The 288358-nt window shown below is 37.5% G+C and overlaps 1 protein-coding gene across 1 annotated transcript; it reads left to right on the forward strand.

The window, feature by feature from the left end:
* Positions 63009-238250, forward strand: TLL1 (tolloid like 1). The gene is made up of 21 exons (XM_018061208.1): positions 63009-63135; positions 66125-66235; positions 70796-70876; positions 72381-72533; positions 73046-73163; positions 87760-87938; positions 94619-94724; positions 99791-99915; positions 116629-116744; positions 160887-160989; positions 164400-164516; positions 165710-165855; positions 177555-177750; positions 179477-179602; positions 183712-183872; positions 187213-187393; positions 196431-196556; positions 199344-199471; positions 220047-220260; positions 234897-235147; positions 236315-238250. Exons 1-21 carry the CDS (start codon positions 63009-63011, stop codon positions 236447-236449), a joined length of 3000 nt encoding a protein of 999 aa, XP_017916697.1. The 3' UTR covers positions 236450-238250.

Here is a 288358-nt window from a genome sequence, read left to right on the forward strand (position 1 = left end):
AATGTTGAGCTTTAAGCCAACTTTTTCCCTCTCCTCTTTCACTTTCATCAAGACGCTTTTTAGTTCCTCTTTACTTTCTGCCATAAGGGTGGTGTCACCTGCATTTCTGAGGTTATTGATATTTCTCCTGGCAATCTTGATTCCAGTTTGTGCTTCCTCCAACCCAGCATTTCTCATGATATACTCTGCATGTAAGTTAAATAAGCAGGGTGACAATATACAGCCACGATGTACTCCTTTTCCTATTTGGAACCAGTCTGTTGTTCCATGTCCAGTTCTAGTTGTTGCTTCTTGACCTGCATACAGGTTTGTGAAGAGGTAGGTCAGGTGGTCTGATATTCCCATCTCTTTCAGAATTCTCCACAGTTTATTGTGATCCACACAGTCAAAGGCTTTGGCATAGTCAATAAAGCAGAAATAGATGTTTTTCTGGAACTCTCTTGATCTTAGTTTCAAGCAATTGTTGGTTTCCTGCAAAGAAGTTTCTATATCATTTCCTCTGGATATCAATCGAAGGAGGCATTCTGTTCAGTCTGTTTGATCTTATGCTTGAAATTTTCTAATGGTGGGCAGAAAAATATCAATTTTGGAGTATCAGAAGAACCCCCTTTTGGTCATTTTAGGTTGAGATCTCCTTTAGTATATTTTTCCCAGTAAGTAGGCACTTGCAAGTATGACTTTTGTGCTTGCACATAGCCCTGGCTGGAGTGTTAATTACTGGCTGACTTTCTGATGCCCTTTGACTGTGTGTTTGAGAGGCTCTGTTTTCCATTTTTAAGCTGACTTTGACGGGGATAAAGTTCACTAGTGAAATTGTGCAGTGGACCAGTGTGCTACTTGTGAGCTTAAATCCACTAGACATCACTCCAGAGTCATTTCAGCCTGTATATGTCTGAGTTTCTCCCTTTGGTGGTCCAAGACCACCGCAGGTGCTGAAACTGCTGAATGACCAATCCTTATTTGTGACTCTGGGACAAGAGTTTTAATTAAGGAGTGGGATTTCTTAATGAGAACCCTGCACAGTTTGAAGACTGTTTACACCACTCCCATAAATTTCCCAGTTGTTTGAGAAAGCCATAATCAGCCAGGAGGACACTTGTCCCTTTCTTTGGAACAAAGTTCACATGTAATGTCTTCAATTTTTATCCCAACAAATTCTATTAAGACAGCTGAACTAAGGAACAACAGCAAATCAGCCTCTTGCCTAACCACTCATCACAGGCCAGTCTCCTACAACTGAAAAAGACCTAATATCTTTCAACCAGATCTCCCCTAGTATCTTTCAGTTGGATGGGTTTCCCCAGTATCTTGCAACTGAGTCACTCACCCAAGTATCTTTCAACGGAGTGGGTATTCCCTGGTATCTTTCAACTGAGTTCCACACAGTATCTTTCAACTAGGAGGGGACAGGTGCCTGCTTATGCATACATACTAAGCTGCTTTAGTCGTGTCCAACTCTGCAACCCCATAGACTGTAGCCCACAAGGCTCCTCTGCCCATAGGACTCTCCAGGAAAGAATCCTGGTGTGGGTTGCCATGCCTTCCTCTCAGGTACTTGTTGCTGCTGCTGCTTGGTCACTGCAGTTGTGTTTGACTCTGCAACCTTATGGACTGCAGCCTGCGAGACTCCCGTGTCTATGGGATTCTCTAGACAAGAATACTAAAGTGGGTTGCCATGCCCTCCTCCAGGAGAGCTTCCCAACTCAGGGACTGAACCTGGGTCTTCTGCATTGCAGGAAGATTCTTTACCACTGAGCCATCAGGAAAGACCCTCAAGTACCTGCTATATACTCCCCAATAAAACTCAGGATTATCAAATATGGGAGATACCAGAACCAAGAGAGACCAAATTTGTCTGCATTTTCCTGGGAGGTGGATAGGTGGAAAGGTCCTCTGCTGGTACCAAGGATCCTGTTCCTTGTAGAGCTCAGGCAAAGGAGAGAAATCTGCTCTCGGTCCCTTTTTTGTGGTCACCACAAAATTTTTGACTTAAAAATGTGCAATGTGAGAGTTTTGAGTCAAATTTTATTTGGGGCAAAATGAGGACTATAGCTGGGGGGACATTATGTCAGACAACCCTGAGAAACTGTTCCAAAGAGGCAGGGTGGAAAGTCAGATTTATGTGATTTTGGTGAAGGGGGAATGCATGCCATCAAGCACTTATTTTTGCAGTTTACTGCTAGTCATAAGGAGCAGATGTTACCATGAAGGATGATAATGCTTTTCTAGATATGAGGAGATACAAAAATTAGAGTTCATAAAATCGGCTCCTGAAAATATTTAACTATCTGAAGGCCTGTCTGCCAGTTCCCCTACTGCCCTAAGCAGAGATTGCCTCATTTCTGCTCTCTATCATAAAATCCTACCAGGGGTGTTGAAAATCAGGGGCTGCAGCAGCACATGATTTAATCTTTGCAGAGGTAGATGGCAAGTGCCAATTTGTAGTCGGCACCAGATAAAACATATGTGATCTCTAGTAACCTGTTACCTCGAGTAGAGTTATATTAGGAAATTGAATAAATAATAATAGCAAATATGTATAATGTGTTTACTCTGTGTTAGATACTGTTCTAAGTAATTTTAAATTTCTTTCTTCAGTAACCCTTTGAAATAGGATAATTATTATCCTTATTGTATAGGTGACATTGTTTAGTCATGAATACAATTGAATAATTTAACTTATAAGAAAGACAACAAATAAAATATCATTTGTAATATATTTCATGAGTTTATTGTTACAAAGAATAGTTAAATTTCTGTGAGACTGTAAAACCAAGGCACTGACAGTATTCTATGACAAAAATATTAAGAATGTTGGAGAATAGTTTTAATAACATGAGCAAATTGAATAGTAATTTGGTAGTTTGGTTCTGAGCTTAATTTCTTAAACTTCTAAATTTATTGTTTTATACAGTTAGGTTTTGGTTGGGTTTATTTTTCTATTCCTTCAAAGTTAACACATTCAAAGGAGTGCATATTGGAGTCTGCTTCATATGACTGGCTTCACACTCTGAAGGGAAGATTTTTCCACTCAGCAGTTCATTCTAAGATACTGTATTACTCAAAGAGGAAGTGACTTGAGGCAAAGACAGGTTCTTAGCTGGTGGCTGGATAAACGATGAGCAAAGGGTATGATTTCCTGTGTATCTTTTAGTAGTAAATCAGAAGCTATACTAAATTGATCATTAACCATGTCAGAGGAGTGACTGTTAAGAATTTGAACACAAGTGGAAACACCAAAAGGTATTTAACTTGCATGAAAGTCAGACAAGGATTATATACCATGGAATAGGTAGTGAGATGTTTGAACTCCAGTATTTCATCCCAGTTATCTCTATGAACCCTGGAACTTGTCTGGAGAAGCACAAAAAAATACAGTGAAAAGACAAAGACAATGAGATGAGAAAATCCCCTATTTGAGAATATGCACCATATCTCTTTTTCTTGAATCTTTTGCACAGGTGTTGCAGCTGGTTAGCATGTTGCCGTATGCTTTTAACTCTGAAAATGTTATTTAACTTGTTCCTTCTGCCACCATCTCTTCTAGATTGTTTATTTATACTGGGAGAGCCTCATTTGAAATATTTTTGAAATATTTTTATACTGGGTAGAAAATTAATATTCCTAACAAAGTTATTTTTTATCCCTTATTCCTGTCTTTATAAAGTTCTATCTTGATAGCTGTTTACCTCTAGATAAATGGCAGATTCATGTCAGAGATAATTTACAAACCTTTTGAAATAGGGACACTCTTCCATGTATGCAATATCCACATATTAACTCAGGAAATGGAGTTCAGCCACTGGGTTCAACATGAAGACCATGTAGCTGGATGTTCTGACATTCATGATTCAGATTCCCTCCTATTCTTTATAGTTTATTTATAATATGTTGTTACTGAACAGATTTAGAATTATTTGTCAGGAAAATATTAATTCTATTTTAATACATTAATAATACTTCTATAATTAAATTTATTTATATACTTTATATGTCAACTATAATTATATATTATTTTTATAATCATTAAATTATCAATATATTCACCATATATTTTAATACATTAATATCAGTAGTGTATTCCTTATTCTTTTGACTCTGTTAATGAAGCTATTTTCTTTACATTGATTTGAAAATTTAAATTTCCTCTGAAATGATGTCTGCTACACTGTGGAATGAATTATGACGTTGAGCTGTTTTGTGTATGGACAAGGTCTGTGAAACTGCAGTGTAAATGTGAGATACACTATTGCTCTTATCAGCTGTACAGCATAATACATAATCTGGGCATGGGTACCACTTCTGATTAGACTGTTAAAGCAGGCTAATTACACAACCTTCTTCAAAAAAATTCTTGTAATAAATGTCATAAGTTTTTACTGTACTATATATGCCCCTCAAATCCCTAAGATAAACCAAAAAAAAAAAAAAAGATAAAACCAGAGCATTTTTCTTTTTTCTGTCCTATTTTTCAAGCTTTATTCCATGCAAATGGAAAACAAGCACACAAACTTGCGCTTACAAATTAGAAACAAAACAGCTTCCATCCAGCTTAAGAGGAATGACCCACGGAGGTGAAGGCAGTGAGACTCACTTGAAAAAGCAACAGACACAGGAATAAATTCCCCAGCTCTGGAACCACGTGCCTCTTTAGTCTTCATAGAGCTCATTTCAGCTATTCCAGGTCACCTCTAGCCAGTCTCCTTGTGGTCTCATTCTTATTAGGGGCCTCCAGGCATCTGTTACATTTTAATGTGTTTGTCACCATGGCCACAAGATCTCATGATAAAAAGATGTAATAATAAAATAGTTTAATAAAAAGCTATGATATTTCTTATTGGTTCAAAGTATGTGGAAGCTAGAGTTATTAATATTAATTAAATTATAACCAAAATTCTGTGTTTTGTTACAAAACAGTCAGTATTTGGAACCTTGTTATTTTGTTAATGTAAATATTGGAATTATAAAAGGAATTTCTATAATCAAAAGATAGTATTTCTTTCGTATCTTTAAAAGCAACAATATCAGTAGTTATTCCCATTGTGCAAATAAGGAAACTGAAAATCAGAAAGGATAAGTCACAAAACTAAAAAGTAATGGGATTTGGATTGAAATTTGGGTCTGTCTGAAGTTGGAACCCATGTCTCGTCAAGTCATTAGGGTTCAGTAAATAGATCATGTTAGCAATACTTCTGTGACCAAAAAAAAAAAAATCTTATGACAACCAGTGTTTAGTGCTTAGTTATCAGCAGAACACTCTGAGCAAGTTATGCTGGAAGTATTACCTGTCTGACATCAGTCTCTTTTGCTGTAACTGTACATAAAGTTAATCTACATGGTACTAAATTAATGCACATGCTCTATTAATAAAGTTTAATCATTTTAGAACTTAGATTATAAATAAAACTCAGATGTAGTAAACCAGAGAAAACAAACATATAGCTTAGAGAATTGTAAGCTGAATAACATTGTAAGCACTGCTACTGCTGCTAAGTCGCTTCAGTTGTGTCCAACTCTGTGCGACCCCGTAGACGGCAGCCCACCAGGCTCCCCCGTCCCTGGGATTCTCCAGGCAAGAACACTGGAGTGGTTTGCCATTTCCTTCTCCTTGTAAGCACTATCCACGTCAAAAAAACAAGACATTTCCAGTGGCCTCAAAAGCTATCCCTGTGCCTAACACCTGTCATAGGCCTGTCTCATTCCTCATATTTAATCACCACCTTGATTTTTATAAAAATGACGTTTCCTTATTGTTATATCAGCTAAGAGTGCATTCCTTGACTTTAGTTTAGTCAGGCCCATTTAAATATGTGATGTATCTTCTAAGTCTCTTTTAGTCTACAGGTTCCCAGTCAGTTTCTTTCTTTTCCTTATCATCTACCCGAGGAAGAATTTACACCCTTTAACTGGTACAGCCCATAAGAAGACTATGATTTTGTTAGTTTGGAGATGCATGGTGCAGTTAACCTGGTCCTCTGTCTTTGATATTTCTCTATTGGCAGTTGAATCTAGATGTGTAATCAGACTGGAGTTAGATCTCTCTACTAATGGTATGTTCTTTCATCAGGGTGCACATCGTGTCCGGTTTTAACTTTTTCAAAATATTAGTAGCTGTCGATACTTAATGCTTATAATGATTATCAATTCCTTGAGAATTACAAAATGATATTCTTTTTTTTAATTCTTTTTTATTTATATAATTTTATAAGAAATCCTTCCACTATTCTCTTTTTTGTTTGCCCAGAGAGAGGAATTAGTTCATACAGGAAGGGCAAGATAAATGTTTGTTCCTTCCCTTTATTTACATAATTTTAAAGGCAACAATTTCAGTCCCTGTCATCCATCCTCTAAATGCAAACAAGTAGTGCTTTTAAAGACCATTATGAACTAATTCAAACATAGTTGATATGTTTTAGTCCACTGTGATTATATAAAATTAGAAATCTGTCTTACTTTATTTATAGTGGTTTTGACTGTGATTTTTGGTACAGATTTTTTAGTGGTTGCTCTGGTTACTGTTGTACTGTTGTTTAGTTAAGTCATGTCTAACTCTTTTGCAAACCCATGGACTGTAGTCCACCAACCACCCTGTCCATAGGATTTCTCAGGCAAGAATACTGGACTGGGTTCCCATTTTCTTCTCCAAGGGGTCTTCCTGAGCCAGGGATTGAACCAGTATCTCTTGCATTGCAGGCAGATTCTTTACTGCTGAGCCACCAGGAAAGCCCACGTGGCTTGCTCTGGGTATTACAATATACATATGTGGCATCATCAAGTGGTATCAGCATTTTACTTCTTAAAAAGAAATGTGAAGAGCTCTCCATTTAGGTCTCTTTCCCTTCCCCAAATTTAAGTATTTAAATTTAAGTATCATTGTCTTAAATAATGTATGATATCACTTATATTTGGGATCTAAAAAGCTGAGTCATACACAGCTTGGCAAATGAACAACAACAAAGCTGAACTCATAAAAATATACAGTAGATGCTGATCACCTGGCCTGATGGGTGGGGGATACAGGGGACATTGGTCCAGTAGTACAAACTTCCAGTTTTAAGATGAATAAGTTTTCAGGATTTAATGTACAACATGCTGATTAAAGTTAATCAAACACTTGAAAGTTACTGAAAGAGTAACTCTTAAATGTTCTCACCACAAAAAAGAAATGGTAATTACATGACATGATAGAGGTGTTGGCTAAAGCTATGGTGGCCATCATTTTGCAGTATATGAGGGTTCCAAATCAACATGTTGTATACCTTAAATTTACCCAATATCAAATGTTAAGTTTATCTCAATAAATCTGGGAAAATAAATATCACTCTTTTGAGTAACAGATAATATTGTAATTTTCATTTAATCATCAAATATGATTTATAAAACTCATGAGAAAGAGATTTTACTGTGTATACCCTCAAGTTCTGCTCCTTCTCTTGATCTTCCTGTCTTCCTCATGCTCCAAGACCCTTTCATCTATCCTTTATCATTTTTTCTGGGTCTATTCACTGGACAAACTAGGAAATATCATATGGTTTTAAAGAATAAATACTTGATGATTTCATTAAGATATTGCAAATTGAAATTTTGGATCTTGGGGTTTTCACTTCTCTCCTTGTTTCATTTTGTTTCTCAAGGACACAGAGGCTGTTAGAATATTCCATGATTAACTATCTCTCATATCATATACAACATTTTCAGAATAATATTACTAGGACTACTATTATCAATTCTGATTACTAAAAACAATCAGTCAAAATATCTATGCCTATGATACACCTATGAACCTCTATTTTTTTGTCAGAGCTTATAGCCATAACATGTATTTTCTTCCTGCTAAGCTTCATCAGTTTTCTTTGTTCTACAATGAAAATGCTCCATACAAGTTCTTCTACTGATAGTTCTCTAGTCATTTTGATTGTCTGAAATTTGTTCTCTGATAGATTCCCAAGAAGGGCTCACAGAAACCACCTTTTGTGAGTTTTCTTTAATATAAATTTATTTATTTTAATTGGAGATTAATTACTTTACAATATTAACAGTTTATGCTAAAAGTCAGTTTTGTTAGGAAGAATCTGTGGCTCATATTCTCATTTTCTTTGAACATCTTAATCATATTTATTTATTTCTAGAATAAAGTGTTACTCTCAAATATAATTTTTCTTTCCTTGCATGTCTTATACTCCTTTTATCTCAATGTCAACAAGATTATTTTCTTTCAAGTTCAGGATTTTACTTGGACTATCCGTTCATGTTGGAGTTATGGGTTGATGCTCTAAGGTACATTATGTGCTTTCTTAATGTATAATTAAAAACATTTTTATTTAAGGATTTTTAAAATTATAGTTTTAGTTATTTGTTTTGTTTCCTTCAGAAACAAAATATAAAATAATAGAGTGGTTATAATTTCCCTTAATTATGTTCATAGTATTGCTTCACTACTTTTTAGCATCTAATAGTATGTACAAATTCAGAAGCCATTGTGATTCTTATTTAACTGTGTGTTTCTCCTTTTTCTGACTCTTTTTTTTAACTCTTTCCTGACTCTTTTCATCCTCAGTATTCTGAAATTTCTCAAGCACTTGGCTTAGTGCTAGTTTTTATTCTTCCACTAAGCTAGGCACTAAGTTAAACATTTTTTTTTTTTTATGTTGAACGTCTAGTTCTTCAGATTTTCCACATAAAAGCATCAGTTTGGGGATTTTTTCTTCTTTTATTTCAATTTTTTTAGTTGAACTTTAGTAGTTTCAGGTGTACTACGTAGTGAATTGACTTTATTTTTCAGTTAAGCAATGAACATTTATTGATTAATAATTTAATGGTGAATAAGACAATGATGAAGCAGTCAGCGCCATTACAAAGTTTGAGACCCAAGTGCTTCTTTACTCTTCAGTTCAGTTCAGTCACTCAGTCATGTCTGACTCTTTGCAACCCTATCAACCGCAACATGCCAGGTCTCCCTGTCCATTACCAACTCCCGGAGTTTGCTCAAATTCATGTCCGTCGAGTCGGTGATGCCATCCAGCCATCTCATCCTCTGTCGTCCCCTTCTCCTCCTGCCCTCAATCTTTCCCAGCATCAGTGTCTTTTCCCACGAGTCAACTCTTTGCATGAGGTGACCAAAGTACTGGAGTTTCAGCTTCAGCATCATTCCCTCCAAAGAAATCCCAGGGCTGATCTCCTTCAGAATGGGCTGGTTGGATCTCCTTGCAGTCCAAGGGACTCTCAAGAGTCTTCTACAACACCACAGTTCAAAATCAGCAATTCTTCGGTGCTCAGCCTTCTTCACAGTCCAACTCACATCCATACATGACCACTGGAAAAACCATAGTCTTGACTAGATGGACATTTGTTGGCAAAGTAATATCTCTGCTTTGGAATATGCTATCTATGTTGGTCATAATTTTCCTTCCAAGGAGTAAGCATCTTTTAATTTCATAGGTGCAGTCACCATCTGCAGTGATTTTGGAGCCCCAAAAAACAAAGTCTGGCACCGTTTCTACTGTTTCCCCATCTATTTCCCATGAAGTGATGGGACCAGATGCCATGATCTTCATTTTCTGAATGTTGAGCTTTTTCACTCTACTCTTTCACTTTCATCAAGAGGCTTTTTAGTTCCTCTTCACTTTCTGCCATAAGGGTGGTGTCATCTGCATAGCTGAGGTTATTGATATTTCTCCTGGCAATATTGATTCCAGCTTGTGCTTCCTCCAGCCCAGTGTTTCTCATGATGTACTCTGCATAGAAGTTAAATAAGCAAGGTGACAGTATACAGCCTTGATGTACTCCTTTTCCTATTTGGAACCAGTCTGTTGTTCCATGTCCAGTTCTAACTGTTGCTTCCTGACCTGCATACAGGTTTCTCAAGAGGCTGGTCAGGTGGTCTGGCATTCCCATCTCTTTCAGAATTTTCCACAGTTGATTGTGATCCACACAGTCAAAGGGTTTGGCATAGTCAATAAAGCAGAAATAGATGTTTTTCTGGAATTCCCTTGCTTTTTCGATGATCTAGAGAATGTTGGCAATTTGATCTCTGGTTCCTCTGCCTTTTCTAAAACCAGCTTTACTCTTAGTCTACTATTTTCTCCATATCGTATTCTTATTTTTGTTCTTATTGAAAAATCTGAAGTTCTTACTGAGTTTTTTTTTAACTGTATTTAGTTGTTATGATGTTGTTATAGTTACTGTTCATTCACTCAGTCATGTCCAACTCTTTGAGATCTCACACCTGTAGCATCCCAGGCTCCCTGTCCGTCACCATCTCCCGAGTTCTCCCAATTTCATCTCCATTGAATCAGTGATGCCATCCAACCATCTCATCCTCTACTGCCCTCTTCTCTTCCCCTTCAATCTTTCCCAGCATCAGGGTCTTTTACAATGAGTAGGCTCTTCACATCAGGTGGCCAAAGTATTGGAGCTTCAACATCAGTCCTTCCAATGAATATTCAAGATTGATTTCCTTTAGGATTGCCTGGTTTGATTTCTTTGCTGTCCGAGGGAATCTGAGGAGTATTCTCCAGCACCACAATATGAAAGCTTGAATTCTTCCATGTTCAGCCTTCTTTATGGTCCAACTATCACACCCATACTAGATAGACCTTTAGTGGCAAAGTGATGTCTTTGCTTTTCAATATACTGACTAGGTTGGCCATAGACTTCCTTCCCAGAAGCAAGAGTCTACAATTTCATGGCTAGTCACCATCTCCAGTGATTTTGGAGACCAAGAAGAGAAACACCTGTCACTGTTTCTACTTTTTCCCTTCAATCTGACATGAAGTAATGAGGCCAGATGCCATGATCTTAATATTTTGAATGTTGAGTTTTAAGCCGGTTTTTCACTCTCCTCCTTTACCCTCATCAAGAGGCTCTTTAGTTCCTCTTCGCTTTCTGCCATTACAGAGATATTATCTTCTTATCTGAGGTTGTTGCTCTTTCTCCCAAAAATCTTGATTCCAGCTTGTGATTTATCAAGCCAGGTATTATGCATGATATATTCTGCATGTAAGTTAAATAAACAGAGTGACAATATACAGCATTGTTGTACTCCTTTCCCTATTTTGAACCAGTCACTTCTTCCATGGAAGGTTCTAACTGTTACTTCTTGACAGGTGTACAGGTTTCTCAGGCGACAAGTAAGAAGGTCTGGTATCCCCATCTATTTAAGAATTTTCCACAGTTTGTTGTGATCAATACAGTCAACACCTTTCAATGAAACAGAAGATGTTTTTCTGCAATTCCCTTGCTCTATGTTCCATCGAGTGTTGACAATTTGATTTCCAGTTCTTTTGCTTTTTTAAACCCAGCTTGTACACCTGGAAGTTCTCAATTCACATACTGCTCAAGCCTTGCTTGAAGGATTTTGAGTAAAGCGTTACTCGCATGGGAAGTGAGGGCAATTGTCAGGCAGTTTCAGCATTCTTTAGCACTACCCTTCTTGGAACTGAGATGAAAATTGACCTTTTCCAGTCCTGTGGCTACTACTGGACTTTGCAAATTTGCTGACATATGGAGTATAGCACTTTAACTTCATTATCTTTTAGTATTTTAAATTTTTCACCTGGAATTCCATCACTTCCACTAGCTTTTTTGGTAGTAATGCTTCCTAAGACCCACTTGACTTCACACTCCAGGATGTCTGACTCTGGGTGAGTGACCACACCATCATGGTTATCCAGGTCCTCAAGACTTTTTTTGTGCAGTTCTTTTATATACTCTTTCCACCTCTTCTTAATCTCTTTTGCCTCTGTTAAGTCTTTACCATTTTTGTCCATTTATTATGTCCATCCTTGCATGAAATGTTTCTTTGATATCTCCAATTTTCTTGAAGAGATCTTTATTCTTTCCTGCTCTATTGTTTTCTCCATTCATTTGCATTATTCATTGAAGAATGCCTTCTTTTCCCTCCTTGCTATTCTTTGGAACTCTGTATTCAGTTGGGTATATCTTTCCTTTTCTCCTTTCTTTTCACTTCTCTTCTTTCCTCAGCTATTTGTAAGGCTTCCTCAGACCACCACTTTTCCTTCTGGCATTTCTTTTTCTTTGGGATGGCTTTGGTCACTGACTCCTGTACAATATTATGAACCTCAATCCATAGTTCCTCAGGTACTCTGTCTACCTGGCAAGATTTAATTCCCTTTTATATGGCTGAGTAATATTCCATTGTAGATTTTTACCATAGCTTCTTTATCCACTCATCTATCAATGGACACTTCAGTTCAGTTCAACTGCCCAGTTCAACTGAACAGTTCAGTTCAACTGCCCAGTCGTGTCTGACTCTTTGCGACCCCATGAACTGCAGCACACCAGGCCTCCCTGTCCATCGCCAACTCCCGGAGTTCACTCAGACTCACGTCCATTGAGTCTTCTAACTACCCTTCTAATAAGAATTTTAAGTCAAGTTATATTTTAAAGTTTTCTTATCATCTTATTCTCATTTCATGGCTGCAATGTCATTTTATCTCTCTGTGGATATTAAGGTTTCTTGAAAGATTTTTCTTCATTTCCTCAGAGCTCCCTTTTCCTATTGATTTTGCTCTTCTTTTTTTTCCCCCAAGTTGGATATATTTCTCAGATGTCTGATGGTTCTTAACTATCCAATCATGTTAAGTGTGAAGTACTGAAAAGCTGATGGGATTTCCCTGGTGGTCCAGTGGTTAAGACTCTATCCTTCCAATGCAGGGGTCAGCGGTTCAATTCCTACCTGAGGAACTAAGATCCCCTATATCAGGAAGATCCCCTGGAGGAGGGCATGGCAACCCACTCCAATATCTTGCCTGGAGAATCCCCTAGACAGAGTAACCTGGCAGGTTACAGTCCATAGGGTCATGCAGAGTCAGACATGATTGAAGTAACTTATTACCTATGCACTTAAAACCTGATAGAAAGCTCTATGTGTTTGGGTGGGTCTTGCAGGGTTTGAGGGGGCTTCACTGCAGAGTGAACGTATTCACTCTTAACTCTGAAATTATTTGTAAATGTTTTATTTAGTGTGTTTTTCTATCTCCAAAGAGTGAACCTGTCATATCCTTTCTTACTATACTGGTCTTATAAATTTGGGGCAGGAAAAGATATGAAAATATCATTTAATCATTTTGCTTTGAATGCCATATCTCATCTGGGGTTTATTCTTTGCTTGGTGTTCCAAAATCTGGCATATAGTTGGCTTAGTTTTTCCAGAATCTATAAAACATTTTTTTCTGGGTAGCCTGACAGATCTGGATGGGGTAGGATTTGGGTATCCAACTGTGCTTTTACCAGATTTTCAAATGACTCACCTGTTTTCAGCTCCAGTGTCATCTCAGACTTCTTGGACCTCTCCATACTTGCACATTTCTAAGGTTCTAGAGGATGAGTTGGCTTGCTTCTTTTTCATTATTTGTGTGTGTGTTTTTCCTTCCACTTTGCTAAGTCACTTATACATCCTCTACCTACTTACTATTTAGATTTAAGATAATTCTTAATTTCATTTAAGATTGTATTTCAACTTAGCTTTCTTGTGCTACTTATTATTTATGAGATGTTTTTCAGAATAGAGGAGTATGGAGATGTCTTTAAAATCCATCTTGAAATAAGAAGTCTACAGTATACCCTTAAATACAGCTATGGGCTTCTCACAAACTGCAATGTTTTATAGCATTTGATACAACTAACATATTACTCCTTTCATATTGAAGTACGGTTGATTTACAACTGTTGTAATAGTTTCAGGTGTACAACATACTGATTCAGTATTTTTTAGATTATACTCCATTATAGGTTATGTGAATTTCATGGTTTTCATTACTTGATTCTCTTGTATCTTCCTTGCTTTGTATATTCTTATGATGCCACTCATCCATAATATTTATCATTATCGCTCTTTTGTCTTTACATCAGTGATCACTTGGGTGATCATATCCAGCTTTAAGCTGACTGCAATTCTGCTTATCCTCCTTCTTACTGAGTATTTTTATTTCTCTGTTATATCCATCTTAGTGAAAGTCAAATAATAAAATTAAAGATATCTTTCTAACCAAACGAGCTTCTCCTCTGTTTCCTACTCCAGTACACTATAGTTTTGCTATGTTATCAGGCTTGACATTTTAGAAGTACCTTTAAATATAGCCTGCATTTATAATTGGAAATTAAATCAATTCATTTGATTTTCTTTAGTTTTATGTAATTGCATCCAACATTTTCTTTCCTTTGTTGCTGCTTGAATTCAATTTGAGCTATTTTTTCTTTTATTCTAATGAGATATACATTATCCATTTGCATAACTAAAGAAATCTGCTCAGTGTAAATTCCATCAAACTGATGTAAGAAAGTTGAAATTCCTAAAAACTGCACAAAATAGCTCTTTTTATATACACACACATACACAAGGCATAAAAATATCCAAAAAAATTGTTAATTTTATTATGAACAAATTTGTTGTATGGAGAGGAGAAATTTACTTCTTGCTTTGTTTAAAAAAAGTAAGATTTCTCAATTATATGCACATGTGCAGAGTAGATATTGTTCCAAGCAAAATACTATGAGGTTTTTTTTTTTTTGCTCTCTTGAACATTCCTGTTATTTTAAGAAAGACATGAAAGAGGATATGACTTTTATTATATATCATCTGTTTTATTAAAGAGCAGAATGCACATGGAAACCTTTGTTATCTAATTTCCCAACTGAGTACAGTATTGGACTGCACCAGAGTTGCTTGCAATGTGTAAGCATTCACCATGTATTGGGTTATTTTTTCTTGGTGTTCTATACCCTGCTGCTTAGCTGGAAATGTTATACATTTGCTCAACTCTATCTCTTAGAATTGCTTACTGCATTATATATATATATATAGAATAACTCAAAATTTAGCATGATTTTGTTGTATCAGAGATTTCATGATCACTTTATATCATTTAGATCTGAAAATAAGACATTTTCTATATCTTCAGAGCTTTGTAATTGAGTCCAGGTTATATAAAAATTTAAAATGAATGCCTTCTCAGTACATAAGTTTGAAAGACGTGATCTGATTTTCTGTAACTTTTGTTCTACTGTCTTTACTTCTGAACATAAAGACTTTACTGAATTACTTTACTAGTTTATAGAAGAGAGGGCTTGAGGAGGGACGATTCCTCTTAGGGCCTGCAGAACAAATTAAGCTTGTTCTAATGATGAGGCAAGAATTAAATCTTAGGAGAAAAGTACAGATAAATTGAAGAAAAGAAATTTTTTAAAAATATAAAAAGAATATATACTGTGTGTGTATGAATGAAATGAAGTAAAAACCATTTGAGCATAGCCGATAATTTATGAGGTGGGAAATAGAGGATACAACGTTTAATGAATGATGAGGCTATTTTATAAGACATATTTTAATAATTCATTGTTGATGAAATATATCAGTTAATATAACTTAGCATTATACCTTAATGAAGATTGAGAATTTTATGGCCCAATTCAGTTCAGTTCAGTCGCTCAGTCGGGTCTGACTCTTTGCGACCCCGTGAATCACAGCACACCAGGCCTCCCTGTCCATCACCAACTCCCGGAGTCCACCCAAACTCATGTCCATTGTGTCAGTGATGCCATCTCACCCTCTGTCATCCCCTTCTCCTCCTGCCCTCAATCTTTCCCAGCATCAGGGTCTTTTCAAATGAGTCAGCTCTCCACATCAGGTGGCCAAAGTACTGGAGTTTCAACTTCAACATCAGTTCCTCCAAAGGCCCAATACCAACATGAAAATGTATTTAAGTTTGAAGTACATTCATTTGAAAAAAAGGACCTAAACTTTAGTTGAAAATAGAAAATAATTGTGCAAAGTACTCCCACATATAAGGAGTAAATGCTGTTACCAATAGCTAATTTTTATTAGATTTTCTTCTTTCTTTCCTTTCTTCCTATCATTATTTCTTCCTTCCTTTCTCTCTCTCGTTTACTTTTGTATTTTTGAAAAATTTTTCTATATCATAAAACACAGTTCTTATTCAGGCTCTCTTTCCTAATATTTTTCTCTTTCCTTGTCACCTTGACTTTCTTTAAGTAAATTCTGGGGTTTTAAATATTTGGGAGCTCCCAATTAAAAAATGAGGAAAAACAGCATGTTTAAATTGTGTTCACTTCAGTTAGGGTGAGAATCAATAGCTTTAGAGTTCTTCCATTTTGAGTTTAGGTGTTAGCTAGGGTACTTACTGGGCTTCCCAGGTGGTTCTAGTTGTAAAGAACCCACCTGCCAATGCAGGAGTAGTAAGAGACATGGGTTTGATCCCTGGGTGTGGGGAAGAGACCCTGGAGGAGGCATAGCAACCCACTCCAGTATTCTTGGCTGGAGAACCCCATGGACAGAGGAGCCTGGTGGGCTCCAGTACATAGGATCTCACAAAGTCAGACACGACTCAAGGGACTAAGCACACACACACGCAAGATACTTACTAGCTGTATGATCTAGACCCAGCTAATTTTCTTCTGTTAGCTAATAATAGCAAAAATTTGAATATGTACTGTGTTCTGGTCATTCTTTTACATTTTGGTTATTAGCCCATTTAATTCTCACAAAAATTGAAGATATCATTAACTCATTTTACAGATGAGGAGATGGGAGCATGGAGAACAACTAAGTAGCTTTTCCAAGAAAATATAATTCATAGTTTCTTTATCAGGGACGTCTGCTGATTTTTTTTACCAGTTACATTTTTGACCATTTCTCTACCCAAGCCTGTACTTCCAACACCATTGGCATTTGCAATTGCCGTTGCACATATGTTTGACTTTGTAATGCACTTATCTCCAAGATTCTTCCTGCCACTCTGCCCATTTCTCTTTCTGAATAACTCTTCATCCTCCTCCAAGACTCAGTTTCAGCGTTCACTTCACTTCTAGCAGAAAATCTTCCTTCTCTGTCTACCTATGTGTTAGTCACTCTGTTTTGTCTGACTCTTTGAGACCTCAAGCTCCTGTGTCCCTGGAATTCTCCAGGCAAGAATACTAGAGTGGGAAGCTATTTACTTCTCTAGCGCATCTTCCCAACCCAGGGGTTGAACCTGAGTGGTATTGGAGAAGACTCTTGACAGTCCCTTGGCCTGCAAGGAGATCAAACCAGTCAATCTTAAAGGAAATCAGTCCTGAATATTCATTGGAAGCTGAAACTCCAATATTTTGGCCACCTGATGCAAAGAACTGACTCATTGGAAAAGACCCTGAGGCTGGGAAAGATCAAAGGCAAGAGGAGAAGGGGAACACAGAGGATGATATGGTTGGATGGCTTCACCAACTCGATGGACATGAGTTTGAGCAAGCTCTGGGAGCTGGTGATGGACAGGAAGCCTGGCATACAGCAGTCAATTGGGTCACAAAGAGTCAGACATGACTGAGCAACTGAACTGACTGACTCCTGCATTGCAGGCAAATTTTTAACCATCTGAGCTACCAGGGAAGCCCTATGTTTACCTATGACTGTGTTTAAAAAGTGATACTGGGCTCCCAAGGAACTCTTTGTTTTATCTTTTCACTTTGCTTTACACTTACTGCTATGTTTGTTTATCACCATAATCAGGCTGAGGCAAAAATTACATCCTATTACTATTAATATTACTGAGTCTGAGTATTTTTCAGTATGAAAGAGCAATTGAGAGAAGAATATAATCTTTTAAATTATAAGTTGATATAATTGAATAAGTTACTTCTTTTGGCTTTTGCTTCTTCAGTGGTACAAATGGCTTCAATACTATTTCCACCCTCATAGGATAATTATGAGAATTGAGATAGCATATGATAAGTGCATCAGTTCAGTTCAGTTCAGTCGCTCAGTCATGTCCGACTCTTTGCAACCCCATGAATTGCAGCACGCCAGGCCTCCCTGTCCATCACCAACTCCCTGAGTTCACTCAGACTCATGTCCATCGAGTTGGTAATGCCATCCAGCCATCTCATCCTCTGTCGTCCACTTCTTCTCCTATCCCCAATCCCTCCCAGCATCAGAGTCTTTTACAATGAGTCAGCTCTTTGCATGAGGTGGCTAAAGTACTGGAGTTTCAGCTTTAGCATCATTCCTTCCAAAGAACACCCAGGACTGATCTCCTTTAGAATGGACTGGTTGGATCTCCTTGCAGTCCAAGGGACTCACAAGAGTCTTCTCCAACACCACAGTTCAAAGGCATCAATTCTTCGGTGCTCAGCTTTCTTCACAGTCCAACTCTCACATCCATACATGACCACTGGAAAAACCATAGCTTTGACCAAATGGACCTTTGTTGACAAAGTAACATCTCTGCTTTTGAATATGCTATCTCGGTTGGTCATAACTTCCCTTCCAAGGAGTAAGCATCTTTTAATTTCATGCATGCCATGAAAAGCTTATTGCCAGTAATATGTGATTTGGATAAAAGACTAAGGATATGGTTCTACAAAAGATCAAATATTCAGGTACATAGAAGAGTCTTTGAAAAAATTAAGGGTCTAATTAAGAGATCCCCTCATTCAAACCAAGGGCTTCTGTGAATCTTAAGGATGTCATTCCTCAGTCACCTCAGCAGAAACCAAAGCTAGAGGAGGCATTATCTAGAAGAGATCTATAAAGGAAAGTCTCGTCTAGTGGAGTAAAACCCTGTGAAATTCACAGAAAGCCCACATGGGTTTTGAGAATTTTATATGGTAAAAACCCTGCCAATTTGGACAAAGAAGGACAGAGAGTGTGAAAATATGTAAGGCTGCCTACTTGATCCCCCAAATTCTACTGGTAGATAAAAGTAGATAAATGGTAGATAAAATGGTATCTAATGGTAGATTAAAAAAATTCTAATGGTAAGTAAAACTACTCATTTGCAAATTGGTGTTACCTTTCAAAGAAAACAGAGGTGTACCATGTCCAAAGGTTGGGGTTGAGATCCTAGGGGGCAGAACCAAGATCCAAACAGAATTTTCCCAAGTCTTGAAATCTAATGTACTTTTTCTATCTACATATCAAAACTGCTTTGAAACTGTGGTTACCTTTTACCTCCCATCTTCCTCCTCTTGGAGCTTTCATATTTGTAACTGACAGCATGTGTCTGTCTCACTTGTGTATACTAGGGGCAAATAGCATTTGTCTTTAATTTCACAGGTTCACAGACAGAGAGAGATTATTCCCATGAGTTCTATTTAATGGATTACTCACCCACACTTGATTTAAATAAGAGATTTTTGGACTATTGAGCAGATGAGATTTATAGGAGATTTTTAAGCTTTGAGTTGATGTTATAATGGAATGAAACCCTTGGTAACTTTGGGAAAAGTGTGTGTCTTTTGCCTTTGTGAGAGATTTGAACCGTTTAGGGTCTGAAAGCAAACTGTGGTAGATATAAGATGTTGTCCCATGAGTCTACTCTCATGCTTATTCAGTCAAGTTAATCTAACTACTGCTGTGAAGGGGTATTGAAGTTGTAATTAAGCTGTAACCAGCTGATCTTAAAATTGAGAGTTGTCCTGTTTTATTATCCATTTTCCTGTTTTATTATACTGTTTTATCTAGATTGGTTCAGTATAATCACATGAGCTTTTAAAAGCAAAAGAGAAAGATTAAAAAAGTGAGAGATTCCACAAAAATGGAAGCCAGAGAGATTTAAACTGAAAAGTTCTGACTTTGAAGAGCAATGTGATGAGGCATGCAAGTAACATTAAGGAGCTGAGAGACTCCCAGTCAAAAACAATAGTCAGCCAAGAAATGGGAGCCTCGTCTCTATTGCTGCAAGGATGTGAATTCTTCCAACCCCTGAAAGAGGTTGGAAGCTCATTCTTTCCTAAAGCCTTATTCAGTTTCAACCTGGTGAAGCTCTAAGCAGAGGAACCACTTGAATCACAATGTGCCTGGACTGGTGGCCTATGGAAACTCTGGTATAATGAATGAGAGTTATTTTAAACCATTCTATTTATTCTCATTTGCTACAGCAGTAGTAGAAAACCAATACAACAAAGCGTAAGAAATGAATAGAAAAGTAGCACTACAATGGCAGACATAAATCCAACCAGATCAATTATTTTAAAACTGAACAGTGTAACCGTAGCATTAAAAGACAGAAATCATGAGATTAGATGGAAAAACAAGGCCCAACCATGTGCTGTCTGCCAGGAAACTCACTTGAAACATGATGAAATTATTGGGTTAAAAATAAAAGGATATAAAAAGGTATATCATACAAACACAAATAGAAACAAAAGCTAGAGTGGCTAGAGAATATCAGCCAATGCGGGCTTCAGAACAAGGAAAAGTGTCAGGAACAAAGAGGAATACTATGTAACGATAAAGGGTCAACTCACTAAGGCATACGAATTTATTGAGATCTTTTACAATAAAGCTTCAAAACATGTAAAGTAAAAACTAAAGGAACGGAAAGAGAGGTATCTATAATTATATTTAGAGACTTCAACATTGCTTTCTCATTAGTTGATGTAATAAAAAGAAAGTGAGCAAATATTAATATATACAGAAAACTTGAGCAACATAATAAATCAACCTGACCTGACATTTGTGGAACATTCTATTAATATGTAACAGCAGAGGAATATACCTTATTTTACAGTGTAATGGAACACTCACAAAGGTAGACCCTATTGTGGGTCACAAATAGGCCTTATTAAATTGAAAAATGGAATTCTTAAAGCTGTTTTATACTATAATGAAATTAAAGTAGAAACAGATGGCAGACTAAAGGTGGAAATTTTCTAAATATTTGGAAATACTAAACAATGTAAGTAACAGACTAATAACTAGGCTTCAGGTATAAAAGCTGCTATTGCTAAGTCACTTCAGTCGTGTCTGATTCAGTGCGACCCCATAGACGGCAGCCCACCATGCTCCACCATCCCTGGGATTCTCCAGGCAAGAACACTGGAGTGAGTTGCCATTTCCTTCTCCAATGCATGAAAGTGAAAAGTGAGAGGGAAGTCGCTCAGTCGTGTCTGACTCTTAGAGACCCAGTGGACTGCAGCCCACCAGGTTCCTCCATCCATGGGATTTTCCAGGCAAGACTACTGGAGTGGGGTGCCATTGCCTTCTCCCAGGTATCAAAGGAACAATATCAAAACAAATTAGAAATTCCTGAACTGAAATAATGTGTTTACATTGTATCAAAATATCTATGATGCTACTAAAGCAGTTTTTAGGGGGAATTTATAGCAGTAAATGCTTTCATTAGGGAAAATATCTTCTCAGAACAATAACTTGAACTTCTATTTTCAGAATTTAGAAAAGGAGGAGAAAAAACATAAAGCAAACAAAATGAAGGAAATCATAAATATCAGGGCACAGGTCTGTTAAATTGGAAAGAGACAGACATTAGAGAAACAGCAAAGAAACAAAAGCTGATTCTTTGAAAAAAAATATTGATAAACTACTATATAACCCAGGGACCTCTATACTTTGTGGTGACCTAAATGGGAAGGAGATCCAAAAAAGAGGGAATATATGTGTATGTATAGCTGATTCACTTTGCTGTACAGTGGAAACTAACACAACATTGTAAAGCATCTATACTCTAAGAAAACAATATAAAAAAATTTAAAACATAAACATATCCAGTTTGAAAAAGTAAAAAGAGAACACACAAGTTACAAACATTAGGAATGAAGTGTGTGTGTGGGGGGTGTAACTACTCATTCTAGAATTATTGAAATGGACAGCCACAAAAAATTTATGCACATAAATTTGACAGCTTAGATGAAATGGACTGATTCATTGAAAGACACAGACAATCAAATATCATCCAAGAGGAAGTGGTAACCCAAGAAGCCTGTGTCTATTATAACAATCAAATTCCAGTTATGATCCTTCCAGGAGAGACAATTTCAGCTACAGGAGGGCTAGAATTTAGGACAGATACTGGGACCAGCACAACAATGGGCAAATCAAGCTATGGTACCAAACAGATTTACTGAACCAAGGGGAAATCTCAGACCTAGCCTGCAGGAATGAGCCACTAACATAAGGACTGCCTTGGACACAACTGGCTCATAGCTTCAGTAGCTACCTACATTCAAAAGGGTCTAGGTGGGTGGTCTTTGAAGGAGAGAAATCTCAGAAGGAATGTGTCACATTAAAAAATGAAGGACTAATTATGTTCACTACCCTAGTGATACTGTGGATATGCAAAGAATTTTTACTTAATTCTGTTCTGGTGGTACTGGTAGCAAAGATACTTTTTCTTTTAGCATTGGTTACTTCTGTAAGCTCCCTATTCAGCCATTGTGTTGTGCACTGAAGTAAAGTTTCTTTAGTTGACAAATACAGGCACTTTGCAGTACTCCAGAAAGTGTTTTAATTACATTGCTAGTCGTTGGTCCATTTCCACCAAGTCGGTCTATGAATTTTCAGGTGCTCATGAATTTTCATTCTTTTTAGGCAGTGAGGTTGATCTTAAAGAGTGCAATGTTAGAACACTGCTAATCTATTTTGTAATATTTTGTGTAGCATTTTGCTTATTTCATACTTTTTTTTTTTAATAAATCTAAACATCTATTCCATTGTATTTTATGAACTGGTGGAAATAAAAGGTTGACTTTTTACAGGTACAAATAGTACCCATTCATCATAAAATATTTCTTACATTGTTCAAAATGGAGAATTTCTTGCTCATTAAATTATTCCAAAAAATCTCTACAACTTTGGCCAAGTCAAGGAAAATGTGAAATGATGCTCTTCTAAATATGAAACATAACAAAAGATTATGCTAAATTTCTATAATGTCTCCTCATTAGTTTGTTCTTACGGTTGTTATTGTTGTTGTTTAGTCACTCAGTTGTGCCCAACTCTTCGTGACCCCATGGACTGCAGCATGCCAGGCTTCCCTGTCCATCACTATCTCCCAGAGTTTGCTCAAACTCATGTCTGCTGTGTCGGTGATACCAACCAATCATTTCATCCTCTGGCTTCTGCTTCTCCTGCCCTCAGTCTTTCTCAACTGTTCACATCAGGTGGCCAAAGTATTGGAGCTTCAGCTTCAGTATCAGTCCTTCCAATGAATATTCAGGGTGGATTTCCTTTAGGACTGACCGGTTTGATCTCCTTGATATCCAAGTGACTCTCAAGAGTCTTCTCCAGCACCACAGTTAGAAAGCATCAATGTTTCAGAGCTCAGCCCTCTTTATGGTCCTACTCTCACATATGTGCATGACTACTCCAAAAACCATAGCTTTGATTAGACAGATCTTTGTCAACAGATAGTGTCCCTGCTTTTTAATATGCTGTCTAGGTTTGTCATAGCTTTTCTTCCAAGGAGCAAGCATCTTAATTTCATGGTTACAATCACCATCAACAGTGCTTTTGAGGTCCAAGAAAGTAGTCTGTCACTGTTTCCATTTTTTCCGCATCTATTTGCCATGAAGTAATGGGCCCAGATGCCATCATCTTATGAATGCTGAATTTTAAGCCAGCTTTTTCACTCTCCTCTTTCACTTTCATCTAGAGACTCCTTGGTTCCTCTTTGATTTTTGCCACACGGGTGGTATCATCTGCATATCTGAGGTTATTGATATTTCTCCCAGCAATCTTGATCCAAGCTTGTGCTTTGTCGAGCCTGGCATTTCCCATGATGTACTCTGCATATAGTGACAACATACAACCTTGATGTACTCCTTTCCCAGTTTTGAACCAGTCATCATTCTATGTCCAATTCCAACTGGTGCTTCTTCATCTGAATACAGATTTCACAGGAGGCAAGTAAGGTGATCTGGCATTCCTTTCTCTTTAAGGATTTCTCTAGTTTGTTGTGATCCACACAAAGTCTTTACCATAGTCAATGAAGGAGAAGTAGATGTTTTTCTGGAATTCCCTTGTTTATTCTATGACCAAACAGCATTTGGCAATTTGATCTCTGGTTCTTCCGCTTTTTCTAAATCCGGGTTTTATATCTGGACGTTCTCGGTTCATGTACTGTTGAAACCTAGCTTGAAGCATTTTGAGCATTACTTTTTTAGCATATGAAATGAGTACAATTGTGCAGTAGTTTGAACATTCTTTTCCACTGCCTTTCTTTGGGATTTGACTGAAAACTGACTTTTTCCAGTCCTGTACCTTAAGAGGATTCATACTGTACCTTATTAAAACTGTGAAATCTTTTGAATCAGATATAAAATAATATTTTTGTAAAATCTTGAGAAAACATTTGAGACCTTTGAATGATTCTTTATTCTGGTTTTGAAGAAAACTTGTTTCAGGGTGAATTATGAATTGTGCATTTCCTTGAATATTTTAAACAGATATTTGAATAATGATAAAAGGAAGTGGGGAGATCACTTGGGCAAGGAATTAAAAGCATGAGTTAGATTTTGCTTCTTATTTTGTGACCTGGGACCCTTTACTTATTGTTGCTTTTTCATCTTATAGATTTCTTATAAATATTGATGAAAATAAGTGGATTTACTTGTACTTGAAAATATGGTAAATAAATAAATAAAAGATTATAGAATATATACAGAATGTTGACTTCCTTCTAAGAACATACAGAATTACTGTTTCCATGGTTCTACTATATTAATAATCAGTGAAAGGCACAATAGAGTCAGCTGTGTGCCAAAATACCTATGTTAATTCCCAATTCATATGTGTGGGGGCAAAAAAGATCAATATTTTCAAAAGACAAATAGGTCCAATAGTTTAAAGGAAATGGATCTTTTTTGTCTTCCAAATTATACTGGAAAAATCCTAGGCTAAAGAGCAAGAAAGAGTTCAAAATGAGAAAGGAAACCTGAGAGGTTATGTAGATTTTATTGCTGTATGTATAAAATTGTAATCCTGGTGCATTCTCTTTTTCTGCCAATCTTCCAAACAGACTTTGACATGTCTAAAGATTTAAAGTCAAAATGAAGGTCAAAATCAGACGTTAAAACAGTTGCTGTCTTGTCAAGGCATAGTAGTACAAGTATTAGGTTTGACATCATGACTACCAGTGTCATGCTGAAACAATGAGTACTTCTACATTTTGACAATAACCATGGCTTTGAGTAATAAAGACAAATCCAAGTGAGTGTGTTTGGTACTTGCCCTTTCTTTCTTTCTTTTTTTTTTTTTATTGTCATTGCTTAAGTTCTCACTCAACCTGCAGTTTTCATGAACCGTGAGGGGCTGCCAGATGGACAGGCAGTGCTTCCCCAGTACCTGCCTCCCCCAAGCTTCCCTTCTCCATCTGGAGTCTGGCCAACCGTGCCGGCGCTGCAGCCCCAGGAGCCAGCTTCTGCCTGCCTTTCCACTGCTGCGTTCTCTCTATGCGTATCTATTTATATATCACCTCATGCTGCAGCACCCAGCTGGTTTTGTTGTTGCTGCTTTCCATTTGCAGAGACATTAACTGCAATGGTGTTTATTTGTCATTAAAAACACTTTTGAGATAGATTATCCATTCTTTCTTTGTCATATTTTTGGTACAAATGAAGAGAGTGAATTTCACTCAGTTTATTCAAGGAGACAATGCCTTTCTTTTTATTTAACCATAGAGCATATTTTCCTTTAAATCTCTTTTTAATAACTTAATTAGAGAAAAGGTGTTTTTGAATTGGAATGAGAATCTTTGTGAGGTTCTAGGTCTAAGAAAGGCTATTGTGGCAGAATCAGTTATAATAATTATAATATTTCCTTGAATTTTCCCTTTTCTTGAACTGATTTTTGTAATAAAACACATATACTCACCTAATTTATCTATTTTAAACTGATGGCTAGAATTCTTAATTCTAATTCTTAATTCTATCTTGAAGTTTTACATTTAAACTCAAAATTTATTTTTATTGTATCTCACTTTGGATCATTATTACTTTAACCCTTCAAATGATTGCTAGCTTCTTTCCAATATTAATTAATTAGATTTGTATAAGAATGTTGCAAGGGGCCACATATTACCCCAAAACAGTGGGAGGTGCCAAGTGTATGGGGAGAGAAGGATTTTAAGGATGTCTGAGTAACATTGATTATATATTGACTTGTCTAAAGTACTCAGAATACCTAAATACTTGAGATAAGTTAAAGGGGTAAATCAGTTAGAGGGAGCATGTGTATTCTTCAAAAGGAAGGTATTTTAAAAATTTGGAAAATATTAGTGGACTTATAAAAAATAAATGGAAAAATATTTGACTACAAAGTTAATAATAGTACTGAGGGGGAAAAAAATAGATACTTAGCCAAGCAGAGTATTGTAATATGATAATAAAAGAAAGACAGAATTCTGAGACCATAAGTTTTTAGGATTTAGTATTGCAAAGATGTTTAAATAAGCACATAGTTGGGTTAATTTATTTTCATGATGGTCTTATCACTATTTTGTATTTGCCATATATCATATTTTCTTTCTTTGGATAAATCTCCTTGAAGCTCAGGGAGGGAGGGTTGCATTTTGATTCTGTAGTTGTTAAGTTTTTATAGTGAGGATTGAAGAATATTAAGCAAAAGATAATTCAGAAGAAGAGAAAAATATGTAATATTACTGGAAAACTGGAAGGATTGCAATTGTCTGTAATTTTTTATGGACTGTGTGGAGCAAGGATGAAAACTCAGGAGATAAGAGGCTCTATCTGCATCTGGTAGAAGAGGATGAGTCTCCATGGTGATAACTCTGAGGTTTGTGAGTTCACAGCTGCTGTGAAATCAGCATGAAAATGGATTAAGTGAAAAAATAAGGTTGGGAGAAATGGAAGGAGATACCAGTGCAGTAGAACCTATCCTTGATTAATCAAATAAGATGTGTTATGTGATATCTTTGCTAGAATTGTGTTATCATTAACAATGAGAAACTTCTATATGCCAGGATTTCAAGGTTTTAAGCTAAATATGGCAGAGTCCCTTTAAGATTTTATAACCTGCTGGGGAGACATATCTTGGCATATATATTTAAATGAATTAGGTGCTATAAAAGAAAGATAGCAAAAACATAATTGTAGTTAAATCTTTGGGCTTTGGAATCAGGCTGTCTGAGTTTGAAACTTTTTGATGATTTGCTGGCTGGATTTCTCTAAGGCTTAGTTTTTTCATCATTTTTTTTTTAAGATCTGAGGAAAATTGGACTACTTGATAAGTTGTATGCTTAGTCACTCAGTCTTGTTTGACTCTTTGAGACCCCATGTACTGTAGCCCAACAGATTCCTCCGTCAGGGATTCTCCAGGCAAGAATACTGAAGTGAGTTGCCGTGCCCTCCTCCAAGGGATCATCCCAAACCAGGGATCAAACCCAGTCCCTCGCATTGTAGGTGAATTCTTTACTGTCTGAGATACCAGAGAAGCCCACTTGATAAGTTATAGTATATCAAAATTGCAACATGCTATCTTTAGTGCTTGTTATACAAAAAGCCAGTTAGGTAAAGAATAATTATGAGTAAAATGCTACGGAGCATCAAAAATCTCAGTATGTCTGACAGTGGCTGTAAGTTTGTGTTTTTTGGCAAGTTGCTCCTGGGAGCTCTGGCTGTAAAGTTGTTACACAGAGGTAAACTCTGGTTCTCACCTTGATGCTGCTGATCTGATGATTCATTACATCTCTCTTATCTTTAGTCTCTCATATGTTGCAATTCCTGCCTCAAAGGCTTGTGGTGTGGGTATTTAAGAGGTACTCTGAAAGTTTTCAAATGTAAATAAATCCATCCATCTCAATTACCATTGCATAATTTGTGGCATTTTTAATTTGTGAAACTGTCTTAACTGATGTTACTTACTTATTATGTTCAGATCAAAAGGTGTCTAAAATTACGTTTTTACTCTTTCCTTTACTTTATAACTGTGTTAAATTAAAATAATGAAAAACATAATACAAATGTATCATGTTGGGATACAGCCTCAGAAAAGGCTTAAAATGTTTCTTTGTAGAAATGTTTGGATAATTTTCATCAGATTATATTTGTTTTAAGGCATTTTATATATTAAAGCCAATTAAAAAAGATTTTATTGACACCCATTTATTCTAAAGTCAGATTTAGACCTTTTTTCAATCCTAGAGAGCAGACCTTTGAATCTAGTAGTAGATAGGACTCCAACATGCAAGACAACTCTGACACAAAACTCTTTGTTAGTTGAACACTTTATTTCATGAAATTTTTACCAGAGCCTTCTTAATTTAATAGGCTTACTTATCAGCTTACTGAACCACATTATATTGAATCTGAGAACTCAGAGAGTACAGAACAAAGCTTTTGGAAATAAGAATACCAATCGCTGGGGAGGACTCAATGACCTTAATGTCAGCAGGAAGGTATATTTCTACAGTTCCCAATAACCCGTAAGCACAATGCCTACCATGAGTCACTAAAAAGATTCTCAACTCTTCATAAAAGATAGGTGTATGTGTATTATATTTTATTATACGGCCATTTAAGAATTTGATGTGGAATGTCCACTTGCTGAGAATCTTAAGATGCATTACAACATTTAGAGGGGCAGAATGAAAGAAATGGATTCAAAATTAGGAAGTACAAGGATGAGAGGAGAAGGAGCAGTAGAAAACAGTGTGAATGAAGACAAAGAGGCAGAACAAAGCCTGAGGTCATGAAACAATGAGGAGGCTGAACAGCCTGGAGCAAAGGATGGAACCAGACTCTGAGGAGTGGGGGCGCTCAACCTGAGTGCTTATAACAGAATGGCTGTGATCCAAAAATCTGCAAGCAATAAATGCTGGAGAGGGTGTGGAGAAAAGGGAACCCTTTTGGTGGGAATGCAAACTAGTACAGCCACTATGGAGAATAGTGTGGAGATTCCTTAAAAAATTGCAAATAGAACTACCTTATGACTCAGCAATCCCACTGCTGGGCATACACACCGAGGAAACCAGAATTGAAAGAGACACATGTACCCCAATGTTCATCGCAGCACTGTTTATAATAGCCAGGACATGGAACAACCTAGATGTCCATCAGCAGATGAATGGATAAGAAAGCTGTGGTACATATACACAATGGAGTATTACTCAGCCATTAAAAAGAATTCATTTGAATCAGTTCTGATGAGATGGATGAAACTGGAGCCGATTATACAGAGTGAAGTAAGCCAGAAAGAAAAACACCAATACAGTATACTAACATATATGTGGAATTTAGAAAGATGGCAATGACGACCCTGTATGCAAGACAGGAAAAAAGACACAGATGTGTATAACGGACTTTTGGACTCAGAGGGAGAGGGAGAGGGTGGAATGATTTGGGAGAATGGCATTCTAACATGTATACTATCATGTAAGAATCGAATCGCCAGTCTATGTCTGACGCAGGATACAGCATGCTTGGAGCTGGTGCATGGGGATGACCCAGAGAGATGTTATGGGGAGGGAGGTGGGAGGGGGGTTCATGTTTGGGAACGCATGTAAGAATTAAGGATTTTAAATTAAAAAATAAATTAATTAATTAAAAAAATAAGACCTAAATATGCTAGTTCAATGCACATTTAGGGTCGTACGCTATGCTATGCTATGCTAAATCGCTTCAGTCTTATCGGACTCTCTTCGACCCCATAGACGGCAGCCCACCAGGCTCCCCCATCCATGGGATTCTCCAGGCAAGAACACTGGAGTGGGTTGCCATTGCCTTCTCCAATGCATGAAAGTGAAAAGTGAAAGTGAAGTCACTCAGTCGTGTCCGACGCTTTTGCGACCCCATGAATCGCAGCATGCCAGGCCTCCCTGTCCATCACCAACTCCTGGAGTTCACTCAGACTCGCGTCCATAGAGTCAGTGATGCCATCCAGCCATCTCATCCTCTGTCGTCCCCTTCTTCTCCTGCCCCCAATCCCTCCCAGCATCATATATAGCTCTAAATATGTTGGGGTATGTTCCTTCTATTCCTGCTTTCTGGGGAGTTTTTATCATAAATGGATGTTGAATTTTGTCAAAGGCTTTCTCTGCATCTGCTGAGATAATCACATGGCTTTTATTTTTCAATTTGTTAATGTGGTGAATTACATTGATTGATTTGCGGATATTGAAGAATCCTTGCATCCCTGGGATAAAGCCCACTTGGTCATGGTGTATGATCTTTTTAATGTGTTGTTGGATTCAACTATTTTAAAAGCAATTGTTGGGTTTATCCTTTATACAACTATAATTAACCCGGCTTCAATTTGTTTGTAAGTTAATATAATGTAACAATAAGACACCTGAGTTTGAATTCTACTCTGTAGTTGTTTGTTTACTTCACTTTATTGAATTTCAGTTCTCTTATCTGTAAAAGAGTACTAACTTCACAGAGTTATTATTAGAAATATTTAGGTGCCTGCATAGGGAGATGGCAACCCACTCCAGTATTTCTGGCTGAAAAACCCCACGGACAGAGGAGCCTGGTGGGTTATAGTCCATTGGGTCGCAAAGAGTCAGACAGGACAGCACATAGCACTTTCGCATCCCTTCTCTAATTTGTGAGCATCAGGGAAGAGCTATCTCTGAGTACTTTACTTGTTTTTGGCCTCACTCAAAACTCTACAGAGCGAGAATTTTATTTGTACATATCATGTTTTCTTTCACAACACAGGACTTCTAAACAAGAAATATGTATCTAAATTTCTGAGTTTTGGAGGTTGTTTTTGAAGAAATATTACATTAATAGTCATCATATAGTATGCCTAAAAGACTCATATGATTCTAATAGTAAACAAACTACTTCTAGGCCAACGGATTTCAAAACATACTTTTTTTTTCTGGTTTTTTTGAGCCCATTTTCAATTCTGAATTCTTACTGCCTGTTGCTCTGCCAGTTCTTTGCCTGGGAAGATAGAGAAGTAAGTAAATTGTGAAACATTGCCCTGTCGCTGCTCTTTAGAGAAGAGGTTATCACTCAGTAAGGCTCAGCTCTTACTCTTTTGGGATATGCGTTAGAAGACCATTATTCTCAAAATAGTTGTATTAAATATGTGATTATTAAAATAAACATGGAGATGTTGGCCTTCTCTCAGAGAAAATAGAAACCAGTTTAGACACATTGATAGCCTAAAAAAGAGAAATGAGTTCTTTGTAGATATTTTTAGCCTCCAATTTAAAGAAATAAATTTATATTAAAAAAGAAAAAGATTCAATCTGTAATATTTTCTACCAAAATATTATTTTTTTCAACCCTTGAGATCAGAATTGTTTTAGTAGTTCATCTTTTAAGTTTAAAGTCAGAACTTTTCCTTCCATATGAATGCAGCAATAGTTAAAATGAGCCACGTCAGGAGCTGTGACACCTCGGGTCAAAGAAATATCAGCTGTTGTTTTGGAAAGCTACTTTCCAGAGGAAAGAATATAAACGTATATATGTTGATCTTTGAAGAACCTGGAAGTGTTTTGAACTTGGAAAAATTAAATTTCACCTTGAGATGTTCTATGTTTAGCAAAACAAAGCATTTTTGAGAATTACTTTCTCTTTAAGAGTTTATAACTGGATATTTTAGGCACTATTTTAGTTTTTAATTTATTTCTAATATTTTATGAGAAATCTCTGTTAACCATGGGGCCTTCTTATTTGAACCTGGACATTTTATCTTATCAATGTTAAATTGTATTCTAGATTGAGTTCAATTTAAAATTTTAATCTGTGCCTGGATGCTTGGCCAGATGGCTTCAGTCATTCCCAGTATGTTTGTATTTAATTATACTGAAATGCTTAGTTAGTCTAGCCTATCACTGCATATGTAGTTTTACCTTTATTATTGTGTTCAGCAGACATTCATTTAGAAAGGGTTCAGGACCCTAAGCCATTAAGTACAAAGATTATCTATAACTTTATTTACTAGAGTTGGGGTATATAACATGCAAATAGTCTTATGTACACACATTAAAAAAAAAAAACAACTGTGTATATATGCTCTGTGTTTTCACATGGGTGGCGAATTCTAGCTCTAACCAAAATTCTGAGAAAAATATATGGAAAATATCCTCAAATGAACACAACTTATGATATCAGCTGCTAAGTCACTTCAGTCATGTCTGACTCTGTGCTACCCCATAGGCGGCAGCCCACCAGGCTCCCCCGTCCCTGGGATTCTCCAGGCAAGAACACTGGAGTGGGTTGCCATTTCCTTCTCCAATGCATGAAAGTGAAAAGTGAAAGTGAAGTCGCTCAGTCATATCCGACTCTTAGCGACCCCATGGACTGCAGCCTACCAGGCTCCTCCGTCCATGGGATTTTCCAGGCAAGAGTACTGGAGTGGGGTGCCATAAGAGAGTACTCTAAATTGATAGTTTTTTATCATTATTTTAAAGACGACCTAACAGAATTTACTCAGGGTCTGCTTTTCTCATCCTTTCATGAACATGTGGCATTCTTGCTGCTGTGAAAATAAACGATAGACACAGGTTCCGAATTATTAATCATTGTACTTAGAAGGACTTTTTCATATTAAAATGTTGAAAGCACTAACATCCTTTGAAGGATTTTGTTTGCTTGTGAGAAGTTGTTATTCCTAGAGTTTTACTCTATGTAATGTTGTGTATAATTTTGGGTTTCATAGAAGACCATTTTTCCATGGACCAGGGTGGGGGTGTGTATTTTGGGATAATTCAAACACATTTATTGTGAACTTTATTTCTATTAGTATTGCATTGTGATATTCAGTGAAATAGTTATACAGTTCACCATAATTCATAATCAGTGGGAGCCCTGAGCTTGTTTTCCTGCAGCTAGATGGTCCCATCTGGGGGTGATGAAAAACAGTGACACCTGAAGTGTGCTGCTTATGTCCAGTCCACTCCATTATTTCATTTTGGTTGATGTCACTGCAGAAAGCTCTGTTTCGCAAAGATAGGATGTCAGAAATTGCAGGAGGATTTTTCTTGCTTTTGTGACAATCTCAGGATGTTTCTGTTTGACTTTAACCAAAAGTATGGAGATTTGAAGTTGTCTCATACTTTTAAAGCCATCATCATTTGCAGTCTCAAGCATTTGATCGTCTTCTAGCATAGACAAAGTTGATTCACCTGGCTTATTCACAAATGAGTTGCGGATCCATTCCTTCCCAGTTTGGGGGTCTTTTGTGGTTGGGAAGTAATGCTCAAACTCTTTAGAAAAAATGAGAAAGGTGATCATACACCAGCTGGGAGTAAAAAGGCCCTGGCTCAGTCTCTTTCAAATTCTCTGCTAATGTTTCAAACGTCAAAAATCCCAGTGTTCATTCGTCACCCCCATAATTCCAGTTTGGCTTTGAAGGTAGCCACTTTATCTGTTGACTGGAACACAGTTGTCATTTCCCATGAAGTGATAGATTGAGTTTGTTGAGCAGGTTGAATATTTTTGTGATCCGTTCTGTGTCACTGAAATGTGCTGCCAGTGGTGACTTTTTCTAAAAGAAATCTCTGGAGCTTCTCTTGTAACTCAAAAACTCTGGCCAAGTGTCTAGCTTTAGAAAGACATCTCACTTCTCTGTAAAAGAGAAGACATGTATGCTCTGCGTCCATCTCCTCACAAAGGAGCAAGAACAAATGTGAGTTAAGGGCATGTACTTCAATGTGGTTGATAGTTTTAATCACATCCTGCAAAATAGTCGTAAGTTCAGGCGACATTTTTCAGCTAGTCAGCATTTCTCCATGGATGACACAGTACATAGATTCACATTCAGAAGTGACCTCTTTGACCCAAGTAATAAAACCAGAAAACCATTGGGTCATGACAGCCACTCTGTCCACCCATATACTGACATAAAACGATCAGTTCACTTTTCTTGATATGTAATCATTCAGAGACTTGAAAAGTTCTGCAGCTGTCGCATTGGTTGGCAACAAAACTGCACATAATACATCCTCATGCACATCCTCCCAAAAATGTATTGTACACAAACAAGCATTGTTGCCTTGTTGTCAACCTCAGTAGACTTGTCAGCCTGGATTTTCATACCATGGTGACTCATTAATCTTAACAATTGTGCCTCAATATCCTCTGCGATTTCATCAATTTATCTAGTTACAGTGCTAGCTGAAAGAGGAACATGTGCCACCTCTTGAACTGCAGACTCTCCTAAAAGTTCATGACAAAGGTCCTTAGCAGCAGGCAGGATCAACTCCTCACCAATAGCAAAGGGTTTCTTAGCTTTAGCAATGTGGTTAGCCACTAAGCATGATGCTCTCAGCGCAGACACATTTGATGAAGGGATGACCGTCAATAATTTCTTCTGTTTTTTGCATTCATGTTTTTTTCTTTTAAAAACTCCAAAGGCTTATCTGTTATTGCAGGGTGTGTGGTCTCCATGTGGTGGAGCAGTTTTGAAGGTTTCATGGCTTTGTTGGATATCTAGTCGCCACGTATTATACAAAGCAGGCTTGGAGAATGTGAATCATATGTTGTAATGAACCTGTAATTTAACTAGGACTCTTGATATTTTCTTTTAAATGCAGACTTTTTTTTTGTTGTTGTTGGTAGTCTTACAGGCTTCTGTTCTCTCATCATTGAGTCTTTTCTCTTTTTCAAAGAAGCTCTCCAGTGACATTTTCTTTTTACTCATTTTGGCTTGTGTTACCTTGTGGGCTTACCAAACTGTGACTGAAACAAGTGAGCAATGCAGGAAAGGGGCACAGATGGAAATGGTAAATAACATAATGAGTGGGCCGCATGCAGACTAAAAGCATTGGATTCTGTCTTAAAGCCTGCCACCAGATGCAGCTTGATTGTCACTTGCCACTCACTGAGAGGGTTTTGATATGAGTCTGGAAACAGTTGATTTATTATTGTTTCTGCTGTCAAACCTCTGCTAATGCTAATGTGCATTTGTAGTTGCTCCCCAGTGCTAGCATCACCATCTCAGCATCTTCTCAGATCACCAGGCATTAGATTCTCACAAGGAATTCACAACTTATATCCCTCTCATTTGCTGTTCACAGTAAGGTTCATGCTCCTGTGAGAATCTAATGCTGCCGCTGATCTGACGGGAGGTAAAACTCAGGCAGTAATGGGAGTGATGGGGAGTGGCTGTAAATACAGTGGATGTCTCACTAGCTGGCCTGCAACTCACCTCCTGCTGTGTGGCCAGTTCCTAACAGCCCACAGACCAACATCAGTTTGTGGCCCAGGGTTGGAAACCCCTGATATAGGATATAACTTTGTTGCTACACTCCATGGGGTCACAAAGAGTTGGATACAACTGAGCACGCATGCATGCATCATTCCATTGTGTGTGTGCGCGTGTGTGTGTGTGTGCGTGTGTGTGTGTGTGTATGACATCTTCTTAAGCCAGAGATCTGTTGATGGACTCTTAGGTTGCTTCCAAGTCTTAGCTATTGTAAACAATGCTGCTATGGACATTGGAGTGCAAGTATCTTTTTGAATTAGTGTTTTGATATTTTTAGATACATACCTAGGAGTAAGATTACTGGACCATATGGTGGCTCTCTGTTTTTAGTTTCTTGAAGAACCTCCATACTGTCTTCCATAATGGCTGCACTAGTTTACATTCCCATGAACAGGGTCCAGCATTTGTTATTTATAGACATTTTGATGATAGCCATTCTGATAAGTTGTTTGAGGAGGCTTTACAAATAACTGAGAAAAGAAGAGAAGTGAAAGGCAAAGGAGAAATGGAAAGATATACCCAACTAAATGCCAAGGTGCAGAGAATAGCAAGGAGAGGTAAGAAAGCCTTAAGTGAACAAAGAAAAGAAATAGAGGAAAACAATACAATGGGAAAGATTAGAGATCTATTAAAGAAAATTAGATATACCAAGCAAAAACTTTATGCAAAGATAAGCACAATAAAGAAAAGAAAAGGAAAGGACCTAAAAGAAGCAGAAGAGATTAATAACAGGTGGCAAGAACACACAGAAGAACTGTACAAAAAATGTCTTAATGACTTGGATAACCACGACGGTGTGGTCACTCACCTAGAGCCAGACCTCTTGGAGTGTGAAGTCAAGTGGACCTTAGGAAACATTACTCTGGAGCTGGTGGAGATGATATAATCCCAGCTGAGCTATTTCACATTCTAAAAATGATCCTGCTGGAGTGCTGCACTCAGTATGCCAGCAAACAGAAAGCTCAGCAATGGCCACAGAACTGGAAAAAGCCAGTTTTCATTCAAATCCCAAAGAAGAATAATACCAAAAAATGTTCAATCCACTGTACAGTTGTGCTCATTTCACATACTAGCAAAGTAATACTCAAAATCTTTCAAGCTAAGCTTCAACAGTACATAAACTGAGAATTTCCAAATGTACAAGCTGAATTTAGAAAAGGCAAAGGAACCAGAGATCAAATTGCCAACATCCCGGGTAGCTCAAATGGTAAAGAATTGGTTTGAAATGTGGGAGACCTGGTTTCAATCCCTGGGTTGGGAAGATCCCCTAGAGAAGGGAATGGCAACATGCTCCAGTATTCTTGCCTAGAAAATTCCATGAATTGTAGCCCGCCAGGCTCCTTTGTCCATGGGGCCACAAAGAATCTGACACTACTGCGCGAATAACACTTTCACTTTCTTTCATTGGACCATAGAAAAAGCAAAGGAATTCTAGAAAAACATCTGTTTCATTGACTATGCAAAAGCCTTTGACTGTGTGGATCACAACAAACTGTGGAGAATTCTGAAAGAGATGGGAATACCAGACCACCTTATCTGCCTCCTGAAAAACTTCTATGCAAGTCAAGAAGCAATGATTTGACCGGACATGGAACAACAAATGAGTTCATATAGGGAAAGGAGTATGTCAAGGCTATATATTGTCACTCTTCTTGTTTAATTTCTATGCAGCATATATCATGGGAAATGCCGGGCTGAGTGAATCATAAGCTAGAATCAAGATTGCCAGGAGAATGTTTGACAGAAATCAACACAATACTGTAAAGCAATTGTCAGTCAATCAAAAATAAAAATATTTAATTATAAAAAACAAAAGATATCCAGGGGAAATATGAACAGCCTCAGATATGCGGATGACACCACCCTAATCACAGTAAGAAAAGAGGAACTAAAGCACCTCTAGATGAAGGTGAAAAAGGAGAGAGAAAAAGCTGGCTTAAAACTCAACATTAAAAGAACTAAGAACATGGCATTGTCCCATCACTGCATGGATGATATGGAGAAATAATAGAAACAATGGTAGATTTTATTTTCTTGGTTTCCAAATCACTGTGGACAGTGACTTCAGACACAAAATTAAAAAACGCTTGCTCCTCGGAAGAAAGTTCAGTTCAGTTCAATTCAGTTGCTCAGTCATGTCTGACTCTTTGCTACCCCATGAACCACAGCAGCCCAGGCCTCCCTGTCCATCACCAATTCCCAGAGTTTACCCAAACTCATGTCCATTGAGTCAGTGATGCCATCAAACCATCTCATCCTCAGTCATCCCCTTCTCCTCCTGCCCTCAGTCTTTCCCAGAATCAGGGTCTTTTAAAATGAGTCAACTCTTCTCATCATGGAGCCAAAGTATTCGTGTTTCAGATTCAACATCAGTCCTTCCACTGATCACCTTTACGATGGGCTGGTTGGATCTCCTTGCAGTCCAAGGGACTCTCAAGAGTCTTCTCCAACACCACAGTTCAAAAACATCAATTCTTCGGTGCTCAGCTTTCTTTATAGTCCAAATCTCACATACATACATGACCACTGGAAAAACCATAGCCTTGACTAGACTTACCTTTGTTGACAGGGTAATGTCTCTGCTTTTTAATATGCTGTCTAGGTTGGTCATAAATTTACTTCTAAGGAGTAAGCGTCTTTTAATTTCATGGCTGCAATCACCATCCGGCCGTGACTTTGGAGCCCCCCCCAAAATAAAGTCAGCCACTGTTTCCACTGTTTCTCCATCTATTGGCCATGAAGTGACAGGACTGGGTGCCATGATCTTAGTTTTCTGAATGTTGAGCTTTAAGCCAACTTTTTCACTCTCCTCTTTCACTTTCATCAAGAGGCTCTTTAGTTCTTCTTTATTTTCTGCCGTACGGGTGGTGTCATCTGCATAGCTGAGGTTATTGATATTTCTCCAAGCAATCTTGATTCCAGCTTGTGCTTCTTCCAGCCCAGGATTTCTCGTGATGTACTCCGTATATAAGTTAAATAAGCAGGATGACAATATACAGCCTTGACGTATTCCTTTTCCTATTTGGAATGAGTTTGTTGTTCCATGTCCAGTTTTAACTGTTGCTTCCTGACCTGCATACAGGTTTCTCAAGAAGCAGGTCAGGTGGTCTGGTATTCCCATCTCTTTCAGGATTTTTCACAGTTTGTTGTGATCCACACAGTCAAAGGCTTTGGCATAGTCAATAAAGCAGAAATAGATGTTTTCCTGGAATTCATTTGCTTTTTTCAATGACCCAGCAGATGTTGGGAATTTCATCTCTGGTTCCTCTGCCTTTTCTAAAACTGGCTTGAACATCTGGAAATTCATGTTTCATGTATTGCTGAAGCCTGGCATGGAGAATTTTGAGCATTACTTTACTAGCTTGTGAGATGAGTGCAATTATGTGGTAGTTTGAGCATTCTTTGGCATTGCCTTTCTTTGGGATTGAAATGAAAACTGACCTTTTCCAGTCCTGTGGCCACTGCTGAGTTTTCCATATTTGCTGGCATATTGAATGCAGCACTTTTACAGCACCATCTTTTAGGATTTGAAATAGTTCAACTGGAATTCCATCATGTACGTTAACTTTGTTCATAGTGATGCTTCCTAAGGCCCACTTGACTTCACATTCCAGGATGTCTGGTTCTAGGTGAGTGATCAAATCATCATGATTATCCAGGTCATGAAGATCTTTTTTGTGCAGTTCTTCTGTGTATTCTTGCCACTTCTTCTTAATATTTTCTGCCTCTATTAGGTCCATACCATTTCTGTCCTTTATTGAGTCCATCTCTATATGAAATATTCTTTGGTATCTCTAATTTTCTTGAAGAGATCTTTAGTCTTTCCCTTTCTATTTTTTTTTTTTTTTACTTTATTTTACTTTACAATACTGTATTGGTTTTGCCATACATTGACATGAATCCACCACGGGTGTACATGCGTTCCCAAACATGAACCCCCCTCCCACCTCCCTCCCCATAACATCTCTCTGGGTCATCACCGTGCACCAGCCCCAAGCATGCTGTATTGCACCGATCACTGAGGAAGGCTTTCTTATCTCTCCTTGCTATTCTTTGGAACTCTGCTTTCAAATAGTTATATCTTTCCTTTTCCCCTTTGCTTTTCACTTCTCTTCTTTTCACAGCTATTTGTAAGGCCTCCTCAGACAGCCAATTTTCTTTTTTGGATTTCTTTTTCTTGGGAATGGTCTTGATCCCTGTCTCCTGTACAACGTCACCAACTTCAGTCCATAGTTCATCAGGCACTCTGTCTATCAGATCTATTCCTTTAATTCTATTTCTCACTTCCACTGTATAATCATAAGGGATTGGATTTAGGTCATACCTGAATGGTCTAGTGGTTTTCCCCACTTTCTTCAATTTAAGTCTGAATTTGGCAAAAAGGAGTTCATGATCTGGGCCACAATCAACTCCCGGTCTTGTTTTTGCTGACTGTATAGAGCTTCTCCATCTTTGGCTTTCAGTGTACTACCTTTTTGCCTTTTCATATTGTTCCTTGGGTTTTCAAGGCAAGAATACTGAAGTGGTTTGCCAGTCCCTTCTCCAGTGGACCACATTCTGTCAAATCTCTCCACCATGACCAGTCTGTCTTAGGTGGCCCCACATGGTCTGGTTTAGTTTCATTGAGTTAGATGAGGCTGTGGTCCTCGTGATCTGATTGGCTAGTTGTCTGTGCCTTGGAATAAAAGCTATGACAAACTTAGACAGCATAGTATAAAGCAAAGTTGCCAACAAAAGCCCATAGAGACAAAGCTATGGTTTTTCCAGTAATCATGTATAGGTACAACTTCAATCTTGCCAAGAATTATGATAATTGCTTCCATCTGGCTTATAGTAATTGCTATATTAATTTAGTTTTATCCTATGACTATTTTGGGGGATTCTATTATATCCATTATTATCAGAAAGCCCAGCCTGTCAATACCATCTTCTGCCTTCAGTCTTGGATTTCAGCGCGTTATCATTTCTTACTGATGTTGGCCCTTTCACCACTATGTTCCTTATAGCTTTGGTAAATAATGTATCTTCAAGGTCCTTCTATATAGTATAGTCATCTGATGGGTTTTATGGCTGAACATAGTATGCCCATTCGTGCATACTTACTTCTCTGAGCCTTTTAATCCCTCGACACTACAATTCTGCCATTTCTGTTTTACTTAAGGTGCTGCTAAGTCGCTTCAGTCATGTCCAACTCTGTGCAACCCCATAAAGACGGCAGCCCACCAGGCTCCGCCATCCCTGGGATTCTCCAGGCAAGAACACTGGAGTGGGTTGCCATTTGCTTCTCCAATGCATGAAAGCAAAAAGTGAAAGTGAAGTTGCTCAGTCGTGTCCAACTCTTAGCGATCCCATGGACTGCAGCCTACCAGGCTCCTCCGCCCATGGGATTTTCCAGGCAAGAGCACTGGAGTGGGGTGCCATTGCTTTCTCTACCTTTACTTAAGGTAGGTCAGTGCTAAGAACGTGTTCGTATCATCTTCTGGTATCCTTTCAAAGGTATTAAAACCTATATCCCCGGAGAGCACTTCAAAATGAATAAACTCCCTTATGTGATTCATGTTCCATCCTTAGATATGAGTCTTTCTGTACTCAGCTCCTTCAGTTACAAGTCAGCTATGTTCTGGAGATCCTTTTGGATATAGTCTCTTGCCTTTCATTTCAGACCCAACTCATCCTTGTTATTTTGTGATTTAACCACAGTTATTATTAGTTTAGTAGCCAGAAAGAGAAGTGAGGGCAGATCTTGAGGGGTGTATTTTATCTTTCAAAGGAGAGTCATTGTATCATCTTTAAATATGGGGAGAACACTAATACTTCTTAGAATCAATAGCTTTCTTCTTCAGACTCAAATGTTTCAGAGAGGCTCAAGATTTTCAGTGCATCAGCTTCTAATTCTTCATTTTGTCCCAGGGTACCATATTTTTGCCCAAGAAGAACCTGACTATGTTATAGCTGACTTGTTGAGAATAGGAGGATAGCCCTTCCTTACAGCTCTATAACTCTTTTTTTTTTTTTAATTTTTTTTATTTTTTATTTTTTTTTTTAAATTTTAAAATCTTTAATTCTTACATGCGTTCCCAAACATGAACCCCCCTCCCACCTCCCTCCCCATAACATCTCTCTGGGTCTGGTACTTGGTCCTGGACCTCATCTTTAATTTTCTGTGTCCTCTTGTCTTGAGACAAGAGCATATTTATATGCTACTAAGAAAACTTTCTGGCTATCACCATCGCTTGCAATTACTAATTAATTGTTCTCAGTCTTCTTTTAAATTTTAACAAACATCAGGGGTGTTTAGCGTTAAAAACCTAATCTGTTGTCCTTAGAGTTACTAAACCCCTATACTGCATAAAACATGATACACTGCACTAGCATTCCCTCATCACTGCAGGAGAAAGGTCTAACAATTAACTGTAATCTTATGCTAGGCTACTTGTATTCTATCTACAATCCATTTTGAAGCTCTCACTGTCAGCCAAAACTCTCCACCGCCAGATCTCATTATAGAGTCTCCTTATGTGTACCAATATTGGCACTAAGTGTCACAGGTTGAGTTGCTCAGGAAGCAGACTTGGTGATGGACATTAACATGTAGGGGTTTATCAGGGATAATTCCAGTGGGGTGTATCACCTATGGAAAGAAAGGGAAGGAAGATAGATGGGTAAAGGAAGGTATTGGGCTATAATGTAGTCCAGTGGAAGTCCCAGACAAATCTAGAGTTATGATGCTAGGAAGACTCATCAGAGATGTCTCAAGTTGGGCCAAAGTGGGGCTACACCATTATGTACTCTACTCTATCAGTTATCTGATGCTGGCTACCGACACAAAGTGAGTTTGGCTATGGATGGGGCAAGCCTTCAGTCCGCATGACTGGTAGCTGAAGTATTTCAGTCAAAAACCTTTCCAGGGTTGCGAAATGAACTCTTTAAACAGGAGGTGGGATCCCAGCAGCCCAAAAAGCATCCTCTAAGCAATGCAAAAGGCATAGCAGCATTATTTACAATAGCCAAGATATGGGGAAAAAACATAAGTGTTCATCAACAGATGAATCAATAAAGAAGATATTATACATGCATGTATGTCTGTGTGTGTGACATACACACAGTAAAATAAAAAAGAATAAAATTCTGCCATTTGTAACAATATGGATGGACCTGGAGACCATTATGCTTAATGAACGTCAGGCAGAAAAAGATAAATACTATATATTTTCAATTATGTGTGGAATCTAAAATGCAAACAAATGAACAAAATGGAAACAGGCTGACAGATACAGAACAAACTACTGGAGAGAGATAGGAGGAGGAACTAAATAGATGAAGTGATCAAGAAGTACAGTCTACTATTTACAGAATACATAAGTCACTGGGATGTAATATACAGCACAGAATACAGTTAATATTTTATAGTAATTTGGGTGTAATTTATGAAAATGTCAAATTACTATGCTGTGTACCTGAAAGTAACATGTCAATATATTATTTAAAAAACATGGAAAAGACTCTAGAAGTGGTACCCAACTCCCATCCCACTCCATATTTATAGGGGCCGTGGAGTCAGGAAACATCTAGGCTATTGTTGATATGTGTGTGTGTGTGTGTGTGTGTGTGTATGTGTGTATATATATATATATATATATATATCTTAAATGTATTATTTATGCTCAGTCACAGGTACAAATCATTTCTGCCAACTATTTAAGGAATAAATAATCCCACTCTTATACAAGTTGTCTGAGTAACTCGAAAAGAAATAGTGTCTGCCAACTCACTTTATGAGGTTACTACTACTTTGATTTTAAAGCTAAACAACTAAAAATAAGAGAAAAATATTACAGGTCAAATTCTTTTATAAATCAAAATGCTAAATTTCAAAATAGGAACATAAGAGGATGCTTTGACATAATAAAATATCTACCATAATCCTTTAGCTAAAAGTGTGTGTGTATGTGTGTTAAACAGCTTCAGTTGTGTCTGCCTCTTTGTGGCCCTATGTACCACAGCCTACCAGGCTCCTCTGTCCATGGGATTCTTCATGCATGAGTAACCGGAATGGGTTGCCATGCTCTCCTCCAGGGGATCTTCTTAACCCAAGGATCCAACCGCACCTCTTCTCTCTCCTGCATTGACAGGGAGGTTCTCTACCACTAGCACCGCTTAGGAGTGTGCAAGTGAGTGAGTGATAGTCACTCAGTTGTGTCTGACTCTTGGCAACACCATGGACTGTAGCCCGCCAGGCTCCTCTGTCCATGGAATTCTCCAGGCAAGAACACTGAAGCGGGTTGCCATTTCCAAGGCTTCTCTTTAGAAATTCTTAAGATGGTGGAGGAGTAGGAGGAAGTAGAGTTCATCTCTCCTCACAAACACATCAACAATATGTCTACAAATGGGATAATTCTCACAGAGCATCTGCTGAACACTAGCAGGGAACCTCAGACATCTAAAAGTACAAGAAAGATCCTTTTTAGGGGTTTTAATTGGGTAGGATAAAAGAAAGAAGGAAAAAGGAAGAGGATAGGAAGCGAGATGGGGCCTGTAACATTGGTGGGGAGCTGAAAGAGATGAGAGGTTCCTACTTTGGGGCTGCAAAGAGTTGGATACGACTTAGCTATTGAGCGACAACGAATAAGTGAAATTTCATAAGCATATCTGGGGAAATCCCCTCACTATTAGGGTGATCAGCTGGGACAGAAGAGGAAGTTCGGGGGCTTAGAGGAGAGTGTAGCAACCAGTGTGTAGTAGATGCAACAAAGTGGGATCTACACAGATGATCCATGCCACAGTCATGCAGGCCGCAGCCTGAGAAGGGTGTCCGCTGATTTGCACAGGGGCTGGGTGCTGGAACGTGGGGCATGGAGAGCAGACACACAGAGGGGACTGCTGTTGGCTGTGAGGGACAACATGAGGGGACAGGAGTGAGGGCCTCTGCAGTGGGAAATGCTCACGGAGAAAACCCAGACCATCATAGAAGCAAAGTGCCATTGTTGCATGTCATCTCTCCTCACACACCAGACCCTGCTTCCGCAGGCCCTAGAGAGGACTCTCACTTGGAGCAGGCTTGCATGTCCTCATAATCACCTCCTCTGCCAGCCGCCTACCATCTGGGTGACTTGATCTCTTTGATCTCAGCCTCGGCTCCTTCATGCCTGACAGGCGTGCTCATTCTAGTCACTATACAGCAGTGTGTATGTGTCAGCCCCAATCTCCCACGTTCTGCATCTCCCCTTTTCCCTCTGGTAACCATAAATTTGAGTTCTATATATGTAACTCTATTTCTGTCGAATTTATTTGTATCCTAGTCTTTAAGGTCATGGCATCTGGTCCCATCACTTTGTGGAAAATAGATGGGGGAACAATGGAAACAGTGAGAGATTTTAGTTTTGGGGCTCCAAAATGACTGCAGATGGTGGCTATAGCCATGAAATTAAAAGACACTTGCTCCTTGGAAGAAAAGCTGTTACAAGCCTAGACAGCATATTCCAACACAGAGACATCACTTTGCTGACAAGTCTGTATTGTCACTGTATATGATTTTTCCGGCAGTCATGTACAGATGTGAGAGTTGGGCCATAAAGAAGGTTGAGCATCAAAGAACTGATGCTTTCAAATTGTGGTGCTGCAGAAGACTCTTGAGAATCCCTTGGACTGCAAGGAGACCAAACCAATCAATCCTAAAGGAAATCAACCATGAACAGCTGTTGGAAAGACTGATGCTGAAGCTGAAGCTTCAATACTTTGGCCACCTGATGCAAATAACTGACTCATTAGAAAAGACCCTGATACTGGGAAAGATTGAGTGCAGGAAGAGAAGAGGGCGGCAGAGAATGAGATGGTTAGATAACATCACCAATTCAGTGGACACAAATTTGAGAGAATTCCAGGAGATAGTGAAGGACTGAGGAGCCTGGTGTGCTACAGTCCATGGAGTTACAAAGAGTTTCTGGAGAGTTTGTACCATAAATGGGTGTTAAATGATGTCAAAAGCTTTTTCTGCATCTATTGCAATGATTGTATGGTTCTATTCTTCAGTTGGTTAATGTGGTGTATCACATGAATTAATTCGTCTATATTGAAGAATATAGTATATTTTGCCTATATTAAAATCCCATTTTGATACAGTGTTGCATTTGGTTTGTTAGTATTTTATTCAGGATTTTTGTATCTACATTTATGAGTGATATTGGCCTTTAATTTTCTTTTTTTGTAATTTCTTAGTCTGGTTTTTATATCAAGATGATGATCGTATCATAGAATGAGTCTGGGGAATGTTCCTTCCTGTGAAATTTTTGGAAGAGTTTCAGAAATATAGATTTTAACTGTCCTCTAAATGTTTGATAGAAATTGCTACGAAGCCATTTGGTCCTGGCCTTTTTTTGTTGAAAGTTTTTAAATCACATTTCAATTTCAGTACTTGTGATTGGTCTGTTTGTACTTTCTATTTCTTCCTGGTTCAGTCTTGGAAGATTTTATCTAAGAATTTGTCCATATCGTCCAAGTTGTCCATTTTATTGGCAATAGTTGCTTATAGTAGACTTTAATGATCCTTAGTTTTTCTTTGGTGTCCACTGTAACTTCCACTTTTTTTATTTCTAATTTTATTGATTTGAGTCCTCTCCTTTTTTTCTTAATGAGTATGGCTAAATATTTGCTGTCAATTTTCTTTGTCTTCTCAAAGAATCAGCTTTTAATTTCATGATCTTTGCTACTGTTTTCTTCCTCTCTATTTATTTCTGCTCTGATCTTTTAAATTTCTTTCCTTTTACTAACTTTGAGTTTTTTTTTTTATTCTTCTCTAGTTGCTTTAGGTGTAAGATTAGTTTTTTTATTTGAGATTTTTCTTATTTCCTGTAAATTTATATTGCTATATAAGTTTAGATTATATAGCAATAAGATTATATTGCTATAAACTTCTCTCTTAAAACTGTTTTTGCTGCATTCTGTAAGTTTTGAACAGTTATGGTTTCTTTGTAATTTGTCTCTAGGTATTTTTTATTTCCTCTTTCATTTCTTCTGTGATCCATTAGTTATTTAGTAATATATTTAGCCTCCATGTATGTGGGTATTTTACAGTTTCTTTCCCATGATTGATTTCTAATTTCATAGTGTTGTGGTTGGAAAAGATGCTTCATACAATTTCAAAATTCTTAAATTTCCTGAGGTCCAAAATGAGATCAATTCTAGAGACTGTTCCATGTGCACTTGGGAAGAAAGTGTATTCTGCTGCTTTGGAATTGATTATCCTATAAATATAAATTAAGTCTATCTGGTCTAATCTGTCATTTAAGCCTTGTGTTTCCTTCGTACTTTTCTGTCTGGATAATCTGTCCATCGGTGTCAGTGGGGTGTTAATGTCCTCCACTATGATTATGTTAGTATCGATTCCCCATTTTATGACTGTTAGCATTTGCCTTATGTATTGAGGTCCTCTTGTGTTAAGTACATATATATTTACAATTGTTATACCTTTCTTAGATTGATTCCTTGATCATTCTGTAGTATCTCTCTTGTCACCTGTTACAGTCTTTATTTTATTTTTTTTCAAGTTAAACACTTTTTTTTTTCATTTTCATTTTTTGGCCACATGTTATGTGGGAACTAGTTCCCTGACCAGAGATCAAATCCATGCCCCCTGCATTGAAAATGCAGAGTCTTAGCCACTGGACCATCAGGGAAGTCCCTACAGTCTCTATTTTAGTCTTTCTTGTCTGACATGAATATTGCTACTTCAGCTTTCTTTTGATTTCTATCTGCATGGAATATCTTTTTCTATCCCCTCACTTTCAATGTGTATGTGTCCCTAGATCTGAAGTGTGTCTTGTATACAGCATGATTATGGGTCTTGTTTTTATGTCCATTCACGCAGCCTCTGTCTTTTGTTTGGAGTATTTATTCCATTTACATTGAAGGTAGTTATCAGTATGTATGTTCCTACTGCCATTATTTTTATTGTTTTGGGTTTGTTTTAAAAGGTTTTTTTTTTTCTTCCCTTCCCCATGTGTTCCTTGGGAACACATACATACATGTTGTGTTTGCATTGCTTTTCCTTTTGTGGGTGTATTTATCTATTGTAGGTTTGGTGTTAGTATGTATGTGTGAGTTAATCACTCAATCATGTCTGACTCTTTGCAACTCCATGGACTGTAACCTGCCAGACTCCTCTGTCCGCGGGATTCTCCATGCTAGACTACTAGAATGGGTTGCCATGCCTTTCCCCAGGGGATCTTTCAACCCAGGGATCAAACCCAAGTCTCTTATGTTTCCTGCTTTCACAGGTGGGTTCTTTAACACCAGTGCCACCTGGAAGCCCATGTATATGTATTTAGGTATGTGGATGTATATGTATATGAGGCTGTTTTAAATTGCTGGTCTCTTAATTTCAAATGCAACTTCTGTTTCCCGCATTTGTATTCTCCTCACTGTTGCTGGTGCTGATATCATTTGTGTATGGATGATTTCCTGCATTTACTGTATGTTTGCCTTTATCAATGGGCTTTTCCATTTATGATTTTCTTGTTTCTAGTTGTAGGAAGTGATCTCTTTTTTTCTCCCTACCTTGAAAATTTCCTTTAGTATTTGCTGTAAAGCTGGTTTGATAATAGTGAATTCTGTTAGCTTTTGTTTGTATACACAACTTTTGTTGTCTCCATCAAATCTGAATGAAAGCCTTGCTGGTTAGAATATTCTTGACTGTAGGTTCTTTTCTTCCATCACTTTAAGTATGTCATGTCAGAGTTTCTGCTGAAAAGTCAGCTCATAACCTCATGGGGGAGAAGGCAATGGCACCCCACTCCAGTACTCCTGCCTGGGAAATCCCATGGGCGGAGGAGCCTGGTGGGCTGCAGTCCATGGGGTCGCTAAGAGTCGGACACGACTGAGTGACTTCACTTTCACTTTTCACTTTCACGCACTGGAGAAGGAAATGGCAACCCACTCCAGTATTCTTGCCTGGAGAATCCCAGGGACGGGGAAGCCTGGTGGGCTCTTGTCTATGGGGTCTCACAGAGTCGGACACGACTGAAGTGACTTAGCAGCAGCAGCAACCTCATGGTGATTCCCTTGTATGTTATTTGTTGCTTTTTCCATGTTACTTTTCATATTGCTTCATTGTATTTAATTTTTATTCTTGATGAAGGTGAAAGAGCAGAGTGAAAAAATTGGCCTAAAACTCAATATTCAAAAAACTAAGACCATGGCATCTGGTCCCATCCCTTCATGGCAAATAGATGGGGAAACAATGGAAACAGTGAAAGATTTTACTTTCTTTGACTCCAAAATCACTGCAGATGGTGACTGCAGCCATGAAATTAATAGATGCTTGTTCCTTGGAAGAAAAACTATAACAAACCTAGCATATTAAAAAGCAGAGACATCGCTTTGCCAACAAAGGTGCGTCTAGTCAAAGTTACGGTTTTTCCAGTAGTCATGAATGGATGTGATATACATAAAGAAGGCTGAGCACTGAAGAATTGATGCTTTAAAACTGTGGTGTTGGAGAAGACTCTTTAGAGTCCTTTGGGCTGCAAGCAGATCCAACCAGTCCATCCTAAAGGAAATCAATCCCAAATATTCATTGGAAGAACTGATGCTGAAACTGAAGCTCCTATACTTTGGCCACCTGATGAAAAGAGCCGACTCACTGGAAATGACCCTGTTACTGGGAAAGACTGAGGGCAAGAGAAGAGGGAGATGACAGAGAACTAGATGGCTGGATGACACATGCCCACTGACTCAACGGACATGAGTTTGAGCAAGCTCCAGGAGGTTGTGAAGGACAGGGACGTCTGGTGTGCTAAGAGTCAGACATGACTGAGTGACTGAACAACGAGAATATTTTTTCTGCAGGTTGCAGGATTGTTGTTCCTCTTTCTTCTGTTGTTTGCCTCCAGTGAGTGAGATGGGTCCAGTGACTTTTGCCATTATCCCCTTGATAGTGGGTTTAGCTGCTGTTGTGATGACCAAAAACTGCCTTGAATATTGACCAAGGTCTCCCGCTTTGCTCTGTGCTTGTCACTTCCCCATGAGCATCAGGATCTGCTTCCTACTTGTTTGAGTATTGTTATTGTTGTTCAGTTACTAAGTCCTGCCCAACTCTTTGGGACCCTAAGAACTGCAGCATGCCAGGCTGCTCTGTCCTTCACTATTTCCTGGAGTTTGCTCAGATTCATGTTCATTGAGTTGGTGATACCATCCAACCATCTCATCCTCTGTCATCCCCTTCTCCTCTTGCCCTCAGTCTTTCTCAGCATCAGAGTCTTTTCCAATGAGTCACCTCTTCATGGATCTTCACACCAGGTGCCCAAAGTATTAGAGCTTCAGCTTCAGCTTAGGTTCTTTCAATGAATATTCAGAGTTGATTTCCTTAAGATTGACTGGTTTGATCTCCTTGTAGTCCAAGGGACTCTCCAAAGCTTTCTCCAGCACCACAGTTCCAAAGCATCAGTTCATCGAAGCTCAGTCTTCTTTATGGTGCAACTCACATCCATACATGACTACTGGAAAAACCATAGCTTTGACTATACAGACCTTTGTCAGCAAAATGGTGTCGCTGCTTTTTAACATGCTGTCTAGATTTGTCGTTGCTTTCTTCCAAGGAAAAGTGTCTTTTAATTTCATGGCTGCAGTCACCATCTGTGAGTATCGGTCCCTCCATTTTTTGCTTAGCTGTATTTCTGATGTGTAGTGTGAGCTAGGCAGGATTGGAACACTCCCACTGGGAGAGAACTCACTGAATATTCCTCAACTGGAGTTGTTCACCTGTGAACATGCTCTGTTGTGTCCCCTTTCAGCCTATGGTGTGGGCTCACAAAGTACACTGTTGTTGGCACTGGTCTTGGCCCCAGTGTAACTAACTGTGGGTGTGCTGTCTGTTGGCCCAGTGACTCTCAGGTGTTGTTTTCACCAGGCCACTAGCTCATACACATTGACTTCAGGTCTCAGGACTGTAGTATTCATGCACCTGGACCTGCTGTGGGAGCTATAGCCAGCTCAGAGTTTGGCCTGGCTCAACCTCTGTGCATATGTACCCACAGGGCCCACAGCTGCCAAAGCAGACCCACCGCAGCTGCAGCAGCATTTGCTGCCCTTTGGTGTTTTGCAGGTGATGAATTTAGGAAGCCATCTGCAGAGTCGTAACTCTGCAGTTCACACACCTTCTAGGAGAGATTTCAGCTCTTCTTCCCTAGTTACGTAGCCCCTAGGGCTTAGCTGTGGTTTGAGCCCCACCTCTGCATGTGTTCCTCCCAATGGAGTCTGCTCTAGAGTTGCCGAGCACCCTACCCCATCAGGCAGGAGGGAGACAAGGCAAAGAACAGGGCAAGCAGGCCACCCAGGTGAGAGGGTCCTGGAGTAGCAATTGGAACATTTGAACTTCTCAGGGAGCACTGAGGCAAACAAGGTACCCAAGTAGGGAGGGGAAGGAGGCAACGGCAAGGGCTCATGGCCTGGCTCCAATGGGAGCCCTCCTTAGTGCCTGCGGAGACAAGCGCCAGAGCACCAAGAGAGGCTGTGATGGCAGCCCCGCCCTTCGCATGTCACTTGGCCTCTGGGCTTTGCCTCTGCAGTGATCCATGCTTCCCTCCAAGCACCCCCTGCTACAGAGCTCCTCAGTCCTGTCACCTCATGCTGTCTTTTCACTGCCACTATCAGTCTGCTTCCTGGGCTGGCTCTCCAAATTGCAGATCCCAGCACCCAGACCCTGTGTGCACCCGCAGACGCCCATCTCAGGCTGGGGCGTGCTGGGTGGTAGCACGAACCATCTGTGCAGACCTCACTCTGTCAGCCCCAGGCCAGGTGCCCTGCTCTTTTCCAAGCCCCTGAAACACCCCTTCTGTCTCAGCTGATCCCCTTACTGGTGAAGGGACTTCTCCAGATGTAAAAATCCTCTCTCACTTTCAGCTTCCTTCCAGAAGTAAAGACCTCATCCTGCCTCCTCTCCTCTTCCTTTTCCCTTCGGCCTTTCATCCTGCCTGGTTATATGGGACTCATTCATTTCCTTTTATGTGTTTGAAGTCCTCTGCTAGTATTCAGCAAGTGCTCTGTGAGAATTTTTCCATTTTTGAGGTGTTCTTGATGTATCTGTGGGGAGAAATGAACTCCATGTTCTCCTGCCCGCTACTATCTTGGAAAGTCTTGATTTTTTTTTTACAATCAAAAACTATTGATTTTTTCTCGATTTTATTTCGTCTCTACTTTATTTATATCTCTTGTGATCTTTTATTTCCTTCTTTTTGCTCACTGTAAGTTTTGTTTGTTCTTCTTTTTCTAATGATTTTTAAGTGGTGGATTAGATTATATATTTGAGATTTTTCTTGTTTTTTTGAAGAAGGCCCGTATTGCTATGAACTTCTCTGAAATAACTGCCTTTGTTCATCGCATAGATTTTGTATGGTTGTGTGCTGTTATTTGTCTCAAGGTATTTTTAAATTTCCTCTTTGATTTTGTCATTGACCCATTATTGTTAGAATAACATGTTATTTAGTCTCCATGTAATCATGTATGTGCTTATTTTATGTTGATGAAATAAATTATGAACATTTCAAAAAAGAAAAACCTCATTGAAATAAATATATGGTGAATATAGTATATTATCTACTTTTAAAGCTAAAAGGAAGATTAAAGACAAAGTTAGTGAAATCACTTATATCCACAATAAGCAGTTTAAGGATACACTTAAACAAAATCATGTAAAATATGATGTCAAAGAAATATGTGGGGATAGTAAAAATACAGATTTATTTATAAACTTCCTTTGCATTTTTCAGACAGTCGTTTGTTTTATAAGATTGTAATGACTTTATTAAAGTTAATAAATGTTTTTCAATTGAATTCTTTTTCTCAAAATTAAATATATAAGTTTTGCTCATGATACACAATTGTAGTTTATTTAAATTCTAAGTTATTCTCTTAATAAAAAGAGAAATTGAAGGATTTAATGGCCAGTTTCCCAATTTATATTAGCTAAAACTTACGCCAGTTCCAAATATTTAAATTGAAAAAATTTAGCTATATATTTATTCTCATAGTTATTTAACATTTAAATTTAAATAATTATTTCTTTTGGCTTAGATAAAGATTTTATTTATCTAATATGCATGTATTTTGTTTTACATTTCATCATCTATTTCCTTCTCATTTTTTAATCTAAAACAAGACTTGAAGCATTACAGACAGATTATTCAGTAATAACAAAGTTACAGTTAGATATTAAGCAGAGTCTGGGGTGGTTTTTTCCTTCCAACATGCAAGCTATAATTAACTCCTTTTTTTCCCCAATAGTTTTATACTACTTCTTGTGTACATCACTTGCATTTGTGAATAAAGCACACCATCTCCTATGCCAATTCAGGCCATCCTTGTTTCTCTATATCTGAAAAGAAAAACCCTGCCCATCTCTTTGTTTGCTATATGAGACCCTGATGTAGTTCACATGGGGGTGAACCACATCAGCATCACCTCAAATTGAAATTTTTAGACAGACAATGCTTCTCACTTAGAATCTTTTATTTCTAAAATATGACCTAAAGTTAATGCCAGTAACTCCCAAATCAGGTAAAGGGAGAGAGTATAAAATGATGGACAATAAGAGATGGTAAGTTTTTTTTTAAAATGTAAATTTTATTGGCAGGCTAGTAATATGAATCTATATCCTAGAATATTCTAAGGCTCAACTAGAATAGTATCGATGAGGGTGCTTTATTAACATTATGCACCATATGTTTAATATCAATATAAACTCATGATGCATTATGGAAACTTTATAATGTTTGAAATAATATTGACTAGAGAAATAGAGGAAAACAACAGAATGCTAAAGACTAGAGATCTCTTCAAGAAAATTAGAGATAGTAAAGGAACATTTCATGCAAAGATGGGCTCGATAAAGGAAAGAAGTGGTATGGACCTAACAGAAGCAGAAGATATTAAGAAGAGTTGTCAAGAATACACAGAAGAACTGTACAAAAAAAGATCTTAATGACCAAGATAATCACGATGGTATGGTATGGTATCGGTGTCACCTATAGCCAGACATCCTGGAATGTGAAGTCAAGTGGGCCTTAGAAAACATCACTACGAACAAAGCTAAGGGAGGTGATGGAATTCCAGTTGAGCTCTTTAAAATTCTGAAACATGATGCTGTGAAAGTGCTGCACTCAATATGCCAGCAAATTTGGAAAACTCAGTAGTGGCCACAGGACTGGAAAAGGTCAGTTTTCATTCCAATTCCAAAGAAAGGCAATGCCAAAGAATGCTCAAACTACTGCACAATTGCACTCATCTCACACGCTAGTAAAGTAATTCTCAAAATTCTCCAAGCCAGGCTTCTGCAATACGTGAACTGTGTACTTCCAGATGTTCAAGCTGGTTTTAGAAAAGGCAGAGGAACCAGAGATCAAATTGCCAACATCTGCTGGATCATTGAGAAAGCAAGAGAGTTCCAGAAAAACATCGATTTCTGCTTTATTGACTATGCCAAAGCCCTTGATGGTGTGGGTCACAATAAACTGTGGAAAATTCTGAAAGAGATGGGAATACCAGACCACCTGACCTGCCTCTTGAGAAACCATATGCAGGTCAGGCAGTAACAGTTACAGCTGGACATGGAACAACAGACTGGTTTCAAATAGGAAAAGGAGTACGTCAAGGCTGTATATTGTCACCCTGCTTATTTAACTTATATGCAGAGTACATCATGAGAAACGCTGGGCTGGAAGAAGCACAAGCTGGAATCAAGATTGCCGGGAGAAATATCAATAACCTCAGATATGCAGATGGCACCACCCTTATGGCAGAAAGTGAAGAGGAACTAAAAAGCCTCTTGATGAAAGTGAAAGAGGAGTGAAAAAGTTGGCTTAAAGCTCAACATTCAGAAAACGAAGATCATGGCATCTGGTCCCATCACTTCATGGGAAATAGATGGGGAAACCGTGGAAACAGTGTCAGACATTATTTTGTTGGGCTCCAAAATCACTGCAGATGGTGACTGCAGCCATGAAATTAAAAGACGCTTCCTCCTTGGAAGAAAAGTTATGATCAACCTAGATAGCATATTGAAAAGCAGGGACATTACTTTGCCAACAAAGGGCCGTCTCTTCAAGGCTATGGTTTTTCCTGTGGTCATGTATGGTTGTGAGAGTTGGACTGCGAAGAAAGCTGAGCGCCGAAGAATTGCTGCTTTTGAACTGTGGTGTTGGAGAAGACTTTTGAGAGTCCCTTGGACTGCAAGGAGATACAACCAGTCCATTCTAAAGGGGATCATCCCTGGGTGGTCTTTGGAAGAAATGATGCTAAAGCTGAAACTCCAATACTTTAGCCACCTCATGCGAAGAGTTGACTCATTGGGAAAGACTCTGATACTGGGAGGGATTGGGGGCAGGAGGAAAACGGGATGACAGAGGATGAGATGGTTGATGGCATCACTGACTCGATGGACGTGAGTCTGAGTGAACTCTGGGAGATGGTGATGAACAGGGAGGCCTGGCGTGCTGCAATTCATGGGGTCACAAAGAGTCTGATACGACTGATCCACTGAACTGAACTGAGGGATATTTCATAGAGAGTTCAAGCTTTTGCTTGTTTCGGTGTGAATAAAGTTCTCTTTAATTATCCTTTCAATTGTTGAAGGTCTCTGAGATTATGAAGAGAAGAAAATGAAATCAGTATAACGTCAAGTATTTAGTATGTCAATGAGCTTTAAAAAAAAAAAAAAAAACTGGAGAAGGAAATAGCAACCCACTCCAGTATTCTTGCCTGGAGAATCCCATGGAGGGAGGATCCTGGTAGGCTACAGTCCACAGGGTCGCAAAGAGTCGGACACGACTGAGCGACTTCACCTCACCTCACCTCACCTCACCTCAATGAGCTTTTAAATTTTGTAAAGGTTTTTCACTGAGCCCATGTTGACTTGAGAGCTGTGCGACGGCATAAATTAAGCAAAGAAAAAAGACTCCAACCTTCAACTTGTGCTCTGGAGGATATCTTTTACAAAGATGAATAATAGCTGGAAAAGTTTTAATGCAACATGTTTCTCTTTTAACCTATTATAATGGTGAACATGAAAAGTGAAAGTGAAAAGTGAAAGTGAAAGTTGCATCTGACTCTGAGAATTCTCCAGGCCAGAATACTGGAGCGGGTAGTCATTCCCTTCTCCAGGGAATCTTCGCAACCCAGGGATTAAGCCCAGGTCTCCCGCATTGCAGGCAGGTTCTTTACCAGCTGAGGCACAAGGGAAGTCTACCACTAACAAAATTGGGAAAAATGAGAAAAAAAATTCTATTTTTTGTAAAAAAGTGACCAGCCAGTGAATAAAACATAGTTAGACCATAGAAAATAGCATTTTCATGAATGGTCTTTCTAGCAGGAAGACATCAAAACTTATTCAAAGAACTAAGGTCAACATTTGGAAAATGAACAAAATTAACTTAAAATTTTAAATGAATTTAAAAAGAAGCATCAGAGTGACTCCTAGACTACCACAAATGTAGGCAATTATAAGCCTAAGGTAAGAAAACACAGATTTTAACTCTATTGTTATAAGATGAAGGACTCGGGAAATAGAAATCAGCCAAATCTTGGTAATGGTTGATTATAAATATAATCATTATTTGTACAGTATGATAATGACTGTTTAAAAAATATGAGCTATAATAATCCATTTTTAAGGCTCATGACAGAAAACTTTAGGCCATACAATAGTTTCAACATTTTTTTTTTACATTTCTTGATCAAAGTACTCTTCTGTCAGTGTTTTTCCTTTTGAGTCAAAAACTTCAGAATGAGTATTTGTGGTGTGGGTGACATTTAACAAATTTCCTGAGAAACGCTATCCCTGGGCACTGTGGGCTATAAACACAGATTGACATAGTATTTTGGTGGATCTTTTGCTGTGGGAAAAATTTTGCTTTCTGACTTGAAAAAGAAGATATATTTATTTTCAAATTTAGCATTAATCACATCCATATTGTAACATTGCATTTAAACAATTTTAAAAATAGTTTTAAAAAGAGAAATATTTTTAAAAGGTTAATTGCTGTTTCTCTTCTGTGTTCAGATTATATTGATTAATCTAGATTCATTCTGAAAATCATTAATATCTTGAAAAGTGGCATTATTACCAAATGTCTCCATATTCTGGAGGAATATTCTTTGCATGGTGCGTGTGTGTGTGTATACTTATTTGTTTTACATTTCAGATTTTGTGCTTAGATTTTATTTGATTTTGTGCTTAGATTGTAGTTTGTTTCCTGATTCAAGAAAAAATCAAACTTTGTGTTTAACTGTAGCAGCAGTTCTGTATTCTTTAAAGTAACATCTAAATTAGGAGTATGTTTGGACAATTTTTTTTTTTTTTAAATAATGACCCAAACAGTTAGCTTTTCATATTGTACCACACCCTCTCCCTCCAAACATCTGTTTTTGGTCCATTGAGGCACCTTGTTTTAAGGTGTCAAATTAGAGTTATGTTATACAAAAGGACCTTTAAATCCAGTTTATTAGAGAAGGACGAGTAAGCCATTTTATATGACTCAGCATTTGTACCTCATTACATCACCCTTTTTGTAGATTGGATGACTTTTTTCAGCTTATGTGACAGTATATGATATAATATAAAATACAGATCTTGGGATATAACCCTTATATCTTAAATAAAGTTATGTATATGATTTTTTAAAATAAATAGTCACTAAAGTAATTGGACTATAAATACTTTCTTATTATTAGAAATTTAAGAAAGAAATGTACTATGTGAAAATTTTTCTTTTTCTTATTTTTTGAAGATCATTTGTAAGTACATAAAAATATATCTTTATATTTATATTATATCAAGAGCTTTAAAAATATTAGATAATTGCTTCCCAAATTGGAAGTTAAATTAAATTTCATGTTTGTCATTTTGGGGAACATTTTTATTCTGTGTATATGAAATGCCACCAAAAAGTTGTTTTCTTTTTTGAGTAATGTAATATTGTCTCCAAAATGTATATATTGGAACTTTTGCCAAGTCTTACTTTTCCTTGGGAATATGCTTAATGGTTGTCAATCATGTAAAAATAGTTGACTTTTAAGCCTTCACTGTTGCCCTTGTCTGAGGAAATTTTCACTAGGCCTTTATTTTAGCCTAGAGCAACCAGAGCAGTTTTGTCAAGCAGTTTTGTTTTGCCAGGTTTCACATGATATCATTCTTCCTCCCTAAATCCAATATCAATAACAACATAAAGTTTAAACTGATAAAGCATAACAAGCAATCCTCTTGGCTATTGTTGAATCTTTAAACAATCTCTCCAAATCCTATATGTCTCAAGATAACTGATCTGTTAGTTCAGTCATGTATTTCCTGAACTTGCAAGTGTGGTGTTTAGAAAAAAAAAAAAAAAAGGATACATTTCCCATAACTACATTTAATAATATATATTACTGGAATAAAAAAGAAAGACAGATGCCTTTTTTTCTTTAAAGTATAAAATAGTAATTCACTCTGGATTGAAATGATTTGAAATATTCTTTGGAATGACTGAAATCTAGTATTTTGAGTCATAAGGCAAATTTGTGAGTTATACCACATTCCTAGCCTCATTTTTGTTATATATAACTATACCCCAATTCACTTACTTATTCACATCTTTTGTGCCTCAAAACATATCCTGAGGACCTACTTTATGTCAGGCTGGCAATGAGTATTTAAAGATAAGCAACAATGCTTCCTGTGGTATTTTCAAAATTAAATTGAAGAATCTGACAATTGAAAACATGTTATGAAATCTTGTGTGTTGGCAAGACAAGCAGGACATGGAAGCAGATGAAACACCTAATGGGGTTGTGAGGAGAGGGGATTTCTAGGAGAACTTTCTGTAAGTAATGTCTGGGGCTACTGTATCATCTTGTCTACTACAGTGCATTCCCAAGTAGTAATCAGCTGTCAAGAAAATATATTAATTTTCTTAAGGCTGTTCAGTGCACTTGGGAGTATTTTCTCCCAAGTGCATGGAAAGGCTTTGCTTTCATCTAAAGTACTGGCTCTTCACCAACAGCAACAAGTGGTTCTTTACCTTGTGTGATACCTTTTGACAATCTGCTATGGAACTCTTCTCTGCAAAACATGTGGTGACTGTGTTTATAAACTCTTACTTTTTTTTTTTTTTTTTTTTTGCATACAGCTTTTAGGAAATCACAGACTTAAAGTCTCCTTAAAGCTGGTCCCTGGACCTCAGCTTCAGAATTGAAGGACTGTAGCTCGCTGCAGAATCAGAAAGTTGGTGAAAGAGACATCACTTAAAATTAGAGTATGGGGAATTACAACATTGGCTTGCTGATTCTCACTATATATTCTTTATAAAATGTATTTACTCTGTGTACTGCAGTAAAAGCTCTTTTTTTTTTTTTTCTTTTTTGGTCTCTGATTAAAAAATGTTTGTAGTACAGTGAATACAAATAGCCTTCAGGGGAAAAACAAAATCTGAGGTTTTCCATGTAATGTCAAAATTGTACTTTTTGACATTTTATTTTGGCCTATTTGTTAGCTACAACCCAATTTTTTGTTCATAAGAATCTGAGCAGAATTCCAGATAATAAATATTCTAATTGTACTATTTCCCTAATATCATCATCTAGAATAAGTTTTTTGTATTAATTTCTGTATCTGATTTTACTGAACACAAATCACTGTATTAAATGGGCTAATGATTGATAATTTATAATTCAAAAATATTTCTCTTTAATTTGTGTGTTTTTTGATGTAAAATAAATAGAAAATATCATAGAAAAACAAAAGGCTCAAAAGTATACTCGAGAATTACAAATATCTTGGTTCTACATAAAAATGTTTGATTACAATGCAAATTGTAATGTTATTGTCATTAATATAAATTTTCATCATTTATTTCACTATGCCAATGCATAAGTAAATGTTTAACATGAAATAAGACACTTAGGGGCTTCCCATGTGATGCTAGTGGTAACTGAACCCACCTGTGAGAGCAGGAAACATAAAAGAGTGTGGGTTTGATCCTTGAGTCTGGAAGATTCTCCTGGAAGAGGGCACGGCAACCCATTCTAGTATTCTTGCCTTCAGAATCCCATGGACAGAGGAGCCTGGCAGGTTACAGTCCATAAGGTTGCAAAGAGTCAGATATGACTGAACTGACTTAGCACTCACGCTTGCACAAGACATAGACTGAAGCAGAAGGTGAGTTAAGGAAACGTTCAAATGTGTGCCAAAACAGGAAGTAACTGTGTATTTTAAACTATGTGATAGGTTGGAAATTCTAAGATGTCCATTTTTTGTTGCTGTTGATAACATCAAGATTTAAAGATATATACGGTTATAAGGTCTATAGTATATCAAGTCTACACAGAAATGATATTAGTCACTCACTATTGATTGTTCGCAAAGAAATATTTGTCTTCTTCTGAATCACTTCACTGCATATTAAGAACTGCAAAGCTACTGAAGATATTAGTTCAGGGAAAAAAGCAATCAGTAAAAGATGGGCTTATGTATTCCAGAGCAGTTTCCTCTCTTTGTGAAAATCGTCTGGTCTTACGTCACTTCCTCCCGCATGGCGGGGGTTTAGTCGCTCAATCCTGTCTGACTCTTTGCGACCCCGTGGACTGTAACCCATCAGGCTCCTTTGTCCGTTGCATTCTCCTGGGAAGAATACTGGAGTGGGTAGCCGTTTCGTTCTCTAGCGGACCTTCCCAACCCAAGAATCAAACCTGGATCTCCTGCATTGTGGGCAGATTCTTTACCGACTGAGCCACCAGGGAAGTTTTTTCTTCTCTGAGGTGTTGTATCAACTCGGACTGCTGATCGTTGTTTGATATAATCCATCAAGACATGAATCCTATTGCATGTGAAAAGTCATTACAAGGAAATAAAAATCTAAAACATTTGAGTTTTACTTTATTATTACTCAAATTATATAAATGTGGTACAGACAAAATGCATTTTACTTGGTTGAATGTTTATGCTCTAAAGTCAACCAGTTGATTCAGAGGAATAAAATTTATACTTGCAGAAAAAATAAAAGTAATAAAAAGAAGGTGATAATTACTTGTGATAATGGGAGCTTGTTAAAAATATAGATATAAGAAGAAATGGAGTAGCCCTCATAGTCAACAAAAGAGTCTGAAATGCAGTGCTTGGATGCAGTCTCAAAAATGAAAGAATGATCTGTGTTCATTTCCAAAGCAAACCATTCAATATCACAGTAATCCAAGCCTATGCCCCAATCTATGCTGAAGAAGCTGAAGTTGAATGGTTCTATAAAGACTTCTAAGATCTTCTAGAACTAACACCCAAAAAAGATGTCATATCCATTATAGGGGACTGGAATGCAAAACTAGGAAATTAAGAGATACCTGGAGTAACAGGCAAATATGGCCTTGAAGTACAGAATGAAGCAGGGCAAAGGCCAACAGAGTTTTGCTGAAAGAATGCACTGGTCATAGCAAACACCCTCTTCCGACAACACGAGAGAAGACTCTACACGTGCACATCACCAGATCGTCAATACCGAAATCAGATTGATTGTATTCTTTGCAGCCAAAACGGAGAAGCTCTATACAGTCAACGAAAACGAGACCAGGAGCAGACTGTGGTTCAGATCATGAACTTCTTATTGCCAAATTCAGACTTAAATTGAAGAAAGTAGGGAAAACCACTAGACCATTCAGGTATGACCTAAATCAAATCCCTTATGATTACACAGTGGAACTGGCAAATAGATTCAAGGGATTAGATATGATAAACAGATTGCCTGAATAACTATGGACAGAGGTTCATGACATTTTACAGGAGGCAGCGATCAAGATCATCCTCAAGAAAAACAAATGCAAAAAGGCAAAAGGGTTGTTTGAGGAAGCCTTACAAATACCTGAGAAAAGAAGAGAAGTGAAAGGCAAAGGAAAAAAGGAAAGACATACCCATTTGAATGCAGAGTTCCAAAGAATAGCAAGGAGAGATAAGAAAGCCTTTTTCGGTGATCAATGCAAAGAAATAGAGGAAAACAATAGAATGGGAAAGATTAGAGATCTCTTCAAGAAAATTAGAGACACAAAGGGAACATTTCATTCAAAGATAAGCACAATAAATGACAGTAATGGTATGGACCTAACAGAAGCAGGAGATATTAAAAGAGGTAGCAAGTATCACAGAAAAACTGTACAAAAACGGTCTTCATGACCCAGATAACCACGATGGTGTGATCACTCACCTAGAGCCAGACACCGTGAAATGTGAAGTCAAGTGGGCCTTAGGAAGCATCACTATGAATAAAACTTGTGGAGGTGATGGAATTCCAGTTGAGCTATTTCAAATCCTGAAAGATGATGCTGTGAAAGTGCCACACTCAATATGCCAGCAAATTTGGAAAACTCAGCAGTGGCCACAGGACAGGAAAAGGTCAGTTTCCATTCCAATTCCAAAGAAAGCCAATGCCAAAGAATGCTCAAACCACTGCACTACTGCACTCATCTCACACGCTAGTAAAGTAATGCTCAAAATTCTCCAAGCCAGGCCTCAAAAGTATGTCAGTCTGGAACTTTCAAGTATTCAAGTTGGATTTAGAAAAGGCAAAGGAACCAGAGATCAAGTTGCCAACATCCGTTGGATCACAGAAAAAGCAAGAGAGTTCCAGAAAAACATGTACTTCTACTTTATTGATTACACCAAAGCCTTTGACTGTGTGGATCACAACAAACTGTGGAAAATTCTTCAAGAGATGGGAATATCAGACCACCTGACTTGCCTCCTGAGAAATCTGTATGCAGGTTAAGAAATAACAGTTAGAACTGGACATGGAATAACAGAGTGGTTCCAAATTTGGAAAGGAATATGTTAAGGCCATTGTCACCCTGCTTATTTAACTTCTATGCAGAGTACTTCATGCGAAATGCCAGACTGGATGAAGCACAAGCTGGAATCAAGATTGCTGGGAAAAATATCAATACCCTCAGATACACAGATGATACCTCCCTTATGACAGAAAGTGAAAAGGAACTGAAGAGCCTCTTGATGTAAATGAAAGAAGAGAGATAAAAACTTGGCTTAAAACTCAGCATTCAAAAAACTAAGATGATGGCGTCTGGTCCCATCACTTCATGGCAAACATATGGGGAAACCATGACAGACTTTATTTCCTTCTGCTGTAAAATCACTACAGATGGTGACTGCAGCCATGAAATTAAAAGACGCTTGGTTCTTAGAAGAAAAGCTATGACCAACCTAGACAGCATCTTAAAAAGCAGAGACATTACTTTGCCAACAAATGTCCATCTAGTCAAAGCTATGGTTTTCCCAGTAGTCACGTATGGATGTGAGAGTTGGACTGAAAAGAAAGCTGAGTGTCAAGGAATTGATGCTTTTGAACTGTGGTGTTGGAGAAGACTCTTGAGAGTCCCCTGGACTGCAAGGAGATCAAGCCAGACAATCCTAAAGGAAATCAGTCCTGAATGTTCTTTGGAAGGAATGAGGCTGAAGCTGAATCTCCAATAGTTTGGCCACCTGATGCAAAAAACTGACTCATTGGGAAAGACCCTGATGCTGGGAATGATTGAAGACAGGAGAAGGGGACAACAGAGGATGAGAAGGTTGGATTGCATCACCGACTTATGTACATGAGTTTGAGCAAACTCCAGGAGTTCTGATGGAGAGGGAAGCCTGGCGTGCTCCAGTCCTTGAGGTCACAGAGAGTCGGACACAACTGAGCAACTGAACTGAACTGAACTGAAGATCACTCCACAGAGGTACTAAATCAGACCCTGCATTTTAACCAGATTTTCTGTGATTCCTGGGCAAAACAAAATGTTAGAGAGGCGCTTTTTTTGTGTCTCTAGTTGTCTGCTAGCACTTGGAAAGCAATAGGCAGACTGAGAGTGCCATTCAGTGTCCCCAACTAGGTGCCTAGTAAATACACATGATAGAAGATTTAAGTAACTAGCAAGCTTTTATTTACTTAGAAGAATGAAAAATCTTGAAACAAAAAGTGCAAATTTTATTTTTTTTAAAGAACAAGTCTTTATATAACTCCAAAATATTTTATTTAGGTAAGCCATCTCTTTGTTGGGATGTCTGGCTTTAGGGATGATGATGAAGACTCAGACATTCATGCTTCATGTGTATGAATCTGAATTTTATTTCAGGCATCAAGACCAGTTTCTTAGCACTGTTAGGTCTTCTACAGACTTCTTTGTCTCTTTGATGTTAAAAGACAGTAAGCATCCCTTTGGGCTTCCCGTTTGGCACTAGTAGTAAAGAACCCACTTTCCAATGCGCGGGAAGTAAGAGATGGTGGTTTGATCCCTGGGTGGGGGAAGAGGCCCTGGATGATGGCGTGACAACCAACGCCAGTATTCTTGCCTGGAGAATCCCATGGACACAGGAACCTGGCAGGCTACAGTCCATAGGGTCATAAAGAGTCGGACACGACTGAAGCGAGTTGGCACACACACAGGCGAGCATCGCTTTGCTTTTGCCAACTGCCATTTCATTGACAGTAGGGCCATGATGAAAGAAGAGGATGAAAGAAGACAGAGTTTGATGAGAGAATTATTTTTTAAATTAATTAATTAATTTTAATTGAAGAACAATTACTTTACAATATTGTGATGGTTTCTGCCATACATTAACATGAATCACATATATATCGGGAGCTGATTCATGTTGATGAGAGAATTCTAATTCTAATAAAGGTTTTTTTCATGTATGGAACTGATTGCCCACTTTGAACTAACTTCTATTTTCTTTCTTTCTAGATTTGCAAATAAACAAACCCCTTATCTCATGTCAGTTTTGTGTAAGTGAACTAAACTAAGTACAGAATATCATAACCCTTTGATCAAAGCCAGAAGCAATATATAGCTTTCAGGACTGAAGTTTAATTTTATGAATTAACTAATTTTATTAAATAGCTTTCATAACTAAAATTCATATATATTTAGGTTTTAATTTAATAAAAGTGATTTGAAATGGATTTTATCATTTTCTGAAATATTAATTTTTAAAAATAAAATATGGTTGATTTGTGATATTGTGTTAATTTCAGGTATAAATCATGGTGAATCAGATATATATATGTTTTCAGATTCATTTCCCTTATAGGTTATTACAAAATATTGAATAGGACTCCTTCTATAATTTTTAATGTAATTTCCTTCTTTCCTTTTTGGTGTTGTAGAAGAAAAATCTGAATAAAAAAATTTAAATAGCTCAGAATTTCCAAGGCATTTGTCAGTTCTTTACTATTTCATAATTAATTTATCCTCTCATAAATTTGCTACATTTCCTAGTTATTATATTTTGATATCTGATAGTACAAAGGAATTGATTAATCTACTTTGGGGCTCAAATAAACAAGGAGGCTGCTTTTCATTATGCAAATGTATATTTCTGACCTTAAAAAATAATAATTTGCTTACTAGTTGCAAATTCATTCACAATGGTTTATAGAGCTTTCCTTTATTAAGTAACCTAAACTTCTGGGTATAAAAGAGTATTTCTGGGATTAGAGTAATGTTTTTGAAGCTCCTGAAAATACAAACAAATGTCTTCAGTTCAGTTCAGTTGCTCAGTTGTGTCCGACTCTTTGCAACCCCATGAATCGCAGCACGCCAGGCCTCCCTGTCCATCTCCGACTCCCGTAGTTCACTCAGACTCACTTCCATTGAGTCAGTGATGCCATCCAGCCATCTCATCCTCTGTCATCCCCTTTCCTCCTGCCCCCAATCCCTCCCAGCATCAGAGTCTTTTCCAATGAGTCAACTCTTCGCATGAGGTGGCCAAAGTCCTGGAGTTTCAGCTTCAGCATCATTCCTTCCAAAGAAATCCCAGGGCTGATCTCCTTCAGAATGGACTGGTTGGATCTTCTTGCAGTCCAAGGGACTCTCAAAAGCCTTCTCCAACTTCACAGTTCAAAAGCATCAATTCTTCAGCGCTCAGCTTTCTTCACAGTCCAGCTCTCACAACCATACATGACCACTGGAAAAACCATAGCCTTGAAGAGACGGACCTTTGTTGGCAAAGTAATATCTCTGCTTTTGAATATGCTATCTAGGTTGGTCATAACTTTTCTTCCAAGGAGTAAGCGTCTTTTAATTTCATGGCTGCAGTCACCATCTGCAGTGATTTTGGAGCCCAAAAAGATAAAGTCTGACACTGTTTCTACTGTTTCCCCATCTATTTCCCATGAAGTGATGGGACCGGATCCCATGATCTTCGTTTTCTGAATGTTGAGCTTTAAGCCAACTTTTTCACTCTCCTCTTTCATTTTCATCAAGAGGCTTTTTAGTTCCTCTTCACTTTCTGCCATAAGGGTGGTGTCATCTGCATATCTGAGGTTATTGATATTTCTCCCAGAAATCTTAAGTGAGGTGCAGTTGAGTCAAAAGAATATGATACTACCATAGCAACTCATTCATTACATTTTGATACAGTGGTAAAGTACCTTCTCTGAAGATGGTATTGCTTAACTATCTATTAAATATATAGATTAAGTCAACATTTATTAGGCAATGACTAGGTGAATGTTGAGTTAATCTATATATTTTATAGATACTTAAGCAATACCATCTTCAAAGAAGATACTTTACCACTTTATCAAAATGTAATGAATGAGTTGCTATGATAGCAATATATTCTTTCGACTCAACTGCACCTCACTTTATAAAATTATAAGGTAGCACGTGGTTTAATTGCTACTACCTCTTCTTCCACCTGTCAGTGAAGAATTGCTTATCTCCCCCATCTACTGTAAATGTCAGCATTCTTTTTCACTTATTTGCAAATTAGCCATGGTTGCTGAAATCTCTTTCCTTAAGTTCAGTTCAGTTCATTCACTCAGTTTTGTCTGACTCTTTGTGATCCCATCAACTACAGCACTCCATGCTTCCCTGTCCATCACCAACACCCTTAAGAACCACCACCCACCGCCACAATAAATCTTAGATCATTTCACTCGAAAAAATGATTTTCTCCCTTTCCTCTAAAACATCAAAGTGAGAAAAGCAGATCCCATCCTTTCACAGGTGGCTCACATTACACTGAAACAGGACCAGTACGTTCAGGTACACTTATTTTCTGAAATATCTCTATCGTTATAAGGACCACATTTCCGTATTTTTAGCCATATTTTTTCTAATTAGCTTTGTTCGCATTGCTTTTTGCTCTTAAATAATTTGTATTTTAATTGAAATTTTCTCTTTTAGCTGTGTTTTGGGGTGACATTGCCTTAGATGATGAAGATTTAAATATCTTTCAAATTGATAGGACAATTGACCTTACACAGAACCCCTTTGGAAAATTTGGACACACCACAGGTACGTTTGATTATTTGACTTGGTTTGCATTTATTTAGAAGAAAATATACTCTTGAAATGCTAAAATACAATTTGGATCATTTTTAATGTTCTGGTGATCAAATTTGATTTCCTTGATACAGATTAGTCTATTTATATATTTAAATTTTATTCATACATTCATAATTTTAACTTTATTATATACTGTGTTTAAGAAAGATATTGTAGTGTTCACCATCTACAAGGCCTGGCTTAAGTACTTAGCAGGTGTTAACTCTTTGAACCCTCTTAATGACCACATAATGAGTAGCTGCTGATGTTACTGTGATTTACGAGGAGGAGATTTATAAGGTTATGTACTTTTCTTGGGGCTTCCCCAGTGGTTCAGTGGTAAAGACTCTGCCTGAAGTGCAGGAGATGGGGGTTCAATCCCTGAGTCAAGAAGATCCCCTAGAGGAAGGCATAGCAACCCATTCCAGTATTCTTGTCTGGAGAATCCCAAGGACAGAGGGGCCTGGTGGCCTATAGCCCATAGGGTCACAAAGGGTCAGATATGATGGAAGTGACTGAGCATGCATGCATAGTTTTCTTATTGTCACACAGCCATGAAACGACTGAGTCAGGACCAAAATTCACTTCTGAGAAAGGTTAAATTTCATACTCTCAAACATTATACTCAATTGCCTCCCATTTGAATATTGAGATGCAGAAGGTAAATTATTCTTGAGTGATTATACACAAATATATTTAGAAAAAATTATATATCTATTTTTATAACTTTTATGAAAACCTGGAAGACATTTCAATTTTAGCTATTTTCAATGTTTGAATTATGCCTATATGTGACTTGTAATATTTCAAAGATATTTGGGTTTTCATATTAAAATAATTTAATTAAAATTTGAAATTTTTTTATATTATCTTGATACAATTTCTATTCTGTATTTTACTTTGGAGAAAAATTTAAAGGTTAAAAATGTAACATTTCTTTTTATAGTTATAGCTAAAGCATTTATTCAGTCATGCTTTTTGATTTCATTGATCTCTCCTCCTGCTAATGCTATTTTTATTTCCTTCTCGTATTCCATGGAAAATATATAGTACTTTTGTGGTATCTAGCAGACAAATATATTTTAGTCTTAAGACTCTTTACTGTTAATTAACAAATCTTTTTTCCCAGTTTTCTTTCCCACAACTTTTTATTATGACAGTTCAGTTCAGTTCATTTGCTCAGTTGAGTCCAACTCTTTGCGATCCCATGAATTACAGTATAGCAGGCCTCCCTGTCCATCACCAACTTCCGGAGAGTATTTTGACAAGCTTCAAAAATATAGTAAAGTTGATGGGCTGATGCAGGCAACACTCATAAACCTCAAAGATTCAACAGTTGTTCAGTTTACCATAGTCTGTGTATGTGTGTGTGTGTGTATGCATGCACAAGTATGTATAAAATATTTTGAAGTCACTTGCAGACAACATAGGGCTTCTCAGGTAGCACCAGTGGTAAAGAATCCATTTGCCAATGCAGGAGCCCCAGCTGATGCAGGTTCAATCCCTGAATCAGGAAGATCTCCTGGAGTAGGGAATGGCAAATGTTCTTGCCTGGAAAATTCCATAGACCGAGGAGCCTGACAGAGTACAGTCCATAGGACCGCAAAGAGTAGGACACGACTGAGTAATTGACCACATATGCACACATGCACACAAAATAGCTTTTCAATGTTAAGTAGGTTAGCATGCCCTTTTGAGAATAAAGACATTATTGTACATAATCAAAATGCAAATATTACATATGAGAAATTTATGTAAGGTAATAAAACTTAAGGAATTTATTTAAATGAATATGGTACTTAAAAATAATAAGCTTTAGTCTTTGTTATATATAGTGAGTCTTTTTGAAACATATACCAAATATATGAGGAAACTGCTTTGCAGTGTAGTCACAGATAGGACATTCCTATGCGAAGTTGCTTCAGTCGTGTCCAACTCTGTGTGATCCCATAGACGGCAGCACACCAGGCTCCCCCATTCCTGGGATTCTCCAGGCAAGAACACTGGAGCGGGTTGCCATTTTCTCCTCCAATGCATGAAAGTAAAAAGTGAAAGTGAAGTAGATCAGTCCTGTCTGATTCTTAGCAACCCCATGGACTGTGGCCCACCAGGCTCCTCCATCCATGGGATTTTCCAGGCAAGAGTGCTGGAGTGGGTGCCATCGCCTTCTCCAGTACATTCCTATAGGATATGTTTATTGGCAAACACTATCTCACACTTAACAATGTCATTGTCCGGCAACAGTGGATTTCGAAAAAGACAGCAATGAGACAACTCAGCAGAATCTTAAATTTATCACATTGCATTCTCAGGTTATTAAAATTTTTGTTAGATTTATGCTTTATTAAAGTGATTTATTTAGCCCATTGTCCTCTCTTTGCACTAGGGGTGTTAATTTTCTCTGATTTAGAAAATGAATACTATTGGGTTGACCAGAAAGTTTGTTCATGTTTTTCAGGGGTTCAGGCTTTTCAATTTTATATATTGGTCAACCCAGCATATAATTTTGTCATTTCATTTATAGTTAAGCTCTGAAATGCTAATATTTGAAAGTAAATTATCATTTAGAGAAAAGCATAAAATAGAATCATACTGTAATTTGCACTACTGTAATTTGCACTATTCAGCTGAATTTCCAACATCATAAAAGAATTCTATAGTTTTTTCTAACTCTATCTTTTCCCTTTCTTGTTAGTTTGTGCTTCATTGACTATATTTCTTATTTGCTTATTTGAAAAATATTGTCTTTTTCATAAATATTTGTTTTATATAATTTCATTTTAGAAATTTTAATATATGAGAAATAAATACATATTATGAATTTTCTTATTTCAGTGAACTATGTCTAACTTTATTTATATTGCTATAAAAATTTTCAAACTTGCTAAAATATTAAAAATTATCGACTTTAACAGTCTTGAAATGTTTTTTCTTGTCTATAATATACTTATGCTTATCACTTACCTTAATATTAACTAAGACATTTATTTTTTCCTCATAATTAGCCTTTCTATATCTGTGTGTTTCAGACCTATCTAATATACCATATAATTGTTATGCAATGGTCATTTCAAATACATTTTTATCATCCTTTAAAAATGTTTGCTATAACTGCTTAGGAATGAATACATTTAAGTATTACCTCATCTTTCTAAAATATTCAATGAAAGATATTTCAAAAATTTTTCTCAAGGAGCATAGCAAGAATGTGACCATGTAATTCAAATAATTAAGCAGACTATTATTCAGTGAACAAGCATTCTAACTTATCTGCCTTATACGGACTTAATTGATATTTCCTAAAGGATGCTTGTATGTTAACAATATTTATTATTTTTATTAGCTTCAATCTAGGAAATTACATTTTAGAATTAATTTCAAAGGGAAAGGAGATACTGAAAGGAAATAGTTCAAAGTGCAAGAGCATATTGTTGTTTGCATGAATTTCTGGTACTCTCTCATTGTCTTCGTCCACAGGCTCATGAACCTCTTGTTCTGATATCATTAGTGATCATATTAGTTGTTTGCTCAGTGATAACTCTTTGTATTAGTCTATCAGAATTCAAGGAGAAAGCAAACTAGGTGATAAAATTAAGAGAGCATTTTGTTAAAGACCTGGAATGAGGATCAGAAGACTTGGATTTTCATCAAATGTTCTGCTTTATGATTATGACTTTGTTCTTAAAGCTGCAAGAAAATATATTTTCTTATCCTCAAACCCCTCCTCTACATTGTGAACTATAAAATTCTTTATATCTTTTTTATAAAGATTGTAAATTGCACCAACATAATAGAATGTATTTTGCAGCTGGGCATCCTTTCAGATTCTCACCTTGTGAATCTTTTAAAAGCTATGTTATTGGTTTTTATAAATTATAGAAACTAATTTTCAAAATTTATTTCAATGCATAATATTCATTATATATGCTATTAGAAATGTCTCAAACTTGATCCAAGCTTTGGAGCAAAATTTACACTATACACTTGCTTTTTTCTTTTTCCAATTTCATTGAGAAAAAATTTACATACCTCATGCTCTTTTAGTGTTTTTATTTTCATTTGCTGATTTGCCATCTGAAAGTATTTAGTTTGCACTGGGAAAATAGCTGGAATACAATCAACATAGCAGAACAATTTGGGTTTCTTCCTATATAATACTATGTGTTGTAAAGTTCACAGTGGAAAAAAAAATGTTTTAAATTGTCAATAGATGACTCAGTTGCTATGATGTCCAAATAAAGTCATTTAGACTGCTCTCTGATTTTCTCCTACCTCTTTAGTTTTAGTTGCAAATTTTTTTTTAATTGACAGATAATTGCTTTACAGTATTTCATTCATTCCTACCAAACATATTGTAGAATTTTTACCCTCTTCCAAGATTAATGGATATTATTACTTAAATGCAATTATATAAGACCACATAAAAAGAGATGTCCAAGGAGAAATCAATGTAACGTGTTACTATTGCTTATTTACAAGAACTTTAATTTACAGTGAATTTAACTTAACTATTTTCCTTTACTCTTTAAGGTGGATTTGGAGACCATGGTATGTCAAAGAAACGAGGGGCCCTCTACCAGCTTATAGACAGAATAAGAAGAATTGGCTCTGGTATATCAATGTTTAAAGTTGCAGACTATTGAGTTGCTGAACAGTGAATATTATAGCAGTTCAGTTTAGCCATTAAGATTCAAAGTATGGAAAGGATGTATGCTAAGAGAGAGTCCTTTATTCATTTTTATTTAGTTGATATGTGATGGAAGATTTTGGAACTTAGTTGGGGACATTTAAAATATTTTAACTTATTTTCAGCTCCTCCTTAATAAAATATGCATTAGGTGTTTATTTTACTGTTGATATTTATTTCCAAACAGTTGGTGTCACAGTAAGGTGTTTTTATCAAGCATGGAGCTACATCAGTTTTCGTCAAATGAAAAAATATGAATGCTTATTTTGAAACAAAATTCACTTAAAATAAATTGGCAAACTGATCAATTAGATTAAAATACAATTACAAACATTTTTAACTCTTCTAAAACCATGTATAGGAAAAGATTTAGGGAGATTGCTTTCTGGATTAATGATTAGTTAATATTTAAAATATTAAATATTTAATATTGAATTTATTAATCACTATTTGTGGATTTTAGAGTTTCTTTTTAAAGTCTCCTGTTCAAAGGTCATAACCTAACTTTCCTTCAGTTGATTGATACTAATAATTATGCCAAGAATTAATTTTTCCAAGCAAAGATACTTTGCTCTAAGATATTAAACAATTAGATATGTTAGGGACACAGATATCAGGGGCATACATTCAATGTTCATTGTGTTTGAAGTGTATGGAAGCTGTAAGCCATTTGTATCAACAATGATATATCAATAAGAAGAGTAAATACAAAAGTGTAGGAAAAATAACACCATAACAAAAAACTGTGAAAGGCTACCGAGAAAAGTTAGTGACTGCAGACCTGAAAGCTGCTCCACAGCAGACTGCATTTTATGTGGGCCTGCTCACCTTGTGTGCTGATCTCTAAATCATACTGTTGTCTGGATATGAATCCCTAGGAAATTGAAATAGATGCAGCCCATTGTCCCAGAATCTGAGACCATATCTGTATTATCCTTATTTCATGTACTATCTCTATTGTGTAATATTCAGTTTTTATCTGTACTACAGAATATCAATTCTGATTTAAAGGATTAGAGATTTCGCAGGACTAAGAAAGGTTTTGGACAAAATAAGACTTTTTTAAAATGTCTTTTTAATTTTATTGGTGACTTTCTTAGTTATCTAGTAAAGTAGAATACGTAAAAGAATTTTTCTGTGCCTTACAGAGTCTACTTGGCTTCTATATCCACTGTAAGCTTTTGTATGGAAAGTCATCAAAATTTGCTTATAGAGAGAGCATTAGGAAATAGTATTTTTTGAACTACTTAAATATTTTAACACTTTACTCAAGTATATAATATAAATGAAGTTTTTCTTTAATACATTTTGATTTCAGGCATATTTATATAAATATGTAAATAAGACATTTTAACTTGTCCTTTAAGAGGTAAATGATTCTCTGACCAAGGACTTCTGTTTCACAGAATGTTTTAAATGTCACTGCAGGCTTGGAGCAAAACAACACAGTTAAGGAAAAATTACCACTAAAATTCTCAGGGCAAAATGAGAAAAATAGAGTTCCCAGGGCTGCTACATCAAGGACTGAAAGAGTGTGGCCTGGAGGTGTTATTCCTTACGTCATAGGAGGCAACTTCACTGGTAAGATATTCCCAGAGGGTCTATTTTGATACTGGAATAATGATTATTACATAAAGTATATATTTTTATAGAATACTAAGACATAAAATATAGTATTAATTCAAATATGAGAAAGATTCCATTCACCTCAGTTGTCAGCATATCTTGAAATTTAAAAACATAGATATAGTCTTGAGTTCTAAGAATCTAAACAACTATTCTGGTTTTTAAAAGGAGTTTCAAATGTGCACATTAAATCTAGAAGCTTTTTTCAGTTGACAAGAACAATACATATCTTTGTTCATGGAGCCTTGTACACACAGACTTGTCGAGACAGTAAGCTCATGCCTACTGATTCTGAAGACAGTGTCCACTCTCAACAATGGCTCACTGTGGCGCTTGGCGCTAGTATTCTTTGGTTTGATTATAGTGGTGGCATCTAATCTGCGCAGCCAGACTCGGGACAGAAGAGCCACCTGCAGACTTCTCTTTGGAACAGGCACTGTTTTATTAATGTCATGCCATTTTTCCAGGCAGCCAGCGAGCCATGTTCAAGCAGGCCATGAGGCACTGGGAGAAACACACATGTGTGACTTTCATTGAAAGAGGGGATGAAGAGAGCTACATTGTATTCACGTATAGGCCTTGTGGGTAAGTAGAACCAAAGAATAAGTTAAGTAAATAGAGAAGGGAAAAAATCCATGGGTAAGATTCACTTTTTAAATATTTGCTTAGTCTTTTGCCCATAAAAAAGTATGAATAAATGAATACTACATTTTATTTTATTTTTTTATTTTTTTTTTTATTAATCTTCTTTATTTTTATTTATTTTTTTTTAAATTTTAAAATCTTAAATTCTTACATGTGTTCCCAAACATGAACCCCCCTCCCACCTCCCTCCCCACAACATCTCTCTGGGTCATCCCCATGCACCTGCCCCAAGCAAGCTGCACCCTACGTCAGACATGGACTGGCGATTCAATTCTTACATGACAGTATACATGTTAGAATTCCCATTTTCCCAAATCGTCCCACCCTCTCCCTCTCCCTCTGAGTCCAAAAGTCCGTTATACACATCTGTGTCTTTTTTCCTGTCTTGCATACAGGGTCGTCATTGCCATCTTCCTAAATTCCATATATATGTGTTAGTATACTGTATTGGTGTTTTTCTTTCTGGCTTACTTCACTCTGTATAATTGGCTCCAGTTTCATCCATCTCATCAGAACTGATTCAAATGAATTCTTTTTAACGGCTGAGTAATACTCCATTGTGTATATGTACCACAGCTTTCTTATCCATTCATCTGCTGATGGACATCTAGGTTGTTTCCATGTCCTGGCTATTATAAACAGTGCTGCGATGAACATTGGGGTACATGTGTCTCTTTCAATTCTGGTTTCCTCCGTGTGTATGCCCAGAAGTGGGATTGCTGGGTCATAAGGTAGTTCTATTTGCAATTTTTTAAGGAATCTCCACACTGTTCTCCATAGTGGCTGTACTAGTTTGCATTCCCACCAACAGTGTAGGAGGGTTCCCTTTTCTCCACACCCTCTCCAGCATTTATTGCTTGCAGATTTTTGGATCGCAGCCATTCTGACTGGTGTGAAGTGGTACCTCATTGTGGTTTTGATTTGCATTTCTCTAATAATGAGTGATGTTGAGCATCTTTTCATGTGTTTGTTAGCCATCCGTATGTCTTCTTTGGAGAAATGTCTATTTAGTTCTTTGGCCCATTTTTTGATTGGGTCGTTTATTTTTCTGGAATTGAGCTGCAGAAGTTGCTTGTATATTTTTGAGATTAGTTGTTTGTCAGTTGTTTCATTTATAGAAAACTATAAAACACTGATGAAAGAATACTACATTTTAAAGAAAGGTATTCTTTGATCACAGACCTCTGCGCATCCGCCACCACTGCAGCCGCCCTTCCTTCTGTTGCAAATATATGATAGCATTGCCCACTAACCTGAGTTAGAAACCTCAGTTTTGTTTTCAGTGATTTTCAGTTTTCAACACATTGTTTCTGTTGATATCCACTATATCTTTTTGTTTCCACTTTTATTCCATGTCAGTCCTCTTGTCCATTCATGCCTTTGTCTTCTCACATCTGGTCTATTTCAACTGTTCTCCTGTCTTAACTTATCAATTAACTACCATTAGAATTATCTTCAAAAAGTACTAATTAGAGCAAAATGTTACACTTTTTGAGATTCCTCGGTGTTTATAACAACCTACAGTGGTGTTTTCTAGATTTGCTTCTTATAGGATGATAACAATACTCTCTTCACAACAACTATCCTGTAAGTTGTGAAAATGCTTTGTTAAATTTCAGTAAGTATTCCTACAAGTAGTGTGTTAAACCTTGCTACTATTCAGCCAGTTTAAAGGAATATAGAATACAGTGTCCCTTAAACTTATTTTAAAATGGAAGCAGCCATTTCATCCTTCTAGTGAAGAATGTGGTCAGTATCCCAGAACAGATTTTGGGAAATGCCAGCCTGAGAATAAAATCTAGATTCTTGGACATAACATTTACGACAGCTTGCATTCACTGCTGCTTCTGCCGCCACATCTCTTCACAAATCCCATAGTCTAGCCAAGTTACAGTAATAGCAGTCCTCCAAGCAATTCTGTATAGTGTAAGAAAGACTTTTCATTGTGAAAATTTTCACTTTCCCCTTGTGAAAAGTGAAAGTGAAGTCACTCAGTCGAGTCCGAATCATTGCAACCCCACGAAGTATAGCCCACCAGGCTCCTCCCTCCATAGGATTTCCCAGGCAAGAATACTGGAATGAGTTGCCATTTCCTTCTTCAGGGGATCTTCCTGACCCAGGGATTGAACCTGGTTCTCCTGCATTGCAGCCAGATGCTTTTATTGTCTGAGCCACCAGGGAGACCCTTTCCCCCTGTGTTTCCAGTTAATTGGAACTTATATTTAAACATTTGAGTATTTAAATTGTTTCCATTTTTGTTTGTTTGCTGAGATTAGTTGGTAGGGCACGCTGTCTAGTTTACACCACATCACATCAAGAAGCACATGTTCCCGCACCTACCACTTTAGTGATGGCTAAGATTTATCAGTTATCAGTGGATTCATGTGGTGACAGCCACGCCCCTCAATTTTAAGTCCCCATCACTGGAAAAGAGTCATTTTCTCATGTTATTGTTTTCTTTTATTCTTTCTACATTTAGCTGAAATTCTTCTATAAAGAGGAATTATCTCTAATCAGCTATAGCTATTTGATACCTTCTATTATTGTTCATATGGGGAATTTAAATGAAATGCTTAAATCCTTTGGAGGAAATAATTCTTGCCCTAATGACATATATTCTTGGGTTGGGAAAAATATATATTTCACTAGGTATTGGGGGCACTACATCATCTGGCTTTGTCCCATCATATTTTCCTAGAACATTTAAATTAACTTAAAAAGTAATGAGTTTTAATTTTGGTCCTATTAATTGACATTAAGGAAAAAGATACATTGTTATTTTTCTGTTTATTTTGGATAATGCCTTAATGTTTTACCTATGAATTATCTACACAATGTTTTCTTCTAAGTTACTTTATTTATTCTTGATAAGTTTTGATTATGTTTGAAGTCTCTTCTAATACTTTATATATGATGGTTTGGTCGCTAAGTCATGTCCGACTCTTGCAACCCCATGGATTGTAGTCTGACAGGCTCCTCTGTCCATGGGGATTCTCCAAGCAAGAATACTGGAGTGGGTGGCCATTTCCTTCTCCAGGGGATCTTCCCGACCCAGGAATTGATCCCGGGTCTCCTGCATTGCAGACAGATTCTTTACTGACTGAGCTACAAGGGAATAAACGTCTAAATCCAAACTATCATTCCTTGCTTCCTTCCGGTTATCTTATAGGAGTGGATATAGCTCAGGTTGCATATTTCTAAATATACAACATATTCAGATCAGTACATCTTTTCTTTACCCACCTTTCAATTTTGTAAAATAAATACATCCAAAGTGCCACTTAATTATTTTATTGATCAATTTCTGTTTGTAACAAATTCATGTATATATACTCATTTTGTTTTTTTACTTTGGCTCTTTTCAAAGTTTTCCATTTCACTCGTTTTACCCTGCTAAGCTATTTTATTTCATATATTTCATTCTCACCCATTTTTGAGCTATCCATGGGGATACTCTGCTCTACAACAGCTATCATAACTCCAGTTCCACTGTTGGCTCAGATGTCTGCCTTCATCAGTGATGAGGGCAGGGAGCTTACCTGTGTTGCTCATGACACCCAGCACACTGCTTTAGAGGTGGCTATCAGGCAAGGGTCAGAAATTTACGTGTCAGCTGAAGTTCATTGTGTGTAATCCTAAAATAAAACAATGTAAGAATTTAAAGGGGTTTTGAAAAACATGCAAAAAAGACACAGATGTGTATAGCTGACTTTTGGACTCAGAGGGAAAGGGAGAGGGTGGGATGATTTGGGAGAATGGCATTGAAAGATGTATACTATCATGTAAGAATCGAATTGCCAGTCTATGTCCGATGCAGGATACAGCATGCTTGGGGCTGGTGCACGGGGATGACCCAGAGAGATGTTATGGGGAAGGAGGTGGGAGGGGGATTCATGTTTGGGAACGCATGTACACCCATGGTGGATTCATGTCAATGTGTGGCAAAACCAATACAGTATTGTAAAGTAAAATAAAGTAAAAATAAAAATTTAAAAATAATAATAATTAATTAATTAACTAATTAATAAAAAAGAAAAACATGTATTCAGTAATTTAGGGATTTGAAAACTGAAGTTATGACTTTCCTCAGGATACTTAAATCTGTAGTTACATTCTTGAAATTAGACCCTTGAGTTTTCTTGTTACTGTTATAGTAGTAACATTGCATTTTGGTGGTTTGCTTTGGTGCTAATTTTCCAGTTCAAAGTTTATACCGTATTATTATTTTCAATGATAGGAAGGATGATACTTTTTATTGAAGTTGATCAGAGCCTACTAATCATTCTAATCATTTTGTGACTTCTAAATTTTATTTGAAATTGCCATTATTGGCCAAAATTTCATGAAATAGTGATATTTTACCATGCTGCTGCTGCATTTATAGCTCACAAAAGTTAACAAATTATCAAAGAGTTTGACAGTTAATATTGCACAATATAGTGAAAGACATCTAAAATAAGATATATTTTGAGTCAAACACTTAACGCTCTACTGGAGTCAGTAATGGGTCTTTTTGCTTATAAGAAATGTGAAGTAATTAGCCCCCAATTAAAATAAATAAATTTAAATGATAAAAAAGAGATGTGACATATAATGTATCACATTTAACAATACCTAGTATTGCAGTCCATGGCGTCGCTAAGAGTCAGACATGACTGAGTGACTTCACCTTCACTTTTCACTTTCATGCATTGGAGAAGGAAATGGCAACCCACTCCAGTGTTCTTGCCGGGAGAATCCCAGGGACGGCGGAGCCTCGTGGGCTGCCGTCTATGGGGTCGCACAGAGTCGGACACGACTGAAGCGACTCAGCAGCAGCAGCAGGGCTGTTGAATAGGAAGAACCTGCAAAGTGGTGCCAGTGATATGAATGGCAACATTTGTCTGTTCTGTTTGCTTTAATTTAGAAAGTAGAGCATCTTATTACTTCTTATTTTCATCACTTTGACTTGTCACTTCAGACAACTTGTAACTCTTGCAAATTTTAAAAATAAAAGCTGAAATAATCTCCATACTGGAGTGGGTTGCCATTTCCTCCTCTAGGGGATCTTCCCAACCAGGGAAGTTAAGGGTTGAGGAGTTATTAAATATCTGTCTGTGCTTGCGCTCATTCATGTTCGACTCTGCAACACCTTGGACTGTAGCCCACTAGGCTCCTGTGTCCATGGGATTTTCAAGACAAGAATACTGGAATGGGTTGCCATTTCCTCCTCCAGGGTATCATTCTGTCCCAGGGCTTGAACCCACATCTCCTGTGTTTTCTTCATGGCAGGCATATTCTTAACCCACTGAGCCATCAGGGAAGCCCATTATTAAATATGGAATTGCCTATATAATTTAGAGCATAAAGTTCCCTTAGTATTCTGCTACAGTCAATTTTTATTCAATAAATATTTATTGGGTATCTAATTCCATATCAAGCCATTAATAAGTATGGAAATAATAAAATATTTAAAAGAAAAATGTAGAAATCATAACTTTTTACCATTTAACTCTAGTGCATTTCCTATTTTTAAGTTGAATTATAACTGTACATGATGTTCTATATATCTGTGTGTATATATATATATATATGCATGTTTCTAGATGTATGATATATTTGCTTCAGCTACAATGGTCATAGGCTTTAATCTCTATATTGGCAAAAGGTTTAACCTAAGCAATAAATATTTTTCAGTGAATATCTATTACCTTCTTTGGTGTTTATCTATTTTACAATATTACTAATTATTATCAGAAAAAAAGTGAGACCATTTTATTTATTTTATTTTTTTTTTAAGATTTAAAATGTTTTATTTTTTATTTTTTTTTAATTTTAAAATCTTTAATTCTTACATGCGTTCCCAAACATGAACCCCCCTCCCACCTCCCTACCCATAACATCTCTCTGGGTCATCCCCATGCACCAGCTCCAAGCATGCTGTATCCTGCATCAGACATAGACTGGCAATCATTTTAAAACAGAAGTTGTTTGATTTTATTCTTTCTAAGTCAGAGATTTATGTAACTGAATTTTTACATTCAATTATTGTATGCTAATTTTTAATGATTGCCAAAAATCAATCAGACTTAGAATTAACTTATTTTCTTATTTTCTAGATTTTATGTATTTTAATTGCATTTCTCTTTGGTAATTTTGGTTATTCAGATTATGGCAGTAGTCACTTACCCATCCATTTCTATTGAATTCTCATTTCACGTCATTTATCCTAACTTTGGGGCCTATAATATTGAGTGTAAGATGTTAACTTGGCTCTCCCAGGTAGCTTAGAGGTAAAGAATCTGTCACTAATGCAGGAGCCACAGAAAACAAGGGTTTGATCCCTGGTTGGGAAGATCCCTTAAAGGAGGAAAACACAACCCACACCAATATTCTTTCCAGGATAATTCCATGGACAGAGGAGCCAGTCAGGCTACATTCTGGGGTCTCAGAGAGTTGGACACGACTGGAGCAACTGAACAGACACTTACAGGGTTCTCTATGCTAAGAAGTTACACTTAGGCAGAGGAAGTGTGCTAGCCATGATTCTTGTTCCCAAACAATGAAGACTGGCTAACTTAAACAGAAATCAATAGGAGCAAATTTATTATTATTTATGTAAGGAAATTATTTTTTTTAAGTTTTGGAAGGAATTTATAGAATTAGACTAATAGAAAAAGTGAAGAGACAAACTGAAGGAGGAATCTCAGCAAGGGCATGTTGAATTATTTACCTTGAGCATTTCCATGACTTCTAAGGATGCTTGCTCCTAACTGCTAGAGTCTAAGCTCTGTCCTGCACTTTGGGGCTCTGTTCTTTCAATAAATATCTATTTATTATCATTTTTTTGACCTTTTATTTTTTCCAGTTGCATTGAGATATGTTAATAATTGACATATAACATATTGTTTTAAGTGTATAACATGCTTTTAGATTTATGTATAGTTTACACATTTTGTTGTTATTGTAGTGATGAGAACTTTTAAGATCTACTCTCTTAGCAACTTTTAAATATATGATATGGTATTGTCAACTTTTGTCACCATGCTGTACATTACATCCTCAGGAATAACTGAAGTATGTACCTCTGACTACATTTTACTCATTTCACCCAACCTCAGATCTTGCCTCTGGCAACCAACAATCTGTTCTCTGTATCTATTGAGCTCTATTATGTGCCAGGCTGTATTCTAGGAGCTGGCATTTTGGCAGTGACCAAAACAGTGAACAAAATAAGTTTTCTGCCCAAAAAAAGCTTGCATTTTTTGTATGCAGGCAAAACACCTATGAACATAAATGAAATATGAAATATATTAATAGACAATAAATTCTAGGACCAAAGGAAAAGTAGTGAAAGTGGGATGGAAAGGTATTTGTATAGAAGTTGAAAAAGTTGAGGAAACAAGCCATTTGGATATCTGAGAAACAGAGTTCCTGACAAAAGAATAGACTGTAAAAAGACGCTGAAGTAAGAGTAAATCTGCATGCTCAGGACACAGCAAGGAAGCTTCATGGCTCAAGAGGAGTGACAGGGATACTAATATATATGAAGAATAAGAAAACTCTTGAGAGTCCCTTGGACAGCAAGGAGATCAAACCAGTCAATCCTAAAGGAAATCAATCCAGAATATTCACTGGAGGGACTGATGAGGCGGCTGAAGCGCCAATACTTTGGCCACCTAATGGGAAGAACTGACTCATTGGAAAAGACCCTGATGCTGGGAAAGATTGAAGGCAGGAGGAGAAGGAGACGACTGAGGATGAGATTGTTGGATGGCATCACCAACTCAATTGACAAGAGTTTGAGCAAGCTCCGGGAGATGCTGAAGGACAGGGAAGCCTGGTATGCTGCATTCCATGGGGTTGCAAAGAGTCAGATACTTCTGAGTAACTAAACAACAACATATATAATAAGATACTTATATGTGAAGATTGTGTATTATCTTATGGGTATATATATATATACACATTAGATTTCCCTCTGAGCAAAATAGATAGCCTGTATCAGTCAGCTTAGGCAATTTATGATGTGATGAAACTGAAAACTGAAAATGTTAGAGGCTCAGTTGTATCCAACTCTTTACGACACCATGGACTGCAGTTCACCAGGCTCCTCTGTCCCTGGAATTCTCCAAGCAAAACTGCTGGAGTGTGTTGCCATTCCCTTCTCCAGGGGATCTTCTTGACTCAAGGATTGAGCCCAAGTCTCCTGCATTGACAGGTTCATTCTGTACTGTTTGAGCCACCAGGTAAGCCCTTATGATGAGTTAACAGCTCCCAAATCTCAGTGACTAGAGTGAAAAACACTTACTCCTTACTCTTATTGTATATCTGCCACTGTTTGCCTGTAGCTCACTGCAGAGGATTTAATACAGTGTCCAGTCTGATGGAGAAGCCTCTTCTTGGAACATTGCAATTGTAGCAGAAAGAATAGAAACAATTTAGTCAACCATATTTGCTCTTAAAAATTCTCTCTAGAGAAGACACAAAAAAAGTTTGTGCTCACATGACATTGTCCAGAGCAAGTCAGATGACTAAGCCCAGTCAGCAGGGTACAGATGTATAATAATCTCCTAGAGAGGGGTAATAGTCAAGAATTTTTAAATGTTGACACAATTTACAATACACTCATTGGATAATATTCAGGACAGAAGTAATCTGACTGGACATTTAAAAATTATATCTATGCCAAGAAGAGACTGCTGTGAGGAAGGCATAAAGCTTATAGAGAACTTTCTTTGTACTTACTGACTTTGTTCCACCAGTCTGAGGTCAAAGTAGAGAATACCGGGTTTTGAGTTACCTTCTTACTCTCTATGGCTTAGTGGGCTTTTTGAAAGGTGGTGAAAGTTTTCTAAGAGGGTAAGTAGATCTTATAATGGCTAAGCTTTAAAAGGAAGACTGAAATTTGAAATAAAAAAATCAAAAGCTGTGTACAAGAAAATAGCATGAAATCTGGATTACATTAGAAAGAAACTAAGACAAGTTAAAGCCATGTTTTTATAAACCTGTCATGTCATACATAATTGTATGTGCATATATTTAGCTATTTAGTCATCTGAGCATCTAGAATTCTTCTGTACCTAAGCCAATGCATTTCCCATTCTTCACAGGACCATTGTAAAAGCCAGTGTGAAATGTATTTTTGCTTTCTATTATGAAACCTCATTGTATTTATTAGAAATCATTATGGGTAAAGTTATGCTAATAAATGATGTGTCAGATTAGAAGAATTGACCATTTTAGATTTAAAAAATCAACTTCATTGCTTGACTGTCTCCTGGATTTTGATTTGCAAAATATTTTCTTTTCTGACAACCAGCAAAAATGACTCAATGTAGGTAATTTAGTTGCTGTATGATCCTTGGATATTTCAGTTTCATTATCATTGTTTCATGGTGCCAAATGTTTCAGTTTAAATCTCCGTAAGATTTGCAAATTTTGATACATCTAATATTTTACTATTTCAGTACATAGTAAATAACTATGTGTGTATGCTTAGTCGCTCAGTCATGTCCGACTCTTTGCAACCCCATTGACTGTCGCCTACCAAGTAACTCTCTGTTCATGAGATTCTCCAGGCAAGAATACTAAGTTGGTTTGCCATTCCCTTCTACAGTGGATGTTCCTGACCCAGGGATTGAACCTGGGTCTCCTGCATTGCAGGCAGATTCCTTACCATCTGAGCTGCCTATGTAGGTATAAATTAAAATGTGCTACTAAAAAATCTAACTGGGAGCAAAAATACAATTTCTTGATTTTTTTCCCTACCACTTACCTCACTTTTCTATTATCGATTTAGTATGCATAATTAGCTCTTATAATAGATACATAAATAATAAGTTGAATTACTACTTCTAACTGGCAAGGAAAAAAGGAAAAAATATACCCAACTAAATGCAGAGTGCCAGAGAATAGCAAGGAGAGATAGGAAGGTCTTTTTAAATGAACAATGCAAAGAAATAGAGACAAATAATAGAATGGGACAGACCAGAGATCTCTTCAAGAAAACTGGAGATGTTAAAAGAATACACAGAAGAACTGTACAAAAAAGATCTACATGACCCAGAAAATTATGATGGTGTGATCACTCACCTAGAGCCAGACATCTTGGAATGTGAAGTCAAGTGGGCCTTAGAAAGCATCACTATGAACAAAGCTAGTGGACGTGATAGAATTTCTGTTGAGCTATTTCATATCCTGAAAGATGATGCTATGAAAGTGCTGCACTCAATTTGGAAAACTCAGCAGTGGCCACAGGACTGGAAAAAGTCAGTTTTGATTCCAATCCCAAAGAAAGGCAAAGCCAAAGAATGCTCAAACTACTTCACAATTGCACTCATCTCACAAGCTAGTAAAGTAATGCTCAAAATTCTCCAAGCCAGGCTTCAGCAATATGGGAACCATGAACTTCCAGATGTTCAAGCTGGTTTTAGAAAAGGCAGAGGAACCAGAGATCAAATTGGCAACATCTGCTGGATCATGGAAAAAGTAAGAGAGTTCCAGAAAAACATCTATTTCTGCTTTATTGACTATGCTAAAGCCTTTGACTGTGTGGACCATAATAAACTGTGGAAAATTCTCAAGGAGATGGAAATACCAGAACACCTGATCTGCCTCCTGAGGAATCTGTATGCAGGTCAGGAAGCAACAGTTAGAACTGGACATAGCCCAACAGACTGGTTCCAAATAGGAAAAGGAGTACGTCAAGGCTGTATATTGTCACCCTGCTTATTTAACTTATATGCAGAGTACATCATGAGAAACACTGGGCTGGAGGAAGCACAAGCTGGAATCAAGATTGCCAGGAGAAATATCAATAACCTCAGATATGCATATGACACCACCCTTATGGCAGAAAGTGCAGAAGAGCTAAAGAGCCTCTTGATGAAAGTGAAAGAAGAGAGTGAAAAAGTTGGTTTAAAGCTCAACATCCAGAAAATGAAGATCATGGCATCTGGTCCCATCACTTCATTGCAAATAGATGGGGAAACAGTGGAAACAGTGGCTGACTTTATTTTTCTGGGCTCCAAAATCACTGCAGATGGTAATTTGCACCCATGAAATTAAAAGACACTTACTCCTTGGAAGGAAAGAAGTTATGACCAAACTAGACAGCATATTGAAAAGCAGAGACATTACTTTGTCAACAAAATTCTGTCTCTTCAAGGCTATGGTTTTTCCAGTGGTCATGTATGGATGTGAGGGTTGGACTATAAAGAAAGCTGAATGCCAAAGAATTGATGTTTTTGAACTGTGATGTTGGAGAAGACTCTTGAGAGTCCCTTGGACTACAACGAGATCCAACTACTCCATCCTAAAGGAAATCAGTCCTGGGTGTTCATTGAAAGGACTGATGTTGAAGCTGAAACTCCAATACTTTGGCCACCTGGTGTGAAGAGCTGACTCATTGGAAAAGACCCTGATGCCGGGAAAGATTGAGGGCAGGATCAGAAGGGGACAACAGAAGATGAGATGGTTGGATGGTATCACCGACTTGATGGACATGGGTTTGGGTGGACTCTGGGAGTTGGTGATGGACAGGGAGACCTGGCGTGCTGCAGTTCATGGGGTCATAAAGAGTCAGACACGACTGAGCAACTGAACTGAACTGAAAAGAATATTCCATGCAGGGATGGACACAATGAAATACAGAAATGTTAAGGACCTAACAGAAGGAGAAGAGATTAAGAAGAGATGACAAGAATACATAGAACTATGCAAGAAATTTCTTAATGACCTGGATAACCACGATGATATGGTTATTTCCCTAGAGTTAGATTTGTGGAATGTGAATTCAAGTATGCCTTATGAAGCATTACTACAAGTAAAGGCGGTGCAAGTGACAGAATTCTAGCTGAACTATTTAAAGTCCTAAAAGTGATGCTGTTAAGGTGATTCTGTTAAAGTGCTGCACTCAATATGGCAACAAATTTGGAAAGCTCAACAGTGGTCACTGGACCTGAAAAGGACAATTTTCATTCCAATCTCAAAGAAGTGAAATGCCAAAGAATGTTCCAACTACCATACAATTAAGGCTCATTTTACATGCTAGCAAGGTTACCGTCAAAATCCTTCACGCTAGGCTTCAGCAGTATGTGAACCAACAACTTCCAGATCCACAAGCCGGGTTTTCAAAGGGACAGAAGAAACAGAGATCAAATTGCCAACATTCACTGGATCCTGAAGAAAGCAAGGGAGTTCCAGCAAAACATCTATTTCTGCATCATTGACTATGTTAAAGCCTTTGATCATGGGGATCACAACAAACTACAGAAAATTCTTAAAGAGATGAGGTAAGACCAGACCATCTTACCTGTCTCCTGGAGAAACTTGTATGCAGGTAAGACACAACACTTAGAATTGGACTGAACAACTGGCCCACTCAAAATGGGTAAAGAAGTACAGCAAGTCTGTATATTGTCACCCTGTTTATTTAACTTATCTTCAGACTACATCATGTGAAATGCCAGGGTGTATGAATCACAAGCTGGAATCAAGATTGCTGGGAGAAATATCAACAACCGCAGATATGCAGATGATATCACTCTAATGGCAGAAAATTTTGAGGAACTAAAGAGCCTCCTGATGAGGGTGAGAAAGGAAAGTGAAAAAGCTGGCTTGAAACTCAACTTGAAAAAACTAAGATCATGGCAAACTAAGATCATGGCAAATAGAAGGGGAAAAACTGAACGCAGTGACAGATTTTATTTTCTGTGGCTCCAAAATCACTATGGATGGTGACCACAGCCGTGAAATCAGAAGACATTTGCTCCTTGGAAGGAAAGCTATGGCAAACCTAGATAGTGTAATAAAAAGTAGAGACTTCACTTTGCCAACAAAGGTCTGTAGAGTCAAAATTAAGGTTTATCTATGAACAGATGTGATAGTTCAGCCAAAAAGAATGCTGAGCACCAAAACTGAGTTGCAGTACTGGAGAAAAGTCTTGAGAGTCCTTTGCATTGCAAGGAGATCAAACAAGTCAATCCTAAAGAAAACCAACCCCGAATATTCATTGGAAAGACTGATGCTGAAGTTGAAGCTCTAATACTTTGGTCACTGATGCGAAAAACTGATGCATTGAAAAAGACCTAACGCTGAAAAGAATGAAGGCAAAAGAAGAAGTGCTTCAGAGGATAAGATGTTTAGATAACATCAATGAGCATGAATTTGAGCAAACTCCAGGAGATAGTGGAGGACAGAGGAGATTGGGGTGCTACAGTCCATGGGATTGCAAAGAGCTGGACATGACTTAGTGACTGAACAGCAACTATGGAATAAGGTAAGACATTTAATCATTTAAAGCCTACAGAAATAATAGGACTGACAAATATTTGTAACACTCAAAAAGACTGAAATGTTCTTTCTCTGAAAAGTGAGCTTAATGATGTGCATTTTATAATATTTTGGCAAATTAATTTCAAAAAATTTCCTCTCTTAACTTAAAAAATTAGAAAAAGGTTTTGGTGTCTGGCACATCATAATCCCCATCTATTCAAGACCAATTATTTACTTCCTGTATTGCTCTCTAGAGGGGTGGCTCTTAGATAAGCTATTTTAATGTAAACCCTAATTGTTGAAGTTTTAAGTGTAATTTTATTGATAGCTCTAGTTGTAGTTACTGTATTATTGTTCATTTAAAACTGTTTTAGAGTCAGTGTCCTTATGTGTCCACACCTGCATGTGTGTACACACTCTTTCACACACACTGACACGTTTCATGTATGCACATACACAAAATGGAATTTCTACGTTTTGAGTAGAAGAGTATCATTGAATATGTATAAATATCAGTAAGTTGAGGAACATTTTCAGGAGAATACTCTGGATAGTTTACATTCTGACAGTCCAAGATATTCTTTCAGAAGGTGAAATGGACTAACCACATCAAACTTTACCTGACCATTTGATTATTGATTGATTTTTCTTCACCAGTCAACCATTAACCCTAGGTAATTTGCCTCTTGAAATTAATTTTCCTGTATTGACTTCTTTTAAAAGTTTTCCTTTTTAAAAAGTTTTCCCATAAGGAGAAGAAATATTCGTCTTTAAATTAACCAACATTTTTCACAAATTTAACTGTTTTTCTCAAAGTAAAAAAAATAAAGTTTGTTTTTATGCTTAATAGTGAAATAATGTATTATTGCTAGATAACTAACCTAAATTATTTACATGGGTTGTGGAGACCAAAAATTGTATTAGAAATAAATGTGAATTGAAGTCTTGAGTTTAACTCTATGTATAATAGCCATTAATCACCATCATAAGTATTTTATTATCTTATTATCTTCTAAATACTCAAAAATGATTTAAGGCACATTTCCAACATCTTCTAATATATGAATTAGTACAAATGCACTGCAATTGATTATGGAGACTGGCATATGCATTTACCAGGATTACTAGAAACTGGCTATGTTCATCAATGAAAAACTGTTCTGCCTCTGACTATGCTGTACTTTATATTTCACCTGAAACTTTAACAAATTTTCACCCTATTATAATTAACTTGTCATCACCCTGTTTACCACCATTCACATTTTCTGCTTTATTCCAGATGCTGCTCCTATGTAGGTCGGCGTGGAAATGGGCCTCAGGCAATCTCTATTGGCAAGAACTGTGATAAATTTGGAATCGTTGTTCATGAACTGGGCCATGTGATAGGCTTTTGGCATGAGCACACGCGGCCAGACAGAGATAACCACGTGACTATCATACGGGAAAACATCCAGCCAGGTGAGGGGCTGTACAGGGTGTCGGATTTGAGATTGACTAAACATCTTTTAATAGGATTGTGCTGTTTACATTTTAATTTCTTACAAAATGTGAATTGTTTTGTTGATATTGTGGCTCAACATTTTCCTTGATTAAAAAATACCTATTATGGTGCTGATTTGTTCCTGCAAATCAAATGATCTTATCCAATTTTTACATTTGCATTTTTTTCTTAAGATTTATCTATTTTATATCTCTGGTTCTTTCAAAAAAAATGGTGAACCATAAATTAATATTGTTAAATTTTCAAAAAGCATTTTCTATCCTTAGTTCTATAATTTATGTTGTTGGGATTTAAAAAGGGTCCAGAGTTTGTCACAAAATGTGCTGCTACCATAAAAATCTGTATTATACCACAGATAGTTTCATGAGAAAATTCCAGGGAAGTGAGACATTTTTAGGATAGCCCAAATATTTTCTTGAGACTTTCTCTTAATCTTGACTACCCTAAAGACAAATTCTTAAGAATGTTTCAAGTGTCAGCAGTTCAGTAGTTAATATGTATTTAAATTTAATTTCCTCTGACAGTTGATGTGTAATAATAACCTCATTTATAGTTTTGTATTTGTTTTACCTTTCATAAATTCATGAAAATAAGCACATTTCAATTGCCAAAAGAAAAACCCTATTGTTTAGAATTGTTTTATAAGATTGTGCATATTTCATGCATTGTTGTTTAGTCGCTAAGTTGTTTTTGACTGTTTTTGCAACGCCATGAACTATATAGCTCACCAGGCTCCTCTGTCCTTGGGATTTCTCAGGCAAGAATATTGGAGTGAGTTGTCATTTCCTTCTCCAGGGGATCTTCCTAACCCAGTGATCAAACCTGCATCTCCTGCATTGCAAGCTATGTGTTATTTTCTTATTCATAGCCAGTTTTAAGTTATTAATACAAACATTGAATTCCTAAGAATTTCCTGTGATTAACAGCATTGACCTATTTAGTCACTCACAACATATTTGTATTGAGGCATTATTAGATATTGGAGATACTTCATGAAAATTACAGAGCTTAGTGTAGCTCTGTCTATATATATACAAACATTCTAAACAAGTGGGAAAATGAGAATAGTCATATGTTGAGAATACTGTCAGTCCAAACAAGGTGTGACAAAATGTGCTTTAGCAAGTCACGAGATGTCACAAAAGAACTGAAATTTAGAAGTAAAGGGTTTCTAAGTGCAGAAGAGTGATGGTATATCTAACTGAAAAAAAAAAAAGAAAAAGGATCATGATCAAAGCTACAATTACAGATAATTAGATTATTTTCATCTGCTCATAGGGCTGCATGGTAAGTTACAAGTGGGAGATTAGTTGGTAATTACCAAAGGGGATTAGATCATAGGGATTTTCTATAAGAAGCCAGGAAATTTATCCTGGCTTTTATCCTAGAGATTTTATCCTCTAGCTACTGGAGAATAACCAAAGGATTGAAAGCAGAACAAGTTCTGATTTAAAAGAAATAGAAAGAGATTTCTTTCAGCTTATAGGGATTATTAACTGAGAATGGGGATATGGGAGTAGGGAGAATGAACCTATAAGAAGCTTAAATGAGTAGTCTATAAGAGGTGACTGAGTCCTCAGTTAGGGTGGTGTAGACCAAGAAGATGAGGAAATAATATTTCAAAAATATTTTAAGAGAAGCACTATATGAAGGATGTGAAGGAAGATCTTCAAAGTTTTATTTTTTAGGTAACAGGGTGAGTGGCGGCACCATCAAATGAAGTAAGCTAAGAAATATGGATAAAACAAAAAGCAACATACTTTTAAGAGGGAAAAGACAAATAATAATTTCATTTAGCATATGTTTGAGTTTGAGAAGCCTTTAGATAATTGAAGTAGAGATATTTAGCAGACAAAGGAAAGCCGAATCTAGACTTTAGGACATATCTAGAAAGGAATTTGATACAGGATTTGACTGTTTAGGAAAATGTTGGAGAAAGAAGGAAATCAGATTTCAGGTAGAACATGGGGAATACCACCATTTAAGTTCAGTTTGAGAAAATCTCTCAAAAGATTAAGCTTGGTCTAAGGGGTAGGAGAAAAATCAATTAGTGTAATGTTACAGGGAAGAGATCATTTCAAGAAAAAGAAGTATTCTGTAGTGTTGAAAGAGAAGTAAATAAAATCTCTACTCTCAATATGGAAGACTCTTTAACTCCTCAGCAGCTATCACGTTCATCTAATAATTTTTTTTATCACTGGGAGACAAAGAGGAAATAGTATTTCTGATGATTACTCCAACTACCAATTAAATGAGAAAAAGTTTTCTATTAACTACAGTTATTAAGTTTCCTCTATTATGCTGACAAAATAACTTATAAAGAAAGTAACTTTCAAGAACGTTTCTTGCTCTTAAAATTAGGACTCTGATTCAACATAAATTTACATACCTACAACAAGCAAGAAATGTATAAAAAGCATATAAATATAAAATACTTAACACAGTGCTAAACTAATTATGGTTTTTCTTGTTTGTTGTTGAGTCACTATTCAGTTAATGGAAAAGAGTAATTTATTTAGTGAGATGTTCTGAGTATTTGGAACTCTGCACATTTTGTCACCTCTTTTAGGATTCAACAATATTCTCAGCATGTGACTATTCTCACTTTCTTCATTCACTTGCAATAGTTTGTATGTATGAACCCTTGGCCCTCTGTATTTGTAGGGTTTTGCATCCATAGATTCAACCGACCTTTGAATCGAAATTTATTCATTGTACTAAACCATTTTATATAAAGGACTTAAGCATCCACAAATTTTGGTATCCAAGAGGTTCCTAGAACCAATCTGATCAGATACTGAAGGCTGACTGTAATTCTAATATGAAAGAATTCATGTTGGAGAATAACTTTCAACAGATCTGTGTCTTACTCAGAAACTTAAGATCAAGTGTTATTCTAGGGCAATGTCTAGTAAGTGTCAACTTTAGCTTTGCATTCATATGCAAAATTAGTGGCTATGTATGATAGGAGCCAATTTTGTACAAGGATTGGATTACTTTTAGATTAGTTTTAAGCCACTTTAGAACAGGCCTTCAAGAATGAGGCTTTTCATTCAAAAAAAAAAAAAAATGTTTAGGATGAGTTTTGCTGGTGCTCTGTATCTCTGATTTTCTTTTCCCTTCTTTCATAAAATAAGTCTAATTTTCTTTACAGAGTCCATATATGGCTGTGTTCTTTTTAACCATTTATGTCATATATGTGGTAAATGCTCAATTATATGCTTCAGAAGGTATTACCAAAGCTGCTTCATGTTCCGCTTTCAGAAATTTTCATGAAACATTTTGCTTTACTTAAGGAGTATATTCACATATTGTGCTTGGAAGTTGACACATCCATTAGATTACAGGTTAAAATTAATAAAATCAGCTCCATAGCTTTATAAACATCATATTTAAAATTGTATATACTAAAATATACTTACTATTTTTTAATGAAGGGTAGAGTTATAACACTTGCTTCTGTCAGGTTAAAGACAATGTAAATTATTTCCTGAGAAGAGTAATAATAGCCACAGAGATTTCTGGAACATGTATCCCATTATTTGGTCTGTTAGTTCACTGAAAACTATTTAATGTGTGAATTCATTGTAAAGGTGAACTAAAACACTTTTAGAGAAGGAAATGGCAACCAACTCCAGTATTCTTGCCTGGAGAATCCCATGTACAGAGGAGCCTGGCAGACCATGGTCCATAGGGTCAGAGAGAATTGGACATGACTGAAGTGACTAAGTACAAAACACTTTACTCTGGGCTACAGGTTCTACAACTTAAGGCTGATTGTTTCATCTTTAATGCTTAAGTGATTTGGAGGGGCTCCAAAATCACTGCAAATGGTGACTGCAGCCATGAAATTAAAAGATGCTTTCTCCTTGGAAGAAAAGCTGTGACCAACCTAGACAGCACATTAAAAAGCAGAGACATCACTTTGTTGACAAAGGTCCATCTAGTCAAAGTGACATTTTTTCCAGTAGTCATGCATGGATGTGAGAGTTGAACTATAAAGAAAGCTTAGCACAGAATAACTGATGCTTTTGAACTGTGGTGTTGGAGAAAACTCTTGAGCGTCCTTTGGACTGCAAGGAGATCGAACTAATCTATCCTAAAGGAAATCAGTCCTGAATATCCGTTGGAAAGACTGATGCTAAAGCTGAAACTCCAATATTTTGGCCACCTGATGCAAAGAACTAACTCATTGGAAAGACCCTGATGCTGGGAAAGATTGAAGGTAGGAGAAGGTGATGACAGAGGATGGGATGGTTGGATGGCATCACTGACTCTATGGACATGAGTTTGAGTAAGCTCCAGGAGTTTGTGATGGGCAGGGAAGCCTGGCGTGCTGCAGTCCATGGGGTCGCAGAGTTGGACAGGACTGAGCGACTGAACTGAACTAACTGAGTATGTCAGTCTTCTCATCACCCGTATGAAAGATCTTATGCTCTGTACATCACTCAGTTTCTTTATTAGCTTTTGGGAAACTTTTTAATGTGATATTTTCAGATTTAGTAATAATATAACAATTGGAATAAAATTTAAATACTTGCATAAACATTGTAATAGTTCTGTTCTGAACTCTAACCTTGAATTTGGAATCCTAATACCTCAACTTTACATTTAGATGTTTCAGACTGAGCCATAAAAACAGCCTTCTTTGGGTGCTGAAATTTTGAAAAATGAATTAGTGAAACCTAAACTCTATCTGAGGAAACATTTCTGGAACCACTAATGTAGGTCTACACATTTAATACTATGTTCTTTTCAGATTTCAAGAAATAATATTATAATACAGATACAAAGAGGCAGTTGAGAAATCTATTAATGTGAAAATGTCCATAAGTTAAAATGGCAGTCATGAAAAGTAAAAAAAGAAAAATTAAATCCTGAAGCATATTCTTCTAAAAAGCATTCTGATTAGAGCTTCCTTTTCATCAAAGAAAATCTTGTTTCAGCTTTGAGTGAAACGTTCTGTTGTTATTTCATCTTTAGTGACAAAGTCACATAGCAAACACTTGAAATGTGTGTATATACAACATATAATATTTCCCATTGTTTCATAGAAATCATCTAATACAAGTAGGAAGATTTATTTGTCTAGGCCAATAGTGTCATAAGAGAGAGTGGGAAACTCATTTGGTAAAAAGCGTAGCTTTTATAATCACAATACTGCAAAAAAAAATGTAGTCATTTTTAAGAAAACAATATGAAGAGAGAGTGAAAGGGTATAGAAAGAAAAATCCAAAGTATGCTTTTGGTAATCTACCTTTTTGACAAAATTAACTTATTCAGTTCAGTTCAGTTGCTCAGTCATGTCCGACTCTTTGTGATCCCATGGACTACAGCATGCCAGGCTTCCAGGTTGATCACCAACTCCCGGAGCTTGCTCAAACTCGTGTCCATTGAGTCAGTGATGCCATCCAACCATCTCATCTTCTGTTGTCCCCTTCTCCTCCCACCTTCAATCTTTCCCAGCATCAGGGTCTTTTCCAATGAGTCACTTCTTCACATCAGGTGGCCAAAGTATTGGAGTTTCAGTTTCAGCTTCAGTCTTTCCGATGAATAATCAGGACTGAACTGATTTCCTGGCTTGACCTCCTTGCAGTCCAAGGGACTCTCAAGAGTCTTCTCCAACACCACAGTTTAAAAGCAGCAATTCTTTGGTGCTCAGCTTTCTTTATAGTCCCACTCTCATATCCATACATGACTACTGCAAACACCATAGCTTTGACTAGACGAACCTTTGTGCCCAAGTAATATCTTTGCTTTTTAATGTACTGTCTAGGTTGGTCACAGCTTTTCTTCCAAGGAGTAAGTGTCTTTTAATTTCATGGCTGAGATCACCATCTGCAGTGATTTTGGAGCCCAGAAAAAACAGTCTCTCACTTTTTCCACTTTTTCCCCATCTATTTGCCATGAAGTGATGGCACCAGTTGCCATGATCTTAGTTTTTGGAATGTTGAGTTTTAAGCCAACTTTTTCACTCTCCTCTTCACTTTCTTTAAGAAGCCCTTTAGTTCTTCACTTTCTGCCATAAGGGTGGTGTCACCTGTATATTTGAGGTTAATGATATTTTTTCCTGGCAGTCTTGATTCCAGCTTGTGCTATCTATCCTGGCATTTCACATGATGTACTCTGCATATAAGTTATATAAGCAGGGTGACAATTTACACCTTAAGATACTCCTTTCCCAACTTGGGACCAGTCTGTTGTTCCACGTCTGGTTCTAACTGGTGCTTCTTGACTCGCATACAGATTTCTCAGGAAGCAAGTAAGGTTGTCTGGTATTCCCATCTCTTGAAGAATTTTCCACAGTTTGTTGTGATCCAGATAATCAAAGGCTTTGGCATAGTCAAAACGTGGTCCACTAGAGAAGGGAATGGCAAACCTCTTCAGTATTCTTGCCTTGAGAACTGCATGAACAGTGTGAAATTCACTAATATTCTTTCAGGCTGATATTCAAGTGCACATAGTGGCGCTGGTTGTCCTCTTTTGCGTGTACTTGGGTGTTTGTGTGTAAATGTAGCATCATGAAGATCAGTGATCAGCTTTCGGTAGAGAGCAGTTAGAGGACTGGGAGGGTTCTTCTGTTCTCCTTTCTGTCTGTTAAGAGGTTTCTGAAATGTTTCCTGTGCCTGATTCTTAGGTCAAGAGTACAATTTTCTGAAGATGGAGCCTGGGGAAGTGAACTCGCTCGGAGAAAGCTATGATTTTGACAGCATCATGCATTATGCTAGGAACACCTTCTCAAGGTTGGAGTCTCAGGTTATACCTCTTGACTTTTAATTCCTTTCCTCTGTGTGGCTCCTCACAAAATAGGTTTAGCATAGAACTAGAACCACTTTTAAATATTGCTGCTGTAGAGTACAAAAAAATACTTTCTTGGTGTTGATAGCCAACACCAGGCATTTAAGATTTTAAAAACACATTTCTTATCAAAATATATTCAAAGTAAGAATTTAAATGGTATGAATTATTTAAATTATTTAATATAACTAATCATCCAAAAGTTCAATTGAAATGATTACCAAACCAATCAGCATGTTAAATTGGCAAGCACTTAAATAGAAATTAGGCATTTCAAATACAGAACTCAGTTGTTGTGTTGGAATGTTATACTCTTTCTGTGGCTTGTGTTTTTATTGTATATTTTCTGTTGCTCAAGTACTAATCATACTTGAAAACAGCTATAGTAAAATAATTATCAGAAAACATTTTGGAAAGATATTTTGCTTCATATAATTTAGAGTTCTGCCATTTACTAATCTTAGAATTATTTTGTTAGTGACTGAATGCTAATTTAAGAGTGTAATAAATTTGAGTTTTGATCTATTTCACTCTAAAGAAGTTATCATCAAGGCAATAGTTTCCAGGTAAGTAATACGAAACTGTTTAAGTCATCTCTTTTTTCCCATTTTATACCCATTTTACACTCATATGTCCATTCCACTCATTCTTTTTTTATCATTATGTGCATTTCACAACTCATTAATGTTTATGTTTAAAGGCAATGTTTCAACCTGAAACACACATTTTCCCTTATTCTGTACTCCTTTTATGTCTGTAAATGATTGCTTTTCCATAAACCACAAGATTCATGCAGTTTGTCACCCCCTAAACCTACCTTGGTGTTGCATGACAACTAGCCTTGACATATCAAGTGTTCTTATTGTTTCAAAATTTGAGTATTCACTTTTCCTAAATAAACTTATATTACTAGAGTAAAAGAAACTGTATGTATCTGTAAGAAGAATTGATCCAATTCACATATTTTTTTTTTCTGATTTTAAAGAAGATGGTTATTAACTCATACATACATTGAAATAAAAATTACAGGAGAGGAAATATTTGGCACAGTTCTCAGGCACCACCTTCAAAGTATTTGAAAGTTTTTTTATTATAATAAAGAAATCTCAATATCAATGGCAACCCACTCCAGTATTCTTGCCTGGAGAATCCCATGGAAAAAGGAGCCTGGTGGGCTACAGTCCATGGGGTCACAAAGGGTCGGACACAACTGAGTGACTAACACACACACACAATATCAAATGTACCATATTTTCTATTTTTAAATGTGCAATTTAATAGTATTAAGTACATTCACATTGTTAGGAAACAGATCTCCAGAAACTTTTCATCTTGCAAACCTGAAACCCTATACCCATTCATTAAACTCTCCACTCTCCCCACCCCCACCCAACCTCTGATAACCACTTTTCTACTTTTTGCTTCTGTGAATTTGGCTAGTTTAGGTACCAAGTAAAATTACACAATATTTATCATTCTGTGACTGTTGTTTTTTTCTACCTAGCATAAAATCCTTAAGGTTCATCTATGTTGTAGCATGCAGCAAAATTTCCTTCCATTTTCAGGCTGAATAATACTCCATTGGATATATATTGACTCTTTGTTTATTCATTCATTTGTTCATGGATATCTGAGTTGCTTTCACCTCTTGGCTACTGTGAATAGTGCTACCATGAACATGTGTATGTGAATATCTCTTCAAGAGCCTGTTTTCCTTTCTTTTGGATATATACAAAGAAGTGAGATTACTGGAATGTATGGTAGTTCTATGATTGTTTTTTGAAGAACCTCAATCCATTTTTTCATAGATGCTGCACTATTTTGCAAACCTATCAACAGGATATAAGTGTTCCAATTTCTCCATATCCTCACCAACATGTTTTCTTTTCCATTTTTTCAAGATAGTAACCATCCTAATGGGTATGAAATAATGTCACATTATGGTTTTGATTTGCATGATTAGTCATGTTGAGAATATTTTTCTATGCTTGACAATTTGTATATCATCTTTGAAAAAATATATATTCAAATCTTCTGCCTATTTTTTCATCAGATTACTTCATTTTTCTGTTGTTGAGTTGTAGGATTTCTTTGTATATTCTGGTCTCTTATTATATATATATATATATCCATATATACATATATATATACATATGGATATATAGAGATGGTTGGATGTCATCACTGACTCAATGGGCATGAGTTTGAATAAACTCCAGGAATTGGTGATGGACAGGGAAACCTGGCATGCTGCAGTCCATGTGATTGCAAATAGTCAGACACAACTGAGCGACTGAACTGAACTGATGTATATATATATATATATATATATATATATGTTGGAAACATTTTACCTCTCTTTCATTCTTTTGATTGTTTGCTTTGCTATGCACAAGCCTTTTAATTAAAAATGCAATCCTATGCTTTGGGTATCATATCCAAGAAATCATTGCTATATTTACATTGCAACAAAAAGGATAAAATATCTAGGAATAAACCTACCTAAAGAGACAAAAGACCTATATGCAGAAAACTATAAGACACTAATGAAAGAAATCAAAGATGACACAAACAGGTGGAGAGATATACTGTGTTCTTGGATTGGAAGAATCAATATTGTGAAAATGACTATATTACCCAACGCAATCTACAGATTCAATGCAATCCTTATCAAACTACCTTTAGTATATTACACAGAACTAGACCAAAAAATTTCACAATTTGTATGGAAACACAAAAGACCCCATATAGCCAGATCATTCTTGAGAAAGAAAAATGGAATCAACCTTCCCAACTTCAGAATATACTACAAAGCTATAGTCACCAAGATAATATGGTATTGGCACAAAAACAGAAATATAGAACAATGGAAAAGGTAGAAGGCCCATAGACATACCCACACAGCTATAGGCACCTTATCTTTAACAAAGGAGGCAAGAACATATGATGGAGAAAGAATAGTCTCTTCAACACATGGTGCTGGGAAAACTAGACAGCTACATGTAAAAGAATGAAATTAGAACATTTCCTAACAAAAGTAAACTCAAAATGGATTAAAGATCTAAATATAAAACAAAAGTCTATAAAACTCTTAGAAGAAAACATAGGCAGAACACACTTTAACATAAATCACAGCAAGATCCTCTCTGATCCACCTCCTAGAGTAATGGAAGTAAAAACAAAAATAAATAAATGAGACCTAATTAAGCTAAATGCTTTTCCACAGCGAAGGTAACTGTAAATAGGGTGAAAAGACAATCCTCAATGAGAAAATAATAGCAAATGAAACTACTGACAAATGATTAGTCTCTAAAATATGCAACCTATTCATGCAGCTCAAAACCAGAAAAACACACAAACCAATCAAAAAGTGGACATTTCTCCAAAGAAGACATGCAGATGGCTAATAAACACATGAAAAGATGATGCTCAACATCCCTCATTATTAGAGAAATGCAAATCAGAACTACAATGAAGTATCATCTCACACTGGTCAGAATAACCATCATCAAAAAAATCTACAAACAATAAATGTTAGAAAGGGTGTGGAGAAAAAGGAACTCTCTTGCACTGTTGGTGGGAATGTAAATTGATCCAGCCACTATGGAGAACCCCACGGAGAGTCCTTAAAAAAAAAAAAAAAAAAACTAGGCATAAGTCTACCATATGACCTAACAATCTCACTGCTGAGATTTTCTCATATACTGAGGAAAAAATACTTGAAAAAGACACATGAATCCCAGTGTTCATCACAGCACTATTTACAATAGGCGGGATATGGCTGCAACATAGATGTCTATCTACAGATGAATGGATAAAGAAGTTGTGGTACAGTGGAATATTACTCACCTATAAAACTATTGCATTTGAGTCAGATCTAATGCAATGGAGCCTCATTATAGAGCCTATTATAATAATAGAGCTTATTATACAAAGTGAAGTAATGAAGTAAGTTAGACAAATATTGTATATTAAAGCATATATATGTAATCTAGAAAGGATGATACTGATGAACCTATTTGCAGCACAGCAAGGGAGATGCAGACATAAAGAACAGATTGTAGACACTGAGGGAAGGAGAGGGTGGCAAAATTGAGAAAGTAGCTTTGAAATATATATATTACCATATGTAAAATAATGGGAATTTGCTTTATGACACGCAGAACTGAAATCTAATTCTCTGTGACAACCTAGAGGTGTAGGACGGGGTGGGAAGTGGGAGGGAGATTCAAGAATGGGTATGGCTAATTCATGTTGATATATGGCAGAAACCAACACAGTGTCATAAAGTAATTATTCTCCAATTAAAAATAAATTAAAAAAATGAGTTTTAGATTTTGAAAAAAATAAGTACTTTTTCTAAGGAAAATCTGAATGCCACCACTAACTTTATACTCACCATATATATATTTTAAATTAATTTATTTTAATGGGAGGCTAATTACTTTACAATATTGTGGTGGTTTTTGCCATACATTGACATGAGTCAGCCATGGGTGTACGTGTGTCCCCCATCCTGAACCCCTCTCCCACCTCCCTCCCCATCCCATCCCTCAGGGTTATCCCAGTGCACCGGCTTATACAGAGTGAAGTAAGTCAGAAGGAAAAACACCAATACAGTATTTTAATGCACATATATATATGGAATTTAGAAAGGTGGTAATGACGACCCTACATGCAAGACATCAAAAAAGACAGAGATGTAAAGAACAGACTTTGGGGCTCTGTGGGAGAAGGTAGGGAGGGATAATTTGAGAGAATAGCACTGAAACATGTTTATTGCCATATGTGAAATAGATCACCAGTCCAAGTTCACCATACACATTTAGCACACGATTTTTTTCTACTTTGATGAAAGTATTTTGAAAGACTGACACACAGTTTAAATCTAAACACTGACATATTTCTCCTTTGCTTGGTTTGAGTTTAAAAAAAAATTATTTGTAAGGAATATATGTGTCTTAATTTGATGACTTATGTGTGACTTGTTTCTGATATTTTTTTTTTCCAGGGGGATGTTTCTGGATACCATTCTCCCCTCACGCGATGATAATGGCATTCGTCCAGCAATTGGTCAGCGAACCCGCTTAAGCAAAGGAGATATTGCACAGGCAAGAAAGCTGTATAGATGTCCAGGTACTGCACCACACAAACTCAGAAGCATAATTGAGTCTGATAGTGGTTTTCCAGATGAACGAGCCACAATTAACTTAGCTGTTTACTTGTCTCTTTTCATGCTGGCGAGTAACTCAGATGCTCAGTTCAAAGTTGCTAATCATAAAATGAAATAGAAGAGAACTCTGGAATACCCATTGGTATAATTAAAAACAAATTGCTAGAAATCAAATTTCAAAAGCAGGGATGGTAAGCTTTATTTCTTTTAATTTAATGAATAAAAAAGAAAAACTGTAGTTGTTATTAAATAGTTGCATGATTTCATAGTTAAATTATGGGCTTCCTTGCCAACATAACAAGAATATCCTTTATTTCAACTTCATAATTCGATCCGGAATGATCTTTTATAGCAAGTACTATCATTAACTGTATATAAATTTAAATTTTATTAGGTGGAATTTATAACTTTGTTGCAAAAGAACAAAGTTCTAATCATGTTATAGTGAACTACTAGTTTGTTTTTATGTTTGTTTGCTAGGTTGTTAAAATGTTTCCTATTTAGATACATTTGTGAAAAAAGATTAAAGACAGGTCTTAATAACAATGTTCCAAGGGAACATTGATCCCTTACTGGTCTAAGAAAGAAAAGATAAAGCAATTATACTCCAATTAAAAAAAAAAAAAAGATTCTGCTTTCAAATTGGAACTTCTTCATATCCTATGAACCTCCTGTATATGTAACATGCTTTGAAATAGCCTATATCAAAGATACATGTTTAATTTTGCTTAACACAGCATTTTCAATTTTTTGTTGTTATTTATGGGAAACTAATACCTGTGAAATTCAGTTTTTGTTCCAGATACTAATATCATAAATAGTAAAATAGTTCTAAAAGTTTTAGTTGGCTGCTCTTCCAATAATTTATACAGACATTCAGGATAAGATGGATAAATTAATCATTGAAGTTTACATAGATTCTCATGTTTAAATTTTATTTATGTGTATCTAATTATTGGGAAGTTATACTAATTAAGTTTACTGTGATTATTGGTACTAGTCTAGGAAACTTTCTGATTGGGTAGCTGATTCGTTCACAAAATGTAATATTTGCTCATCGACATATAGAAATGTCCACGTGGGGCAGAGAATGGTCTTCATCTTCCCTTTATCCCAGTAATCAGCAGTCTGCTGGTGAAAGAGATACTCACTGGGATGTGTGAGTGGTGGTGTGTCTTTATAGATAACTCATTTGTTCTCTTGGTCTCTCTTTTTTGGGGGGCCTATTTTTCCTTGTGACTCCCATTTTCTAAATATTTTCTCCATTTATTTGCTCTAATTTTAAGATTACTTCCCTTTTTCATTTCTAAACTCTTGATACTGAGCTCTTCTAATATAGTTTCTGATCTTTATTTACATTTTCCCTTAATATAGTTTTTCTATAGTCCCATAACATTTTGGCTTACATTACATACCTATACCAACTGTCAACCCTAATATTCTCTTAGTAAATCTTCATCAATTAAATGTAAAGTAACATAATGAAATTAAGAAAAAATAAATATCTAAAAATAAAGAGGCTTTTGAAGATTAGAATCATTGTTATGTAAAAGTGTATGTGTAGTCACTCATAGATGTAGTCACAATAGATGTTTACAAATTTGAAAGTGGTGTTAAACATGCAGTATATACACAGAATATCTACATCTATTGGATGTACATCTGTGTACAGGTTGTAGGGATGGAAGACCAGTTTAATTGTGCAGAGAATTTAAATACTGGCAATTTTTTAAATACTTGAACATTAAATTTATTTTTTAAATTAATATGAAGTTCTTTTTAGTTATATAAAATCTGTAATTCCTGATATAATTCTCTGAAATTTCAAAGAAAATATCACTTATATGTGTTTATATACAATTCTTGGTTCAAATATGTTGCCAACATGCCAAAAAAAAAAAATAGTCACTTTACCATTTATTCACAGGCCCATTTGTTCATAAAACATTTCTTAGTTCAGTTGATAGTACTACACACAGATTGTTCCAAGCCAAAACTGTGGAGGGCATTCTCTCTTCACCCCTTTTTCTGCCATACTTCCTACAACTAATCAGTCCTGCTGCCTTCTTGGTATCTATCTCACCTTCTTGAAGCGAATCCCCTATCCTAGGGATCCTCACCTTTTGTCTGGATTACCACAGTGCTTCCTAATTAACCTCTTCCCTCTATTCTTACATCTCTTTAGTTCTCTGGCCATACTGCTGTTCAAATGGCACTTCAATATGCAGAGCTTACTCTGCTTATTTCAGCATAAAGACTGGTTTCCTTTTCCCTGTCTCTTCCCCAGCCTCTTTGCTAGGTGTTTCACTTCCAGCCTAGTTTCTCCCTCCTACTTCATCCAGCACCTGACACTATAGTGTGCTTACCTCCTGCTTCTTCCTCAATCCAGAAAACTCCTGCTGACTCCTGGCCAAGTCCTAATTAATATTCAGGATTTAGCCTCTATGTAACCTCCTACTTAAAAACTAAGTGATCTCCCAGGATTCCCATGGTAGTAAATGCCCTATTTGCTCTGGCCTTCATGTCTTATCCCTAAAACCATCAATTCACTTGTCATTTCCCAATTAGAGTGTAATCTTTAGGATCGGAAGTAGACTTTTCCCTCAGGGTATTTTTTTGTTGTTTAGTCACTATGTGTCCAAATCTTTGAGACCCAATGGACTGCAGTTACCAGGCTTCCCCATCTTTCACTGTCTCCTGGAGTTTGCTCAAACTCATGTCCATTAAGTCAGTGATGCTATCCAACCATCTCATCCCCTGCTGCCCCCTTCTCCTCCCATCCTCAATCTTTCCAGCGTGAGTCTTTTCCAATGAGATGGCTCTTCGCATTAGGTGACCAAAATAATGGAGCTTCAGCTTCCGCATCAGTCCTTCTAATGAATATTCAGGATTGATTTCCTTTAGGATGGACTGGTTTGATCTCTTTGCAGTCCAAGAGTCTTCTCTAGCACCATCATTCAAAAACATCAATTCTTCAACTCTAGACCTTCTTTCTGGCTGAACTCTCACATTTGTTCAAGACTGCTGAAAAAAACCATGGCTTTCACTGTACGGACCTTTGTCAGCAAAATGATATCTCTGGTTTTTAATATGCTGTCTAGGTTTGTCATAGCTTTCCTTTCAAGGAGCAAGAATCTTTTAATTTCATGGAGGCAGTCACTGTTAGTAGTGATCTTGGAAACCAAGAAAATAAAATATGTCACTGCTTTCCCATTTTCCTGTTCTATTTGCCATGAAGTGATGGGAACAGATGCCATGAAAATGAAAATGAAAGTCACACAGTCATGTCCGACTCTTTGCGACCCCATGTACAGTCCATGGAATTCTCCAGGCCAGAATACTGATGTAGATACCCTTTTCCTTCCCAGGGATTTTTCCCAACCCAGGGATCGAACCAAGGTCTCCCTTATTGCTGGATGATTCTTTACCAGCTGAGCCACAAGGGAAGCCCAAGAATACTGGAGTGGATAGTTCAGTCTCTCAGTCATGTCCGACTCTTTGCAACCCCATGAATCACAGCACGCCAGGCCTCCCTGTCCATCACCAACTCCCAGAGTTCACTCAGACTCACGTCCATTGAGTTGGTGATGCCATCCAGCCATCTCACTCTCTGTCGTCCCCTTCTCCTCCTGCCCCCAATCCCTCCCAGCATCAGAGACTTTTCCAGTGAGTCAATTCTTCACATGACGTGGCCAAAGTATTGGAGTTTCAGCTTTAGCATCATTCCTTCCAAATAAATCCCAGGGTTGATCTCCTTCAGAATGGACTGGTTGGATCTCTTTGCAGTCCAAGGGATTCTCAAGAGTCTTCTCCAACACCACATTTCAAAAGCATCAGTTCTTTGGCGCTCAGCCTTCTGTCCAACTCTCACATCCATACATGACCACTGGAAAAACCATAGCCTTGATTAGATGGACCTTAGTCGACAAAGTAATGTCTCTGCTTTTGAATATGCTATCTAGGTTGGTCATAACTTTTCTTCCAAGGAGTAAGCATCTTTTAATTTCATGGAGCAATCACCATCTGCAGTGAATTTGGAGCCCAGAAAAATAAAGTCTGACACCGTTTCCACTGTTTCCCCATTTATTTCCCATGAAGTGATGGGACAAGATGCCATGATCTTCGTTTTCTGAATGTTGAGCTTTAAGCCAACTTTGTCACTCTCCTCTTTCACTTTCAATTAACAGGCTTTTTAGTTCCTCTTCACTTTCTGCCATAAGGGTGGTGTCATCTGCATATCTGAGGTTATTGATATTTCTCCCAGCAATCTTGATTCCAGCTTATGTTTCTTCCAGTCCAGCATTTCTCGTAATGTACTCTGTATATAAGTTAAATAAGTAGGGGGACAATATATAGCCTTGACGTACTCCTTTTCCTATTTGAAACCAGTCTGTTGTTCCATGTCCAGTTCTAACTGTTGCTTCTTGACCTGCATACAGATTTCTCAGGAAACAGGTTAGGTGGTCTGGTATTCCCATCTCTTTCAGAATTTTCCAAAGTTTATTGTGATCCACACAGGCAAAGGCTTTGACATAGTCAATGAAGCAGAAATAGATGATTTTCTGGAACTCTCTTGCTTTTTCCATGATCCAGCAGATGTTGGCAACTTGATTTCTGGTTCCTCTGCCTTTTCTAAAACCAGCTTGAACATCAGGAAGTTCACGGTTCACGTATTGATGAAGCCTGGCTCAGAGAATTTTGAGCATTATTGTACTAGCGTGTGAGATGAGTGCAATTGTGTGGTAGTTTGAGCAAATTATGGCATTGCCTTTCCTTGGGATTGGAATGAAAACTGACTTTTTCCAGTCTTGTAGCCACTGCTGAGTTTTCCAAATTTGCTGGCATATTGAGTGCAGCACTTTCATAGCATCATCTTTCAGGATTTGAAAGAGCTGAACTGGAATTCCACCAGGTCCACTAGCTTTGTTCATAGTGATGCTTCCTAAGGCCCACTTGACTTCACATTCCAGGATGTCTGGCTCTAGATGAGTGATCACACCCTCATGATTATCTGGGTCATGAAGATCTTTTTTGTAAAGTTCTTCTGTGTATTCTTGCCACCTCTTCTTAATGTCTTCTGCTTCTGTTAGGATCAGACCATTTCTGTCCTTTATCAAGCCCATCTTTGCATGAAATATTCCCTTGGTATCTCTAATTTTCTTGAAGAGATCTCTGGTCTTTCCCATTCTGTTGTTTTCCTCTATTTCTTTGCATGTATTGCTGAAGAAGATTTTCTTTTTCTTTTTTGCTTTATTTTATTTATTTATTTACTTTACAATACTGTAATGGTTTTGCCTTACATTGACATGAATCTGCCGCAGGTATACATTACTTCCCAATCCTGAACCCCCCTCCCACCACCCTCCCATGTCATCTTCTGGGTCATCCCAGTGCACCAGCCCCAAGCATCCTGTAACCTGTATCAAACCTAAACTAGCGATTTGTTTCTTACATGATAGTATACATGTTTCAATGCCATTCTCCCAAATCATCCCACCCTCTCCCTCTCCCAAAGACTCCAAAAGTCTGTTCTTTACATCTGTGTCTCTTTTGCTGTCTCGCATACAGGGTTATCGTTACCATCTTTCTAAATTCCATATATATGTATTAGTGTACTGTATTGGTGTTTTTCTTTCTGGCTTACTTCACTCTGTATAATCAGCTCCAGTTTCATCCACCTTATTAGAACTGACTCAAATGTATTCTTTTTAATGCCTGAGTAATACTCCATTGTGTATATGTACCACAGCTTTATTATCCATTCATCTGCTGATGGACATCTAGGTTGCTTCCATGTCCTGGCTATTATAAACAGTGCTGCGATGAACATTGGGGTACATGTGTCTCTTTCAGTTCTGGTTTCCTCGGTGTGTATGCCCAGCAGTGGGATTGCTGGGTCATAAGGTAGTTCTATTTGCAATTTTTTAAGGACTCTCCACACTGTTCTCCATAGTGACTGTACTAGTTTGCATTCCTACCAACAGTGTAGGAGGGTTCCCTTTTCTCCACACCCTCTCCAGCATTTATTGCTTGTAGACTTTTGGATTGCAGCCATTCTGACTGGTGTGAAATGGTACCTCATTGTGGTTTTGATTTGCATTTCTCTAATAATGAGTGATGTTGAGCATCTTTTCATGTGTTTGTTAGCCATCCATATGTCTTCTTTGGAGAAATGTCTATTTAGTTCTCTGGCCCATTTTTTGACTGGGTCATTTATTTTTCTGGAATTGAGCTGCATAAGTTGCTTGTATATTCTTGAGATTAATTGTTTGTCAGTTGCTTCATTTGCTATTATTTTCTCCCATTCTGAAGGCTGTCTTTTCACCTTGCTTATAGTTTCCTTTGTTGTGCAGAAGCTTTTAAGTTTAATTAGATCCCATTTGTTTATTTTTGCTTTTATTTCCAGTATTCTGGGAGGTGGATCATAGAGGATCCTGCTGTGATTTATGTCAGAGAGTGTTTTGCCTATTTCATCTCTAGGAGTTTTCTAGTTTCTGGTCTTACATTTAGATCTTTAATCAACTTTTGAGTTTATTTTTGTGTATAGTGTTAGAAAGTGTTCTAGTTTCATTTTTTTTTTTTGCAAGTGGTTGACCAGTTTTCCCAGCACCACTTGTTAAAGAGTTTGTCTGTAATCTATTGTATATTCTTGCCTCCTTTGTCAAAGATAAGGTGTCCATAGGTGTGTGGATTTATCTGTGAGCTTTCTATTTTGTTCCATTGATCTACATTTATGTCTTTGTGCCAGTACCATACTGTCTTTATGACTGTGGTTTTGTAGTAGAGCCTGAAGTCAGGCAGGTTGATTCCTCCAGTTCCATTTTTCTTTCTCAAGATTGCTTTGGCCATTTGAGGTTTTTTGTGTTTCCATACAAATTGTGAAATTATTTGTTCTAGCTCTGTGAAAAATACCACTGATAGCCTGATAGGGATTGCATTGAATCTGTTGCTTTGGGTAGTATACTCATTTTTACTATATTGATTCTTCTGATTCATGAACATGGAATATTTTTCCATCTATTAGTGTCCTCTTTGATTTCTTTCATCAGTGTTTTATAGTTTTCTATATATAGGTCTTTAGTTTCTTTAGGTAGATATATTCCCAAGTATTTTATTCTTTTCATTGCAATGGTGAATGGAATTGTTTCCTTAATTTCTTTTTCTACCAAGAGACCCACCTCAAAACAAAGGACACATACAGACTGAAAGTGAAGGGCTGGAAAAAGATATTCCATGCAAATAGAGACCAAAAGAAAGCAGGAGTAGCTATACTCATGTCAGATAAAATAGACTTTAAAACAAAGGCAGTAAAAAGAGACAAAGAAGGCCACTACATAATGATCAAAGGATCAATCCAAGAAGAAGATATAACAATTATAAATATTATGCACCCAACATAGGAGCACCACAATATGTAAGACAAATGCTAACAAGAATGAAAGGGGAAATTAACAATAACACAATAACAGTGGGAGACTTTAATACCCCACTCACATCTATGGACAGATCAAATAAACAGAAAATTAACAAAGAAACACAAACTTTAAATGATACAATAGACCAGTTGGACCTAATTGATATCTATAGGACATTTCAGCCTAAAACAATGAATTTCACCTTCTTCTCAAGTGCTCACAGAACCTTCTCCAGGATAGATCACATCCTGGGCCATAAATCTAGCTTTGATAAATTCAACAAAATTAAAATCATTCCAAACATCTTTTCTGACCATAATGCATTGATTAGATCTCAATTATAGGAGAAAAACTATTAACATATGGAGGCTGAACAACACACTTCTGAATAACCAACAAATCATAGAAGAAATCAAAAAGAAATCAAAATATGTATAGATACAAATGAAAATGAAAACACAACAACCCAAAACCTGTGGGACACTATAAAAGCAGTGCTAAGGGGAAAGTTCATAGCAATACAGGCATACCTCAAGAAACAAGAAAAAAGTCAAATAAATTACCTAACTCTACACCTAAAGCAACTAGAAAAGGAAGAAATGGAAAACCCCAGGTTAGTAGAAGGAAAGAAATCTTAAAAATAAGGGCAGAAATATATGCAAAAGAAACAAAAGAGACCATAGCAAAAATCAACAAAACAAAAAGCTGGTTCTTTGAAAGGATAAATAAAATTGACAAACCATTAGCCAGACTCATCAAGAAACAAAGGGAGAAAAATCAAATCAATACAATTAGAAATGAAAATGGAGAGATCACAACAGACAACACAGAAATACAAAGGCTCATAAGAGACTACTATTAGCAAATATATGCCAATAAAATGGACAACTTGGAAGAAATGGACAAATTCTTAGAAAAGTACAACTTTCCAAAACTGAATCAGGAAGAAATAGAAAATCTTAACAGAGCCAAACTGTAACTAGAAATCTTCCAGCAAACAAAAGCCCAGGTCCAGACGGCTTCACAGCTGAATTCTACCAAAAATTTCGAGAAGAGCTAACACCTATCCCAAACTCTTCCAGAAAATTGCAGAGGAAGGTAAACTTCCAAACTCATTATATGAGGCCACCATCACCCTAATACCAAAACCTGACAAAGATGCCACAAAAAAAGAAAACTACAGGTCAATATCACTGATGAACATAGATGCAAAAATCCTTCACAAAATTCTAGCAATCAGAATCCAGCAACACATTGAAAAGATCATACACCATGACCAAGTGGGCTTTATCCCAGGGATGCAAGGATTCTTCAATATCCAAAAATCAATCAATGTAATTCACCACATTAACAAATTGAAAAATAAAAGCCATATGATTATCTTAATAGATGAAGGGAAAGCTTTGACAAAATTCAACATCCATTTATGATAAAAAAAACTCTCCAGAAAGCAAGAATAAAAGGAACATACCTCAACATAATAAGAGCTATATGTGACAAACCCACAGCAAGCATTATCCTCACTGGTGAAAAATTGAAAGCGTTTCCTGTAAAGTCAGGAATAAGACAAGGGTGCCCACTTTCACCACTACTATTCAACATAGTTCAGGAAGTTTTAGCCACAGCAACCAGAGCAGAAAAAGAAATAAAAGGAATCCAAATTGGAAAAGAAGAAGTAAAACTCTCACTGTCTGCAGATGACATGATCCTCTACATAGGAAACCCTAAAGACACCACCAGAAAATTACTAGAGCTAATCAATGAATATAGTAGAGTTGCGGGATATAAAATCAACACATGAAATCCCTTGCATTCCTATATACTAATAATGAAGAAGGTTTTCTTATCTCTTCTTGCTATTCTTTGGAACTCTGCATTCACATGCTTATAACTTTCCTTTTCTCCTTTGCTTTTTGCCTCTCTTCTTTTCATAGCCATTTGTAAGGCCTCCCCAGACAGCCATTTTGCTTTTTTGCATTTCTTTTCCATGGGGATATTCTTGATCCCTGTCTCCTGTACGTCACGAACCTCATTCCATAGTTCATCAGGCTATCTATCAGATCTAAGCCCTTAAAACTATTTCTCACTTCCACTGTATAATCATAAGGGATTTAATTTAGGTCATACCTGAATGGTCTAGCAGTTTTCCCTACTTTCTTCAATTTAAGTCTGAATTTGGTAATAAGGAGTTCATGATCTGAGCCACAATCAGCTCCTGGTCTTGTTTTTGTTGAATGTATAGAGCTTCTCCATTTTTGGCTGCAAAAAATAGAATCAATCTGATTTCAGTGTTGGCCATCTGGTGATGTCCATATGTAGAGTCTTCTCTTGTGTTGTTGGAAGAGGATGTTTGCTATGACCAGTGCATTTTCTTGGCAAAACTCTATTAGTATTTGCCCTGCTTCATTCCACATTCCAAGGCCAAATTTGCCTGTTATTCCAGGTGTTTCTTGACTTCCTACTTTTGCATTCCAGTCCCCTATAATGAAAAAGACATCTTTTTTGGTGTTCGTTCTAAAAGATCTTGAAGGTCTTCATAAAACCGTTCAACTTCAGCTTCTTCAGCATTACTGGCTGGGGCATAGACTTGGATTACTGTGATATTGAATGGTTTGCCTTGGAGACGAACAGAGATCATTCTGTCATGTTTGAGCTTCCATCCAAGTACTGCATTTCAGACTCTTTTGTTGACCATGATGGCTACTCCATTTCTTCTGAGGGATTCCTGCCCACAGTAGTAGATATAATGGTCATCTCAGTTAAATTCACCCATTCTAGTCCATTTTATTTCGCTGATTCCTAGAACGTCGACGTTCACTCTTGCCATCTCTTGTTTGACTACTTCCAATTTGCCTTGATTCATGGACCTGACATTCCAGGTTCCTATGCAATATTGCTCTTTACAGCATCGGACCTTGCTTCTATTACCAGTCACATCCACAGCTGGGTATTGCTTTTGCTTTGGCTCCATCCCTTCATTCTTTCTGGAGTTATTTCTCCGCTGATCTCCAATAGCATATTGGTCACCTACTGACTAGCCATCCTGGAATGTGAAGTAAAGTGGGCCTTGGAAAGCATCGCTACGAACAAAGCTAGTGGAGGTGATGGCATTCCAGTTGAGCTATTTCAAGTCCTCAAAGATGATGCTGTCAAAGTGCTGCACTCAATATGCCAGCAAATTTGGAAAACTCAGCAGTGGCCACAGGACTGGAAAATGTCAGTGTTCATTCCAATCCCAAAGAAAGGCAATGCCAAAGAATGCTCAAACTACCATACAATTGCACTTATATCACATGCTAGTAAAGTAGTGCTCAAAATTGTCCAAGCCAGGCTTCAGCAGTACGTGAACCATGAACTTCCTGATGTTCAAGCTGGTTTTAGAAAAGGCAGAGGAACCAGAGATCAAATTGCCAACATCTGCTGGATCATGGAAAAAGCAAGAGAGTTCCAGAAAAACATCTATTTCTGCCTTCTTGACTATGCCAAAGCCTTTGACTGTGTGGATCACAAGAAACTGTGGAAAATTCTGAAAGAGCTGGGAATACCAGACCACCTGACCTGCCTCTTGAGTAACCTATATGCAGGTCAAGAAGCAGCAGTTAGAACTGGACATGGAACAGCAGACTGGTTCCAAATAGAAAAGGAGTACGTCAAGGATGTATATTGTCACCCTGCTTATTTAACTTATATGCAGAGTACATCATGAGAAACGCTGGACTGGAAGAAACACAAGCTGGAATCAAGATTGCCAGGAGAAATATCAATAACCTCATAAATGCAGATGACACCACCTTTATGGCAGAAAATGAAGAGGACCTCTAAAGCCTCTTGATGAAAGTGAAAGAGGAGAATGAAAAAGTTGGCCTAAAACTCAACATTCAGAAAACGAAGATCATGGCAACCGGTCCCATCACTTCATGGGAAATAGATGGGGAAAGAGTGGAAACAGTGGAAACAGTGTCAGACTTTATTTTTGGGGGCTCCAAAATCACTGCAGATGGTGATTGCAGCCATGAAATTAAAAGACGCTTACTCTTTGGAAGAAAAGTTATGACCAACCTAGATAGTATATTCAAAAGCAGAGACATTACTTTGTCGACTAAAGTCCGTCTGATCAAGGCTATGGTTTTTCCAGTGGTCATGTATGGATGTGAGAGTTGGACTGTGAAGAAGGCTGAGCACCGAAGAACTGATGCTTTTGAACTGTGGTGTTGGAGAAGACTCTTGAGAGTCCCTTGGACTGCAAGGAGATCCAACCAGTCCATTCTGAAGGAGATCAGCCCTGGGATTTCTTTGGAAGGAATGATGCTAAAGCTGAAACTCCAGTACTTTGGCCACCTCATGAGAAGAGTGGACTCATTGGAAAAGACTCTAATGTTGGGAGGGATTGAGGGCAAGAGGAGAAGGGGACGACAGAGGATGAGATGGCTAGATGGCATCACGGACTCGATGGACGTGAGTCTGAGTGAACTCCGGGAGTTGGTGATGGACAGGGAGGCCTGGCGTGCTGTGATTCATGGGGTTGCAAAGAGTCGGACACGACTGAGTGACTGAACTGAACTGAGCCTATTTCACTAGAATTATGTCCTCAAGGTTCATCCCTGTTGTAGCACGTGACAGATTTCTTTCTGTTTTAAGACTGAATAATATTCCATTGTATTTATGTACCACGTTTTATTTATTCATTCATCCAATGATAAGACAGTTTTTTTTATGGCTACTCTCAGGAATACTTAATGAATATGTGAGTATACGTATTTCTTCAACACTGTTTTCAATTCTTTTGCATCAATACCCAGAAGTAGAGTTGCTATATAATTTTGTAGTTCTATTTATTATTTCTGAGGAAACTCCACATTGTTTTCTGCAGTGGCCGCACCATTTTACATTCCTAACAGCAGTGCAAAGTGGTTTCTCTATATCCTCACCAACACTTGCTATTTCCGTTTTTTCAATAATGGCCAACAAGCCATTGTGAGGTGTTATCTCATTGTGGTTTTGATTTTCGTTTCTCTGATTATTGGTGACATTGAGCACTTTTTTCATGTATCTATTGGCCATTTGTTTGTCTTCTGTGGAGAAATGTCTATTCACGTCCTTTGCCCATTTTAAAATTGGGTTACTTGGGGTTTGTTTTGTTGTTTGTTTGCTGAGTTCCTTCTGTGTTTTGGATACTAACCCCTTATCAGATACACGATTTGCAAATGTTCCATTCCAAAGATTTCTTTTCATTTTATGAATTCTTTTTCTTTGCTACACAGTTGTTTAGCTTGTTGTTGTCCCCCTTGTCTATTTTTACTCTTATTATCTGTGCTTTTGGTTTCATATCTAAGCAATCATTGCCAAGACCTCTGTTATGATGTTTTCACCTATGTTTTTCTTCTGGGAATTTTACAATTTAGGGTCTTACTTTTAGGTCTTTAATCCACTTTGAGTTGATTTTTGTGGATAGTGGAAAAATTGGTTCGATTTTATTCTCTTGTATGTGTGTACCTAGTTTCTCTAAGACAATTTATGGAGGAGCCTATCTTTTCATCATTGAAAGGTCTTGGCACCTTTATCAAAGATCCCATTTTACTGTTTAGGTGTGGGTTTATTTTTGGCTCTTTATCCTGTCCCATTGGTCTATATGCCTCTCTTATGCTAGTATCATACTTAAAAAAAATTTTTTTTTTCTTTACAATGTTGTATTGGTTCGATTTGTAGTATGTTTTTAGGTTAAGAACAATGAAGCTTCCAGCTCTGTTTTTTTTTTTTTTTTTTACTCAAGATTGTTTTGGCTATTTAGGATTTGTAATTCTATATGAATTTTAAGACTTTTCCTCCCATTTCTACAAAAATATGCCACTAGGAATTTGATAGGGATTGCATTGAATTTTAGAAATTTATTCACGCTTTGACTAGGATGGATAATATTGTAACAATATTAAATTTTCCAATCCATGAACACATCTTTGTGTCCTGTTAAATTTCTTTTATCAATGTTTTGTAGTCTTCAATGTTCGTGTCTTTTGCCTCAAGTTTATTTTGCCTCTTTCATTCCTAAATATTTTATTACTGGGGGGTGGTTTCTTATAAAAAGAGTTATTTTCTTAATTTCATTTTCATATTGTTCATTGATAGTTAATGGATATGCAACTGAATTTTGTGTGTTGATTTTGTATTCTACACTTTTGTGTAATTTTTTTTATTACTTCTAACAGGTTTTTTTTGGGGGGGGGGGGTCTGTGTAATCTTTTTGGTTTTGTACATATAAGATCATGTCATCTGCCTACAGAGATGAAAATTCAATTTGTGAATTGTTTTATTTTAGAATGATTTTTATTAGGAGACTGATGATAATTTTTCTTTGTATATTTTTTTCTCTTAGATAAGATTGGGGTTTTTTAGCTCAAAGATACATTATAAAAATTAATCCCACAGTTTTCTTACCTGTGTCAGAGGTATCTAAGTGTTAAATAGAGGACTTTGGGCATCACAATACTTGACCCCTACAAAACAACTTCATGAAGTACATATTAATAAGATAGCCACTTTAAAGAACAGAAAACTGAGGTTGAGGGCTTTGAGACTTGCTTGTATGACATAACAAGGGATTATGCCATGAGCCAAACTTCTCTCTTCTCATCCATATACTAAATAGATTACTGTGTAAATGAAGAGACTATGTATTTAACTTAGTAGTGCCATCTTTTCCTTGCTAATTTTCCTTTAGTTGTTTTAGTTATAAAGTTATTTTTTATACCTGAACATGAATCAACAAATGCCCAGGAAAATTTATGAAAATCTTCTGAAATAGGGATCAGGTAGCCTGGGATAGCCACATGTACTGAGGGAAATGCACAAATGATTACAACTTGGCAATTGTTGTCCACATTTCTTGCATTATAAGTAGGTGCTATATAATACATTTATTAGATTTTTGAACTATATTCTTTTTTTTTTCATTTCAGAGAGCTTTCTGTTTCATCATTTTATCAGTATAATAATGTTTGTTTACATGTGTGAGTTAATTGTTTGAATTCCTCTTGAGGAAATCCAGTACCAACATCTATGTGGCTTAGAATTACAGAATTTATTTTTAAACTGCTGTAAATTGTAGCTTTTTTCATTGAAACACACTAAATTCCCCAATGGCTATTTAGCACCTAAACTGATCATAATTAGAAGCACATTGGTTACATTAATAAATATTAATAAATTTTCATTTTTCTAAGGGTTCTTATAATGTCACATTTATCAAGTATCCTTAGATGATTCATGAAAAGTGCTAATTACATATTTTTTACCTTGGGCATTTTTCTTTTATTCTCAAGTTTCTTTTATCTACCTGTTTATCAGAATAAATATTGCTTGCTCTTATTTTAAATTTATTTTGTTATACAAACATTATTTGTTGTGGTTGTTCAGCCTCTCAGTCATGTCCGACTCTTTGTGACCACATGAACTGCAGTATACCAGGCTTCCCTTGTCCTAAAACTTCTCCCGGAGTTTGCTCAAACTCATGTCCATTGAGTCTGTGAGGCCATCCAACCATCTCATCCTCTGTCATCTGCTTTTCCTTCTGCCTTCAATCATTCCCAGCATCAGGGTCTTTTCCAATGAGTCAGTTCTTTGCATCAGGTGGCCAAACTATTGGAGCTTCAGCTTCAGCATCAGTCCTTCCAATGAGTATTCAGGGTGATTTCCTTTAGGATTGACTGGTTGGATATCCTTTCTGTCCAAGGGACTCTTAAGAGTCTTCTCCCTCATGACAGTTCAAAGGCATCAGTTCTTAAGTGCTCAGCCTTTTTTTATTGTTCCAGCTCTCACATCCGTACATGACTATGGGAAACACCATAGCTTTGACTATGCAGACCTTTGTAGTTAATGTCTGTGTTTTTAATACACTGTCTAGGTTTGTCACTGCCTTTCTTCCAAGGAGCAAGCATCTTTTAATTTCATGGCTGCATAAATTTTTGTATCATATCCAACTCTTTTTACATCTCTATTTTATGTCTTCCAAGCCATTATTTTTGTTTCTTCATTTAAATCAAGATATGCAGCACCATTTATAATGTATTGTTTTGATGAGACAAGAGTTCACCTGCTGACTCTATAATATGGTAATATATCAGGTTCTATTTCAGTCTTCTTCAGAAGGAAGGAGTTATTCTTTCAAACTGTTGAATGAAAACTATAAACAGCTTTATATAAATATTTCTACAAACTTGACTGGTGTATAGGAATTGTTCATGAATTAAGGATACTTAAATCAGCTTAGATTCATTTGACTCAGATCATGTCTTGCAAAAGCAACAAGACAGTCCATTGTAGAATGCTTCTGACTGCAAACCTTGGCGGAACCAATGAGCTAATTATCCTCTGACCTTGTCTTTGTTGAATTGGCCTATAGATATTAGTCATACTGATCTTGAGGTTGTACAGCTGACTGTTTGCTACATCATATGACTGATAACTGCTACCAAGAAGTTAGATAGGGGTTGTTGGTTGTTTGATTGTTTAGTCGTTAAGTCATGTCCAACTCTTGTGACCCCATGGACTGTAGCCTGCCAGGCTGCCTCTCCATGGGATTCTCCAGTGGATAGGGGTAGTAAAAGGAAAATAAAATTGCTTTCCCAGTCATTTCTACTTATTATAGGCAGAAAATAGAGAATAGATAAATATCTATATCTCATTGGAAAATATGTCTTCCATAGTGTTTTATGTTTCCATTTATTCCAGTTTGTTTTGAAAAAAAATATTTCATTGTGTGTTATTTTAGCACCACTTTTATTGACTATTTATTCATTATTATTTAAATTTTATTTTTCCCAACTTAGATACAGTATTCATTATTAAAATCAACTTCACTGTACACCAAATATAATAATATTTCATGGGGTCCCAGAATCACATTGAATAGGTACCCACTGGCTTGAATCTGAGTATGGGTGATGTATAAGTTGGCTATTTGCTCCTTGGGAATGAGTGAGAAATGTTTCCATGAGGAAGAATTTTATGTTTCTTCAGGTTATTTATCTCATAATCTTGTTATATGGTTAGCTATAGCAATCCCTTTAAGTATACTGAAATTCTAGTAAGAAAGACATTTTAAAAATTACTTATAAAGGAAAAGTGTTATACAAATATATATCCTTCTCTAATACCAAAAGACTCAAGATTCATTTATGATGCAAATGTCTTTTATAAAAAAATAATAAATAATTTTATCTTTTTCATTAAAAAAATCAAACATATGTTGTTTTTTCTTTCTTTCAGCATGTGGAGAAACCCTACAAGAATCCAATGGCAATCTTTCCTCTCCAGGATTTCCAAATGGCTATCCATCTTATACACACTGCATCTGGAGAGTCTCTGTGACCCCAGGAGAGAAGGTAGTTTATCCCATCAAGTGTTCTCTTTTAGTCTCAAATGCAAAGGTTCATCTTCTTTCAAATATATTTTACTTTGTTTTCTATTCTTATTTGATTAATTGAATAGCTCAGAAAATTTATGATGGGTATTATTCAAACTCCAGGAATTTTTGGAAAGATATAATTTTGAAAGAAATAGTAAATGATCTAAAAGGGTTGACATAATACAAATTATATTCTCAAACACAATGGAATTAAGTTAAAATCAGTATCAGAAAGATAACTAGAAAAATCCCACACATATTAAAATTGAGAAATATATATCAAGTATCCCATTCATTCAATAAGAAATTATGATAAAAATTAGAAATTGTTTTCAATTATAATAAAAGTACTGAGAATTGCAAGTCTGTAAGATACATCTAAAGTGTATTTAGAAGGAAATTCACAAACTTATATACTCATATTAGGAAATTAAAAAATGCTCCAAACTAAAGAGATAGACATCCATATAAAGACACTAGAAAAAGGAGCAATAAAATAAATGGAATAGTACATAAAGGAAGAAATAAAAAATAAATTTAAAAACATAAAACTGTGTGTACAAAGTATGGACAAAGTTGGCACTTTGAAACGATTTAGAAAATAGATTTAGAAAACAATTAGATTTAGAAAACAATTTAGAGAAATGAATGGAAAAGATCAAGAAAAAAAGATTAACAGAGAAAGCACAATTATCTAATAATTAGAATAAAATGATTATTATAACCATAGATGCTTTAGACACCAAAAGAACATTTTGAACATTATGCCAATAACTTTGAAAATGTAAATGAAATGGGAAAATCACTACAAAATATTACTTAGTAAGCTCTTATTCAAGAAGAAATTAAAAATTGGAATGTTTCTATAACCACTAGAGAAATAAAATTACTGTTTATTTGAATTATTAGTCAAAAAGTTTTTGACAATGAAAACCCAGGCTAGATGGCTTCATGAATAAGTTCTACCCAACAACCCAGTAAGAAATAAATATAGTCTTGCATAAAGTCTTCCAGAGAATAAAATAAAAATTACACTCTAATCTTTTTATGGTTAGGGCTTCTCACGTGGCTCAGTGGTAAAGAATCCACCTGTAATGTAGAAGATGTGGGTTTGATTCCTGGGTCAGGAAGATACCTTGGAGAAGGAAATAGCAACCCACTCCAATATTCTTGCCTTAAAAATCCCATGGGCAGAGGAGCCTGGAGGGCTACAGTTCATGGGTTTACAAAAGTCGGGCATGACTTAGTCACTAAACACTGAAAGGTTGTTGCTGAACGACGCAAAGACACAGGATTCTTGGCTTCCGGAGGAGAAGAATTCAATCCGGGGCCAGAGACGAGGCTTGATCTCTCAGAGCTTTAGTGTAATAAAGTTTTATTTAAGTATAAAGGAGATAGGGAAAGCTTCTGACATAGGCATCAGAAGGGGACAGAAAGAGTACCCCCTTGCTAGTGTTAGCCATGGAGTTATATACTCTCTAATTAGTTATTACAGTGAATCAGAACAATGTCTGGAGGAAGAATCTCTAGTGAAGAATGCCTCACTAGACCTACTCCCATAATTTACATTTTAAGATAGTTTGGGAACGCATGTAAGAATTAAAGATTTTAAAATTTAAAAAATAAAAAAATAAATAAAATTTAAAAAAATTAAAAAAAAAAAAAAGATAATAGGATTAGCCAGAAGGTTTTTTCCAGAGACTGTCTTCAAGCAAGATACATTATTGTTATATAAACCTCAGGAATGTAGAGGAAAAAAAGTGTGTCCTTTCTTCCTCCTTGAGAACTCCAGACCCCTCTCTCCTTGGGGACCCTTAGACTTTTTATCAATCTGCCTAGGAAATGACTCTCTCATTCCCCTCTTTTCTTTTAGGAGAATTCTGTTGCCAAGGGAAAGGGGGGTCCTTTTAATCCCATAACTACTTCCTGCTGTTTAGGGGTTTGGTCCCTAAATTGTTGAGGAAACATATTCTCCTAACCCTCATATTGAGGGTCTCTGATCAGGGGCCCTAAGTAATATTTGGAAGAGGCTGTGGCACTCTTAGGAGATTGGACAACCATTTGTAACTTAAAAGCCTTGTGACTAGAAACAAATCCAGTTATACAGTTATAGATGCAAGGCAAAATAATCCTTAAAACAAGTTAAAATCAAAATTACAAGTCATATTATATCCAGAGCTACATCAGTCCATCTGAGGATTGTTAGATATCAGCAGTTTAAGAAGAGGCACCACATGCGATAGTTATTGAAAGTATTTGCAGACTTGGAGAAAGTCTTTTCCTTGAAGTGGCGATGTCCACCATGGGAAGCCTTCCACTGATGAAGAGGGGAGTAGTGCTCCACACACCCTGCAGTTAAACTGACTGTGAAATGCTGCTTAGGAGTGAGCCCAGGACAGGAAGGCATTGTCCTGAGGATCAAACAGCAGACTCAGGATTTTTGGAGTCAGCATACCATACATAGGCTTACATAGATTATCAGGCCCATCTGAAAAGTGCAAAGTCAAAGCATAGAAAGTAAAGACATAAAATGAAGTCACTTAGTTCTGGTCCGGGTGCCACCTCTTAACTTGAGTGTGATGTACCCACAAATCAGTTCCTCACACTTTGACAGCTGTGGGAGAAGAAAGAATAACCTGGTAAGGGCCTTCCCAGAGGGGCTCAAAAGATGAGCCCCCAGACCCCAGTGTTTTTATGTGGACCTCAATTCCTGGCTCAAATAGAGGCTTGCTTGACTCAGGAACCATCTACTAGAGTTCTGTTAATGCCTGTTGAAAACCTGAGAGCTGAGTTACATAATTAGTTAATTCCAAGGCTTTGGGGTCTATAACAATGTGTGTAAGAAAGGCCTTCCATAAATACATTCAAAGGGGGACAGTCCCTCCTTTTAGGGGCAGTTTGAGCCCTCATTAAAACTATGTTCAGTTCAGTTCAGTCGCTCAGTCATGTCTGACTCTTTGCGACCCCATGAATCACAGCACGCCAGGCCTTCCTGTCCGTTACCGACTTCCAGAGTTCACTCAAACTCATGTCCATCGAGTCAGTGATGCCATCCAGCCATCTCATCCTCTGTCGTCCCCTTCTCCTCCTGCCTCCAATCCCTCCCAGCATCAGAGTCTTTTCCAATGAGTCAACTCTTCGCATGAGGTGACCAAAGTACTGGAGTTTCAGCTTTAGCATCATTCCTTCCAAAGAACACCCAAGGCTGATCTCCTGCAGAATGGACTTGTTGGATCTCCTTGCAGTCCAAGGGACTCTCAAGAGTCTTCTCCAACACCACAGTTCAAAGCATCAATTGTTCGGCACTCAGCTTTCCTCACGGTCCAACTCTCAAATCCATACATGACCACTGGGAAAACCATAGCCTTGACTAAACGGACCTTTGTTGGCAAAGTAATGTCTCTGCTTTTCAATATGCTCTCTAGGTTGGTCATAACTTTTCTTCCAAGGAGTAAACGTCTTTTAATTTCATGGCTGCAGTCACCATCTGCAGTGATTTTGGAGCCCAAAAAGATAAAGTCTGACACTGTTTCCACTGTTACCCCATCTATTTCCCATGAAGTGATGGGACCAGATGTCATGATCTTCATTTTCTGAATATTGAGCTTTAAGTCAACTTTTTCACTCTCCTCTTTTACTTTCATCAAGAGGCTTTTTAGTTCCTCTTCACTTTCTGCCATAAGGGTGGTGTCATCTGCATATCTGAGGTTATTGATATTTCTCCCAGCAATCTTGATTCTAGCTTGTGCTTCTTCCAGCCCAGCATTTCTCATGATGTACTCTGCATGTAAGTTAAATAAGCAGGGTGACAATATACAGCCTTGACGTACTCCTTTTCCTATTTGGAACCAGTCTGTTGTTCCATGTCCAGTTCTAACTGTTGCTTCCTGACCTGCATACAGGTTTCTCAAGCTGTGGGTAGGACTTTAACCCAAATGTCCTGTGTTTCTTGAGTTAATTTGCGCAGGTGTTTTTTGATAATGTTATTAGCTTTTTCAACCTTTCCTGAGGATTGGAGTCTCCAGGAACAGTGTAAGTGATATTCTATTCCTAGAGCCTTAGACAGCAGCGTTAAAGCAGCTGAGTTACAGAAGCTTTAAAGGTGGAGCCATTGTCACTCTGAAGGCTCCGTGGCAGCCCAAACCTGGAGATAATTTCATGGATTAAAATCTGTATAACCTCCTTAGCCTGCTTTCTTCGACAGGTAAAAGCCTCAATCCATCCAGTAAAAGTATCCACCCAAACTTGTAAACAAGAATAGCCATTAGCTTTTGGCATATGAGTAAAATCAATTTCCCAGTCCTCTCCAGGATACTTCCCACTTCGTTGTAACCCAGATTTTGCTAGCTTTTCAGTCTTTAGGTTATTTTTCTGACAAACCTCACACCTTTTGATAATGTTCTTTAAAGCTTTCATTGCATTTTTACCTTCAAACAAATGAGAAGCCATCTGGTAAGCACTCTCTGCACCCTAATGAAAACTCTGGTGTAAACCCTTAAGAATTTTCCATCGAGCACTTTCAGGAATTATTAATCGTCCTTCCTCAGAGGTAACCATCCTTTATCAGTAATCTATGCTCCTCTTTTCTCATATCTTTCTAATTCTTCCGCAGTATATTGTGGTTTTTTGAACCTGTCCAGATCAAAGGCTTCTGTAGTGAAGGGGTTTCATAAGGTGCTGCTTTTCTGGCTTGACAGTCAGCCAACTGATTACCATTGGCTACTTTACTCCCATCCCTGCTGTGCCCTTTGCAATGCATAACAGCTACTTCTTTAGAACACCATATAGCAGTTAAAAGTCTCTTGATCTCTCTGAAATGTTTAATAGCTTCTCCCGTTGCTGTTTTAAACTTCCTTTCTTTCTATATTGCAGCATGAGCACGTAAAGTCAAATAAACATACTTAGAATCAGTGTAGATATTTACCTGCTGCCCTTTGCTTAACTCTGGAGCTCAGGTCAGAGCCACAAGCTCTGCTAACTGATCACTGGTTCCCTGGGGGAGAGATTTTGCTTCTAAAACCTGTTCAGCAGTAACTATGGCGTAACCTGTTTTACGCTTTCCATCCTGAACAAAAGAACTGTCATCTGTAAATATTTCCATGTCAGGATTGTCTAATGGAGTATCCATTAGATCTTCTTGAACTGCATAGTTTAAAGTTAGAAATTGGGGACAATCGCGATCAGGTGTTTCATTTTCCTTCTCAGGAAGAAAAGTGGCAGGATTTAAATTTCCACAAACTTTAAGCTTAGTTACTGGTCCTTCTAACAACAATGACTGATATTTAAGAAGCCTGCTGTCTGTCATCGAAATATTAAACTTAGAATTTAAGATTCCACTCATATCATGAGAAGTCAGTACAGTAAGGTTTCATCCATTAATTATTTTTAAAGCTTCAGGTGCTAATAAAGCTGCTGCCTCAATTACTCTTAGGCATTTTGGCCATCCAGGTGAAATTACATCTAATTCTCTGCTTAAATAAGCAATAGGTTGCTGGTGAGGCCCTCAGGGTTGTGTCAAACTCCCAAGGCCATACCTTTTCTTTCAGTGTCAAACAAATTAAATTGTAACCCTGTGGGCAAGCTCAGAGCGGGAGCTTGCAGGAGAGCAGTCTGAAGAACCTTAAAAGCCTTTTGAGTATCTGGAGACCAAACCAGTTTGTCTGTTTGGCCCTGCTGAGTTTCAGCTATAAGTTTATATAAAGGCTGGGCAAGTTCCCCATAACCCGGAATCACAGTAGCCTGAGATTCTCAAAAATCCTCTCAATTATCTTAAAGTCATAGGTAGCGAATGATTTAGTATAGGTTTAATTCTCTCCAGGCCTATGGCCCTAGTCCTTTCTGATATGATTAGGCCCAGATATCTAACAGATTGTTGACAAAGCTGAGCCTTTATTCTTGATGCCTTGTAACCGCAGCCTGCCAGAAAGCTTAAGAAGTCTTCTGAGGCTCATGAACAAGCTTCCTCTGTCTCAGCACTGAGCAAAATATCATCTACATATTGTAACACCACCGCTTCGGAGCTATTAAAGTTTCGTAGATCCCATGACAAACTTTATCCAAATAAGTGAGGACTGTCACGAAATTCCTGGGGCAAAACTGTCCTGGTTAACTGAGAAGCTGGCTGCATAGGGTCCTCAAAGGCAAATAGAAATTGACTTTCCTCTGCCCAGGCACTGAATAGAAGGCATCTTTTAAATCAATTACTGAGAAATATTTGGCTCATTCAGGAATTTCAGACAATAAAGTGTAAGGATTAGGCACCATGGGGTGTCAAGGAACTACAGCCTCATTTATTATTCGTAAATCTCGAACTAGTCTCCATTTAACATTTGATTTCTGTATACCCAAAATAAGAATGTTGCATGGACTGTTACAGGGAATTAATAGTCCCTGCTCCTTTAAATTCTCAATGATGAGTTTTAACCCTTCCTACACTTCAGGTTTCAGTGGATACTGCTTCTTATGTGGAAATAAGTGCGGGTCTTTGAGCTTGACAACTACAGGAATAGCACTTTGTGCTCAACCCACAGATTTTCCATCAGCCCATACTCTAGGATTTACATTTTGTTCAACTAAAGGGAGAGAAAGGGAAGGCTCCATATTCATGAAAACAGAGGCATGGACCTTGCTCAGTATATCCCTCTCCAAAAGAGGTGAAGGAGACTGGCACAATCAGAAACTCGTGTGAAAATAGCACAGAGTCTCAGTTATAGCTTAAAGAACAACTGAAGTAATACATTTTAGCTCATCCAGACAGTCCCATTATGAAAGCAGATTGGGAAGAAAGTGGGGCAGGGGCTTCAGTAAGCACAGAGTAAGTTGCCCCAGTATCTAAAAGGAAATCGACTGATTGGCCCCCCACCGTTATTAATACACGGAGTTCCTCAGGTGTAATTAGGACGGGAGCTTGTTTGGGGACCCCTGGGCACCTTCAGTCCTGATTGTCTTGAGAGTCCGACCCCTGAAACCTATGCCTGTGAGGGCAGTCTCTCTTCCAGTGTGGTCCTTGCAGACCAGACATGGAGCTGGGGGCAGCTTGCATGCCTGAGGGCAATCCCATTTGAGGTGCCCATCCTTTCCCCAGTAATAGCAAGCCCATCTCTTTTCACCTGGGTCCCTCTGGGCATTTTTCTCAGGCTGTTTAGGAATGGTTCTCATACCCATTGCGAGGGCTTCCGCCTGTTCCTTTGTCTTTTTCTGCCTTTCTTTTCCTCATATTCTACCATAATAGACTATCTGAGCCAGTTGTAACAGACTATCCAAACACTGATTTGGCCCTATTTTAATAGCTTACAGTGGATATTTGGAGCCAACTGAGTGGGAAATCCATCTTTTAAGATCACTTTTCCCTCTTCATATTTGGGATCAATCTCAGTGAATCTACGAAGGGCTTCTCTCAGTCTATCTAGGAATTTACCAGGAGCTTCCTTCTCCTGTTTTGTGTCTGCCAATTTGCCATAATTTAAAGGCTTAGCACACACCTGCCTCAGTCCTTCAAGAATACATCTGACAAAATGACTCTGATCCCATCTTCCTTTAGCTGTGTTGTAATCCCAGTCTGGTTCTGTAGTTGGGAACACCTGATTCCCAGTGGGGAGGGTGGCTATCTCCTCTTCCCTCTTCCCTACTGATTTATTACCAAACCGTTCATCTCCATAAGCAACCACTTTTCCCAAAACTTGAATCTTTTAGTCGGGAGTCAGCATTTGTCCCAAGATATACATCACATCCTTCCAAGTAAGGTCATAAAGCAGAGTAACACCTTTAAAAGCTCTAATATATTTTTCTGGGTTCTCTAAATAGTCTCCTAGGTCCCCCTTGATTCTTTGTATTTCTTGATAAGAAAAAGGCTTATTAACTCTCATAGACTGATTATTTCTCCTGGTGGGTGCTTCATGAAGAGGCAAAAGCTTGTGTGGCTGTTCCTCAGTCTCTCTGGCTGCTCTGCGCATAGGATCCCAGGGATAGATTGGAGAAACCTGCTTTTCTTTAACTCTTTGTCTCCTGTCCTCCATCTCATCTAGCAAAGTAGGAGGACAGGAGGGAGCTGAAGGAGTCACATCCAAATCTCTACCCTTTAGGACATAAGTCTGGCATATTTTGCAGAGAGAAAAAGGGCAACACATAGGCTACTTCTACCCATTTCCCTTGTTTTCTACAGAACCGATCTAATTGTAAAACAGTATTAGACTTAAGAGACCCTCCAACTGGCCACTGTTTGCCATCCTCCAGTGGGTACCGCAGCCATGCAGTATCACATAGGAAGACCAGGTGTGTCTTCTTTAAGCCCTGGGGATCAAATCTATTCCAGTTTTTCAGGATACAGTTCAAAAGAGTGAGGCTGGAATTGTTATCTCCCATCTGTAAGAGAAAAAAAAGTGACCAGCGCCCTCTTTCTACCGGAGGCGTCCCTCCCTGCTCTAGATGGGGGTGTAGACAGACTTTACACCAAAGTTTTTCTTTCCTGGTTGGACTTAGTCTGTCCCTTACCGATGCAGGTGACATACTCGTCCCTCCCGGTTCTACCACCGAGATGGGGTGGGGATGCACCAGGGGTGGACCTGATGGCTTCCCTGACGTCCAGCTCCTCACCATTAAAACCTTGCTTGCCTCTGATGCCACCCGGGTGCAATCAGAGTAATCTTCCGGAATGCCTCCCAGGCTAAACCGCTGGGGGAAAGATTCATCACCTGAGTGCCTGTGCATGACCCTGAGTATATTCCTGACCACAGTAAGACTGGTAGGAACATAAAACTGAGATGTTCCTTCCAAGCATCACCACACCAGTGTAAGAGCCTCCTAAGCATCACTACACCAGTATAAGAGTCTCCTCTGGTCCACTAAAAGCCAGTGTTACCAAAGGGGGAATAAAAATCCATTGTAGTTCCAATCTGAGTAAACTTTAGCCTCAGAGATGCTCTTGGAGATAGAGCTCCATCTAGCTTCCAAACTTTCCATGCCTAGCAAGGCTAAGTGCTTCCTGACTACCAATCCAAGTCTGTGACCTAAGTAACAGTACACAGTAACAGCATAGATAACAAGTCCCTTGAAAGTCTATGATCTGACAGGTTAGGTTTGTACTTCTAATTTCCAAGGAGTTATGAAGTGGTCAAAGAGACCAAAAAGTTTGACCGAGAAAAGAGAGTTTGATCCACATGCTTTGCCCATTTCTGGTCGGTCTCTGAAGGAGAGGTTGGGTGCCTCTTGGCATCGGCAGGTCGGTATGAACCCGCGACAGGCTTTTGCCATAAGCCGTATGAGGTCGCCGCGGAACCACAGAGCAGGGTTCCTCACTTGTTTCGCACAGGGCATTTCATTCATTCACACAAGCACACCGTAGGGTACTGAAGTACAGCAGAAAACGTGTTCTCTAGAACAAAGAATTAGAGCTCCAAGCATCCTTACCTTGTCCAGAATTCCAGACAAGCCCCCAAGATGAAAGGTTGTTGCTGAACGATGCAAAGACACCGGGATTCTTGGCCTCTAGAGGAGGAGAATTCAATCTGGGGCCAGAGAAGAGGCTTGATTGCTCAGAGCTTTTGTGTAATAAAGTTTTATTAAAGTATAAAGGAGATAGAGAAAGCTTCTGACATAAGCATCAGAGGGGGGCAGAAAGAGTACCCCCTTGCTAGTGTTAGCCATGGAGTTATATACTCTCTAATTAGTTATTACAGTGAATCAAAAGAATGTCTGGAGGCTGTAAAGACCTCACTAGACCTACTCCCATAATTTACATTTTAAGATAATAGGATTAGCCAGAAGGTTTTTTCCAGAGACTGTCCTCAAGCAGGATATATTATTGTTATATAATCCTAAGGAATGTAGAGGAAAAAAGTTTGTCCTTTCTTTCTCCTTGAGAACTCCAGATCCCTCTTTCCTTGGGGACCCCTAGACTTTTTATCAGCCTCCGTAGGAAATGACTCTCTCAACACCAACAGTTTATATAGTTAGCAAAACCTGATAGCCATCCTGATGACAAAAACAGTGTAAGAAAGGAAAATTTTAACCTAGACTCACATTTAAATATGTATGTAAAATCCTCCCCACATTACCAAAACAAATGCAAATATCTATGCATGTATATGTATATTTATCTACCTATAAATATATAAGTACCATATAAAATATATTACTATTATTACATATTTCAAAAGCAAATATATGAATAATATATATGTATGTATTATATATCATATATATAGTTTGTGTTTATATGTACATGTACATACATATAAGCACCATTAAATGAATATCTCAGTTAAATCAAGAAAAAGATCTATTAGTGACTTAAAAGCAACAACAAACCCTGAGCAAATTAGGAAATTAAAAATATTTCATTAATTTTATGAAGAAAATCAACAAAAGCTAGCCCAAATACCATTATCATTGGGCTTTCCTGGTGGTTCCTATGGTAAAGAATCTGCCTGCAATGCAGGGGACTTGGGTTCGATCCCTGATTTGGGAAGATCCCATGGAGGAGGGAAGGGCTACTCACCCCAGTATTCTTGCCTAGAGAACTCCATGGACAGAGGAGTCTGGCAGGCTACAGTCCTTGGGTAACAAAAAGTTGAACAGGACTGATCGACTTTCACTTTCCTTTTCACCATTATTATTGGTGACATTCTGAAAATATTTCTTTTCAAATAGGTAAAAAATCAAGTGTGTTCACCAGTTTCCCCGCCCCTTTTTAAAAAAGTTTTGGTAGAAGTAGTAGCACATTAAGGCAAGAAAATGAAATTACACATATAATGATTAAAAAGGAAAATGTAAACTTCCCTTTATCAGATTGTTACAGAATTTTAAATTATTTAGAAGTGAAATAAATAAATATGTTAATTACTAGATTCTTCCTTAAACATCTTTCCAGACCAAGATTGTAATGATTGCTTTCTATAAGTTGTTAAATTATTTTTGTACTTTGTTTTTCACTAATTCATCTGGAATGACTCAAATGCTCTTTAGTTTTGGTAAAAATGAAAATGCAGTTAAAGAAAAATTAGTATCCCTGATAATTGACTGGTGTTATGAGTATGATGGGTATGAAGTTGTACATTACTCTCATTCTCTGTGTTATACAATATGCCTATTTGTTTATTAAGCTTTATACATAGTAGTTCTTGTATTTTAATCCCATACCATAATTTGTTCATTCTCCCTTCTCTCTCCCCTTTGGTAACAACGTTTGTTCTTACAATGAAAATTAAATGAAACTTTTGTGTAGCATAAATAAATTTTACACATAAAAATTACAATGGCCATGTAATACATGAATGCACATGTTATTCTTTGTATAGTTAGTTTTAATTTAAGAATTATGAGTCTATGTTGTAGCATAGTTATAGGTGTTAATCAAGTTCTACTTATAGTCTTTGAATAAGCCCTAAAACTCTATTTTAGGTTCTTTTCCCTAATAGGCCATTACAGAGTTTTGAATTTCCTGTGCAATACAGTAGGTCCATACTAGTTATTTATCTATACATTGAACTGTGTGTGCTGCTGCTGCTGCTGCTAAATCACTTCAGTATGTCAATCCTAATCTTCCAATTTATCCCTCCTCCCTTGCCTCTCAGACTCGCTTCAGTCACTCACTCATGTCCAACTCTTTGTGACCCAATGGACTGCAGCACGCCAGGCTTTTCTGTCCATCACAAACTCCCAGAGCCTGCTCAAACTCATGTCCATTGAGTCAGTGATGCCATCCAACCATCTCATCCTCTGTTGTCCCCTCTCCTCCTGCCTTCAATCTTTCCCAGCATCAGGGTCTTTTCCAATGAGTTAATTCTTCTCATTAGGTGGCCAAAGTATTGGCGCTTCAGCTTCAGCATCAGCCCTTTTGATTTCAGTGTCTTTTGATTTCATGGCTGCAGTTGTCACTGCCCACAGTGATTTCGGCGCTCAGAAAAATAAAATCTATCACTGTTTTCCCCTTCTATTTGCCTGGAAGTGATGGCACTGGAGGCCATGATCCAAGGTTTTTGAATGTTGAGTTTTAAGCTAGCCTTTTCACTTCCCTCTTTCACTCTCATCAAGAGGATATTTAATTACTCTTCCTTTCTGCCATTAGAGTGGTATTATCTGTATATCTGAGGTTGTTGATATTTCTCCCAGCAATCTTGATTGCAGCTTGTGATTCATCCAGTGTGGTATTGTACGTGATGTACTCTGCATATTTTCTTGGGCTTCAAAATCACTGGCCATGGTGACTGCAACCATGAAATTAAAAGACACTTGCTGCTTGAACAAAAAGCTATGACAAACCTAAATAGCATATTAAAATACAAAGACATCAATTTGCTGACAGAGGTCCATATTGAAAGCTATGGTTTTTCCAGTAGTCATGAATGAATGTGAGAACTGGACCAAAGAAACAAAGAAAAGAAGGCTGAAGGCTGAAAAATTGATACTTTCAAATTGTGGTGCTGGAAAAGACTCTTGAGAGTTCCTTGGATTTCATGTAGATTAAACTGGTCAATCCTAAAAGAAATCAACCCTAAATATTCATTGAAAGGACTGTTGTTGAAGCTGAAGTTCTAATACTTTGGCTACCTGACAGGAACAACTCTCATTGGAAAAGACCCTTATGCTGGGAAAGATCGAAGGTAAAAGGAGAGGAGGGTGGCATACAATGAGATGGTTAGATAGCATCACTGAGCATCACTGACTCAATGGATATGAACTTGGCCTACATACAAGTTTCTCAGCAGACCGGTAAGGTGGTCTAGTATTCCTCATCCTTTTAAAATTTCCCACAGTTTGTTGTGATCCACTCAATCATAGGCTTTAGAGTAGTCAATGAAGTAGAAGTAGATGTTTATCTGGAATTCTCTTGCTTTCTCTATGATCTAGAGAGTGTTGACAATTTGATGTGTGTTTCCTCTGCCTTTTTGAAACCCAAATTATACATCTGGATGTTCTTGGTTCAGGTACTGCTGAAGCCTAGTTTGAAGGATTTTGATCTTAATCTTGCTAGCATGTGCAATGAGCACAATTGTACAGTAGTGAACATTCTTTGGCATTGCCCTTCTTTGAGATTGAAATTAAAAGTGACTTTTCCAGTCCTGTGGCCACTGAGTTTCCCAAATTTGCTGACATATTGAGTGCAACACTTTACGTGAATTAACCATCTTTTAGGATTTGAAATATCTCAGCTGGGATTCCATCACCTCCATTAGCTTTGTTTGTAGTAATGCTTCCTAAATCCACTTGAATTCATACACCAGGATAGTTGGCTCTGGGTGAATGACTGCACCATCATGGTTATTGGGTCAGTAAGACGTTTTTGGGATAGCTTTTCTGTATATTCTTGCCACTTCTTAATCTCTTCTACTTCAGTTCAGTCCCTACTGCTTCTGTCCATCCTTGCATGAAATATTCCCTTGATATCTCCAATTTTCTTGAAGAGATTTGTAGTCATTCTCATTCTATTGTTTTCCTCTATTTCTTTTCATTGTTCATTTAAGAAGGCTTTCTTATCTCTCCTTGCTATTCTTTGAAACTCTGCATTCAACTGGGTATATCTTTCCCTTTCTCCCTTGCCTTTCACTTCTCTTCTTTCCTCAGCTATGTGTAAAGCCTCCCCATATCACTTTACCTTCTTGCATTTCTTTTTCTTAGGGATGGTTTTGGTCACCACCTCTTTTACAATGTTATGAACCTCCATCTATAGTTCTTCAGGCACTCTATCTACCGGATCTAATCCTTTAAATCTATTAATCACCTCCACTTTATAATCATAAGGGGTTTGATTTAGGTCATACCTGAATGACCTAACAGTTTTCCCTACTTTTTTCAATTTAAGCCTGAATTTTGTAGTAAGGACCTTATGATCTGAGCCACAGTCAGCTCCAAGTCTTATTTTTGCTGACTCTATAGAGCTTTTCCATCTTTGCTTGCAAACAATATAATCAATATGATTTCAGTATTGACCATCTGATGATGTCCATGTGTAGAGTTGTCTCTTGTCTTGTTGGAAAACTGTGTCTGCTGTGACCAGTGTGTTCTCTTGACAAAACTCAGTTAGCCTCTGCGTTGCTTTATTTTGTACTTTAAGACCAAATTTACCTATTATTCCAGGTATCTCTTGACTTCCAACTTTTGCATTCTAGTCCCATATGATGAAAAGGACATCTTTTGTTGGTGTTCACTCTAGAAGGTCTTGTAGGTCTTCATAGAACTGGTCAGTGTTAGTTTCTTTGGCATTAGTGATTGGGGCCTAGACTTAGATTACTGCCGTGTTGAATGGTTTGCCTTGGAAATGAACCAAGATCATTTTTGAGATTGCACCAAGTACTGCACCAAGTATTGCACCAAGACTCTTTTGTTGACTATGAGGGCTTCTCCACTTCTTCCAGGGGATTCTTGTCCACAGTAGCAGATATAATGATCATCTGAATTAAATTTAAATAAATTATAAGCCACATATAAGCCACATTATATGATATTTGTCTGTCTCTGTCTGACTTACTTCACTCAGTATGATAATCTCTAGATCCATCCATGTTACTGCAATATACATGATTTTTGAAAACAAAGCATTATAGAATATGGAAAGCTTTGGAATGAGATTAATCAAATTAAATCAGTTAGTACAAGCAAGATAATATCTGGAAATGGTTTCTCCTATCTAATTGCAGTACCCATAACATTCAAAGTTTATTTACTTTTCTTATGTGCAGGATTAGTAATACAATAGTATTTTCCAAAATGTTGCAAAATAGGAAAAAATAAACAAATTTATCATTTTTATACTATATTTTTAAAAATTGTTTACAATGATAAGCAAACAAATTTATTGTTACAAATGGTGAATGAAACATACTCATCTTTCTTTCTTATATTTTTCTTATTTTCTTTCATTTAACATTTATGCTCATTCTGGTTTTCTTTACTTCTTTGCTTTTTATTTTTTATTTTTTTGAGTTATTGTTGACTTACAATTTTACATTAGTTTCAGGTGTACAGCATACAGTATTTTTGCAGATCACACTCCCTTAAAATCATTAAACTCTAACGGCTACCATTTTCTGTCCTGTAGTGTACCATTTCTGCTTCCTTTTATGTGTGATAGTTTTTACCTTTATATCCCATACCCCTAAATTGTCTTTCCTCCTTTCCCTCTCTCCTTTGGTAAGCACAAGTTTATTTTCCTCATTTGTGAGTATGTTTCTGTTTTTGTGTATACATTAATTTGTATTATTTTTTAGATTCCATGAAGAAGTGATTTCATACAATATTTGTCTTTCTCGCTGCCTTTGCTTCACTAAACATAGCATTCTCTATGTCCATCCATGTTGCTACAAGTGGAAGAATTTCATTCTTTTTATGGCTGAGTAATATTCATATATATGGCACATCTTCCATATCCATTCATCTGTTGATTAGCACTTGGCTTCCTGCTGTATCTTGGCTATTATAAATAGTGCTGTTATGAACATAGAAGTGCATGTGTCCTTTCAAATTAGTGTTTTCATTTTTTCCAGATATATACCCAGGGATGGAATTGTTGGACCATATGATAGTACTATTTTTAGCTTTTTGAGTGAACTCCCTAGTGTTTTATAGAATGGCTGCACCAATTTACATTCCCACCCACAGTGTAGGTTGCTTTCCTGCTGGCTCAATGGAAAAGAATCCCTTTGCAGTGCAGGAGATGCAGGTTCGATCCCTGGGTGGGGAAAATCCCCTGGAGGACGGAATGGCAACCCACTCTAGTCTTTTTGCCTGTAGAATCCCATGAACAGAGGAGCCTGGAGGGCTATGGTCCCTTGTCACAGAGAGTTGGTCATGACTGTAGTGACTGAGCATGCGTGCACGCACATAACAGTATAAGAGGATTCTCTATTCTCACATCCTTTCTGACATTTGCTATTTATAGACTTTTTGACTATAGCCGTTTTCACTGGTGTGAGGCGGTATCTTAGTTTTGATTTTCATTTCCCAAATAATTAGTGATATTGAGCATCCTTTCATGTGCCTGTTTGCCATAAATGTTTCTTTTTTGCAAAAATATGTCAAAAGATTCTGTCCATTTTTGGACTGTATTGCCTTTTTGTATTGATCTGTTTATGTATTTTGAATAGTAACACTTTGCTGGCAGTATGATTTGCAAACATTTATTCAGTAGGTTGTCTGCTTTCTTGATTATTTCCTTTCCTGTGGAAAAGCTTTTAAGTTTAATTAGGTCTCATTTGTTTACTTTTGTTTTATTTCCTTTGCCTTAGGAAACAGACAAAAAAATAATGCTATTATATAAGTCAAAGAGTGCTTGGCCCATGTTTTCCTCTAGGATTGTTATGATTTCAGGCCTCTCATTTAGATCTTTAATACATTTTGAACTTCTTTTTGTATATGGTGTGAGGAAGTGTTCTAAATTCATTCTTTTAAATGTAGCTGTCTTGTTTTCTTAGCACCATTTATTGAAAAGGCTGTTTTTTCTCCGTTGCATATTCACGCTTCCTTTGTTTTGGATGAATTGACCTTTATGTGGGTTTATTTCTGGGCTCTCCATTCTGTTGCCTTGTTCTATATATCTGTTGTGCCAATGCAACAGATACTAGTTTTGATAATTGTAGCTTTGTATCTAGTCTGAAGTCTGGGATTGTGATATATTTAACTTTGTTGTTTTTTCTCAAGATTGCTTTGGCAATTTGGGGTCTTTTGTGGTTCTATATAATTATGGGATTATTTATTCTACTTCTCTGGGAACATGTCATGGATATTTGATAGAGATTGCATTAAATCTAGAGATTAATGGATCACTTTTACTTCTTTGGTTGTAAGAAGTTTAATTTCACGTTTTAATTTCAAGCACCTTTTACAATACAAATATTTAAGGATACAAATGTTTCTTTTATGAGCTACTTTGTCTGAATTTCATCAGCTTGACACATAATATTTTTAGTTTTCAATTTTAATCATCTGCTTCATCTTTTCTCATTTCTTCTAAACTCACATATTTTTAGTAACATATTTTTTATTCACAAACATAAGTTGTTTCCCAGTCTTCCTTTTCTTATCAATTTCTCTTTAGTCACTTTTTGAAGAAAGACTGTAGTCTGTATGAAGTCAGTGTTTAAAATAGATTGAGGCTGACAGTATGAAATTGGAATTGACCAATAATAATTAAAACACAAAAAATCTTGGCTTGAAAATGTGTTTTGTGTAATGGTTAGGTACAATCTTATCTACATTCACATTAATCTTTTTATTCTATTTCTATATTCTCTATAGTATTGCTTTTGACTGCTTCAACTATCAAATATTAGAAAGATACATTCTAACATATTAAAATATTATATATTAACATTTAATATAATTCAAATTTATTTAATTATATTAAATATTTTAATATAAATTTAAATGTAAATTTATATATTTAAATATTATATATAATATAAGCAAGGTGAAAAGACAGCCTTCTGAATGGGAGAAAATAATAGCAAATGAAACAACTGACAAACAACTAATCTCAAAAATATACAAGCAACTTATGCAACTCAATTCCAGAAAAATAAGTGACCCAATCAAAAAATGGGCCAAAGAACTAAATAGACATTTCTCCAAAGAAGACATACGGATGGCTAACAAACACATGAAAAGATGCTCAACATCACTCATTATTAGAGAAATGCAATTCAAAACCACAACGAGGTACCACTTCACACCAGTCAGAATGGCTGTGATCCAAAAATCTGCAAGCAATAAATGCTGGAGAGGGTGTGGAGAAAAGGGAACCCTCCTACACTGTTGGTGGGAATGCGAACTAATGCAACCACTATGGAGAACAGTGTGGAGATTCCTTAAAAAATTGCAAATAGAACTGCCATATGACCCAGCAATCCCACTGCTGGGCATACACACCGAGGAAACCAGAATTGAAAGAGACACGTGTACCCCAATGTTCATGGCAGCACTGTTTATAATAGCCAGGACATGGAAGCAACCTAGATGTCCATTAGCAGATGAATGGATAATAAAGCTGTGGTACATATACACAATGGAGTATTACTCGGCCGTTAAAAAGAATGCATTTGAATCAGTTCTGATGAGATGGATGAAACTGGAGCCGATTATACAGAGTGAAGTAAGCCAGAAAGAAAAACACCAGTACAATATACTAACACATATATATGGAACTTAGAAAGATGGCAATGATGACCCTGTTTGCAAGACAGCAAAAAAGACACAGATGTGTATAGCGGACTTTTGGACTCAGAGGGAGAGGGAGAGGGTGGGATGATTTGGGAGAATGGCATTGAAACATGTATACTATCATGTAAGAATCGAATCGCCAGTCTATGTCCGATGCAGGATACAGCATGCTTGGGGCTGGTGCACAGGGATGACCCAGAGAGATGTTGTGGGGAGGGAGGTGGGAGGGGGGTTCATGTTTGGGATCGCATGTACACCCGTGGTGGATTCATGTCAATATATGGCAAAACCAATACAGTATTGTAAAGTAAAATAAAGCAAAAATAAAAATTAAAAAAATATATTATTTGCCACTTTTACTAGATTTATTAATTGGTCTTTACAGATTTAATGGGAAGCCTGGGTGGCACAGTGGTGAACTATCCACCTGTAATGCAGGATGTCTGCAGTGCAGACATGGACTCAATCCCTGGGTCAGGAAGATACCCTGGAGAAGGAGAGAGAAGCCCATTCCTGTATTTTTGATGGAAAATCCCATGAACAGAGGAGATGGGTTACAGTCATTGGGATCACCAATGTGTCAAATACAACTTAGAATTTTCCTCTCCATTGGTTACAGTCTTGTCATGGTGAAGGGGCTTGTGTAACTCAGTGAAGCTATGGGCCATTCCGTGTGGGGCCACCTGAAATAGATGGATAATAATGAAGACTCTGACAAAACATTGTCCACTGGAGAGGGAAGTGGCAGCTCACTTTAGTATTGTTGCCTGGAGAACCCCATGGACAGTATGAAATGGCAAAAGATATGACTCCACAAGATGAGCCCCCCAGGTCAGAAGGTATCCAGTATGCTACGGGGGAAGAGCAGAAAGCCATTAAAAATAGCTCCAGTAAGAATGAAGCAGCTGGACCAAACTCAAATAACATTCAGGTGTGGATGTGTCTGGTGGAGAAAATGAAGCGGAGCGCTGTAAAAAACAATATTGCATAGGAACCTGAAATGTTAGGTCTATGAATCAAGATAAATTAGATGTGGTCAAGCAGGAGAGGCACTATCCTCTTAGGAATCAGTGAACTAAAATTGATGGGAATTGGGTGAATTTAATTCAGATGACTGTTATATCTACTACTTTGGGCAAGAATACATTAGAAGAAATGGAAGAACCCTCATGGTCAACAAAAGAGTCCAAAATGCAGTACTCGAATGCAACCTTAAAAATGACAGTGTAATATCCATTTGTTTAGACTTTACCAGATGGTAAACACTGAAATCAGATTGATTATGTTCTTTGTAGCCAAAGATGGAGAAACTCTATACAGAGAGTAAAAACAAGACCTGGAGCTGACCATGGTTCAGATGATAAGCTCCTTATTGCAAAGGGTCAGTCATTCAGTTGTGTCCAACTCTTTGTGACCCCATGGACCATAGCCCACCAGGCTCCTCTGTCCCTGGGATTTTCCATGCAAGAATACTGGAGTGGGTTGCCATTCTCTTCTCCAGGGGATCTTCCTGACCCAGGGATTGAAACTGAGTCACCTGCATTGCAGGTGGATTCTTTACCATCTGAGAAAGTAGGGAAGGCCACTAGACCATTTAGGTATGACCTAATCAAATCCCTTATATTATACAGCACAGGTGATGAATAGTTTCAAGAGATTAGATCTGGAAGAGAGTGTCTGAAGAACTAAGGACAGAGGTTGGTAACATTGTACAGGAGGCAGTGACCTAAACCACCAAAAGAAAAATGAATAAGGGCAAAATGGTCTGAGAAGGCTTTGCATTTGTAAGTAGCTGAGAAAAGAAGAGAAGCAAAAGGCAAGGGAGAAAATTAAAGATACCCTAAACTGAATGCCGGGTTCCAGAGAATAGCAAGGAAAGATAAGAAGACCTTCTTAAATGAAGAATGCAGAGAAATAGAGGGAAACAATAGAATGGAAAGCACTAAGATCTCCTAAAGACAACTGGAGATATCAAGGGACTATTTCATGCAAAGATGGGCATAATAACAGAAATAGTGAGGACCTGACAGGGACAGAAGAGCTCTATCCAATTAAAATAAATAAATTTAAATTTAAAAAAATGAAGAAAGAAATGTCTTAATGACCCGGTAACCATGTCATGTGGTCACTCACCTTAGGGAGCATTAATACAGACAAAGCTAGTTGGGATGACAGAACTCTAGCTGAGCTATTTTTAGTCCTAAAAGACAATGCTGTTCAAGTGCTGCCTTCAATATGTCAGCAAATTTGGAAAACTCAGCGGTATCCACAGACTGGAAAAGGTCAGTTTTCTTCCCAATCCCAAAGAAGCCCAGTGCCAAAGAATGTTCAGACTGTCATGCGATTGCCTGTATTTCACATGCTAGCAAGATTATGCTCAAAATCCTTCAAGCTAGGCTTCAATAGTATGTCACCTAAGAACTTCCAGATGTACAAGCTGGATTTAGAAAAGGCAGAGGAACCAGAGATCAACTTGCCAACATACATTGGTTCATAGGAAAAGTAAAGGAATTGCTGAAAAACATCTATTTCTGCTTCATTAACTACTCTAAAGCCTTTTTGACTTTGAGGATCACAACTGTGGAAAATTCATAAAGAGATGGAAATACCAGACCACCTTACCTGCTTCCTGAGAAACCTATATGCAGGACAAGAAGCAACATTAAAGCCATACACAGAACAACAGACTGGTTCCAAATTGGGAAAGGAATACAAGGGTGTATATGTTGTCACCCTGCTTATTTAACTTCTATGCAGAGTTGTTGTTCAGTTGCTCAGTCATGTCTGACTATTTGTGACCCCATGGATTGCAGGACGCCAGGCTTCCCTGTCCATCACCGTCTCCTGGAGCTTGCTCAAACTCACGTCCATTGAGTTGGTGATGCCTTTCAACCATTTCATCATCTGTTGTCCTCTTCTCCTGCTTTCAATCTTTCTCAGAATCATGGTCTTTTCTAATGAGTCAACTCTTCATATAAGGTACATCATATGAAATGCTGGGCTTGATGAATCAAGATTGCTGGCAGAAATATCAGCAACCTCAGGTACATAGATGATACCACTCTAGTGGCAGAAAGTGAAGAGGAACTAAAGATCCTCTTGATGAGAGTGAAAGAGGAGAGTGAAAAAGCTGACTTGAAAGTCAGCATTCAAAAAAACTCAGATCATGGCATCTGTTCCCATTACTTCATAGCTAATGGAAGGAGTGGAAACAGAGATCAATTTTATTTTCTTTGGCTCCGAAATCACTGCAGATGGTGATGGCAGCTACGAACTTAAAAGATACTTGCTTGTTCTTTGGAAGCAAAGCTATGACAAAACTAGACAGTATATTAAAAAGCTGAGACTTCACTTGGCCAACAAAGTCCGCGTAGTCAAAGCTCTGGTTTTTCCAGTAGTCATGTACACATGTGAGATTTGGATCATAAAGCAGACTGAGCATCAAAGAAGATGCTTTTGAACTGTGGTGCTGGAGAAGACTCTTGAGAGACCCTTGGACTGAAGGAGATCAAACCAGTCAATCCTAAGGGAAATCAACCCTGAATATTCCTTGAAAGAACTGATGCTGAAGTTGAAGCTCCAATACTTTAGCCCTCTGACAGGAAGAGACAACTCATTGGAAAAAATCTTGATGCTGGGAAAGATTGAAGGCAAAAGGAGAAGAGGGAGGCAGAGGATGAGATAGTTCGACAGCATCACTGACTCAATGGCCATCGATTTGAGCAAACTCTGGGAGATAGTGAAGGACAGAGAAGCTTGTGGTGCTCTAATTCATGGAGTTACAAACAGTCAGACATGACTTAGTGATTGAACAACAAGAAGGCTTCAGCAGAACGTGAGCTAAAAACTTCCAGATGTACAAGCTGGATTTTGAAGAGGCAGAGGAACCAATGATCAAATTACCAACACTTTTTGGATGATGGAGAAGACAAGGGAGTTCCAAAAACACATCAACTTCTGCTTCACTGATGATGCTAAAGCCTTTAACTAAATGGGTTGCAACAAACTGTGGGAAATTCTTAAAGAGACAGACCCCCTTACCTGTCTCCTGAGAAACCTGTATGAGGGTCGAGAAACTGTAACAGTTAGACCTGGATGTGGAACAATGGACTGTTTCAAAAGTGGGAAAGGAGTACAATATACAATGCTGTATATTGTAGCTCTCCTTGTTTAACTTCTGTGCAGAATACATCATGCAAAATGCTGGACTAGATTACTCACAGACTGGAATCAAGATTACTGGCAGAAGTATCAACAACCTCAGATAGTCAGATGTTAAACTAATGGCAGAAAGTGAAGAGGAACCGAAGATCCTCTTGAAGGTAAAAGAGGAGAGTGAAAAAGTTGGATTGAAAATCAACATTTAAAAAACTAAGATCTTGGCATTTAGTCCCATCCCTTCATGGCAAATAGAAGGGGAAAAAGTGGAAATGGTGACAGATTTTATTTTCTTATTCTCCATAATCACTGTGAATGGTGTCTGCAGCCATGAAATTAAAACACACTTGCTCCTTGGAAGGAATGCTATCAGAAACCTAGACAGCATATTAAAAATCAGAGACATTACTTTGCCACAAAAGTCGGTAAAGTCAAAACTATGGTTTTTCCAATAGTCATGTATGGATGTTGAGAGTTGGTCCTTAAAGAAGGTTTAGCACCAAAGAATTGATGCTTTTGAATTGTGGTGTCAGAGAAGACTCTTGAGAGTCCTTTGAACTGAAGTAGATCAAACCAATCAGTCCTAAGGAAATCAACCTTGAATATTCATTGAGGGACTGATGCTGAAGTTGAAGCCCCAATGCTTTGGCCACCTGATGCAAAGAGGTGACTCATTGGAAAAGACCTGATGCTGGGAAAGATTGAAGGCAAAAGGAGAAGGGAGCAGCAGAGTATAACCAACTCAATGGACATGAACTTTAGTCAATTTGAGATGGAGTAGGACAGAGGAGCTTGGCATTCAAAAAGTTGGGCTCGACTTAGTGACTGAGAAACAACACCTTTAAAATATTTTACACTATATTATATAGTGTATACATATGTTTAGAATATTAGTTTTCTGATAAAATGTATCATTATATAATGAATCTATCACTAGTCATGTTTTAGTTAAATCTCTGGTCTTTATGATGTTAATAAATCTTTTTTCTTTTGATTAATGTTTCACCTGGTATATCTTTATCTTACTTTACACTTTTAATCTCTCAAGATATATGTCTCAGGTATGTCACTTTTAGACAGCAAATAGTTTGATTTTATTTTTTATTTGAATCCAAGAGAGCAAGTTTTATTTTTAAATAGAGTGCTTATTGTAGTTATATCTATTTTGGTTATTGGTGTATTCTGGCTTCCTTTTTGCATTCTCTGTGTCCCAGCTGTTTTGTTTTTTGTTTGTTTGTTTTTCTGTTTTGCCTTCTTATGTATTGAATTATGGTTTAAATTCCCTCATTATATTTTTCTTTTCTTTACTGGTTTGGAAATGTTACATGTATATTCTGTTATTTGGTATCTTTTCCTACTAGCCTACTCTTTTAATGGAGTCATGTATAATTAGTATCTTTATCCTTTTCCCAAGGCATTAAATGATTCTAAAAATAAGATTATGATTCACATTGTCACATCTTATTGTTTTGTTTTATTTTCAAGCTTCTTTTTTTCTTGAAATAAATGAGATGTTATTTTATTTTATTTTTTTTTGGTGATTAACATTTAACTATATGCAGATATTTGCCTAACATTTTTTGTGATAAAAAACATACAACGTGAATTGCTGCCTTAATCATTTTTAAATTACAATTAAGCCGTAGTAAGTACATACACAGGAGAAGGCAATGGCACCCCACTCCAGTACTCTTGCCTGAAAAATCCCATGGACAGAGGAGACTGGTGGGCTGCAGTCCATGGGGTCGCTAGGAGTCGGACATGACTGAGCGACTTCACTTTCACTTTTTGCTGTCATGCATTGGAGAAGGAAATGGCAACCCACTCCAGTGTTCTTGCCTGGAGAATCCCAGGGACGGGGCGGCCTGGTGAGCTGCCGTCTCTGGGGTCGCACAGAGTCGGACACGACTGAAACGACTTAGAAATGCCTCTTCAAGTCTTTTGGTCTAAGCTCTTCAGAAGCGGCATTTGGCCTTTTTGGTCACTTTATATGCTTTGCCCAGAAATTGCCCTAATTGAACTTTTTATGCAGTTATTTTGAGCCCTGTATTGATTCTTTGTATTTGTTGCTCAAGGAGAAATGTGTCCAGGTACAAGCATTTCAGTACTGTAGCAAAGTATCCAGGTTCCAGACTGTCTCAGTAGCCTGCCTATTAAGTTCTCAGGGATTGATGGATCATTTGACAGTTCTGTTATTTCATTTTTTGAGGAACTTTCATATTGTTTTTCATAGTGGTTGTGCTATTTTAAAATCTCTCCAACAATGCACGTGGGGTCCAGTTTCTCCACATCTTTACCAACAGGTATTATTTTCATATCTTTTGATAGTCACCACCCTCATGGATGTGAGTCACCATCCTTATGGTTTTGATTTTCATTTCTCTGATGATTAAAAGTTTTATCTTTTTTTATTCAACACTTGTACATCATCTTTGGAGAAATGCCTCTTCAAGTCTTTTGCCCATTTTTTAAACTGGATTATTTAAAGTTTTCTTGTTGTGCTGTATGAGTACTTCATATATTCTTTATATGTATTTACCCCATATATATGACCTGCAAATATTATGTCCTTTTCTGTAGTTGCCTTTTGACAATGTAGATTTTTTCCTTTCCTTCACAAAAGCTTTTTAATTGATGTAGTACTGATTATCTATTTTTGCTTGTTTCCTATTCTTTTGGAGTCATGACCAAGAAATCATTGTCAAATCCAATTTAATGAAGATTTTCCCCTGTGTTTCCCTCTAGGAGGTTTAGCATTATGAGTTTTATGTATAGGTCTTTAGACCATTGCCAAGCTAACTTTTGTGTATGGCTTAAGATGGTAGTTCATTCTCTTACACGTGTGTGTGTGTGTGTGTGTGTGTGTGTGTGTTAAGTCGCTTAAGTTGTGTCCAACTCTTTGTGATCCTATAGACTATATGTAGTCTGCCAGGCTTCTCTCTCCATAGGATTTTCCAGGCAAGAATACTAGAGTCGGTTGCCATTTCCTTCTCCACTATACACATAAAGATCCATTTTTCCCAACAACATTTGTTGAAGATTTACCAAATATTTTTTATTCAGTATTCCTTCTCCCATCTCAGATTTCCATCAAATCTCATTTTGTCTAACCTATAGTTTGTATTTTGGATTCAATTTTTCAGTTTAGCTTGTTTTAGTGATAGTTTTCCTGTTTGAAATGTGAATTTCAAAGAATTTTAATTGATTTACAGTATTATAGGTTTCAGAAGTACAACAGTGATTCAGTATTTTTATATATTATAGTGTTAGTCACTCAGTTGAATCTGACTCTTTGCAACCCCATGGACTGTGGCCTGCCAGGCTCTTCTAGAGGTCCATGGGAATCTCCAGGCAAGAATACTGGAGTGGATTGCCATTCACTTCTACAATTTATATATATATTATATTCCATTTTAAAAATTCTACTTGAATTCATGATAATATATTTCATTAGATATAATTAGCTATATATTCAACTTAGAAATCAAAATTTGCAGGAATACGTTTTATTTTTTTATTGGAATACAATTGCTTTACAATGTTGTGTTAGTTTCTGCTGTATAACATGAATCAGACATATGTGTATATATATGTATGTGTATATATATATATATGTATACCCCCTCAATCTTGAGTCTCCCTCCCACCTCCACCCTCTGTTCTGGGTCACCACGGAGCGCCGAGCTGAGTCCCCTGCACTGAACAGCAGCCTCCTGCCGGCTGTCTATTCACACACGGCAGTGCATATATGTCCGTGCTGCTCACAGTCCTTCGTGCCTTCGCCTTCCCCCACCGCGTCCGCAAGTGCATTCTCTATGTCCGCACTTCTGTTCCTGCCCTGCAAATAGTATTTCTTGGGGTAGAATCCTGGAAATTCAAGTTATCAAAACTGATTTAATGGGTGCAAGAAATTTAATAAGTTAATAACAATATAAAAATAAGCTAACAAGTTATTTAGAGTGAAGCTAATCACTGATGAAATTTTTTCAAATTGTAAAATTTCAGATACTTCTCATAAAAAATTTATTTATAGAAACAGTGTGTAACCTTTCATTTGTTTGACAAAACTAGTAAAATTTTGATAGACACACTCCATACAGCACATATGAAAAAATTATGAAATGCTTCACATACAAATATAAACACATGGTTGCTATATATATATATACACACACACACACATATATAATGTATATATATTATATATAATATATATAATGTATTATATGTATAATGTATTATATATATTATATATATATATAATCAGGTCAATCTCTATAGTTTATAAAATTGCAAATGTTTTTATTTAGTAATTTCAGAGTAATTCATTTTTATAAAACCAGTTAGTTCATCAAATAGTAATATTAAAGTGCTTTCCAGGTGGCGCTAGTGGTAAAGAACCTGCCTGCAGCGCAGGAGAAATAAGACGTGAGTTCAGTCCCTGGGTTCGGAAGATCCCCTGAAGGACGGCACAGCAGCCCCCTCCAGTATTCTTACCTGGAGAATCCATGGACAGAGCAGCCTGGCAGGCTACAGTACAAAGAGTCGCAAAGAATTGGGCATGATTGAAGCGACTTCAGTTCAGTTCAGTCACTCAGTCGTGTCCGACTTTTTTCGACCCCATGAATCACAGTACGCCAGGCCTCCCTGTCCATCACCAAGTTCACTCAGACTCATGTCCATCGAGTCGGTGATGCCATCCAGCCATCTCATCCTCTGTCGTCCCCTTCTCCTCCTGCCCCCAATCCCTCCCAGCATCAGAGTCTTTTCCCATGAGTCAACTCTTCGCATGAGGTGGCCAAAGTACTGGAGCTTCAGCTTCAGCATCATTCCTTCCAAAGAAATCCCAGGGCCAATCTCCTTCAGAAAGGACTGGTTGGATCTCCTTGCAGTCCAAGGGACTCTCAAGAGTCTTCTCCAACACCGCAGTTCAAAAGCATCAATTCTTCATTGCTCAGCCTTCTTCACAGTCCAACTCTCACATCCATACATGACTATTGGAAAACCATAGCCTTGACTAGACGGACCTTAGTCGGCAAAGTAATGTCTCTGCTTTTGAATATGTTATCTAGGCTGGTCATAACTTTCCTTCCAGGGAGTAAGCGTCTTAGCACACAATAATTTCAAAATGGGAAAGAAAAGTTTTTTCCATAATGCTGGTAACACTAGAATTTAATATATATATTTAACAATGAGAAGGTGGTTTAGGACTAGAATGTTTGTTTTTAATACAATAAATAGAAAGACTTAATCTTTATTAAGTGCTCTTAGGTTCTTTGCCAAATCTCTAAACTATTCATACCTCAGTGAGTTTAGTATGACAGTAATCTCCATTTTTGGAGAAGGCAATGGCAACGCACTCCAGTACCCTTGCCTGGAAAATCCCATGGACGGAGGAGCCTGGTGGGCTGAGTCCGTAGTGTCACTAAGAGTCAGGCATAACTGAGGAACTTTACTTTCACTTTTCACTTTCATGCATTGGAGAAGGAAATGGCAACCCACTCCAGTATTCTTGCCTGGAGAATCCCAGGGGCAGAGGAGCCTAGTGGGTTGCCATCTATGGGGTCGCACGGAGTCAGACACGACTGAAGTGACTTAGCAGCAGCAATCTCCATTTTACGTATAAACAAAATTAAGCTTAAGAAAAGATTGAATAATCTGCCTAATACTATATAGATTGCATTTGGCAGAGCTAATCATTACTTTTTTTTTTCACTTATAAAGAATACCAATTTTCCTGTTTCAAAAATTAAGGAGAATGAACTAGAAAACAGGTATAGAGGTAAACAAATAAAAACAAATCTATTAAAATATAATAAGATTTAATAAAGCAGAAGACTTTACTGTGGGACTAACACACAACTATATATTGTATAGCAAGATGTATTATAATTGTCAGTTTTTCCAAAACTAATGTAGGATTTTAAGGATTGCAAATAACTCTCCAATAGAATTTTGTTTCATACCCAGACCAAATTTTTCTAGAGTTTATTTACAAAACAAAAGGTATGGAATAACCAAGGCAAGTTGGAAAATAATTAATGAAAGGAAGTAAATTATACTGTAAGATAGCAGATAATTGTTTCATATTTCAAATTCTGTGGTAATGTCAAAATAAGCTTCTGGAATTAACCTAAAAAGCTCAGAATTATGCCTCTGGGAATAGATTTGTAATTTACACACTTAAAGAGATGATTTCTGAAAGAAATTGGGAAATAATTTTTCAATAAATTTTGCTGTTGTTATTCAGTTGCTCAGTAATGTCCAACTCTTTGAGACCCCATGGACTGCAACATAGCAGGCTTTTCTGACCTTCACTATCCCCTAGAGTTTGCTCAGACTCAAGTCTATTTAGTTGATGATGCCATCCAACCATTTCATCCTCTGTTGCCTCCTTCTCCCTCTGCCTTCATCCTTTCCCAGCATAGGGTCTTTGCCAATAAGTCAGTTCTTCACATCGGGTGGCCAGAGTATTGGAGCTTCAGCTTCAGCATCAGTCCTTCCAATGAATATTCAGGACTGATTTCCTTTAGGTTTTATCTCCTTGCTGTCCAAGGGCCTCTCAAGAGTCTTCTCCAGCACCATAAAGAATCTTCTTCAGCTGTCAGCCTTCTTTATGGTCCAACACTCAGGTCCGTATATGACTATTGGACTATACATGCATTTGTCAGCAAAATGATATCTCTGATTTTTAATATGCTGTCTAGGTTTCTCATAGCTTTTCTTCCAAGAACAAGCATCTTTTAATTTCATGGCTGCAGTCACCATCTGCGGTGGTTTTGGAGCTTGAGAAAATAAAGTCTGTCACTGTTTCTATTGTTTCCCCTTCTATTTGCCATGAAGCGATGGGACTGGATGCCATGATCTTATTTTTTCTAATGCTTTTTAAAGTCTGATTTTTCACTCTCCTCTTTTGCTTTCTTCAAGAAGCTCTTTAGTTCCTCTTTATTTTCTGCCATAAGGGTGGTGGCATCTGCATATCTGAGGTTATTGATATTTCTCTTGGCAATCTTGATTCCAGCTTGAGCTTCATCCAACCTGGCATTTTGCATGATGTACTCTGCATAAATGTTAAAAGGCAGGTTGACAATATACAGCCTTGATGTACTCCTTTCCCAGTTTGGAACCAGTCTGTTGTTCCATGACGGGTTCTGTTGCTTCTTGACCTGCATGCTGGTTTCTCAGGAGGCAGTTAAGGTGGCTCATCTCTTTAAGGATTTTCCACAATTTATTGTGATCCCCACAATCAAAGGCTTTAGTGTAGTCAATGAAGCAGAAGTAGATGTTTTTCTGGAATTCCCTTGCTTTATTCATGATCCAACAGATTTTGGCAATTTGATCTCTCATTCCTCTGGCTTTTCTAAATCCAGCTTGCACATCTATCTGGAAGGTCTCGCTTCACATACTTTGAAGCCTATCTTCAAGGATTTTGAACATAACCTTCCCAGCATGTGAAAGGAGTGCAGTTGTGTGGTAATTTGAACATTCTTTGGCAATGCCCTTCTTTGGGATTGAAATTTCCATAAATAATTTTAATATGTAATAAAATAATTTTAATATTTTGGGAAAAAACCAAATATTTTATACTGCATATTTTTCTCAAGAAAGCATAAGTATTTGTTTTTTATTTTGAAAAAGATGTCTTGAGTACATAATTGAAAATAAGAAAATGTAAAATATTTTGAGCTACTTACATCAACTAATTTTTTTACAAAACTGAAAACATACATATTAAAACCAAAATGAAGAATATTATAGAACAAGTGGATGAGAAAACATTAATCCTACACATATATGAAGAGCTCTTATAAATTAATAAAGATTTATACTATATTAGACAATGACTGAAGAGTGTAGAATAGTTATTGAAATATCAGGGCAAATAGATAATCAATGTATTAAACTGTTTACTGTCATTCTTTATCAAAGTAATGTTATTTGAGCCAAAAATGATATGTTGTATTTTGTTTATCAAATTTTCAAAGAGGGTGAATTACAATATCAAACGACTGTAAGAGTACCCAACTCCTAGAGCTAAACATTGACATTTAATGTTTGTAGATTTTTTGATGATGGCCATTCTGACAGATGTGAGGTGATATCTGATTTTAGTTTTGATTTGCACTTCTCTAATAAAGAGCAGTGTTGAGCATCTTTTCATGTGTTTGTTTGTTAGCCATCTGTATGTCATCTTTGAAGAAATGTCTGTTCAGGTCTTTTTCACACTTTGATTGCATTGTTTGTTTCCCAGGTGGCAACTTGTATGGGCTACTTGTATATTTTGGACATTAATCCTTTGTCAGTTGTTTCATTTGCTATTATTTTCTCCCATTCTGAGGGCTGTCTTTTCTCCTTTTTTTTTTTTTTTTTAGTTTCCTTTGCTGTGAAAAAGCTTTTAAGTTTGCTTAGGTTTCATTTGTTTATTTTTGTTTTTATTTCAGTTACTCTAGAAGGTGAGTCAGAGAGGATCTTGCTGTGATTTATGTCATAGAGTGTTCTGCCTATATTTTCCTCTAAGAGGTTTATACTTTCTAATCTTTTAAATCTTTAGCCCATTTTGAGTTTATCTTTGTGAATGGTGTTAGAAAATGCTCTAATTTCATTCTTTTACAGGTTGCTATCCAGTTTTTCCAGCACCACTTATTGCAGAGGCTATCTTTGCTCCATTGTATATTTTTGCTACCTTTTAAAAAAATAAGGTACCTATGCTTCTGCTGCTGCTGCTAAGTTCCTTCAGTCGTATCTGACTCTGTGCAACCCCAAAGACGGCAGCCCACCAGGCTCCCCCATCCCTGGGATTCTCCAGGCAAGAACACTGGAGTGGGTTGCCATTTCCTTCTCTAATGCATGAAAGTGAAAAGTGAAAGTGAAGTCGTTCAGTCATGTCCGACTCTTTGCGACCACATGGACTGCAGCCTATCATGCTCCTCCTGTAGGTGTGTGGGTTTACCTCTGGGCTTTCTATCTTGTTTATTGGTGTATCTTTCTGGGATTTTTTTGCCAGTACCATACTGTCTTGAAACCATAATCACAGAAAACTAGTCAATATAATCAAACTAGGACAACAGCCTTGTCTAACTCAATGAAACTAGGCCACGCCCTGTGGGGCCACCCAAGACATGCAGGCATGGTGAAGAGGTTTGACCGAATGTGGTCCACTGGAGAAGGGAATGGCAACCACTTCAGTGTTCTTGCCTTGAGAACCACATGAACAGTATGAAAAGGCAAAATGATAGGATACTGAAAGAGGAACTCCCCAGGTCAGTAGGTGCCCAATATGCTACTGGAGATCAGTGGAGAAATAACTCCAGAAAGAATGAAGGGATGGAGCCAAAGCAAAAACAATGCCCAGTTGTGGATGTGACTGGTGATAGAAGCAAGGTCTGATGCTGTAAAGAGTAACAGGGTCCTATTTCCTATGCATAAGAACCTGGAATGTTAGGTCCATGAATCAAGGCAAACTGAAAGGGGTCAAACAGGAGATGGCAAGAGTGAAAGTCGACATTCTAGGAATCAGTGAACTAAAATGGACTGGAATGGATGAATTTAACTCACATGATCATTATATCTACTACTGCGGCCAAGAATCCTTTAGAAGAAATGGAGTAGCCATCGTGGTCAACAAAAGAGTCTGAAATGCAGTACTTGGATGCAATCTCAAAAATGACAGAAAGATCTCTGTTCGTTTCCAAGGCAAACCATTCAATATCACAGCAATTCAAATCTATGCCCCAGCCAGTAACACTGATGAAGCTGAAGTTGAACAGTTCTATGAAGACCTACAAGACCTTTTAGAACTAACATCCCAAAAAGATGTCCTTTTCATTACAGGGGACTGGAATGCAAAAATACGAAGTCAAGAAACACCTGGAGTAACAGACAAATTTGGCCTTGCAATATGGAATGAAGTAGGGCAAAGGCTAATAGAGTTTTGCCAAGAGAATGCATTGGTCATAGCAAACACCCTCTTCTAACAACACAACAGGAGACTCTACACATGGACATCACCAGATGGTCAACACCAAAATAAGATTGATTGTATTCTTTGTAGCCAAAGATGGAGAAGCTCTACACAGTCAGCAAAAATAAGACGGGTAGCTGACTGTGGCTCAGATCATGAACTCCTTATTGCCAAATTCAGACTGAAATTGAAGAAAGTAGAGAAAACCACTAGACCATTCAGGTATGACCTAAATCAAATCCCTTATGATTATACAGTGGAAGTGAGAAATAGATTTAAGGGACTAGATCTGATAGAGAGTGCCTGATGGGCTATGGATGGAGGTTCGTGACATTGTACAGGGGACAGGGATTAAGACTGTCCTCATGGAAAAGAAATTCAAAAAAGTAAAATTGCTGTCTGGGGAGGCCTTACAAATAGCTGTGAAAAGAAGAGAAGTCAAAAGCAAAAGAGAAAAGGAAATTGATAAGCATCTGAATGCAGAGTTCCAAAAAACAGCAAGAAGAAATAGGAATGCATTCCTTAGCGATCAATACAAAGAAATAGAGGAAAAGAACAGAATGGGAAAGACTAGAGATCTCTTCAAGAAAATTAGAGATACCAAGGGAACATTTCATGCAAAGATGGGCTCGATAAAGGACAGAAATGGTATGGACCTAACAGAAGCAGAAGATATTAAGAAGAGGTGGCAAGAATACACAGAAGAACTGTACAAAAAAGATCTTCATGACCCAGATAACCATAATGGTGTAATCACTCACCTAGAGCCAGACATCCTGGAATGTGAAGTAAAGTGGGCCTTAGAAAGCATCACTACGAACAAAGCTAGTGGAGGTGATGGAATTCCAGTTGAACTGTTTCAAATCCTGAAAGATGATGCTGTGAAAGTGCTGCACTCAATATGCCAGCAAATTTGGAAAACTCAGCAGTGGCCACAGGACTGGAAAAGGTCAGTTTTCATTTCAATCCCAAGGAAAGGCAATGCCAAGGGATGCTCAAACTACCGCACAATTGCACTCCTCTCACATGCTAGTAAAGTAATGCTCAAAATTCTCCAAGCCAGGCTTCAGCAATATGGGAACCATGAACTTCCAGATGTTCAAGCTGGTTTTAGAAAAGGCAGAGGAACCAGAGATCAAATTGCCAACATCTGCTGGATCATCGAAAAAGTAAGAGAGTTCCAGAAAAACATCTCTTTCTGCTTTATTGACTATGCCAAAGCCTTTGACTGTGTGGATCACAATAAACTGTGGAAAATTCTGAAAGGGATGGGAATACCAGACCACCTGACCTGCCTCTTGAGTAACCTATATGCAGGTCAAGAAGCAACAGTTAGAACTGGACATGGAACAGCAGACTGGTTCCAAATAGGAAAAGGAGGACGTCAAGGCTGTATATTGTCACCCTGCTTATTTAACTTATATGCAGAATACATCATGAGAAATGCTGGTCTGGAAGAAGCACAAGCTGGAATCAAGATGTCCGGGAGAAATATCAAACACCTCAGATATGCAGATGACACCACCCTTATGGCAGAAAGTGAAGAGGAACTAAAAAGCCTCTTGATGAAAATGAAAGAGGAGGGTGAAATGTTGTCTTTAATGCTCAACATTCAGAAAATGAAGATCACGGCATCCAGTCCGTCCCATCACTTCATGGGAAATAGATGGGGAAACAGGGGAAACAGTGTCAGACTTTATTTATCTGGGCTCCAAAATCACTGCAGATGGTGACTGCAGCCATGAAATTAAAAGATGCTTACTCCCTGGAAAGAAAGTTATGACCAACCTAGATAGCATATTCAAAAGCAGAGACATTACTTTGCCGACTAAGGTCCGTCTAGTCAAGGCTATGGTTTTTCCAATAGTCATGTATGGATGTGAGAGTTGGACTGCTAAGAAAGCTAAGCACCGAAGAATTGATGCTTTTGAACTGTGGTGTAGAAGAGTCTTGAGAGTCCTTTGGACTGCAAGGAGATCCAAGTTGTCAATTCTAAAGGAGATCAGTCCTGGGTGTTCTTTGGAAGGAATGATGCTAAAGCTGAAACTCCAGTACTTTGGCCACCTCATGTGAACAGTTGACTCATTGGAAAAGACTCTGAAGCTGGGAGGGATTGGGGGCAGGAGGAGAAGGGGATGACAGAGGATGAGATGGCTGGATAGCATCACCAACTTGATGGACGTGAGTCTGAGTGAACTCCGGGAGTTGGTGATGGACAGGGAGGCTGGCGTGCTGTATTCATGGGGTTGCAACGGTTGGATATGACTGAGTGACTGAACTGATACTGTCTTGATGTCTGTAGCTTTGTTGTATTGTCTGAAGTCAAGAAAGGTGTTTAGCTAAATTCTTCTTTCTCAAGATTGGTTTGACTCTTCAGGGTCTTTTGTTTCCATATGAACTGTGAAATTTTTTGTTCTAGTTCTGTGGAAAATGCCATTGGTAATTTGATAGGGATTGCTTTGAATCTGTAGATTTCATTTGGTAGCATTTTCGCAGTATTTATACTTCCAACCCACAAATATGGAATATCTCTCCATCTGTTTGTGTCATCTTTGATTTAGTTCATCAGTGTCTTATAGTTTTCTGCATACAGTTTAAAAATATCTAATTTTTGAATTATGTATATTAGAGACAAAATAGAGAAGAATATGTACTGACACAATGCTTATTTCTCCCTGTTGGCTTTATAGGTAGGTTTTTATTTCTTCTTCCTTTCATTTCTGCAATAAGTATATATTATTATATCCAGGGGAAATATTTTTATATAAAAATTTTGTTACACAACAATGTGAATAATGTTGTGTATTAATTAATGCCACAGAACTATATACTTAAATGAGTTAATATGTTAAGTTTTGTTTATTTTCCATAGTAAAAGCTAATAAGATTGTTGGTGTACATGTATGTCTTGCTAAGACTGAGCCTCCTGAGGTAAGATGTGCATGTGTGTATATTCAGTCATGTCTGACTCTTTTGTGACCCCATGGACTGGAGCCTACCAGGCTCCTCTGTCCACGGAATTTCCCAGGCAAGAATATTGGAGTGGGTTGCCATTTCCTACTCTAGGGAATCTTTCTGACCCAGGGACCTAACCACATCTCCTGTACTGGCAGGCAGGTTCTTTAGCACTAATGCCACCTGGATAGCCCCTGAGAAGTTCCTATCCAATCCCAGGCTGTCCTTGATGTTGTACAGGAAATACTGGCGGTAGCCCAGAACGTGCCTCTGGGAACATAGTTATATTGAGCTGACAGAAGCACACAACATCGATTCTTTTATCCCTTAGAACTGATTGACCTTTCAACAAGGGCATATTGCTTTTGTCTTAACTAGAGTTAATATTTTTTTCTTTTCCTGTATAGCCCATTTAAAAACTATCATTTGACTTCTCATTTTGCAGAACTCTCTCTTTATAGAATCTAATGATTTACACATATATGGTCAATTTACAATATAAAATTTATATTGCCAAAGGCTAATGCTTAAATTTAGCAATTATTAGGTATAGAAAAAATCTTTGATCTTATTAAAATAAATGGATATTATGGCTTGTGAAAGAAATCTTTGTCATCGAGAATCTTATAAACATAGAGCAAGAAAAAGGCCTAGTAACTTAAAAGGCAAACTAAAATCTAATGAAGGAAAGCAAGATTCAACTTGTCATGGATTTGCAGGGATAGAACTTAGATCTTGCTGGGAGATCCAGACACAACTGAAGAGAGGATATTATTTAATTCAGAGTTTGAGAGATTTGAAGAGTTTCCAGAAATAGGAAAGCAGGAAGCAGAATTCCAAGTAGAATTAAGTATATCTTGAATAAAGGAATACTGAAATCAGTGTACTTTATCAGGACCCAGTAGCAAGAGTCAGGGGTGAGTGGAATGAAGATTCTATAAGACAGTGAAAATGAGGTAGCCAAAGTAGATTATAACCTAGAATCTTTGAGCCCAGGCTTAGAAATTTGTAAGGATGGATATAAACGCCAACGCCAGTACCATGATGGGAACTCAACTTTACTGGGATTAAAAAGGTTATAGAGTGCAGGATGAATTGCAAAAGAGCGCAGCTGAAAAACAAAACATATCTTTTGAAGCTATTGATTAATTCAGAGAGGCATGGAGAGCCCTGACAGTGATAAGGAAGCAGGAGAATATTTTCAAGTGCATTGCAGAGTATCTATAGAAATTGGCAACTGATTAGATACAGGGGTGGAGTGGGAATTAAGGAAAGGCAAGTATAATAAATGTTCCGATGAACAGCTGGTGATGACAAATCATGTCAAAATGTATATATATTATCATATACATTTAAGCAAAAAATTATTTGCATAGCCTAATCCAGTTACTGTCATATAATGAATCCCTGATGGCATTAGCATCTGCCTGAGTTATACAACTAGTCTGTTGTAAAACAGGGGCTTAAACCAAGGCCTCAAGTTCTCCTATCTATTCTTCTTTAGATTTTAGATTAAGAGCCCCTTACTTTAACACGTAGAGTTTCCTGCAAAACTTTAAAATTAATGTTTTTATGTCTTCCAGCTTAATTGGATTAGATAAATTACATTAATATTTTTATTTATTTCCTGACTGTTTCCTAACTGTAGGAGTTGGTGATGGACAGGGAGGCCTGGCATGCTGCAGTCCATGGGGTTGCAAAGAGTTGGACACGACTGAGTGATTGAACTGAACTGAACTGAACTGAACTGTTAGGATTTATATTGTGAAAGATGTTCAAATATGTACCATGAAAATAATAATCTGTGAGAATATTAACAATGTACTTAGATTACCTTAGTGTTTTTCTACACATTATTTAATTAAATTTTTCTGATTTAATTCTGCTGAGATCAGTCTTATATGATGATCTCCATTTTATAGCAAGAATTCATTCAAACTCAGAAAGTTTAAGTAAACTAGCAAAATGAGAACCTAGAATTTGGACCTCAACTTTATGAATCCCAGTTGCAAACAACTTTTAGTATAAAAATAAATGTAAATTTTCCCTTTAGTATGATACAGTTCAGCTCTGAACAAAACCTTAGTTATTAATTATTTCAAAATTTGGCTAATCTTTCTAGAGAGTGCATACAGTAAAAAACAATATTTTTGCTTTGTCAGCTATACAGTTTGTTGAAATACTTAATCCTACTATTATATAAAAGCAGTCCTAGACAATGTAGAACAAAATTTTCTTTACAAAAACTGGCTGCAAGCTGGATTTGGCCCGTGGGTATAGGTTACTGCTTTTGCCCCTGGTCTCATATCTGAGAAGAAAACAGCTATCTCCCTGGAGAGTTTATTAGACTTTTCCAAGCTGTTTTTGGATGGAGCCCAGAAATCAATTTTATTTTACTGCTTTGATTCTAATGTTTCTTTCTGAAGAACTATTTAATAATAGTCTAATTGACAATATTTCTATAGTGCTGAAGATGGGGAGCATCCTCAGCACTATAAAGTATAAATCTTTTTTTATTGGTCTTTTTATGCTGCTCATGGAATTTGTTTAGGTAGTCAATAATATCTTAATTGTGCTGACAACAGTTCACTGATTATATCTTTCTCTAGAGACTTCCAGACATCTGTTCCCGTGACTGTTGATCTGCCTTTCTTCAAGACAGTTCACTGTCTAGGATTGTAAAACAAAGTTTTAATAAGCAAACTCCGCAGCAGTTGAATCCATTTAACTTTGCAGAATAGCAACTGAGACTCCAAGTAGATCACAGGAAATCTTAGAATTGTCCCCTGTATTTCCCTCAATCCCATGTTCCAAGGGAACTATGATTAATTATAAATTATAAATGGTAACTAGATACATATAAAACATATGTAATTGTGCTAGGTAGTTTTTATTTCATCATTGTTTGAAAAAAGATGCCACATATTTATATAAAATAGCACAATATAAAACACTCAAATATTTTTCAAGTGTTTTTGATTTGTAATTCAAGTATGGCTTCTGCTAGTAACCATAGTCACAGGCCAGTGTTTCACTTCTGCATCAGAACCCTAAGATTTGATTTTAGAAAACTTGTCATTATTACATTTTCTGCTTCTAAAGGAATCTGTGTTTTACATTTAAGTAGGCCAGTTTTGTTCCTTCACAGTACTTGGAGTTTAAAATAGAAGATTAAAAACAAGATAGGAAACTGTTCTGTTTAGAGTTAGCCCCCCTTCCAACTGTGTGTGTGTGTGTGTCTGTGTGTTGCAGGCTTCAAAAATTAACTACCGTAAGCAACTCAACCACATTGTTTCAATTTTGAGTAAATTCTGATCATACACATCTCTCCAATTTAGCTGATTCTTTCCTCACCAAGGAGGAAGTTGAAACTCTTTGCATGCCATTATGAAACTCTTCTTTATATCCCAGAGGGAAGCCACAAAAGAACTTTGAGGTCTACCATTTGTATCTGTATTCTGGTTTTCCATCTCTGCTATAATGAATAAGTTTTCATTAATTATAGTTGAAACCTGCTCCTTGTTACAGGGAGAATACAAATGGAGAATGAAACTTCATATCAGAAAGTGGTATTATTCCACATTTGTAGCAAACTTAAATACAAAGTCAAGGGGGAAAACCATAAATTATTTCCAGTTAAATCCTAAGAATAACCTAATGTTGAATTAGTATTCAGAGTTGGAAGAGCAAACATATTACAAACATATTTCAGGAAAATAGTTTAGAAAATATGCATTTTAGAAATCAAGTATTGAGGATTACTGAAATAGAAAGTGAAAAAAAGTCTTTTGTCCTTTGATATTTAGAAATTCTTGTAAATATTCTTTTAGAATATTTAAAATAATAACATCAGAGGAAAAAAAAACAAAGGAAAAATAAAAACTATAACTAAAATAGAAATAAATAAATGAAAAGTTTTATTAAAACAAACCAAATTAGACCATGCCTACTCTATTATATTTAAACAACACCATGTCTCTATTTTCACATCCTTGATATATTTCGCCACTTGGAATCAGGAAAGTACATGTTCAAAAAAACTGATAAATGTTGAATTTAATGGTAAAAGGTTAATACCACTGTAAGGTGCAACTGATTTTCATTATATTTAGACAAATTCTTACTTTCTACCACTGTGAAATGATTATTTATATTGGCAATTAAAACCAACTATGACATACAATTTCATCAATAATCATTGGGGTGCTAAGATATAAAATCTCTCTCTCTCTAGTTGCTAAGTCATCTCTGACTCTTGCAACCCCATGGACTGGAACCTGCCAGGCTCCTCTGTCCATGGGATTTTCCAGGCAACAATACTGTAGTGGGTTGCGTTTCCTTCTCCAAAGATATAAAATACCATGATAAATATTTATGTTGTTTCTTCATTCTCAGTTCAGTTCAGTTGCTCAGTTGTGTCTGACTCTTTTGTGACCCCATGGACTGCAGCACAAAAGGCTTCCCTGTCCATCACCAGCTCCCAGAGCTTGCTAAAAATCATGTCCATCGAGTCGGTGATGCCATCCAACCTTCTAATCCTCTGTTGTTCTGTTGTCCCCTTCACCTCCTACCTTTAATCTTTCCAAGCATCAGTTCAGTCAGTTCAGTTCAGTTCAGCCAGTGTCTGACTCTTTGCAGCCCCAAGGACTGCAACACGCCAGGCCTCCCTTTATCACCAACTCCCGGAGCTTGCTCAAACTCAGGTCCATCAAGTCAGTGATGCCATCCAACCTTCTCATCCTCTACTGTCACCTCCCCCTACTGCCTTCAGTCTTTCCCAGCATTAAAGTCTTTTCCAAAGAGACAGTTCTTCGCATCAGGTGGCCAAAGTATGGGAATTTCAGCTTCAGCATCAGTCTTTCCAATGAATATTCATGATTTATTTCCTTTAGGATTGACTGGCTTGATCTCCTTGCAGTCCAAGGGACTTTCAAGAGTCTTCTCTAACACCACAGTTCAAAAGCATCAGTTATTCGGTGCTCAGCTTTATTTATAGTCCAACTTTCAGATCCATACATAAGTACGGGAAAAGCCATAGCTTTGACTAGATGGACCTTTGTCAGCAAAGTAATGTCTCTGCTTTTCAATATGCTGTCTAGGTTAGTCATAGCTTTCCTTCCAAGGGCAAAGCGTCTTTTCACTTCATGGCTGCAGTCACCATCTGCAGTGATTTTGGAACCCCAGAAAATAATGTCTGTCACTGTTTCTATTGTTTCCCCTTTTATTTGCCATGAAGTGATAGGACCAGATGCCATGATTTTAGTTTTCTGAATGTTGAGTTTTCAACCTACTTTCTCTCCCTCATCTTCCACTTTCATCAAGAAGCTCTTTAGTGCTTCTTTGCTTTCTGCCATAAGGGTGGTGTCATCTGTGTATCTGAGGTTATTGATATTTCTCCTGGCAATCTTGATTCCATGTTATGCTTCATCCAGCCTAGCATTTCACATGATGTACTCTGCATAGAAGTTAAATAAGCAGGGTGACAATATACAGCCTTGATGTACCCCTTCCCAATTTGGAACCAGTCTGTTGTTTCATGTCCAGTTCTAACTGTTGCTTCTTAACCTGAATACACATTTCTCAGAAGGTAGGAAGGGTGGTCTGGCATTTACATCACTTTAAGAATTCTCCACAGTTTGTTGTGATCCACACAGTCAAAGGCTTTGGTGTAGTCAATAAAGCAGAAGTAGATGTTTTTCTGGAACTCTCTTGCTTTTTTGATGATGCAACAGATGTTGACAATTTCATTTCTGGTTCCTCTGCCTTTTCTAAATCCATCTTGAACATCTGGAAGTTCATGGTTCACATACTGTGGAAGCCTGACTTGGAGAATTTTGAGCATTACTTGCCTAGCATGTGAGATGGATGAAATTGTGTGGTAGTTTGAAGATTTTTGGCATTGCCTTTCTTTGGGATTGGAATGAAAACTGACCTTTTCCAGTCCTGTGGCCAATGCTGAGTTTTCCAAATTTATTGGCATATTGAGTACAGCACTTTCACAGCATCATCTTTCAGGATTGGAAATAGCTCAACTGGAATTCCATCACCTCCACTAGCTTTGTTAGTAGTAATGTTTCATGAGGCCCACTTGACTTTGCATTTTAGGATGTCTGGATCTAGGTGATTGATCACACCATCATGATTATCTGTGTCATGAAGATCTTTTTTGTACAGTTCTTCAGTGTATTCTTACCACCTTTTCTTAATATCTTCTGCTTTTGTTAGGTCCATACCTTTTCTGTCCTTTATTGTGCCCATCTTGTAATGAAACGTTCCTTTGGTATCTCTAATTTTCTTGAAGATATCTCTAGTCTTTCCCATTCTATTGTTTTCCTCCATTTCTTTCAATTGATCCGTGAGGAAGGCTTTCTTATCTCTCCTTGCTCTTCTTTGGAATTCTGCATTCAAATGCAGAATTTGAATGCAGAATTCTTTCCTTTTCTCCTTTGCCTTTAGCTTCTTTTTTCTCAGCTATTTATAAGGCCTCCTCATGTAAGTAGTAAGATTTTCCCTACTTTCTTCAATTTAATTACAAGACCAGGAGCTGACTCTGGCTCATATCATGAACTCCTTATTGCAAAATTCAGACTTAAATTGAAGAAAGTATGGGAAACCACTACACCATTCAAGTATGACTTTAATCAAATCCCAGGATCAGGGTCTCTTTTAATGAGCGAGTCCTTCCAATGAATATTCAGGACTGATTTCCTTTAGGATTGACTGGCTTGATCTCCTTGCAGTCCAAGGGACTCCCAAGAGTCTTCTCCAACACCACAGTTCAAAAGCATCAATTCTTTGGCTCTCAGCTTTCCTTATGGTTCAACTCTCACATTCATACATGACTACTAGAAAAACCATAGCTTTGACTAGACGGACCTTTGACAGCTAGTTAATGTCTGTTTTTTAATATGTTCTCTAGGTTTGTCATACCTTTTATTCCAAGGAGCAAATGTCTTTCAAGTTCATGGCTGCAGTCACCATCTGCAGTGATTTTGGATGCCAAGAAAATAAAGTCTCTCACTGTTTCCATCTTCATTATATGAAAAAGTAAATTAGTTGAGGATTGCTTGAAACAGTTTGTACTCACCTTTCTGTTAAATAGTGTGTTCAAGACAGAAGTATATGCTTTCTAACACAAAAATGGTAGTACTTTTGCAAATATGAATTCAAGACTCATTATTTTTTCATTTGCTTAAGAGTCTTCCTATATTCAGATTTTATATTGTCACAAAAACATTCTGGTTATACAGTTACAAACTATATTTTTATATTAGAAGTATTTCAAACATTCATAACTTTTTACTTTTAGCCAAAGTCCATTTTGATTTCTAGAGTAAAAAATACATTCACTATACACCCTAAGCATCTTAGATATTATTAGCAGAATAGAGTTCGAATGAGTTTTTCAATGTAAAAATTATTGTTCAAGTGAATTTTACCTCATCAGATATATGCATTTCTTATGTCATTTTCCCTCTACTTTTTGGTGTAATCAACTGAAAAAATGTTAATTATCTGGAAAGTAAAGTATTTTTATAAAGCAGTAAGAAAACTGTCTTTCCTTGAGTTATCCTTGAATTATCTTCAAAAGTAGGCAATGGCACCCCACTCCAGTACTCTTGCCTGGAAAATCCCATGGACAGAGGAGCCTGGTAGGCTGCAGTCCATGGGGTTGCTAAGAGTCGGATACGACTGAGCGACTTCACTTTCACTTTTCACTTTCATGCATTGGAGAAGGAAATGGCAACCCACTCCAGTGTTCTTGCCTGTAGAATCCCAGGGATGGGGAAGCCTGGTGGGCTGCCATCTATGGGGTCACACAAAGTAGGACACGACTGAAGTGACTTAGCAGTAGCAGCAGTAACATTTCAAAGCAAAGTACAAAATAAAAGGTCATGTACAAGATCTAACTTAAAAGGTCTTTGAGTATATATTCTTGAATTTAGAGAAGCATAGTGACATCTGTCTTTGATTATAGTTATATGGAGAAATTTTAATTCTAAAGCTGTATTTAAAACATTTCAAGTACACAATGATATTATATTCCTGGAATATGGCACATGGTGGTTATTTTAACATAATTATAGATGTCTGAAATAAATTATTAAAACACAGTCATAACAAAATCAGAACTTTTCATAGTTAAGTCATGTTTATCTAAGAAAATTCAAAATAAAATGTTTGATAGTATACATGTTTCAATGCCATTCTTCCAAATCATCCCACCCTCTCCCTCTCCCTCAGAGTCCAAAAGTCCGTTCTATACAGCTGTATCTCTTTTGCTGTCTCGCATATAGGGTCATCATTACCATCTTTCTAAATTCCATATATATGTGTCAGTATACTGTATTAGTATTTTTCTTTCTGGCTTACTTCACTCTGTATATGTTCGATACAAGATACAGGATGCTTGGGGCTGCACGGGGATGATCCAGAGAGATGATATGGGGTGGGAGGTGGGAGGGGGATTCAGGACTGGGAGCTCATATACACCCATGGCAGATCCACATCAATGTGTGGCAAAACCAATACAGTATTATAAAGTAAAATAAAGTAAAACTAAAATTTTAAAAAATAAATAAAATATATTAAAAAATAAAAAATAAAATGTTTGAATAAAGCTTTCTCATCTCACAATTGTTCAATTAACTTTACAGAAGTTTAGTTTAATTGCTGAAATGTATAGTTTATTTATTGGCATTGGGCTTCTAAATTGTTAGACATTAAGTTGGGAAAATGGAGTTTTTTAGGTTTTATTAAAGAAAAAATATTGGATACTAATATAGGAAGAAGAAAAGAATTTGCTATTAGTCTGTTTGCACAGTAGATCTGGGTTTCTAGCCACCTGAAATTATAATCATTTTTAATCTGCATATTCTTTTTTCCACTTTGCAGATTGTTTTAAATTTTACTACAATGGACCTATACAAAAGTAGTTTGTGCTGGTATGATTATATTGAAGTAAGAGATGGGTACTGGAGGAAGTCACCTCTCCTTGGTAAGAGATTTTTTTTTTCTTTTTTTGCTTTTTACGTGTCTATATATATAGTCTGTCTTATCCAGAGACAGTTCTTTCAAGAGTCATCTTAGGGTTTAAGGTACATGAGACCAATATTTTAATTTTTATTATACTTTTTTCAATCATAGCAAAAATAGTTACAGATAGACAACAGATTAATTTAAATGAGCTTAAATTATGAGATGGTGCTTGGATCTGAACATGATTTAGAATAGCTTATAGTGAATACTCATCACATAGTCTATATTTTTAATTTTAAAATCAGAGTTTTAATGGGTAAACCAGATAAATTGTGAATTTATGTGTGTATGATTTGTTTTTCTTCCTTTGCTTAGGCAGTAGAGCGTAAAGTGTTAGGTACATGTTCAACTGCTGGCTTTCTGCACCAAAAATATTGGTTCTTACTGTAGACATCACAGTTTTGCCTCTCAGGTTTTTGTGGCTTAGAAGGTGTATATGTAGTTTGTATCATAAATTGTAGGTCAAATTTGGTGCACATCAAAGTATCCTACCAACCTTTAACCACAGACCGCACATTAACTTACATGAGGCAATTTCTGTTGCCCTCTGTTTCAGCTAAAGGTGAGAGCTGCTGTGAGCATGTGAGTATCTACTCTATTGATTTTTTTTTTTTAATTGTAACTTTCTCTCCTATTTTTAGAAGTAGCTTTGCTCAGTTGTTTTTGAGTGCCTACAGATCTTTTCTTCTTAACATCTAAAACCTGCTGAATGGACATATTTGTATTAAAAGTGATAGCAGCCTTAGTAAATCCAAGACATCTGTAGAAATGCTTAAAAATAAGGAAACATAAAGATGTGAACTAATTCTCTGTCAGGTTGAGGAACACCTTGCCTTGAACCTGTAGTTTCTTAGCCTTGTAGTAGTTGTCATTCTTTAGTTGCAAAGTCCTCTCTGACTCTGTGATCCCACTGCCAGGCTCCTCTGTCCGTGGGATTTCCAGGGCAAGAGTACTGGAGCGGGTTGCCATTGCCTTCTGCAGGAGATCTTCCCAATCCAGGGATCGAACTCGTGTCACCTGCATGGGCAACAGTGGATTCTTTACCACTGGGCCGCTTGGGAAACCCCAGTTTCTTAGCCTAGATGAAGCTGTTTATAATATATTGATATATATGTATGTTCCTAATAAAACGTTTCATTAAATTCATATTGAAAAATCAGATCTAAAGCTGAAATACTGAGAACACTTTCTTACAGCAACATCAGCATTACATACTGCAGGGTGTAATAGCCTAACACACTGGTTCAGTCTGACCACAGTGTTCGTATGGAAAGCTTTCCCCACTATTTGCTCTGAGACCTTGCTCCTCAGAGTGCAGCCACCACATTGGCAGCACCATACCTTCTGAAACAGACTGCATTTTAACAGACACCCTGGCAATGCATATGAATTACAGCTTTTTCTCTTTTAGTCAGGTTTCTGTCTTCCAGTTTCCTTTTATTCAGAATTGAATAAATGGGGTCACAAGAGTCGGACACAACTGAGTGACTTCACTTTCACTTTCACTTTATACACACTAAGTTGCTTGACTGACTCTTGTGACCCCATGGACTGCAGCCCACCAGGCTCCTCTGTCCATTGGTTTCTCCAATGGCAAGAATACTGGAGTGGGTTGCCATTTCCTCCTCCAGCGGATCTTCCCGACCCTGGGATCAAACCCGCATCTCCTGCAGTTCCTGTATTGGTGGCAGACTCTTCACCACTGAGCCACCAGGGAAGCCCATATGTATATATGTATGCTCAGTCATTCAGTTGTGTTCAACTCTTTGAGCCCCCGTGGACTGTAGCTTGTCAGCCTCCTCTGTCAATGGAATTTTCTGGAGCAGGTTGCCGTTTCCTATTCCAGGGGATCTTCCCAACCAAGGGCTCAAACCTGCATCTCTTACCTCTCCTGCATTGGTAGGCAGATTCTTCACCACTAGCAGCACCTGCAGAGCCCATATCTATCTATCTACACACACACATATGTTATTTTATAGGTTATGTTCCATTATGGGTCATTGCAAAATATTGGATATAGTCCCCTGCGCTATCCAGTGAGTCTTTGTGGTTGATCTATCTCATATTAGAATAGTGTGTATCTGTTACCCTCATGGGCTTCCCCAGTGGCTCAGTGCTAAAGCATCTGCCTTGAGTGCAGGAGACACGGGTTTGATCCCTGGATGGGAAAGACACTCTGGAGGAGGGCATGGCAACCCACTCCAGTATGCTTGCCTGGAGAATCTCTATGGTCAGAGGAGCCTGGCAGGCTACAGTCCATAAGGTCACAAGGAGTCGGACACAACTGAAGCAATTTAACATGCATCCACATCTGTTAATCTCATACTCCTAATTTATCCTTCTCCCCCTCCCTTTCCTGCACATTGCAGTATAAGAGACATTACTCTCTTTTACATGGCCTTAAGTTTTTAATACATGCCCCTAATACTATTTAGGAAGATTTTTTTTTTTTTTTGCCTGCTAGCTGTTAGTATAAATGTGTTTTGTCTTTTTTCATATACTAAAACTATGTAAGAAATCATTAACAAGGGTACACAAAAATGAATGACAATATATTATTATTTGTAGAATTATTTCATGTGTATGATCATATTTAACTTTTTACCATCAATATGAAAGCTTTGAGCACAATAGCAAACATACAGTAAACAATGAATATTTGTAGAGGGTTGAGGGAGGGAAGAAGAAATGACAGTTACCATTATATTCATGCAGTATTATACTTGCCTTTGGGTACACAATCAGAAAAATATCAGAACTCATACTCAAGTCTTCTAATATTTTTTGCCATTCTGCCTACTATACTACGTGTTATAGCTTTATAGATGGGATGGAATGTATGTAGTAACATAAGATCCTTAGGCAGCCCGGAGGTTTCCGTGACAAATGGCCACTGAACTTGGCTAAACAAAGAACCACAGTTGGGCTGTCACTCCCCAACTAATGACCAAACTGACATTTAAAGTAGTTTTTCAGGATCACTTGAGGTCTTTTCTCTTCTCTGTGGAATAATATTCCCTACCTTGATGTATCATGTACAAATAGATGTTTTGAGCTAGCTGTTTTCCAGTTCCACAGGTAGCAATAATGGTATCAATCATTTAATCTAAGGGTGATACGTTCCAATATTCTATAAATAAATAAGAAGAAATAGTTTTACTTATACACCTTTATTAAGTAAATATTAAGGATTCATAGCTATGGCTCTAGTTACTAGGCATGGTGATAGGAACCAACCAAATCTGGTTTTATAGAAAAATAACCTGTTTTCTGGTACCAGTAATGTATGTAATCTGTAGCTAGTATGAAAACCAGTTAGAATATAAAGTCATATTTAGAAGTCTCTCTTTATTCTTTTATTTCTTTTAGGTAGATTCTGTGGGGACAAATTGCCTGAAGTTCTTACCTCTACTGAAAGCAGAATGTGGATTGAGTTTCGCAGCAGCAGCAATTGGGTGGGAAAGGGCTTTGCAGCAGTCTATGAAGGCAAGTCACTTTGAGTTTAGAGATGGCTTTTCCTTAGACCTCTTAACAGAAAAGTACTTTCAATTTCATTTGAATAGTATTGTAATTGTATTTTAATTATGAAAATTTTCTAAACTGCATCATGATGTCCATGGATGATTTTAATAAAAATACTCATTTAGTTTAATTGCAAAAATAACCTGTTTTCTGGTACCAGTAAATACATAAATGTTCTCATCAGGGATGTGTGGGGAAAAAATAACTCGTTAGAGATGTGTGGAAAACAACAATAACATCAAATGGCACAGGATTCTTAAACTTTGATTGTTTTTTCATAATAATATTAAAATATTATGAAGAAATTGCCACTTCTCTTTGTACTGAGTTTGTGTGTATTTTATGCCTATACTGTAGAAATGTCCTGTTAAAGGAAACTGCATGGAAAATAATTGTGCACAGTTCTGGAGATTGCTTTGTCTAAACGAGAGAGTCAGCATTCAAGAAGAATTTACCAGATGCTTTGTTCTATAGGTCTCTAAAAGAGTAAACTGGCATTGTGCTTCCTGGCTTTAAAAACAGTTCCTTTCTTGTCAGACCATGAGTGGAGATGACGCTTTTTGCTCCTACCTCTGACAGCACAGAAATTTAGGCAATTTACAAGACAGACAGTTTGTGTTTCTCTTAGACTTTTAAGAGAACAGGAGCATTTGTTTCAGAGATTAGCTGTGTGGTCATGAGGAGTTTGGCTTGGGTGGAGCCACAGACGTTGCACACGAGGCCTGCTCACACCAGGGGCCCAGGGGGTGCTGTGGAGCTTCCCTCCTGATGAGCTCTTCCACTGACTGAGGTCAAAAACCCAAAAGAAGCGGTTCAGGGAATCACAGGGCAAACTCACATAGCATAAATTTTGAAATCTCAAAAGGTTTTTAAAGTCTAACAAAGAGGCTTGTTTTTGTAAAGGTGTGAATTAACAGTGGTTAAAAAGTCTCATTTTCCTTAGCTGACTGTCATCTAATATTTATAGCTAAGTGTTTTGTTTTTTTTAATCAACAAAATACTTGGTTGATAAAAGTATTGGTGAGCAGTCAACCTTGATTTTTATAACCTGGTCTTTATATGTTCAGCTACAGGCACTGAACTAAAATGCTATCTTAGAAGAAAATGGGAACGAAATGGCATGTCTAGGTTTATTTATTTATTTTTGCTTTTCTCAGCTATCTGTGGAGGTGAGATACATAAAAATGAAGGACAGATTCAGTCTCCTAATTATCCTGATGACTACAGGCCAATGAAGGAATGTGTGTGGAAAATAGCAGTGTCAGAAGACTGCTACGTCGGCCTGATCTTTCAGGCCTTTGAGGTAAAGTCCTTTAGGCAGCCTTTGTGGGGCACATCCTCCATAAATGACAGTGCATTTAAGGAAGCAAGAACTATGAAATCAGTGAAGAAGCAAAAGATTGCCTATAAAATGCAATATCAAGAATGAGAGAGCTTTTTTTTTCCCCTTTGTCCCTCTCATTGCAGACATTTTCAAGAAGATTAAAGTGAGCTTACATTATCTGTGCTTTTGAATTAAAATGTTTGAAGTACTGACAATAGTTTCCTTTGAAAAATGTCCAGGCTTGTTTCACAAGAATGCTTGAAGGGTCCATAAAAAACAAACAAACAAAAAAAAACTTTTATTTCTCCTCTAAACTAAGAGGCTAAAGGTAGCTCATCTTGTTTTGTTGTCTTTAGGGGGAAAATCCATTTTTCACCTTTTTTATTAATATGTAGAAAATTGTTGATATCAAAAACAGGGATTTAAATATTCTTAGGAGATTTTTACTTCATCAAAAATATTTACTGGGGAAGAAATCAGCATTAAAATTGCATTATTAGATGAGGACAGAATAAACCAAGGCCAATCAGATTCCTGGAGCAAAATCTGCATCCAAAGTACTGTGCTAGCTAATGAGTCATTTTTGTGTGACGAGAAGAACTGAGTAAAGGGTGAGAAGCCAAGAGACATGAGAATTTGTTCGGAACTCCTGAGTATGCTTAAATTATAGAATTAGGTTAGATATTGAGAGCCCAAAGCAGAGTAGGTAGGAGTGATGAGGTGTTGGCGTTAGGTCCAGGAAGAGAACAAGATGCCATTATTGGAGATTATTTCTTTACTGATTAGAGGTACTACTTACTGTCCGAGTGATGAGAAGTCTGCCGAGAACCCTACTTACTGTCAAGATATACTTGCCACTGAATTGGCAATGTGAGGTGTCCCAGTCTCCAAAGCAGGAACCCCAGGGGAATACAGGGGTTACTTGAAAGCCCAGACAATGTCGTTCCCTCACCTGTAATCTCTGATGTATTTTTTGGTTCTTCTCTACCCCTTTGCTTGTACCTTTAATTTTCATTTCTTTTTAATCATGAAAACATTCTCCTTTCTCCTATGATCAAGATGTTTATGCCCCTGACCACTTTGCATTTTTGGAAGCCTTTGTTCTGAGATAATTTGATTCACATTTAAATTTTAAAATTTTACTGAAGACATTATTGAAATAGATCACTTTACTGTAAAGAGTACTAAAATTGTTTAGGATTCACCCACGTTTTAGACCAAAACAACTGGTTCACTGAAAAATCATCTAATGACCACAGTACATGTATTTTGTGCTATTGAAAACATTGAGAAGAACTGTCTTCCAACAATATTTCAGTGTTTTATAAAATTCTGTTACAGAAGTGATGTTAGCAAATACATTCATTTGATGCATCTAAAGACTGAGATGCAGAAATTGCCGGCTTAGCTGGTTTGCAGTTGTTTGGTTTTCTGTTTCTTTTTTTGTTTTGATATACCAATATAGTAAGAGTGGCATTCTTCAAAAAATAGGATAGTGTAAGGACATATAAATAGGAAATATTTATACCTCAGGCACTTAGAACCATGCTTGACACAGGGTAGTCATTTAATAAACACTTGTTGATTAAGTGGATGAATAAGTTGTTACTATGCTTTGAAACTGAAGTAAGGTCATGTCATATAATAGCTTGATTGATAGTATATTTTATTTATTATCTCCAGTTCCCTGTCCTTTCTTCATTTTGCTTTATTTCCTTATGTTTTTTCCTCCTTTATTTATACACTGGACATATTTGATTGTCTAGTAGGTCTCTTATCTTTGACTAGCACCATCTTTGATTGTTTAGTCTTACTCACGCTAACCCAATCATCTTCAGTCTTCCCTATTTCAATATTTAATGTTTCAGCATGTCACTATTTTGCTATTAGTCATTTAGTGACCAAGTCATGTTCAACTCTTTTGCAACCCCATGGACTCCTCTGTCTCTGGGATTTCCTAGACAAGAATACTGGAGTGGATTGCCATTTCCTTCTCCAGGGGATCTTTCTCACCCAGGGATCGACCCCACATTTCCTTGATTGCAGGTAGATTCTTTACCACTGAGCCACTGAGGACTCCCCGTGTCGCTATTTACTCAAGGAATATTCCTAATTCCACTCTTTCTCTTAAACCCCAAGGCCAGTTCATCAGCATATTCCACTTGCTTTGTATTCAAGGCATCCTATATCTATGAGCACTTTACATTTCCTTTCTTGCCACCTCTGCTCTGATCACTGCCGCTCGCTTTGTGACTTGGTGAGTTCTTCACATCTCTGCTTTTGCCTTACATATCCTGACACCCACATAACAGCCAGGATGATACTGTCACACTATGAGTTTCATCAAGCACTACTCTGCTTAAAGTTTTATCAAACACTACTGTCCATATGCCTCATGGAGAAAATCTTTGTGTTAGACTTTTAAGGCATGTGTTATAGCACTGTTGGTCCTCAGTTCAGGGTTAATGAATTGGAATATCTGTGAAGGTGACTTTAAACAGAAACACACATAAAGCAAGGCTAAATATTGATTTGTTTACAAAAATTTTGTGACCAGAACCTCTCAAGAACGTAACCCTGTATTTCCCCAGGAGCTACTAATTAATACTCTCTAACTCAGTGTTTTCAATGAATTAGTTGAACTCAACTATGCTGAATACTGAGAATTGACTGTATACATTTTTAATTTGGTCTAATGGTCATTAGATGGTGTGTTTCAGTTAGTCAGTTATCTGTTTAAATCAATTTATTTTGTTTACATATTATATTTTCAATATACCATTTATACATTTTATATTGAAAATGTATAATTTTAAAATGGTCTTTACTGTTTCTCAGTGTTTCATGTCTTTTTATGACAAAACCATTTTATTTACTGATATCAGTCTTTGATTTTTTTTCAAACACTTTCTATTTTTGTAACTTTTTTTATTCCCTGTGTTACTCTCTCCCCTTTCAGATAAAAGGGCCCTTAAGCTAGTTCTAACTGAAATCTACTATAAAGAACTTTCTGGCTGTTCATTATCTATGCCTTTCTGTGAATTTATGTCATGAATATTCACCTTTCCTAATGCTACTTAGATTTTAATTGTAAGTACAGAAAGAAATCTGAACAAGTGCTTTTGTTAATGAATTTCAGGTATGTTTGAGCAGGAAAGGACGCTATATGGGTGGTAATGAGTACTAATATATTTATAATCATATCCTTTGGGACAATTTTCTTCTCTAGTAGTTACTAATACATTCATCCTAACACCAGTACTGAACTGAATTTGTACATGAATGTAAATAGTGTCTAAAATCATTTTGAAGAACATGTCTTCTTTTCAACAGTAGTGTTGGTAAAGCAGGCTCGATACTACTACTTCACTTGAGCACTTTTAGTATGAAGAAATACATAAGAGAAAAAGTTGGGGAGACTATAATACAACTTCAAAGAAATGTCAATAAAGCAGAAAATAAATGAAACAAATCCAGAGCTTACTTATGTTTAATTAAAATCCCTACATACATTTATTTATGTGGGATTACACTTGAGGCACTTGTCAGTTTTTCTATACATTCTGATTTGGTTATACCTTGCTTCTGAAAACCATAGTGTGTAATAGTTTTCCTCATCTTTACTAGCAACTTTCTAAACCACATACAAAAGTTTTTTTTTGTTGTTGTTGTTTTTTTTTTTAATCTTGGCACAGTTGACCCTGAACAACACAGGTCTGAACTACAGTTATTGATTTGTACGCAGTGTTTGATTAGAGATCACAATATATAAAGTCACAAAACTAAGGTTTAAATGACTAATATCTCCAAACTGCTTCAGCCTCTTTCTCTTCAGTGAGTCATTTATCAGTTCCTTTATTTTTGAGGCAGAGATTGCTGTTCCAGTTTTTCAACTGCACTAGGTTGACACCCCTAACTCCTACATTGTTCAAGGGTCAACTGTATTTTATGAATTACTCAGTTAAGATTAGTCCTTTAACTCCTTTAAATATTATATATTAGTTTAAATTAAGTAGGTTCATCTTTGTGAGTGAACTAGAAAGCCAAGACAAGGAGACCTTAATTAGTCAACATTTTTATGCTTGCCCTGCACTATTTCTTCAGATATTTGGCTAATAATATATTAATGTATTCATGAAAGTGAAAGTCTTTTAGTCATGTCTGACTCTTTGCAACCCTATGGCCTAGACAGTCCCTGGGATTCTCCAGGCCAGAATACTGGAGTAGATAATAGCCTTCCCTAACCATTGTTTTGGTTAATAACTATAAAAGAGAATTAAGTACCTCTCCATAATTTTATTGAATACTTTAGGCTATCAGTCTACTCTGAAAGATTAGATTAAACAAACCTGCCCAAGGTCACACAATTCTTAATTGGTAGCACTATGGCCTGGAACTCACACACCCTTTTTGTCTTGCTAGCAAAATGAAGCATATATATTCTCTCATAGCATTAAATTCTTTCCCTTCATAACTATTGTCATTTGTACATTTGTATTATTTAATCAATAAATATCTATCAGTCAGGGACATGTCTGTTTATTTATCACTGTTTATATACTATCAAGTGTATATTTATTATCTGGCCATTATAGATTTTCAATGAATCTTTACTAAATTTATAAGTTAAAAATTACTGTGTCATGAAGAAAAAAAATCAAATGGCAGCATTGAAAAACCTGAATCATATGAAATTAAACCTAACCACACCTTATGGTTTTGATTTCCACATATTTGATCATATTTGTTTTTTCTCCACTCTAGTATCTAAATTGTCTACTTAAAAATTTGAAATATGGCAAAACCAATACAATATTGTAAAGTAATTAACCTCCAATTAAAAGAAATAAATTTGTATTAAAAAATATGCACAGTGTGAGAGTTGTTAGTGTTTTTTTTTCCTTTTGCATCTTTTTCTAAATATAAATTTATTTATTTTAGTTGGAGGTTAATTATTTTACAATATTGTATTGGTTTTGCCATACATCAACATGTATCCACCACTGATATACACGTGTTGTGTGCTTGGTTGCATGCATTCTCCCTTCACCAAAATAACATCTATGCTGACCTTTCCCCTTTGTCTCTTTGGAGCAGTCTCTCTGAGTCTGCAGTCCTAATAGCAGAAGGCATGCAATCAAGCACACAATTTTCTAAAAGGTTTCTACTAGTCTCATGAAGGAGAGGGCAATGGCACCCCACTCCAGAACTCTTGCCTGGAAAATCCCATGGACGGAGAAGCCTGGTAGGCTGCAGTCCATGGGGTTGCTGAGAGTTGGACATGACTCAGGGACTTCACTTTCACTTTTCACTTTCATGCATTGGAGAAGGAAATGGCAACCCATTCCAGTGTTCTTGCCTGGAGAATCCCAGGGATGGTGGAGCCTGGAGAGCTGCCATCTATGGGGTCGCACAGAGTCGGACATGACTGAAGCGACTTAGCAGCAGCAGCAGTCTCATGAAGCTTTTGTTAGTCAGGAGCAATAGTCATCACCATGAAGGATTTTAGTGCTTTTCTAGATATAGGGAGATACAAGAATTGGGCTTGTAAAATCAGTTCCTGAAAACATCTATTTGAAGACCTGTCTTTCCTAATTCTCCACCATCCTACCCCCACCTCAAGTACAGAGTAATTCATTTCCACTTTCCACCCTGAAGTCCTTTCAGGGAGTATTGAAAATAAGAAGCTGCAGAAGCATATGATTTAATCCTTGTAGAGGTAGATGGCAAGTGCCAATAGCAAGTGACAATTTTTAGTTGACAATATTCATTAAGTACTAGTAGTACTTAATAGTACAAATAGTAATAATAAGGGATTCTCTGATGGTTCAGGCAATAAAGAATCTGCCTGCAATGCAGGGGACCCAGGTTCAATCCTTCAGTGTTGTTCAGGAAGATCCCCTAGAGAAGTACTAATAAAAATAATATTAATTAATAAAATATTAAACATGACAGTACATTTTAAAGAACCATCCTATTAAACATTTTTCCTTTTTATTTAAAATTCCTTTTGTTATAGCTTTATCATGACTTTACTATATTTTTCAAAGTTAAAATTAATTTATTTTTAATAACACATGCTAATTTTGATTGTTTTTGTTAGTCATATTTTTCTTTAATATCTTCCCCTAAAGCAACATTAATGACTTAAAATTGCTCCGAGTATAGAATATTTTTAAAATATAAATTTACTTATTTTAAGTGGAGGTTAATTACTTTACAATATTGTATTGGTTTTGCCATACATCAACATGAACCTGCCACAGATATACGCGTGTTCCCCATCCTGAACCCCTCTCCCCGTACCATCCCTCTGGGTCGTCTCAGTGCACCAGCCCCCAGCATCCAGTATCATGCATCGAACCTGGACTGGCGATTCATTTCATATATGATATTATACAAGTGTATAGAATTTTAAATTATTTTAACTATAAAAGTTTAATCATTTATGTAGTTATAGTATTAATTATATTTTGAAATTATGTCCTACCATTCACTGAAGACTTATTACGGTAAAATAGATATAACATATGTACGCACAGTAGAGTTAAGTACATTCACATTGTGTAATCAATCTCTAGAATTTTCATGCTGCAAAACTGCAGCTGTTTATCCAGCAAGCAACAATTCCCCATCCATGCTCCCCCGAGCCCAGGGCAATCACTGTTGCTTTATGTCTCTGTGAATCTGACTACTCTAGGTGCCTTGTGTAAGTAAAATCATACAGTATTTGAATTTTGTGTGACTTTTTAAATTTCACTAACTGTAATATCCTCAAGGTTCATCTATGCCATAGCACATGAAAGGATTTCCTTCCTTTTTAAAGCTAATATCCCATTGCATGTATAGTCCACAGTTTGCTTTTCCATTCATCCTCTGATGGATATTTGGATTGTGTTCACCCGTTGGCTATTATGGATAATGCTGATATTAACATGGATGCACAAATATCTCTCCAAGACCCTGCTTTCAGTTTTCCAAATGTATATCTGAAAGTGGAATTGATGAATCATCTGGTAATTTTATTTTCAATTTTTCAAGGAGTATGGGAAAGCTTTCACTAAAACTATTCCCTAGGAAATTTGGACGTTTCAGAGGTTTTTACAAATAACTAGATATTGCAGTAGATGTTTTTGGAATGTCAAATTTATTTGGAAATCTGATTATAAAATGAAAGCACAGTGTGTGAATGGCCCTGAAGCCCGGGCCTGGTGTCTTGCTCCATGGTTAGCATTCCTTCAGAGCTCCCTGCATCACTGACCACAGAGCTCTGTACTGGCTGGCAGTGTTAGAATCAGAGGCTGGCTACTTTAAATCATATTTAATTGATTTCAGATCTTGCTAAATAAAAGAACTGCTTCTTCTCTAACATACCAGTAAAGACATGGACCCTCAACTTAATAATGAAGTGTAATATCCATCTCTTCTACCTAAGCTTTGTACTTGTTTTCCTTCTTTGTGTATTGGATCTACTTCCAGTACCATTTACACATCAGTTTCCTAAAAAAAATCTTCAGAGCTTAAGATCACTTTTATTGTTTTATGTATATACATATTAGGTCTGTTTACTCTAAGATAAACTTGCCACACCCCTATATGGTTTGTACTCTGACTGCCTTAAAGTCTGTAGTAGGTCCGTTTCATCATCGCATTTGCTACATGTGTAATTATACATGACATTGCATTCAGATTCCAGATCTGTGCACTATGTCCATACTTCAAAGCAAGAAGAAACTTTTTCTTTTTTTGTTTTTATGAATTATTGACTTCAGTGTTCTTTTTCCCATTATACCTAATGTAATGTAACATCAAGGAACTTATCCACTTTTTAGCTTTGAACATATCTATGTCTGTCTATTCTCTATACTGGAGAAATGGCAACCCACTCCAGTATTCTTACCTGGAGAACCCCATGGACAAAGGATCCTGGAGGGCTACAGTACACGGGGTCACAAGAGTTAGGACACAATTTGGTGACTAAACTACCACCATCATTCTCTAAAGCTGTCACACAAATAACATAAATAACATAACTCAAACTCTGATTTGTGCTCACCATCATTACTGCTATGCAGATATAGTTAAAGAGATATTAATTGTAATTAACACCAATAGAGCAGATTTATTGTGCTGATATTACATTAGGATTAATGTAATTAACCTAGAAAAATGTATAAACAAGAATCATGGAAGTCACAGGTGAGCTATCTGGGTCAACAACTGTGGCACTGGCTATGTGAGACTATAGTTTACATTTCTGTTGTTTAACCCAAGATACCAAGTGCATGATACTTAATATGTAAGTAACATGTAATTAATAAATAAGTACTGGTAGAATCCATCTTAAAATTGATCATTTTTATACATTTTACCCATGAGATATTTACACTTTGTGTATCATATAAAAATGGACTTTTCTGGTGGCTCAGATGGTAAAGAGTCTGCCTGCAATGCAGGAGACCAGGGTTGGGAAGATCCCCTGGAGAAGTGGCAACCTACTCCAGTACTCTTGCCTGGAAAATTCCATGGATGGAGGAGCCTGGTAGGCTACAATCCACGGGATCACAAAAAGTGAGACACGACTGAGCAACTTCACTTCACATCATATAAAATATTTAAAATTTTTACTAAGTGTAACTAGTGAATATGCTGTAAATTTAAAGAGACCTTTTGTGTAACTGTTAAAGGAACAAAGGGAGTTTTATATACAGGGAAATATGCATCATCCTGTTTCTTTTTAACCATTGATGAAGTGTAATTTGTTTTCGGTATTGTCTATCTCATTTTTTTCATACTGTAATTAAAAGCCCAAACCCTTTTAAATTAGCCTTCTTTTTTTTTTTAACCTCTGGTATGACTTCTAATATGAAACAATGTGATTTTTTTCTATTAATTGACCTTCTATGGCAGGCAGCTTCTTTCTTCATTGTGTGTTCTCACTCCCTTTCCTCTTCTGATATAACCTTTTCCTCCACTTCCAAAATGATTCATGAGTTGCAAGCAGTTCATTCTGTGTTGCTCAAGCAGGTAAAGATAGGTTGGCTTGCTGAGACCTTTGGTTATTTTCCCTACAGTTTTGTTATTGCTCAGTTTCACTTATTCTTCTATCAAGCTGTATACCTTGAGAGTTTCAAATGTTATTTTATATGTCCCCTTAGCCAAAGAATAGCCTTTGGCCATCTGGAAATGTCCTCATATTTATAGAGAATTCTGATTTTCAAGACAGTGTGTTAGACTGAGAGAAGAAGATATGTCCTACCTGGGCAGCTAGCCTTGTCACCCCTGGTGACTAATTCACTTCTCATGCAACTACTAGCTCGCCCTCACCTTCGTATTTAATAACTACGATTGCAAAAGTATGCTTTAAAAGTGCTGGCAAAACCAATACAGTATTGTAAAGTAAAATAGAGTGAAAATAAAAAATAAAAAAAATTTTATCACTATAAAAAATAAAAAAAAGTCAAAAGTCAAAAGTGAGACATTTTTAATGTTAAATATTTTCCAATTCTTTCCCATAATTCCACACACAAAGATAGTACATTTTTAGAGAAAAACCCAGAATTATGAATCCTACTGAGCTCCTGGAGAAGTCAATGGCAACCCACTCCAGTACTCTTGCCTGGAAAATCCCATGGACGGAGAAGCCTGGTGGGCTGCAGTCCATGGGGTTGCTGAGAGTTGGACACGACTCAGTGACTTCACTTACACTTTTCACTTTCATGCATTGGAGAAGGAAATGGCAACCCACTCCAGTGTTCTTGCCTGGAGAATCCCAGGGACAGCAGAGCCTGGTGGGCTGCCTTCTATGGGGTCGCACAGAGTCGGACACAACTGAAGCGCCTTAGCAGCAGCAGCAGCAGCAGTGAGCTCCTACTGATAGTATAATTTAAAATCACAACTTTCACTCACCCCACCCCCACTTTTCATGCTTCCTATTTTCTTTCACTTCGTGTTTTTCTATAGAATATTTTACTTTCTAATATTTTATGATTATGATTTACCTTGTTTATTGTTCCTTTGCTCTCTACCCGCCAGGATAATTTCCAGGAGTGCAAGGCTCTATTACTTTGACAAATGATGCATGCTGAGCAGCTAGAAGTACGCTAAGCACACTGTGCATACTGAGTGAGAAGTGCCCAGCATAGAACCAGGCGGTGAACATTTAATGGAGACATGAATGATTCTAATTTGTGATTGGGAAAAGGGCGGCAGCAAATGCAGTACTTAGTTCTAACCAAATCCGCTTCAAAATATATTTCCTTGTTTGTCTTCATGCTGCCTAATGTGAAGACTATCATTGCTAATGTATTGACAAATCAGGAAATGACTACTTCAACCAACTCTGCCACCAGTTTCATGCTTACAGATTGTACTTCATTGAATGAACATGTTCCCTGACATTTGTTTTGTGATAGGAGAGTTCCATAAATTAGTGAAATGTATGTTGAATGATGGTTGAAATGATGTGATACTTTTCATGGTTTATTAATTGTAGATGACTATGCTTTCCAGCTTCAAATACTTAATAAGTAGTTGACTCTACTAAGATTTTAGGGTTAGTCATTTTTTATAAAAAAATTATAGAAGCAAGAATTTATTTAAAAATTGTCTTATAATTTATAAAACAATTTGTAGATTTTTTTAGTATTTTAAGGCTAAAACAAATGTCATTCCTTTATAAAGGCCAGTGCTGCTGCTGCTGGAGGTGCTGCCGTTTAGTCACTAAGTTGTGTCTGACCCTTTGTGACCCCATGGCCTGTAGTCCACCAGGCCCCTCTGTTCGTGGTTGTCCCAGGCGAGAATACTGGAGTGGGTTGCTATTTCATTCTCCTGGGGATCTTCCCTACCTATTAACTGAACCTGCATCTCCTGCTTTGGCAGTCAGATTCTTTAACACTGAGCCACGTAGGAGGCCCCTTATAGGCCAATAGTCTGAGCTAATATTTGCATTTAGTTGTTTAGGAAAGAGATTAAGCTCACCAAGGATGCACAGGTTGCAAGGAAAGATTTGGGGTAAAAGGGCTCATTTAGCAAGCCCTTGTGACTCTGAGAGGGCAGCTAGTGATAGTTCCATAGTGGAGTCATCTCACTCACAGCTATGGTAACTATGGATAAAGGATTCATAGACTAAGAAGAATTGTAATTTCATATTATCAGATTTTCCTTCAGAAAGATATGTATAACCTGAAACTATGCAACATTTGTCAATAAAATATGAATTCAGTCTATTGATAAAATAATGGTTTTGTTGATCAGCTATGAACAATTATTATAATTATTGGTTATGTTTCAGAACAAATTATGCATTGCTTATAGGATATCTAGCCCAGATTTCTAATGATAATTTTAAATCTGGAATTTTTAAAATTCTGTTTTGCAAAGAATTACTACTTTTATTTTTATTCCATTTTAAAAGGCAGCTAACTTCTATGATCCTAATGCATGTGGATGCACTTTTTCATAGATATTTTCTCTCTCTGTCTTTGCCAGATTCATAAACCCTTTATTCATTGACAGTGTGATATTACCATGCATAATTCATCAGAAATGCTCTCTTTTGTGTAAATAATTTGTTATATGGCTGTGTTAGTATCACATCAGTGAGAATACATAATGCTCTTTTTATAGAAATTGTTTTGTCTATTAATGAGATAGATCTCATATTTTTACTATTACAGATTGAAAGACATGACAATTGTGCCTATGACTATCTAGAAGTTCGAGATGGAACCAATGAAAGTAGTCCTTTGATAGGACGTTTTTGTGGTTATGATAAACCTGAAGATATCAGATCTACCTCCAATACCTTGTGGATGAAGTTTGTTTCTGATGGAACCGTGAACAAGGCAGGGTTTGCTGCCAATTTTTTTAAAGGTAATTTAGAATTATTTAAAATGTAAGCTTCTCTTTGTCAATGATAAATGTAGTATTATGTAGTAAATGTATTTAGCTTTGAGGCAGGGAAGAAATAGAGTAATGTAATATTGAAGGCTGAAGTATGCAGTCTTCATAAATATATCAATATTTTTATGATTTTTGATGGAAAAGTTTACTGGTTAAAAAAAAAAAAGGAAACTAGAATCTAGAGATTTGTAGCACAGGATAGGAAATCCATTAGGATTTTCTATCGTCTGTTTTTAGGAAACAGTCAAAATAGCAAAATCCAGAAAGGGATATTCAGATAAGAGGAAATATTTGCAATATAATCAGAAAAAAGTTTATAACCAGGAGGGGATTACTGACATATATTTCATCAATTTATTTCCAGATGGCAGCACTTTTATGCCCTCCCTTAGAGAGTAGCATTCTACCACATTACAAATAATGTATGGCCTCCTTAGTAGAATATTCTGATCCCTTAAAATGTCTTTTTGACAAAGAATTATTACTGATTATCTTTAATTTTGAATTTTATTTTATTTTCATGTCCCATGCATGATGTATATTTGTAGGGTAAAAAGAAAGCTGTTTCATTGTAAATAATGGCATCAGATTTGCTCCTTGAAAATTCAAAGACATTTAGGTTAACTGTGTGACTGTAGAATAAAATTCTTTTAATAGAGAAAATAAATTTCCTCTGTGATACCTTTTAAAGAATAAGTGATGAATTCAGTTGTGTATGTCAAAGTGTGAAGAATATCCAGACATTTCTGTTATTCAAAGAACAAATTGATTTCCCCTGGGTATTATTCATCATTTGAATTGAAAGGCAGAGAACCTTGGCACTTAGGGTATATGTATTCAAAGTATTCATTAAAATATTCATTTACGTACTTTAAATCTTCCCTACAAGTTATATTTTGTAGTAGAAGAAATATACTATAAGAGTCTCTCATGTGATGTTTGTATTTGGTTATCAAAATGCTTAGTGTTGGATGATACACAGTTTCTCCAGAGAATATTTTTTACTGTTTTCTTAATTCAGAGTAGGTTATTCCTAGAGAGTGAGATTATGAAGTACCTTGTCACACGTGTTTTTTTTAGAATAATATATATGTTTCACATGTCTATTTTGTATATTTTTATGTTACCACATACAATTAAAATTATTAATGTTTATAAAATATGGAATTATGTATTTTCTGAATCAATATCTCTCTATAAAAAATATTGAATTTTTAATTGAAAGAGGTCTAGAAATTTTCTTAGTTTTCCTTTTTAATTTCTTGCCACCATAATTTACTTATTAATAATGCTATTTCTTTAAAAGCATTTTTCAGGCTACCTAGCAAACTATACTATGAAATGAACAGATGAATTCATGTTCTTTCACTAAGTTTTCTATTTCATTCTGAAAAATCTCTACATCTTAGTAATCACCTTTAACTTTAAATTAAAAAAAAAAAAATATGCTGTGTCTGAGATAAGGTGATCATCAGTTGGCCCAGTCCTTCTGATTCTCACACAATTTTTAGATTGCAGTGACATGGATTCTTATATGTCATCCATCAAAGGCTTGCAAATGTTTCCTGTTATTTTGTTGAAGAAATCAATTGTTTCAGTTTCATTCAAAACTATTAAACATCACATTTTCAAAAAATTTTGCACATTAGTGTATAAAAACAAAATAGCTGTTCTCTAATTGTTGCCACTTTTATAGAGGAAGATGAGTGTGCCAAGCCTGACCGTGGCGGCTGTGAGCAGCACTGTCTGAACACGCTGGGCAGCTACCAGTGCGCCTGTGAGCCTGGCTATGAACTGGGACCCGACAGAAGGACCTGCGAAGGTGGGGCTGGATTTGCACATGGTGTTCCCTGCCTGAAACCCTACCCCTGCCTTTCTCTCATGTAATCTCATTCTCTTTCTCTCTTTCTGCCTCCCTATTAAGCAAGAATAAAATAGACACAGTTACAAAGAAAATACAGTTTCTTTAAAACTGAGGATATTGCATACAAGATAAAAAGAAAGTTATCTGGCTATTTCTATGTGACTCCTAGCATAAATATTTTTACACTTTAGAAATATGCCAAATATGGTAAACCTGAAAGTACCAGTAGCTTTAAAAATATATGTATAAATATGATAATCTTTATATTAGTTGACATGCATACACAGATACACATATATAAGCATACATACACAAGGGCAAGTAAAGAGACCAGTTACTTTAGCTAACCCTTGACTCCTTAGGAATTAATTAGGAACTGTGTATAATACATTCCTTTCACTGATGGTGGTGGTTTAGTAGCTGTGTCATGTCTGACTCTTGCAATCCCGTGGACTGTAGCCCGCCAGGCTCCTCTGTCCACGGGATTCTCCAAATGAGAACACTGGAATGGGTTGCCATTTCCTTCCCCAGAGTATCTTCCCAACCCAGGAATCGAAACTGGATCTCCTGCATTGCAGGCAGATTCTTTACCAACAGAACTATGAAGGAAGTCCTTCCTTTCACTTAACTTGCTTTTAAATACTCTAATTTTCCTAATCTCACTATCAATAAGAATTACACACCGAGGAAACCAGAATTGAAAGAGACACATGTACCCCAATGTTCATCGCAGCACTGTTTATAATAGCTAGGACATGGAAACAACCTAGATGTCCATCAGCAGATGAATGGATAAGAAAGCTGTGGTACATATACACAATGGAGTATTACTCAGCCGTTAAAAAGAATTCATTTGAATCAGTTCTGATGAGATGGATGAAACTGGAGCCGATTATACAGAGTGAAGTAAGCCAGAAAGAAAAACACCAATACAGTATACTAACACATATATATGGAATTTAGGAAGATGGCAATGACGACCCTGTATGCAAGACAGGGAAAGAGACACAGATGTGTATAATGGACTTTTGGACTCAGAGGGAGAGGGAGAGGGTGGGATGATTTGGGAGAATGACATTCTAACATGTATACTATCATGTAAGAATTGAATCGCCAGTCTATGTCTGATGCAGGATACAGCATGCTTGGAGCTGGTGCATGGGGATGACCCAGAGAGATGTTATGGGGAGGGAGGTGGGAGGGGGGTTCATGTTTGGGAACGCATGTAAGAATTAAAGATTTTAAAATTTAAAAAAATTTAAAAAAAAAAGAATTAGAGGTAACATAAATAGTTGTTGTTGTTCAGTTGCTCAGTCATGTCGGATTCCTTGCAACCCCATGGACTGCCACACCCCAGGCTTCCCTGTCCTTCACTATCTCCTGGAGTTTGCTCAAACTCATGTCCATTCAGTCAGTGATGCCATCCAACCACCTCATTTTCTGTCACCCCCTTCTTCTCTTGCCCTCAGTTTTTCACATCATCAGGGTCTTTTCCAGTGAGTCAGCTCTTTGCATCAGATGGCCAAAATTTGGAACTTCAGTTTCAGCATCAGTCCTTCCAATGAATATTCAAGGTTGATTTCCTTTATAATTGACTGGTTTGATCTCCTTGTAGTACCTCTTTTAAATGGATCACCCAAAAGGGAAAGAAAACCAGTTTAGATGGAGTTCTGGGAGTAACAAATATGCTCTATTTACTATAGTTTACCTTGCCTGCTAGCTCAACTAACTCTTCCTAAGAGTTTCTTGTCTTGAAAAAAAAAATGAAAGAGTTGGGGGAAATAAGCAATTGATTTTGGTCTTACTACAATAGGCTGTATTGTTCCTTACATATCATTTTATGAATGCTTACAGCTATCATATGGTATAGATATTATATCCATTTAAAAGATAAAAACTTACAAATAGCTGTGAAAAAAAGAGAAGTGAAAAGCAAAGGAAAAAAGGAAAGATATAAGCATCTGAATGCAGAGTTCCAAAGAATAGCAAGAAGAGATAAGAAAGCCTTCTTCAGCGATCAATGCAAAGAAATAGAGGAAAAGAACAGAAAGGGAAAGACTAGAGATCTCTTCAAGAAAATTAGAGATACCAAGGGAACATTTCATGCAAAGATGGGCTTGATAAAGGACAGAAATGGTATGGACCTAACAGAAGCAGAAGATATTAAGAAGAGGTGGCAAGAATACACAGAAAGACTGTACAAAAAAAAGATCTTCACGACCTGGATAATCACAATGGTGTGATCACTCATCTAGAGCCAGACATCCTGGAATGTGAAGTCAAGGGGGCCTTAGAAAGCATCACTACAAACAAAGCTAGTGGAGGTGGTGGAATTCCAGTTGAGAGATGATGCTGTGAAAGTGCTGCACTCAATATGCAAGCAAATTTGGAAAACTCAGCATTGGCCACAGGACTGGAAAAGGGCAATTTTCATTCCAATCCCAAAGAAAGGCAATGCCAAAGAATGCTCAAACTACCACACAGTTGTACTCATCTCACATGCCAGTAAAGTAATGCTCAAAATTCTCCAAGCAGGGCTTCAGCAATACGTGAACCATTAACTTCCTGTTGTTAAAGCTGGTTTTAGAAAAGGCAGAGGAACCAAAGATCAAATTGCCAACATCTGCTGGATAATGGAAAAAGCAAGAGAGTTCCAGAAAAACATCTATTTCTGCTTTATTGACTATGCCAAAGCCTTTGACTGTGTGGATCACAATAAACTGTGGAAAATTCTGAGAGAGATGGGAATACCAGACCACCTGACCTGCCTCTTGAGAAATCTGTATGCAGGTAAGGAAGCAGCAGTTAGAACTGGACATGGAACAACAGGCTGGTTTCAAATAGGAAAAGGAATACGTCAAGGCTGTATATTGTCACCCTGCTTATTTAACTTCTATGCAGAGTACATCATGAGAAATGCTGGACTGGAAGAAACACAAGCTGGAATCAAGATTACTGGGAGAAATAACAATAACCTCAGATATGCAGATGACACCACCCTCATGGCAGAAAGTGAAGAGGAACTAAAAAGTCTCTTGATGAAAGTGAAAGAGGAGAGTGAAAAAGTTGGCTTAAAGCTCAATATTCAGAAAACGAAGATCATGGCATCTGGTCCCATCACTTCAAGGGAAATAGATGGAGAAACAGTGGAAGCAGTATAAGACTTTATTTTTGGGGGGCTCCAAAATCACTGCAGATGGTGATTGCAGCCATGAAATTAAAAGACACTTACTCCTTGGAAGAAAAGTTGTGACCAACCTAGATATCATATTCAAAAGCAGAGATATTACTTTGCCAACTAAGGTCCATCTAGTCAAGGCTATGGTTTTTCCAGTAGTCATGTATGGATGTGAGAGTTGGACTGTGAAGAAGGCTGAGCGCCGAAGAATTGATGCTTTTGAACTGTGGTGTTGGAGAAGACTCTTGAGGGTCCCTTGGACTGCAAAGAGATCCAACCAATCCCTTCTGAAGGAGATCAGCCCTGGGATTTCTTTGGAAGGAACGATGCTAAAGCTGAAACCCCAGTAGTTTGGCCACCTCATGCGAAGAGTTGACTCATTGGAAAAGACTCTGATGCTGGGAGGGATTGGGGGCAGGAGGAGAAGGGGACGACAGAGGATGAGATGGCTGGATGGCATCCCTGACTCGATGAATGTGAGTCTGAGTGAACTCCAGGAGCTGGTGATGGACAGGGAGGCCTGGCGTGCTGCGATTCATGGGGTCGCAAAGGGTCGGACACGACTGAGCGACTGAACTGAACTGAAAAGATAAGAAAACTGACACTGTGTTCTTTATATTGCTCAGACAACTTTAAAAGGCTTAAAATGTAGTTCAGCCATCACTTTCTTGTAGTTTAGCAATCACTATCTTGGCTCCAAACCTGCAAAATAACACTTTCTAATGGGATTAGATGTTTCAAAATGTTGTACTAAAGACTGCAGTTTTCTAGATTTTGAAAAATTCAGAAGATGGTTGAAACTTAATGCTGAGATGTTTGATTATTAGTGGAAAGGTGTTAAGAATGGGAGAGTTTTTTAGGAGAAACTTTCCTTTTTCTTTCTCTCCAGCGGCTTGTGGCGGACTTCTTACAAAGCTGAATGGCACTATAACCACTCCAGGATGGCCCAAGGAGTACCCTCCCAACAAACACTGTATATGGCAAGTGGTCGCACCAACACAGTACAGAATTTCTATGAAGTTTGAGTTTTTTGAATTGGAAGGCAATGAAGTAAGTGAATAATAAATATGTCTTTATAAAGTGTTTTTGGAATCCCCAGTGGTGATCTGGAAAGCTAAAAAAGAAAAAGGAAAGAAAGAAGGAAAGGGAGGAGGGAGGGAGGGAAGCAGGGAGGGCAGGAAAGAGGGAGAGAAGACAAGAAACAAGTATGATAGTGTAGATACTCGTCTTTTTTTTTTTTTTGCTCTATTTCTCATTTCTGCAACTGCTTATGATTCCTGTTGGCACTGGGTGATTTAGACTGTCTCTAGGAGATTGAAAATTACTCCTCAGCATTTTCCTGATTTTTTGAAGTACTATTAAAATATTAGGGTCATGTCACATAGACTTTTCTAAAAAAACAAACCGAAATTCACTTGTTGGATCATAACAAAAATTCCTTTTTGGAAGAACCTGATATATTTCACTGGTGGAAATGGATATATTTTCATTATATAACTCGTTTTGCATTATGAATATGCTTATGATTCACAAAGATGAATTTTTAACCTCAATAAAAGATGCATCTGGTTGACCCTATCTTTCCTTTCTTTACCTTTATAGTTTAACATAGTAAAAGTCCAACTTTCTGTTAGGTGATCACTTTTTTTTTTTTTAATTTCATTTTTACTTTATTTTACTTTACAATACTGTATTGGTTTTGCCATACATTGACATGAATCCACCACGGGTGTATACAATCTCCCAATCCTGAATCCCCCTCCCACCTCCCACCCCATATCATCTCTCTGGATCATCCCCATGCACCAGCCCCAAGCATCCTTTTAAACAAGTGAAATCATTTATTTGAAAATTCCTATGTGCTAGTACACAAGCATCAAATTCAAACAGAATGTCAACCCTAGAAATGACAGCTTTTAGAACTGTGCCTTGTATAACTGGTCAATATTTTTTTAAGTCCAGAGGAAATGAAACAAAAGTTTTTTTTTTTGTTTGTTTGTTTGCGTTTTTGTATTTTGTTTCCTTTTCTCTTTCTAACTTTCACATCTTTTCTCCCAGAAACTTTTTTTGTTTATTTATTTAAAAATGAAAAAGTAAAAGTGAAAGTTGCTCAGTTGTGCCCACTCTTTGCCACCCCATGAACTATAGAGTCCGTGTAATTCTCCGTGTCAGAATACTGGAGTGGATAGCCGTTTCCCTTCTCCAAGGGACCTTTGCAATCCATGGATCAAACCCAGGTCTCCCACATCACAGGCAGATTCTTTACCAGTTGAGCCACCAGGGAAGCCCAAGAATCCTGTAGTGGATAGCCTATCCCTTCTCCAGGGGATCTTCCCAACCCAGGAATTGAACCAGGGTCTCCTGAATTGCAGCTCAGCTACCAGGGAAGCCCAATTTAAAATGAATTAAGAGTCAAAAGTATGATAAAATTCACTCATAAAATGTATTTTGTTTTGATGTATATTTATTGAATGATTGCCAATAAGTGGAGAACAGAAATATAATGTATCTGTGGCGGTTTAGTCGTTCAGTTGTGTCCAACTCTTTGTGACCCCATGGACCGTAGGCCACGAGGCTCCTCTGTCCTTGGGGTTTCCAAGGCAAGAATACTGAAATGCGTTGTCATTTCCTTCTCCAGGGGATCCTCCCCACCAGGGATTGAACCTGAGTCTCCCACACTGCAGGCAGATTCCTTACCAACTTAGCCACCAGGGAAGCCCAATGTATCTGTACTCCTGGGTAATATTATTGGTGATAATTGTGGGTTTTATGCTATAATTTCGTATTGTATATGTATCTTTGCTTCTTCTTTACCCCTCCCACATTTCTTACTTTTTAAATCATTTAGCATGCTTGGGGCTGGTGCACAGGGATGACCCAGAGGGATGTTGTGGGGAGGGAGGTGGGAGGGGGGTTCATGTTTGGGATCGCATGTACACCCGTGGTGGATTCATGTCAATGTATGGCAAAATCAATACAGTATTGTAAGGTAAAATAAAGTAAAAATAAAAATTAAAAAAAATAAATTAATAGAGAAAAAAAAAGATTTTTATTTGTAGTAGTCAAGGCATTTGTGTGCATTTTTAGTCTCTTATTAATGGCTTTCAAGTTAGACTTCCCAAGAGGCTCAGTGGTAAATACTCCACCCAACAATGCAGGAGACACTGGTCTGATCCCTGAGTTAGAAGATTCCCTGAAGAATGAAATGGCAACCCACTCCAGTACTCTTGCCTGAGAAATCTCATGGACAGAGGAGCTTGGAGTGGCTGTAGTCCATGGTGTCGTAAAAAGAGTTGGACATGACTTAGTCTGAAATGCAATGTACAATTTTAGACTTCTGTGGACCTTTTGAGGTCTTCTTCACAACATGTATAAGTTTTATGATGGAAAAACTACTGCAATTTATTTTTCTCACATACTTTATCCACATGAAACATCATTTTTCTTTAATAATTATCTGAAATTTAGGGAAATATTAAAATTAAGAAAGCCTTTTTTCAGTAATCTTAGAAAAGCTTTCACATGAGCAGCACTGTTTTGAAAATGGGACTCTTCCTACCAGTTCTGTGATGTAAGGTGAGCTTAGTGTTGAATGGCTTCTACTTTCTGAGTTTCCCTAAAGCTGTTAGTTATGGCAGAAATGGCATTTTGATTCACTAGTTGGTAGAAGTTCAAAGGATAGAAGTTTATGTTTAGGAGGAAGATAGGTAGATGGTTTTAAATAAATGGTACATTGTGGTTAAAGACATTTTTCTCATGATAGCAGTCTTTATTCATGGAAGGAGACTTTACAGACTCTAACATATCCTGGAAATCTCAGACTTATGATGAGGTCACTGTGTGGAATATTGTTAAAAAAAATTCTGTGCATTTTCATAGTTTAAATTATTGGCTATTTCAAATAAAGGCATGAGCAAATTCTTGACTTATAAAATACTGGGTTATGTTATCACTCATTGTTTCATTCATCATACTGATATCCAAAAGGAAAGTCAATAGGAAACAACTTTAGCCTCAGTAACATTATTCTATTTTTGTGTCATAGCCCTCTCTAAATAAAAGTTGCAGTGGTAGCAAAGTAGATAGAAAACTCATTTCACTTTTCCTAGCAACATTTTGCTTATTCATTACCTAATTAATATCACAAAAAAACAGTAATTAAGGTTGACATATTACAAGGCATACATAATGTGGAGAGTTCAAATCGTATGTATTGTTAAACAAATACTCATCACTCATTTCAGTTTTCTTGAAGTCTGTATTTTTGGATCTGTTAATCCAGTTAGACCCACAGGAGTGAAAAGGGAAAATCATAATAAATTTTTTAAAATAGCTGTCAATTATCTGATGCTTTCAAATTTGGTGATTATAGTAACCTGTTTATTTCTAGGTATGCAAGTATGATTATGTGGAGATTTGGAGTGGTCTCTCTTCTGAGTCTAAATTGCATGGCAAATATTGTGGTGCTGAAGTGCCTGAAGTGATCACATCCCATTTCAACAATATGAGAATAGAATTCAAATCTGACAATACTGTATCCAAGAAGGGCTTCAAAGCACATTTCTTCTCAGGTATCAGTATTCTCATGTTGCATGTGTATTACAGACTTTCAAGGTGGATTGGCTTAAATTGTATGCTATCCATTCTTCATAGTTTTTTATAAATGAGCTTGGAGGTACACTGAATCCATGGACATTTATCCCAGTTTAATAATTTTTTACTTAAAGTTAGGATATGCAATTATCAAATACAATTGTCTTCCATTCGTTCAGTTGCTCAGTCATGTCTGACTCTGCGACTGAATGAACCGCAGCACACCAGGCCTCCCTGTCCATCACCAACTCCCAGAGTCTACCCAAGACTCTGAGTCAGTGATGCCATCCAACCATCTCATCCTCTGTTGTCCCCTTCTCCTCCTGCCCTCAATCTTTCCCAGCATCAGGGTCTGTTCAAATGAGTTGGCTCGTTGCATCAGGTGGCCAAAGTATTGGAGTTTCAGCTTCAACATCAGTCCTTCCAGTGAATACCCAGTGATCACCTTTAGGATGGACTGGTTGGATCTCCTTGCAGTCCAAGGGACTCTCAAGAGTCTTCTCCAATACCACAGTTCAAAAGCATCAATTCTTCTGCACTCAGCTTTCATTATAGTCCAACTCTCACATCCATACATGACCACTGGAAAAACCATAGCCTTGACTAGATGGACCTTTGTTGACAAAGCAATGTCTCTGCTTTCTTAATATGTTGTCTAGGTTGCCCATAACTTTCCTTCCAAGGAGTGTATCTTTTAATTTCATGTCTTCAATCACCATCTGCAGTGATTTTGGAGCCCCCCAAAAATGAAGTCAGCCACTGTTTCCACTGTTTTCCCATGTATTTGCCCATGAAGTGATGGGCCCAGATGCCATGATCTTAGTTTTCTGAATATTGAGCTTTAAGCCAGCTTTCAAACTCTCCTCTTTCACTTTCATCAACAGGCTTTTTAGTTCTTCTTCACTTTCTGCCAAAAGGGTGGTGTCATCTGCATATCTGAGGTTATTGATATTTCTCTTGGCAATCTTGATTCCAGCTTGTGTTTCTTCCAGTCCAGCGTTTCTCATGATGTACTCTGCATACAAGTTAAATAAGCAGGATGACAATATACAGCCTTGATGTACTCCTTTTCCTATTTGGAACCAGTCTGTTGTTCCATGTCCAGTTCTAACTGTTGCTTCCTGACCTGCATACAGGTTTCTCGAGAGACAGGTCAGGTGGTCTGGTATTCCCATCTCTTTCAGAATTTTCCGCAGTTTATTATGGTCCACACATTCAAAGGCTATGGCATAGTCAATAAAGCAGAAATAGAAACTTTTCTGGAACACCCTTGCTATTTTGATGATCCAGCGGATGTTGGCAGTTTGATCTCTGGTTCCTCTGCCTTTTCTAAAACCAGCTTGAACATCTGGAAGTTCACAGTTCACATATTGCTGAAGCCTGGCTTGGAGAATTTTGGGCATTACTTTACTAGTGTGTGCTGCTGCTGCTGCTGCTAAGTCGCTTCAGTCGTGTCCGACTCTGTGCGACCCCATGGACAGTAGCCCACCAGGCTCCCCTGTCCCTGGGATTCTCCAGGCAAGAACACTGGAGTGGGTGGCCATTTCCTTCTCCAATGCATGAAAGTGAAAAGTGAAAGTGAAGTTGCTCTGTCGTGTCCGACTCTTAGGGACCTCATGGACTGCAGCCTACCAGGCTCCTCTGTCCATGAGATTTTCCAGGCAAGATTACTGGAGTGGGGTGCCATTACCTTCTCCAGCTAACGTGTGAGATGAGTGCAATTGTGCAGTAGTTTGAGCATTCTTTGGCATTGCCTTTCTTTGGGATTGGAATGAAAACTGACATTTTCCAGTCCTGTGACCACTGCTGAGTTTTCCAAATCTGCTGACTTAGATCTTATATACATTCTAATCAGATATATCAAAGGCTAGTAAAAACAACACAAAATTATTATGGCAATATTTTCATACATTTACTTTGGAAGTGGATAAGGTTAATGATCTGGAGGAGGAAATGGCAACTCACTCCAGTATTCTTGCCTGGAGAATCCCACGGACAGAGGAGCCTGGTGGGCTACAGTACATGAGGTCTTAAAGAGTTGCACATGACTGAGTGACCTATACTGAATCAATTCACATTAAAAATTCCCTGTTAAAGAGCTGAAATTTGACTAAAAGCACCTACATTTTAAGAAAATAAGTAAACATCAGTGAAATTCCCTAAATTTCCCAATTTCAAAATTATTCCTCTTAAAAACATTATTCTGAAACTTGTGAAACTTTAAATCCATCTGTTGATTAGTTCATAAGTATTAATACAAATTAATACTATTAATATGTGTTTTTTACTGAGTTAAATTTTCTAATTTTTATTTTCATAGTTTGTAACATGTTATAGACAATTGAATAAATATTTGCTGCATTGTGTATGTTAATCCAGAAATTTTTTATGTAGACATACTCTTAAGTGTTTCTGTTTATAACCAGTTCTCTAAAAAGTTCAGAAGTGGTTATGATTTATGAAAACATAATGAGAAGCATGTTGTGTTTAGCTATTTTCCACACAAATTTCCCCAAAAGTTTTATCAAGAAATTCAGTTTATTATAAGTGAATTTATACTAAATAGAAAGGAAAGTTATTTAAAAATATTTTCTAGCTTTCTTGCAACCAAGTGATACATCAAGAAGGAGGGAGGTGGGAGGGGGGGTTCATGTTTGGGAACGCATGTACACCCATGGTGGATTCATGTCAATGTATGGCAAAACCAATACAGTACTGTAAAGTAAAATAAGGTAAAAATTAAAATTTAATTTAAGAAAAAAAAACACAAGGAAATATACTTAGATTTTTAATGAATAAAATGAAATTAAAGTATAGCATTATTTTTAAAACACAACTGTTAATATTTATGAAATAATCATATTGAGATTTTACTAATGTTTTCATGTACCTTTGATTTTCAATAAGAATTTTATAGACCTAAGAAATAGAATTAGAAGAATGACTCCAAGACTTTATTAGCAAAATAATACAGATTTCTGTCACTTTCACGTTCAGCAAAGTAAGAAATCATTGCATAAATTCTTAATGTCTTAAAATACTCATGCTGTAGTTTGAAAATCTAGAAGTTATTGTTTTATACAGCAGGATATCCATATGCTCCTCTACAAAAATTAGTGTTATTTACTTCTGATATTAAGGGTGTATTATAAAGTAATATAATGAAATAGTACAAGTAAATAAGGAAATTATGACTATAAAACTAAGGCTATTTGAACATGATTTTGAATTACATATCTACTAAATTTTTATGTACTTTGGAATATATTAGACAAAATGTCTAATAATATAGACATTTTCTAGAAGATAGCTGGTTCAACAATATATTACAGTTATTTTCTATGAATGAATGAGGTTTGTTTTTAGATGAATAATTACTTTATATGAAGTAAAGCCTAACAATTTTATATGATATTGTATTTGAATACAATTATTCAAATCTGCATAGGTTTTCTTGATATAGTTTACTTACTTTAAGTGATTAAGCAAAATCAACTGTATTCTAAGAACAAGACTATTTTTCCTTAAATAGGTTAAACTTAAAGGAAATATTAGTAGGATTTTATGCATGTAAAAATAACATTTGGGAAACCTGAGTCTTACTTTAATCACAGTGTTTGTTATTTGGAAATAATATAACAAATAACTTCAGGCAATGAGAGCTGCACATAGACCTTCCACCTTCTTAGGCAACCCTGTAGGGGTAAAAAGATGCAATGATGACTTAAGGGATAAGCTCATTAAAGCCCAGATTTCTTGACTCTGAGTTCATTTATGTCTGTTACAAACACAGGAGTCAGATAAAATTATTTGTGTGATTTTTCTTCCTCTGTATTCAAGTGATTTCAACTGCCCTGATTCTCATCTTATCCATCTTTCAATGTTTATAGATATTTCTTTACACTGTTTCTCCTACACACTATTTTTTTTTTCTCATGGGAAGGTCATAGATATTTTTAGAATACATTCAACCTGATATTATCCTAACAAAACTTTAAATATTAGTGAGATTAATTTCAAGTAGTAACACAATTAAAGCTCTTCTATGATTCTGAATCTAGTTCCAAGTTTCATGATTAATGATATTTAAATACTTGCATATTATAGAAAGAGCAAATTGTCTGAATTGTTGCTCTCAATAGAGCTTATCAGTGCTCATTTGAAGGTGATTATTTTTTCAACAGTTTTGTGTTGAAAACTGTGTGTTTTGTATGCATGCACACATGCATGAGATGTATTGTGTATGTGTGTATGCATGAGTGTGTAAGGTGTTTGTTTTATATCTGAGCATTTATTGTAAGTGTATCTGCTCATATATTGTTCTATTCTGGTACGTGGACCCTTCTTTTTCCTACAGACATGGAAGCTTTCCGCAAAGAGAAAATTTTTATTTTTGAATCTTGCAAGAACTTGATACAGGTTCAGTTCCATCCAGTATGTATTATTCATAGACTGATGGTCTCTTGTAGTCTCAGAGATACTCTACAAGTCTCTGATGGGAAAATGCCACCTCATTTTCCCCTAATAATGGACCTTTCCTTCATCTACATGAAGGAATGGAAATCAGATATGTCCATTCCAAAGAAGGAGGTTAATTTCCATCTGAAAAATTAAGTGTTTTGATTTCTACTTAATAAGACATTTATTTCTCTTTAATAAAAACAGTTCTTAAAATCCCATGCTGACAGTATGAAAATGCTAGAAAATTTCGAATGAATCATTGACAGAATTATCAATTATTGAATTCATTACACAGACAGTCTGAGACTTTTTTTTTTCTTTTTTCTTTTTTTACCTTACAATACTGTATTGGTTTTGCCATACATCAACATGAATCTGCCATGGGTGTACATAAGTTCCCACTCCTGAACCCCCTTCCCACCTCCCTCCCCATACCATCCCTCCGGGTTATCCCCGTGCACCAGCCCCAAGCATCCTGTATCCTGCATCGAACCTAAACTGGTGATTCCTTTCTTATATGATATTATACATGTTTCAATGCCATTCTCCCAAATCATCCCACCCTCTCCCTCTCCCACAGAGTCAAAAAGTCTGATCTGTACATCTGTGTCTCTTTTGCTGTCTCGCATACAAGGTTATCGTTATCATCTTTCGAAATTCCATATATATGTGTTAGTATACTGTATTGGTGTTTTTCTTTCTGGTTTACTTCACTCTGTATAATTGGCTCCAGTTTCATCCACCTCATTAGAACTGATTCAAGTGTATTCTTTTTGATGGCTGAGTGATACTCCATTGTGTCTATATACCACAACTTTCTTATCCATTCATCTGCTGATGGACATCTAGGTTGCTTCCATGTCCTGGCTATTATAAACAGTGGTGCGATGAACATTGGGGTACACATGTCTCTTTCAATTCTGGTTTCCTTGATGTGTATGCCGAGCAGTGGGATTGCTGGGTCATAAGGCAGTACTAGTTCCAGTTTTTTAAGGAATCTCCACACTGTTCTCCATAGTGGCTGTACTAGTTTGAATTCCCACGAACAGTGTAAGAGGGTTCCCTTTTCTCCACACCCTCACCAGCATTTATTGCTTGCAGACTTTTGGATCGCGGCTATTCTGACTGGTGTGAAATGGTACCTCACTGTGGTCTTGATTTGCATTTCTCTGATAATGAGTGATGTTGAGCATCTTTTCATGTGTTTGTTAGCCATCTGTATGTCTTCTTTGGAGAAATGTCTATTTAGTTCTTCAGCCCATTTTTTGATTGGATCGTTTATTTTTCTGGAATTGAGCTGTATGAGTTTCTTGTATATTTTTGAGCAACTGACAAACAACTAATCTCAAAAATATACAGTCTGAGAAATTTTTAAAACTCCACATCCTCCTTCCTTCTCTCTTCCTTGGGATTTTTCGTTGTTCAAAATATTTGTAGTTTGTGTCCTAAGAAGATAAAAAGGAAAGAAAATGAAAACAGAATTATATTTGCTAGTTTTTCCCTCAAATTTGATAATTTTTATAAAAAATTCAGAATATATTTGTGTAACTAATCTTTAATGACATTAAGTTAAATAAATAGCTTTCTTTGCATGATGTAGAAAGTCTGGATAATTTCAAGTATTCCAATGTTTACTGAAATTTTCTCTTTTCATATTGACTATTTGGCATGTATGGGCATTTTTATACCCTGCTTTGTTGGGTATGATGACTTTTATATGCTGCTTTTTTGCCCAGTTTTCAATTTTAGCTTAGTTTAGATTAGCTTACACATATATTCCAGCAATATACTTGGTAACTCTTAATTTCATGTGACATTGATTATATTAAACAATGTTTGATGTAGGGAAGAAGGAAACATTGATTAATTGGGACACTGAAAAATAATAAGATACTTAGTATGATATATAAAATCTTCTTCTTCCTCTTGTTCCTCATTTTCTTATTCCTCCTCCAAAGATTATTTTAAAATTATTATTATCTTTCCAGCACAACAGACATATGAAAAACTGGCTACAAAAACTATTATTCAAATATGAATTGTTTCACTTTCAACTTTATTTCTCTGTACTTACTATTACTACAAATCAGATTTTGTTCTATCAAATCTAAAGAAAATAACTCTCCTTAGAAATATCATGTACAACATGATATTTCTACTACAATGAATTTTAAATGTTAGAAATATTTTATGTTTTGGAATTATGTTCATTATAAACTGACTATGGGTTGAAAAATTTAGCATATTAACCTGTGTTCTTTTTTAAAATTTTTTGTCTCTCATGCATGGCATCTAACAGATCCAAATGAAGGGATGACTCAGGTGGTCTCCGATAGGTTTGTCACTGAGTAACTTGTTTACCAGCCAATTGCAAATGTAAACTAATTTCTTAAATGTAAAGTGCTTACAATTGTTAGATTTCCAACTAACTCTCAAAAATCTTCTTAACCTAGAGTACAACCATAGTTCACTATATCAGATTTTAAGATTACCAAACAATCATTAGGTAAATATTTTATAAGAAATATGTATATATTTCAGAGTAATTCTAGCACCAGAAATTATTTAACTGGCTCTTTCCATTTACAGTGATACAGTGTATTTGGCATCAACTCATAAAGAAGTATTTTTCCAAAGCATCTTAAGGCATATTAAAATAAGAAATGTAAATCATCTCCTGCTTGTCTGAACTAGGAAATACGGGTAGTAACAGCATGGGAGTGGGGAGCCTAGTTCACCACTCATCCTTTCCACAGGGGCCATTTACAAACATCACCTGTAGTTTTCAAAGTTAAGGTAATAGTACTTCCAAATTATGGACTTCTTAAAAATTAATCTTGCAAGGCTGCTTTCTATTAATTTCTGATTTCTTATACACTTTAATAATTGATACTCTTTTAGAGATAAATTTTATTTATTCTATTTTTTTTTCTTATTTGCTTTGCTTTAATATTAAGTATTAAAAGTGTTATGGAAGTCTTAAGGACAAGTAGAGAACACTTAAATTGCAGATATATTTATCCTGATATGTCATTAAAAATTTCAAGTCTGCCTGTATGTATATTCTGATATTGCCAACACGTGAATATATCCCATGAGCATGCGTGTGGTATACCATGTTATTTGTCACCGAAATGGAAAAAAATAAATGTATTCACAAATATTAGTATCAGATTCTTGGATAAAATGTCTTTCCTACACCCATCTCCGGAGGGGGAATACTGATGTGATTAAAACAAGCAAAAATAGCATTTGCTATTTGTGTGCCACCATGAGCTCACAAACTCTCACTAGAAAAATCAGTTGACAGTGTAACTTTGAATTCAGCCTAATCTCTGATGTGACTCTCATGTGGCTTTTTGTTCTCTGTGCAGTGGGAGTGGGGAAGGTTTGAGTGAAGAACCATCATATCTATGTGTCAGGAGCAGAGGCCAGTTTTGACTTTAATGGACAAGCCATTCATGGAATGACTGCTAAGCAATGCAATATGGTGGCTGATGCCTCTCACTGAATTGACTGCCTGCTAATAGAGTTGGGATTGTTTCCCTGTAGTGAATTTGTTGGTTATTTCTTAGAGCTCATATTTCCTATCCTAACCTTTACTTCTAGCACACTAAAAGCTCTTTTATGGAATTACTTATTAATTAACTGGTTTGCTTGAGTAGATTAATTTAAAATGTATTAATTGTTTCTTCTTCAGGATAATCTAATGATGCCTTTTTCTCTCTTGGAATCTTATAAAATAACCAGATTTATTAATGCTAAGCATAACTGCAAAGTTAATGAAAAAAAATCAGCTACAGTAGTTATAATGAGTGATTTAAAAAAATGATTGCACACAAATCTTGGAACCTTGTTTAGCCTCTGTCTACATGCCATAGTGAAGGGACTTCCCTCCATTTATATGCCCCTATTTGCATTTATTCAAATTATTCACAATTTTTAATTGATTTTAAAAATTGACAATACATTTTTAGGATTATTTAGAAAAAGATTTTTTTATTTCCTCTGCCCTACTCGAAACTTCTCCAATAGAGGAATGAAAGAGGACTACATGTTGTTATCCTAGTGTAAGTGATCTCGGAAATTCCATTCATGGCACAAGGCTCCAAGCTAAACAAGGACTAGGTAGAGCTAAGTCACTATAATTTTTTTGTTTTGCTTTATTTTGGGAACAGGGAAAGCTGTGACTTAGCTTACCCTTTGCCAATATTAACTACAACTAAATGACTCTCCTTTGATAGCCTTCATTTTTAAAGTTACTTACTTTGAAACACGTATAATATTATATAAGAAACGAATCGCCAGTCTAGGTTCTATGCAGGATACAGGATGCTTGGGGCTGGTGCACTGGGATGACCCAGAGGGATGGTATGGGGAGAGAGATTGGAGGGGGGTTCAGGATTGGGAACACGTGTACACCTGTGGCAGATTCATATTGATGTATGGCAAAACCAATACAATATTGTAAAGTAAAAATAAATAAATAAATAACTAATTTTAAAACAAATAAATAAAGTTACTTACTAATCTATGCGGTTATCTCTTTGCTAGACAAAGATGAATGTTCTAAGGATAATGGCGGGTGTCAACATGAGTGTGTCAACACAATGGGAAGCTACCTGTGTCAGTGCCGAAATGGATTTGTGCTGCATGAAAATAAGCATGATTGCAAGGAAGGTATGAAAGAAAGGTCATTTTTTCTGATGATATCTAGAACTTCATGCAATTCCAGGTAGAGTTAATCATATCAGTGAGTAGTAATTGTTAACTGTTCAAATGTCAAAAATAAAAATACACCCAGTGTTCAAACATCCAAATCACACTATCGGAAGCTTTGTATTACTTCAAGGTTCAGCCCATCATGCATAGGTGGCATTAGAATAACTGTATAACAGATGCAAGAGCTGCCATGATGCCGTCTGGCAGCCAGGAAAGCACTGCGATATCCGCCAGTCTTCATATAACAGGCCTCATACCCGTCTCCATATTTAAACTGCTGCTAAATGCTTTGCATTTGGTTTAATTACCCACCCCCCCCCAACATATCTTCTATATGTGATGCATGAATGCTGTCACTTTAAATACCAGGCATCTCAAACTCAAATGCCTACCGTAAAAAAGACATTTGAAAATACTGTGCCATTTAGAGTTTTAAGTCATGGTTTCCCACCCCCCTCCCCAACACACACACATACACACACAGCATCTTAGTAGCACAGTATTAGCCTATCAGTTTTTGGTCCTACATTCTTACCATATTCCAAGGTTTTATAAAGACATTTATCTTCATCTCCTCAGCCAATATGAGCTACATGGGGAAAAGATATAGTTACTCAGATCTTATTTCTTTCTTTCTTTATTTCTTCCTTATTTCTATTTTGTTTAAAAAGAAAATAAAGCTTTCTGTTTAACTTGGATTTATTACTAAGACAAGTGTATAACTAGTCATTAGCACAGGTAGAGTGGTAGGTGCCTGACTAGAGCCACAATTACATAGCAATTCTCTGTATGCACATTTGAATCCCACAGAATACCCTGAATTGACCCTCATTCCATTAGTTTCATTCAAATATGGTCACATCACATTTTTCCTCTCTATTTCACTAAATTAATGACATTGCATAGAATTATATGCAAGATTTTTTTTTCTCTTTTTAATTTCATGTATAAACCAGTGAGATTCTGATGTGTGAAACGTGGCAAAGAATTCTAGTAAATCAATAGGCTGGGGAATAGGCCCAGTTATTTTGAGATATGGAAGATAATTTAGAAAAAAAAAAAAGTTTTTACAGAGTATGCATGTAGTGATTCACAGGTAGCAAGTAAACTTAGATATCCAAAGTCTGTCTTTATAATAAATATTTTCAAGAAATGACTTTCTAAGAAACTTCTTTTATGTAGAAGTGTATCCAGGCACTCCTAATGATACTCCTCATTTCTGTCAGTAAAGGGGCTGGATTTTGTTTCACTATTGCTATGATACTCTGCACCTTATACACTTCAGCAGCAAGCTTCTTGGCTTTGTCTTATAAGCTATTTGCCAGATCTGGAAGATTCCACATTTCGTATGAGCAAGGCAAGGACAGGGATAATGGAACTCAGAAAACCCTTATCAAGATAGCACCCAGATTTGAAGCTTTTCTGTATGAACCTGTGTTGTTTAAAACAAGCTAAACTTCACTCTTTTTTTTTTTTGCATTTCTTGGTTACAAATCCAATTCCCTGTGGAAAGCTGGCACAGTTAAAGCAAGGGTTTAGAAGGAAGGCAGGCACCAACAACACAGTGGTGCCAGTCATTTTACCCTTATTGTGCAGCACTACTATTTAACAAGTGTTTTGTTCATATAGTAAAGTATTTCCCCTGAGATTTCTTAGAAATTTTCAGAGAATTAATTATATTTTAGACTGGGTGACATAATATACAACAAATAATTTCCAGTCTACACAGGATACACAGCATGACACTTCATAAACTATATAGTTAGAACACAGTTTGAGGACACAGTATTACATGTTTTTGAAGTTTGCTATTAGAAATATTGTGTCTTCCTCAGTGGCTCAGCAGTAAAGAATCCGTCTGCCAATGCCAGGATTGCAGGGGATGCAGTTTCAATCTCTGAGTCAGGCAGATGCCCTGGGAAAGGAAATGGCAATCTACTCTAGCATTCTTGACTGAAGAATCCCATGGACAGAGGAGCCTTGGCAGGCTATAATCCATAGGGCCACAAAGAGCCATACAAAGCTGAAGCAACAGTGCACGCATGCATTAGCAATATTGGATGCCCTCCCCCAAGATGAAGTTATTTAAACTGTAAAATCTAAAAGAAATTTCATATTAATTGAATGACATGTTTTCTAAATTAGTTCTGAGGCTAGTAGCTGTTTTCTCCTCAGGGCTTCATTTTACTTTGATGAAATGACAAAGAATTTACTTTAGCAGCTAAAATTATTATTTAGATATTCAAGCATATACTTTAACAAAAGGAGAGAAAAAATATAAAAATATGTTTCATAAAGTGGCTTAATGATCCTAGTTAACTATAAATGATGTTTATGTTAATACAAAAAATAATTGGAAATTACATAGTCCATTGATTTTGTTGTGACATTGCATTAAATGTTTTGCACATACCAAGAGTTGATACCTTTGATTATCAATAACATTACTCTGTTAAATTTTGAGCTTACAGACCCATCAGTTAAAAATAATTCATTTTCTCATAGGCATTTATCTAATTCATTATAAATACTTAATTTCATGTGAACTCAAAAACAGTCATTGTCTGATTACGATTATGCTTGGCAAAATGTTTGCCAAAGCAGATGAATATGACAAATGGTAAAGTGATGATTAGTTATTTAGGACAGTCTTTCAGCAAAATAGTGGGCGAGTACGCTGCTTCCTTGATGGCCCAATCCTGGGCTAGATTTACACACTAATTGATACTATCATTATTGGCACAGCTGAGTGTGAACAGAAGATCCACAGTCCAAGTGGCCTCATCACTAGTCCCAACTGGCCAGACAAGTACCCAAGCAGAAAAGAATGCACGTGGGAAATCAGAGCCACTCCTGGTCATCGAGTCAGATTAGTAAGTGGGCACATTATTCTTTTCTTCTGTTAAGCTGCTTGCTAATGTCTTGCACATGCACAGCTAGTATGTGGAAATAAAATAATAAAATGAATGCTTATTTAATTGAATTGAATTAGTAGACAGATGGAAAATACTTTCTTATGTTTTCCTATTAACATTGATTAAATTCCTGATTTCCTAATCAAAGTGATAGTAATGGTAGCCGTGTAGTTCTCATATAGTCTTCTTATCCTGGATGGGAAGTTTTAAAAGGCATTGCCAAAGTTACTGCAAAACAGTAAGTTTTACTTCCTAATATGGTATTGAAAATAATGTTTTGAAATGGAGATGTAAACAAAATAAAAGTCAGAAATTCAGGAAGAAAACTATAAGTATTCACTACAACTTAGCATAGTAAATTCTATTGTGTCAATTTTATATGTCTTATATATAAAGCATATGTGTTTTTTTAATAGAAAACTAATTTTGTCTTGTGATTTCTGGAGCGTTATTTTTGCATAATGTAACTGTCCTGTTTAGATATCATTAGACTCTTCCAAATTCAAAAATGAATATAATGTTCATCCTCTCTCTTGTATTCTTTGAGCCTTGCTTTCTGTCCTGGTCATCTGATAGTACATCTTATATTTCATAATAGGCTACAGAATACTTAAAAAGTACAATTTAAAGAAACAGAATCATAAAATATAGAAATTTTGACAATTTTCTGCACTATGCTATTGTCAAAGCAGGAAAGAATGCCAACTAGCAAGGCTCAGGACAGTCTAACAAGAACCATAATAAAGAAAAAGATATTGTCTCAGGAATGAGGCTACAAGTCCATAGTAGCTTACTTGGCCAATCCAGCCATAAAGTTAATTTTTGATGTATGGCAAAACCAATACAATATTGTAAAGTAATTAGCCTCCAATTAAAATAATTTATATTTAAAAAATTAAATAATAAATAAATAAATAAAATAAAGTTATGTTTGTATTCTTTTTAATGGCTAATACTCCATTGTGTTTATCAGTTCTAATGAGGTGGATGAAACTGGAGCCTATTATACAGAGTGAAGTAAGCCAGAAAAAAAACACCAATATGGTATACTAATGCATATATATGGAATTTCAAAAGATGGTAACAATAACCTTGTATGAGAGACAGCAAAAGAGACAAAGATGTATAGAACAGTCTTTTGGACTCTGTGGGAGAGGGAGAGGGTAGGATGATTTTGGAGAATGGCATTGAAACATGTATAATATCATATATGAAATGAATCGCCAGTCCAGGTTCAATGGAGGATACAGGATGCTTGGGGCTGGTGCACTGGGACGACCCAGAGGGATGGTACGGGGAGGGAGGAGGGAGGGGGGTTCAGGATGAGGAACACGTGTATACTCGTGGCGGATTCATGTTGATGTTTGGCAAAACCAATATAATATTGTAAAGTAATTAGCCTCCAATTAAAATAAATAAATTTAAATTAAAAAGATAAATAAAGTTGTTTGAATCCTTTTCTTCAGTGAGGTTTTTTTTTTCCAGTAAAAGTATCTTATTCACATGCAGCATAAGCATAATAATATTAGAGACTATCATTAAGACATTCATATTCCTACTATGACGTTCTTTCCAATCACCATACTTGTAAAAATCAATAAATAACTTCCTAGACAAAGACATCAATTAATTTCAACCACTCTTTGGAATGATCCTAGGTGCTAAAATAACAGCACTGTAGGAACTTGATTGCTTTCCAGTCCTGTTCAAGGCCCTGGTTGAGAGGAACACTCTCTGATGCTTATGGACTGAGATACAGAAGCTGCATTGATCAGTGCAGTAGCTAAGGGAGTTGGGAAAATGAATTTTCCTGAAGATTTTTGTGTGTGTATATGTAGATCCAAGTTTTGATTCGTATCAGATTAATTTTCCCTGAAGAATTTCTTTTTGTATTTTGTATATTTTCATTTTTTGAAGATATTTCCTTTGGGTATAAAATTCTAAGATGGCATGTTAAATATGTATGTTCAGTCACTCAGTCATACCTGACTCTCTGTGACCCCATGGGCCACAGCCCGCCAGGCTCCTCTGTCCATGGGGTTTCTCAGGCAGGAACTGCAGTGAGTTGGCATCTCTTCCTCCCGTGGATCTTCCCGACCATCCTTCACCACTAGCGCCACCTGCATATTAGATTCTTGACTGTTTTATTTACCATTAGTGATTTTTTAAAATTTAAATTTATATATTTTAATTGGAGGTTAATTACTCCACAATATTGTATTGGTTTCAACACGAATCCACCATGGGTGTACACGTGTTCCCCATCTTGAACCGCCCTCCCACCTCCGTCTCCGTACCACCCCTCTGGGTCATCCCAGTGCACCAGCCCCAAGCATCCTGTGGCCTGCGTTGAACCTGGACTGGCAATTTGTTTCTTATGTCTGTGGTAAATCTTAATTTTATTTCTATGTTTTTTCTCTAACGGCTACCTTCACATTTTTTTTATGAGCAATTTGAATATAATGTATCTAGGATGGTTGCCTGTCTGTGTAGTAATTTGTTCTTCTGAGAAGTCTCTAAATTTCTTGCACTGGTATTGTGATATCTGTCATGAATTTTTGAAAACTCTTTCCCACTGTTTCACAATTGTCCTGCATTATTATCTCTTCTTCTGGGACTCACTTACACATATGTGAGATTGTTTCATATTATCCCATAACTCTTGAATTCTGTTATTTTTTGCCACCCTTTTTGAGTTTGGGTAATTTCTAGAGACCAATCTTAAATTTCAGTGATTGTCTATTCAACTGTATTCAGTCTACTGATGAATTTGTCAAAGGTGGACTTTATCTCTCTTTCTTTATTTCTAGCCTTTCCATTTGATTCATTAGTAGAATTGCAATGTCTGTTGGTCTGCTTAGGTTGCCATAACAAAATATCACGAACTGAATGTCTATACAACAAAAATGTATTTTCTCACAGATCTGGAGGCTAGGACTTCGATATCAAAGTGCTGTGGGGATTAGTGTCTGCTGGGGCCTCTATTCTTCACTTGCAGATGGTTGCTTCATCACTGTGCCCTCACATAGCATTTCCTCTGTGTGTGTGTGTGGAGAGAAAAAAAGAGAGAGAAAGAAAGTGGGCGCTGGTGTCTGTTCATCTTCTTATAAGAACATTAGCTCTGTGGGATTAGGCCTCACCCTTATGACCTCATTGGGATTAGGGCTTCAATGTACAAACTTTGCAAGGAGGCACAATTCAATTTATAATACTATCTCTGAAATTTCTCATTCGATACATTAAACATAGCAGTCATGTATGAGTCTGTTCTGATGATTATTTTCTCTCTTAACACTGTGTTTTTTCCATTGCCTTTTTGTGTGTCATGTAATTTTTGATTAATCATCAGTTCAGTTCAGTTTAGTCGCTCAGTCGTGCCAGACTCTTTTGAGACCCCAAGAATCGCAGCACGCCAGGCCTCCCTGTTCATCACCAACTCCCAGACTTCACTCAGACTCACGTCCATCAAGTCAGTGATGCCATCCAGCCATCTCATCCTCTGTCGTCCCTTTCTCCTCCTGCCCTCAATCCCTCCCAGCATCAGAGTCTTTTCCAATGAGTCAACTCTTCGCATGAGGTGGCCAAAGTACTGGAGTTTCAGCTTCAGCATCATTCCTTCCAAAGAAATCCCAGGGCTGATCTCCTTCAGAGTGGACTGGTTGGATCTCCTTGCAGTCCAAGGGACTCTCAAGAGTCTTCTCCAACACCACAGTTCAAAAGCAGCAATTCTTTGACGCTCAGCCTTCTTCACAGTCCAACTCTCACATCCATATATGACTACTAGAAAAACCATAGTCTTGACTAGACAGACCTTAGTCAGCAAAGTAATGTCTCTGCTTTTCAATATGCTATCTAGGTTGGTCATAACTTTTCTTCCAAGGAGTAAGCGTCTTTTAATTTCATGGCTGCAGTCGCCATCTGCACTGATTTTGAAGCCCGAACAGATAAAGTCTGACACTGTTTCCACTATTTCCCCATCTATTTCCCATGAAGTGATGGGACCGGATGCCATGATCTTCATTTTCTGAATGTTGAGCTTTAAGCCAACTTTTTCACTCTCCTCTTTCACTTTCATCTAGAGGCTTTTTAGTTCCTCTTCACTTTCTGCCATAATGGTGGTGTCATCTGCATATCTGAGATTATTGATATTTCTCCCAGAAATCTTGATTCCAGCTTGTGTTTTTTCCAGTCCAGCATTTCTCATGATGTACTCTGCATGGAAGTTAAATAAGCAGCGTGACAATATACAGCCTTGATGTACTCCTTTTCCTATTTGAAACCAGTCTGTTGTTCCATGTCCAGTTCTAACTGTTGCTTCCTGACCTGCATACAGATTTCTCAAGAGGCAGGTCAGGTGGTCTGCTATTCCCATCTCTTTCAGGATTTTCCAGTTTATTGTGATCCACACAAAGTCTTTGGCATAGACAATAAAGCAGAAATAGATGTTTTTCTGGAACTCTCTTGCTTTTTCCATGATCCAGCGGATGTTGGCAATTTGATCTCTGGTTCCTCTACCTTTTCTAAAACCAGCTTGAACATCAGGGAGTTCACGGTTCACGTATTCCTGAAGCCTGGCTTGGAGAATTTTGAGCATTACTTGCCTAGCATGTGAGATGAGTACAATTGTGCGGTAGTTTGAGCGTTCTTTGGCATTGCCTTTCGTTGGGATTGGAATGAAAACTGACCTTTTCCAGTCCTGTGGCCACTGCTGACTTTTCCAAATCTGCTGGCATATTGAGTGCAGCACTTTGACAGTGTCATCTTTCAGGATTTGAAATAGCTCAACTGGAATGCCATCACCTCCACTAGCTTTGTTCGTAGTGATGCTTTCTAAGGTCCACTTGACTTCACATTCCAGGATGTCTGGCTCTAGATGAGTGATCACACCATCATGATTATCCGGGTTGTGAAGATCTTTTTTGTATAGTTCTTCTGTGTATTCTTGCCACCTCTTCTTAATATCTTCTGCTTCTGTTAGGTATATTCGATTTCTGTCCTTTATTGTGCCCATCTTTCCATGAAATGTTCCCTTGGTATCTCTAATTTTCTTGAAGAGATCTCTAGTCTTTCCTATTCTGTTCTTTTCCTCTATTTCTTTGCATTGATCACTGAAGGCTTTCTTATCTCTTCTTGCTATTCTTTAGAATTCTGCATTCAGATGCTTATATCTTTCCTTTTCGCCTTTGCTTTTCACTTCTCTTCTTTTCACAGCTGTTTGTAAGGCCTTCCCAAACATCCATTTTGCTTTTCTGCATTTCTTTTCCATAGGGATGGTCTTGATCCCTGTCTCCTGTACAATGTCATGAACATCTTTCCATAGTTCATTAGGCACTCTATCTATCAGATCTAGGCCCTTAAATCTATTTCTCACTTCCACTGTATAATTATAAGGGATTTGATTGAGGTCATACCTGAATGGTCTAGCGGTTTTCCCTACTTTCTTCAATTTAAGTCTGAATTTGGTAATAAGGAGTTCATGATCTGAACCACATTCAGCTCCTGGTCTTGTTTTTGTTGACTGTATAGAGCTTCTCCATCTTTGGCTGCAAAGAATATAATAAATCTGATTTCAGATAATATGTATTTAGTGGGCTTCCCTGATGGTTCAGCAGATAAGAATCAACCTACAATACAGGAGACACAGGAGACTTGGTTTCCATTCCTGGGGTGGAGAGATCCCCTGGAGAAGGAAAATGGCAACCCACTCCAGGGTTATCGTCTGGAAAATCCCATGGATGGAAGAGCCTGGCAGGCTACAGTCCATGTGGTCATAGAGAGTCAGACATGACTGAGCAACTAAGTATGCATTATATATTTAACAGTAGAGACTTTACATTTGGAAATGAACACAGCTCAGGCTGTGTTAGACTGTTAGTGAATATGTGTATATGGGAAGGGATATTGCTGAGTGAATATAGTCAGTAATCAGCTGAGATTGGGTTGTCTTTATCCTATGATTACCTTCAGTGGACCATTTGCTTTTAATTCCTTTGTTTTGGCTTGGAGGCTGAAATTTCAGATGCATTTTCCCAATATTTCATCTTTATCTTCAGCTTTAGCTTCCTCTTTCATGTCTTCAACAACTGTATTCCTCTTCAGACTTTATTCATTCAACCAGTGAAAGACTGTAGTTACATGCTTCTTGGTACTTGGTAGTCTGGTGGTGAGAGAAAGGGGTTCTCCACCTCAGACAAGATCTGTTTTTAGGTGTTAGAAATATCCTTCCCCAGTGATCTTGCCTCTTCTCTTCCTGACAGCCAAACTGCATCTCACATCTCTGGCTGATCTTCCATGGGAGAGTCTTTTTGCTTGTTTGCTTTTTACCTCTCCCACGTGTTAGAAGGTCTCTGGGTATTATTGGAGTAGGCTCCTGGGTCCAAGACTTCCCCAGTTTTACTTGTTCATTTGTTTTTCACCTTGCTACAGGGAGTCTACACATTTGCTCTGGTGGTGATGGGTTATCTACTCCTCCCTCAGAAGCTTATTTCATTTTCCACAGAAGGGTTGCAGCAGGACTTCATGCTTTTCTCCCAGAAGTGACCACTTTCCCATCCAAGCCTGCAATAGCAAGAAAGGTACTTGTCTATCTCCTGCTCTCCCCACATCTTTCTCATGACCAGGAGACTGAGGTCCATGGGGAAGAGCCTGCACATGTGTAAAAACTCCTGTGTCTATAGATCTTAGGATGCTGTATCCGACTGCACACCTGACCTTGACAGTACATCACAACTGTAGCTAAATGCATCTAACTTAGTTATATGGCACCCTAACTGTCCTCTGTCACTGGTGATTAGATGCATGTGTCTCATTTTTGCTTGACAGGGCCTGAGAGGGAGTGGATTGATATTACATGTTTGCTAGTGACTTTGGCTCTTTGATATGTTCAGCAAAGTTGTGATTTTGTTTACATAGGTTTTTTTGTAAAGTTGTTGTTGTTGTTCAGTCGTTCAGTCATATCTTACTGTTTGCACCCCCATGGACTGCACCACACCAGGCTACCCTGTCCTTCACTGTCTCTCGGAGCTTGCTCAAACTCACATCCATTGAATTAGCGATGCCATCCAACCATCTCATCCTCTGTCATCCCCTTCTCCTCTTCAATCTTTCCCCAAATCAGGGTCTTTTCTAATGAGTTGGCTCTTTGCAAATGTAGGGTAGAGTAACACTAGTCCCAGCATTCTATGATATATCCAAGAAGAAATGGAACTTCTAATATACATCAACTTGAAAATATGTCAGTAATTTTATTTGTACATAATTATATACCTGTCAGCTTATTGAGTATCCCTTTCAACTCTAGGACAGTCTGCATCTTCACAAGATACAGGCAAATATTCCACGTGAAGATCAGGAAACAGTCTGGTCAACAATGATTACACCTGCTAGTACCCTAAGAAGATAATGTTTAGAAGGAAAATAAGAGCGTTAATGCAACTACTTATCTCTTCATAAGTATTTGACTTTGTGATTTTGTAGAAGTAGTTGCAGTCTAAGCCAGATTTTGTCAACATTAACATGCATCAGAATTACCTGAAAGATTTGCTAAAACACATTTTTGCCATTCTGAGGTTTCTGAATCAGAGCATAATGTTCATTCTACTCTCTTACATCATTAATCATGTTCATATAAAATCTGACTCACAATATCACTGCAACAATCAGTGTCAGCAGAAAGTGTGTAACAGATTTGTTACCAACAGGTGTTATTTTAATGCTGTACCTTCTGCTGCTCCTGCTGCTACTGCTGTTGCTAAGTCGCTTCAGTCGTGTCCAACTCCATGCAACCCCATAAATGGAAGCCCACCAGGCCCCCTGCCCCTGGGATTCTCCAGGCAAGAACACTGGAGTGGGTTGTCATTTCCTTCTCCAGTGCTTGAAAGTGAAAAGTGAGAGTGAAGTCACTCAGTCATGTCTGACTCTTAGCAACCCATGGACTGCAGCCTACCAGGCTCCTCCATCCATGGGATTTTCCAGGCAAGAATACTGGAGTGGGATGCCATTGCCTTCTCCAGTTCATAAAGGAAAAGTGAAAGGGAAGTCGCTCAGTCATGTCCCCTGGACTGCAGCCTACCAGGCTCCTCCAACCATGGGATTTTTCCAGGCAAGAGTACTGGAGTGGGTTGCCATTGCCTTCTCCAGCTGTACCTTCTAACTAACTCTTGCCATTTTGGCATTATTGTTCCTTATATTTACTATTATTGTCTCCTTGTTTATAATATAATTGTTAATGAATCTTACCTACTTTATAACTGAAATCACTATCTCTTGCAGATATCAGCCAATATACATTTGGCTAACCCTGGTTATAATATTCAAACCAACCAACCACCTACCTATATGCTTTGACATTTATTATATAGGAGATTTGATCAAGAAAATACAGAGTTTAAAATAAATACATTTTGCTTAATTTCTTTAAGATCCTAATTTTAATGGAGGAACTTGAACCCAAACTAAATTTGGAAAATAGATTCCAAGGAAACTTGGAAAATTCTAAAATATCTTAATCCTGTTATTTCAAGAGCTGCTGATAGATACTCAGTTCCAAGTTAGTCTCTTTATGCTGCTGCTGCTGCTAAGTCGCTTCAGTTGTGTCCAACTCTGTGCGACCCTATAGATGGCAGCCTACCAGGCTCCCCCATCCCTGGGATTCTCCAGGCAAGAACACTGGAGTGAGTTGCCATTTCCTATTCCAATGCATGAAAGTGAAAAGTCAAAGCGAAGTCATTCAGTCGTGTCTGATTCTTTGCGACCCCATGGACTGCAGCCTCCCGGGCTTCTCTGTCCATTGGATTTTCTAGCCAAGAGTACTGGAGTGGATGGCCATTGTCTTCTCCAGTCTCTTTATAGACCAGGCAAAAAGAAAAGGCAAAGAGAAGCTGTGGTGGTACCATGTGTGCCATGGAGCTTTCTTTACAACTCACAGTTGTTCCTCTTATGTTAGGCTGCATGAAAAAATAAAAAATCATTTATAAGTATTTTATTATATAAAAGCAAAGAAAAGGAAGTTTTCCCTGAAAACAATTCCATGACACATTTTAAAAACAATTTTTAGGAGTTTAGTCTTCTTTCTTGGAGAAGGAAATGGCAACCCACTCCAGTGTTATTGCCTGGGAAATCCCATGAACATATTCATTAAGTTTTGTCTTTAAATAATAATTTTTGTTATAAAGCAGAATATGAAAATTAAGTAGAATTGTGTATATGAATGAGTATATCAGTTCTTGAGGATTTCTTGTATTCTTGCACATACTTTCTCTTATATTTATAAGATGCTGGAATATTATCTTCATATAAATACAGTAAACTAGAGAACAGGGATCCAAAGAGGCTGGGAGCATCATTTAAAACATTCTAAAATAGTCAGTCTCTCATATGGAATTCTACGAATAAAAGTATGAATCTTCTTAGGTTTTCCATTCCTTGAAAGTGCTCTCCAAATAGTAAAATATAGCTTGACTGGGAACTTTCTACCTCCTAAAAATGTATCTGATATAAGACTGTGTGTATAGTTCCCAATGGTTTTGCAGTGGTATCTTGTATTTTAGCTGAAGTTGATGTCATAAATGACACATCAATAAGGAAGCAGTCCTGGGCAGTTTAGATAACTTGGCAAGTTTATAAAGATGGTTCAGTTCAGTTTAGTCTCTCAGTCATATCCGACTCTTTGTGACCCGATGAACTGCAGCACGCCAGGCCTCCCTGTCTATCACCAACTCCCAGAGTCCACCCAAACCCATGTCCATTCAGTCAGTGATGCCATCCAACTGTCTCATCCTCTGTCATCCCCTTCTCCTCCTGCCCTCAATCTTTCCCAGCATCAGGATCTTTTCCAATGAGTCAGCTCTTCACATCAGATGGCCAAAGTATTGGAGTTTCAGCTTCAACATCAGTCCTTCCAATGAACACTCAGGACTGATCACCTTTATGATGGACTGGTTGTATCTCCTTGCAGTCCAAGAGACTCTCAAGAGTCTTCTCCAACACCACAGTTCAAAAGCATTAATTCTTACGTGCTCAGCTTTCTTTATAGTCCAACTTTCACATCCATATATGACCACTGGAAAAACCATAGCCTTGACTAGACGGACCTTTGTTGACAAAGTAATGCCTCTGCTTTTTAATATGCTGTCTAGGTTGGTCATAACTTTCATTCCAAGGAGTAAGCATCTTTTAATTTCATGGCTCAATCACAATCTGCAGTGATTTCGGAGACCAGAAAAATAAAGTCAGCCAATGTTTCCACTGCTTCCCCATCTATTTGCCATGAAGTGATGGGCCCAGATGCCATGATCTCAGTTTTCTGAAAGTTGAGGTTTAAACCAACTTTTTCACTCTCCTCTTTCACTTTCATCAACAGGCTCTTCAGTTCTTCACTTTCTACCATAAAGGTTGTGTCTGGGGTTATTGATATTTCTCCCAGTAATCTTGATTCCAGCTTGTGCTTCTTCCAGCCCAGCGTTCCTCATGATGTAATCTGCATATAAGTTAAGTAAGCAGGGTGACAGTATACAGCCTTGACCTACTCCTTTTCCTGTTTGGAACCAGTCTGTTGTTCCATGTCCAGTTCTAACTGCTGCTTCCTGACCTGCATACAGATTTCTCAAGAGGCAGGTCAGGTGGTCTGGTATTCCCATCTCTTTCAGAATTTTCCACAGTTTCTTGTGATCCACACATTCAAAGGCTTTGGCATAGTCAATAAAGCAGAAATATATGTTTTTCTGGAACTCTCTTGCTTTTTTGATGATCCAGCAGATGTTGGCAATTTGATCTCTGGTTCCTCTGCCTTTTCTAAAACCAGCTTGAACATCTGGAAGTTCACGGTTCACGTATTGCTGAAGCCTGGCATGGAGAATTTTGAGCATTACTATACTAGTGTGCGAGATGAGTGCAATTGTGCGGTAGTTTCAGCATTCTTTGGCATTGACTTTCCTTGGGATTGGAATGAAAACTGACATTTTCCACTCCTGTGGCCACTGCTGAGTTTTCCAAATTTGCTGGCATATTGAGTGCAGCACTTTCATAGCATCATCTTTCAGGATTTGAAACAGCTCAACTGGAATTCCATCACTTTCACTAGCTTTGTTCATAATGATGTTTTCTAAGGCCCTCTTGACTTCACATTCCAGGATGTCTGGCTGTGGGTGAGTGATCACAGCATTGTGATTATCTGGGTCATGAAGATCTTTTTGGTATAGTTCTTCTGTGTATTCTTGCCACCTCTTCTTAATATCTTATGCTTCATTTAGGTCCCTACCATTTCTGTCTTTTATTGAGCCCATCTTTGCATGAAATCTAATTTTCTTGAAGAGATCTCTAGTCTTTCCCATTCTGTTGTTTTCCTCTATTTCTTTGCATTGATCCCTGAGCAAGGCATTCTCATCTCTCCTTGCTATTCTTTGGAACTCTGCATTCAAATGGGTATATCTTTCCTTCTCTCCTTTGCTTTTTACTTCCCTCACTTTCACAGCTATTTGTAAGGCCTCCTTTGAGAGGATAATTACCTTCAAGCACAGGCATTCTGTGTCTACAAAAAAATCTTATTCTTCCTTATAATATCCTACATCAGAGAAGAAAGAGATCCATAATTCCTGTGTACACTTATGTAATAATTTAAATAGAAAATAATGTTTCCTATTATTATTAGAAATATTTACTAGAATAAAATCTTAACAAAGTTACAGTGATTAAATAAATTATTAAGCAAATATATACATCAGGGATATATGGAGGGATTAGAAACATAAAGTTTGGTTGCCAAAGATTTGTGTCTAGATCGTAGCACTTCTACTTACCAGTTGCATTATCTTGGAAGATAGTTACCATTTTAAAACCTCAATTTCTTTATCTGAAAATTGAAGCTGCTGCTTACTCACATTTTGTGTATATAGACATGTTCTTGTACACAAAGTATTTGGCACAATACTTTATTAAGTGCCAATAAACAATGATGTATATAATAATATGACAATAATTTAATTTTAAAAATTTTTATTAAAAATTCAACCATAGTCGAGCATGTGTGTAGCCATATCAGTTTGAAATTCAGTACTTAGTGATCCACTAATTGTTTAGAAACATATTTTTCAGTCTCCATGTGTTTGTGTTTTTTCGTAGTTTTTTTCTTCGTAGTTGATTTCTAGTCTCAAAGTATTGCGGTCTGAAAAGATGCTTTATGTGATTTCAATTTTCTTAAATTTACTAAGACCTATTTTATAGCCTAGCATGTGACCTATCCTGGAGAATATTCCATGTGCACTTAAGAGTGCTTTCAGATAGAGCTGGTCTAATGGACCATTTAAGGCCAATGTTTCCAGACTGATTTTTCGTCTGGATCATCTGTCCATTGATGTAAGTGAGGTGTTACTATTATTGTGTTACTGACCAACTTTTTCATTTTGTAATTTTCTTGTTTCTAGTTATGGCCTTGTCTTTTTCACCTAGACAATTTCCTTTAACATTTGTTGCAAAACTGGTTTGGTGGTGCTGAATTCTTTTAATTTTGCTTTTCTGTAAAACTTTCAATTTATCTATTAAGTTTGAAAAAAAAACTTTTCTGGGTAGAGTATTCTCGGATATAAATTTTTCTTCTCTTTCATCACTTTAAATAAATCATGCCACTCCCTCTGGCCTGCAGAGTTTCTGCTGAAAAATCACCTGATAGTCTTATGAGAGTTCTCTTCTATGTTTGTTATCATTCAGTTGATAAGTCATGTTCAACTCTTTGCAACCCCATGGACTGTAGCAATCCAGGGTCTTCTGTCCCCCACTATCTCCCAGAGTTTGCTCAAATTCAGGTCTATTGAGTTGGTGATGCTATCTAATCATCTCATCCTCTGCTGCCCTCTTATCCTTTTACCTTCAGTCTTTCCCAGCATCAGGGTCTTTTCCATCGAGTCGGCTCTTTGCATCAGGTGGCCAAAGTATGGAGCTTCAACTTCGGCATCAGTCCTTCCAATGAATATTCAGGACTGATCTCCTTTAGGATGGACTTGTTGGATCTCCTTGCAGTCCAAGGGACTCTCAAGAGTCTTCTCCAGCACCACAATTTGAAAGTATCAATTTTTCAGCACTCAGCTTTCTTTATGGTCCAACTCTTGCATCCATACATGACTACTGGAAAAACCATAGTTTGACTATACAGACCTTTGTCAGCAAAGTGATACGCTGTTTAGGTTTGTCATAGCTTTCCTTCCAAGGAGCAAGTATCTTTTAATTTCATGGCCTTGTATGTTATTTGTTGCCTATCCCTGCTGCTTTTTGCATTTTCTGTTTTTCTTTTTGTCATTCTAATTACAGTGTGTTTTGGTGCATTCCTCTTTGGGTTAATCCTATATGTGACTTTCCATTCTTCCTGGACTCTCTGGAGTGTTTCCTTTCCCATGTTAGGAAAGTTTTCAACTATTATATCTTCAAATATATTATCAGCCCCTCTCTCTTTCTCTTCTTCTTCTGAACTAGTAATACTAATATTAGTGCATTTTATGTGGTCCCAGAGGTTTCTTCAACTCTCCTCATTGCTTTTCATTCTCTTTTCTTTTCTCTGTTCATTGCCAGTGATTTCTACTACTTTTTATTCCAGCTTTCTGTTCTTCTTCTCTATCGTTTAGTCTACACTTGATTCCTTCTAGTGCATCTTTATTTCAGCTATATTTTTCATCTCTGTCTGATTGTCATTTATTATTTTCTAGCTTATTAAAAACTTCTAACTTTTTTTGTGCATCATTCTCCTCCCAAATTCTTTGATCATCTTTGCAGTCTCTGCCTTGAACCTTTTCTCAGGTAGATTGCCTAGCTCCACTTCATTTAGTTCTTCTGGGATTTTTATCTTGTTCCTTCATCTGGAACATGTTCATCTGTGGCTTCGTTTTGTCTAAGTTGCTGTTCTCATTTTTATGTGTCTAATAGTTTGGTTGTGTTTCCTGATCCTGGAGAAGTGACCATTTGCAGGAAGTGTCCTATGTGTGCCAGCAGTGCACTCCCTTCTCATCACCCAAACTATATGTTCTAGGGGATCTCCCTATTAGGACTGTGTAAGTCTTTTAGTTGTGGCAGGCTGAATATCTGGGTGGCCTGTTAGGCTTGGTTGACCCCAGGTCTGCTTGATTGCTTGGGCTTGCCTTGTATGGAGGCTGCTGGCTGTTCCACACAGGGGCCTGGTCATAAGGTGGCCAGCTGCAGAATCCAAGGGGTCCCAAGGCTAGTGCTGGCTCACTGATGGAAAGAGAGTCCATAAGACTTTGGGGCTGTAAGCCCACCCACTGGTGGGTGAAATCTGGTCCTGGTGTTAGTGCAGGACTACTGGCAAGCAAAGTCAGGTCCTGGACTCTGGTTCCAGGGTCCAGGAATCCCAAAATTGATATCAGGTCACTGGTAGGAGGAGAGGCGACAGTTCCTGAAACAGGTGGGTACAGGCTCTTGGGATGTCCTGGAGTTTGTGCTAGCATGCTAGTGGGCTGGGATCCAGCTGGTCCCAGGGCAGGGTTTGGCCTACTGTGACAGTTTAGGACCACAGGTTATAGGATTGTGAGTTTCTGGCATCTGTTCTCTGCTCTCTGATAGGTAGAGCTGGGCCCTGGCCCTCTGCTGGGCAGGGCTGTGTGCAGAGGTGGCTGTGGGCTCAGGAAGCATTTAAGCACCCTGTGTGCTGACAGGTGGAGCCAGTCAACATATTAATGGACATAGTTGTGTCCCAGTAAAAGTTTAATTATAAAAAATCAGGCTTCAAGTCAGATTTTTTCTGTGGGACTTAGTTTGCTGAACTGAGCTAAGAAATTCACATAGAAAAAAGTTTGAATGTTGATGTATGGCAAAACCAATACAATATTGTAAAAAAATAAATAAATAAATAATAAAATTAAAAAGAGAGAAAAAAAGTTTGAAATTGTGTAATTACAAGTTTTTGTCCTCATTTACCCTGAAAATCACAGAGGGTGAAAAATTTGGCTTTGCTTTCTACGGTAGGCAGAATGATGCTCCCCATCCTCCAAAGATCACCATCTCCTAATTCTCAGAACCTTTGCATACATTACCTTATATGCCAAAAGGCACTGTGGTTAAATCAAGGGTCTTCAAATGAAAAGATCATCCTGGAATATCTAGATGGGCTTGAAGCAATCTTGTGGGTCCTTACAAGAGGAAGCCAAGTGTTATACTGTTGGATCTGAAGATGGAGGAAGCAAACGTGAGCCAAGAAATGAGGGAAGCCTTTAGATGCTGAAGAAAATCAAAGGAAACAGATTCACACCAAGGACCCCTAGAAGCAGCACAGTGCTTCCTCACCCACTTTAGACCACTGACTTCCACAGTTCTAGAACTATAAAAGTATGTTGCATTGAGCCTCTAAATGTGCCGTAATTTCCAGGAGCAAATTTGCTGGAGGAAACGAATATATTTGCCTTGTTTTTGGAGTTTGTATTTGTGTGTGTGTGTGGTAATCATTAAATGCTAACTGCATCATAATAGTTTTAAAGTTAAAATAAATAAATTTATATTTTAAAAAAAGTAAAAGAAACCTTGGCTGAAAGATACTTGGAAAGTCTCCCTATTAGAAAAGGGATAAAGTTCTGAATGAATAAAGGGATAGTGTTCTATCATTCCTGGCTTTACCATGTCTTTGTTCTGAAAGTCCCTCTCTACTCATTATTAAATTTTTGGTACTTTTTTCATATTCCAAATTACTCTACATTTTTAAAAAATTTTAAACAACTGAAAAAAGGTCTAGGCATAGGATCACATAGCAATAGGCTAATATACCATTTTAATTTTATGTATCATATCCTAGCTTTGCTAAGTTATATACTTGTAGTTTACAGCTTCGTATGTGGGATATTTGGAAAACAAAACACTCACAGTGATATATAATTCTCCACCATAAATCCGTTATAAGTGTATTTGATCACTGTTGTCAGAAGACCGGAGTTTGAATTCAGTTGTGCCATTTTTTCCAGTGGCCTCTAATCCTTCCAATATCTTGAGGAAAACTAAATGTTAGTTCTTATCAAAGGCAGGAAAATGCAAAGGATGGATAGAACCAGAGAGGTCCGAATCTCATCTCACAACTGCCCACATTGTATCAGTCTCTTTAATTCTCTAAGTTTGTAGTCACCCTGGCTAAATTTTATTTCCACATTAAGCACTATTATTTTATTATCTTGTCCTCTGTGAATGTATGTAGAGACTTTGAACGGCCTTATCTTTTAGCTAGTGCTTGTATTTTCAGTAAAAGTACCTCTGGTGGTGGTTTAGTCTCTAAGTTGTGTCTAACTCTTGCTACTCCATGGACTGTAGCCCCCCAGGCTCCTCTGTCCAAGAGATTTTTCAGACAAGAATACCTTTTCAGGCAAAAGTACCTCTTTGTTGTTTTTGTTGCTTAGTCGCTCATTTATTCCAACTCTTTGTGACCCCATGGACTGCAGCACGCCAGGCCTCCCTGTCCATCACCAACTCCCAGAGTTTACCCAAACTCATGTCCAGTGAGTTGGTGATGCCATCCAACCATCTCAACCTCAGTCGTCCCCCTCTCCTCCTGCCTTCAATCTTTCCCAGCATTGGGGTCTTTTCTAATGAATTAGTTTTTGTATCAGGTGGCTAAAGTATGGGAGCTTCAGCATCAGTCCTTCCAATGAATATTCAGGACTGGTCTCCTTTAGGATTGCCTGGTTGGATCTGCTTGCAGTCCAAGGGACTCTCAAGAGTCTTCTCCAGCACCACAGTTCAAAAGCACCAATTCTCCCGTGCTTAGCCTTCTTTATGCTTCAACTCTCACATCCATACAGGACTATTGGAAAAAAACAGAGTTTTGATTATATGGACATTTGTTGGCAAAGTAATGTGCATGTGAAAGGGCTGTATATGGAAGCCTGGCTGGAAGCTAGGAAGGTAGATTAGGCTTGCTTGGATATTCCAAAAAAGCAGTTATTCTTTCCAGAGCTTAAAATGAAAGGTTAATTTTGTTTCTTTTGAATGATTCTCTTTAAATGATTTAGAATTTCTTACTAGAATGTACTGTCATTCACTCATTTTGGACTAAAACATGGATCATTAACCTTAATCATAGAAGTATAATAAAGCAGTGAATAAGGTTTAAATGTTTGAATACCAAACTGTCTTGTAAAGCCTGAGTGCAGATGCTTAAGAAAGGTATTTAAAATTCCCCTAAAATGAGGGCAGTGCTTCAGCAGAAATCGGAGTTCCTTATAGCCCCACACATCAACTTTTCTGTCCTGTCTTCAGTAAACTTGAAGGGCTTTGAGGGAATTTTTTGTGAGAATCTTCGGGAGATTTTTGGAGAGACTTCGGGAGACACACTCCATGGCATTGATTCCTGGTGACTGGAAATGGTCACATTCTGCATCATTTAGACATAGAGATCCCTGCCTCAGAATGTGTGATAGAAGAAAATAATAAATTCTGTATCTTACTTTAGCTTTGGGGACTCTAAAGCCAGTTTTTAAAGATTTTCCATGGACTCTTATAATACCATTCTATGGCCTAGAAATATTTCCTATTAAGGCAAAGTCACTATATATGGAGATGTCTCTACATGTATGTCTCTAACATATTACAGGGCAGATTTATGAGATCTCACCATGTGAATTAGTCACATTTTGCTTGTGTGTGGTAAAGCATTTGGATTAAGCTGGCTTTTGGAAAAGGACCACCCAATCTTTGCAACTAACCTTACAAGCTGCTATTAATTCCAAGGGGGAAAATTAATCAATACTTTAATGAATGAGAGTTTATTTGCATTACTGAGAATGTATCAGCTACACAAACTTCTTGATGTGACTCTTAGAAAATCAGTCTGATTCTGTTAGTAATTTGATAAAAACCTGGAGTCAGTTGGTTCCAGACCAAGTGTCAGCATAGCCCCTAGCCCACTAACTCAATGACACCTTCTGTGGTATTGCTATGTTCTGTAAAACAGATGTTATGATTTACTCCAGACATCCTGCATTTCACTAGAAATTGACGTAGCCCATTAGTTATCTCATTCACTTCATTTTCAGTGGACCAATCAATGGACTAAACACGTGTGGTCTGTAAATTCTGATCCTATTGTTAACTTTCACTTATAGGATAAGCTTTAGAATGTCATTACTCCCATCATTCTTAAAGTTTTCTCTTCTACACAGTGGGTTTCTCTGCTCTTTATATTTATAGATGAATGCTTCTAAAGTCCATTCCAAAGAGACAATTATTCGACATGCAACCGTTTTCAGATGTTATTTCTCTTTATACAATATTTTTCTTAGTATTTAGAAGTTTGGTTTCATATTTAGCTAAAAAAAAAAACCCTCTGGATGAAGTTAAGCTGATTTTCTCTTATTGTTTTCTTAAGAGTTACAAACTGATATTGAGACTGTTTATGTGTACACAAAGATAATAAAAACTGACTGACTACCCTTTTATGAGAGGCAGAAAACCAGAAGTTTTGGTTTGCCATGTCCTTGGTGTTTCCATTTATGGGATTGACCAACATGGTTTAGGTAGTGAGGTAGATGATTGGACATGGCCAACAGTCCATTCAGGGTTTTCTATTTTCCAAGCACTGTGTTTCCACTTTGTTTCATTCTCTGCAACTAGATTACAGAGATTAATATGTGACAAACCCTTCAGTGGTGCACACTTTGAATGTTGTGCTTCAAATTAAATAAACTGCTGAAGCCTTCTTGTTCACTATATTTTTTCTGCAGTGTTTGTTTCCAGTGAGATTCTTTGTGCTGTATTTAATCCTTTTTGTACTATCCAGTGTCATTGGATGAATGAAATGATTGTTCGTTTTCCTCATAATAGTTATAACAAATAGAGATTCGCTAACACTTATTGGTTATAACTTTTCAATTTATATTTTTAAGTAGGGCACAGTGGGATGAGACATAAAAGATCAGCCTTCTTCCTTTTGTCTCTTCACTCTTTTCTCCTACTCCCTAACTAATATAAATTGCTTCCTTCATTGCTTACCTTACTTACTCCTCTAAAGATAGAAGTGAGATCAAGTGGTAGTGTGGAATAGATTACATAAATGTGGTCATCACTGAGGGAGACCAAAGTCTAAGTCACTTTTTTCTTTGAAAAATATAAAATTGTGTCTTCAATCGAGAATTATGATCCTTCACAAAATTGCATTTAAAAATATGCATGTAAAACATTTGTGTGAAAAATTTTATACTGCAGGGATTGTAGCAAAATTAATACATTTTCACGCTTATTTTATATTTTCTCCAACTTATTTTTTAGGTTTGCTCTTTGCACTTAAGTAGGAGTAATGGTTTATTTCTTGAACACATGATGAGGACATGAAAAAGCTTTAATTGGCAGTCACAAATAACCTAGAATTCCTAGAATTATTAATAGTTTGGACAATTATTATTTTCAGCCCATCTCAATTAAACTCTCTGTTGTTGAATTTAATACTATATATTTAATAAACTTTTAACAATTTGCTAACACTTACACATAAAAAAGCATACTAAAATGTGTAATACTCCAAGTATTAAAATAAGTGTAGTATCTCTCTGAAAAGTTAATTAAAAATAATCTATCCTGAAGACATATTAGTATTTTCTAATAATATGGGTTGTAAGACCCAAATAAATATATGATGAAAAACCCCTTCATGTATTCTATTAAGGTTTACTATATTTAATTTTTGTGAAAATGCTTACTTTTAAAATCATGAGATTTTCTTTTTATTTTAAATGCTCAAAGGTATGATGATGTTCAACAGTTTATGATCATCAACATCAGAAGGAATCACATTTTAAATATAATTGTTCAAAATTTTCTAATGCATTAAGAATAAATCCAGAATAAAATATCATTTTACTATTATAATCCATCTAATTTCTGGAGTAGACTTAATTGCAATAATAGAATTAGTTGCAATAGTCAAATAGAATTTCACGTGATATTATTGCATTATTTTCCTCATTATGTCTTCCTAGCCTTTATATTCTATTGATTTCATACCCCTTTTCAATAATGTGCTAGATGGATTAAATCATTTGCAAACCCTGAACATATTTTTTCAATTAATTAATTAATTTTAATTGGAGGATAATTACTTTTCAATACTGTGATGGTTTTTGCCATACATCAACACAAATCGGTCACAGGTATATATGTGTCCCCCCCATCCTGAGGTCCCCTCCCACCTCTCACCTCCCTCCCCACCCTATCCGTCTAGGTTGTCCCAGAGCATCGGCTTTGGATACCCTGCTTCATGCATGGAACTTACACTGGTCGTCTGTTTTACATATGGTAATATACATGTTTCAATGCTATTCTCCCAAATCATCCCACCGTGGCCATTTCCCACTGAGCTCAAAAGGCTGTTCTTTACATCTGTGTCTCCTTTGCTGTCCTGCATGTACTGTCAGTTGCTGTCCTGCATGATTGTCAGTACTGTCTTTTAAAATTCCTTGTATATGCATTGATATACAGTATTTGTCTTTTTCTGCTGCAAAGAAAAGAACCCATTTTGAGTGATATGTGGCTTTATAAATTTTCTTTTTTTCTTTCTTAATAGGCCTTTACTGAATTTGAGATTGAGCAGCATCAAGAATGTGCTTATGATCACTTGGAAGTATATGATGGAGAAACAGATAAATCACCAGTTCTTGGACGACTGTGTGGGAACAAGATACCAGAGCCCCTTGTGGCTACTGGAAATAACATGTTTGTTCGGTTTGTCTCTGATGCATCTGTTCAAAGAAAAGGTTTTCAAGCCGCACATTCTACAGGTGAGTAAATTCGGTGATGCTTCTCTTTTCTGAGTAAGTACCAGGTTTCTCTTCTAGTGAAGGCAGGGTATTTCTAACAGGATCAAAAGAAATCCCACTGAAACATTGTATGAAATGTTTGAGAACCATGTAGCAACCTATCTAAACATCTTTGTCGTTGCTGTTTAGTCACTAAGTTGTGCTCTACTCTTTGTGACCCCATGGCCTCCTCTGTCCATGGGATTTTCCAGGCAAGAATACTGGAGTGGGTTGCCATTTTCTTCTCCAGGGGATATTCTCAACCCAGGGATGGAACCTGCATCTCCTGCCTTGGCAGGCAGCTTCTTTACTGCTGAGCCAAAACGGAAGTCCTATTTTTGTAGCTCAATATTCAAAAAACTAAGATCATGGCATCTCATCCCATTACTTCATGGCGAATAGATGGGGAAACAATGGAAACAGTGACAGACTTTATCTTCTTGGACCCCAAAATCACTGCAGATGGTGACTGCAGCCATGAAATTAAAAGATGCTTGCTCCTTGGAAGAAGAGCTATGACCAACCTAAATAGCATATTAAAAAGCAGAGACATTACTTTGCCAACAAAGGTCCATCTAGTCAAAGCTATGGTTTTTCCAGTAGTCATGTATGGTTGTGAGAGTTGGATTGTAAAGAAAGCTGAGCACTGAAGAATTGATGCTTTTGAACTGTGGTGCTGGAGAAGACTCTTGAGAGTCCCTTGGACTCCAAGGAGATCAAACCAGTCAATCCTAAAGGAAATCAGTCCTGAATATTTATTGGAAGGACTGATGCTGAAGCAGAAGCTCCAATATTGTGGCCATCTTATGGGAAGAACTGATTCATTGGAAAAGACTCTGATGCTGGGAAAGATTGAAGGCAGGAGGAGAAGGGGATTACAAGAGGATAAGAAGGTTGGATTGAATCACTGACTCAGTGGGCATGAGTTTGAGCAAGCTCTAGAAGTTGGTGAAGGACCGGGAAGCCTGGCGAGCTGCAGTACATGATGTTGCAAAGAGTCGTACACAACTGAGCTACTGAACTGAAACTGGAACTGGATCTTTGTAGCTGTTGCACTAACTAAAAGAAACACAGTAGTTTGATCTGATTCATAATCAAGAACTGAGCTATCGGGGAAGCCCCAAAGATCAAGAAAATTATCTCTTAATGTTTATAAGGTGTATTCCATGTTAATTTTGGCAATTTGATTTCTGTATTTAATAGGTAGAATCTGTAGCTTGAAATTGAAAATTTTTGTTTTTGCTAAAATCCTACATGATTAGCTAACTTTCACATTAATATTTTTATCAATGTGGTATGATCAAGAACTACCTTAAATATTTATATGGTATATTATATGTTAACTTTAGAAATTCAGTCTATATGTTATATATAACAGATAGAAATCTATAGCTAGAAATTCAAAAATTTTGTTATTGCTAAAATCCTAAAGAGTGACTAAAAGTTTTTGCTTTACCTATTAGCTAATTTTCACATTAATATATTTTTGTGATTCAAATTTTGAATTCAACTCTCTGTTTACAGAGCCTAACTTTTCCCCTTTTATTTGATATGCAATACGATCTTTTTCCTAACCCTAATCCCTAATTTGACCCTTACAGGTTTCAGCTATAATGGAAGTTTTAAAGAAATAAAATATAATTTAGACAAATATGAAACATTTTAGGCAAAAATGTAAAATAAATGTTTTAATTTGGAGCAAATTTAACAATATATTCCATAAAGTGCAGTGAGTGTCCTTTAAAATCCTTCAGTTGAAATATACACTCACTGAAGTCGCTCAGCTTATAGCGACACCTGGTGCCAGGCTCAGTGCCTTCACTGCTGAGACCCGAGGAGAGATCTGCAGCTTCCGTCGTGTCCAGCGCTTTGCCACCCTCTGCACCATAGCCAGGGTATTCTCCAGGCAAGAATCCTGGAGTGGGTTGCTGTGCCCTCCTCCACGGGATTTTCCCGACCCAGGGACTGAACCCCAGTCTCTGCTATCTACTGCTTTGGCAGGCGGGTTCTTTACCAGGAGCGCTACCTCTTGGTGTAAAACAGTCTTGTTTGTCATGCTCTCTCTTTTTTAAAAAATTTATTTATTTTAATTGGAGGCTAATTACTTTACAACATTGTATTGGTTTTGCCATACATCAACATGAATCCGCCACGGGTGTACACGTGTTCCCCATCCTCTCTGGGTCATCCCAGGGCACCAGCCCCAAACATCCTGTATCCTGCATCGAACCTGGACTGGCGACTCGTTTCATATATGATAGTATACATGTTTCAATGCATTCTCCCAAATCATCCCACCCTCTCCATCTCCCACAGAGTCCAAAAGACTGTTCTATACATCTGTGTCTCTTTTGCTGTCTCGCATACAAGGTTATCATTACCATCTTTCTAAATTCCATATATATGCGTTACTATACTGTATTGGTGTTTTTCTTTGTCATGCTCTCTTGATTATTGTTTTCTCCTTTCACTTTTATTCTACTTTAGAAATGATAACTTTATTCTATTGCTCAATTTTATTCTCCACTCTAGTATATTCTGCTATGAGCATTAAATTTAAGTCTATTTGGGAGAAGGTGGATTCTATCTGATTTGTGTTAGCAATGACTGGACTCAAAAATAATACAATGCCATTATTTCTCATGATTAATATAAATATTCTGGTTTGAGAAAAATCTTTCATGGATTAAAAATATTCCATATTAATGAACTTTTTATGCCTTTGACATTTACTCTTTAAATACTTTCCTGATAACTTGTCATATGTTGAAGGAATAGAAAAATTGAAATCTCATTACTTGATCAATATTTTTCTGACATCATAGTGTTAATGGCATAATTTTAAAAATAATCCTGGCTGTCACAGTTTCTAAGAATAGAATGTAAAAATATGCTTCAAAACTCCTGAAACAGCTGATACAATATCTTCAATTTACTCACTTATAAATTACTCTTCAGTTCAGTTCAGTCGCTCAGTTGTGTCTGACTCTTTGTGACCCCATGAATTGCAGCATGCCAGGCCTCCCTGTCCATCTCAAATTCCCGGAGTTCACCCAAACTCGTGTCCATCGAGTCAGTGATGCCATCCAGCCATGTCATCCTCAGTCGTCTCCTTCTCCTCCTGCCCCCAATCCCTCCCAGCATCAGAGTCTTTTCCAATGAGTCAACTCTTCGCATGAGGTGGCCAAAGTATTGGAGTTTCAGCTTTAGCATCAGTCAGTTACTTTTATAGTTTCTCTTTTGATCTTTACCTTTACCTTAAACCTGAAGTTTTCTTGCAGCTATAAAACTCCATGACTCCTTAATTTACATGGCTTCTGCTATAGATGCTATTTCTGTGTATGTATTACCATTAAGAATTCATTGAAGTGAACTTGCTCAGTCATGTCCAACTCTGCGACCCCATGGACTTAGCCTACCAGGCTCCATCCATGAGATTTTCCAGGCAAGAATACTGGAGTGAGTTGCCATTTCCTTCTCCAGAGGATCTTCCCAATCCAGGGATCAAACCCAGGTCTTCCACATTGCAGGCAGATGCTTTACCGTCTGAGCCACCACTTTATCACAGAGATCATATATTGAAATCCAGTGGTATGCATAGCATGCACTTGATATTTCAGGCACATACATACATTTAACAACTACATACACTGAGCTCTCAAAAGAGTTATATGTTGTAGGAATTATCTTTCTCTTCAGATAAAGAAATTTAAAATCTGAGAGATTAATTTGCAACAATTTCTAAAATTATATCAAAACCTGGATTTCATCCTAATTCTGACTGTGTCCAAAGCTCGTCTACTTTCTACTATGGTATATTTTCTATAAACATAAGCATTTTGGACTAGGAAGAAAATCAATACAAAACTGGATAACTGTTAATTGAAGCAATATGTACCTTATACAAATCCTCTGTCCAAAGTAACCAACAGACTAGTTTCATTTTACTCTATTGTTCATTCCATATCCATTCAAATACCCACGTGAGCAGCCTCCCTATTATTTTGTAGGCAAAGCATGCCTTGGATATTGTTTGATTCAGTCCTGTCATCTCAGAAATGAGGCTTCGGAGGCTTAAACTCAATGACAACCAAAGTAGCACAAAAAAATGTCAGCTGGAACTAGAATCCTCTCCCGACTCCTGCTCACTTCTGCTCTTGTCAACAATTTTGGCATCATCTCTTTCTTTCTCTTCTTCATGTGTAAATTTTTACTCTCACTCAACTAGTTATCTTTGAATTTGGGGGGGTAGATTTATTTTTTACTGGTACTCTCAAGTAGCCATACGTACTGAAGTATTATGTACTGGTTGTTATTTATTTCTTTGAATGCTTTCTCTTTAACAAGGTTATTTATTTCACAGTCTTTCATCAGATATGTATTTGGTACTTGCTTTAAATAGACACTGTAGAGTATTAATAATTCATAGCAAAACAAATGGGAATTTTATGGGAACTTATGAGAAAATAATGAGACCCTGGTTCGATTCCTGGGTTGGGAAGATCCACCAGAGAAGGGATAGGCTACCCACTCCAGTATTTTGGGGCTTCCCTTGTGGCTCAGCTGGTAAAGAATCTGCCTGCAATGCAGGAGACCTGGGTTTGATCCCTGGGTTGAGAAGATCTCCCGGAGAAGGGAAAGACTACCCACTCCAGTATTCTGGCCTGGAGAATTCCATGGACCATGTAGTCCAGGGTTGAAAGAGTCGGACATGACTGAGCAACTTTCACTTCACTTCATGAGAAAATAGGGGCTTCCCTGGTGGCTCAGCATAAAGAAGATGCCTGCCAATGCAGGACATGCAAGTTTGATCCCTGGGTCAGAAATATACCCTGGAGAAGGAAATGGCAACCCACTCCAGTATTCTTGCCTGGAGAATCCCATGGACAGAGGAACCTGGTGTACTATAGTCCGTGGGGTAGCAAAGAGTTGGACACAATTTAGCAACTAAACAAGAATAATGACAATGAGAAAATAGAAGCAATATCTACCTTTTGACAGCTATAGTCTGAGAAGTTAAATTTAAGATTTGTGGTGGATTTCTGTTAAGACAGTCAAGTCCAATACTACATTTGTCAAATTCGCTAACTGTATAAGGCATTTATTCATTATTTATTGCTTTCTAGAACACATGTTAACTATTATTAATGGACCCTGAAGTATACATTTTAATTTGCTTGAATAAATTTATATTTCTATATAAAATTTTAATTACTTCCACAAGGAAAGTTTCTAACACTATGAATTTTGAAATTAGATGAATAGAAATATTAATGTTGCTTTATGGTTTTCTTTTTTTTTTTTACAAGTAATACATTCCAAATCCATGGGAAATGGACTTTATTGAAAAAGGTGCCATTTTCCTCTGAAGGTGGGTTCAAATTCTAAGTCCAAATTTATTTTAATCAAGTAAAAGAAATGGTATTATGCCAGACTTAAACTATTGAAGAAAAAAGCTTTTTCATTAAAAAAAGTATCCTGTGTATTCTCTCAGAAGATAAGGCTATAGTACAGGAAAAGAGGAAAAGTGTGTAAGAAAATATTTTAAAACACTGCATGTCTGGCAGGACATTTTTCTGCAGCATAAAGCATCATCGTAATTGTCAATGACATTTAAAAATCAAATAATATATTATTCAGCACCTTTGAAACTATGTTGATAAAACTAAATTATATTTCTATGCCTACTAAAAACATTTATTGGTCAGATTACAGGCCCTCTTAGGAACTTAACCAGGAAATAAACAAATGTCTTTCCAAATTAAAATGAAGGCCACCCTTTCTGAAACAATTTAAGTCAGTCTTAATTGTAGTTTAAGTCATTTGAGTATTGTCGTTTTCTAGAAGTTTTCAGTAAAATCAAATAATGATGCCTCACATTTCAGATTCACAAGGGCTTTGTTAAGTCTCTTTTTCCCATTTTGTTCAAATACTTCATTTTTCTCTTGACTTCTGTTCTGAACTAGGTCCCTCAGAGAATTGTTTCCTCTGGTTTGTTTTGCTACTTTGTTTCTCCAAAGTAGGCATACAGAAGCCAGCACCTCTCCCACAGTTCACCTCTTCCTGAGCTGTGGAATAAAAGCAATGCAAGTACTGACAGCTGTAAACAAAACAAACCACTCACTTATATCAAACTGTGAGAATAAATCAAATTTATTAAGTATTTGTCAATGGAATTACATTATTTATACATTTATATAATGAATTCAGAAATATTGTCACAAAATATTTTACTGGCCTTCGAAAAGCTAATTCTCCCTTTCTGAAAACAGATTAATAGTGCTTTAAATTGTTTTTCAATTTTTCTGGCTCTTCTTTTTGCACCTGAATGGATCCCTAGAAGTACAGATGATGGCATTTAGATGTTCTCGCTGGAAAATAATAAAATGATGGTAGTGTATTCTTAGGTGGCTTTTCCTGCATGCCAGGTATCTTTCAATAATTTCACATATATTTCAATAATTTCACATGTATTAGCCTATAGCTCCAGAGAAGGCAATGGCACCCCACTCCAGTACTCTTGACTGGAAAATCCCATAGACGGAGGAGTCCATGGGGTCTCTGAGGGTCAGACACGACTGAACAACTTCACTTTCACTTTTCACTTTCATGCATTGGAGCAGGAAATGGCAACCCACTCCTGTGTTCTTGCCTGGAGAACCCCAGGGACGGGGGAGCCTGGTGGGCTGCCGTCTATGGGGTCACACAGAGTCGGACATAACTTAAGTGACTTAGCTGCAGCAGCAGCAGCAGCAGCAGCCTATAGCTCTTCATCTAGAGCCTATCACTTGAGTACTGTGTATGATCCCTACTTTAGAAATGAAGTGGGGGACAAAATCCCACAGCTGATGACTAGTGGAATTCAGATTTGTATCCAGGCCATTTGGGTGTAGAGTTTTGTCACAGGGAGAGGAAATAATTCTTGGAGTTAGGGATAAGAGAAGCACCATTGTGGAAAAAGAAGGATGCTTAGTTTTCAGTCTGTGGGACTTAAGAGATAGTTTCCAAGACTGATCAGATTTCCAGCTTTCCAGGGAGAGTGGTTATAAGCACACATGGGACCTATATCAAGAGATTGTGCAAGACACTTGTCCTCAAACTGGAAGACAAAGGGACAATTGTTTATTTTTTTAATTTAAATTTATTTATTTTAATTGGAGGCTAATTACTTTACAATATTGTACTGGTTTTGCCATACATTTATTTATTTATTTTTATTTAAATTTAATTATTTTTAATTGGAGTATAATTACTTTACAATGTTGTGTTGGTTTCTGCCATATATCAAAGTGAATCAGCCATAGGTATGTATATTAAGTCCCCTCCCTCTCAAACTGCCCCCCATCTCCCACCCCATCCTACCCCTCTAGATTGTCAGTGTAGCAGTTTAGAACTCTCTGCATCATACAGCAAATTTCCACTGGGTATCTAATTTTATATATAGCAATGTATATATTTCAATGTTTCTCCCAATAGCTCCAGTCAGTTTTCTATGTCTGCATCTCCATTGCTGCCCTGCAGAGTTTCATCAGTACTATCTAGATTCTATATATATGCATTAGAATACAATATTTGTTTTTCTCTTTATGACTTCACTTTACTATTGTAAACAGTGCTGCAATGAACAGTAGGGTACATGTGTCTTTCAACTATGGTTTCCTCAGAGTATACATGCCCAGTAGTGGGATTGTTGGATCATATGGTAGTTTTATTCCTAGTTTGTTAAAGTAATCTCTATACTATTCTCCATAGTGGTTATAAATCAGTTTGCATTCCCACCAACAGTGCAAGAAGGTTTCCTTTTCTCCACACCTTCTCCAGCATTTATTGTTTATAGATATTTTCATGATTGTCATTCTGACCAGTGTGAGATGATACCTCATGGCCATTTAGATTTGTATTTCTCTAATAATGAGCCATGTTGAGCATCTTTTCATGTGTTTTTAGCCATCTGTATGTCTTCTTTGGAGAAGTATCTGTTTAGTTCTGCCCAGTTTTTGATTGGGTTGTTTGTTTTTCTGGTACTGAGCTGAATGAGCTGCTTGTAAACTTTGGAGATTAATTCTCTGCCAGTTGTTTTGTTTGCTGTTTTTTCTCCCATTCTGAGGGTGGTCTTTTCGCCTTGTTTGTAGATTCCTTCACTGTGCAAAAGCTTTTAAGTTTAATTGAATTTCATTTATTTATTTTTGTTTTTGCTTCCATTACTGTAGGATATGGTCATAGAGGATCTTGCTGTGATTTATGTCAAAGAGTATTCTGCCTGTATTTTCCTCTAAGAGTTTTATAATTTCTGGTCTTACATTTAGGTCTTTAACCCATTTTGAGTTTATTTTTGTGTATGGTGTTAGGAAGTGTTCTAATTTCATTCTTTTATACATAGTTGTTATCATTTAACATTATGTAGAAGGCATTCTCATGACTAAAACACTAGTTGGAAGTTTTTGCATCTATAGTCACGCCAAGGTCTCTGAGTGTGCAGTTGTATGTGGCAATGCCCAGAGTTTTGGCTGAGCCTACTTGTATTCAGACACATCTGAATAGGGTTCCATCTTGGGGATTCAGAAACATTTTGTTAGTTAAAATCACCAAACCACAATGTGGGTAAACCATATACCAATCTGAAAAAATTTAAGTAAGAGTTTTAGCTATCCTAATTCACCCTCACAAGGTGCTACCAAGGACTGTCTGGTCACAGAAGACCACACCAGGGTTAAAATTGTGTTTCAATAACAATTGGTTTATCAGTCCAAATTTTTCCACATTGTATTTTTGTTTCTGTTCTTTCCCAACTCTTCCCACTTTTGGGGGGACTTCCCAGTTTTCGTAATGAAATTTCTGCTTCCCAGTAACCTCTCAGTCATTGCAAATAAGGGCAGAATGAAACTCTACTTTCTCCTGGCACTTTCCATAGCACTTCCTTTGTCTCCCTATGCCCAGTCATGCTTGTATGTGTAATTGGTTGGAGGAGACCATAGGCTTCCTCTACTTTTAACTACTCTCTTTGTTGTTGTTCAGTCACTAAGTCATGTCTGACTCTGTGAACCCATGGACTGCAGCATGCCAGGCTCTTCTGTTCTCCACCATCTCCTGGAGTTCGCTCAAACTGATGTTCCTTGAGTCGGTGATGCTATCTAACTATCTCATCCTCTGCCACCCTCTTCTCCTTTTGCCTGCAATCTTTTCCAGCATCAAGGTCTTTTCCAATGAGCCAGCTTTTCACATCATGTGGCCAAAGTACTGTAGCTTCAGCTTCAGCATCGTCACTTCCAATGAATATTTAGGGCTGATTTCCTTTAGATGGACTGGTTTGATCTCCTTGCAGTCCAAGGGACACTCAAGAGTCTTCTCCAACACCACAGTTCAAAAACATCAATCCTTTGGCCTTCTTTATGGTTCAGCTCTCACATCTGTACATGACTACTGGAAAAACCATAGGTTTGACTATAAGGACCTTTGTTGGCAAAGTAATGTCTCTGCTTTTTAATATGCTGTCTAGCTTGGCCATAGCTTTTCTTCCAAGGAGCAAGTGTCTTTTCATTTCATGGCTGCTGTCAACATCTGCAGTTATTTTGGAGTCCAAGAAAAAAAAACTGTCACTGTTTCCATTTTTTTCCCCCATCTATTTGCCATGAAGAGATGGGACCATGCTGGGCTGGAAGAAGCACAAGCTAGAATCAAGATTGCCGGGAAAAATATCAATAACCTCAGATATGCAGATGACACCACCCTTATGGCAGAAAGTGAAGAGGAACTAAAAAGTCTCTTGATGAAAGTGAAAGTGGAGAGTGAAAAAGTTGGCTCAAAGCTCAACATTCAGAAAAAGAAGATCATGGCATGTGGTCCCATCACTTCATGGGAAATAGATGGGGAAACAGTGGAAATAGTGTCAGACGTTATTTTGGGGGGCTCCATAATCACTGCAGATGGTGACTGCAGCCATGAAATTAAAAGAAGCTTACTCCTGGAAGAAAAGTTATGACAAACCTAGATACTGACTGAACTGACTGAACTGACCTGAACTGATGGGACCACATGCCATGATCTTAGTTTTTTGAATGTTGATTTTCAAGCCAGCTTTTTCACTCTACTCTTTCACCCTCATTAAATGATTATTTAGTACCCCCTTCAGTTCAGTTCAGCCACTCAGTTGCGTCCAACTTTGCGACCTCGTGGACTGCAGCAGGCTAGGCTTCCCTGGCCATCACCAACTCCCAGAGTCTACTCAAACCCATGTCCATCGAGTCAGTGATGCCATCCAACCATTTTATCCTCCATCGTCCCCTTTTCCTCCCACCTTCAATATTTCCCAGATCAGGGTTTTTTCCAAGGAGTCAGTTCTTCACATCAAGTGGCCAAATATTGGAGTTTCAGCTTCAGCATCGGTCCTTCCAATGAATATTCAAGACTGATTTCCTTTAGGATAGACTGGTTGAATCTCCTTGCTGTCCAAGGGACTCTCAAGAGTCTTCTCCAACACCACAGTTCAAAAGCATCAATTCTTCAGTACTCAATTTTCTTTATATTCCAACTCTCCCATCCATACATGACCACTGGAAAAATCATAGCTTTGACTAGATGGAGCTTTGTCAGCAAAGTAATGTCTCTGCTTTTTAGTATGCTATCTTCTTTGGCCATAGCTTTTCTTCCAAGGTGCAAGCATCTTTTCATTTCATGGCTGCAGTCATCACCTGCAGTGATTATGGAGCCCCCCAAAATAAAGTCTGTCACTGTTTCCATTGTTTCCCCATCTATGGGACCAGATGCCATGATCTTGTTTTCTGAATGTTGAGTTTTAAGCCAACTTTTTCACTCTCCTCTTTCATTTTCATCAAGAGGCTCTTTAATTCCCCTTTGCTTTCTGCCATAGAGTTGTGTCATCTGCATAGCTGAAATTGTTGATATTTCTGCCGGCAGTCTTAATACCAGCTTGTGATTCATCCAGCCCAGGATTTCGCATGATGTACTTAGCCTATAAGTTAAATGAGCAGAGTGATACTATACAGCCTTGGCGTACTCCTTTCCTAATTTTGATCCAGTCTATTGTCCCATGTCTGATTCCAACTGTTGCTTTTTGATCTGCATACAGGTTTCTCAGGAGACAGGTAAGGTGGTCTGTTACTCCCATTTCTTTATGAATTTACCACAGTTTGTTGTGATCCACGCATCCAAAGGCTTTAATGTAGTCAATTAAGCGGAAGCAGATGTTTTTCTGGAACTCCCTTGCTTTCTGCATGATCCAAAGAAGGTTGACATTTGATTTCTAGTTCCTCTATGTGTTTTCTAAACCCAGCTTGTACATCTGAAAAGTCTCAGTTCAGGTACGCCTGAAACCTAGCTTGAAGAATTTTGAGCATAACCTTGCTAGCATATGACATGAGCACAAGTTTACAGTAGTTTGAACATTCATTTCCTCTCTACTCATTGTAAAATTTGGGGGCCCAGGCTACAAAGAGTAATTTTTTGAAAACTTTCATTCTCTAAAATACATTAACTGTAAATTTTACGCAGGTATATATTTGTTATACTTACCTCTTATGACAGAAGTAGTAACTGGTAAATCATATGTTTATTAATATCTCTGAAAAAGCTTCCCTTGTGGTTCAGCTGGTAAAGAATCTGTCTGCAATGTGGGAGACCTGGGTTCGATCCCTGGGTTGGGAAGATCCCCTGGAGAAGGGAAAGGCTACCCACTCCAGTATTCTGGCCTGGAGAATTCCATGAACTATATAGTCCATGGGGTCACAAAGAGTTGGACACGACTGAGCGACTTTAACTCACTCACTCTGAAAAAGCTGTGAAAAGAGCATTTTTTGTGTGTTTGTTAAACACAAATTATAATTCAAAACATTCTGGAACTACAAGATTAACTATAATTTATGAGGGGTGTCCATTATTCCAAATCAAGTTAGATAAGTATTTCAACCTAAGTAAAGTAATACTGCTCTGCATATTCTATGTAGAGTGTTCTATATGGCACATATACACATACAGGATTGTTATATTGTTGATTTTTTTAGTTATTTCTTATTACTTTGGCTTTTGGGTTCTTAAAATATTTAGATTTAACTTGAACATTGACCTTCTTGTCCTTGAAAACAGTTATTTAACAGTGAAAACAATATACTTTATAACAATAAAAAATATTCATTGAGAGCTACTATAAGTTATTTTTCAGTCACTCAGTCGTGTCTGACTCTTTGTGACCCCATGGACTAGAGCACACCAGGCTTCCTTGTCTTTCACTATCTCCCAGAGTTTGCCCTAACTCATGTCCATTGAAAGATATACCCATGTGAATGCAGAGTTCCAAAGAATAACAAGGAGAGATAAGAAAGCCTTCTTAAGTGAACAATGCAAAGAAACAGAGTAAAACAATAGAATGGGAATGACTAGAGACCAATTGAAGAAAATTAGAGATCGCAAGGGAATATTTCATGCAAAGACAGGCTCAATAAAGAACAGAAACAATATGATCCTAACAGAAGTAGAAGATATTAAAAAGAGGTGGCAAGAATACACAGAAGAACTATAGGAAAAAAGGTCTTCATGACCTGGACAGCCATTATGGTGTGATCACTCACTTAGAGACAGAAATAGAGTGTGAAGTTAAGTGGGCCTTAGGAAGCATTACTACAAACAAAACTAGTGGAGGTGATGGAATTCCATCTAGGCTATTTCAAATCCTAAAAGATGATGCTGTAAAAGTGCTGCACTCAGTATGTCAGCAAATTTGGGAAACTCAGCAATGGGCTCAGGACAGGAAAAGTTCAGTTTTCATTTCAATCCCAAAGAAGGACCATGCCAAAGAATGTTCAAACTACCTCACAATTGCACTCACTTTACATGCTAGCAAAGTAATGCTCAAAATCCTCCAAGCTAGCCTTTAACAGTACGTGAACCAAGAAATTCCAGATGTACAAGCTGGATTTAGAAAAGGCAGAGGAATCAGAGATCAAATTGCCAACATCCACTGCAATCATAGAAAAAGCAAGGGAATTCCAGAAGAACATCTGCTTCATTGATTATGATAAAGCCTTTGACTGCATGGACCACAACAAATTGTGGAAAGTTCTTAAAGAGATGGGAAGATCAGACCACCTCACCTGCCTCCTGAAAAACCTCTATGCAGGTTGAGAAGCAGCAGTTGGAACCAGACGTGGAACAACAGTTTGGTTCAAATTTAGAAAGGAGTAAGTCAAAACTGTATATTGTCACCCTGCTTATTTAACTTATATGTAGAGTATATCATGCAAAATGCCAGGCTAGATGAAGCACAAGCTGGAATCAAGATTGCCAGGAGAAATATCAATAACCTCAGATATGCAGTAACCTCAGATGACACCACCCTAGTGGAAGAAAGCAAAGGGGAACTAAAGAGCTTCTCGACTAAGGTAAAAGAGGAGAGTTGAAAAGGCTGGCCTGAAAATCCAGCATTCATAAAACTAATGGCATCCAATCCCATCATTTCAGGCAAATAGATGGGGAAAAAATGGAAACAGTGACAGGTTTTATTTTCTTGGACTCTAAGATAACTATGGATGGTGACGGCAGGGATGAAATTAAAAGATGCTTGCTCCTTGGAAGAAAAGCTATGGCCAACCTAGACAGTGTATTAATAAGCAGAGACATCACTTTGCTAACAAAGTTTCGAATAGTCAAAGCTATGGTTTTTCTAGTAGTTATGTATAGATGTGAGAGTTGGACGATAAAGAAGTCTCAGTGGTGAGGAATTAATGTTTTTGAATAGTGGTGCTAGAGAAGACTCTTGAGAGTCCCTTGGCAGCAAGGAGATCAAACCAGTAAATCCTGAAGGAAGTCAACCCTGAATATTCATTGGAACTACTGATGCTAAAACTGAAGCTCCAATACTTTGGCCATCTGATGGGAAGACCCGACTCATTGGAAAAGACCCTGATGCTGGGAAAGATTGAAGGCAGGAGTAGAAAGGGGCAACAGTGGATGAGATGATTGGATGGCATCATTGATTCAATGGATGTGAGTTTAAGCAAACTCCAGGAGATAGTGAAGGACAGGGAAGACTGGCGTGTTGCAATCCATGGATTTGCAAAGTCAGACATGACTAGCGAATGAACAACAAGAAATGTCCATTGAGTTGGTGATGCCATCCAACCATCTCATCCTCTGCTGCCCCCCTTTTCTCCTGCCTTCAGTCTTTCCCAACATCAGAGTCTTTTCCAATAAGTCGGCTCTTCACATCAGGTGGCCAAAGCACTGGAGTTTCAACTTCAGCATTCAGGGTTGATTCCCTTTAGGATTGACTGGTTACTATATGGCAGGTACTGATTTAAGTGATTTTCATGGCCCGCTAAGATTGGTACTATTGTTGTCATCTGCATTTTACCTTATTTATTAGAGAAGCGATGCCACTTATCCAAAGTCACTGAACTAGTAAGTGTGAAGCTGAAGTACCAAACCCAGCCTACCAAACCTAGGGCCTATCAATATCCACTACGTCATTGGAATCTTCAAATATGGGAAGCCTAACTGACCATGGAAATGAATAAAGAAGTTAGAGAGTGGTTATACTACACTAAAAGAGAAATTGGAATTGTTAAAGCTCATTGAGCTCACTTATCTCATTTTTATTCCTTGGGCAGAGTGTGGTGGCAGACTGAAAGTGGAATCAAAACCCAGAGATCTGTACTCACATGCTCAGTTTGGTGATAACAACTACCCAGGACAAGTTGATTGTGAATGGCTCTTAGTGTCAGAACGGGGCTCTCGACTCGAATTATCCTTCCAGATTTTTGAAGTGGAAGAAGAAGCTGACTGTGGCTATGACTACGTTGAGCTCTTTGATGGTCTTGATTCAACAGCAGTGGGGCTTGGTCGATTCTGTGGATCAGGGGTAAATACAGTACCAACAGGATACCATAGACATGATAAAAATACCTATAAATTGGTGATTCAATATATGTAAGATGTGTAAGTCAGCAATGCTTTTACAAAAAAATGTGGCATCATATTATTAATGGCTTGATAAGTTATAACATATCTTTTCCCTTCTCTATTGCTAGTGAATTTGCTCAATAACATCGAACAAGACAGACGAATTCAGTAACTATAATTCTTGTTACTGTCCACATTCTAACTGTTTTAATTCATGCTTTAAATTGTGCACTAACTATTTAATTATCTAAAAGCAATATGCCTTAACACACACCATGACAGCTTTGAAAACTTCTAAATTAAAGCAAAGAAAAAGAATATGCACAATTCAAATTGAGATTCCCCTCTCAACAATACACGTGATAAGTGGCAGGGTCTGCCACCAGTGTGCAGGTCTAGCCTATGGAATGTTGCTGCATTGCAGTGTGCACAGGACACAGCACCAAAGATAGGTTAGAGGGCATCAACATGACAAATAAGAAAAAGGAAAGCTTAAGGTTTTCTCAATTCCCCCAGGTTTCAGCACATTAATACAAAATGTTCTGCTGAATACATATTTTGTTCTAAAGCTTTAGTTCCATTTTTCAAATGTCTGCCAATAACTATTACTGAAATAATACTGAATTTGAATAATATTGAACTCCTGTCCAAATTACAACTGAAATGAAACAAAAGTGCTTCTCAGTACTTAGATTACTAAAACAAGAAGGAATGGACAATTTGGATTCTGGAAGTTGCTCTGCCTCAGAGCAGCTTCTGAAATAATTTTAATGTCTCCTTTTTCTCGCTGAGCTTCACTTTAATTATTTGTAAATCAAAGGGACTTGGTTTAAAATTTTGGAGAAAAACGCCAAGTTCCAGAACTTGGAAGCAGACTTAATTACGTTCAAAGCTCAGCTATATCACTGATCAACTTTGTGATCTTGAGCACAGCATCTATTCTCTGAAACTCAGGCTTTCTCACCTGTAAAATAAAGTCACTCTCATTTACTTTTCAAGGTTATTGGGAGGATTCAATTTTATACCAAATTTCCAAATATGAATTACATCGAAGAAAAAATAATTCATTTTATTGTTTGTTTTTGTTTGTGTGTCTTTGTTTGTCTTTGTTTGTTTTTGTCTTCAGCCACCAGAAGAAATCTATTCAATTGGTGATACAGTTTTAATTCATTTTCATACTGATGACACAATCAGCAAGAAAGGATTTCATATAAGATACAAAAGCATCAGATATCCAGATTCCCCACATACCAAAAAATAACCAAAACCTCCATAAGAACATAAAGGAATGTGTATAATGCAGAGAAGATGTATTTCTTTTTTAAATGAAGATTTTAGCGCAAATGTTTCATATGAGTTTAAGCAAAAGAAAACTGTAAGACCAGAATTATCTCTGCACTACAAGAGAAGTTTCCAGCCAACCCTGATGAGCATTACCAGGATATTTGAACTCCATTCTTGACAGTAAAAATATAAATAAAGATGGTGAAATAGCATCATGATTCAAAGAAGACTTCGCAAAGTGTTCACAGCACAACACAGATGCTTCACAAGTCAAATAGTTCCTTTCAAGGTCTGTGACCCTGCAGAATGTTCTTTTTGACAGTTTCTCAATATATGGGAGAAATAAAATGATCTTACAGGTTATAAACTGGAAAACCCTCTCCTCGAATCTTAGGGTAATTGCTTTGACTGTGCATCTTGAAGACAGTGTAAGCCAGATCCATATAAGTTGTTATGAAGTGGAAGTCTTTTAAGGGTGGTTTATACTTTAAATATGGGTATGACCAGTGTTTGGAAACTGGAATATTTCAGCTTCATTATTTTCCCTTGCAGGCTAAATTTACCTCTTTGAAACATAAACAATCTTGAAACCATTTCATTTTCCTGACCTTTGACAAGTTTGAAATGTCAGTAGTGTCTATCATTTAGTTAATTTTAGACATAATTTTATTTAAGTGCTGGAAAATGCCCAGTGTATCGGTAAACTCAATTCTTTCAGTGAGAAATGCTGCCTTTTCACACCAAATTCAAGAAACCTCATGATGTCTTATGAACTTGGTGAGATAATTCCCAACAGGTGTGAACAGGATCGTTTTGAAGTGACTGCCTAGACGGCTCATGCTCAAGTTCCGCTGCTGCTATTCTTCCTTTTGTTGTCGATCTGTTATAGCTGTTAATGTTGATGTTGTCAAGGTTAATTTTTTTTTTTAATGAAATGAAGTGGGTAAGCCTTGTTAGAACTGAAAATTTTCTTTTTCTTCCTAGAATTCAGGTTTTTAAAATGTATGCTGGAAAAAAAAAAAAAAGATCTGTTTCTGAAAGACTTTCTATGGTGCTATTCCATACACATCTTTTTTAAACAAAGTTTTTGACCTTTGAGCCAACCGCCTGTAGACCGCAAATGTCTCTGTGTGGCTGGTAGCACTTGAAGACTAAAGACTTGCTAAATGTATCAAAAGTATGTCATTGCAAGGGTAGCACTTGTCCTGTGGAACAACTCCTTACAATGCCTTAGAATTATTGTGAATGATTGAGCAGATCCTCCTAAGAGACACACATTTTTTTGAAAAGTTGCTTATAGTAGTATATGTTGGCTAGCATCTCTATGAGGAAAATTAATTTCTGTGACTGAGGTCTTTAGATATAAATATGGTGACCTACTTTTATTATAGAAAAATTAATTTTCTGCTTTGAAGCCAAGATTTTTTTTAATGTTAATGTATGTATATGTGAGATTGTCTGAATGAGTGAAGCTACAAGAAGATGAAAAGTAATGGGTGGCTGAAAAGTTTAAATTTACGTGCCAAGTTCTGCTAGAATCCTGTTTGAAGAGCAACTTTCATAAGCTGTTTCATGGACAAATAATGGGAATTTCTCATTATTATCTATCTCATTTTAAAAAAGGCTCCTTCCTTCAGAGAAACTCTATTTTGATATTTTTTTATGTTGATAGAGATTGCTGTATGAAGTAGCATAGGTTCTGTTGTCTGTCCATGAACATTAATATTTAATAAAATTGAAAATCTTTCATTTTACAAAATTAAACTATACACACAGATTTAGCTTGTTTTTTTTTTTCCATTGTTGCCTTGAAAATCTTTTCTTGTGTATGAATTGTATTATGTGAATACATTTTTAAAAACAATCTTTTGATCTCATGGAACATTACTTTGGAAATGTATAAATATTGCCTGCAATATAAGGAGCTTTTTTTATTGGAGCTGATTTATTCCAGTAACTTCTATATTTTTTTCACCAATCTCCAGTGAGCCAAAATATTAGGAATAGGAAAGAGGAGAAAAGAAGAAACACTGAAACCTGGTATACTACGCTGTGCCCAGCCCAGTACTAAGTACATGCACTAGCTCTTTTAACTTCAGGCCACCCTTTGAGAGCTGTGGTGATGGTCTCATTTTATGGTTTAGGAACTGAGGCTCAAAGAAAGAATATAATGTTCCCAGGGTTACAGTGTAAAGTTAGATGTTAAAACTCAAATTGTCTGATATAAAACTGTGCTTCTTCAAAAAATGTAGTAGAATCAATTTTGACATATATACATATATATATGGTAGGTATATTTTTATGCTGAAACTTTCCACATAAAGTCAGTTTTAGAGGTGAATTGCAGTAGGACTTTCAGAATAAACTTGGTTACTTTCAGGAATAGCATGACAATTAAAATATCAACTGTAGATATCTTTAAGGACCACAGTTAATGCTAGAAATTTAAGAAACCAAAAAAGCTACTATATAGTTTAGAGTTAGTAACTACGGGCCTTTTGTTAAAATAAGTACATTAAATTATTTTATCTGATGTGATAGGGAGAATGTAGTGTTTTTAAGAAATACTGTGGATATTCTTCTGGTTGATATCTTATAAGGCCTCAATGAGCTGCCCTCACACAACTGGGAAGTAAAGTATTTAGAAGGCACACTCAAAGAGGTTGTCATAACTTAGGTCTTCAATGGGAACATTAGTTTTTTTATTGTACCTTTGTATGATATCTGCTCACTGCATATTATTTTTATATTAATTCAACTTTTGCTTAGGTGTATTGTTAAATTCAAACACAAACAGCTTCATTGTTATTGTGGTAATAATGGTTAGTTACTGTTCTAGGCATTTTATTAGCTTTTGTAAATTTATTTTCAACTTTTGCATCAACTTCTACATTAGTCTTGGTTGTATTAATGCTGTCTATTTGCTGAAGTTCTAACTCCTATACAATCCTCACTGACTCTACATATAAAATCTGCTCCCACTTAATATGATTTTATTAAATTATTTTTAAAAGTCAATTTTGAATATTACTCTAGTTATTTAGAAGATCATGACTTAATATAAATGCACAAACAATATTTTTAAAGAAATATGTGAGAAACAGCAGCTCTATTTCCAAAATCCCTAAATGTCCTCTGCTTGTACTGACTGAATTTTTGCTACCTTGCATTAGTTTCAGTATACCACAATATCAGATTCAAATTCTGTTCAATTTTGTTTTAAATATGTTAGTCTTTTATTTGATTATTTTTTTTCTATTTTTGATAATAAGCCTCAAATAATGAAATTTTATTCTCATATGTAGAAAATCTCTGAAAGCATTTATTATTCTTCACAAGGGTAAATTTTTTAAAAAGAAGCATTGAATTATCAGCTTGTTTAAAATTGGTAAACTACAGCCATGTGCAAATTAAAAATAACTTTCAATTAAAACAATTATCAAAATGTTTGGAAATTTTATTTAACTATACTTTTATTTAGCAAGAATATTTTGGATAAAGGAAAACCTATAATACCATTTATTAAATCCACCATGGGAGGAAGAAAACAGGAAAAATAAATTACCGTGTAAAGATATGTAACTTGACCTGCAGTGATGCTTTTTGTTTGATAAGAAAAAATAGGTAACATGACCTTATCACAAAGAAAGAAAAGGTGGTTTATGAATGCATTTTTACACTGGTACATAGTAAATGGTTATAATGAATATTTTCTTTTTAGTCTTTTATTTTTATTGTTATAAAATTGACAAATTTTGTCATTAGCTTAGGAAATGAAAAGCCTGGCTGCTATACATGGTAAAATATTATTAGTCTCCAAACTTTGTTTTGACATGTACTTTTTAAATTGTCCAGCTTTGAACCTACGTTCTTTTCATTCCCTGCCAGTGTACTCAAACTGAATTCAGGCTTACCATGTAATTCTAGTTAATACCATGACATCTACCTGGTACACAGGTCAATGCATGGTTATTCCAAACACTATTTAAGACCCTGACCCTGTCTCATATATATAATCCCCCTCTCATCCAATATTTTGAATAAAAATTCAATGCAATAAATCTCAACTTCTAACTTTGGAATACATGTAGGTAGAAATATACTTTGGTTAAAGGCTATGAAAACAGAAGCAAGCACTAAATATGCATCATGAGACATGGAGATAGAAGGAACTGGCAGCTGGGTCTTCTCTTGCTTTTACTGAAGTGGCAGGAGGGCTCTATTTAAAGGAGTGGCATTAAAATTATTTAAACATGAGAACACCTGAAAAGGACAAATAGAGTGAAAGGATAGAGAATGAGGCTTAAATAAGTCAATCTATCCTAAAACAATATTTAGTGGGCATTCCTTAGAGGGGTATAATAAAAAATTAAATTACAGAAAAATTTCTCAAAGGAATATAACAAATTTGTTAAAGTCATTTTTATACCACTCCATATCTATTAGTCGTGTTTGAATTTCATGGGAATAAAGAGTCTCCTATAATAATTTTTGTGATTTTTATACCAAAAGACATAGATATTTATTTCAGTTCAATACAGTTGCTCAGTAATGTCTGACACTTTATGATCCTATGGACTGCAGCAGGCCAGGCTTCCCTGGTCATCACCAACTCCAGAGCTTACTCAAAACTCATGTATATCCAGTCAGTAATGCCATCCAATTAACTCACCTTCTGTCCTCCCCTTCTCCTCCTGCCTTCAATTTTTCCCAGCATCAAGGTCTTTACCAATCAGTCAGTTCTTTGCATCAGGTAGCCAACGTATTGGAGTTTCAGCTTCAGCATCAGTCCTTCCAGTGAATATTCAGGACTGATTAAATTTAGGATGGACTGGTTGGATCTCCTTGCAGTCCAAGGCCTCTCAAGAATCCTCTCCAACACCACAATTCAAAAGCATCAATTATTCAGTGCTCACACTTCTTTGTAGTCCAACTCTCACATCCATACATGACTACTGAAAAAAACATAGCTTTGACTAGATGGACCTTTGCTGGAAAAATAATGTATCTGCTTTTTTTAATATAAATTTATTTATTCTGCTTTTTAATGTGCTAAGTTGGTCATAACTTTTCTTCCAAGAAGCAAGTGTCTCTTAATTTCATGGCTGCAATCAACATCTGCAGCGATTTTGGAGCCCAAGAAAATAAAGTCTGTCACTGTTTCCATTGTTTCCCCATCTGCTTACCATGAAGTGATGGGAACAGATGCCATCATCTTAGTTTTCCAAATGTTGAGTTTTATGGCAACTTTTTCACTCTCCACTTTCACTTTCATCAAGAGGTTCTTTAGTGCTTCTTCACTTTCTGCCATAAGAGTGGTGTCATCTGCATATCTGAGGTCATTGATATTTCACCCAGCAATCTTGATTCCAGCTTGTGCTTCACCCAGTCCAACATTTCTCATGATGTACTCTGCATATAAGTTAAATAAGCAGGGTGACGATATACAGCCTTGACCTACTCCTTTCCTGATTTGGAACCAGTCTGTTGTACCATGCCCAGTTCTAATTGTTGCTTCTTAACCTGAATACAAGAAAAGTTATGACCAACCTAGATAGCATATTCAAAAGCAGAGACATTACTTTGCCTACTAAGGTCCATGTAGTCAAAGCTATGGTTTTTCCAGTAGTCATGTATGGATGTGAGAGTTGGACTGTGAAGAACACTGAGCACTGAAGAATTGATGCTTTTGAACTGTGGTTTTGGAGAAGACTCTTAGTCCCTTGGACGGCAAGGAGATCCAACCAGTCCATTCTGAAGGAGATCAGCCCTGGGATTTCTTTGGAAGGAATGATGCTGAAGCTGAAACTCCAGTACTTTGGCCACCTCATGCGAAGAGTTGACTCATTGGAAAATACTTTGATGCTGGGAGGGATTGGGGGCAGGCAGAGAAGGGGATAACAGAGGATGAGATGGCTGGATGGCATCACCGACTCGATGGACATGAGTTTGAGTGAACTCCGGGAGATGATGATGGACAGGGAGGCCTGGCATGCTGCGATTCATGGGGTCACAAAGAGTCGGACACGACTGAGTGACTGAACTGAACTGGACTGACCTGAACCTGAATATAGATTTTTCAGGAGACACGTCAGGTGGTCTGGTATTCTCATCTCTTGAAGAATTTTCTGCAGTTTGTTGTGATCCGCACAGTCAAAGGTTTTGCCATAATCAGTGAAGAAGTAGATGTTTTTCTGTAACTCTCTTGCTTTATTTATGATCCAGTAGATGTTGGCAGTTTGATCTCTGGTTCCTCTGCCTTTTCTTAATTCAGCTTGAACATCTGGAAGTTCACATATTGTTGAAGCCTGTATTGAAGAATTTTGAGCATTACTTGCTAGAATGTGAGATGAGTGAAATTGTGCAGTAGTCAAACATTCTTTGGCATTGCCTTTCTTTGGGATTGGAATGAAAATTGACCCATTCCAGTCCTGTGGCCACTGCTAAGTTTTCCAAACTTGCAGGCATATTGAGTGCAGAACTTTAACAGCATTATCTTTTAGGATTTGAAATAGCTCAACTGGAATTCCATCACTTCCACTAGCTTTGTTTGTAGTGATGCTTGATAAGGCATCTTAACTTCGCATTCCAGGATGTCTGGCTCTAGGAAAGTGATCACACCATCATGGTTATCTGGGTCATGAAGATGTTTTTTTGTATAGTTCTTCTGTGTATTCTTGTCACCTCTTCTAAATATCTTCTGTTTCTCTTAGTTCCATACCATGTCTGTCCTTTATTGTGCCCATCTTTGCATGAAATGTTCCCTTGATATCTCTAATTTTCTTGAAGAGATCTCTACTCTTTCCCATTCTATTGTTTTCTTCTGTTTCTTTGCATTGATCATTGAGGAAGGCTTTCTTATCTCTCCTGCTATTCTTTGAAACTCTGCATTCAAATGGTTATATCTTTCCTTTTCTCCTTTGCCTTTCACTTCTCTTCTTTTTCTCAGCTATTTGTAAAGCCTCCTCAGACAACCATTTTGCCTTTTTGCATTTCTTTTTCTTTGGGATGATCTTGATCACTGCCTCCTGTACAATGTCATGAACCTCTGTCCATAGCTCTTCAGGCACTCTATCAGATCTAATCCCTTGAATCTATTTGTCACTTCTACTGTATAATCGTAAGGAATTTTATTTAGGTCATACCTGAATGGTCTAGTGGTTTTCCCTACTTTCTTCAATTTAAGTCTAAATTTGTCAATAAGGATTTCATGATCTGAGCCACAGTCAGCTCCTGGTCTTGTTTTTACTGACTGTATAGAGCTTCTCCATCTTTGGCTGCAAAGAATATAATCAGTCTGATTTCAGTGTTGACCATCTAGTGATGTCCATATTATAGTCTTCTCTTGTGTTGTTGGAAGAGGGTATTTGCTATGGGTTCTCTTGGCAAAACTCTGTTAGCCTTTGACATGCTTAGTTTTGTACTCCAAGGCCAAATTTGCCTGTTACTCTAGGTATCTCTTGGCTTCTTACTTTTGCATTCCAGTCCCCTATAATGAAAAGGACATCTTTTGGGCATGTTAGTTCTAGAAGGTCTTGTAGGTCTTCATAGAACCGTTCAACTTCAGCTTCTTCAGTATTACTTATTGGGGCATAGATTTGGATTACTGTGATATTGAATGGTTTGCCTTGGAAATGAACAGAGATCATTCTGTCATTTTTGAGGTTGCATCAAAATACTCTATTTTGGACTCTTTTCTTGACTATGATGGCTACTCCATTTCTTCTAAGGGATTGTTACCCACAGTAGTAAATTAAATTCATCCATTCCAGTCAATTTTAGTTTGCCAATTCTTAAATGTCGATGTTCACTCTTGACATCTGCTGTTTGACCACTTCCAATTTGCCTTTTTTCATAGACATTTATTTATTAACAAATATTTGTTTAATGCCTATAATATTAGCACAATGTCAAATATTAAGACTTTAATGAGACTTTAAAAGGAATAACTCACCATCTTTTTTTCTTGCAAGTTAAATTCTAGTTGAAGAGATAAATATTAATATTAATTAAAAGTAAATCACAGAAATGCATAATTGCAATATAAAACATCCATGTGCAGAATTCCCTGGCAGTCCAGTGATTAGGACTTAATGCTTCCACTGCAGGGGGCATGGGTTTGATTTCTTGCTGGAGAGCTTACATCCCATGTGCCCCTATGGTACAGCCAAAACACCAAAAATACATGTCCATTTTACCATTTTGAGAACATTTTTCCAAACAGCATGGTTTGGATTTTGAGATAAGTATTAACATGAGTATCCTTTTCTTTTCCTTAATTTTTCCACCATCTTTTTACTTACATTTAGAGCAAAGACTCTAAGTCTCACATCAAGTCACCCTGCCTGGTGGGTCCTATGCCAGAAACATGAGCCCCTAGATTATCTGTTTATGAAAATCAATGGAGCTTATGTTCAGGAAAGCCAGATGGCTGTAGGAAATAGAGCTCCAATCGTAAAGAGCATACACAAAATCTTACATGCTATAAGACCTAATGCAGAAGCAGAAGTTTGAAAGAAGCCTTGGTCAAACTCATTTCCCAAACCCGTTTCCCACAGGGTTAGGAGACAAATGGAACTCTCCCTGGGAAACTGAACACTGAAAACAGATTTGTGAGCTCATTCTAACAGTAAAACACGGACGTTGAAAGAACAATTTGGGAATCCTCTTTCTCTTTTATTAAGGTCATGAACCCAGCCCCACTCACCAAGCTCCACCCTACCACCAGATCACACAGATTATCATATCGAACTATCATAGTAAGTATCAAATTAAAATATTAACATAATCATATATGTAACCATATATAGGATTAAGGGGCTTCCCAGTTGGGCTAGTGGAACCCATTGGCCAATGCAGGAGATATAAGAGATGTGGGTTCAACCCCTGGATCAGGAAGATTGCCTGGAGGAGGACATGCAATCACTCCAGTATTATTACCTGGAGAATCTCATGGATTCCAGAGGAGCCTAGCTACATAGGGTCACAAAGAGTTGGACTCGACTGAAGTGACTTAGCACAGCACACGGCACATACAGGGTTATATATGACATTTTGGTAACCACATCCAAATTATAATAGATGACACATACACATGGACAAAAGAAGAAAGAATCCAAAGGTAATGCTAAGTAAAGGTAGTCATCAAATCACAAGGGAATAGAGCAGAAAGGAATAAAAACTAAGAAAAGAAAAACAAGCCTGAAAACAATCAGCAAGATGACACTAAGTACATACCTCCAAATAATTACTTTAAATGTAAATAGACTAAATGCTCCAATCAAAAAATCACAGCGTGACTGAATGAATTTTTAAAAAATATCCACATATATGCTGCCTACAAGAGATTGACTTCAGATTGACTGAAAATGAAAAGTTGAAAACAGGTATTCCATGTAAATGGAACTGAAAGTAAACTGGGTGGCAATATTTATACTAGACAAAATAGACTTTAAAACAAAGACTAGTATCTCACAGAGCACCAGCTGAGAGCTGGCAAGAGTCCCTGACCACTGGAAAGGAATATATAGACCCATGCAAAACTAAGTAGGATGAAGGAAGGAAGATAAAAAGACTAGGAGAATGTACGGACTGGACCTGCAATTGGGGAGCGGAGGAACTGAAGCAGGGGTAAGATTCCCCACATCAGAGCAACAGTTTGGGACAGAGGGGAGGCATTTGAAAGGACTAGGGAGTGAAGCAGCTGATCTGCGCTGGTCTGAATAGAGTGAGAACCACATAGACAATCTGTATCGCAGTCCTATGTACCCCAGACAGAGAGGCAGGTCCCCAGTACACGCAGTGGCTGGAAGCTGGGTCATAGGGACTGGAGAGAAATCCCAGGACGAGAATGGCTTTTGACTGCAGGAAGATGGCCCAGTGGGATGTGAGAGAGGAGATTACTGCAGGGAACGCCCTCAGACGAAACTGGGCAGCCATGGAGGCAAGGCAATCCTGCTGAGTCAGGCACAGGGTGGAGCCATCACTGTAGCCTCTCTCTCCCCCCACACGTTGGCACTGGCAGCTGATAAACAGAGAAAGACTCCAGAGAGGGTGGCCCTTTGAGTGACTGCTGTGATGAACAATAGAGAAGGACCCCAGCCAGGGTGGTTCCTTTGAGTGCCTGCTACACCAAGCAACAAAGGACCAGCCAGGGAAGCCTTTTGAACACTGCTGCCAGAAGCTAGAAAAAGGCTCATATGGTATCTTATCTCCTGTGCCTGTGGTCACTGGCTCCCCTGTGTACCTGACAACACCAGGTTCCCTGTGATCCAAGCAGCTGCACCACCTTCATGCTCAATCCTCACTAGGGCAGAGTGGCCAGAGGCTAGGGAAAACTCTAATGGAACCATATCTCCCTCTGCCTATGGCTGTCAGCTTCCCTGTACACTGGCTCTGCTGCTGCTGCTGCTGCTAAGTTGCTTCAGTCGTGTCCAACTCTGTGAGACTCCATAGACGGCAGCCCACCAGGCTCCCCTGTCCCTGGGATTCTCCAGGCAAGAACACTGGAGTGGGTTGCCATTTCCATCTCCAATGCATGAAAGTGAAAAGAGAAAGTGAAGTAGCTCAGTCATGTCCGACTCTTTGCAACCCCATGGACTGCACCCTACCAGGTTCCTCTGTCCATGGGATTTTCCAGGCAAGAGTACTGGAGTGGGGTGCTATTGCCTTCTCCACCTGGCTCTGCTAAGGACCTCTTAATCCAAGCATATATGCTGCCTCCATGCCTGCTCCTCACTGGGGCAGTCTCAAGTCCTCTGGGGAGCCTCAGGAGTAAATTCCCATGGATGACCCACATGTAGCGGTGTAAATAAAACACAGTTGAATTGCAGGACAGAGTGGTTAAAGAATAGGATCTAAAACTCTTCCACCATCTGTATAAGCTGCAGATTAAATCCACATGACCAACTAGGTAGACCCTGTGTCCATGAAATGCATAAAAAGACAGAGTGTTCACACAAAAGTAAAATCCCTAGCTCTGGCAACCATGGATACTGGAGGCAAGTACATACAGGACTAGGGCTAGATGAGAGTCTGAACTGTCCCCACAGTAAGTCCAGAGAACAGTCCAGTATTAGAGGGCCTCTTAGAGAGGCAGAGATGGAACTACAACTCTATACACATTTTTCTCCTTTTTTTTCTTTTTAAAACTGTCTTTTCTTTTTTATGTTGTTCTCATGTTCTTCATTATTTCTTTAATTTTATTTTATAACCTACTTTTTCAACTTTTAGAACATCTTATTTTTAAATTAACTCATTTCATTTTTTTCCTATTTTTACAGTACTATTGAATTATATAGCATTCTCCTCATGTTTTTTATTTTCTCTCTTCCTTTCTCTTTGTTAGTGTATGGGATTCTTTGGGTGTTCTTGGGTACTGACTGTTGCTTTCACCTTTAGTCTTGGGGTTTTATCTTCTGTGCTGGGAGACCTGTGAAATCCTGGTGCTACAGTACAGGGTCAGGCCTGAACCGTTGAGGTGGGAGACACAAGTACAAGACTTTGGGCCACCAGAGAACTCGTGATCATGTGGAACATCAATTGACAAGAGCAAGCTGAAAGGCCTCCATCTCAGCAGTAGGACCAAGCCCCACCCAATGTCCAGAAAGCTCCAGTGCTGGAATCCTTATGCCAAACCTTTAGCAAAACAGAAACACAGCCTGGCCTTTAGCAAAAAGGCTACTCAAAGTCATAAAAAGTCCATAGACACCCTAAAACACACTACTGAACATGGCACTACCCATCAGATCTGAAACACAAATCTTCTCAAACAGGCACTGGTCTCAAGGCACTGGTCTAACCCCACCTGTGGAGGGGGACAGACTCCACAATTAAGAGGGACTACAAACCTTCAGCCTGCAGAAAAGAGACCCCAAACACAGTAAATTAAACAAAATGAAAAGACAGAGAAACATGCAACAGATGAATGCAGCAGATGAAGAAACATGGTATAAACCCATAGGAACAAACAAATGAAGAGAAAATAAGCAGTGTACCTGAAAAAGAATTCAGAATTAATGATAGTAAAAGTGAGGCAAAACCTAGGAAATAAAATGGACCAACAGATAAAGAAACTGAAGGCTCAGATCTAGAAGACTCAAGACATGTTTGAAAAAACCTTGAAGAATTAAATAATAGACAATCAGCAATGAACAGCACAATAACTGAGATTACAAAGACACTAAAGGGAACCAACAGCAGACTATCTGAGACAGAAGAATGGATAAGTGATCTGGAAGATAGAATGATTGAAATGATTGAAACAGAACAGAATAAAGAAAAAAGAATAAAAAGAAATGAGGACAGTCCCAGAGGCTTCTGGGACAATACTGAGCATACCATCTAGAGAAATATAGGGATCCCAGAAGAAGAAGAAGAAAAAAGAAAGAGTTTGAGAAAATATTTGAGATTATAGTCAAAAACTTCTCTAAAGTGGGACAGGAAATAGTCACCCAAGTCAAGGAAGCCCAGAGAGTCCCATACCAGATAAACCCAAGGAGAAACATGCCAAGACACATATTAATCAAACTAATGAAAATTAAACACAAAGAACAAATATTAAAAGCAGAAAGGCAAAAGCAACAAATAACATAGAAGGGGCTATCCATAAGGCTAACAGCTGTACTTTCAATAGAAATTCTGCCAGAAGGGATGGGTAGGGTATAATTAAAGTGATGAAAGGAAAAAAAAATGTCAGCCAAGACTATTCTGTCCATCAAGGATCTCATTCAGATTTTAGGACTCAATACAGACTCAGATTTGTCCATAAGTCAAAAGATTCAGAGAATTTATCATCACCAAACTGTTTCACAGCAAATACTAAAGGAATTTCTCTAGATAGGAAACAAAAGAGAAAGAAAAGGCCTACAAAAACAAGCCCAAAACTATAAGCAAATGGTAATAGGATCATACATATCGATAATTACCTTCAACATGAATGGAATAAATGCTGCCACCAAAAGACACAGATTGGCTGAATGGATACAAATGCAAAACCTATATATGCTGTCTACAAGACACTCACCTCAGATTTAGGGACACATACAGACTGAAAGTGAGGGGCTTGAAAAAGATATTCTGAGGAATCAGAAATCAAAAGAACGTGGGAGTAGCAATACTCAGATAAAATAGACTTTAAAATAAATAGCATTACAAGGGACAAGGAAGAAAACAACATAATGATCAAGGATCAATCCAAGAAGAAGACATAACCATTATAAATACATATGCACACAGCATAGGAGCACCTCAATCCATAAGGCAAAAGTGAAAATTGATAGTAACCCAATAATAGTGGGGGACTTTAATTCTTCACTCATGCCAAAAGACAGATCATCCAGACAGAAAATTACTAAGGAAGCACAAACTTTAAATGATATATTGGACCAGTTGGACATAATTGATATCTACAGGGCATTCCATGAAAAAGAGCAGATTTCAATTTTTCTCAAGTGCACATGGAACATTCTCCAGGACAGACCGCATACTGGCTCACAAATCAAGTCTTGAAACATTTTTTAAAAATTGAAATCATTTCCAGCATCCTTTCTGACCACAATGCTATAAGATTAGATGCTAACTTAGGCTTCTCTGGTGGTTCAGCTGGTGAAGAATCTGCCTGCAGTGCGAGAGACCAGGGTTTGATCCCTGGGTTGGGATGATCTCCTAGAAGAGGGAAAGGCTACCCATTGTAGTATTCTGGCCTTGGGAATTCCATGGACCATAGTCCACGGGGTAACAAAGATTCGGACACGACAGAGTGACTTTCATTTTCACAGGGTGGGAGGAAAAACTACAAAAAACACTAACACATGGAGGCTATAAACCATACATTTCTGAATAAACAGTAGATCACTGAAGAAGTAAGAAAGGAAATCAAAATATACCTAGAAACAAATGACAATGAAAACACAACAACTAAAAACCTATGGGATCAATAGAAGCAATGCCAGGAGGTAAATTTATAGCAATACAAGTCTATCTCAAAAAGCAAGAGAAACATCAAATAAAAAACCGAACCTTATACCTTAAAAAGCTAGAAAAATAGGACAAAAAGTACCACAAAGTTAGTAGAAGGAAAGAAATCATAAATACCAGAGCAGAAATAAATGAAAAAAAAAAGTAAAGAGACAATCAGTTCAGTTCAGTACAGTTGCTCAGTTGCGTCCTACTCTTTGCAACCCCATGAATCGCAGCACGCCAGGCCTCCCTGTCCATCACCAACTCCTGGAGTTCAGTCAAACTCACGTCCATTGAGTTGGTGATGCCATCCAGCCATCTCATCTTCTGTCGTCCCCTTCTCTGCCTGCCCCCAATTCCTCCCAGCATCAGAGTCTTTTCCAGTGACTCAACTCTTAGCATGAGGTGGCCAAAGTACTGGAGTTTCAGCTTTAGCATCAGTCCTTCCAAAGAACACCCAGGACCGGTCTCATTTAGAATGGACTGGTTGGATCTCCTTGCAGTCCAAGGGACTCTCAAGAGTCTTCTACAACACCACAGTTCAAAAGCATCAATTCTTCAGTGCTCAGCTTTCTTCACAGTCCAACTCTCACATCCATACATGACCACTGGAAAAACCATAGCCTTGACTAGATGGATCTTTGTTGGCAAAGTAATGTCTCTGCTTTTGAATATGCTATCTAGGTTGGTCATAACTTTCCTTCCAAGGAGTAAGCATCTTTCAATTTCATGGCTGCAATCACCATCTGCATCTTTATTTGGAGCCCCCCAAAATAAAGTCTGACACTGTTTCCACTGTTTTCCCATCTATTTGCCATGAAGTGATGGGACCAGATGCCATAATCTTCGTTTTCTGAATGTTGAGCTCTAAGCTAACTTTTTCACTCTCCTCTTTCACTTTCATCAAGAGGCTTTTTAGTTCTTCTTCACTTTTTGCCATAAGGGTGGTGTCATCTGCATATCTGAGGTTATTGATATTTCTCCTGGCAATCTTGATTCCAGCTTGTGCTTCTTCCAGCCCAACATTTCTCATGATGTACTCTGCATATAAGTTAAATAAGCAGGGTGACAATATGCAGCCCTGATGTACTCCTTTTCCTATTTGGAACCAGTCTGTTGCAATAGCAAATATCAATAAAACTAAGCTGGCGCTTTGAGAAGATAAACCATTGAGAAAGCACTAGCCAGATTCATTAAAAAAAAAAAAAAAGTTGAGGAGAAGATCCTAATTAATGAAATTAGAAATGAAAAAGGAGAAGTTACAACAGACAATACAGAAATACAAAGGACCATAAGAAAGTAGTATCAGCAACCATCCTGGAGAAGGAAATGACAATCCACTCCAGTATTCTTGCCTGGAAAATTCCATGGACAGAGGAATCTGGTGAGGTACAGTCCATGGGATTGCAAAGAGTCAGCCATGACTGAACACATCAGCACAGCATCTGCAACTATATGAAAATAAAATGGACAATCTGGAAGCAATTGACAAATTCTTAGAAAAGTATAACTTTCCAAAACAGAACAGTGAAGAAATAGAAAATACGAACATACCAATCATAAGCACAGAAATCAAAACAGTAATCAAAATTTTCTAACAACCAAAACCCCTATGGACAGATGGTTACACAGGCAAATTCTAACAAAACTTTAGAGAGAAACTATCATCTATCCTGCTCAAACTCTTCCGAAAACTGCAAAGGAAGAAAAACTCCCAAACTCCTTCTACCAGACCACCATCACCCTGATACAAAACCTAGACAAAAATTCCAGAAAAGAAAATAAATAAATAAACGGCAGATCAGTATCACTGATGAACATAGATCCAAAAATCCTCAACAAAATTCTAGCAAACAGAATCCAACATTAAAAGAGTCATACATCATGATCAAGTAGGCTGTATCACAGGGATGCAGAGATTCTTCAATATATACAGATCAATGTGATACACCGTATCAAAAATTTGAGTCATAAAAACCATATGATCATCCCAGTAGACACAGAAAATTCCATGTCCGATTTTAACTGTTGCCTTCTTGACCTGCATACAGGTTTCGTAGGAGGCAGGTAAGATGGTTTGGTATTCCCATCTCTTTAAGAATTTCCCACAGTTAGTTGTGATCCACACAGTCAAAGGCTTTAGTGAAACAAAGTAGCTGTTTTTCTGGAATTCTCTTGCTTTTTCTATGATCCAACGGATGTTGGAAATTTGATCACTAGTTCCTCTGCCTTTACTAAATTCAGCCTGAACATCTGGACATTCTCGGTTCACATACTATTGAAGCCTAGCTTGGAGGATTTTGAGCATTACTTTGTTAGCATGTGAGATGAGTGCATATGTGCGGTAGTTTGAACATTCTTTGACACTGCTTTGCTTTGGGATTGGAATGAAAACTGACCTTTTCCAGTCCTGTAGCCATTGCTGAATTTTCCAAATTTGCTGGCATATTGAGTGCGGCACTTTAACAGCATCATCTTTTAGGATTTGAAATAGCTTAGCTGGAGTTCCATCACCTCCACCAGCTTTGTTCATAGTGATCCTTCTTAAGGCCTACTTGACTTCACACTCCAAGACGCCTTCCTCTAGGTGAGTGATCACACTATCATTGTTATCTATTGAGATTTTTTTTTTAATAATTCTTCTATGTATTCTTGCCACCTCTTCTTAATATATTCTGCTTCGGTTAGGTCCATACAGTTTCTGCCCTTTGTTGTGCCATTCTTTGCATGAAATGTTCCCTTGGTATCTTCAATTTTCTTGAACAGATCTCTAGTCATTCCCATCCTGTTTTTTTTTCCCCTCTATTTCTTTGCATTGATCACTTAGAAAGACTTTCTAATCTCTCCTTGCTATTCATTGGAACTCTGCATTCAGATGTGTATATCTTTTCTTTTTTTCTTAGCCTTTTACTTTTCTTCTTTTCTCTGTTATTTGTTAGGCCTAACACCACACACAAATATAAACTCAAGTGGATTGAAGACCCAAATGTAAGATCAGAAATTATAAAACTCTTAGAGGAAAACATAGACAGAATACTTTTTGCTATAAACCACAGCAAGATACTCTATGAACCATTGCCTAGAATAATGGAAATAAAAACAAACATAAACAAATGGGATGTAATTAAACTTAAAAGCTTTTGCACTGTGAAGGAAACTATAAGCAAGGCGAGAAGACAACCCTCAGAATGAGAGAAAATAATAGCAAACAAAGCAAGTGAAAAGAGGATTAATCTTCAAAATTTACAAGTAGCTCATGTAGCTCAGTACCAGGAAAACAAACAACCCAGTAAAAGTGGGCAGACAACATAGACATTTCTCCAAAGATGGCTAAAAAACACTAGAAAAGATGCTCAGCATCACTCATTATAGAGAAATGCAAATCAAACTACAAAGAGGTGTCATCACGTACCAGTCACAATGGCCATCATTAAGAAATATATAAACAATAACTGATAGAGAGGGTGTTGAGCAAATGGAACTCTCTTGCACTGCTGGTGGGAATGCAAATTGATACAGCCACTATGGAAGACAGCATGAAGATTCCTTTAAAAACTAGGACTAAAATTGCCACAAGACCAAGCAACCACACTGTTGCATATGCCCTGAGGAAAACATAACTGCAAAAGACACATGTACCTTAATGTTCACCTCAGCATTATTTACAATTGCTTGGATATGGAAGCAACCTAGATGTTTATCAACAGATGAATGGGTGAAGCAGCTGTGGTATATATACAAAATAGTATATTACTCAGCCATAAATAGGATTGCATTTGACTCTGTTCTTACAAGGTGGATGAACCTAGAGCCTATTATACAGAGTAAAGTTAATCATACAAATATTGCATGTTAATGCATATATATGGAATCTAGAAAGATGGTACTGATGAACCTATCTGCAGGGCAGCAATGGAGATGCAGACATAGAGAACAGACTCGCGGATCAGGGGTGAAAAAGAGCGTGGAACAAATTGAGAGAGTGGCACTGTAACATATACATTACTGTATGAAAATTTGATAGCCAGTGGAAATTTGCTGTGTGACTCAGGGAGCTCAAATCCAGCGCTTTGTGTCAAGCTCAAAGGGTGGGAGCTGGGAGGGAGGTTCAAGAGGAATGGGACATATGTATACCTAAGGCTAATTTATGTTGATGTATCGTGACACAATATTGTAAAATAATTACCCTCCAATAAAAAAATAAATAAATAAAAAGACTATAACCAAAGACAAAAAAGTATCCCCTAAAAACCAGGGATCAATTTAACCAGAAGACATAGCAAATGTAAATGTATATACACCCAACATAAGAACACCTAAAAAGTAATACAAATATTAACAGATATACAGAGCAAAATTGGCAGTAGCAATAATAGGAAATTTTAAAAGATCACTTACATCAATGGACAGATAATTAGACAGAAAATAAGGAAACATTGAGCTTAAAATGACACATTAGATCAGATGGAATTAATAAATACACAAAGAACAACTTTACTAAAATCAGAATATACATTCTTTTGAAGTTCACATGGAACATTATCTAGAATAAATCATATGCTAGCCCACAAAACAAGTCTTAATAATTTGAAGTAGATTGAAATCTTAACAAAAATCTTTCCCAAATACGATACTTGACTAGAAATAAACTACTAGAGAAAAGCTGAAAGAAAAAAGGTGAAACACTGAAGGCTAAATAATATGCTACTGAACAACCAATAGATCAATAGAGAAATCAAAAGGGGAAAAAAAATTACATAGAAATGGATACAAATGACAACATTAGAAAGCAAAGTCTATATCTCAAATATGCACAAAAGGAACTAGAAAGAGAGCAAATAAAATACAAAATTAGTAGAGGAAAGAAATCACAAAGATCACAGAAGAAATAAATGAAATGGAAATGAAAAATAGTAAAGATCAATGAAAATAAAAGCTCGTTTTCTGAAAAGTTAAAAAAAAAAAAAGATAAACCTTTAGCCAGACTCATCAAGGAAGAAAGAGAGAGGGACCAAATAAAATCAGAAAATTAAAAAAAATTTTAAAGATATTAAGTTACAGCCAACACAAACACAAATTATCATAAGAGCAATACAATTATATGCCAAAAAACAGACAAGCTAGAAGAAATTGATAAATTACTAGAAACTTATCATCTATCAAGACTGAATTAGGAAGAACTAGAAAATATGATTAGAACAATTATGAGTAATGAAATTGAACCAGTAATTTTAAAATCTCCCAATAAACAGAAGTCCAGGATTATACAGCTTTATAGATGAATTTGAACAATATTTACAGGAGAGGCAACAATCCCTTTCAAACTAGTCCAAAATATCGGTCAGGATTTTTACTGAACTAATTCTACAAGACCAACACTGACCTGATATCAAAACCAGACAAAAACATCACAAGAAAAGAAAAGTATAACTCAATATCCTTGAAGTACATAGATGCAAAAATCCTGAACAAATATCAACGTCCAAACTGAATAAGGTATTAATACAGATTGGACACTATAATTAAGTGGGATTTCTACCAGGACTGCAAGAATGGTTCAATATCCACAGACAAGTCAATGTGATGATACACCACATTAACAAAATGAAGAATGAAAACTATATGATCTACTCAAAAGAAGTAGAAAAGGCTTTAGAAAAACTCAACATCTATTAATGATACAAATGTGGGCATAGAGAGGACATGTGTGTGTCTGTGTGCTAAGTTGCTTCAGTCACGTGCAACTCTTTATGACCCTATGGAGTGCAGCCTGCCAGCCTCCTCTGTCCCTGGGATTCTCCAGGTAAGACTACTGGACTGGGTTGCCATGACCTCCAGGGGATCTTCCCAACCCAGGGATCAAGCTTGTGTCTCTTATCACTCCTGCATTGGCAGGTGGCTTCTCTACCACTGGCGCCATCTGGGAAGCCCAGAGAGAACATACCTCAACATAATAAGGGCCATATGCGACAAAACCACAGCTTAATTCCTTCAATCATGGGAATCTGAAAGCATTTTCTCTAAAATCAGGAACAAGACAAGGTTGCCTGCTCTCAATAGTGTAGTTCAGTATAGTATTGAAAGTCCTAACTACAGCAATGAGACACAAAAAGAAAGAAAGTAAAGCAATCCAAATGTAAAAGAAAGAAGTTAAACCATCACTTTTTAGAAATGGCTATATATATATATATATATATATATATATGCATATATAATCTTAAAGTGGCTTCAATAAAAAGTATTAGAACTCATGAACTCAGTAAAGTTGTAGGATACAAAATTAACATATAGAAATCTATATATATTGACAACAAACTATCAAAAGAGAAATTAAGAGAATAATGTTATTTACATTAGCATGAAAAAAATAAAATACCTAGGAATGACTAATCAAGAAGGTAAATGACTTGTACTTGGAAAACTATGCTAAACTGAGAAATTGAAGATGACACAAACAAGTTGAGGTATTATATTGTGCTCACTGATTGAAATAATTAATACTGTTAAAATGATCATGCTCCCCATGACAACATATAGATTCAGTATAATCCCTAAGACAATGCCAAAGACTTTTTTCACAGAACTTGGACAAAGAATTCTAAAAATGCACTCCCCATTCCTATTCAAACTTAACTTTCAGCAAACTTGAAACTACTTTGTTCTAAACAAATTCAATACAGTTCAATACCAATATAATACAATTCAACTCAATACAAATATATATACAAATATACAGACATAGTTATAAAAATCTATGAACTATATTTGTCTATTTGTATTGAATTGCACTGAATGCAATGCGGGGCTGGGGGAGCTCAAAATGAAGGGAGAAAAAGAACTGAAACAGTGTCTGGAGGTAGAGAACTATGACTAGAAAAAAATCTTCATGATAAAGAGGTAGCAATCAATACAATTTTTGAGACCAAGTCTTATTAAATTAATTAAATGAACTCTCTATTAAGGTTTCATAGAGAGGCAGCCATGCATAAGTATATTATAAAATAAAATAGAGTTTGGATAAAAGCCACAATTTATATATTCAGTTCAGTTCAGTTCAGTCGCTCAGTTGTGTCCGACTCTGTGCGACCCCATGAATCGCAGCACACCAGGCCTCCCTGTCCATCACCAACTCCCAGAGTTCACTCAGATTCATGTCCATCGAGTCAGTGATGCCATCCAGCCATCTCATCCTCTGTCATCCCCTTCTCCTCCTGCCCCCAATCCCTCCCAGCATCAGAGTCTTTTCCAATGAGTCAACTCTTTGCATGAGGAGGCCAAAGTACTGGAGTTTGAGCTTTAGCATCATTCTTTCCAAAGAAATCCCAGGGCTGATCTCATTCAGAATGGATTGGTTGGATCTCCTTGCAGTCCAAGGGACTCTCAAGAGTCTTCTCCAACACCACAGTTCAAAAGCATCAATTCTGCGGTGCTCAGCCTTCTTCACAGTCCAACTCTCACAACCATACATGACTACTGGGAAAACCATAGCCTTGACTAGACGGACCTTAGTCGGCAAAGTAATGTCTCTGCTTTTGAATATGCTATCTAGGTTGGTCATAACTTTTCTTCCAAGCAGTAAGTGTCTTTTAATTTCATGGCTGCAATCGCCATCTGCACTGATTTTGGAGCCCCCAAAAATAAAGTCTGACACTGTTTCCACTGTTTCACCATCTATTTTCTATGAAGTGATGGGACTGGATGCCATGATCTTCGTTTTCTGAATGTTGAGCTTTAAGCCAACTTTTTCAGTCTCCTCTTTTACTTTCATCAAGAGGCTTTTTAGTTCCTCTTCACTTTCTGCCATAAGGGTGGTGCCATCTGCATATCTGAGGTTATTGATATTTCTCCCAGCAATCTTGATTCCAGCTTGTGCTTCTTCCAGCCCAGTGTTTCTCATGATGTACTCTGCATATAAGTTAAATAAGCAGGGTGAGAATATACAGCCTTGATGTACTCCTTTTCCTATTTGGAACCAGTCTGTTGTTCCATGTCCAGTTCTAACTGTTGCTTCCTGACCTGCATACAGATTTCTCAAGAGGCAGGTCAGGTGGTCTGGTATTCCCATCTCTCTCAGAACTTTCCACAGTTTATTGTGATCCACACAGTCAAAGGCTTTGGCATAGTCAATAAAGCAGAAATAGATGTTTTTCTGGAACTCTCTTGCTTTTTCCATGATCCAGCGGATGTTGGCAATTTGATCTCTGGTTCCTCTGCCTTTTCTAAAACCAAGTTGAACATCAGGAAGTTCATGGTTCACATATTGCTGAAGCCTGGGTTGGAGAATTTTGAGCATTACTTTACTAGCATGTGAGATGATATATTACCTCCTTTTTATAAGTACAACAGTCCTGGGAGCTGCAGCAAGCTGGCATATGCCCTTGTGAAGGATGTCGCCATTACCACCATTATCCCTACCAATAAGGAACACAGCCCCAATTTCAGATTAAAGATTTACTGAGAATGGCCCTGCCCACCAAAGCGACTTCCCCCACAGCTACCCCTCCATCCCTCTCATCAGGAAGCTTCTACAAGCCTCATCCTCATCCCTCAGAGGGCAGACAGAATGAAAACCACAATCACAAAAAACTAAACAAACTGATCACATGGATTACAGCCTTGTCTAACTCAATGAAACCATGAGCCGTGCCATGTAGGGCCACCCAAGATGGATGGGTTATGGTGGAGAGTTCTGACAAAACATGGTCCAGTGGACAAGGGAATGGCAAACCACTTCAGCATTCTTCCCTGAAGTGAAGTGAAGTCACTCAGTTGTGTCCAACTCTCTGTGACCCCATGGACTGCAGCCTACCAGGCTCCTCCCTCCATGGGATTTTCCAGGCAAGAATACTGGAATGGGTTGCCATTTCCTTCTCCAGGAGATCTTCCTGACCCAGGGATTGAACCCAGGTTTCCCACACTGTAGGCAGATGCTTTACCATCTGAGACAGCAGGGAAGTCTTTCCTTGAGAACCCCATGAATAATGTGAAAAGGCAAAAGGATGTGACACTGTAAGATGAACTCCCCAGGCCAGTAGGTGCCCAATGTGCTGCTGGAGAAGAATGAAGCAATAGCTCTGGAAGGAATGAAGAGGCTGACCCAAAGTGGAAACAATGCCCAGTAGTGGATGTGTCTGGTGGTGAAAGTAAAGTCCAGTATTGTAAAGAACAATATTGCATAAGAACCTAGAATGTTAGGTCCATGAATCAAGGCAAACTGGAAGTGATGAAACAGGAGATGGCAAGAGTGAACATTGACATTTTAGGAATCAGTGAACGAAAATGAACTGGAATGAGCAAATTTAATTTAAATGACCATTATCTCTACTACTGTGGGCTAGAATTCATTAGAAGAAAAGGAGTAGTCATCATCGTCAACAAAAGTGTACAAAATGCAATACTTGGGTGCAGTCTCAAAAATGACAGAATGATCTCTGTTCCTTTACAAGGCAAACCATTCAATATCTCAGTAATCCAAGTCTATGCCCCTAATGCTGAAGAAGCTGAAGTTGAATGGTTCTATGAGGACTTACAAGACCTTCTAGAACTAACACCAACAAAAGATGTCCTTTTCATTATAGGGAATGGGAATGCAAAAGTGGGAAATCAAGAGATACCTGCAGTAACAGGCAAGTTTGGCCTTGGAGAACAAAATGCAACAGGACAAAGTTAAAAGTATTTTGGCAAGAGAACCATAGCAAACACTCTCTACCAACAACAAAAGAGAAGATTCTAAACATGGACATCACCTGATAGTTAATACGGAAATCAGATTGATTATATGCTTTGGAGCCGAAGATGGAGAAGCTCTATACAGTCAGCAAAAACAAGACTGGGAGCTGACTGTGGCTCAGATCATGAACTCCTTATTGCCAAATTCAGACTTAAATTGAAGAAAGTGGGGAAAACCACTAGGCCATTCATGTATGACCTATATCAAATCCCTTGTGATTATACAGTGGAAGTGACAAATAGATTCAATATATTAGATCTGATAGAGAGAGTGTCTTTTCTAAATTTAAATCTATTTATTTTAGCTGGAGGCTAATTACTTTACAATATTGTATTGGTTTTGCTATACCTCAACGTGAATCTGCCACAGGTGTACACATGTTCCCCATCCTGAGCCTTCCTCCCATCTCCCTCCCTGTACCATCCCTCTGGGTCAACCCAGTGCACCAGCCTCAATCATCCTGTATCATGCATTGAACCTGGACTGGTGATTCATTTCATATATGATATTATACATGTTCCAATGCCATTCTCCCAAATCATCCCACCCTCTCCCTCTCCCACAGAGTCCAGAAGACTGTTCTATATATCTGTGTCTCTTTTGCTGTCTTGCATACAGGGTTATCATTAACATCTTTCTAAATTCCATATATATGCATTAGTATACTGTATTGGTGTTTTTCTTTCTGGCTTACTTCACTCTGTATAATCGGCTCCAGTTTCATCCACCTCATTAGAACTGATTCAAATGTATTATTTTTAATGCCTGAGTAATACTCCAGTGTGTATATGTACCACAGCTTTCTTATCCATTCATCTGCTGATGGACATCTAGGTTGCTTCCATGTCCTGGCTACTATAAACAGTGCTGCGATGAACAATGGGGTACACTTGTCTCTTTCAATTCTGGTTTCCTCGGTGTGTATGCCCAGCAGTGGGATTGCTGGGTCATAAGGTCTATTTCCAGTTTTGTAAGGAATCTCCACACTGTTCTCCATAGTGGCTGTACTAGTTTGCATTCCCACCAACAGTGTAGGAGGGTTCCCTTTTCTCCACACCCTCTCCAGTATTTATTGCTTGTAGACTTTTGGATTGCAGCCATTCTGACTGGTGTGAAATGGTATTTCATTGTAGTTTTGATTTGCATTTGAGAAAGTGTCTTAAGAATGGAAGTTTGTAACATTTTATGGGAGGTGGAGATCAAAACCATCCCCAAGAAAAAGAAATTCAAAGGAAAAATGGTTGTGTGAGGAGATCTTACATATAGCTGAGGAAGGAGAAGGGAAAGGCAAAGGAGAAAAAGAAAGATATATTCATCTGAATGCGAAGTTCCAAAGAATAGCAGGGAGAGATGAGAAAGCCTCCCTAAGTGAACACTGCAAAGAAATAGAGGAAAGCATAGAATGTGAAAGATTAGAGATCTCTACAAGGAAATTAGAGATACCAAGGGAATATTTCATGCAAAGATGGGTACTATAAAGGGCAGAAACAGTATGGACCTAACAGAAGCAAAAGATATTAAGAAGAGGTGGCAAGAATACACTGAAGAACTATACAAAAAAAAAAAAAAAAAAAAGATCTCAATGACCCAGGTAAACATGATAATGTGATCACTCACCTAGAGACAAACATTTTGAAATGTGTAATCAAGTGGGCCTCAGGAATCCCTACAAAACAAAGCTAGTGGAGGTGATGGAATTCCAACTGAGATGTTTCAAATCCTCAAATATGATGCTGTGAAAGTGCTGCACTCAATATGCCAGCAAATTTGGAAAATTCAGCAGTGGCCACAGGATAGGAAAAGGTAAGTTTTCATTCCAATCCCAAAGAAGGATAATACCAAAGAATGTTCAAACTAATTCACAATTGTACCTACTTCACATGCTAGCAGAGTAAAGCTCAAAATCCTCCAAGCTAGGCTTCAACTGAATGTGAACTGAGAATGTCCAGATGTACAAGCTGGATTTAGAAAAGGCAGAGGAACTGGGGATCAAATCGCCAATATCTGTTGCTCATAGAAAAAGCAAGAGACTTCCAGAAAAATGTCTACTCTGTTTCATGGCTACACTAAAGCCTTTGACTCTGTGGATCACCACAAACTGTGGAAAATTCTTAAAGAGATGGGAATACTATATAATCTCATGTACCTCTTGAGAAACCTGTATGCAGGTCAAGAAGCAAAAGTTAGAACCAGACATGGAACAATAGGCTGGTTCCAAATTGAGACAGGAGTATGTCAAGGCTGTATATTGTCACCCTGCTTATTTAACAGAGTACATCATGCAAAATGCCAGGGTGGATGAAGCACAAGCTGGAATCAAAATTTCCAGGAGAAATTTCAATAACCTCAGGTATGCAGATGATACCACCTAATTGAAGAAAGTGAAGAAGCCTTTTGAGCCAATGAGCCTCTTGAGGAAAGTGATAGAAGAGAGTGAAAAAGTTGGCTTAAAACTCAACATTCAAAAAATGCAATTCATGCCATCTGGTCCCATCACTTCATGGCAAATAGATGGGGGAAAAATGGAAACAGTGACAGACTTTATTTGCTTGGGCTCCAAAATCATCACAGATGGTTGATTGCAGCCACAAAATCAAAAGACGTTTGCTCCTTGGAAGGAAAGCTATGACCAACCTAGACAACATATTAAAAAAGTGAGACATTACTTTGCCAACAAAGAATTTTCTAGTCAAAACTATGGTTTTTCCAGTACTCATGTATGGATGTGAGAGTTGGACCATAAAGGAGGCTGAGGATCAAAGAATTCATGCATTTCAACTGTGTTGTTCGAAAAGACTCTTGGGGTTTCCTTGGAACATAAGGAGATCAAGCCAGTGAATCCTAGAGGAAATAAACCCTGACTATTTGTTGGAAAGACTGATGCCAAAGCTGAAGATCCAATACTTTGACAACCTGATGTAAAGAGCCGACTCATTGGAAAAGACCTTGATGCCAGGAAAGATTGAAGGCAGAAGGAGAAGGGGATGACAGAGGATAAAATAGTTGGATGGCATCACTAACTCAATGGACATGAGTTTGAGCAAGTTCTGGGAGATAAGTGAAGGACAGGGAAGCCTGGCATGCTGCAGTCCATGGTGTTACAAAGAGTCGGACTTGACTGAGCAACTGTACAACAGCAGCAATAAGTATACAGTCAAGCATGAATCTGGGTTTAGTTCAGGAAGTGAAAACTGTGCTGGAGATTTCAAGCAGAAAAAGAAGTAATTATGTACTTATGAGGAATGCAGGTATGGGCTCCTATCTGAGCTGCCAGTATTCTCTCTCTGAATATCACAAAACTGACCTCAAGGGAACTGCTGTCTGTTCTGCAATACAGAGGGTAGGAATCTACCTGTTGAACTTTTGAGTGCAAGAGAACATGGCCTTTGCTGGTGGAGTATCAACAGCCACTAATACATCTTGAGACCTCCATGAAACTGGAGACTAGACTGCAGAGAATCATCAAACAGCCATCACCAAGTTGTCAAGTTCAAAACAGTAGCAGAAAGATAGCTTCTACCGAATTTCTCTTTAAAGTTCACTCAATTGTTTCTAAATAGCAAAGTAATTACCTTCAAAACCCAAGTTTGTATGGATCCTTAGTATATATAGCTTTAAACTTTATAGCCCTGGTCATTTAGTAATTTAAGAAAAATATGGGAATAGATTCTGAACATCTGCTAGCACATCTAGTCTATTTGCAGCTGGTATCTGTATTGGTTTTCTATTGCTGTTTAATAAGGTAACATAAAATGAGATGGCTTAAACAACAAATATTTGTAATTTCATAGTTGATCAGAAATCAGCTGAGGTTATCTGGGTGCCTTTGCCTCAAAGTCTCTGACAAGACTTCAATAAGGTGTCAACTGGACCTGTGGCTTCATCTGAAAGCTTGATTGGGGAAGAAGCCACTTTCATGTGGCTGTTGGCAGGATTCAGTTACTCACTGGGGTTGGCCAAGGTTCTCCCTTGCTCAGCCTTAGCCACAAGTATCTGGATAGCATGTGGGTTGACTTCTTTTAGAGTGAGAAAGAGTGTAGAGAACACAGTGAAGTGAAGTGAACTCGCTCAATCGTGTCCGACTCTTTGCGACCCCGTGGACTGTAGCTGGCTGTTCATGGGATTCTCCAGGCAAGAATACTGGAGTGGGTTCCCATTTCCTTCTCCAGGGGATCTTACCAACCCAGGGATCGAATCTTGGTTCCTGACATGGCAGGCAGATGCTTTATCCTCTGAGCCACCAGGGAAATCCCTGTGTAGAGAACACAATGAAGACATAAACTATAGACTTTTTATAATTTAATCCCAGAAGTGAAATTCCATCACTTTTGCTATATTTCTTTATTAAAATTTATTCACTAGATCCAGCTTACAGAGGAATGGATCACACAGGCATAAATAATTGAAAGAAAACTTAAATGCTCTTTACCAAAGCATCTTATGTCCTTGATTCATGGGATTGCATTCTTTACCTATTTTTCATGTCATATTTTATTTCGTTGTAAAGAGTAAAAATTAAATCACCATCTTATTTTTAATTTGCTGTTTTTATCATGTTAAACATTATTCAAAAACACTAATGGTATAAATAGTATGTTTCCAAAAATGACTTTCTCATTTATGACAAGCTTTTCAATTCTGAGTCATTTTGCATTAAGAAATACAGGGAGAGGAACAAGATGGCAGAGTAGGAGGATGTGGAGCTCACCTCTCTCTACAAATACATCAAAAATACATCTCTATGTGGAACAATTCTCACAGAAAACCAACTGAAAACTGGCAAAAGATCTTTTATATAACCAAAGCTGCAGGAAAATCTCCACATAACCAAGAACAACAACAAAGGTGGCATCACGATGGATCCAGCACCCCCAGGAGGACTCTGTGAAGGAGGGAATATGCACAGGAGCAGGCCCTGGGATGGGGGAGCCCCCTCACCTTGTCAGACATCTGGTGGGGCAGATAGAAGAACTAGATGGGCCTGGCCTCTGCTCACAGGGAGAGTGCGTGAGCCACCTTCCTAGAAAATAAGATATAGAGAGACCAGCCCTGACAGCTGGCACCTCACCACACTTACCAGTGCAAAATCCTTGTTGGGTATGGCTGCTGGTACACACAGCAGCCAGGTGCTGAATCTCAGGGAATAACTCAGGCTAGCTCCATGGAGACACCTCAGAAGACTCAGGGTGTGGTATGGGCTGAATCTTAGAGCCATTGTCAACACATACACCATGTGCATAGGTCCATTATCAGAGTTAATTGTCAGCATGTGCATGACAGGGCATAAATCTGACATTGGAGCTCATAGTTACACTCACAGGGCAGGTTGATAAAGATCACAGTAGAATTTTTTGGGACACATATTAGGTGGCACCACTGAAATGCAAATCTTGGGTTGACAGCCCCTAAGGAGAAATACACAGTGATTCTCTTCCTAGTGGAAGTGCTCCATTCTGCCCATCCTACACTGAAGCTTGGAGCTGAATCTGGGCAATCTGGTCCCAAGTGGCAGCACAACCACCTCAATTTCTGCAGCTACAAAGCCCCATCCCTGGCACTAGCCTAGAACTAAAACTGGGATGAACGTAACAAAGACAAAGACATAAACTTGGGCTATTTCTGGGCAAAACTGCAAACTCCTGCATGGTAATATATAGGTTTGCTCTGACTGCACACGTTTTACATACTTCAGTGAGCCTCAAGGGCAATGAAGCTTTATCAAACATGACTCAAGGCTTCTACTGAAAAACTGGAGAACAGGCCCCACCTCAAACAAAGCTGTGACAACCAAAGAATAAAGAGGAAGCCCTGCTCACCCAACATCCAGTGAAGGTTCTAGACACAATACCAATCGCACTGACTATCAAGGGGATATGACCAGCACACTCTGAGGAAAAACAAGGCTGGCATTCATACCAAAAAGAGCCCTCTCACTAAAAACACTGGACTGATACAGTGAACACAGGGACAATCACACATCAAAACATCCATTCAGGGCCACAAGAGATAGCTGTTTCTCTTTCCCCTAAATTGATAGAGAGAGAAAGTAAGTTCAGTTCAGTTCAGTTCAGTTCAGTTGCTCAGTCGTGTCCGATTTTTGCGACCCCATGAATTGCAGTACGCCAGGTCTCCCTGTCCATCACCAACTCCCGGAGTTCACTCAGATTCATGTCCATCGAGTCAGTGATGCCATCCAGCCATCTCATCTTCTGTGGTCCCCATCTCCTCATGCCCTGAATCCCTCCCAGCATCAAAGTCTTTTCCAATGAGTCAACTCTTTGCATGAGGAGGCCAAAGTACTGGAGTTTCAGCTTCAGCATCATTCCTTCCAAAGAACACCCAGGGTTGATCTCCTACAGAATGGACTGGTTGGATCTCCTTGCAGTGCAAGGGACTCTCAAGAGTCTTCTCCAACACCACAGTTCAAAAGCATCAATTCTTCGGCGCTCAGCCTTCTTCACAATCCAACTCTCACATTCATACATGACTACTGGAAAAACCATAGCCTTGGCTAGACAGACCTTAGTCGGCAAAGTAATGTCTCTGCTTTTGAATATGCTATCTAGGTTGGTCATAACTTTTCTTCCAAGGAGTAAGCACCTTTTAATTTCATGGCTGCAGTCACCATCTGCAGTGATTATGAAGCCCCCAAAACAGTCTGACACTGTTTCCACTGTTTACCCATCTATTTCCCATGAAGTGATGGGACTGGATGCCATGATCTTCATTTTCTGAATGTTGAGCTTTAAGCCAACTTTTTCACTCTCCTCTTTCACTTTCATCAAGAGGCTTTTTAGTTCTTCTTCATTTTCTGTCATAAGGGTGGTGTCATCTGCATATCTAAGGTTATTGGTATTTCTCCCGGCAATCTTGATTCCAGCTTGTGTTTCTTCCAGTCCAGCGTTTCTCATGATGTACTCTGCATAGAAGTTATATAAGCAGGGTGACAAGGTACGTACAGCCTTGACGTACTCCTTTTCTATTTGGGACCAGTCTGTTGTTCCATGTCCAGTTCTAACTGTTGCTTCCTGACTTGCATACAGATTTCTCAAGAGGCAGGTCAGGTGGTCTGGTATTCCCATCTCTCTCAGAATTTCCTACAGTTTATTGTGATCCACACAGTCAAAGGCTTTGGCATAGTCAATAAAGCAGAAATAGATGTTTTTTCTGGAATTATCTTGCTTTTTCCATGATCCAGAGGATGTTGGCAATTTGATCTCTGGTTCCTCTGCCTTTTTTAAAACCAGCTTGAACACCAGGAAGTTCACGGTTCACATATTGCTGAAGCCTGGCTTGGAGAATTTTGAGCATTACTTAACTAGCATGTGAGATGAGTGCAATTGCGTGGTAGTTTGAGCATTCTTTGGCATTGCCTTTCTTTGGGATTGGAATGAAAACTGACCTTTTCCAGTCCTGTGGCCACTGCTGTTTTCCAAATTTGCTGGCATATTGAGTGCAGCACTTTCACAGCATCATCTTTCAGGATTTGAAAGAGCTCAACTAGAATTCCATCACCTCCACTAGCTTTGTAGTGATGCTTTCTAAGGCCCACATAACTTCTCATTCCAGGTTGTCTGGCTCTAGATGAGTGATCACACCATCGTGATTATCCAGGTCATGAAGATCTTTTTTATACAGTTCTTCTGTGTATTCCTGCCACCTCTTCTTAATATCTTCTGCTTCTGTTAGTTCCATACCATTTCTGTCCTTTATCAAGCCCATCTTTGCATGAAATGTTCCCTTGGTGTAGCTAATTTTCTTGAAGAGAACTCTAGTCTTTCCCATTGTGTTCTTTTCCTCAGTTTCTTTGCATTGATCGCTGAAGAAGGCTTTCTTATCTCTTCTTGCTATTCTTTGGAACTCTGCATTCAGATGCTTATATCTTTCCTTTTCTCCTTTGCTTTTCACTTCTCTTCTTTTCACAGCTATTGTAAGGCCTCCCCAGACAGCCATTTTGCTTTTTTGCATTTCTTTTCCATGGGGATGGTCTTGATCCCTGTCTTCTGTACAATGTCACAAACCTCATTCCATAGTTCATCAGGCTATCTATCAGATCTAGGCCCTTAAATCTATTTCTCACTCCCACTGTATAATCATAAGGGATTTGATTTAGGTCATACCTGATTGGTCTAGCAGTTTTCCCTACTTCTTCAATTTAAGTCTGAATTTGGTAATAAGGAGTTCATAATCTGAGCCACAGTCAGCTACTGGTGTCGTTTTTGTTGACTGTATAGAGCTTCTCCATCTTTGGCTGTAAACAATATAATCAATCTGACTTCGGTGTTGACCATCTGGTGATGTCCATGTGTAAAGTCTTCTCTTGCATTGTGGGAAGAGGGTGTTTGCTATGACCAGTACATTTTCTTGGCAAAACTCTATTAGTCTTTGCCCTGCTTCATTCCGCATTCCAAGGCCAAATTCCAAGGTGTTTCTTGACTTCCTACATTTGCATTCCAGGCCCCTATAAGGAAAAGGACATCTTTTTTGAGTGTTAGTTCTAAAAGGTCTTGTAGGTCTTCATAGAACCGTTCAACTTCAGCTTCTTCAGCATTACTAGTTGGGGCATAGACTTGGATTACTTGATATTGAATGGTTTGCCTTGGAAATGAACTGAGATGATTCTGTCATTTTTGAGATTGCATCCAAGTACTGCATTTTGGACTCTTTTGTTGACCATGATGGCTACTCCATTTATTCTGAGGGATTCCCACCTGCAGTAGTAGATATAATGGTCATCTGAGTTAAATTCACCCTTTCCAGTCCATTTTAGTTCGCTGATTCCTAGAATGTCGACATTCACTCTTGCCATCTGTTTGACTACTTCCAATTTGCCTTGATTCATGGACCTGACATTCCATGTTTCTATGCAATATTGCTCTTTACAGCATCAGACCTTGCTTCTATCACCAGTCACATCTACAACTGGGTATTGTTTTTGCTTTGGCTCCATCCCTTCATTCAGTCTGGAGTTATTTCTCCACTGATCTCCAGTAGCATATTGGGCACCTACTGACCTGGGGAGTTCCTCTTTTAGTATCCTATCATTTTGCCTTTTCATACTGTTCATGGGGTTCTCAAGGCAAGAATACTGAAGTGGTTTACTATTCCCTTCTCCAGTGGACCACATTCTGTCAGGCCTCTCCACCATGTCCCACCCATCTTGGGTTGCCCCGCAGGCATGTCTTAGTTTCATTGAGTTAGACAAGGCTGTGGTCCAAGTGTGATTAGATTGACTAGTTTTCTGTGAATATGGTTTCAGTGTGTCTGCTCTCTGATGCCCTCTTGCAACACCTACCATCTTACTTGGGTTTCTCTTACCTTGGGCATGGGGTATCTCTTCACGGCTGCTCCAGCAAAGCTCAGCCGCTGCTCCTTACCTTGGATGAGGGGTAGCTCCTCACCGCCCCCCTTCCTGACCTTCAACGTGGGATGGCTCCTCTAGGCCCTCCTGTGGCTGTGCAGCCACTGCTCCTTGGATGTGTAAATTAAAATGAAATGGTAGAGGAAATACTCTCAGTTAGGAGAACAAGAGAAAATCCTCTGAAAGAACTAATAATGAAACAGACTTCCAGTTAACTAGGACATAATAAAAATGCTAAAGGGATTAATAAAAATTCTTAGTATAAGCATGTATAGCTGTAACATGTAACTAAAAACTATAGAGGAATCATTCAGAGTTAATTCAATTGCCATGGTAAAAATCAACCAAACAGTAATGAATAATTGACTAAATAATGCAGGACAAAGAAATGATCTGGAAATTAGAATAATGGAAATCACCAATAAGAACAATAGGAAGAAAGAAAGATTTTTTTTTTTTAAGTGAAAGCAACATACAGGATCTGTGGGATGGTATAAATGGTATAATAATAAACCTATGCATAATAGGGGTGAAAGAAGAAGAGAGAGAGTTCTGTTCAGTTGCATCTGAATCTGCGACCCCATGGACTAAAGCATGCCAGGCTACCCTGTACATCACCAACTCCCAGAACTTGCTCAAACTCATATCCATTGAGTCAGTCGGTGATACCCTCCAACCATCTCATCCTCTGTCATCCCCATCTCCTCCTGCCTTCAATCTTTCCCAGCATCAGAGTCTTCTCCATTGAGTCAGTTCTTTGCATCAGGTGGCCAAAGTAATGGAGGTTAGCTTCAGCATCAGTCCTTCCAATGAATTTTCAGGACTGATTTCCTATAGGATGGACTTGTTTGATCTCCTTGCAGTCCAAGGGACTCTCAAGAGTCTTTTCCAACAACACAGTTCAAAAGCATCAATTCTTCAGCGCTCAGCTTTCTTTATACTTCAACTCTCTCAACTGGAAAAACCATAGCTTTGACTAGATGGACCTATGTTGGCAAAGTAATGTCTTTGCTTTTTAATATGCTGTATAGGTTGGTCAAACTTTTCTTCCAAGGAGCAAGTGTGTTTTAATTTCATGGCTGCTGTCACCACCTGCAGTGATTCTGGAGCCCAAGAAAAGAAAGTCTCACACTATTTCCCTTGTTTCCCCATCTATTTGCCACGAAGTGATGGGACCAGATGCCATGACCTTAGTTTTTTTAATGTTGAACTTTTAAAAAAAATAATAAATTAATTTATTTTACCTGAAGGCTAATAACAATATTGTGGTGGTTTTCACCATACATTCACATTAATCAGCCATGGGTGTACATGTTTCCCCATCCTGAACCCCCCTCCCACCTCCTTCCCCATCCCATCTCTCAGCGTCATCCCAGTGCACCAGCCCTGAGCACCCTGTCTCGTGCATCAAACCTGGACTGGTGATCTATTTCACATATGATAATGTACTTGTTTCAATGCTATTCTCTCAAATCATCCCACTGTCGCCATTTCCCACTGAGTTCAAGAGTCTGTTCTTTACATCTGTGTCTCCTTTGCTGTCCTGCATGTAGGATTGTCAGTACTGTCTTTTTAAATCCCTTGTATATGCATTAATATACAGTGTTGGTGTTTTTCTTTCTGACTTGCTTCACTCTGTGTAATAGGCTCCAGTTTCATCCATCTCATTAAAACTGATTCAAATAGATTATTTTTAATAGCTGAGTAATATCCCATTGCATATATGTACCACAACTTTCTTATCCATTCGTCTGCTGATGAACATCTAGGTTGCTTCCATGTCCTGGCTATTGTAAATAGTGCTGCAATGAACATAGGGATACATATGTCTCTTTCAATTCTGGTTTCTTCAGTGTGTATGCCCAGCAGTAGGATTGCTGGGCTATATGGCAGTTCTATTTCCAGTTTTTTAAGGAATCTCCACACTGTTCTCCATAGTGGCTGTACTAGTTTGTAGTCCCACCAACAGTGTAAGAGGGTTCCCTTTTCTCCACACTCTATCCAGCATTTATTGTTTGTAGACTTTTTGATAACAGCTATTCTGACCAGCGTGAGATGGTAGCTCATTGTGCTTTTGATTTGCATTTCTCTATTAACGAGTGATGTTGAGCACCTTTTCATGAGTTTATTGGACATCTGTATGTCTTCTTTGGAGAAATGTCTGTTTAGATCTTTGGCCCATTTTTTGATGGGGTTGTTTATTTTTCTGGAATTGAACTACAGGAGCTGTTTGCATATTATTGAGATTAACTCTTTGTCAGTTGCTTCATTTGCTATTATTTTCTCCCATTCAGAAGGCTGTCTTTTCACCTTGCTTATAGTTTCCTTCATTGTACAAAAGCTTTTAGGTTTAATTAGGTCCCATTTGTTTATGTTTGCTCTTATTTCCATTACTCTGGGAGGTGGGTCATTGAGGATCCTGCTGTGATTTATGTCATAGCGTATTGCCTGTTTTCCTCTAGGAGTTTTATAGTTTCTGGTCTTACACTTAGATCTTAAATCCAATTTGAGTTTATCTTTGTGTATGGTGTTAGAAAGTGTTCTAGTTTTATTCTTTTATAAGTGGTTGATGAGTTTTCCAGCACCAGTTGTTAAAGAGATTGTCTTTTCTCCACTGTATATTCTTGCCTCCTTTGTCAAAGATAAGGTGTCTAGGTGCACAGATTTATCTCTGGGCTTTCTATTTTGTTCCATTGATCTATATTTCTGTCTTTGTGCCAGTACCATACTGTCTTAATGACTGTAGCTTTGTAGTATAGTCTGAAGTCAGGCAGGTTGATTCCTCCAGTTCCATTTTTCTTTCTCAAGATGGCTTTGGCTATTCGAGGGTTTTGTATTTCCATACAAAGTAAAGCCAACTCTTTCACTCTCCTCTTTCACTTTCACCAAGAGGCTCTTTAGATCTTTGCTTACTGTCATAAGGGTAGTGCCATCTGTGTATCTGAGATTATTGATATTGATATCAATAGATAAGTGAGGAGGGGATTAAAAAAACGCATGAAGAAATCATGACGTAAAACTCAAACCTAAGGAAGGAAACAGATATCCATTATAGGAAGCACAGAGGCTCCCAAACAAGATGAACCAAAACACACCCACACCAAGATATAATTAAAATCGCAAAAGTTAAAGAGCAAATTCTAAAGGCTGCAAGAGAAAAAAAATAGCTACAAAGGAACCCCAATAAGGCAATCAGTTAGTTGACTTCTCTGCAGAAAGTGTAAAGTCTAGAAAGAAGCAGAATATATATGAAGTTCTAGAGAAACAAAACCTGCAACCTAGTATGTTCTACTCAGTAAAATTATTATTTACAATAGAAAGAGAGATAAAGAATTTCTCAGACAAGCAAAAAATTTAAATACTGAAAGATATTCTCTTAATTAAAAAAAAACAAGGAATCTATAGGCAAGAGAAAAACACAATAAGAAAGGCAAGCATATAAAAGGATTGAGTAAATAAGCTAAGCATACAGATGAACTTAAAGACAAGTATATAGATGAGTAAACACAAAAATTTGTAAAAAGTGATTACAATTAACAGTTAAAAGGATATGCATGAAGATGTACAATAGGATATCAAAGCACAGAATATTGGGGAGGAGGAAAATGTAGATCTTTTAGAACGTATTTGAACTTATGTGGCTATCAGTCCAATGCAAATGGATATAGTTATGGGTAAACATACTTGAAACTCAGGGTAACCATAAATCAAAGACATACAATAGGTACATGAAAACAAAAATAAAGGAACTCAAGCATAATACAAAAGAAAACAATCAAACTACAAAAGTAAAATCAACAAACAAGATGAAATGAACAAATACGACATAGTCGAATGGAAAACATGTTAGAAGTGTAAACATGTATAAGTCTATCATTAATTTAAATGTCAGTGGAGTAAGTGTGTCAATCAGAAGACATAGACTTGCAGATTGGGTAGAAAAACAAGAATTTACAGTATTTTGTCTACAAAAGAAAACTTTATGGTGAAAGATGCTGACATATTGAAAGTGAGAGGAGATTAAAGCATATTTAATATAACTAGGAACAATAAAACAATGGTAGCAATACTTTTATCAGGCAAAAGAGACAATAAAGGCTGTAAAGAAAGATGAAGAAGGACCCTGTGCTGTACTCTACTTACTAGCTCAGTCTTGTCCGACTTTTATAACCCCATGGACTGTAGCCCACCAGGATCCTCTGTCCATGGGGAGTCTCCAGGCAAGAACACTGGAGTGCATTGCCATGCCCTCCTCCAGGGGATCTTCACAACACAGGGATCGAACCCAGGTCTCCTGCATTGCAAGCAGATTCTTTACTGACTGAGCCACCAGGGAAGCCCAAAGAAGGCCCCTATATAGTGGCAAAAGAATGAATACAAGAAAACACTACAACTCATTGGTGTCCATGCAGCCAGTATAGGAGCACCTAAGGAGAAAAGGAAAGCTACACAATCATCTGAATCCAGGGTTCCAAAGAATAACAAGGAGAGATAAGAAAGCCTTCCTAAGTGAACACTGCAAAGAAATAGAGGAAAACAATAGAATGGGAAAGACTAGAGATATCTTCAACAAAATTAGACATACTAAGGGAACATTTCATGCAAAGATGAGCACAGTAAAGGACAGAAATGGTATGGACCTAACAGAAGCAGAAGATATTAAGAAGAGGTGGAAGATTATACAAAAGAACTATCCAAAAAAAGACCTTAATGACTCAGATAACCACAATGGTGTGATCTGTCACCTAGAGCCAGTCATCTTGGAATGTGAAATCAGGTGGGCTTTAGGAAGCATCACTACAAACAGTGGCAGCGGAGGTGATGGAATTCCACCTGAGCTATTTCAAATCCTGAATGATGATGCTGATAAAGTGCTGCACTCAATATGCCAGCAAATTTAGAAAACTCAGCAGTGGCCACAGGATAGGAAAAGGTAAGTTTTCATTCCAGTCCCAGGAATAACAATGCCAAAGAATGTTCAAACTACTTCACAATTGCATTCACTTCCCATGATAGCAAAGAAATGCTCAAAATCCTCCAAGCTAGGCTTCAACAGTACGTGAACCATGAACTTTCAGATGTACAAGCTGGATTTAGAAAAGGCAGAGGAAACAGAGATCAAATTGACGACATCAATTGGATCATAGAAAAAGCAAGAGAATTCCAGAAAAATATCTGTTTCTACTTCATTGACTACACTAAAGCCTTTGACTGTGTGGATCACAACAAACTGTGGAAAATTCTTAGAGATGGGAATACCAGACCACCTTATGTTCCTCTTGTGAAACATGGGTGCAGGTCAAGAAGTAACAGTTAAAACCAGACATGGAACAATGATATGGTTCAAAATTGGGAAAGGAGTATGTTGAGATTGTATATTGTCACCCTGCTTGTTTAACATTTATGCAGGCTACACCATGCATCATGCCAAATGAAATGTCAGGCTGGATGAATCACAAGCCAGAATCAAGACTGCCAAGAGAAATATCAATAACCTCAGTTATGCAGATGACACCACCCTATCAGCAGAAAGCAAAGAGGAACTAAAGAGCCTCTTGATGAAAGTGAGAGGAGAGTGAACAAGCTGGCTTAAAACTCAATATTCAAAAAAAGAAGATCATGGCATCCAGTCCCATCACTTCATGGCAAAACAGTGGGGAAACAGTGAAAACTGTGACAAATTTTATTTGCTTGGGCTCCAAAATCACTGCAGATGGTGACTGCAGCCATGAAATTAAAAGACATTTGCTCCTTGGAAGTAAAGCTATGCTAAGCTTACTCCTTGGAAGGAAAGTTATGACCAACTTAGATTGCATATTAAAAAGCAGAGACATTACTTTGCCAACAAAGTTCCATCTAGTCGAGGCTATGGTTTTTCCAGTGGTCATGTATGGATGTGAGAGTTGGACTATAAAGAAAGCTGAGCACCGAAGAATTGATGCTTTTGAACTGTGGTGTTGTAGAAGACTCTTGAGAGTCCCTTGGACTGCAAGGAGATCCAACCAGTCCATCCTAAAGGAGATCAGTCCTGGGTGTTCATTGGAAGGACTGATGTTGAAGCTGAAACTCCAATACTTTAGCCACCTGATGCGAAGGGCTGATTCATTTGAAAAGACCCTGATGCTGGGAAAGATTGAGGGCAGGAGGAGAAGGGGACAACAGAGGATGAGATGGTTGGGTGACATCACCGACTCGATGGACATGGGTTTCGGTGGACTCCGGGAGTTGGTGATGGACAGGGAGGCCTGGCATGCTGCAGTTCATGGGGTCGCAAAGAGTTGGACACGACTGAGCGACTGAACTTAACTGAACTGAAACCAACCTAGACAGCATATTAAAAAGCAGAGACATCACTTTGCCAACAAAAGTCCATATAGTCAACATTATGGTTTTTCCAGGAGTCATGCATGGATGTGAGAGTTGGACTATAAAGAAAGCTGAGCGCCGAAGAATTGATGCTTTCTAACTGTGGTGCTGGAGAATATTTTTGAGAGTCCCTTGGACTGCAAGGAGATCAAACCAATTAATCCTAAAGGAAATTAGTCCTGAATATTCATTGGAAGGACTGATGCTGAAGCTGAAGGTCCAATACTTTGGCCACCTGATGTGAAAAACTGACTCATTGTAAAAGATTCTGATGCTGGGAGGGATTGGGGGCAGGAAGAGAAGGGGACGGCAGAGGACAAGAAGGTTAGATGGCATCACCACCTCAATGGACATGAGTTTGAGCAAGCTCCAGGAGATGGTAAAGGAAAGGGAGGCCTGGTGTGCTGAAATCCGTGGAATCACAAAGACTCAGAGACAAATGAGCAACTGAACAACAAAATAGATAAGTTCTAGCATGCATAAAGGGAGAAATTGACAGTAAAATGTTAGTAATAGGGGATTTTAACACTCCAGTTACGTGAATGGACAGATGTTCCAGACAGAAAATCAGTAAGACAATAGAAGTCTTAAATGACCTAAAAGACCCATTAAACTTAAAAGATATCCTCAGGACATTCTATCTAAAAGCAGCAGAAGACACATTCCAAGTGCACTTGAAATGTTCAGTAGGATAGATCATACACTAGGGTTATAATCTGAAATATAATAGATCACATACTAGCATTACAGTCTGAAATAATCTAACTGAATCATACTTGAAACTGACAAATACTGTAAGTAAACTACACTTCAGTTAAAAAAATGAGCCACTTAGTCTGAAGTGTACATGAACTAATGGGTGTAATACTGAGCTCAATGAGGTGATTCTTTAAATGTTCAAATGATATTCTTTAGCTGGTTCATTCACTCATTATCACCTACTTCTATCACCTTTGTTTCCTCATTTTAACAATGAGCTACAATTGAGAAACTAATTTAAGCAGTGGCTGGAAGGATAACCAACCAACAGGTTCAAATATAGAGAACAAATCAGTGATTTAAGGAGATGGGACAGGGGAGGGGCAAGATAGAGGTAGGGAATTATGAAGTATGAACTTTTATGTATAAAATAAATAAGCTGCAAGGATATGTCATACAGCTCAGGGAAAATCACCAGTATTTAATAAAAACTATACATGAAGTATAATCCTTAAAAATTGTGAATTACTTTGTTTTACATCTGAAGCATATATAATATTGTAAATCAAATATAGCTCAATTTTAAAAGATTTTAAAAATACACTAAAAAGAAATACATATGCATATCACCATTAAATATTAAATATTTATATTGAGAAATCATGTTAACATATGGTCAAATGTATTTAGCTGAATTTCTCTTAGTGTCCTCTTTGTGTGTTTATATATGTATGTGTACATGTAAATCGAGTACTTTCAAACATCATAATGCTTTATTCCTAAATACTATTTTTATCTCCTTTGAACCAAAGGGTTCTCCTATAATTATCATAACACAATTATATCATTCAGTATTTAATTTTGATAAAGGTTCTTACTTTATACAATGTTCAAATTTTGAACTATTTCATGAAAATAGTGATTATGTCTAGTGAAACACCTATACCTATATCAATATCTGTCATCTACCTGTCTATCATCTATCTACATATGTTAGGTATCATAAATTATCCCAATTAAAACTTTTTAGCAGTTTTCTTCCTTGCTTAAGTATGAGTTAATGATCACTTGTTGGATTTTTTGTAAATTCATCATAATTTGCTTTTCATTTAATATTTTATATCCAAAAAAGTTCAGTGTTGTCTCTAACTACTCACTAATTAGAATCTTTTTCTCATTTTTCTAAATTAAACTTTAAATTTATTTTCTTAGATATGCCTTCAGTTCAGTTCAGTTCAGTCGCTCAGTCGTGTCTGACTCTTTGAGACCCCATGAATCGCAGCACGCCAGGCCTCCCTGTCCATCACCAACTCCCAGAGTTCACTCAGACTCACGTCCACTGAGTCAGTGATGCCATCCAGCCATCTCATCCTCTGTCATCCCCTTATCCTCCTGCCCCCAATCCCTCCTAGCATCAGAGTCTTTTCCAATGAGTCAACTCTTCGCATGAGGTGGCCAAAGTACTGGAGCTTCAGCTTTAGCATCACTCCTTCCAAAGAAATCCCAGGGCTGATCTCCCTCAGAGTGGACTGGTTGGATCTCCTTGCAGTCCAAGGGACTCTCAAGAGTCTTCTCCAGTACCACAGTTCAAAAGCATTAATTCTTCAGTGCTCAGCCTTCACAGTCCAACTAAAAAGTATGTCATATTTCTCTATCACATAATTTTTATGCTGCATTTATTAAGCTCTTTCCATTTGCTAAGCACTAATTTAAGATATTTAAATGTATCAATGTCTTTAATTGTCAGAATAATCCTTCAAAGTAAATACTATCATACTATCCATTTTTACAAATGGAAAAATGGTGTCACATTTAGAGTTACAAAGTACTAACCACTTTATTCATTCTAAATTTTCCACAATCTTTCAGATTATAATTTGGCTATTTTGCCACAGATATTAATTAAATGTATTAATTTCTTTTTTTCCTGAAGACTTACTTATGTTTAGGATTCACAGGTGCATTAATCTTATAGTTGCTGATATGTTAAAGTTTATTTAAGATGTTGTGTAAGCAATCTTGAGAAAAGTGTTAGAGAAATCAGAATGTATTTTTAAATTTTGTGTTTGAGAATAATAAATCAAGTGAAGTCTAATTGTGAATAGTCAGGTAATTTTCTTTCAAACTGTGTGGTCACTTGGTATAAAAGAGAATGTCAGTAATATAATCCTTAATATTGTCACAGTTACTCATTAATTGTACTTAATTATTATAATTATAAAATATATTTTAATAAAAGTAATTAATTAAAAGCCTATTTTATAACATATTTTAAAATATGTTGTCTTGATTCTTTCAGTTGCGATTATCTGTACTACTATCCCCACTTCCTAATAGTGTGCATTTTTAGTTAATTTAAATAAATATAAGGTGGACATATTTAGTTTGCATTGGTAAATGAGTTACTATATTAGTGTGATGACATTTTAATGCCCTTGGGATTTCCTTGGGCTTCAGTCCTGGTATATTTTTATTTGCAACTATTTCTTAGCTTCTCATGCTCATATGAAGCTAATAACTTCAACATTTATGTAGCCAGTACAGACTGCTTTGTTATGTTCACAACATGAGTATTAAACTGACAACCAGATATTTCAAAAACACTTTACACTCAAAGAGTACTTTGCAAACATCATAATGCTTTATTCCTAAATACTACTTTTCTATCCTTTGAACAAAAGCATTCTCCTATAATTATCATAACACAATTATATCATTCAGAATATTTAATATTGATACAGTGTTCTTACTTTATACAGTCAATGTTCAAATTTTGAACTATCAGGCCTAAACTGAAGTCAAAATGCGATGGTCTCTGTTTTCATGAATGATATAATTTCTCCTCTAGTTGTATAAACCCTTAAACAGAGGTATAATAAATATTTAGAAATCCTTCTACTTTTCATTTCACGTCCAGTTCAGTACAAAACCTTGTCAATATTATCTCCTAAATCTCCCTGTTTCTTTCTTTCTATTGCTACCAACCAGGCGCAAGTTCTTTGCATGTCTACTCATTCCTTTTGTCACAGCTCACTATATGCCAATCTCTTAAGCTCTTTCCATATATTAACTTATTTAGCCCTTCTTATCCTATGAAACCAGTACTATGATTGAAAGTGAAAGTGAAAATGAAGTCGCTCAGTCCTGTCCAACTCTTTGTGACCCCATGGACTGTAGCCTATCACGCTCCTCCATCCATGGGATTCTTTAGGCAAGAGTACTGGAGTGGGTTGCCATTTCCTTCTCCAGGGGATCTTCCCGACCCAGGGATCGAACCCGAGTCTCCAGCATTGTAGGCAGACTCTTTACCGTCTGAGCCACCAGGGAAGTCCTATGATTATTCTGATTTAATTTAGCGGTAATTTTACTTAAACACACAACCAGGAAGTGGAAGAGCTGGAATTTGACCCAAGCGTATCAGTTTCCTGAGCATGCCTTTGCATGCAACATGTATATTCTATTTTTCTTGAGTCCTAAGAAAAATGGTTTGTGAATGTTTTAATTAAAATTATAATTATCTTCAATTCAGCCCTTGAAAAAAAGTAAAAGTAAAATGGAAAGTAATTCTTTTTCATAATGAAATTCTTTCAACTATGAATCTAAGCAAGATGATGAATATAACATTGAAATCTTAGCCCACTAAATATCTTTCTACAGGGAATTAAGATAATATGGTCAGCATAATTTCCTTAATATACTCTAGCTTTTGGTTCAACACAGGTAAGGAATTTGGAGAAACTTGAGGAATAAAGATTTAGTATGCTCTTAGACTATGTCTGAATTTGGTAATAAGGAGTTCATGATCTGAGCCACAGTCAGCTCCCGGTCTTGTTTTTGCTGACTGTATAGAGCTTCTCCATCTGTGGCTGCAAAGAATATGATCAATCTGATTTTGCTGTTGACCATCTGGTAGAGACCATGTGTAGAGTCTTCTCTTGTGTTGTTGGAAGAGGGTGTTTGCTATGACCAGTGTACTGCTAGACCATTCAGGTATGACCTAAATCAAATTCCTTATGATTAAACAGTGGAAGTGAGAAATAAATTTAAGGGCCTAGATCTGATAGATAGAGTGCCTGATGAACTATGGAATGAGGTTCATGACATTGTACAGGAGACAGGGATCAAGATCATCCCCATGGAAAAGAAATGCAAAAAAAGCAAAATGGCTGTGTGGGGAGGCCATACAAATAGCTGCGAAGAGAGGCAAAAAACAAAGGAGAAAAGGAAATATATAAGCATCTGAATGCAGAGTTCCAAAGAATAGCAAGAAGAGATAAGAAAACCTTCCTCAGTGATTAATGCAAAGAAATAGAGGAAAAGAACAGAATGGGAAAGACTAGAGATCTCTTCAAGAAAATTAGAGATACCACGGGAACATTTCATGCAAAGATGGGCTTGATAAAGGACAGAAATGGTATGGAACTAACGGAAGCAGAAGATATTAAGAAGAGGTGGCAAGAATACACAGAAGAACTGTACAAAAAAGATCTTCACGACCCAGATAATCATGATGGTGTGATCACTCATCTAGAGCCAAACATCTTGGAATGGGAAGTCAAGTGGGCCTTAGAAAGCATCACTATGAACAAAGCTAGTGGAGGTGATGGAATTCCAGTTTAGCTATTTCAAATCCTGAAAGATGATGCTGTCAAAGTGCTGCACACAATATGCCAGCAAATTTGGAAATCTCAGCAGTGGCCACAGGACTGGAAAAAGTTCAGTTTTCATTCCAATTCCAAAGAAAGGCAATGCCAAAGAATGCTGAAACTACCGCACAATTGCACTCATCTCACATACTAGTAAAGTAATGCTCAAAATTCTCCAAGCCAGGCTTCAGCAATACGTGAACCATGAACTCCCTGATGTTCAAGCTGGTTTTAGAAAAGGCAGAGCAACCAGAGATCAAATTGCCAACATCTGCTGGATCATGGAAAAAGCAAGAGAGTTCCAGAAAAATATCTATTTCTGCTTTCTTGACTATGCCAAAGCCTTTGACTGTGTGGATCACAATAAACTGGAAAATTCTGAAAGAGATGGGAATACCAGACCACCTGACCTGCCTTTGAGAAATCTGTATGCAGGTCAGGAAGCAACAGTTAGAACTGGACATGGAACAACAGACTGGTTTCAAGTAGGAAAAGAAGTACTTAAGGCTGTGTATTGTCACCCTGCTTATTTAACTTATATGCAGATTACATCATGAGAAACGCTGGACTGGAAGAAACACAAGCTGGAATCAAGACTGCCAGGAGAAATATCAATAATCTTAGATATGCAGATGACACCACCCTTATGGCAGAAAGTGAAGAGGAGCTAAATAGCGTCTTGATGAAAGTGAAAGAGGAGAGTGAAAAAGTTGGCTTAAAGCTCAACATTCAGAAAACAAAGATCATGGCATCTGGTCCCATCACTTCATGGGAAATAGATGGGGAAACAGTGGAAACAGTGTCAGACTTTATTTTTTGGGCTCCAAAATCACTGCAGATGGTGATTGCATCCATGAAATTAAACGACGCTTGCTCCTTGGAAGAAAAGTTATGACCAACCTAGATAGCATATTGAAAAGCGGAGACATTACTTTGCCGACTAAGGTCCATCTAGTCAAGGCTATGGTTTTTCCTGTGGTCATGTATGGATGTGAGAGTTAGAATGTGAAGAAGGCTGAGTGCCAAAGAATTGATGCTTTTGAACTATGGTGTTGGAGAAGACTCTTGCGAGTCCCTGCAAGAAGATCCAACCAGTCCATTCTGAAGGAGATTAGCCCTGGGATTTCTTTGGAAGGAATGAGGCTAAAGCTGAAACTCTAGTACTTTGGCCACCTCGTACGAAGAGTTGACTTATTGGAAAAGACTCTGATGCTGGGAGGGATTGAGGGCAGGAGGAGAAGGGGACAACAGAGGATGAGATGGCTGGATGGCATCACTGACTCGATGGACGTGAGTGTGTGTGAACTCCAGGGGTTGGTGATGGACAGGGAGGCTTGGCATGCTGCGATTCATGGGGTCACAAAGAGTTGGACATGACTGAGCGACTGAAATTAACTGAACTGAACTAGACTATGTTGGTCCTATATCAACTATCTTAAGTAAACCTTCAGCAAGTGTTGTCCTGCAGTCTATTTACAGTGGACTCCTTTGACAAGTGCCTGAAATGCAGCTCTCATCCCTCATTGATTATAGATATATCCATGTCATTTAAGTTATAAACGCCCAGGTGGCAGTGTTGACATCTGTTTTAAAAACTGAGGAAACAGTATTGCCTTCCAATGTCCATCTCACATTGACATAGAGAGACTCCATGACAATTTGCAGGCTTCTGCAATGGAACTCTTTATTTTCAAGTGACTTTATTTTCCTAGACTCTGTTGTTACTAGGGTATATGGATGAGTTCAAAATCAAGATCTCTGTAATTGAGTTAACACCATATCCAGAGTTACAAGCTTTGAAATCCATCACATTTCTTGGAGGAAATATTATTTCTCCAGAATAACAGGAATTTAGAAAAAAAAAATCATACTGTCTCCATGGTATCATGTATCCATTCATTACTGGATAATATTGAAACAATTGACCCTGATATCTAACATCTTTGAGAACTAGTTGGAAGAACATCTTTTCACAACTGTTTCAAATATTGGCTGTTGCTTTTATCTCACTGCCAACAACAATCATGAAGGAGCTCCTAGAAGCTTTTCTATTGTCAGTTGTGACAACTCCTAGTAGCCAGTTTACATTAAGTTTATCTTTCTGGTAGCTCATATTCTTCAGCAGTGTCTAGGCAATGGCACCCCACTCCAGTACTCTTGCCTGAAAAGTCCAATGGGAAGAAGAGCCTGGTAGGCTGCAGTCCATGGGACTGTGAAGAGTCGGACACGACTGAGCGACTTCACTTTCACTTTTCACTTTCACGCACTGGAGAAGGAAATGGCAACCCACTCCAGTGCTCTTGCCTGGAGAATCCCAGGGAAGGGGAACCTGGCGGGCTGCCATCTATGGGGTCGCACAGAGTCAGACATGACTGAAGCAACTTAGCAGCAGCAGCAGCAGGCAACTAAAGCACTGTCCAGTGTACTATCTTTGTACAGTTCACAGGACATGGTAAAAAAAAAAAAAAGTCTGAGTCAGCTTCCCAGTGAAATTGATATAATATCCTATATAAAACTAAACAGACACCCTGATTTCATCTCTTTAAGAGTGCCTCTAAGTACACTGACTTTACAATTCAGTCTCATCTTCATTGGACTTACCTTATATAGATAAAGTTAGGAATCAAAGTTTATCTTTGACTCTTATTTTTTTAACTTAGTATTTCATGTTTCATGGCTCAGGGTCTCAGCCAGGCTGCTGCTGCTGCTGCTAAGTCACTTCAGTCGTGTCCAACTCTGTGAGACCCCATAGACAGCAAGCCCACAAGGCTCCTCTGTCCCGGGGATTCTCCAGGTGAGAATTCTGGAGTGGGTTGCCATTTCCTTCTCCAATGCATGCATGCATGCTCAGTCACTTCAGTCCATCTCTGTGTCACCCCATGGACAGCAGCCCACCAGGCTTCCCTGTCTATCACCAGCTCCTAGAGCCTGCTGAAACTCATGTCCATCCAGTCAGTGTTGCCATCCAACCATCCTATTCTCTGTTATCCCCTTCTCCTCCTGCCTTCAATCTTTCCCAGCATCAGGGTCTTTTCCAAAGAGTCATTTCTTTGCATCAGGTGGCCAAATTATTGGACCTTCAGCTTCAGCATCAGTATTTCCAATAAATATTCAGGACTGATTTCCTTTAGCATTGCCTGGTTTGATCTCCTTACAGTCCAAGGGATTCTCAACAAGAGTCTTCTCCAACACCACTGTTCAAAAGGATCAATTCTTCAGTGCTCAGCTTTCTTTATAGTCCCACTCTCACATCCATACATGACTACTGGAAAAACCATAGCTTTGACTAGACGGACCTTTATTGGCAAAGTAATGTCTCTGCTTTTGATTTTGCTGTCTAGCTTGGTCATAACTTTACTTCCAAGGAGCAAATGTCTTTTAATTTCATGGCTGCAGTCGCCATCTGCAGTGATTTTGAAGCCTAAGAAAATAAAGTCTGTCACTGTTTCCATTGTTTCCCTATCTATTTGCCATGAAGTGATGGGACCAGATGCCATGATCTTTGTTTTTGGAATGTTGAATTTTAAACAGATATTTTTCAGTCTCTTCTTTCACTTTTGTCAAGAGGCTCTTTAGTTCCTCTTCACTTTTTGCCATAAGGGTGGTATAATTTGCATATCTGAGGTTATTGATATTTCTCTTGGCAGTCTCGATTCCAGCTTGTGCTTCATCCAGCCCAACATTTCTCATTACGTACTCCGCATATAAGTTAAATAAGCAGGGTGACAATATACAGCCTTGAGGCACTCCTTCCTCAATTTGGAAGCAGTCTATTGTTCCATGTCCAGTTCTAACTGTTGCTTCCTGACCTGCGTACAGGTTTCTCAAAGGCAGGTCAGGCAGTCTGGTATTCCCATCTCTTTAAGAATTTTCCACTGTTTGTTGTGCCCCACACAGTCAAAGGCTTTTATTTAGTCAGTAAAGCAGAAGTAGATGTTTCTCTCGAATTCTCTTGCTTTTTTGTTGATCCAACAGATGTTGGCAATTTGATCTTTGTTTCCTCTGCCTTTTCTAAATTATGCTTGAACATTTGGAAGTCCACATTTCATGTGCTGTTGAAGCCTAGCTTGGAGAATTTCGAGCATTACTTTGCTAGCGTGTGAGATGAGTGCAAGTGTGCAGTAGTTTGAACATTCTTGAACATTCTTTGAACATTCCCAAAGAATGTTTGGGACTGGAATGAAAACTGATCTTTTCCAGTCCTGTGGCCACTGCTGAGTTCTCCAAATTTGCTGGCATATTGAGTGCAGCACTTTAACAGCATCATCTTTTAGGATTTGAAATAACTAGAATCAAAAAGGATGTCTACCCAAAAATATGCCTTTTTGATCATATGGGACTGAAATGTAAAAGTAGGACATAAGAGATACCTGGAGTAACAGGAAACTTGGCCTTGGAGTAAAAAATGAAGAAGGGCAAAAGTTAACAGAATTTTCAAGGGAAGACTGTAGTCATAGCAAACACCCACTTCCAACAACACAAGAGGAGGCTCTACACATGGATACCACCAGATGGTCAATACCAAAGTCAGATTGATCATATTCTTTGTAGTCGAAGATGGAGAAGCTCTATACAGTCAGCAAAAACAAGACCAAGAGCTGACTGTGGCTCTGATCAAAACTCCTTATTGCAAAATTCAGACTTAAGTTGAAGAAAGTAGGGAAACCCATACACTATGCAGGTATGACCTAAGTCAAATCCTTTATGATTATACAGCAGAAGTATCAAATAGATTCAAGGGATTAGATCTGATAGACAGTGTGCCTGAAGAACTATGGACAAAGGGTCATGACATTGACAAGAAGCAATGATCAAGACCATTTCCAAGAAAAACAAGTTTAAAAAGGCAAAATGTTTGTCTGAGGAGGCTTTACAAACAGCTGAGAAAAGAAGAGAAGCAAAAAGCAAAGGAGAATAAGAAAGATATACCCATCTCAATGCAGAATTCCAAAGAATAGCAAGGAGAGATAAGAAAGGATGCTTGGGACTGGTGCACTGGGATGACTTGGAGGGATGGCATGGAGAGGGAGGTGGGAGGGGGTTTCAGGATGGGGAACACGCGTATGCTTGTGGCAGATTCATGTTGATGTGTGGCAGAAAAAATACAATATTTTAAAGTAAAAAAAAAAATTAAAAAATTTTTAAAAAAAAAGCCTTCCTCAGTGATCAGTGCCAAGAAATAGAGGAAAACAATAGAATGGGAAAGACTAGAGATCTCTTCGAGAATATTAGAGATACCAAGGAAACATTTGATGCAAAGATGGGCACAGTAAAGGACAGAAATTGTATGAACCTAATAGAAGAAGATTGGAGAAGGCAATGGCACCCCACTCCAGTACTCTTGCCTGCAAAATTGCATGGACGGAGGAGCCTGGTAGGCTGCAGTCCATGGGGTCGCTAAGAGTCGGACACGAGTGAGCGACTTCACTTTCACTTTTCACTTTCATGCATTGGAGAAGGAAATGGCAACCCATTCCAGTGTTCTTGCCTGGAGAATCCAAGGGACAGGGGAGCCTGGTGGGCTGCTGTCTATGGGGTTGCACAGAGTCGGGCACGACTGAAGCGACAACTTAGCTGCAATAGAAGAAGATATTAAGAAGAGGTGGTAAGATTACACAGAATAACTATACAAAAAAGATCTTGATGACTCAGATAACCAGGATGGTGTGGTCACTCACCTAGAGGAAGACCTCCTGAAGAGTGAAGTCAAGTGGGCCTTAGGAAGGATCACAATGAACAAAGCTAGTGGAGCTGATTGTATTCTGTCCTCCTGGCTCTCAACAACTTTCTCAGGCAGCTGAGAAACTTACAGTCAAAGACCTCTACCATGCAGCTGTCCCTATAGAGAAACCCACAAATTTTAGTTAAAAACTTGCTCAACTGAGGATGAAAATAAGAGCTGGCTGTTCTGCAGTGTGACCTTATATGCAACCTGAAAAACCAAAGAAATGTAATATGGGACGAAAACAACTATGGAGCAAAACCTTGATGAATTACAGTCTCAAAAATTACATTGACCCACCACACAATCATCACTAACAATTTTCATTTCAACAAACTAAACTCAAGTTGGGAAATAAAGCTTTCAGAACAAAAGAAAAAAGGGATGACAGACTATCAGCCTCCAACCAATAACCCAGCCAGTTTTTAGTCAGTTCAGTTCAGTTCAGTCGTTCAGTTGTGTCCGACTCTTTGTGACCCCATGAGTCGCAGCACGCCAGGCCTCCCTGTCCATCACCAACTCCTGAAGTTTACCCAAACTCATCTCCATCGAGTCGGCGATGCTATCCAGCCATCTCATCCTCTGTCATCCCCTTCTCCTCCTGCCCTCAATCCCTCCCAGCATCAGAGTCTTTTCCAATGAGTCAACTCTTCGCATGAGGTGGCCAAAGTACTGGAGTTTCAGGTTTAGCATCATTCCTTCCTAAGAAATCCCAGGGCTGATCTCCTTCAGAATGGACTGGTTGGATCTCCTTGCAGTCCAAGGGATTCTCAAGAGTCTTCTCCAACACCACAGTTCAAATGCATCAATTCTTCAGCACTCAGCCTTCTTCACAGTCCAGCTCTCACATCCATACATGACCACAGGAAAATCCATAGCCTTGACTAGACGGACCTTAGTCGGCAAAGTAATGTCTCTGCTTTTGAATATGCTATCTAGGTTGGTCATAACTTTTCTTCCAAGGAGTAAGTGTCTTTTAATTTCATGGCTGCAGTCACCATCTACAGTGATTTTGGAGCCCCCCCAAAATAAAGTCTGACACTGTTTCTACTGTTTCCCCATCTATTTCCCATGAAGTGATGGGACCAGATGCCATGATCTTCGTTTTCTGAATGTTGAGCTTTAAGCCAACTTTTTCACTCTCCACTTTCACTTTCATGAAGAGGCTTTTTAGTTCCTCTTCACTTTCTGCCATAAGGGTGGTGTCATCTGCATATCTGAGGCAATCTTGATTCCAGCTTGTGCTTCTTCCAGCCCAGTGTTTTATGTACATACAAAACTTAAAATACTTATTTAATTGGGAATTAAAAGAAATCTCACCCTAAAAATGAGAGGATTCTTTTATTGCACAGGCAGTTAAGTCTCAAAAGCTGGCTTGATAAAAATATCTTTTCAGAATTCTG

Source organism: Capra hircus, chromosome 17 (genome assembly GCF_001704415.2).
Source record: "Capra hircus breed San Clemente chromosome 17, ASM170441v1, whole genome shotgun sequence".
In the NCBI taxonomy this organism is placed as follows: Eukaryota; Metazoa; Chordata; class Mammalia; order Artiodactyla; family Bovidae; genus Capra; species Capra hircus.

Bases quoted from the DNA above. Each gene is read 5' to 3' on its own strand.
- TLL1 (XM_018061208.1), top strand. From the start codon at position 63,009: ATGATGAAGACTCAGACATTCATGCTTCATGTGTATGAATCTGAATTT. The intron at 116,745-160,886 runs GTAGTTTATCCC...TCCACTTTGCAG, and splicing joins CTGTGACCCCAGGAGAGAAG to ATTGTTTTAAATTTTACTAC. The intron at 160,990-164,399 runs GTAAGAGATTTT...TATTTCTTTTAG, and splicing joins GAGGAAGTCACCTCTCCTTG to GTAGATTCTGTGGGGACAAA.